Source organism: Dendrobates tinctorius, unplaced genomic scaffold, assembly GCF_039654945.1.
Source record: "Dendrobates tinctorius isolate UK_male_01 unplaced genomic scaffold, ASM3965494v1 ptg000110l, whole genome shotgun sequence".
NCBI lineage: Eukaryota > Metazoa > Chordata > Amphibia > Anura > Dendrobatidae > Dendrobates > Dendrobates tinctorius.
In genome coordinates, this window is record NW_027361778.1 from 938,263 (window position 1) to 1,226,620 (window position 288,358).

Here is a 288,358-nt window from a genome sequence, read left to right on the forward strand (position 1 = left end):
GCGGAGTAAAAAACCATCAAAAATTTCAATCCTGCATGATTCTACCAAGAAATGTGATTCTTCATTCAAAACGCTGATTTTTGCTATTGGGCTCTATTGAATAATGAATGTTTTGAATTTTCTCCAAAAGTAAAGTAGTTGCAAACTCATCCTTTTAGAGACTTGTTTGGGCTCATGAGAGGAGTAGAAAAACAACAAAAATTTCAATCCTGCATGATTCTACCAAGAAATGTGATTCTTCATTCAAAACGCTGGTTTTTGCTATTGGGCTCTATTGAATAATGAATGTTTAGAATTTTCTCCAAAAGTAAAGTAGTTGCAAACTCATGCTTTTAGAGACTTGTTTGGGCTCATGAGAGGAGTAGAAAAACATCAAAAATTTCAGTCCTGCATGATTCTACCAAGAAATGTGATTCTTCATTCAAAACCTGATTTTTGCTATTGGGCTCTATTGAATAATGAATGTTTTGAATTTTCTCCAAAAGTAAAGTAGTTGCAAACTCATCCTTTTAGAAACTTGTTTGGGCTGTTGAGAGGAGTAAAAAACCATCAAAAATTTCAATCCTGCATGATTTTACCAAGAAATGTGATTCTTCATTCAAAACCTGATTTTTGCTATTGGGCTCTATTGAATAATGAATGTTTTGAATTTTCTCCAAAAGTAAAGTAGTTGCAAACTCATGCTTTTAGAGACTTGTTTGGGCTCATGAGAGGAGTAGAAAAACATCAAAAATTTCAGTCCTGCATGATTCTACCAAGAAATGTGTGTTCATTGAAACCGCTGGTTTTTGATAGTTTGGGCCCTATTGAATAATGAATGTTTTGAATTTTCTCCAAAAGTAAAGTAGTTGCAAACTCATCCTTTTAGAAACTTGTTTGGGCTGTTGAGAGGAGTAAAAAACCATCAAAAATTTCAATCCTGCATGATTTTACCAAGAAATGTGATTCTTCATTCAAAACCTGATTTTTGCTATTGGGCTCTATTGAATAATGAATGTTTTGAATTTTCTCCAAAAGTAAAGTAGTTGCAAACTCATGCTTTTAGAGACTTGTTTGGGCTCATGAGAGGAGTAGAAAAACATCAAAAATTTCAGTCCTGCATGATTCTACCAAGAAATGTGTGTTCATTGAAACCGCTGGTTTTTGATAGTTTGGGCCCTATTGAATAATGAATGTTTTGAATTTTCTCCAAAAGTAAAGTAGTTGCAAACTCATCCTTTTAGAAACTTGTTTGGGCTGTTGAGAGGAGTAAAAAACCATCAAAAATTTCAATCCTGCATGATTCTACCAAGAAATGTGATTCTTCATTCAAAACGCTGGTTTTTGCTATTGGGCTCTTTTGAGTAATGAATGTTTTGAATTTTCTCCAAAAGTAAAGTAGTTGCAAACTCATGCTTTTAGAGACTTGTTTGGGCTCATGAGAGGAGTAGAAAAACATCAAAAATTTCAGTCCTGCATGATTCTACCAAGAAATGTGTGTTCATTCAAACCGCTGGTTTTTGATAGTTTGGGCCCTATTGAATAATGAATGTTTTGAATTTTCTCCAAAAGTAAAGTAGTTGCAAACTCATCCTTTTAGAAACTTGTTTGGGCTGTTGAGAGGAGTAAAAAACCATCAAAAATTTCAATCCTGCATGATTCTACCAAGAAATGTGATTCTTCATTCAAAACCTGATTTTTGCTATTGGGCTCTATTGAATAATGAATGTTTTGAATTTTCTCCAAAAGTAAAGTAGTTGCAAACTCATGCTTTTAGAGACTTGTTTGGGCTCATGAGAGGAGTAGAAAAACATCAAAAATTTCAGTCCTGCATGATTCTACCAAGAAATGTGTGTTCATTGAAACCGCTGGTTTTTGATAGTTTGGGCCCTATTGAATAATGAATGTTTTGAATTTTCTCCAAAAGTAAAGTAGTTGCAAACTCATCCTTTTAGAAACTTGTTTGGGCTGTTGAGCGGAGTAAAAAACCATCAAAAATTTCAATCCTGCATGATTCTACCAAGAAATGTGATTCTTCATTCAAAACGCTGGTTTTTGCTATTGGGCTCTATTGAATAATGAATGTTTTGAATTTTCTCCAAAAGTAAAGTAGTTGCAAACTCATCCTTTTAGAGACTTGTTTGGGCTCATGAGAGGAGTAGAAAAACATAAAAAATGTCAGTCCTGCACGATTCTACCAAGAAATGTGTGTTCATTCAAACCGCTGGTTTTTGATATTTTGGGCCCAATTGAATAATGAATGTTTTGAATTTTCTCCAAAAGTAAAGTAGTTGCAAACTCATCCTTTTAGAAACTTGTTTGGGCTGTTGAGAGGAGTAAAAAACCATCAAAAATTTCAATCCTGCATGATTCTACCAAGAAATGTGATTCTTCATTCAAAACGCTGGTTTTTGCTATTGGGCTCTATTGAATAATGAATGTTTTGAATTTTCTCCAAAAGTAAAGTAGTTGCAAACTCATGCTTTTAGAGACTTGTTTGGGCTCATGAGAGGAGTAGAAAAACATCAAAAATTTCAGTCCTGCATGATTCTACCAAGAAATGTGTGTTCATTGAAACCGCTGGTTTTTGATAGTTTGGGCCCTATTGAATAATGAATGTTTTGAATTTTCTCCAAAAGTAAAGTAGTTGCAAACTCATCCTTTTAGAAACTTGTTTGGGCTGTTGAGAGGAGTAAAAAACCATCAAAAATTTCAATCCTGCATGATTTTACCAAGAAATGTGATTCTTCATTCAAAACCTGATTTTTGCTATTGGGCTCTATTGAATAGTGAATGTTTTGAATTTTCTCCAAAAGTAAAGTAGTTGCAAACTCATGCTTTTAGAGACTTGTTTGGGCTCATGAGAGGAGTAGAAAAACATCAAAAGTTTCAGTCCTGCATGATTCTACCAAGAAATGTGTGTTCATTGAAACCGCTGGTTTTTGATAGTTTGGGCCCTATTGAATAATGAATGTTTTGAATTTTCTCCAAAAGTAAAGTAGTTGCAAACTCATCCTTTTAGAAACTTGTTTGGGCTGTTGAGAGGAGTAAAAAACCATCAAAAATTTCAATCCTGCATGATTTTACCAAGAAATGTGATTCTTCATTCAAAACCTGATTTTTGCTATTGGGCTCTATTGAATAATGAATGTTTTGAATTTTCTCCAAAAGTAAAGTAGTTGCAAACTCATGCTTTTAGAGACTTGTTTGGGCTCATGAGAGGAGTAGAAAAACATCAAAAATTTCAGTCCTGCATGATTCTACCAAGAAATGTGTGTTCATTGAAACCGCTGGTTTTTGATAGTTTGGGCCCTATTGAATAATGAATGTTTTGAATTTTCTCCAAAAGTAAAGTAGTTGCAAACTCATCCTTTTAGAAACTTGTTTGGGCTGTTGAGAGGAGTAAAAAACCATCAAAAATTTCAATCCTGCATGATTCTACCAAGAAATGTGATTCTTCATTCAAAACGCTGGTTTTTGCTATTGGGCTCTTTTGAGTAATGAATGTTTTGAATTTTCTCCAAAAGTAAAGTAGTTGCAAACTCATGCTTTTAGAGACTTGTTTGGGCTCATGAGAGGAGTAGAAAAACATCAAAAATTTCAGTCCTGCATGATTCTACCAAGAAATGTGTGTTCATTCAAACCGCTGGTTTTTGATAGTTTGGGCCCTATTGAATAATGAATGTTTTGAATTTTCTCCAAAAGTAAAGTAGTTGCAAACTCATCCTTTTAGAAACTTGTTTGGGCTGTTGAGAGGAGTAAAAAACCATCAAAAATTTCAATCCTGCATGATTCTACCAAGAAATGTGATTCTTCATTCAAAACCTGATTTTTGCTATTGGGCTCTATTGAATAATGAATGTTTTGAATTTTCTCCAAAAGTAAAGTAGTTGCAAACTCATGCTTTTAGAGACTTGTTTGGGCTCATGAGAGGAGTAGAAAAACATCAAAAATTTCAGTCCTGCATGATTCTACCAAGAAATGTGTGTTCATTGAAACCGCTGGTTTTTGATAGTTTGGGCCCTATTGAATAATGAATGTTTTGAATTTTCTCCAAAAGTAAAGTAGTTGCAAACTCATCCTTTTAGAAACTTGTTTGGGCTGTTGAGCGGAGTAAAAAACCATCAAAAATTTCAATCCTGCATGATTCTACCAAGAAATGTGATTCTTCATTCAAAACGCTGGTTTTTGCTATTGGGCTCTATTGAATAATGAATGTTTTGAATTTTCTCCAAAAGTAAAGTAGTTGCAAACTCATCCTTTTAGAGACTTGTTTGGGCTCATGAGAGGAGTAGAAAAACATAAAAAATGTCAGTCCTGCACGATTCTACCAAGAAATGTGTGTTCATTCAAACCGCTGGTTTTTGATATTTTGGGCCCAATTGAATAATGAATGTTTTGAATTTTCTCCAAAAGTAAAGTAGTTGCAAACTCATCCTTTTAGAAACTTGTTTGGGCTGTTGAGAGGAGTAAAAAACCATCAAAAATTTCAATCCTGCATGATTCTACCAAGAAATGTGATTCTTCATTCAAAACGCTGGTTTTTGCTATTGGGCTCTATTGAATAATGAATGTTTTGAATTTTCTCCAAAAGTAAAGTAGTTGCAAACTCATGCTTTTAGAGACTTGTTTGGGCTCATGAGAGGAGTAGAAAAACATCAAAAATTTCAGTCCTGCATGATTCTACCAAGAAATGTGTGTTCATTGAAACCGCTGGTTTTTGATAGTTTGGGCCCTATTGAATAATGAATGTTTTGAATTTTCTCCAAAAGTAAAGTAGTTGCAAACTCATCCTTTTAGAAACTTGTTTGGGCTGTTGAGAGGAGTAAAAAACCATCAAAAATTTCAATCCTGCATGATTTTACCAAGAAATGTGATTCTTCATTCAAAACCTGATTTTTGCTATTGGGCTCTATTGAATAGTGAATGTTTTGAATTTTCTCCAAAAGTAAAGTAGTTGCAAACTCATGCTTTTAGAGACTTGTTTGGGCTCATGAGAGGAGTAGAAAAACATCAAAAGTTTCAGTCCTGCATGATTCTACCAAGAAATGTGTGTTCATTGAAACCGCTGGTTTTTGATAGTTTGGGCCCTATTGAATAATGAATGTTTTGAATTTTCTCCAAAAGTAAAGTAGTTGCAAACTCATCCTTTTAGAAACTTGTTTGGGCTGTTGAGAGGAGTAAAAAACCATCAAAAATTTCAATCCTGCATGATTTTACCAAGAAATGTGATTCTTCATTCAAAACCTGATTTTTGCTATTGGGCTCTATTGAATAATGAATGTTTTGAATTTTCTCCAAAAGTAAAGTAGTTGCAAACTCATGCTTTTAGAGACTTGTTTGGGCTCATGAGAGGAGTAGAAAAACATCAAAAATTTCAGTCCTGCATGATTCTACCAAGAAATGTGTGTTCATTGAAACCGCTGGTTTTTGATAGTTTGGGCCCTATTGAATAATGAATGTTTTGAATTTTCTCCAAAAGTAAAGTAGTTGCAAACTCATCCTTTTAGAAACTTGTTTGGGCTGTTGAGAGGAGTAAAAAACCATCAAAAATTTCAATCCTGCATGATTCTACCAAGAAATGTGATTCTTCATTCAAAACGCTGGTTTTTGCTATTGGGCTCTTTTGAGTAATGAATGTTTTGAATTTTCTCCAAAAGTAAAGTAGTTGCAAACTCATGCTTTTAGAGACTTGTTTGGGCTCATGAGAGGAGTAGAAAAACATCAAAAATTTCAGTCCTGCATGATTCTACCAAGAAATGTGTGTTCATTCAAACCGCTGGTTTTTGATAGTTTGGGCCCTATTGAATAATGAATGTTTTGAATTTTCTCCAAAAGTAAAGTAGTTGCAAACTCATCCTTTTAGAAACTTGTTTGGGCTGTTGAGAGGAGTAAAAAACCATCAAAAATTTCAATCCTGCATGATTCTACCAAGAAATGTGATTCTTCATTCAAAACCTGATTTTTGCTATTGGGCTCTATTGAATAATGAATGTTTTGAATCTTCTCCAAAAGTAAAGTAGTTGCAAACTCATGCTTTTAGAGACTTGTTTGGGCTCATGAGAGGAGTAGAAAAACATCAAAAATTTCAGTCCTGCATGATTCTACCAAGAAATGTGTGTTCATTGAAACCGCTGGTTTTTGATAGTTTGGGCCCTATTGAATAATGAGTGTTTTGAATTTTCTCCAAAAGTAAAGTAGTTGCAAACTCATCCTTTTAGAAACTTGTTTGGGCTGTTGAGCGGAGTAAAAAACCATCAAAAATTTCAATCCTGCATGATTCTACCAAGAAATGTGATTCTTCATTCAAAACGCTGATTTTTGCTATTGGGCTCTATTGAATAATGAATGTTTTGAATTTTCTCCAAAAGTAAAGTAGTTGCAAACTCATCCTTTTAGAGACTTGTTTGGGCTCATGAGAGGAGTAGAAAAACATCAAAAATTTCAATCCTGCATGATTCTACCAAGAAATGTGATTCTTCATTCAAAACGCTGGTTTTTGCTATTGGGCTCTATTGAATAATGAATGTTTAGAATTTTCTCCAAAAGTAAAGTAGTTGCAAACTCATGCTTTTAGAGACTTGTTTGGGCTCATGAGAGGAGTAGAAAAACATCAAAAATTTCAGTCCTGCATGATTCTACCAAGAAATGTGATTCTTCATTCAAAACCTGATTTTTGCTATTGGGCTCTATTGAATAATGAATGTTTTGAATTTTCTCCAAAAGTAAAGTAGTTGCAAACTCATCCTTTTAGAAACTTGTTTGGGCTGTTGAGAGGAGTAAAAAACCATCAAAAATTTCAATCCTGCATGATTTTACCAAGAAATGTGATTCTTCATTCAAAACCTGATTTTTGCTATTGGGCTCTATTGAATAATGAATGTTTTGAATTTTCTCCAAAAGTAAAGTAGTTGCAAACTCATGCTTTTAGAGACTTGTTTGGGCTCATGAGAGGAGTAGAAAAACATCAAAAATTTCAGTCCTGCATGATTCTACCAAGAAATGTGTGTTCATTGAAACCGCTGGTTTTTGATAGTTTGGGCCCTATTGAATAATGAATGTTTTGAATTTTCTCCAAAAGTAAAGTAGTTGCAAACTCATCCTTTTAGAAACTTGTTTGGGCTGTTGAGAGGAGTAAAAAACCATCAAAAATTTCAATCCTGCATGATTTTACCAAGAAATGTGATTCTTCATTCAAAACCTGATTTTTGCTATTGGGCTCTATTGAATAATGAATGTTTTGAATTTTCTCCAAAAGTAAAGTAGTTGCAAACTCATGCTTTTAGAGACTTGTTTGGGCTCATGAGAGGAGTAGAAAAACATCAAAAATTTCAGTCCTGCATGATTCTACCAAGAAATGTGTGTTCATTGAAACCGCTGGTTTTTGATAGTTTGGGCCCTATTGAATAATGAATGTTTTGAATTTTCTCCAAAAGTAAAGTAGTTGCAAACTCATCCTTTTAGAAACTTGTTTGGGCTGTTGAGAGGAGTAAAAAACCATCAAAAATTTCAATCCTGCATGATTCTACCAAGAAATGTGATTCTTCATTCAAAACGCTGGTTTTTGCTATTGGGCTCTTTTGAGTAATGAATGTTTTGAATTTTCTCCAAAAGTAAAGTAGTTGCAAACTCATGCTTTTAGAGACTTGTTTGGGCTCATGAGAGGAGTAGAAAAACATCAAAAATTTCAGTCCTGCATGATTCTACCAAGAAATGTGTGTTCATTCAAACCGCTGGTTTTTGATAGTTTGGGCCCTATTGAATAATGAATGTTTTGAATTTTCTCCAAAAGTAAAGTAGTTGCAAACTCATCCTTTTAGAAACTTGTTTGGGCTGTTGAGAGGAGTAAAAAACCATCAAAAATTTCAATCCTGCATGATTCTACCAAGAAATGTGATTCTTCATTCAAAACCTGATTTTTGCTATTGGGCTCTATTGAATAATGAATGTTTTGAATTTTCTCCAAAAGTAAAGTAGTTGCAAACTCATGCTTTTAGAGACTTGTTTGGGCTCATGAGAGGAGTAGAAAAACATCAAAAATTTCAGTCCTGCATGATTCTACCAAGAAATGTGTGTTCATTGAAACCGCTGGTTTTTGATAGTTTGGGCCCTATTGAATAATGAATGTTTTGAATTTTCTCCAAAAGTAAAGTAGTTGCAAACTCATCCTTTTAGAAACTTGTTTGGGCTGTTGAGCGGAGTAAAAAACCATCAAAAATTTCAATCCTGCATGATTCTACCAAGAAATGTGATTCTTCATTCAAAACGCTGGTTTTTGCTATTGGGCTCTATTGAATAATGAATGTTTTGAATTTTCTCCAAAAGTAAAGTAGTTGCAAACTCATCCTTTTAGAGACTTGTTTGGGCTCATGAGAGGAGTAGAAAAACATAAAAAATGTCAGTCCTGCACGATTCTACCAAGAAATGTGTGTTCATTCAAACCGCTGGTTTTTGATATTTTGGGCCCAATTGAATAATGAATGTTTTGAATTTTCTCCAAAAGTAAAGTAGTTGCAAACTCATCCTTTTAGAAACTTGTTTGGGCTGTTGAGAGGAGTAAAAAACCATCAAAAATTTCAATCCTGCATGATTCTACCAAGAAATGTGATTCTTCATTCAAAACGCTGGTTTTTGCTATTGGGCTCTATTGAATAATGAATGTTTTGAATTTTCTCCAAAAGTAAAGTAGTTGCAAACTCATGCTTTTAGAGACTTGTTTGGGCTCATGAGAGGAGTAGAAAAACATCAAAAATTTCAGTCCTGCATGATTCTACCAAGAAATGTGTGTTCATTGAAACCGCTGGTTTTTGATAGTTTGGGCCCTATTGAATAATGAATGTTTTGAATTTTCTCCAAAAGTAAAGTAGTTGCAAACTCATCCTTTTAGAAACTTGTTTGGGCTGTTGAGAGGAGTAAAAAACCATCAAAAATTTCAATCCTGCATGATTTTACCAAGAAATGTGATTCTTCATTCAAAACCTGATTTTTGCTATTGGGCTCTATTGAATAGTGAATGTTTTGAATTTTCTCCAAAAGTAAAGTAGTTGCAAACTCATGCTTTTAGAGACTTGTTTGGGCTCATGAGAGGAGTAGAAAAACATCAAAAGTTTCAGTCCTGCATGATTCTACCAAGAAATGTGTGTTCATTGAAACCGCTGGTTTTTGATAGTTTGGGCCCTATTGAATAATGAATGTTTTGAATTTTCTCCAAAAGTAAAGTAGTTGCAAACTCATCCTTTTAGAAACTTGTTTGGGCTGTTGAGAGGAGTAAAAAACCATCAAAAATTTCAATCCTGCATGATTTTACCAAGAAATGTGATTCTTCATTCAAAACCTGATTTTTGCTATTGGGCTCTATTGAATAATGAATGTTTTGAATTTTCTCCAAAAGTAAAGTAGTTGCAAACTCATGCTTTTAGAGACTTGTTTGGGCTCATGAGAGGAGTAGAAAAACATCAAAAATTTCAGTCCTGCATGATTCTACCAAGAAATGTGTGTTCATTGAAACCGCTGGTTTTTGATAGTTTGGGCCCTATTGAATAATGAATGTTTTGAATTTTCTCCAAAAGTAAAGTAGTTGCAAACTCATCCTTTTAGAAACTTGTTTGGGCTGTTGAGAGGAGTAAAAAACCATCAAAAATTTCAATCCTGCATGATTCTACCAAGAAATGTGATTCTTCATTCAAAACGCTGGTTTTTGCTATTGGGCTCTTTTGAGTAATGAATGTTTTGAATTTTCTCCAAAAGTAAAGTAGTTGCAAACTCATGCTTTTAGAGACTTGTTTGGGCTCATGAGAGGAGTAGAAAAACATCAAAAATTTCAGTCCTGCATGATTCTACCAAGAAATGTGTGTTCATTCAAACCGCTGGTTTTTGATAGTTTGGGCCCTATTGAATAATGAATGTTTTGAATTTTCTCCAAAAGTAAAGTAGTTGCAAACTCATCCTTTTAGAAACTTGTTTGGGCTGTTGAGAGGAGTAAAAAACCATCAAAAATTTCAATCCTGCATGATTCTACCAAGAAATGTGATTCTTCATTCAAAACCTGATTTTTGCTATTGGGCTCTATTGAATAATGAATGTTTTGAATTTTCTCCAAAAGTAAAGTAGTTGCAAACTCATGCTTTTAGAGACTTGTTTGGGCTCATGAGAGGAGTAGAAAAACATCAAAAATTTCAGTCCTGCATGATTCTACCAAGAAATGTGTGTTCATTGAAACCGCTGGTTTTTGATAGTTTGGGCCCTATTGAATAATGAATGTTTTGAATTTTCTCCAAAAGTAAAGTAGTTGCAAACTCATCCTTTTAGAAACTTGTTTGGGCTGTTGAGCGGAGTAAAAAACCATCAAAAATTTCAATCCTGCATGATTCTACCAAGAAATGTGATTCTTCATTCAAAACGCTGGTTTTTGCTATTGGGCTCTATTGAATAATGAATGTTTTGAATTTTCTCCAAAAGTAAAGTAGTTGCAAACTCATCCTTTTAGAGACTTGTTTGGGCTCATGAGAGGAGTAGAAAAACATAAAAAATGTCAGTCCTGCACGATTCTACCAAGAAATGTGTGTTCATTCAAACCGCTGGTTTTTGATATTTTGGGCCCAATTGAATAATGAATGTTTTGAATTTTCTCCAAAAGTAAAGTAGTTGCAAACTCATCCTTTTAGAAACTTGTTTGGGCTGTTGAGAGGAGTAAAAAACCATCAAAAATTTCAATCCTGCATGATTCTACCAAGAAATGTGATTCTTCATTCAAAACGCTGGTTTTTGCTATTGGGCTCTATTGAATAATGAATGTTTTGAATTTTCTCCAAAAGTAAAGTAGTTGCAAACTCATGCTTTTAGAGACTTGTTTGGGCTCATGAGAGGAGTAGAAAAACATCAAAAATTTCAGTCCTGCATGATTCTACCAAGAAATGTGTGTTCATTGAAACCGCTGGTTTTTGATAGTTTGGGCCCTATTGAATAATGAATGTTTTGAATTTTCTCCAAAAGTAAAGTAGTTGCAAACTCATCCTTTTAGAAACTTGTTTGGGCTGTTGAGAGGAGTAAAAAACCATCAAAAATTTCAATCCTGCATGATTTTACCAAGAAATGTGATTCTTCATTCAAAACCTGATTTTTGCTATTGGGCTCTATTGAATAGTGAATGTTTTGAATTTTCTCCAAAAGTAAAGTAGTTGCAAACTCATGCTTTTAGAGACTTGTTTGGGCTCATGAGAGGAGTAGAAAAACATCAAAAGTTTCAGTCCTGCATGATTCTACCAAGAAATGTGTGTTCATTGAAACCGCTGGTTTTTGATAGTTTGGGCCCTATTGAATAATGAATGTTTTGAATTTTCTCCAAAAGTAAAGTAGTTGCAAACTCATCCTTTTAGAAACTTGTTTGGGCTGTTGAGAGGAGTAAAAAACCATCAAAAATTTCAATCCTGCATGATTTTACCAAGAAATGTGATTCTTCATTCAAAACCTGATTTTTGCTATTGGGCTCTATTGAATAATGAATGTTTTGAATTTTCTCCAAAAGTAAAGTAGTTGCAAACTCATGCTTTTAGAGACTTGTTTGGGCTCATGAGAGGAGTAGAAAAACATCAAAAATTTCAGTCCTGCATGATTCTACCAAGAAATGTGTGTTCATTGAAACCGCTGGTTTTTGATAGTTTGGGCCCTATTGAATAATGAATGTTTTGAATTTTCTCCAAAAGTAAAGTAGTTGCAAACTCATCCTTTTAGAAACTTGTTTGGGCTGTTGAGAGGAGTAAAAAACCATCAAAAATTTCAATCCTGCATGATTCTACCAAGAAATGTGATTCTTCATTCAAAACGCTGGTTTTTGCTATTGGGCTCTTTTGAGTAATGAATGTTTTGAATTTTCTCCAAAAGTAAAGTAGTTGCAAACTCATGCTTTTAGAGACTTGTTTGGGCTCATGAGAGGAGTAGAAAAACATCAAAAATTTCAGTCCTGCATGATTCTACCAAGAAATGTGTGTTCATTCAAACCGCTGGTTTTTGATAGTTTGGGCCCTATTGAATAATGAATGTTTTGAATTTTCTCCAAAAGTAAAGTAGTTGCAAACTCATCCTTTTAGAAACTTGTTTGGGCTGTTGAGAGGAGTAAAAAACCATCAAAAATTTCAATCCTGCATGATTCTACCAAGAAATGTGATTCTTCATTCAAAACCTGATTTTTGCTATTGGGCTCTATTGAATAATGAATGTTTTGAATCTTCTCCAAAAGTAAAGTAGTTGCAAACTCATGCTTTTAGAGACTTGTTTGGGCTCATGAGAGGAGTAGAAAAACATCAAAAATTTCAGTCCTGCATGATTCTACCAAGAAATGTGTGTTCATTGAAACCGCTGGTTTTTGATAGTTTGGGCCCTATTGAATAATGAGTGTTTTGAATTTTCTCCAAAAGTAAAGTAGTTGCAAACTCATCCTTTTAGAAACTTGTTTGGGCTGTTGAGCGGAGTAAAAAACCATCAAAAATTTCAATCCTGCATGATTCTACCAAGAAATGTGTGTTCATTGAAACCGCTGGTTTTTGATAGTTTGGGCCCTATTGAATAATGAGTGTTTTGAATTTTCTCCAAAAGTAAAGTAGTTGCAAACTCATCCTTTTAGAAACTTGTTTGGGCTGTTGAGCGGAGTAAAAAACCATCAAAAATTTCAATCCTGCATGATTCTACTAAGAAATGTGTGTTCATTGAAACCGCTGGTTTTTGATAGTTTGGGCCCTATTGAATAATGAGTGTTTTGAATTTTCTCCAAAAGTAAAGTAGTTGCAAACTCATCCTTTTAGAAACTTGTTTGGGCTGTTGAGCGGAGTAAAAAGACATCAAAAATTTCAGTCCTGCATGATTCTACCAAGAAATGTGTGTTCATTGAAACCGCTGGTTTTTGATAGTTTGGGCCCTATTGAATAATGAGTGTTTTGAATTTTCTCCAAAAGTAAAGTAGTTGCAAACTCATCCTTTTAGAAACTTGTTTGGGCTGTTGAGCGGAGTGAAAAACCATCAAAAATTTCAGTCCTGCATGATTCTACCAAGAAATGTGTGTTCATTGAAACCGCTGGTTTTTGATAGTTTGGGCCCTATTGAATAATGAATGTTTTGAATTTTCTCCAAAAGTAAAGTAGTTGCAAACTCATCCTTTTAGAAACTTGTTTGGGCTGTTGAGAGGAGTAAAAAACCATCAAAAATTTCAATCCTGCATGATTTTAACAAGAAATGTGATTCTTCATTCAAAACCTGATTTTTGCTATTGGGCTCTATTGCATAATGAATGTTTTGAATTTTCTCCAAAAGTAAAGTAGTTGCAAACTCATGCTTTTAGAGACTTGTTTGGGCTCATGAGAGGAGTAGAAAAACATCAAAAATTTCAGTCCTGCATGATTCTACCAAGAAATGTGTGTTCATTGAAACCGCTGGTTTTTGATAGTTTGGGCCCTATTGAATAATGAATGTTTTGAATTTTCTCCAAAAGTAAAGTAGTTGCAAACTCATCCTTTTAGAAACTTGTTTGGGCTGTTGAGAGGAGTAAAAAACCATCAAAAATTTCAATCCTGCATGATTCTCCCCACAAATGTGATTCTTCATTCAAAACGCTGGTTTTTGCTATTGGGCTCTTTTGAGTAATGAATGTTTTGAATTTTCTCCAAAAGTAAAGTAGTTGCAAACTCATGCTTTTAGACACTTGTTTGGGCTCATGAGAGGAGTAGAAAAACATCAAAAATTTCAGTCCTGCATGATTCTACCAAGAAATGTGTGTTCATTCAAACCGCTGGTTTTTGATAGTTTGGGCCCTATTGAATAATGAATGTTTTGAATTTTCTCCAAAAGTAAAGTAGTTGCAAACTCATCCTTTTAGAAACTTGTTTGGGCTGTTGAGAGGAGTAAAAAACCATCAAAAATTTCAATCCTGCATGATTCTACCAAGAAATGTGATTCTTCATTCAAAACCTGATTTTTGCTATTGGGCTCTATTGAATAATGAATGTTTTGAATTTTCTCCAAAAGTAAAGTAGTTGCAAACTCATGCTTTTAGAGACTTGTTTGGGCTCATGAGAGGAGTAGAAAAACATCAAAAATTTCAGTCCTGCATGATTCTACCAAGAAATGTGTGTTCATTGAAACCGCTGGTTTTTGATAGTTTGGGCCCTATTGAATAATGAATGTTTTGAATTTTCTCCAAAAGTAAAGTAGTTGCAAACTCATCCTTTTAGAAACTTGTTTGGGCTGTTGAGAGGAGTAAAAAACCATCAAAAATTTCAATCCTGCATGATTCTACCAAGAAATGTGATTCTTCATTCAAAACGCTGGTTTTTGCTATTGGGCTCTATTGAATAATGAATGTTTTGAATTTTCTCCAAAAGTAAAGTAGTTGCAAACTCATCCTTTTAGAGACTTGTTTGTGCTCATGAGAGGAGTAGAAAAACATCAAAAATTTCAGTCCTGCATGATTCTACCAAGAAATGTGTGTTCATTGAAACCGCTGGTTTTTGATAGTTTGGGCCCTATTGAATAATGAATGTTTTGAATTTTCTCCAAAAGTAAAGTAGTTGCAAACTCATCCTTTTAGAAACTTGTTTGGGCTGTTGAGAGGAGTAAAAAACCATCAAAAATTTCAATCCTGCATGATTCTACCAAGAAATGTGATTCTTCATTCAAAACGCTGGTTTTTGCTATTGGGCTCTATTGAATAATGAATGTTTTGAATTTTCTCCAAAAGTAAAGTAGTTGCAAACTCATGCTTTTAGAGACTTGTTTGGGCTCATGAGAGGAGTAGAAAAACATCAAAAATTTCAGTCCTGCATGATTCTACCAAGAAATGTGTGTTCATTCAAACCGCTGGTTTTTGATAGTTTGGGCCCTATTGAATAATGAATGTTTTGAATTTTCTCCAAAAGTAAAGTAGTTGCAAACTCATCCTTTTAGAAACTTGTTTGGGCTGTTGAGAGGAGTAAAAAACCATCAAAAATTTCAATCCTGCATGATTCTACCAAGAAATGTGATTCTTCATTCAAAACCTGATTTTTGCTATTGGGCTCTATTGAATAATGAATGTTTTGAATTTTCTCCAAAAGTAAAGTAGTTGCAAACTCATGCTTTTAGAGACTTGTTTCGGCTCATGAGAGGAGTAGAAAAACATCAAAAATTTCAGTCCTGCATGATTCTACCAAGAAATGTGTGTTCATTGAAACCGCTGGTTTTTGATAGTTTGGGCCCTATTGAATAATGAATGTTTTGAATTTTCTCCAAAAGTAAAGTAGTTGCAAAGTCATCCTTTTAGAAACTTGTTTGGGCTGTTGAGAGGAGTAAAAAACCATCAAAAATTTCAATCCTGCATGATTCTACCAAGAAATGTGATTCTTCATTCAAAACCTGATTTTTGCTATTGGGCTCTATTGAATAATTAATGTTTTGAATCTTCTCCAAAAGTAAAGTAGTTGCAAACTCATGCTTTTAGAGACTTGTTTGGGCTCATGAGAGGAGTAGAGAAACATCAAAAATTTCAGTCCTGCATGATTCTACCAAGAAATGTGTGTTCATTGAAACCGCTGGTTTTTGATAGTTTGGGCCCTATTGAATAATGAGTGTTTTGAATTTTCTCCAAAAGTAAAGTAGTTGCAAACTCATCCTTTTAGAAACTTGTTTGGGCTGTTGAGCGGAGTAAAAAACCATCAAAAATTTCAATCCTGCATGATTCTACCAAGAAATGTGATTCTTCATTCAAAACGCTGATTTTTGCTATTGGGCTCTATTGAATAATGAATGTTTTGAATTTTCTCCAAAAGAAAAGTAGTTGCAAACTCATCCTTTTAGAGACTTGTTTGGGCTCATGAGAGGAGTAGAAAAACATCAAAAATTTCAATCCTGCATGATTCTACCAAGAAATGTGATTCTTCATTCAAAACGCTGGTTTTTGCTATTGGGCTCTATTGAATAATGAATGTTTAGAATTTTCTCCAAAAGTAAAGTAGTTGCAAACTCATGCTTTTAGAGACTTGTTTGGGCTCATGAGAGGAGTAGAAAAACATCAAAAATTTCAGTCCTGCATGATTCTACCAAGAAATGTGTGTTCATTGAAACCGCTGGTTTTTGATAGTTTGGGCCCTATTGAATAATGAATGTTTTGAATTTTCTCCAAAAGTAAAGTAGTTGCAAACTCATCCTTTTAGAAACTTGTTTGGGCTGTTGAGAGGAGTAAAAAACCATCAAAAATTTCAATCCTGCATGATTTTACCAAGAAATGTGATTCTTCATTCAAAACCTGATTTTTGCTATTGGGCTCTATTGAATAGTGAATGTTTTGAATTTTCTCCAAAAGTAAAGTAGTTGCAAACTCATGTTTTTGGAGACTTGTTTGGGCTCATGAGAGGAGTAGAAAAACATCAAAAATTTCAGTCCTGCATAATTCTACCAAGAAATGTGTGTTCATTGAAACCGCTGGTTTTTGATAGTTTGGGCCCTATTGAATAATGAATGTTTTGAATTTTCTCCAAAAGTAAAGTAGTTGCAAACTCATCCTTTTAGAAACTTGTTTGGGCTGTTGAGAGGAGTAAAAAACCATCAAAAATTTCAATCCTGCATGATTTTACCAAGAAATGTGATTCTTCATTCAAAACCTGATTTTTGCTATTGGGCTCTATTGAATAATGAATGTTTTGAATTTTCTCCAAAAGTAAAGTAGTTGCAAACTCATGCTTTTAGAGACTTGTTTGGGCTCATGAGAGGAGTAGAAAAACATCAAAAATTTCAGTCCTGCATGATTCTACCAAGAAATGTGTGTTCATTGAAACCGCTGGTTTTTGATAGTTTGGGCCCTATTGAATAATGAATGTTTTGAATTTTCTCCAAAAGTAAAGTAGTTGCAAACTCATCCTTTTAGAAACTTGTTTGGGCTGTTGAGAGGAGTAAAAAACCATCAAAAATTTCAATCATGCATGATTCTACCAAGAAATGTGATTCTTCATTCAAAACCTGATTTTTGCTATTGGGCTCTATTGAATAATGAATGTTTTGAATTTTCTCCAAAAGTAAAGTAGTTGCAAACTCATGCTTTTAGAGACTTGTTTGGGCTCATGAGAGGAGTAGAAAAACATCAAAAATTTCAGTCCTGCATGATTCTACCAAGAAATGTGTGTTCATTGAAACCGCTGGTTTTTGATAGTTTGGGCCCTATTGAATAATGAATGTTTTGAATTTTCTCCAAAAGTAAAGTAGTTGCAAACTCATCCTTTTAGAAACTTGTTTGGGCTGTTGAGAGGAGTAAAAAACCATCAAAAATTTCAATCCTGCATGATTCTACCAAGAAATGTGATTCTTCATTCAAAACGCTGGTTTTTGCTATTGGGCTCTTTTGAGTAATGAATGTTTTGAATTTTCTCCAAAAGTAAAGTAGTTGCAAACTCATGCTTTTAGAGACTTGTTTGGGCTCATGAGAGGAGTAGAAAAACATCAAAAATTTCAGTCCTGCATTATTCTACCAAGAAATGTGTGTTCATTCAAACCGCTGGTTTTTGATAGTTTGGGCCCTATTGAATAATGAATGTTTTGAATTTTCTCCAAAAGTAAAGTAGTTGCAAACTCATCCTTTTAGAAACTTGTTTGGGCTGTTGAGAGGAGTAAAAAACCATCAAAAATTTCAATCCTGCATGATTTTACCAAGAAATGTGATTCTTCATTCAAAACCTGATTTTTGCTATTGGGCTCTATTGAATAATGAATGTTTTGAATTTTCTCCAAAAGTAAAGTAGTTGCAAACTCATGCTTTTAGAGACTTGTTTGGGCTCATGAGAGGAGTAGAAAAACATCAAAAATTTCAGTCCTGCATGATTCTACCAAGAAATGTGTGTTCATTGAAACCGCTGGTTTTTGATAGTTTGGGCCCTATTGAATAATGAATGTTTTGAATTTTCTCCAAAAGTAAAGTAGTTGCAAACTCATCCTTTTAGAAACTTGTTTGGGCTGTTGAGAGGAGTAAAAAACCATCAAAAATTTCAATTCTGCATGATTCTACCAAGAAATGTGATTCTTCATTCAAAACGCTGGTTTTTGCTATTGGGCTCTTTTGAGTAATGAATGTTTTGAATTTTCTCCAAAAGTAAAGTAGTTGCAAACTCATGCTTTTAGAGACTTGTTTGGGCTCATGAGAGGAGTAGAAAAACATCAAAAATTTCAGTCCTGCATGATTCTACCAAGAAATGTGTGTTCATTCAAACCGCTGGTTTTTGATAGTTTGGGCCCTATTGAATAATGAATGTTTTGAATTTTCTCCAAAAGTAAAGTAGTTGCAAACTCATCCTTTTAGAAACTTGTTTGGGCTGTTGAGAGGAGTAAAAAACCATCAAAAATTTCAATCCTGCATGATTCTACCAAGAAATGTGATTCTTCATTCAAAACCTGATTTTTGCTATTGGGCTCTATTGAATAATGAATGTTTTGAATTTTCTCCAAAAGTAAAGTAGTTGCAAACTCATGCTTTTAGAGACTTGTTTGGGCTCATGAGAGGAGTAGAAAAACATCAAAAATTTCAGTCCTGCATGATTCTACCAAGAAATGTGTGTTCATTGAAACCGCTGGTTTTTGATAGTTTGGGCCCTATTGAATAATGAATGTTTTGAATTTTCTCCAAAAGTAAAGTAGTTGCAAACTCATCCTTTTAGAAACTTGTTTGGGCTGTTGAGAGGAGTAAAAAACCATCAAAAATTTCAATCCTGCATGATTCTACCAAGAAATGTGATTCTTCATTCAAAACGCTGGTTTTTGCTATTGGGCTCTATTGAATAATGAATGTTTTGAATTTTCTCCAAAAGTAAAGTAGTTGCAAACTCATCCTTTTAGAGACTTGTTTGGGCTCATGAGAGGAGTAGAAAATCATCAAAAATTTCAGTCCTGCACGATTCTACCAAGAAATGTGTGTTCATTCAAACCGCTGGTTTTTGATATTTTGGGCCCTATTGAATAATGAATGTTTTGAATTTTCTCCAAAAGTAAAGTAGTTGCAAACTCATCCTTTAGAAACTTGTTTGGGCTGTTGAGAGGAGTAAAAAACCATCAAAAATTTCAATCCTTCATGATTCTACCAAGAAATGTGATTCTTCATTCAAAACCTGATTTTTGCTATTGGGCTCTTTTGAATAATGAATGTTTTGAATTTTCTCCAAAAGTAAAGTAGTTGCAAACTCATGCTTTTAGAGACTTGTTTGGGCTCATGAGAGGAGTAGAAAAACATCAAAAATTTCAGTCCTGCATGATTCTACCAAGAAATGTGTGTTCATTGAAACCGCTGGTTTTTGATAGTTTGGGCCCTATTGAATAATGAATGTTTTGAATTTTCTCCAAAAGTAAAGTAGTTGCAAACTCATCCTTTTAGAAACTTGTTTGGGCTGTTGAGAGGAGTAAAAAACCATCAAAAATTTCAATCCTGCATGATTCTACCAAGAAATGTGATTCTTCATTCAAAACGCTGGTTTTTGCTATTGGGCTCTATTGAATAATGAATGTTTTGAATTTTCTCCAAAAGTAAAGTAGTTGCAAACTCATGCTTTTAGAGACTTGTTTGGGCTCATGAGAGGAGTAGAAAAACATCAAAAATTTCAGTCCTGCATGATTCTACCAAGAAATGTGTGTTCATTGAAACCGCTGGTTTTTGATAGTTTGGGCCCTATTGAATAATGAATGTTTTGAATTTTCTCCAAAAGTAAAGTAGTTGCAAACTCATCCTTTTAGAAACTTGTTTGGGCTGTTGAGAGGAGTAAAAAACCATCAAAAATTTTAATCCTGCATGATTCTACCAAGAAATGTGATTCTTCATTCAAAACGCTGGTTTTTGCTATTGGGCTCTTTTGAGTAATGAATGTTTTGAATTTTCTCCAAAAGTAAAGTAGTTGCAAACTCATGCTTTTAGAGACTTGTTTGGGCTCATGAGAGGAGTAGAAAAACATCAAAAATTTCAGTCCTGCACGATTCTACCAAGAAATGTGTGTTCATTCAAACCGCTGGTTTTTGATATTTTGGGCCCTATTGAATAATGAATGTTTTGAATTTTCTCCAAAAGTAAAGTAGTTGCAAACTCATCCTTTTAGAAACTTGTTTGGGCTGTTGAGCGGAGTAAAAAACCATCAAAAATTTCAATCCTGCATGATTCTACCAAGAAATGTGATTCTTCATTCAAAACGCTGGTTTTTGCTATTGGGCTCTATTGAATAATGAATGTTTTGAATTTTCTCCAAAAGTAAAGTAGTTGCAAACTCATCCTTTTAGAGACTTGTTTGGGCTCATGAGAGGAGTAGAAAAACATCAAAAATTTCAGTCCTGCACGATTCTACCAAGAAATGTGTGTTCATTCAAACCGCTTGTTTTTGATATTTTGGGCCCAATTGAATAATGAATGTTTTGAATTTTCTCCAAAAGTAAAGTAGTTGCAAACTCATCCTTTTAGAAACTTGTTTGGGCTGTTGAGAGGAGTAAAAAACCATCAAAAATTTCAATCCTGCATGATTCTACCAAGAAATGTGATTCTTCATTCAAAACGCTGGTTTTTCCTATTGGGCTCTATTGAATAATGAATGTTTTGAATTTTCTCCAAAAGTAAAGTAGTTGCAAACTCATCCTTTTAGAAACTTGTTTGGGCTGTTGAGAGGTGTAAAAAACCATCAAAAATTTCAATCCTGCATGATTCTACCAAGAAATGTGATTCTTCATTCAAAACCTGATTTTTGCTATTGGGCTCTATTGAATAATTAATGTTTTGAATTTTCTTCAAAAGTAAAGTAGTTGCAAACTCATGCTTTTAGAGACTTGTTTGGGCTCATGAGAGGAGTAGAAAAACATCAAAAATTTCAGTCCTGCATGATTCTACCAAGAAATGTGTGTTCATTGAAACCGCTGGTTTTTGATAGTTTGGGCCCTATTGAATAATGAATGTTTTGAATTTTCTCCAAAAGTAAAGTAGTTGCAAACTCATCCTTTTAGAAACTTGTTTGGGCTGTTGAGCGGAGTAAAAAACCATCAAAAATTTCAATCCTGCATGATTCTACCAAGAAATGTGATTCTTCATTCAAAACGCTGGTTTTTGCTATTGGGCTCTATTGAATAATGAATGTTTTGAATTTTCTCCAAAAGTAAAGTAGTTGCAAACTCATCCTTTTAGAGACTTGTTTGGGCTCATGAGAGGAGTAGAAAAACATCAAAAATTTCAGTCCTGCACGATTCTACCAAGAAATGTGTGTTCATTCAAACCGTTGGTTTTTGATATTTTGGGCCCAATTGAATAATGAATGTTTTGAATTTTCTCCAAAAGTAAAGTAGTTGCAAACTCATCCTTTTAGAAACTTGTTTGGGCTGTTGAGAGTAGTAAAAACCCATCAAAAATTTCAATCCTGCATGATTCTACCAAGAAATGTGATTCTTCATTCAAAACGCTGGTTTTTGCTATTGGGCTCTATTGAATAATGAATGTTTTGAATTTTCTCCAAAAGTAAAGTAGTTGCAAACTCATGCTTTTAGAGACTTGTTTGGGCTGATGAGAGGAGTAGAAAAACATCAAAAATTTCAGTCCTGCACGATTCTACCAAGAAATGTGTGTTCATTCAAACCGCTGGTTTTTGATATTTTGGGCCCTATTGAATAATGAATGTTTTGAATTTTCTCCAAAAGTAAAGTAGTTGCAAACTCATCCTTTTAGAAACTTGTTTGGGCTGTTGAGAGGAGTAAAAAACCATCAAAAATTTCAATCCTGCATGATTCTACCAAGAAATGTGATTCTTCATTCAAAACGCTGGTTTTTGCTATTGGGCTCTATTGAATATTGAATGTTTTGAATTTTCTCCAAAAGTAAAGTAGTTGCAAACTCATGCTTTTAGAGACTTGTTTGGGCTCATGAGAGGAGTAGAAAAACATCAAAAATTTCAGTCCTGCATGATTCTACCAAGAAATGTGTGTTCATTCAAACCGCTGGTTTTTGATAGTTTGGGCCCTATTGAATAATAAATGTTTTGAATTTTCTCCAAAAGTAAAGTAGTTGCAAACTCATCCTTTTAGAAACTTGTTTGGGCTGTTGAGAGGAGTAAAAAACCATCAAAAATTTCAATCCTGCATGATTTTACCAAGAAATGTGATTCTTCATTCAAAACCTGATTTTTGCTATTGGGCTCTATTGAATAATGAATGTTTTGAATTTTCTCCAAAAGTAAAGTAGTTGCAAACTCATGCTTTTAGAGACTTGTTTGGGCTCATGAGAGGAGTAGAAAAACATCAAAAATTTCAGTCCTGCATGATTCTACCAAGAAATGTGTGTTCATTGAAACCGCTGGTTTTTGATAGTTTGGGCCCTATTGAATAATGAATGTTTTGAATTTTCTCCAAAAGTAAAGTAGTTGCAAACTCATCCTTTTAGAAACTTGTTTGGGCTGTTGAGAGGAGTAAAAAACCATCAAAAATTTCAATCCTGCATGATTCTACCAAGAAATGTGATTCTTCATTCAAAACGCTGGTTTTTGCTATTGGGCTCTATTGAATAATGAATGTTTTGAATTTTCTCCAAAAGTAAAGTAGTTGCAAACTCATCCTTTTAGAGACTTGTTTGGGCTGATGAGAGGAGTAGAAAAACATCAAAAATTTCAGTCCTGCACGATTCTACCAAGAAATGTGTGTTCATTCAAACCGCTGGTTTTTGATATTTTGGGCCCTATTGAATAATGAATGTTTTGAATTTTCTCCAAAAGTAAAGTAGTTGCAAACTCATCCTTTTAGAAACTTGTTTGGGCTGTTGAGAGGAGTAAAAAACCATCAAAAATTTCAATCCTGCATGATTCTACCAAGAAATGTGATTCTTCATTCAAAACCTGATTTTTGCTATTGGGCTCTATTGAATAATGAATGTTTTGAATCTTCTCCAAAAGTAAAGTAGTTGCAAACTCATGCTTTTAGAGACTTGTTTGGGCTCATGAGAGGAGTAGAAAAACATCAAAAATTTCAGTCCTGCATGATTCTACCAAGAAATGTGTGTTCATTGAAACCGCTGGTTTTTGATAGTTTGGGCCCTATTGAATAATGAGTGTTTTGAATTTTCTCCAAAAGTAAAGTAGTTGCAAACTCATCCTTTTAGAAACTTGTTTGGGCTGTTGAGCGGAGTAAAAAACCATCAAAAATTTCAATCCTGCATGATTCTACCAAGAAATGTGTGTTCATTGAAACCGCTGGTTTTTGATAGTTTGGGCCCTATTGAATAATGAGTGTTTTGAATTTTCTCCAAAAGTAAAGTAGTTGCAAACTCATCCTTTTAGAAACTTGTTTGGGCTGTTGAGCGGAGTAAAAAACATCAAAAATTTCAATCCTGCATGATTCTACCAAGAAATGTGTGTTCATTGAAACCGCTGGTTTTTGATAGTTTGGGCCCTATTGAATAATGAGTGTTTTGAATTTTCTCCAAAAGTAAAGTAGTTGCAAACTCATCCTTTTAGAAACTTGTTTGGGCTGTTGAGCGGAGTAAAAAAACATCAAAAATTTCAGTCCTGCATGATTCTACCAAGAAATGTGTGTTCATTGAAACCGCTGGTTTTTGATAGTTTGGGCCCTATTGAATAATGAGTGTTTTGAATTTTCTCCAAAAGTAAAGTAGTTGCAAACTCATCCTTTTAGAAACTTGTTTGGGCTGTTGAGCGGAGTAAAAAACCATCAAAAATTTCAGTCCTGCATGATTCTACCAAGAAATGTGTGTTCATTGAAACCGCTGGTTTTTGATAGTTTGGGCCCTATTGAATAATGAATGTTTTGAATTTTCTCCAAAAGTAAAGTAGTTGCAAACTCATCCTTTTAGAAACTTGTTTGGGCTGTTGAGAGGAGTAAAAAACCATCAAAAATTTCAATCCTGCATGTTTTTACCAAGAAATGTGATTCTTCATTCAAAACCTGATTTTTGCTATTGGGCTCTATTGAATAATGAATGTTTTGAATTTTCTCCAAAAGTAAAGTAGTTGCAAACTCATGCTTTTAGAGACTTGTTTGGGCTCATGAGAGGAGTAGAAAAACATCAAAAATTTCAGTCCTGCATGATTCTACCAAGAAATGTGTGTTCATTGAAACCGCTGGTTTTTGATAGTTTGGGCCCTATTGAATAATGAATGTTTTGAATTTTCTCCAAAAGTAAAGTAGTTGCAAACTCATCCTTTTAGAAACTTGTTTGGGCTGTTGAAAGGAGTAAAAAACCATCAAAAATTTCAATCCTGCATGATTCTACCAAGAAATGTGATTCTTCATTCAAAACGCTGGTTTTTGCTATTGGGCTCTATTGAATAATGAATGTTTTGAATTTTCTCCAAAAGTAAAGTAGTTGCAAACTCATCCTTTTAGAGACTTGTTTGGGCTGATGAGAGGAGTAGAAAAACATCAAAAATTTCAGTCCTGCACGATTCTACCAAGAAATGTGTGTTCATTCAAACCGCTGGTTTTTGATATTTTGGGCCCTATTGAATAATGAATGTTTTGAATTTTCTCCAAAAGTAAAGTAGTTGCAAACTCATCCTTTTAGAAACTTGTTTGGGCTGTTGAGAGGAGTAAAAAACCATCAAAAATTTCAATCCTGCATGATTCTACCAAGAAATGTGATTCTTCATTCAAAACCTGATTTTTGCTATTGGGCTCTATTGAATAATGAATGTTTTGAATCTTCTCCAAAAGTAAAGTAGTTGCAAACTCATGCTTTTAGAGACTTGTTTGGGCTCATGAGAGGAGTAGAAAAACATCAAAAATTTCAGTCCTGCATGATTCTACCAAGAAATGTGTGTTCATTGAAACCGCTGGTTTTTGATAGTTTGGGCCCTATTGAATAATGAGTGTTTTGAATTTTCTCCAAAAGTAAAGTAGTTGCAAACTCATCCTTTTAGAAACTTGTTTGGGCTGTTGAGCGGAGTAAAAAACCATCAAAAATTTCAATCCTGCATGATTCTACCAAGAAATGTGTGTTCATTGAAACCGCTGGTTTTTGATAGTTTGGGCCCTATTGAATAATGAGTGTTTTGAATTTTCTCCAAAAGTAAAGTAGTTGCAAACTCATCCTTTTAGAAACTTGTTTGGGCTGTTGAGCGGAGTAAAAAACCATCAAAAATTTCAATCCTGCATGATTCTACCAAGAAATGTGTGTTCATTGAAACCGCTGGTTTTTGATAGTTTGGGCCCTATTGAATAATGAGTGTTTTGAATTTTCTCCAAAAGTAAAGTAGTTGCAAACTCATCCTTTTAGAAACTTGTTTGGGCTGTTGAGCGGAGTAAAAAAACATCAAAAATTTCAGTCCTGCATGATTCTACCAAGAAATGTGTGTTCATTGAAACCGCTGGTTTTTGATAGTTTGGGCCCTATTGAATAATGAGTGTTTTGAATTTTCTCCAAAAGTAAAGTAGTTGCAAACACATCCTTTTAGAAACTTGTTTGGGCTGTTGAGCGGAGTAAAAAACCATCAAAAATTTCAGTCCTGCATGATTCTACCAAGAAATGTGATTCTTCATTCAAAACGCTGGTTTTTGCTATTGGGCTCTTTTGAGTAATGAATGTTTTGAATTTTCTCCAAAAGTAAAGTAGTTGCAAACTCATGCTTTTAGAGACTTGTTTGGGCTCATGAGAGGAGTAGAAAAACATCAAAAATTTCAGTCCTGCATGATTCTACCAAGAAATGTGTGTTCATTCAAACTGCTGGTTTTTGATAGTTTGGGCCCTATTGAATAATGAATGTTTTGAATTTTCTCCAAAAGTAAAGTAGTTGCAAACTCATCCTTTTAGAAACTTGTTTGGGCTGTTGAGAGGAGTAAAAAACCATCAAAAATTTCAATCCTGCATGATTCTACCAAGAAATGTGATTCTTCATTCAAAACCTGATTTTTGCTATTGGGCTCTATTGAATAATGAATGTTTTGAATTTTCTCCAAAAGTAAAGTAGTTGCAAACTCATACTTTTAGAGACTTGTTTGGGCTCATGAGAGGAGTAGAAAAACATCAAAAATTTCAGTCCTGCATGATTCTACCAAGAAATGTGTGTTCATTGAAACCGCTGGTTTTTGATAGTTTGGGTCCTATTGAATAATGAATGTTTTGAATTTTCTCCAAAAGTAAAGTAGTTGCAAAGTCTTCCTTTTAGAAACTTGTTTGGGCTGTTGAGAGGAGTAAAAAACCTTCAAAAATTTCAATCCTGCATGATTCTACCAAGAAATGTGATTCTTCATTCAAAACGCTGGTTTTTGCTATTGGGCTCTATTGAATAATGAATGTTTTGAATTTTCTCCAAAAGTAAAGTAGTTGCAAACTCATCCTTTTAGAGACTTGTTTGGGCTCATGAGAGGAGTAGAAAAACATCAAAAATTTCAGTCCTGCATGATTCTACCAAGAAATGTGTGTTCATTGAAACCGCTGGTTTTTGACAGTTTGGGCCCTATTGAATAATGAATGTTTTGAATTTTCTCCAAAAGTAAAGTAGTTGCAAACTCATCCTTTTAGAAACTTGTTTGGGCTGTTGAGAGGAGTAAAAAACCATCAAAAATTTCAATCCTGCATGATTCTACCAAGAAATGTGATTCTTCATTCAAAACGCTGGTTTTTGCTATTGGGCTCTATTGAATAATGAATGTTTTGAATTTTCTCCAAAAGTAAAGTAGTTGCAAACTCATGCTTTTAGAGACTTGTTTGGGCTCATGAGAGGAGTAGAAAAACATCAAAAATTTCAGTCCTGCATGATTCTACCAAGAAATGTGTGTTCATTGAAACCGCTGGTTTTTGATAGTTTGGGCCCTATTGAATAATGAATGTTTTGAATTTTCTCCAAAAGTAAAGTAGTTGCAAACTCATCCTTTTAGAAACTTGTTTGGGCTGTTGAGAGGAGTAAAAAACCATCAAAAATTTCAATCCTGCATGATTTTACCAAGAAATGTGATTCTTCATTCAAAACCTGATTTTTGCTATTGGGCTCTATTGAATAATGAATGTTTTGAATTTTCTCCAAAAGTAAAGTAGTTGCAAACTCATGCTTTTAGAGACTTGTTTGGGCTCATGAGAGGAGTAGAAAAACATCAAAAATTTCAGTCCTGCATGATTCTACCAAGAAATGTGTGTTCATTGAAACCGCTGGTTTTTGATAGTTTGGGCCCTATTGAATAATGAATGTTTTGAATTTTCTCCAAAAGTAAAGTAGTTGCAAACTCATCCTTTTAGAAACTTGTTTGGGCTGTTGAGAGGAGTTAAAAACCATCAAAAATTTCAATCCTGCATGATTCTACCAAGAAATGTGATTCTTCATTCAAAACCTGATTTTTGCTATTGGGCTCTATTGAATAATGAATGTTTTGAATTTTCTCCAAAAGTAAAGTAGTTGCAAACTCATGCTTTTAGAGACTTGTTTGGGCTCATGAGAGGAGTAGAAAAACATCAAAAATTTCAGTCCTGCATGATTCTACCAAGAAATGTGTGTTCATTGAAACTGCTGGTTTTTGATAGTTTGGGCCCTATTGAATAATGAATGTTTTGAATTTTCTCCAAAAGTAAAGTAGTTGCAAAGTCATCCTTTTAGAAACTTGTTTGGGCTGTTGAGAGGAGTAAAAAACCATCAAAAATTTCAATCCTGCATGATTCTACCAAGAAATGTGATTCTTCATTCAAAACCTGATTTTTGCTATTGGGCTCTATTGAATAATGAATGTTTTGAATCTTCTCCAAAAGTAAAGTAGTTGCAAACTCATGCTTTTAGAGACTTGTTTGGGCTCATGAGAGGAGTAGAAAAACATCAAAAATTTCAGTCCTGCATGATTCTACCAAGAAATGTGTGTTCATTGAAACCGCTGGTTTTTGATAGTTTGGGCCCTATTGAATAATGAGTGTTTTGAATTTTCTCCAAAAGTAAAGTAGTTGCAAACTCATCCTTTTAGAAACTTGTTTGGGCTGTTGAGCGGAGTAAAAAACCATCAAAAATTTCAATCCTGCATGATTCTACCAAGAAATGTGTGTTCATTGAAACCGCTGGTTTTTGATAGTTTGGGCCCTATTGAATAATGAGTGTTTTGAATTTTCTCCAAAAGTAAAGTAGTTGCAAACTCATCCTTTTAGAAACTTGTTTGGGCTGTTGAGCGGAGTAAAAAACCATCAAAAATTTCAATCCTGCATGATTCTACCAAGAAATGTGTGTTCATTGAAACCGCTGGTTTTTGATAGTTTGGGCCCTATTGAATAATGAGTGCTTTGAATTTTCTCCAAAAGTAAAGTAGTTGCAAACTCATCCTTTTAGAAACTTGTTTGGGCTGTTGAGCGGAGTAAAAAAACATCAAAAATTTCAGTCCTGCATGATTCTACCAAGAAATGTGTGTTCATTGAAACCGCTGGTTTTTGATAGTTTGGGCCCTATTGAATAATGAGTGTTTTGAATTTTCTCCAAAAGTAAAGTAGTTGCAAACTCATCCTTTTAGAAACTTGTTTGGGCTGTTGAGCGGAGTAAAAAACCATCAAAAATTTCAGTCCTGCATGATTCTACCAAGAAATGTGTGTTCATTGAAACCGCTGGTTTTTGATAGTTTGGGCCCTATTGAATAATGAATGTTTTGAATTTTCTCCAAAAGTAAAGTAGTTGCAAACTCATCCTTTTAGAAACTTGTTTGGGCTGTTGAGAGGAGTAAAAAACCATCAAAAATTTCAATCCTGCATGATTTTAACAAGAAATGTGATTCTTCATTCAAAACCTGATTTTTGCTATTGGGCTCTATTGAATAATGAATGTTTTGAATTTTCTCCAAAAGTAAAGTAGTTGCAAACTCATGCTTTTAGAGACTTGTTTGGGCTCATGAGAGGAGTAGAAAAACATCAAAAATTTCAGTCCTGCATGATTCTACCAAGAAATGTGTGTTCATTGAAACCGCTGGTTTTTGATAGTTTGGGCCCTATTGAATAATGAATGTTTTGAATTTTCTCCAAAAGTAAAGTAGTTGCAAACTCATCCTTTTAGAAACTTGTTTGGGCTGTTGAGAGGAGTAAAAAACCATCAAAAATTTCAATCCTGCATGATTCTACCAAGAAATGTGATTCTTCATTCAAAACGCTGGTTTTTGCTATTGGGCTCTTTTGAGTAATGAATGTTTTGAATTTTCTCCAAAAGTAAAGTAGTTGCAAACTCATGCTTTTAGAGACTTGTTTGGGCTCATGAGAGGAGTAGAAAAACATCAAAAATTTCAGTCCTGCATGATTCTACCAAGAAATGTGTGTTCATTCAAACCGCTGGTTTTTGATAGTTTGGGCCCTATTGAATAATGAATGTTTTGAATTTTCTCCAAAAGTAAAGTAGTTGCAAACTCATCCTTTTAGAAACTTGTTTGGGCTGTTGAGAGGAGTAAAAAACCATCAAAAATTTCAATCCTGCATGATTCTACCAAGAAATGTGATTCTTCATTCAAAACCTGATTTTTGCTATTGGGCTCTATTGAATAATGAATGTTTTGAATTTTCTCCAAAAGTAAAGTAGTTGCAAACTCATGCTTTTAGAGACTTGTTTGGGCTCATGAGAGGAGTAGAAAAACATCAAAAATTTCAGTCCTGCATGATTCTACCAAGAAATGTGTGTTCATTGAAACCGCTGGTTTTTGATAGTTTGGGCCCTATTGAATAATGAATGTTTTGAATTTTCTCCAAAAGTAAAGTAGTTGCAAAGTCTTCCTTTTAGAAACTTGTTTGGGCTGTTGAGAGGAGTAAAAAACCATCAAAAATTTCAATCCTGCATGATTCTACCAAGAAATGTGATTCTTCATTCAAAACGCTGGTTTTTGCTATTGGGCTCTATTGAATAATGAATGTTTTGAATTTTCTCCAAAAGTAAAGTAGCTGCAAACTCATCCTTTTAGAGACTTGTTTGGGCTCATGAGAGGAGTAGAAAAACATCAAAAATTTCAGTCCTGCATGATTCTACCAAGAAATGTGTGTTCATTGAAACCGCTGGTTTTTGATAGTTTGGGCCCTATTGAATAATGAATGTTTTGAATTTTCTCCAAAAGTAAAGTAGTTGCAAACTCATCCTTTTAGAAACTTGTTTGGGCTGTTGAGAGGAGTAAAAAACCATCAAAAATTTCAATCCTGCATGATTCTACCAAAAAATGTGATTCTTCATTCAAAACGCTGGTTTTTGCTATTGGGATCTATTGAATAATGAATGTTTTGAATTTTCTCCAAAAGTAAAGTAGTTGCAAACTCATGCTTTTAGAGACTTGTTTGGGCTCATGAGAGGAGTAGAAAAACATCAAAAATTTCAGTCCTGCATGATTCTACCAAGAAATGTGTGTTCATTCAAACCACTGGTTTTTGATAGTTTGGGCCCTATTGAATAATGAATGTTTTGAATTTTCTCCAAAAGTAAAGTAGTTGCAAACTCATCCTTTTAGAAACTTGTTTGGGCTGTTGAGAGGAGTAAAAAACCATCAAAAATTTCAATCCTGCATGATTTTACCAAGAAATGTGATTCTTCATTCAAAACCTGATTTTTGCTATTGGGCTCTATTGAATAATGAATGTTTTGAATTTTCTCCAAAAGTAAAGTAGTTGCAAACTCATGCTTTTAGAGACTTGTTTGGGCTCATGAGAGGAGTAGAAAAACATCAAAAATTTCAGTCCTGCATGATTCTACCAAGAAATGTGTGTTCATTGAAACCGCTGGTTTTTGATAGTTTGGGCCCTATTGAATAATGAATGTTTTGAATTTTCTCCAAAAGTAAAGTAGTTGCAAACTTATCCTTTTAGAAACTTGTTTGGGCTGTTGAGAGGAGTAAAAAACCATCAAAAATTTCAATCCTGCATGATTCTACCAAGAAATGTGATTCTTCATTCAAAACCTGATTTTTGCTATTGGGCTCTATTGAATAATGAATGTTTTGAATTTTCTCCAAAAGTAAAGTAGTTGCAAACTCATGCTTTTAGAGACTTGTTTGGGCTCATGAGAGGAGTAGAAAAACATCAAAAATTTCAGTCCTGCACGATTCTACCAAGAAATGTGTGTTCATTCAAACCGCTGGTTTTTGATATTTTGGGCCCTATTGAATAATGAATGTTTTGAATTTTCTCCAAAAGTAAAGTAGTTGCAAACTCATCCTTTTAGAAACTTGTTTGGGCTGTTGAGAGGAGTAAAAAACCATCAAAAATTTCAATCCTGCATGATTCTACCAAGAAATGTGATTCTTCATTCAAAACGCTGGTTTTTGCTATTGGGCTCTATTGAATAATGAATGTTTTGAATTTTGTCCAAAAGTAAAGTAGTTGCAAACACATGCTTTTAGAGACTTGTTTGGGCTCATGAGAGGAGTAGAAAAACATCAAAAATTTCAGTCCTGCATGATTCTACCAAGAAATGTGTGTTCATTGAAACCGCTGGTTTTTGATAGTTTGGGCCCTATTGAATAATGAATGTTTTGAATTTTCTCCAAAAGTAAAGTAGTTGCAAACTCATCCTTTTAGAAACTTGTTTGGGCTGTTGAGAGGAGTAAAAAACCATCAAAAATTTCAATCCTGCATGATTTTACCAAGAAATGTGATTCTTCATTCAAAACCTGATTTTTGCTATTGGGCTCTATTGAATAGTGAATGTTTTGAATTTTCTCCAAAAGTAAAGTAGTTGCAAAGTCATGCTTTTAGAGACTTGTTTGGGCTCATGAGAGGAGTAGAAAAACATCAAAAATTTCAGTCCTGCATGATTCTACCAAGAAATGTGTGTTCATTGAAACCGCTGGTTTTTGATAGTTTGGGCCCTATTGAATAATGAATGTTTTGAATTTTCTCCAAAAGTAAAGTAGTTGCAAACTCATCCTTTTAGAAACTTGTTTGGGCTGTTGAGAGGAGTAAAAAACCATCAAAAATTTCAATCCTGCATGATTTTACCAAGAAATGTGATTCTTCATTCAAAACCTGATTTTTGCTATTGGGCTCTATTGAATAATGAATGTTTTGAATTTTCTCCAAAAGTAAAGTAGTTGCAAACTCATGCTTTTAGAGACTTGTTTGGGCTCATGAGAGGAGTAGAAAAACATCAAAAATTTCAGTCCTGCATGATTCTACCAAGAAATGTGTGTTCATTGAAACCGCTGGTTTTTGATAGTTTGGGCCCTATTGAATAATGAATGTTTTGAATTTTCTCCAAAAGTAAAGTAGTTGCAAACTCATCCTTTTAGAAACTTGTTTGGGCTGTTGAGAGGAGTAAAAAACCATCAAAAATTTCAATCCTGCATGATTCTACCAAGAAATGTGATTCTTCATTCAAAACGCTGGTTTTTGCTATTGGGCTCTATTGAATAATGAATGTTTTGAATTTTCTCCAAAAGTAAAGTAGTTGCAAACTCATCCTTTTAGAGACTTGTTTGGGCTGATGAGAGGAGTAGAAAAACATCAAAAATTTCAGTCCTGCACGATTCTACCAAGAAATGTGTGTTCATTCAAACCACTGGTTTTTGATATTTTGGGCCCTATTGAATAATGAATGCTTTGAATTTTCTCCAAAAGTAAAGTAGTTGCAAACTCATCCTTTTAGAAACTTGTTTGGGCTGTTGAGAGGAGTAAAAAACCATCAAAAATTTCAATCCTGCATGATTCTACCAAGAAATGTGATTCTTCATTCAAAACCTGATTTTTGCTATTGGGCTCTATTGAATAATGAATGTTTTGAATCTTCTCCAAAAGTAAAGTAGTTGCAAACTCATGCTTTTAGAGACTTGTTTGGGCTCATGAGAGGAGTAGAAAAACATCAAAAATTTCAGTCCTGCATGATTCTACCAAGAAATGTGTGTTCATTGAAACCGCTGGTTTTTGATAGTTTGGGCCCTATTGAATAATGAGTGTTTTGAATTTTCTCCAAAAGTAAAGTAGTTGCAAACTCATCCTTTTAGAAACTTGTTTGGGCTGTTGAGCGGAGTAAAAAACCATCAAAAATTTCAATCCTGCATGATTCTACCAAGAAATGTGTGTTCATTGAAACCGCTGGTTTTTGATAGTTTGGGCCCTATTGAATAATGAGTGTTTTGAATTTTCTCCAAAAGTAAAGTAGTTGCAAACTCATCCTTTTAGAAACTTGTTTGGGCTGTTGAGCGGAGTAAAAAACCATCAAAAATTTCAATCCTGCATGATTCTACCAAGAAATGTGTGTTCATTGAAACCGCTGGTTTTTGATAGTTTGGGCCCTATTGAATAATGAGTGTTTTGAATTTTCTCCAAAAGTAAAGTAGTTGCAAACTCATCCTTTTAGAAACTTGTTTGGGCTGTTGAGCGGAGTAAAAAAACATCATAAATTTCAGTCCTGCATGATTCTACCAAGAAATGTGTGTTCATTGAAACCGCTGGTTTTTGATAGTTTGGGCCCTATTGAATAATGAGTGTTTTGAATTTTCTCCAAAAGTAAAGTAGTTGCAAACTCATCCTTTTAGAAACTTGTTTGGGCTGTTGAGCGGAGTAAAAAACCATCAAAAATTTCAGTCCTGCATGATTCTATCAAGAAATGTGTGTTCATTGAAACCGCTGGTTTTTGATAGTTTGGGCCCTATTGAATAATGAATGTTTTGAATTTTCTCCAAAAGTAAAGTAGTTGCAAACTCATCCTTTTAGAAACTTGTTTGGGCTGTTGAGAGGAGTAAAAAACCATCAAAAATTTCAATCCTGCATGATTCTACCAAGAAATGTGATTCTTCATTCAAAACGCTGGTTTTTGCTATTGGGCTCTATTGAATAATGAATGTTTTGAATTTTCTCCAAAAGTAAAGTAGTTGCAAACTCATGCTTTTAGAGACTTGTTTGGGCTCATGAGAGGAGTAGAAAAACATCAAAAATTTCAGTCCTGCATGATTCTACCAAGAAATGTGTGTTCATTGAAACCGCTGGTTTTTGATAGTTTGGGCCCTATTGAATAATGAATGTTTTGAATTTTCTCCAAAAGTAGTTGCAAACTCATCCTTTTAGAAACTTGTTTGGGCTGTTGAGAGGAGTAAAAAACCATCAAAAATTTCAATCCTGCATGATTTTACCAAGAAATGTTATTCTTCATTCAAAACGCTGGTTTTTGCTATTGGGCTCTATTGAATAGTGAATGTTTTGAATTTTCTCCAAAAGTAAAGTAGTTGCAAACTCATGCTTTTAGAGACTTGTTTGGGCTCATGAGAGGAGTAGAAAAACATCAAAAATTTCAGTCCTGCATGATTCTACCAAGAAATGTGTGTTCATTGAAACCGCTGGTTTTTGATAGTTTGGGCCCTATTGAATAATGAATGTTTTGAATTTTCTCCAAAAGTAAAGTAGTTGCAAACTCATCCTTTTAGAAACTTGTTTGGGCTGTTGAGAGGAGTAAAAAACCATCAAAAATTTCAATCCTGCATGATTTTACCAAGAAAAGTGATTCTTCATTCAAAACCTGATTTTTGCTATTGGGCTCTATTGAATAATGAATGTTTTGAATTTTCTCCAAAAGTAAAGTAGTTGCAAACTCATGCTTTTAGAGACTTGTTTGGGCTCATGAAAGGAGTAGAAAAACATCAAAAATTTCAGTCCTGCATGATTCTACCAAGAAATGTGTGTTCATTGAAACCGCTGGTTTTTGATAGTTTGGGCCCTATTGAATAATGAATGTTTTGAATTTTCTCCAAAAGTAAAGTAGTTGCAAACTCATCCTTTTAGAAACTTGTTTGGGCTGTTGAGAGGAGTAAAAAACCATCAAAAATTTCAATCCTGCATGATTCTACCAAGAAATGTGATTCTTCATTCAAAACGCTGGTTTTTGCTATTGGGCTCTATTGAATAATGAATGTTTTGAATTTTCTCCAAAAGTAAAGTAGTTGCAAACTCATCCTTTTAGAGACTTGTTTGGGCTGATGAGAGGAGTAGAAAAACATCAAAAATTTCAGTCCTGCACGATTCTACCAAGAAATGTGTGTTCATTCAAACCGCTGGTTTTTGATATTTTGGGCCCTATTGAATAATGAATGTTTTGAATTTTCTCCAAAAGTAAAGTAGTTGCAAACTCATCCTTTTAGAAACTTGTTTGGGCTGTTGAGAGGAGTAAAAAACCATCAAAAATTTCAATCCTGCATGATTCTACCAAGAAATGTGATTCTTCATTCAAAACCTGATTTTTGCTATTGGGCTCTATTGAATAATGAATGTTTTGAATCTTCTCCAAAAGTAAAGTAGTTGCAAACTCATGCTTTTAGAGACTTGTTTGGGCTCATGAGAGGAGTAGAAAAACATCAAAAATTTCAGTCCTGCATGATTCTACCAAGAAATGTGTGTTCATTGAAACCGCTGGTTTTTGATAGTTTGGGCCCTATTGAATAATGAGTGTTTTGAATTTTCTCCAAAAGTAAAGTAGTTGCAAACTCATCCTTTTAGAAACTTGTTTGGGCTGCTGAGCGGAGTAAAAAACCATCAAAAATTTCAATCCTGCATGATTCTACCAAGAAATGTGTGTTCATTGAAACCGCTGGTTTTTGATAGTTTGGGCCCTATTGAATAATGAGTGTTTTGAATTTTCTCCAAAAGTAAAGTAGTTGCAAACTCATCATTTTAGAAACTTGTTTGGGATGTTGAGCGGAGTAAAAAACCATCAAAAATTTCAATCCTGCATGATTCTACCAAGAAATGTGTGTTCATTGAAACCGCTGGTTTTTGATAGTTTGGGCCCTATTGAATAATGAGTGTTTTGAATTTTCTCCAAAAGTAAAGTAGTTGCAAACTCATCCTTTTAGAAACTTGTTTGGGCTGTTGAGCGGAGTAAAAAAACATCAAAAATTTCAGTCCTGCATGATTCTACCAAGAAATGTGTGTTCATTGAAACTGCTGGTTTTTGATAGTTTGGGCCCTATTGAATAATGAGTGTTTTGAATTTTCTCCAAAAGTAAAGTAGTTGCAAACTCATCCTTTTAGAAACTTGTTTGGGCTGTTGAGCGGAGTAAAAAACCATCAAAAATTTCAGTCCTGCATGATTCTACCAAGAAATGTGTGTTCATTGAAACCGCTGGTTTTTGATAGTTTGGGCCCTATTGAATAATGAATGTTTTGAATTTTCTCCAAAAGTAAAGTAGTTGCAAACTCATCCTTTTAGAAACTTGTTTGGGCTGTTGAGAGGAGTAAAAAACCATCAAAAATTTCAATCCTGCATGATTTTAACAAGAAATGTGATTCTTCATTCAAAACCTGATTTTTGCTATTGGGCTCTATTGAATAATGAATGTTTTGAATTTTCTCCAAAAGTAAAGTAGTTGCAAACTCATGCTTTTAGAGACTTGTTTGGGCTCATGAGAGGAGTAGAAAAACATCAAAAATTTCAGTCCTGCATGATTCTACCAAGAAATGTGTGTTCATTGAAACCGCTGGTTTTTGATAGTTTGGGCCCTATTGAATAATGAATGTTTTGAATTTTCTCCAAAAGTAAAGTAGTTGCAAACTCATCCTTTTAGAAACTTGTTTGGGCTGTTGAGAGGAGTAAAAAACCATCAAAAATTTCAATCCTGCATGATTCTACCAAGAAATGTGATTCTTCATTCAAAACGCTGGTTTTTGCTATTGGGCTCTTTTGAGTAATGAATGTTTTGAATTTTCTCCAAAAGTAAAGTAGTTGCAAACTCATGCTTTTAGAGACTTGTTTGGGCTCATGAGAGGAGTAGAAAAACATCAAAAATTTCAGTCCTGCATGATTCTACCAAGAAATGTGTGTTCATTCAAACCGCTGGTTTTTGATAGTTTGGGCCCTATTGAATAATGAATGTTTTGAATTTTCTCCAAAAGTAAAGTAGTTGCAAACTCATCCTTTTAGAAACTTGTTTGGGCTGTTGAGAGGAGTAAAAAACCATCAAAAATTTCAATCCTGCATGATTCTACCAAGAAATGTGATTCTTCATTCAAAACCTGATTTTTGCTATTGGGCTCTATTGAATAATGAATGTTTTGAATTTTCTCCAAAAGTAAAGTAGTTGCAAACTCATGCTTTTAGAGACTTGTTTGGGCTCATGAGAGGAGTAGAAAAACATCAAAAATTTCAGTCCTGCATGATTCTACCAAGAAATGTGTGTTCATTGAAACCGCTGGTTTTTGATAGTTTGGGCCCTATTGAATAATGAATGTTTTGAATTTTCTCCAAAAGTAAAGTAGTTGCAAAGTCATCCTTTTAGAAACTTGTTTGGGCTGTTGAGAGGAGTAAAAAACCATCAAAAATTTCAATCCTGCATGATTCTACCAAGAAATGTGATTCTTCATTCAAAACGCTGGTTTTTGCTATTGGGCTCTATTGAATAATGAATGTTTTGAATTTTCTCCAAAAGTAAAGTAGTTGCAAACTCATCCTTTTAGAGACTTGTTTGGGCTCATGAGAGGAGTAGAAAAACATCAAAAATTTCAGTCCTGCATGATTCTACCAAGAAATGTGTGTTCATTGAAACCGCTGGTTTTTGATAGTTTGGGCCCTATTGAATAATGAATGTTTTGAATTTTCTCCAAAAGTAAAGTATTTGCAAACTCATCCTTTTAGAAACTTGTTTGGGCTGTTGAGAGGAGTAAAAAACCATCAAAAATTTCAATCCTGCATGATTCTACCAAGAAATGTGATTCTTCATTCAAAACGCTGGTTTTTGCTATTGGGCTCTATTGAATAATGAATGTTTTGAATTTTCTCCAAAAGTAAAGTAGTTGCAAACTCATGCTTTTAGAGACTTGTTTGGGCTCATGAGAGGAGTAGAAAAACATCAAAAATTTCAGTCCTGCATGATACTACCAAGAAATGTGTGTTCATTCAAACCGCTGGTTTTTGATAGTTTGGGCCCTATTGAATAATGAATGTTTTGAATTTTCTCCAAAAGTAAAGTAGTTGCAAACTCATCCTTTTAGAAACTTGTTTGGGCTGTTGAGAGGAGTAAAAAACCATCAAAAATTTCAATCCTGCATGATTTTACCAAGAAATGTGATTCTTCATTCAAAACCTGATTTTTGCTATTGGGCTCTATTGAATAGTGAATGTTTTGAATTTTCTCCAAAAGTAAAGTAGTTGCAAAGTCATGCTTTTAGAGACTTGTTTGGGCTCATGAGAGGAGTAGAAAAACATCAAAAATTTCAGTCCTGCATGATTCTACCAAGAAATGTGTGTTCATTGAAACCGCTGGTTTTTGATAGTTTGGGCCCAATTGAATAATGAATGTTTTGAATTTTCTCCAAAAGTAAAGTAGTTGCAAACTCATCCTTTTAGAAACTTGTTTGGGCTGTTGAGAGGAGTAAAAAACCATCAAAAATTTCAATCCTGCATGATTTTACCAAGAAATGTGATTCTTCATTCAAAACCTGATTTTTGCTATTGGGCTCTATTGAATAATGAATGTTTTGAATTTTCTCCAAAAGTAAAGTAGTTGCAAACTCATGCTTTTAGAGACTTGTTTGGGCTCATGAGAGGAGTAGAAAAACATCAAAAATTTCAGTCCTGCATGATTCTACCAAGAAATGTGTGTTCATTGAAACCGCTGGTTTTTGATAGTTTGGGCCCTATTGAATAATGAATGTTTTGAATTTTCTCCAAAAGTAAAGTAGTTGCAAACTCATCCTTTTAGAAACTTGTTTGGGCTGTTGAGAGGAGTAAAAAACCATCAAAAATTTCAATCCTGCATGATTCTACCAAGAAATGTGATTCTTCATTCAAAACGCTGGTTTTTGCTATTGGGCTCTATTGAATAATGAATGTTTTGAATTTTCTCCAAAAGTAAAGTAGTTGCAAACTCATCCTTTTAGAGACTTGTTTGGGCTGATGAGAGGAGTAGAAAAACATCAAAAATTTCAGTCCTGCACGATTCTACCAAGAAATGTGTGTTCATTCAAACCACTGGTTTTTGATATTTTGGGCCCTATTGAATAATGAATGTTTTGAATTTTCTCCAAAAGTAAAGTAGTTGCAAACTCATCCTTTTAGAAACTTGTTTGGGCTGTTGAGAGGAGTAAAAAACCATCAAAAATTTCAATCCTGCATGATTCTACCAAGAAATGTGATTCTTCATTCAAAACCTGATTTTTGCTATTGGGCTCTATTGAATAATGAATGTTTTGAATCTTCTCCAAAAGTAAAGTAGTTGCAAACTCATGCTTTTAGAGACTTGTTTGGGCTCATGAGAGGAGTAGAAAAACATCAAAAATTTCAGTCCTGCATGATTCTACCAAGAAATGTGTGTTCATTGAAACCGCTGGTTTTTGATAGTTTGGGCCCTATTGAATAATGAGTGTTTTGAATTTTCTCCAAAAGTAAAGTAGTTGCAAACTCATCCTTTTAGAAACTTGTTTGGGCTGTTGAGCGGAGTAAAAAACCATCAAAAATTTCAATCCTGCATGATTCTACCAAGAAATGTGTGTTCATTGAAACCGCTGGTTTTTGATAGTTTGGGCCCTATTGAATAATGAGTGTTTTGAATTTTCTCCAAAAGTAAAGTAGTTGCAAACTCATCCTTTTAGAAACTTGTTTGGGCTGTTGAGCAGAGTAAAAAACCATCAAAAATTTCAATCCTGCATGATTCTACCAAGAAATGTGTGTTCATTGAAACCGCTGGTTTTTGATAGTTTGGGCCCTATTGAATAATGAGTGTTTTGAATTTTCTCCAAAAGTAAAGTAGTTGCAAACTCATCCTTTTAGAAACTTGTTTGGGCTGTTGAGCGGAGTAAAAAAACATCATAAATTTCAGTCCTGCATGATTCTACCAAGAAATGTGTGTTCATTGAAACCGCTGGTTTTTGATAGTTTGGGCCCTATTGAATAATGAGTGTTTTGAATTTTCTCCAAAAGTAAAGTAGTTGCAAACTCATCCTTTTAGAAACTTGTTTGGGCTGTTGAGCGGAGTAAAAAACCATCAAAAATTTCAGTCCTGCATGATTCTACCAAGAAATGTGTGTTCATTGAAACCGCTGGTTTTTGATAGTTTGGGCCCTATTGAATAATGAATGTTTTGAATTTTCTCCAAAAGTAAAGTAGTTGCAAACTCATCCTTTTAGAAACTTGTTTGGGCTGTTGAGAGGAGTAAAAAACCATCAAAAATTTCAATCCTGCATGATTTTACCAAGAAATGTGATTCTTCATTCAAAACCTGATTTTTGCTATTGGGCTCTATTGAATAATGAATGTTTTGAATTTTCTCCAAAAGTAAAGTAGTTGCAAACTCATGCTTTTAGAGACTTGTTTGGGCTCATGAGAGGAGTAGAAAAACATCAAAAATTTCAGTCCTGCATGATTCTACCAAGAAATGTGTGTTCATTGAAACCGCTGGTTTTTGATAGTTTGGGCCCTATTGAATAATGAATGTTTTGAATTTTCTCCAAAAGTAAAGTAGTTGCAAACTCATCCTTTTAGAAACTTGTTTGGGCTGTTGAGAGGAGTAAAAAACCATCAAAAATTTCAATCCTGCATGATTCTACCAAGAAATGTGATTCTTCATTCAAAACGCTGGTTTTTGCTATTGGGCTCTTTTGAGTAATGAATGTTTTGAATTTTCTCCAAAAGTAAAGTAGTTGCAAACTCATGCTTTTAGAGACTTGTTTGGGCTCATGAGAGGAGTAGAAAAACATCAAAAATTTCAGTCCTGCATGATTCTACCAAGAAATGTGTGTTCATTCAAACCGCTGGTTTTTGATAGTTTGGGCCCTATTGAATAATGAATGTTTTGAATTTTCTCCAAAAGTAAAGTAGTTGCAAACTCATCCTTTTAGAAACTTGTTTGGGCTGTTGAGAGGAGTAAAAAACCATCAAAAATTTCAATCCTGCATGATTCTACCAAGAAATGTGATTCTTCATTCAAAACCTGATTTTTGCTATGGGGCTCTATTGAATAATGAATGTTTTGAATTTTCTCCAAAAGTAAAGTAGTTGCAAACTCATGCTTTTAGAGACTTGTTTGGGCTCATGAGAGGAGTAGAAAAACATCAAAAATTTCAGTCCTGCATGATTCTACCAAGAAATGTGTGTTCATTGAAACCGCTGGTTTTTGATAGTTTGGGCCCTATTGAATAATGAATGTTTTGAATTTTCTCCAAAAGTAAAGTAGTTGCAAAGTCTTCCTTTTAGAAACTTGTTTGGGCTGTTGAGAGGAGTAAAAAACCATCAAAAATTTCAATCCTGCATGATTCTACCAAGAAATGTGATTCTTCATTCAAAACGCTGGTTTTTGCTATTGGGCTCTATTGAATAATGAATGTTTTGAATTTTCTCCAAAAGTAAAGTAGTTGCAAACTCATCCTTTTAGAGACTTGTTTGGGCTCATGAGAGGAGTAGAAAAACATCAAAAATTTCAGTCCTGCATGATTCTACCAAGAAATGTGTGTTCATTGAAACCGATGGTTTTTGACAGTTTGGGCCCTATTGAATAATGAATGTTTTGAATTTTCTCCAAAAGTAAAGTAGTTGCAAACTCATCCTTTTAGAAACTTGTTTGGGCTGTTGAGAGGAGTAAAAAACCATCAAAAATTTCAATCCTGCATGATTCTACCAAGAAATGTGATTCTTCATTCAAAACGCTGGTTTTTGCTATTGGGCTCTATTGAATAATGAATGTTTTGAATTTTCTCCAAAAGTAAAGTAGTTGCAAACTCATGCTTTTAGAGACTTGTTTGGGCTCATGAGAGGAGTAGAAAAACATCAAAAATTTCAGTCCTGCATGATTTTACCAAGAAATGTGTGTTCATTCAAACCGCTGGTTTTTGATAGTTTGGGCCCTATTGAATAATGAATGTTTTGAATTTTCTCCAAAAGTAAAGTAGTTGCAAACTCATCCTTTTAGAAACTTGTTTGGGCTGTTGAGAGGAGTAAAAAACCATCAAAAATTTCAATCCTGCATGATTTTACCAAGAAATGTGATTCTTCATTCAAAACCTGATTTTTGCTATTGGGCTCTATTGAATAATGAATGTTTTGAATTTTCTCCAAAAGTAAAGTAGTTGCAAACTCATGCTTTTAGAGACTTGTTTGGGCTCATGAGAGGAGTAGAAAAACATCAAAAATTTCAGTCCTGCATGATTCTACCAAGAAATGTGTGTTCATTGAAACCGCTGGTTTTTGATAGTTTGGGCCCTATTGAATAATGAATGTTTTGAATTTTCTCCAAAAGTAAAGTAGTTGCAAACTTATCCTTTTAGAAACTTGTTTGGGCTGTTGAGAGGAGTAAAAAACCATCAAAAATTTCAATCCTGCATGATTCTACCAAGAAATGTGATTCTTCTTTCAAAACCTGATTTTTGCTATTGGGCTCTATTGAATAATGAATGTTTTGAATTTTCTCCAAAAGTAAAGTAGTTGCAAACTCATGCTTTTAGAGACTTGTTTGGGCTCATGAGAGGAGTAGAAAAACATCAAAAATTTCAGTCCTGCATGATTCTACCAAGAAATGTGTGTTCATTGAAACCGCTGGTTTTTGATAGTTTGGGCCCTATTGAATAATGAATGTTTTGAATTTTCTCCAAAAGTAAAGTAGTTGCAAAGTCATCCTTTTAGAAACTTGTTTGGGCTGTTGAGAGGAGTAAAAAAACATCAAAAATTTCAATCCTGCATGATTCTACCAAGAAATGTGATTCTTCATTCAAAACCTGATTTTTGCTATTGGGCTCTATTGAATAATGAATGTTTTGAATCTTCTCCAAAAGTAAAGTAGTTGCAAACTCATGCTTTTAGAGACTTGTTTGGGCTCATGAGAGGAGTAGAAAAACATCAAAAATTTCAGTCCTGCATGATTCTACCAAGAAATGTGTGTTCATTGAAACCGCTGGTTTTTGATAGTTTGGGCCCTATTGAATAATGAGTGTTTTGAATTTTCTCCAAAAGTAAAGTAGTTGCAAACTCATCCTTTTAGAAACTTGTTTGGGCTGTTGAGCGGAGTAAAAAACCATCAAAAATTTCAATCCTGCATGATTCTACCAAGAAATGTGATTCTTCATTCAAAACGCTGATTTTTGCTATTGGGCTCTATTGAATAATGAATGTTTTGAATTTTCTCCAAAAGTAAAGTAGTTGCAAACTCATCCTTTTAGAGACTTGTTTGGGCTCATGAGAGGAGTAGAAAAACATCAAAAATTTCAATCCTGCATGATTCTACCAAGAAATGTGATTCTTCATTCAAAACGCTGGTTTTTGCTATTGGGCTCTATTGAATAATGAATGTTTAGAATTTTCTCCAAAAGTAAAGTAGTTGCAAACTCATGCTTTTAGAGACTTGTTTGGGCTCATGAGAGGAGTAGAAAAACATCAAAAATTTCAGTCCTGCATGATTCTACCAAGAAATGTGTGTTCATTGAAACCGCTGGTTTTTGATAGTTTGGGCCCTATTGAATAATGAATGTTTTGAATTTTCTCCAAAAGTAAAGTAGTTGCAAACTCATCCTTTTAGAAACTTGTTTGGGCTGTTGAGCGGAGTAAAAAAACATCAAAAATTTCAGTCCTGCATGATTCTACCAAGAAATGTGTGTTCATTGAAACCGCTGGTTTTTGATAGTTTGGGCCCTATTGAATAATGAGTGTTTTGAATTTTCTCCAAAAGTAAAGTAGTTGCAAACTCATCCTTTTAGAAACTTGTTTGGGCTGTTGAGCGGAGTAAAAAACCATCAAAAATTTCAGTCCTGCATGATTCTACCAAGAAATGTGTGTTCATTGAAACCGCTGGTTTTTGATAGTTTGGGCCCTATTGAATAATGAATGTTTTGAATTTTCTCCAAAAGTAAAGTAGTTGCAAACTCATCCTTTTAGAAACTTGTTTGGGCTGTTGAGAGGAGTAAAAAACCATCAAAAATTTCAATCCTGCATGATTTTAACAAGAAATGTGATTCTTCATTCAAAACCTGATTTTTGCTATTGGGCTCTATTGAATAATGAATGTTTTGAATTTTCTCCAAAAGTAAAGTAGTTGCAAACTCATGCTTTTAGAGACTTGTTTGGGCTCATGAGAGGAGTAGAAAAACATCAAAAATTTCAGTCCTGCATGATTCTACCAAGAAATGTGTGTTCATTGAAACCGCTGGTTTTTGATAGTTTGGGCCCTATTGAATAATGAATGTTTTGAATTTTCTCCAAAAGTAAAGTAGTTGCAAACTCATCCTTTTAGAAACTTGTTTGGGCTGTTGAGAGGAGTAAAAAACCATCAAAAATTTCAATCCTGCATGATTCTACCAAGAAATGTGATTCTTCATTCAAAACGCTGGTTTTTGCTATTGGGCTCTTTTGAGTAATGAATGTTTTGAATTTTCTCCAAAAGTAAAGTAGTTGCAAACTCATGCTTTTAGAGACTTGTTTGGGCTCATGAGAGGAGTAGAAAAACATCAAAAATTTCAGTCCTGCATGATTCTACCAAGAAATGTGTGTTCATTCAAACCGCTGGTTTTTGATAGTTTGGGCCCTATTGAATAATGAATGTTTTGAATTTTCTCCAAAAGTAAAGTAGTTGCAAACTCATCCTTTTAGAAACTTGTTTGGGCTGTTGAGAGGAGTAAAAAACCATCAAAAATTTCAATCCTGCATGATTCTACCAAGAAATGTGATTCTTCATTCAAAACGCTGGTTTTTGCTATTGGGCTCTATTGAATAATGAATGTTTTGAATTTTGTCCAAAAGTAAAGTAGTTGCAAACACATGCTTTTAGAGACTTGTTTGGGCTCATGAGAGGAGTAGAAAAACATCAAAAATTTCAGTCCTGCATGATTCTACCAAGAAATGTGTGTTCATTGAAACCGCTGGTTTTTGATAGTTTGGGCCCTATTGAATAATGAATGTTTTGAATTTTCTCCAAAAGTAAAGTAGTTGCAAACTCATCCTTTTAGAAACTTGTTTGGGCTGTTGAGAGGAGTAAAAAACCATCAAAAATTTCAATCCTGCATGATTTTACCAAGAAATGTGATTCTTCATTCAAAACCTGATTTTTGCTATTGGGCTCTATTGAATAGTGAACGTTTTGAATTTTCTCCAAAAGTAAAGTAGTTGCAAAGTCATGCTTTTAGAGACTTGTTTGGGCTCATGAGAGGAGTAGAAAAACATCAAAAATTTCAGTCCTGCATGATTCTACCAAGAAATGTGTGTTCATTGAAACCGCTGGTTTTTGATAGTTTGGGCCCTATTGAATAATGAATGTTTTGAATTTTCTCCAAAAGTAAAGTAGTTGCAAACTCATCCTTTTAGAAACTTGTTTGGGCTGTTGAGAGGAGTAAAAAACCATCAAAAATTTCAATCCTGCATGATTTTACCAAGAAATGTGATTCTTCATTCAAAACCTGATTTTTGCTATTGGGCTCTATTGAATAATGAATGTTTTGAATTTTCTCCAAAAGTAAAGTAGTTGCAAACTCATGCTTTTAGAGACTTGTTTGGGCTCATGAGAGGAGTAGAAAATCATCAAAAATTTCAGTCCTGCATGATTCTACCAAGAAATGTGTGTTCATTGAAACCGCTGGTTTTTGATAGTTTGGGCCCTATTGAATAATGAATGTTTTGAATTTTCTCCAAAAGTAAAGTAGTTGCAAACTCATCCTTTTAGAAACTTGTTTGGGCTGTTGAGAGGAGTAAAAAACCATCAAAAATTTCAATCCTGCATGATTCTACCAAGAAATGTGATTCTTCATTCAAAACGCTGGTTTTTGCTATTGGGCTCTATTGAATAATGAATGTTTTGAATTTTCTCCAAAAGTAAAGTAGTTGCAAACTCATCCTTTTAGAGACTTGTTTGGGCTGATGAGAGGAGTAGAAAAACATCAAAAATTTCAGTCCTGCACGATTCTACCAAGAAATGTGTGTTCATTCAAACCACTGGTTTTTGATATTTTGGGCCCTATTGAATAATGAATGTTTTGAATTTTCTCCAAAAGTAAAGTAGTTGCAAACTCATCCTTTTAGAAACTTGTTTGGGCTGTTGAGAGGAGTAAAAAACCATCAAAAATTTCAATCCTGCATGATTCTACCAAGAAATGTGATTCTTCATTCAAAACCTGATTTTTGCTATTGGGCTCTATTGAATAATGAATGTTTTGAATCTTCTCCAAAAGTAAAGTAGTTGCAAACTCATGCTTTTAGAGACTTGTTTGGGCTCATGAGAGGAGTAGAAAAACATCAAAAATTTCAGTCCTGCATGATTCTACCAAGAAATGTGTGTTCATTGAAACCGCTGGTTTTTGATAGTTTGGGCCCTATTGAATAATGAGTGTTTTGAATTTTCTCCAAAAGTAAAGTAGTTGCAAACTCATCCTTTTAGAAACTTGTTTGGGCTGTTGAGCGGAGTAAAAAACCATCAAAAATTTCAATCCTGCATGATTCTACCAAGAAATGTGTGTTCATTGAAACCGCTGGTTTTTGATAGCTTGGGCCCTATTGAATAATGAGTGTTTTGAATTTTCTCCAAAAGTAAAGTAGTTGCAAACTCATCCTTTTAGAAACTTGTTTGGGCTGTTGAGCGGAGTAAAAAACCATCAAAAATTTCAATCCTGCATGATTCTACCAAGAAATGTGTGTTCATTGAAACCGCTGGTTTTTGATAGTTTGGGCCCTATTGAATAATGAGTGTTTTGAATTTTCTCCAAAAGTAAAGTAGTTGCAAACTCATCCTTTTAGAAACTTGTTTGGGCTGTTGAGCGGAGTAAAAAAACATCATAAATTTCAGTCCTGCATGATTCTACCAAGAAATGTGTGTTCATTGAAACCGCTGGTTTTTGATAGTTTGGGCCCTATTGAATAATGAGTGTTTTGAATTTTCTCCAAAAGTAAAGTAGTTGCAAACTCATCCTTTTAGAAACTTGTTTGGGCTGTTGAGCGGAGTAAAAAACCATCAAAAATTTCAGTCCTGCATGATTCTACCAAGAAATGTGTGTTCATTGAAACCGCTGGTTTTTGATAGTTTGGGCCCTATTGAATAATGAATGTTTTGAATTTTCTCCAAAAGTAAAGTAGTTGCAAACTCATCCTTTTAGAAACTTGTTTGGGCTGTTGAGAGGAGTAAAAAACCATCAAAAATTTCAATCCTGCATGATTCTACCAAGAAATGTGATTCTTCATTCAAAACGCTGGTTTTTGCTATTGGGCTCTATTGAATAATGAATGTTTTGAATTTTCTCCAAAAGTAAAGTAGTTGCAAACTCATGCTTTTAGAGACTTGTTTGGGCTCATGAGAGGAGTAGAAAAACATCAAAAATTTCAGTCCTGCATGATTCTACCAAGAAATGTGTGTTCATTGAAACCGCTGGTTTTTGATAGTTTGGACCCTATTGAATAATGAATGTTTTGAATTTTCTCCAAAAGTAGTTGCAAACTCATCCTTTTAGAAACTTGTTTGGGCTGTTGAGAGGAGTAAAAAACCATCAAAAATTTCAATCCTGCATGATTTTACCAAGAAATGTTATTCTTCATTCAAAACGCTGGTTTTTGCTATTGGGCTCTATTGAATAGTGAATGTTTTGAATTTTCTCCAAAAGTAAAGTAGTTGCAAACTCATGCTTTTAGAGACTTGTTTGGGCTCATGAGAGGAGTAGAAAAACATCAAAAATTTCAGTCCTGCATGATTCTACCAAGAAATGTGTGTTCATTGAAACCGCTGGTTTTTGATAGTTTGGGCCCTATTGAATAATGAATGTTTTGAATTTTCTCCAAAAGTAAAGTAGTTGCAAACTCATCCTTTTAGAAACTTGTTTGGGCTGTTGAGAGGAGTAAAAAACCATCAAAAATTTCAATCCTGCATGATTTTACCAAGAAATGTGATTCTTCATTCAAAACCTGATTTTTGCTATTGGGCTCTATTGAATAATGAATGTTTTGAATTTTCTCCAAAAGTAAAGTAGTTGCAAACTCATGCTTTTAGAGACTTGTTTGGGCTCATGAGAGGAGTAGAAAAACATCAAAAATTTCAGTCCTGCATGATTCTACCAAGAAATGTGTGTTCATTGAAACCGCTGGTTTTTGATAGTTTGGGCCCTATTGAATAATGAATGTTTTGAATTTTCTCCAAAAGTAAAGTAGTTGCAAACTCATCCTTTTAGAAACTTGTTTGGGCTGTTGAGAGGAGTAAAAAACCATCAAAAATTTCAATCCTGCATGATTCTACCAAGAAATGTGATTCTTCATTCAAAACGCTGGTTTTTGCTATTGGGCTCTATTGAATAATGAATGTTTTGAATTTTCTCCAAAAGTAAAGTAGTTGCAAACTCATCCTTTTAGAGACTTGTTTGGGCTGATGAGAGGAGTAGAAAAACATCAAAAATTTCAGTCCTGCACGATTCTACCAAGAAATGTGTGTTCATTCAAACCGCTGGTTTTTGATATTTTGGGCCCTATTGAATAATGAATGTTTTGAATTTTCTCCAAAAGTAAAGTAGTTGCAAACTCATCCTTTTAGAAACTTGTTTGGGCTGTTGAGAGGAGTAAAAAACCATCAAAAATTTCAATCCTGCATGATTCTACCAAGAAATGTGATTCTTCATTCAAAACCTGATTTTTGCTATTGGGCTCTATTGAATAATGAATGTTTTGAATCTTCTCCAAAAGTAAAGTAGTTGCAAACTCATGCTTTTAGAGACTTGTTTGGGCTCATGAGAGGAGTAGAAAAACATCAAAAATTTCAGTCCTGCATGATTCTACCAAGAAATGTGTGTTCATTGAAACCGCTGGTTTTTGATAGTTTGGGCCCTATTGAATAATGAGTGTTTTGAATTTTCTCCAAAAGTAAAGTAGTTGCAAACTCATCCTTTTAGAAACTTGTTTGGGCTGCTGAGCGGAGTAAAAAACCATCAAAAATTTCAATCCTGCATGATTCTACCAAGAAATGTGTGTTCATTGAAACCGCTGGTTTTTGATAGTTTGGGCCCTATTGAATAATGAGTGTTTTGAATTTTCTCCAAAAGTAAAGTAGTTGCAAACTCATCCTTTTAGAAACTTGTTTGGGATGTTGAGCGGAGTAAAAAACCATCAAAAATTTCAATCCTGCATGATTCTACCAAGAAATGTGTGTTCATTGAAACCGCTGGTTTTTGATAGTTTGGGCCCTATTGAATAATGAGTGTTTTGAATTTTCTCCAAAAGTAAAGTAGTTGCAAACTCATCCTTTTAGAAACTTGTTTGGGCTGTTGAGCGGAGTAAAAAAACATCAAAAATTTCAGTCCTGCATGATTCTACCAAGAAATGTGTGTTCATTGAAACCGCTGGTTTTTGATAGTTTGGGCCCTATTGAATAATGAGTGTTTTGAATTTTCTCCAAAAGTAAAGTAGTTGCAAACTCATCCTTTTAGAAACTTGTTTGGGCTGTTGAGCGGAGTAAAAAACCATCAAAAATTTCAGTCCTGCATGATTCTACCAAGAAATGTGTGTTCATTGAAACCGCTGGTTTTTGATAGTTTGGGCCCTATTGAATAATGAATGTTTTGAATTTTCTCCAAAAGTAAAGTAGTTGCAAACTCATCCTTTTAGAAACTTGTTTGGGCTGTTGAGAGGAGTAAAAAACCATCAAAAATTTCAATCCTGCATGATTTTAACAAGAAATGTGATTCTTCATTCAAAACCTGATTTTTGCTATTGGGCTCTATTGAATAATGAATGTTTTGAATTTTCTCCAAAAGTAAAGTAGTTGCAAACTCATGCTTTTAGAGACTTGTTTGGGCTCATGAGAGGAGTAGAAAAACATCAAAAATTTCAGTCCTGCATGATTCTACCAAGAAATGTGTGTTCATTGAAACCGCTGGTTTTTGATAGTTTGGGCCCTATTGAATAATGAATGTTTTGAATTTTCTCCAAAAGTAAAGTAGTTGCAAACTCATCCTTTTAGAAACTTGTTTGGGCTGTTGAGAGGAGTAAAAAACCATCAAAAATTTCAATCCTGCATGATTCTACCAAGAAATGTGATTCTTCATTCAAAACGCTGGTTTTTGCTATTGGGCTCTTTTGAGTAATGAATGTTTTGAATTTTCTCCAAAAGTAAAGTAGTTGCAAACTCATGCTTTTAGAGACTTGTTTGGGCTCATGAGAGGAGTAGAAAAACATCAAAAATTTCAGTCCTGCATGATTCTACCAAGAAATGTGTGTTCATTCAAACCGCTGGTTTTTGATAGTTTGGGCCCTATTGAATAATGAATGTTTTGAATTTTCTCCAAAAGTAAAGTAGTTGCAAACTCATCCTTTTAGAAACTTGTTTGGGCTGTTGAGCGGAGTAAAAAACCATCAAAAATTTCAATCCTGCATGATTCTACCAAGAAATGTGATTCTTCATTCAAAACCTGATTTTTGCTATTGGGCTCTATTGAATAATGAATGTTTTGAATTTTCTCCAAAAGTAAAGTAGTTGCAAACTCATGCTTTTAGAGACTTGTTTGGGCTCATGAGAGGAGTAGAAAAACATCAAAAATTTCAGTCCTGCATGATTCTACCAAGAAATGTGTGTTCATTGAAACCGCTGGTTTTTGATAGTTTGGGCCCTATTGAATAATGAATGTTTTGAATTTTCTCCAAAAGTAAAGTAGTTGCAAAGTCATCCTTTTAGAAACTTGTTTGGGCTGTTGAGAGGAGTAAAAAACCATCAAAAATTTCAATCCTGCATGATTCTACCAAGAAATGTGATTCTTCATTCAAAACGCTGGTTTTTGCTATTGGGCTCTATTGAATAATGAATGTTTTGAATTTTCTCCAAAAGTAAAGTAGTTGCAAACTCATCCTTTTAGAGACTTGTTTGGGCTCATGAGAGGAGTAGAAAAACATCAAAAATTTCAGTCCTGCATGATTCTACCAAGAAATGTGTGTTCATTGAAACCGCTGGTTTTTGATAGTTTGGGCCCTATTGAATAATGAATGTTTTGAATTTTCTCCAAAAGTAAAGTATTTGCAAACTCATCCTTTTAGAAACTTGTTTGGGCTGTTGAGAGGAGTAAAAAACCATCAAAAATTTCAATCCTGCATGATTCTACCAAGAAATGTGATTCTTCATTCAAAACGCTGGTTTTTGCTATTGGGCTCTATTGAATAATGAATGTTTTGAATTTTCTCCAAAAGTAAAGTAGTTGCAAACTCATGCTTTTAGAGACTTGTTTGGGCTCATGAGAGGAGTAGAAAAACATCAAAAATTTCAGTCCTGCATGATACTACCAAGAAATGTGTGTTCATTCAAACCGCTGGTTTTTGATAGTTTGGGCCCTATTGAATAATGAATGTTTTGAATTTTCTCCAAAAGTAAAGTAGTTGCAAACTCATCCTTTTAGAAACTTGTTTGGGCTGTTGAGAGGAGTAAAAAACCATCAAAAATTTCAATCCTGCATGATTTTACCAAGAAATGTGATTCTTCATTCAAAACCTGATTTTTGCTATTGGGCTCTATTGAATAGTGAATGTTTTGAATTTTCTCCAAAAGTAAAGTAGTTGCAAAGTCATGCTTTTAGAGACTTGTTTGGGCTCATGAGAGGAGTAGAAAAACATCAAAAATTTCAGTCCTGCATGATTCTACCAAGAAATGTGTGTTCATTGAAACCGCTGGTTTTTGATAGTTTGGGCCCAATTGAATAATGAATGTTTTGAATTTTCTCCAAAAGTAAAGTAGTTGCAAACTCATCCTTTTAGAAACTTGTTTGGGCTGTTGAGAGGAGTAAAAAACCATCAAAAATTTCAATCCTGCATGATTTTACCAAGAAATGTGATTCTTCATTCAAAACCTGATTTTTGCTATTGGGCTCTATTGAATAATGAATGTTTTGAATTTTCTCCAAAAGTAAAGTAGTTGCAAACTCATGCTTTTAGAGACTTGTTTGGGCTCATGAGAGGAGTAGAAAAACATCAAAAATTTCAGTCCTGCATGATTCTACCAAGAAATGTGTGTTCATTGAAACCGCTGGTTTTTGATAGTTTGGGCCCTATTGAATAATGAATGTTTTGAATTTTCTCCAAAAGTAAAGTAGTTGCAAACTCATCCTTTTAGAAACTTGTTTGGGCTGTTGAGAGGAGTAAAAAACCATCAAAAATTTCAATCCTGCATGATTCTACCAAGAAATGTGATTCTTCATTAAAAACGCTGGTTTTTGCTATTGGGCTCTATTGAATAATGAATGTTTTGAATTTTCTCCAAAAGTAAAGTAGTTGCAAACTCATCCTTTTAGAGACTTGTTTGGGCTGATGAGAGGAGTAGAAAAACATCAAAAATTTCAGTCCTGCACGATTCTACCAAGAAATGTGTGTTCATTCAAACCACTGGTTTTTGATATTTTGGCCCTATTGAATAATGAATGTTTTGAATTTTCTCCAAAAGTAAAGTAGTTGCAAACTCATCCTTTTAGAAACTTGTTTGGGCTGTTGAGAGGAGTAAAAAACCATCAAAAATTTCAATTCTGCATGATTCTACCAAGAAATGTGATTCTTCATTCAAAACCTGATTTTTGCTATTGGGCTCTATTGAATAATGAATGTTTTGAATCTTCTCCAAAAGTAAAGTAGTTGCAAACTCATGCTTTTAGAGACTTGTTTGGGCTCATGAGAGGAGTAGAAAAACATCAAAAATTTCAGTCCTGCATGATTCTACCAAGAAATGTGTGTTCATTGAAACCGCTGGTTTTTGATAGTTTGGGCCCTATTGAATAATGAGTGTTTTGAATTTTCTCCAAAAGTAAAGTAGTTGCAAACTCATCCTTTTAGAAACTTGTTTGGGCTGTTGAGCGGAGTAAAAAACCATCAAAAATTTCAATCCTGCATGATTCTACCAAGAAATGTGTGTTCATTGAAACCGCTGGTTTTTGATAGTTTGGGCCCTATTGAATAATGAGTGTTTTGAATTTTCTCCAAAAGTAAAGTAGTTGCAAACTCATCCTTTTAGAAACTTGTTTGGGCTGTTGAGCAGAGTAAAAAACCATCAAAAATTTCAATCCTGCATGATTCTACCAAGAAATGTGTGTTCATTGAAACCGCTGGTTTTTGATAGTTTGGGCCCTATTGAATAATGAGTGTTTTGAATTTTCTCCAAAAGTAAAGTAGTTGCAAACTCATCCTTTTAGAAACTTGTTTGGGCTGTTGAGCGGAGTAAAAAAACATCATAAATTTCAGTCCTGCATGATTCTACCAAGAAATGTGTGTTCATTGAAACCGCTGGTTTTTGATAGTTTGGGCCCTATTGAATAATGAGTGTTTTGAATTTTCTCCAAAAGTAAAGTAGTTGCAAACTCATCCTTTTAGAAACTTGTTTGGGCTGTTGAGCGGAGTAAAAAACCATCAAAAATTTCAGTCCTGCATGATTCTACCAAGAAATGTGTGTTCATTGAAACCGCTGGTTTTTGATAGTTTGGGCCCTATTGAATAATGAATGTTTTGAATTTTCTCCAAAAGTAAAGTAGTTGCAAACTCATCCTTTTAGAAACTTGTTTGGGCTGTTGAGAGGAGTAAAAAACCATCAAAAATTTCAATCCTGCATGATTTTAACAAGAAATGTGATTCTTCATTCAAAACCTGATTTTTGCTATTGGGCTCTATTGAATAATGAATGTTTTGAATTTTCTCCAAAAGTAAAGTAGTTGCAAACTCATGCTTTTAGAGACTTGTTTGGGCTCATGAGAGGAGTAGAAAAACATCAAAAATTTCAGTCCTGCATGATTCTACCAAGAAATGTGTGTTCATTGAAACCGCTGGTTTTTGATAGTTTGGGCCCTATTGAATAATGAATGTTTTGAATTTTCTCCAAAAGTAAAGTAGTTGCAAACTCATCCTTTTAGAAACTTGTTTGGGCTGTTGAGAGGAGTAAAAAACCATCAAAAATTTCAATCCTGCATGATTCTACCAAGAAATGTGATTCTTCATTCAAAACGCTGGTTTTTGCTATTGGGCTCTTTTGAGTAATGAATGTTTTGAATTTTCTCCAAAAGTAAAGTAGTTGCAAACTCATGCTTTTAGAGACTTGTTTTTGGCTCATGAGAGGAGTAGAAAAACATCAAAAATTTCAGTCCTGCATGATTCTACCAAGAAATGTGTGTTCATTCAAACCGCTGGTTTTTGATAGTTTGGGCCCTATTGAATAATGAATGTTTTGAATTTTCTCCAAAAGTAAAGTAGTTGCAAACTCATCCTTTTAGAAACTTGTTTGGGCTGTTGAGAGGAGTAAAAAACCATCAAAAATTTCAATCCTGCATGATTCTACCAAGAAATGTGATTCTTCATTCAAAACCTGATTTTTGCTATGGGGCTCTATTGAATAATGAATGTTTTGAATTTTCTCCAAAAGTAAAGTAGTTGCAAACTCATGCTTTTAGAGACTTGTTTGGGCTCATGAGAGGAGTAGAAAAACATCAAAAATTTCAGTCCTGCATGATTCTACCAAGAAATGTGTGTTCATTGAAACCGCTGGTTTTTGATAGTTTGGGCCCTATTGAATAATGAATGTTTTGAATTTTCTCCAAAAGTAAAGTAGTTGCAAAGTCTTCCTTTTAGAAACTTGTTTGGGCTGTTGAGAGGAGTAAAAAACCATCAAAAATTTCAATCCTGCATGATTCTACCAAGAAATGTGATTCTTCATTCAAAACGCTGGTTTTTGCTATTGGGCTCTATTGAATAATGAATGTTTTGAATTTTCTCCAAAAGTAAAGTAGTTGCAAACTCATCCTTTTAGAGACTTGTTTGGGCTCATGAGAGGAGTAGAAAAACATCAAAAATTTCAGTCCTGCATGATTCTACCAAGAAATGTGTGTTCATTGAAACCGCTGGTTTTTGACAGTTTGGGCCCTATTGAATAATGAATGTTTTGAATTTTCTCCAAAAGTAAAGTAGTTGCAAACTCATCCTTTTAGAAACTTGTTTGGGCTGTTGAGAGGAGTAAAAAACCATCAAAAATTTCAATCCTGCATGATTCTACCAAGAAATGTGATTCTTCATTCAAAACGCTGGTTTTTGCTATTGGGCTCTATTGAATAATGAATGTTTTGAATTTTCTCCAAAAGTAAAGTAGTTGCAAACTCATGCTTTTAGAGACTTGTTTGGGCTCATGAGAGGAGTAGAAAAACATCAAAAATTTCAGTCCTGCATGATTCTACCAAGAAATGTGTGTTCATTCAAACCGCTGGTTTTTGATAGTTTGGGCCCTATTGAATAATGAATGTTTTGAATTTTCTCCAAAAGTAAAGTAGTTGCAAACTCATCCTTTTAGAAACTTGTTTGGGCTGTTGAGAGGAGTAAAAAACCATCAAAAATTTCAATCCTGCATGATTTTACCAAGAAATGTGATTCTTCATTCAAAACCTGATTTTTGCTATTGGGCTCTATTGAATAATGAATGTTTTGAATTTTCTCCAAAAGTAAAGTAGTTGCAAACTCATGCTTTTAGAGACTTGTTTGGGCTCATGAGAGGAGTAGAAAAACATCAAAAATTTCAGTCCTGCATGATTCTACCAAGAAATGTGTGTTCATTGAAACCGCTGGTTTTTGATAGTTTGGGCCCTATTGAATAATGAATGTTTTGAATTTTCTCCAAAAGTAAAGTAGTTGCAAACTTATCCTTTTAGAAACTTGTTTGGGCTGTTGAGAGGAGTAAAAAACCATCAAAAATTTCAATCCTGCATGATTCTACCAAGAAATGTGATTCTTCTTTCAAAACCTGATTTTTGCTATTGGGCTCTATTGAATAATGAATGTTTTGAATTTTCTCCAAAAGTAAAGTAGTTGCAAACTCATGCTTTTAGAGACTTGTTTGGGCTCATGAGAGGAGTAGAAAAACATCAAAAATTTCAGTCCTGCATGATTCTACCAAGAAATGTGTGTTCATTGAAACCGCTGGTTTTTGATAGTTTGGGCCCTATTGAATAATGAATGTTTTGAATTTTCTCCAAAAGTAAAGTAGTTGCAAAGTCATCCTTTTAGAAACTTGTTTGGGCTGTTGAGAGGAGTAAAAAAACATCAAAAATTTCAATCCTGCATGATTCTACCAAGAAATGTGATTCTTCATTCAAAACCTGATTTTTGCTATTGGGCTCTATTGAATAATGAATGTTTTGAATCTTCTCCAAAAGTAAAGTAGTTGCAAACTCATGCTTTTAGAGACTTGTTTGGGCTCATGAGAGGAGTAGAAAAACATCAAAAATTTCAGTCCTGCATGATTCTACCAAGAAATGTGTGTTCATTGAAACCGCTGGTTTTTGATAGTTTGGGCCCTATTGAATAATGAGTGTTTTGAATTTTCTCCAAAAGTAAAGTAGTTGCAAACTCATCCTTTTAGAAACTTGTTTGGGCTGTTGAGCGGAGTAAAAAACCATCAAAAATTTCAATCCTGCATGATTCTACCAAGAAATGTGATTCTTCATTCAAAACGCTGATTTTTGCTATTGGGCTCTATTGAATAATGAATGTTTTGAATTTTCTCCAAAAGTAAAGTAGTTGCAAACTCATCCTTTTAGAGACTTGTTTGGGCTCATGAGAGGAGTAGAAAAACATCAAAAATTTCAATCCTGCATGATTCTACCAAGAAATGTGATTCTTCATTCAAAACGCTGGTTTTTGCTATTGGGCTCTATTGAATAATGAATGTTTAGAATTTTCTCCAAAAGTAAAGTAGTTGCAAACTCATGCTTTTAGAGACTTGTTTGGGCTCATGAGAGGAGTAGAAAAACATCAAAAATTTCAGTCCTGCATGATTCTACCAAGAAATGTGTGTTCATTGAAACCGCTGGTTTTTGATAGTTTGGGCCCTATTGAATAATGAATGTTTTGAATTTTCTCCAAAAGTAAAGTAGTTGCAAACTCATCCTTTTAGAAACTTGTTTGGGCTGTTGAGCGGAGTAAAAAAACATCAAAAATTTCAGTCCTGCATGATTCTACCAAGAAATGTGTGTTCATTGAAACCGCTGGTTTTTGATAGTTTGGGCCCTATTGAATAATGAGTGTTTTGAATTTTCTCCAAAAGTAAAGTAGTTGCAAACTCATCCTTTTAGAAACTTGTTTGGGCTGTTGAGCGGAGTAAAAAACCATCAAAAATTTCAGTCCTGCATGATTCTACCAAGAAATGTGTGTTCATTGAAACCGCTGGTTTTTGATAGTTTGGGCCCTATTGAATAATGAATGTTTTGAATTTTCTCCAAAAGTAAAGTAGTTGCAAACTCATCCTTTTAGAAACTTGTTTGGGCTGTTGAGAGGAGTAAAAAACCATCAAAAATTTCAATCCTGCATGATTTTAACAAGAAATGTGATTCTTCATTCAAAACCTGATTTTTGCTATTGGGCTCTATTGAATAATGAATGTTTTGAATTTTCTCCAAAAGTAAAGTAGTTGCAAACTCATGCTTTTAGAGACTTGTTTGGGCTCATGAGAGGAGTAGAAAAACATCAAAAATTTCAGTCCTGCATGATTCTACCAAGAAATGTGTGTTCATTGAAACCGCTGGTTTTTGATAGTTTGGGCCCTATTGAATAATGAATGTTTTGAATTTTCTCCAAAAGTAAAGTAGTTGCAAACTCATCCTTTTAGAAACTTGTTTGGGCTGTTGAGAGGAGTAAAAAACCATCAAAAATTTCAATCCTGCATGATTCTACCAAGAAATGTGATTCTTCATTCAAAACGCTGGTTTTTGCTATTGGGCTCTTTTGAGTAATGAATGTTTTGAATTTTCTCCAAAAGTAAAGTAGTTGCAAACTCATGCTTTTAGAGACTTGTTTGGGCTCATGAGAGGAGTAGAAAAACATCAAAAATTTCAGTCCTGCATGATTCTACCAAGAAATGTGTGTTCATTCAAACCGCTGGTTTTTGATAGTTTGGGCCCTATTGAATAATGAATGTTTTGAATTTTCTCCAAAAGTAAAGTAGTTGCAAACTCATCCTTTTAGAAACTTGTTTGGGCTGTTGAGAGGAGTAAAAAACCATCAAAAATTTCAATCCTGCATGATTCTACCAAGAAATGTGATTCTTCATTCAAAACCTGATTTTTGCTATTGGGCTCTATTGAATAATGAATGTTTTGAATTTTCTCCAAAAGTAAAGTAGTTGCAAACTCATGCTTTTAGAGACTTGTTTGGGCTCATGAGAGGAGTAGAAAAACATCAAAAATTTCAGTCCTGCATGATTCTACCAAGAAATGTGTGTTCATTGAAACCGCTGGTTTTTGATAGTTTGGGCCCTATTGAATAATGAATGTTTTGAATTTTCTCCAAAAGTAAAGTAGTTGCAAAGTCATCCTTTTAGAAACTTGTTTGGGCTGTTGAGAGGAGTAAAAAACCATCAAAAATTTCAATCCTGCATGATTCTACCAAGAAATGTGATTCTTCATTCAAAACGCTGGTTTTTGCTATTGGGCTCTATTGAATAATGAATGTTTTGAATTTTCTCCAAAAGTAAAGTAGTTGCAAACTCATCCTTTTAGAGACTTGTTTGGGCTCATGAGAGGAGTAGAAAAACATCAAAAATTTCAGTCCTGCATGATTCTACCAAGAAATGTGTGTTCATTGAAACCGCTGGTTTTTGATAGTTTGGGCCCTATTGAATAATGAATGTTTTGAATTTTCTCCAAAAGTAAAGTAGTTGCAAACTCATCCTTTTAGAAACTTGTTTGGGCTGTTGAGCGGAGTAAAAAAACATCAAAAATTTCAGTCCTGCATGATTCTACCAAGAAATGTGTGTTCATTGAAACCGCTGGTTTTTGATAGTTTGGGCCCTATTGAATAATGAGTGTTTTGAATTTTCTCCAAAAGTAAAGTAGTTGCAAACTCATCCTTTTAGAAACTTGTTTGGGCTGTTGAGCGGAGTAAAAAACCATCAAAAATTTCAGTCCTGCATGATTCTACCAAGAAATGTGTGTTCATTGAAACCGCTGGTTTTTGATAGTTTGGGCCCTATTGAATAATGAATGTTTTGAATTTTCTCCAAAAGTAAAGTAGTTGCAAACTCATCCTTTTAGAAACTTGTTTGGGCTGTTGAGAGGAGTAAAAAACCATCAAAAATTTCAATCCTGCATGATTTTAACAAGAAATGTGATTCTTCATTCAAAACCTGATTTTTGCTATTGGGCTCTATTGAATAATGAATGTTTTGAATTTTCTCCAAAAGTAAAGTAGTTGCAAACTCATGCTTTTAGAGACTTGTTTGGGCTCATGAGAGGAGTAGAAAAACATCAAAAATTTCAGTCCTGCATGATTCTACCAAGAAATGTGTGTTCATTGAAACCGCTGGTTTTTGATAGTTTGGGCCCTATTGAATAATGAATGTTTTGAATTTTCTCCAAAAGTAAAGTAGTTGCAAACTCATCCTTTTAGAAACTTGTTTGGGCTGTTGAGAGGAGTAAAAAACCATCAAAAATTTCAATCCTGCATGATTCTACCAAGAAATGTGATTCTTCATTCAAAACGCTGGTTTTTGCTATTGGGCTCTTTTGAGTAATGAATGTTTTGAATTTTCTCCAAAAGTAAAGTAGTTGCAAACTCATGCTTTTAGAGACTTGTTTGGGCTCATGAGAGGAGTAGAAAAACATCAAAAATTTCAGTCCTGCATGATTCTACCAAGAAATGTGTGTTCATTCAAACCGCTGGTTTTTGATAGTTTGGGCCCTATTGAATAATGAATGTTTTGAATTTTCTCCAAAAGTAAAGTAGTTGCAAACTCATCCTTTTAGAAACTTGTTTGGGCTGTTGAGAGGAGTAAAAAACCATCAAAAATTTCAATCCTGCATGATTCTACCAAGAAATGTGATTCTTCATTCAAAACCTGATTTTTGCTATTGGGCTCTATTGAATAATGAATGTTTTGAATTTTCTCCAAAAGTAAAGTAGTTGCAAACTCATGCTTTTAGAGACTTGTTTGGGCTCATGAGAGGAGTAGAAAAACATCAAAAATTTCAGTCCTGCATGATTCTACCAAGAAATGTGTGTTCATTGAAACCGCTGGTTTTTGATAGTTTGGGCCCTATTGAATAATGAATGTTTTGAATTTTCTCCAAAAGTAAAGTAGTTGCAAAGTCATCCTTTTAGAAACTTGTTTGGGCTGTTGAGAGGAGTAAAAAACCATCAAAAATTTCAATCCTGCATGATTCTACCAAGAAATGTGATTCTTCATTCAAAACGCTGGTTTTTGCTATTGGGCTCTATTGAATAATGAATGTTTTGAATTTTCTCCAAAAGTAAAGTAGTTGCAAACTCATCCTTTTAGAGACTTGTTTGGGCTCATGAGAGGAGTAGAAAAACATCAAAAATTTCAGTCCTGCATGATTCTACCAAGAAATGTGTGTTCATTGAAACCGCTGGTTTTTGATAGTTTGGGCCCTATTGAATAATGAATGTTTTGAATTTTCTCCAAAAGTAAAGTATTTGCAAACTCATCCTTTTAGAAACTTGTTTGGGCTGTTGAGAGGAGTAAAAAACCATCAAAAATTTCAATCCTGCATGATTCTACCAAGAAATGTGATTCTTCATTCAAAACGCTGGTTTTTGCTATTGGGCTCTATTGAATAATGAATGTTTTGAATTTTCTCCAAAAGTAAAGTAGTTGCAAACTCATGCTTTTAGAGACTTGTTTGGGCTCATGAGAGGAGTAGAAAAACATCAAAAATTTCAGTCCTGCATGATACTACCAAGAAATGTGTGTTCATTCAAACCGCTGGTTTTTGATAGTTTGGGCCCTATTGAATAATGAATGTTTTGAATTTTCTCCAAAAGTAAAGTAGTTGCAAACTCATCCTTTTAGAAACTTGTTTGGGCTGTTGAGAGGAGTAAAAAACCATCAAAAATTTCAATCCTGCATGATTTTACCAAGAAATGTGATTCTTCATTCAAAACCTGATTTTTGCTATTGGGCTCTATTGAATAGTGAATGTTTTGAATTTTCTCCAAAAGTAAAGTAGTTGCAAAGTCATGCTTTTAGAGACTTGTTTGGGCTCATGAGAGGAGTAGAAAAACATCAAAAATTTCAGTCCTGCATGATTCTACCAAGAAATGTGTGTTCATTGAAACCGCTGGTTTTTGATAGTTTGGGCCCTATTGAATAATGAATGTTTTGAATTTTCTCCAAAAGTAAAGTAGTTGCAAACTCATCCTTTTAGAAACTTGTTTGGGCTGTTGAGAGGAGTAAAAAACCATCAAAAATTTCAATCCTGCATGATTTTACCAAGAAATGTGATTCTTCATTCAAAACCTGATTTTTGCTATTGGGCTCTATTGAATAATGAATGTTTTGAATTTTCTCCAAAAGTAAAGTAGTTGCAAACTCATGCTTTTAGAGACTTGTTTGGGCTCATGAGAGGAGTAGAAAAACATCAAAAATTTCAGTCCTGCATGATTCTACCAAGAAATGTGTGTTCATTGAAACCGCTGGTTTTTGATAGTTTGGGCCCTATTGAATAATGAATGTTTTGAATTTTCTCCAAAAGTAAAGTAGTTGCAAACTCATCCTTTTAGAAACTTGTTTGGGCTGTTGAGAGGAGTAAAAAACCATCAAAAATTTCAATCCTGCATGATTCTACCAAGAAATGTGATTCTTCATTCAAAACGCTGGTTTTTGCTATTGGGCTCTATTGAATAATGAATGTTTTGAATTTTCTCCAAAAGTAAAGTAGTTGCAAACTCATCCTTTTAGAGACTTGTTTGGGCTGATGAGAGGAGTAGAAAAACATCAAAAATTTCAGTCCTGCACGATTCTACCAAGAAATGTGTGTTCATTCAAACCACTGGTTTTTGATAGTTTGGGCCCTATTGAATAATGAGTGTTTTGAATTTTCTCCAAAAGTAAAGTAGTTGCAAACTCATCCTTTTAGAAACTTGTTTGGGCTGTTGAGCAGAGTAAAAAACCATCAAAAATTTCAATCCTGCATGATTCTACCAAGAAATGTGTGTTCATTGAAACCGCTGGTTTTTGATAGTTTGGGCCCTATTGAATAATGAGTGTTTTGAATTTTCTCCAAAAGTAAAGTAGTTGCAAACTCATCCTTTTAGAAACTTGTTTGGGCTGTTGAGCGGAGTAAAAAAACATCATAAATTTCAGTCCTGCATGATTCTACCAAGAAATGTGTGTTCATTGAAACCGCTGGTTTTTGATAGTTTGGGCCCTATTGAATAATGAGTGTTTTGAATTTTCTCCAAAAGTAAAGTAGTTGCAAACTCATCCTTTTAGAAACTTGTTTGGGCTGTTGAGCGGAGTAAAAAACCATCAAAAATTTCAGTCCTGCATGATTCTACCAAGAAATGTGTGTTCATTGAAACCGCTGGTTTTTGATAGTTTGGGCCCTATTGAATAATGAATGTTTTGAATTTTCTCCAAAAGTAAAGTAGTTGCAAAGTCATCCTTTTAGAAACTTGTTTGGGCTGTTGAGAGGAGTAAAAAAACATCAAAAATTTCAATCCTGCATGATTCTACCAAGAAATGTGATTCTTCATTCAAAACCTGATTTTTGCTATTGGGCTCTATTGAATAATGAATGTTTTGAATCTTCTCCAAAAGTAAAGTAGTTGCAAACTCATGCTTTTAGAGACTTGTTTGGGCTCATGAGAGGAGTAGAAAAACATCAAAAATTTCAGTCCTGCATGATTCTACCAAGAAATGTGTGTTCATTGAAACCGCTGGTTTTTGATAGTTTGGGCCCTATTGAATAATGAGTGTTTTGAATTTTCTCCAAAAGTAAAGTAGTTGCAAACTCATCCTTTTAGAAACTTGTTTGGGCTGTTGAGCGGAGTAAAAAACCATCAAAAATTTCAATCCTGCATGATTCTACCAAGAAATGTGATTCTTCATTCAAAACGCTGATTTTTGCTATTGGGCTCTATTGAATAATGAATGTTTTGAATTTTCTCCAAAAGTAAAGTAGTTGCAAACTCATCCTTTTAGAGACTTGTTTGGGCTCATGAGAGGAGTAGAAAAACATCAAAAATTTCAATCCTGCATGATTCTACCAAGAAATGTGATTCTTCATTCAAAACGCTGGTTTTTGCTATTGGGCTCTATTGAATAATGAATGTTTAGAATTTTCTCCAAAAGTAAAGTAGTTGCAAACTCATGCTTTTAGAGACTTGTTTGGGCTCATGAGAGGAGTAGAAAAACATCAAAAATTTCAGTCCTGCATGATTCTACCAAGAAATGTGTGTTCATTGAAACCGCTGGTTTTTGATAGTTTGGGCCCTATTGAATAATGAATGTTTTGAATTTTCTCCAAAAGTAAAGTAGTTGCAAACTCATCCTTTTAGAAACTTGTTTGGGCTGTTGAGCGGAGTAAAAAAACATCAAAAATTTCAGTCCTGCATGATTCTACCAAGAAATGTGTGTTCATTGAAACCGCTGGTTTTTGATAGTTTGGGCCCTATTGAATAATGAGTGTTTTGAATTTTCTCCAAAAGTAAAGTAGTTGCAAACTCATCCTTTTAGAAACTTGTTTGGGCTGTTGAGCGGAGTAAAAAACCATCAAAAATTTCAGTCCTGCATGATTCTACCAAGAAATGTCTGTTCATTGAAACCGCTGGTTTTTGATAGTTTGGGCCCTATTGAATAATGAATGTTTTGAATTTTCTCCAAAAGTAAAGTAGTTGCAAACTCATCCTTTTAGAAACTTGTTTGGGCTGTTGAGAGGAGTAAAAAACCATCAAAAATTTCAATCCTGCATGATTTTAACAAGAAATGTGATTCTTCATTCAAAACCTGATTTTTGCTATTGGGCTCTATTGAATAATGAATGTTTTGAATTTTCTCCAAAAGTAAAGTAGTTGCAAACTCATGCTTTTAGAGACTTGTTTGGGCTCATGAGAGGAGTAGAAAAACATCAAAAATTTCAGTCCTGCATGATTCTACCAAGAAATGTGTGTTCATTGAAACCGCTGGTTTTTGATAGTTTGGGCCCTATTGAATAATGAATGTTTTGAATTTTCTCCAAAAGTAAAGTAGTTGCAAACTCATCCTTTTAGAAACTTGTTTGGGCTGTTGAGAGGAGTAAAAAACCATCAAAAATTTCAATCCTGCATGATTCTACCAAGAAATGTGATTCTTCATTCAAAACCTGATTTTTGCTATTGGGCTCTATTGAATAATGAATGTTTTGAATTTTCTCCAAAAGTAAAGTAGTTGCAAACTCATGCTTTTAGAGACTTGTTTGGGCTCATGAGAGGAGTAGAAAAACATCAAAAATTTCAGTCCTGCATGATTCTACCAAGAAATGTGTGTTCATTGAAACCGCTGGTTTTTGATAGTTTGGGCCCTATTGAATAATGAATGTTTTGAATTTTCTCCAAAAGTAAAGTAGTTGCAAAGTCATCCTTTTAGAAATTTGTTTGGGCTGTTGAGAGGAGTAAAAAACCATCAAAAATTTCAATCCTGCATGATTCTACCAAGAAATGTGATTCTTCATTCAAAACGCTGGTTTTTGCTATTGGGCTCTATTGAATAATGAATGTTTTGAATTTTCTCCAAAAGTAAAGTAGTTGCAAACTCATCCTTTTAGAGACTTGTTTGGGCTCATGAGAGGAGTAGAAAAACATCAAAAATTTCAGTCCTGCATGATTCTACCAAGAAATGTGTGTTCATTGAAACCGCTGGTTTTTGATAGTTTGGGCCCTATTGAATAATGAATGTTTTGAATTTTCTCCAAAAGTAAAGTATTTGCAAACTCATCCTTTTAGAAACTTGTTTGGGCTGTTGAGAGGAGTAAAAAACCATCAAAAATTTCAATCCTGCATGATTCTACCAAGAAATGTGATTCTTCATTCAAAACGCTGGTTTTTGCTATTGGGCTCTATTGAATAATGAATGTTTTGAATTTTCTCCAAAAGTAAAGTAGTTGCAAACTCATGCTTTTAGAGACTTGTTTGGGCTCATGAGAGGAGTAGAAAAACATCAAAAATTTCAGTCCTGCATGATACTACCAAGAAATGTGTGTTCATTCAAACCGCTGGTTTTTGATAGTTTGGGCCCTATTGAATAATGAATGTTTTGAATTTTCTCCAAAAGTAAAGTAGTTGCAAACTCATCCTTTTGGAAACTTGTTTGGGCTGTTGAGAGGAGTAAAAAACCATCAAAAATTTCAATCCTGCATGATTTTACCAAGAAATGTGATTCTTCATTCAAAACCTGATTTTTGCTATTGGGCTCTATTGAATAGTGAATGTTTTGAATTTTCTCCAAAAGTAAAGTAGTTGCAAAGTCATGCTTTTAGAGACTTGTTTGGGCTCATGAGAGGAGTAGAAAAACATCAAAAATTTCAGTCCTGCATGATTCTACCAAGAAATGTGTGTTCATTGAAACCGCTGGTTTTTGATAGTTTGGGCCCTATTGAATAATGAATGTTTTGAATTTTCTCCAAAAGTAAAGTAGTTGCAAACTCATCCTTTTAGAAACTTGTTTGGGCTGTTGAGAGGAGTAAAAAACCATCAAAAATTTCAATCCTGCATGATTTTACCAAGAAATGTGATTCTTCATTCAAAACCTGATTTTTGCTATTGGGCTCTATTGAATAATGAATGTTTTGAATTTTCTCCAAAAGTAAAGTAGTTGCAAACTCATGCTTTTAGAGACTTGTTTGGGCTCATGAGAGGAGTAGAAAAACATCAAAAATTTCAGTCCTGCATGATTCTACCAAGAAATGTGTGTTCATTGAAACCGCTGGTTTTTGATAGTTTGGGCCCTATTGAATAATGAATGTTTTGAATTTTCTCCAAAAGTAAAGTAGTTGCAAACTCATCCTTTTAGAAACTTGTTTGGGCTGTTGAGAGGAGTAAAAAACAATCAAAAATTTCAATCCTGCATGATTCTACCAAGAAATGTGATTCTTCATTCAAAACGCTGGTTTTTGCTATTGGGCTCTATTGAATAATGAATGTTTTGAATTTTCTCCAAAAGTAAAGTAGTTGCAAACTCATCCTTTTAGAGACTTGTTTGGGCTGATGAGAGGAGTAGAAAAACATCAAAAATTTCAGTCCTGCACGATTCTACCAAGAAATGTGTGTTCATTCAAACCACTGGTTTTTGATATTTTGGGCCCTATTGAATAATGAATGTTTTGAATTTTCTCCAAAAGTAAAGTAGTTGCAAACTCATCCTTTTAGAAACTTGTTTGGGCTGTTGAGAGGAGTAAAAAACCATCAAAAATTTCAATCCTGCATGATTCTACCAAGAAATGTGATTCTTCATTCAAAACCTGATTTTTGCTATTGGGCTCTATTGAATAATGAATGTTTTGAATCTTCTCCAAAAGTAAAGTAGTTGCAAACTCATGCTTTTAGAGACTTGTTTGGGCTCATGAGAGGAGTAGAAAAACATCAAAAATTTCAGCCCTGCATGATTCTACCAAGAAATGTGTGTTCATTGAAACCGCTGGTTTTTGATAGTTTGGGCCCTATTGAATAATGAGTGTTTTGAATTTTCTCCAAAAGTAAAGTAGTTGCAAACTCATCCTTTTAGAAACTTGTTTGGGCTGTTGAGCGGAGTAAAAAAACATCATAAATTTCAATCCTGCATGATTCTACCAAGAAATGTGTGTTCATTGAAACCGCTGGTTTTTGATAGTTTGGGCCCTATTGAATAATGAGTGTTTTGAATTTTCTCCAAAAGTAAAGTAGTTGCAAACTCATCCTTTTAGAAACTTGTTTGGGCTGTTGAGCGGAGTAAAAAACCATCAAAAATTTCAGTCCTGCATGATTCTACCAATAAATGTGTGTTCATTGAAACCGCTGGTTTTTGATAGTTTGGGCCCTATTGAATAATGAATGTTTTGAATTTTCTCCAAAAGTAAAGTAGTTGCAAACTCATCCTTTTAGAAACTTGTTTGGGCTGTTGAGAGGAGTAAAAAACCATCAAAAATTTCAATCCTGCATGATTTTAACAAGAAATGTGATTCTTCATTCAAAACCTGATTTTTGCTATTGGGCTCTATTGAATAATGAATGTTTTGAATTTTCTCCAAAAGTAAAGTAGTTGCAAACTCATGCTTTTAGAGACTTGTTTGGGCTCATGAGAGGAGTAGAAAAACATCAAAAATTTCAGTCCTGCATGATTCTACCAAGAAATGTGTGTTCATTGAAACCGCTGGTTTTTGATAGTTTGGGCCCTATTGAATAATGAATGTTTTGAATTTTCTCCAAAAGTAAAGTAGTTGCAAACTCATCCTTTTAGAAACTTGTTTGGGCTGTTGAGAGGAGTAAAAAACCATCAAAAATTTCAATCCTGCATGATTCTACCAAGAAATGTGATTCTTCATTCAAAACGCTGGTTTTTGCTATTGGGCTCTTTTGAGTAATGAATGTTTTGAATTTTCTCCAAAAGTAAAGTAGTTGCAAACTCATGCTTTTAGAGACTTGTTTTTGGCTCATGAGAGGAGTAGAAAAACATCAAAAATTTCAGTCCTGCATGATTCTACCAAGAAATGTGTGTTCATTCAAACCGCTGGTTTTTGATAGTTTGGGCCCTATTGAATAATGAATGTTTTGAATTTTCTCCAAAAGTAAAGTAGTTGCAAACTCATCCTTTTAGAAACTTGTTTGGGCTGTTGAGAGGAGTAAAAAACCATCAAAAATTTCAATCCTGCATGATTCTACCAAGAAATGTGATTCTTCATTCAAAACCTGATTTTTGCTATTGGGCTCTATTGAATAATGAATGTTTTGAATTTTCTCCAAAAGTAAAGTAGTTGCAAACTCATGCTTTTAGAGACTTGTTTGGGCTCATGAGAGGAGTAGAAAAACATCAAAAATTTCAGTCCTGCATGATTCTACCAAGAAATGTGTGTTCATTGAAACCGCTGGTTTTTGATAGTTTGGGCCCTATTGAATAATGAATGTTTTGAATTTTCTCCAAAAGTAAAGTAGTTGCAAACTCATCCTTTTAGAAACTTGTTTGGGCTGTTGAGAGGAGTAAAAAACCATCAAAAATTTCAATCCTGCATGATTCTACCAAGAAATGTGATTCTTCATTCAAAACGCTGGTTTTTGCTATTGGGCTCTATTGAATAATGAATGTTTTGAATTTTCTCCAAAAGTAAAGTAGTTGCAAACTCATCCTTTTAGAGACTTGTTTGGGCTGATGAGAGGAGTAGAAAAACATCAAAAATTTCAGTCCTGCACGATTCTACCAAGAAATGTGTGTTCATTCAAACCACTGGTTTTTGATATTTTGGGCCCTATTGAATAATGAATGTTTTAAATTTTCTCCAAAAGTAAAGAAGTTGCAAACTCATCCTTTTAGAAACTTGTTTGGGCTGTTGAGAGGAGTAAAAAACCATCAAAAATTTCAATCCTGCATGATTCTACCAAGAAATGTGATTCTTCATTCAAAACCTGATTTTTGCTATTGGGCTCTATTGAATAATGAATGTTTTGAATCTTCTCCAAAAGTAAAGTAGTTGCAAACTCATGCTTTTAGAGACTTGTTTGGGCTCATGAGAGGAGTAGAAAAACATCAAAAATTTCAGCCCTGCATGATTCTACCAAGAAATGTGTGTTCATTGAAACCGCTGGTTTTTGATAGTTTGGGCCCTATTGAATAATGAGTGTTTTGAATTTTCTCCAAAAGTAAAGTAGTTGCAAACTCATCCTTTTAGAAACTTGTTTGGGCTGTTGAGCGGAGTAAAAAAACATCATAAATTTCAATCCTGCATGATTCTACCAAGAAATGTGTGTTCATTGAAACCGCTGGTTTTTGATAGTTTGGGCCCTATTGAATAATGAGTGTTTTGAATTTTCTCCAAAAGTAAAGTAGTTGCAAACTCATCCTTTTAGAAACTTGTTTGGGCTGTTGAGCGGAGTAAAAAACCATCAAAAATTTCAGTCCTGCATGATTCTACCAATAAATGTGTGTTCATTGAAACCGCTGGTTTTTGATAGTTTGGGCCCTATTGAATAATGAATGTTTTGAATTTTCTCCAAAAGTAAAGTAGTTGCAAACTCATCCTTTTAGAAACTTGTTTGGGCTGTTGAGAGGAGTAAAAAACCATCAAAAATTTCAATCCTGCATGATTTTAACAAGAAATGTGATTCTTCATTCAAAACCTGATTTTTGCTATTGGGCTCTATTGAATAATGAATGTTTTGAATTTTCTCCAAAAGTAAAGTAGTTGCAAACTCATGCTTTTAGAGACTTGTTTGGGCTCATGAGAGGAGTAGAAAAACATCAAAAATTTCAGTCCTGCATGATTCTACCAAGAAATGTGTGTTCATTGAAACCGCTGGTTTTTGATAGTTTGGGCCCTATTGAATAATGAATGTTTTGAATTTTCTCCAAAAGTAAAGTAGTTGCAAACTCATCCTTTTAGAAACTTGTTTGGGCTGTTGAGAGGAGTAAAAAACCATCAAAAATTTCAATCCTGCATGATTCTACCAAGAAATGTGATTCTTCATTCAAAACGCTGGTTTTTGCTATTGGGCTCTTTTGAGTAATGAATGTTTTGAATTTTCTCCAAAAGTAAAGTAGTTGCAAACTCATCCTTTTAGAAACTTGTTTGGGCTGTTGAGCGGAGTAAAAAAACATCAAAAATTTCAGTCCTGCATGATTCTACCAAGAAATGTGTGTTCATTGAAACCGCTGGTTTTTGATAGTTTGGGCCCTATTGAATAATGAGTGTTTTGAATTTTCTCCAAAAGTAAAGTAGTTGCAAACTCATCCTTTTAGAAACTTGTTTGGGCTGTTGAGCGGAGTAAAAAACCATCAAAAATTTCAGTCCTGCATGATTCTACCAAGAAATGTGTGTTCATTGAAACCGCTGGTTTTTGATAGTTTGGGCCCTATTGAATAATGAATGTTTTGAATTTTCTCCAAAAGTAAAGTAGTTGCAAACTCATCCTTTTAGAAACTTGTTTGGGCTGTTGAGAGGAGTAAAAAACCATCAAAAATTTCAATCCTGCATGATTTTAACAAGAAATGTGATTCTTCATTCAAAACCTGATTTTTGCTATTGGGCTCTATTGAATAATGAATGTTTTGAATTTTCTCCAAAAGTAAAGTAGTTGCAAACTCATGCTTTTAGAGACTTGTTTGGGCTCATGAGAGGAGTAGAAAAACATCAAAAATTTCAGTCCTGCATGATTCTACCAAGAAATGTGTGTTCATTGAAACCGCTGGTTTTTGATAGTTTGGGCCCTATTGAATAATGAATGTTTTGAATTTTCTCCAAAAGTAAAGTAGTTGCAAACTCATCCTTTTAGAAACTTGTTTGGGCTGTTGAGAGGAGTAAAAAACCATCAAAAATTTCAATCCTGCATGATTCTACCAAGAAATGTGATTCTTCATTCAAAACGCTGGTTTTTGCTATTGGGCTCTTTTGAGTAATGAATGTTTTGAATTTTCTCCAAAAGTAAAGTAGTTGCAAACTCATGCTTTTAGAGACTTGTTTGGGCTCATGAGAGGAGTAGAAAAACATCAAAAATTTCAGTCCTGCATGATTCTACCAAGAAATGTGTGTTCATTCAAACCGCTGGTTTTTGATAGTTTGGGCCCTATTGAATAATGAATGTTTTGAATTTTCTCCAAAAGTAAAGTAGTTGCAAACTCATCCTTTTAGAAACTTGTTTGGGCTGTTGAGAGGAGTAAAAAACCATCAAAAATTTCAATCCTGCATGATTCTACCAAGAAATGTGATTCTTCATTCAAAACCTGATTTTTGCTATTGGGCTCTATTGAATAATGAATGTTTTGAATTTTCTCCAAAAGTAAAGTAGTTGCAAACTCATGCTTTTAGAGACTTGTTTGGGCTCATGAGAGGAGTAGAAAAACATCAAAAATTTCAGTCCTGCATGATTCTACCAAGAAATGTGTGTTCATTGAAACCGCTGGTTTTTGATAGTTTGGGCCCTATTGAATAATGAATGTTTTGAATTTTCTCCAAAAGTAAAGTAGTTGCAAAGTCATCCTTTTAGAAACTTGTTTGGGCTGTTGAGAGGAGTAAAAAACCATCAAAAATTTCAATCCTGCATGATTCTACCAAGAAATGTGATTCTTCATTCAAAACGCTGGTTTTTGCTATTGGGCTCTATTGAATAATGAATGTTTTGAATTTTCTCCAAAAGTAAAGTAGTTGCAAACTCATCCTTTTAGAGACTTGTTTGGGCTCATGAGAGGAGTAGAAAAACATCAAAAATTTCAGTCCTGCATGATTCTACCAAGAAATGTGTGTTCATTGAAACCGCTGGTTTTTGATAGTTTGGGCCCTATTGAATAATGAATGTTTTGAATTTTCTCCAAAAGTAAAGTATTTGCAAACTCATCCTTTTAGAAACTTGTTTGGGCTGTTGAGAGGAGTAAAAAACCATCAAAAATTTCAATCCTGCATGATTCTACCAAGAAATGTGATTCTTCATTCAAAACGCTGGTTTTTGCTATTGGGCTCTATTGAATAATGAATGTTTTGAATTTTCTCCAAAAGTAAAGTAGTTGCAAACTCATGCTTTTAGAGACTTGTTTGGGCTCATGAGAGGAGTAGAAAAACATCAAAAATTTCAGTCCTGCATGATACTACCAAGAAATGTGTGTTCATTCAAACCGCTGGTTTTTGATAGTTTGGGCCCTATTGAATAATGAATGTTTTGAATTTTCTCCAAAAGTAAAGTAGTTGCAAACTCATCCTTTTAGAAACTTGTTTGGGCTGTTGAGAGGAGTAAAAAACCATCAAAAATTTCAATCCTGCATGATTTTACCAAGAAATGTGATTCTTCATTCAAAACCTGATTTTTGCTATTGGGCTCTATTGAATAGTGAATGTTTTGAATTTTCTCCAAAAGTAAAGTAGTTGCAAAGTCATGCTTTTAGAGACTTGTTTGGGCTCATGAGAGGAGTAGAAAAACATCAAAAATTTCAGTCCTGCATGATTCTACCAAGAAATGTGTGTTCATTGAAACCGCTGGTTTTTGATAGTTTGGGCCCTATTGAATAATGAATGTTTTGAATTTTCTCCAAAAGTAAAGTAGTTGCAAACTCATCCTTTTAGAAACTTGTTTGGGCTGTTGAGAGGAGTAAAAAACCATCAAAAATTTCAATCCTGCATGATTTTACCAAGAAATGTGATTCTTCATTCAAAACCTGATTTTTGCTATTGGGCTCTATTGAATAATGAATGTTTTGAATTTTCTCCAAAAGTAAAGTAGTTGCAAACTCATGCTTTTAGAGACTTGTTTGGGCTCATGAGAGGAGTAGAAAAACATCAAAAATTTCAGTCCTGCATGATTCTACCAAGAAATGTGTGTTCATTGAAACCGCTGGTTTTTGATAGTTTGGGCCCTATTGAATAATGAATGTTTTGAATTTTCTCCAAAAGTAAAGTAGTTGCAAACTCATCCTTTTAGAAACTTGTTTGGGCTGTTGAGAGGAGTAAAAAACCATCAAAAATTTCAATCCTGCATGATTCTACCAAGAAATGTGATTCTTCATTCAAAACGCTGGTTTTTGCTATTGGGCTCTATTGAATAATGAATGTTTTGAATTTTCTCCAAAAGTAAAGTAGTTGCAAACTCATCCTTTTAGAGACTTGTTTGGGCTGATGAGAGGAGTAGAAAAACATCAAAAATTTCAGTCCTGCACGATTCTACCAAGAAATGTGTGTTCATTCAAACCACTGGTTTTTGATAGTTTGGGCCCTATTGAATAATGAGTGTTTTGAATTTTCTCCAAAAGTAAAGTAGTTGCAAACTCATCCTTTTAGAAACTTGTTTGGGCTGTTGAGCAGAGTAAAAAACCATCAAAAATTTCAATCCTGCATGATTCTACCAAGAAATGTGTGTTCATTGAAACCGCTGGTTTTTGATAGTTTGGGCCCTATTGAATAATGAGTGTTTTGAATTTTCTCCAAAAGTAAAGTAGTTGCAAACTCATCCTTTTAGAAACTTGTTTGGGCTGTTGAGCGGAGTAAAAAAACATCATAAATTTCAGTCCTGCATGATTCTACCAAGAAATGTGTGTTCATTGAAACCGCTGGTTTTTGATAGTTTGGGCCCTATTGAATAATGAGTGTTTTGAATTTTCTCCAAAAGTAAAGTAGTTGCAAACTCATCCTTTTAGAAACTTGTTTGGGCTGTTGAGCGGAGTAAAAAACCATCAAAAATTTCAGTCCTGCATGATTCTACCAAGAAATGTGTGTTCATTGAAACCGCTGGTTTTTGATAGTTTGGGCCCTATTGAATAATGAATGTTTTGAATTTTCTCCAAAAGTAAAGTAGTTGCAAAGTCATCCTTTTAGAAACTTGTTTGGGCTGTTGAGAGGAGTAAAAAAACATCAAAAATTTCAATCCTGCATGATTCTACCAAGAAATGTGATTCTTCATTCAAAACCTGATTTTTGCTATTGGGCTCTATTGAATAATGAATGTTTTGAATCTTCTCCAAAAGTAAAGTAGTTGCAAACTCATGCTTTTAGAGACTTGTTTGGGCTCATGAGAGGAGTAGAAAAACATCAAAAATTTCAGTCCTGCATGATTCTACCAAGAAATGTGTGTTCATTGAAACCGCTGGTTTTTGATAGTTTGGGCCCTATTGAATAATGAGTGTTTTGAATTTTCTCCAAAAGTAAAGTAGTTGCAAACTCATCCTTTTAGAAACTTGTTTGGGCTGTTGAGCGGAGTAAAAAACCATCAAAAATTTCAATCCTGCATGATTCTACCAAGAAATGTGATTCTTCATTCAAAACGCTGATTTTTGCTATTGGGCTCTATTGAATAATGAATGTTTTGAATTTTCTCCAAAAGTAAAGTAGTTGCAAACTCATCCTTTTAGAGACTTGTTTGGGCTCATGAGAGGAGTAGAAAAACATCAAAAATTTCAATCCTGCATGATTCTACCAAGAAATGTGATTCTTCATTCAAAACGCTGGTTTTTGCTATTGGGCTCTATTGAATAATGAATGTTTAGAATTTTCTCCAAAAGTAAAGTAGTTGCAAACTCATGCTTTTAGAGACTTGTTTGGGCTCATGAGAGGAGTAGAAAAACATCAAAAATTTCAGTCCTGCATGATTCTACCAAGAAATGTGTGTTCATTGAAACCGCTGGTTTTTGATAGTTTGGGCCCTATTGAATAATGAATGTTTTGAATTTTCTCCAAAAGTAAAGTAGTTGCAAACTCATCCTTTTAGAAACTTGTTTGGGCTGTTGAGCGGAGTAAAAAAACATCAAAAATTTCAGTCCTGCATGATTCTACCAAGAAATGTGTGTTCATTGAAACCGCTGGTTTTTGATAGTTTGGGCCCTATTGAATAATGAGTGTTTTGAATTTTCTCCAAAAGTAAAGTAGTTGCAAACTCATCCTTTTAGAAACTTGTTTGGGCTGTTGAGCGGAGTAAAAAACCATCAAAAATTTCAGTCCTGCATGATTCTACCAAGAAATGTCTGTTCATTGAAACCGCTGGTTTTTGATAGTTTGGGCCCTATTGAATAATGAATGTTTTGAATTTTCTCCAAAAGTAAAGTAGTTGCAAACTCATCCTTTTAGAAACTTGTTTGGGCTGTTGAGAGGAGTAAAAAACCATCAAAAATTTCAATCCTGCATGATTTTAACAAGAAATGTGATTCTTCATTCAAAACCTGATTTTTGCTATTGGGCTCTATTGAATAATGAATGTTTTGAATTTTCTCCAAAAGTAAAGTAGTTGCAAACTCATGCTTTTAGAGACTTGTTTGGGCTCATGAGAGGAGTAGAAAAACATCAAAAATTTCAGTCCTGCATGATTCTACCAAGAAATGTGTGTTCATTGAAACCGCTGGTTTTTGATAGTTTGGGCCCTATTGAATAATGAATGTTTTGAATTTTCTCCAAAAGTAAAGTAGTTGCAAACTCATCCTTTTAGAAACTTGTTTGGGCTGTTGAGAGGAGTAAAAAACCATCAAAAATTTCAATCCTGCATGATTCTACCAAGAAATGTGATTCTTCATTCAAAACCTGATTTTTGCTATTGGGCTCTATTGAATAATGAATGTTTTGAATTTTCTCCAAAAGTAAAGTAGTTGCAAACTCATGCTTTTAGAGACTTGTTTGGGCTCATGAGAGGAGTAGAAAAACATCAAAAATTTCAGTCCTGCATGATTCTACCAAGAAATGTGTGTTCATTGAAACCGCTGGTTTTTGATAGTTTGGGCCCTATTGAATAATGAATGTTTTGAATTTTCTCCAAAAGTAAAGTAGTTGCAAAGTCATCCTTTTAGAAATTTGTTTGGGCTGTTGAGAGGAGTAAAAAACCATCAAAAATTTCAATCCTGCATGATTCTACCAAGAAATGTGATTCTTCATTCAAAACGCTGGTTTTTGCTATTGGGCTCTATTGAATAATGAATGTTTTGAATTTTCTCCAAAAGTAAAGTAGTTGCAAACTCATCCTTTTAGAGACTTGTTTGGGCTCATGAGAGGAGTAGAAAAACATCAAAAATTTCAGTCCTGCATGATTCTACCAAGAAATGTGTGTTCATTGAAACCGCTGGTTTTTGATAGTTTGGGCCCTATTGAATAATGAATGTTTTGAATTTTCTCCAAAAGTAAAGTATTTGCAAACTCATCCTTTTAGAAACTTGTTTGGGCTGTTGAGAGGAGTAAAAAACCATCAAAAATTTCAATCCTGCATGATTCTACCAAGAAATGTGATTCTTCATTCAAAACGCTGGTTTTTGCTATTGGGCTCTATTGAATAATGAATGTTTTGAATTTTCTCCAAAAGTAAAGTAGTTGCAAACTCATGCTTTTAGAGACTTGTTTGGGCTCATGAGAGGAGTAGAAAAACATCAAAAATTTCAGTCCTGCATGATACTACCAAGAAATGTGTGTTCATTCAAACCGCTGGTTTTTGATAGTTTGGGCCCTATTGAATAATGAATGTTTTGAATTTTCTCCAAAAGTAAAGTAGTTGCAAACTCATCCTTTTGGAAACTTGTTTGGGCTGTTGAGAGGAGTAAAAAACCATCAAAAATTTCAATCCTGCATGATTTTACCAAGAAATGTGATTCTTCATTCAAAACCTGATTTTTGCTATTGGGCTCTATTGAATAGTGAATGTTTTGAATTTTCTCCAAAAGTAAAGTAGTTGCAAAGTCATGCTTTTAGAGACTTGTTTGGGCTCATGAGAGGAGTAGAAAAACATCAAAAATTTCAGTCCTGCATGATTCTACCAAGAAATGTGTGTTCATTGAAACCGCTGGTTTTTGATAGTTTGGGCCCTATTGAATAATGAATGTTTTGAATTTTCTCCAAAAGTAAAGTAGTTGCAAACTCATCCTTTTAGAAACTTGTTTGGGCTGTTGAGAGGAGTAAAAAACCATCAAAAATTTCAATCCTGCATGATTTTACCAAGAAATGTGATTCTTCATTCAAAACCTGATTTTTGCTATTGGGCTCTATTGAATAATGAATGTTTTGAATTTTCTCCAAAAGTAAAGTAGTTGCAAACTCATGCTTTTAGAGACTTGTTTGGGCTCATGAGAGGAGTAGAAAAACATCAAAAATTTCAGTCCTGCATGATTCTACCAAGAAATGTGTGTTCATTGAAACCGCTGGTTTTTGATAGTTTGGGCCCTATTGAATAATGAATGTTTTGAATTTTCTCCAAAAGTAAAGTAGTTGCAAACTCATCCTTTTAGAAACTTGTTTGGGCTGTTGAGAGGAGTAAAAAACAATCAAAAATTTCAATCCTGCATGATTCTACCAAGAAATGTGATTCTTCATTCAAAACGCTGGTTTTTGCTATTGGGCTCTATTGAATAATGAATGTTTTGAATTTTCTCCAAAAGTAAAGTAGTTGCAAACTCATCCTTTTAGAGACTTGTTTGGGCTGATGAGAGGAGTAGAAAAACATCAAAAATTTCAGTCCTGCACGATTCTACCAAGAAATGTGTGTTCATTCAAACCACTGGTTTTTGATATTTTGGGCCCTATTGAATAATGAATGTTTTGAATTTTCTCCAAAAGTAAAGTAGTTGCAAACTCATCCTTTTAGAAACTTGTTTGGGCTGTTGAGAGGAGTAAAAAACCATCAAAAATTTCAATCCTGCATGATTCTACCAAGAAATGTGATTCTTCATTCAAAACCTGATTTTTGCTATTGGGCTCTATTGAATAATGAATGTTTTGAATCTTCTCCAAAAGTAAAGTAGTTGCAAACTCATGCTTTTAGAGACTTGTTTGGGCTCATGAGAGGAGTAGAAAAACATCAAAAATTTCAGCCCTGCATGATTCTACCAAGAAATGTGTGTTCATTGAAACCGCTGGTTTTTGATAGTTTGGGCCCTATTGAATAATGAGTGTTTTGAATTTTCTCCAAAAGTAAAGTAGTTGCAAACTCATCCTTTTAGAAACTTGTTTGGGCTGTTGAGCGGAGTAAAAAAACATCATAAATTTCAATCCTGCATGATTCTACCAAGAAATGTGTGTTCATTGAAACCGCTGGTTTTTGATAGTTTGGGCCCTATTGAATAATGAGTGTTTTGAATTTTCTCCAAAAGTAAAGTAGTTGCAAACTCATCCTTTTAGAAACTTGTTTGGGCTGTTGAGCGGAGTAAAAAACCATCAAAAATTTCAGTCCTGCATGATTCTACCAATAAATGTGTGTTCATTGAAACCGCTGGTTTTTGATAGTTTGGGCCCTATTGAATAATGAATGTTTTGAATTTTCTCCAAAAGTAAAGTAGTTGCAAACTCATCCTTTTAGAAACTTGTTTGGGCTGTTGAGAGGAGTAAAAAACCATCAAAAATTTCAATCCTGCATGATTTTAACAAGAAATGTGATTCTTCATTCAAAACCTGATTTTTGCTATTGGGCTCTATTGAATAATGAATGTTTTGAATTTTCTCCAAAAGTAAAGTAGTTGCAAACTCATGCTTTTAGAGACTTGTTTGGGCTCATGAGAGGAGTAGAAAAACATCAAAAATTTCAGTCCTGCATGATTCTACCAAGAAATGTGTGTTCATTGAAACCGCTGGTTTTTGATAGTTTGGGCCCTATTGAATAATGAATGTTTTGAATTTTCTCCAAAAGTAAAGTAGTTGCAAACTCATCCTTTTAGAAACTTGTTTGGGCTGTTGAGAGGAGTAAAAAACCATCAAAAATTTCAATCCTGCATGATTCTACCAAGAAATGTGATTCTTCATTCAAAACGCTGGTTTTTGCTATTGGGCTCTTTTGAGTAATGAATGTTTTGAATTTTCTCCAAAAGTAAAGTAGTTGCAAACTCATGCTTTTAGAGACTTGTTTTTGGCTCATGAGAGGAGTAGAAAAACATCAAAAATTTCAGTCCTGCATGATTCTACCAAGAAATGTGTGTTCATTCAAACCGCTGGTTTTTGATAGTTTGGGCCCTATTGAATAATGAATGTTTTGAATTTTCTCCAAAAGTAAAGTAGTTGCAAACTCATCCTTTTAGAAACTTGTTTGGGCTGTTGAGAGGAGTAAAAAACCATCAAAAATTTCAATCCTGCATGATTCTACCAAGAAATGTGATTCTTCATTCAAAACCTGATTTTTGCTATTGGGCTCTATTGAATAATGAATGTTTTGAATTTTCTCCAAAAGTAAAGTAGTTGCAAACTCATGCTTTTAGAGACTTGTTTGGGCTCATGAGAGGAGTAGAAAAACATCAAAAATTTCAGTCCTGCATGATTCTACCAAGAAATGTGTGTTCATTGAAACCGCTGGTTTTTGATAGTTTGGGCCCTATTGAATAATGAATGTTTTGAATTTTCTCCAAAAGTAAAGTAGTTGCAAACTCATCCTTTTAGAAACTTGTTTGGGCTGTTGAGAGGAGTAAAAAACCATCAAAAATTTCAATCCTGCATGATTCTACCAAGAAATGTGATTCTTCATTCAAAACGCTGGTTTTTGCTATTGGGCTCTATTGAATAATGAATGTTTTGAATTTTCTCCAAAAGTAAAGTAGTTGCAAACTCATCCTTTTAGAGACTTGTTTGGGCTGATGAGAGGAGTAGAAAAACATCAAAAATTTCAGTCCTGCACGATTCTACCAAGAAATGTGTGTTCATTCAAACCACTGGTTTTTGATATTTTGGGCCCTATTGAATAATGAATGTTTTAAATTTTCTCCAAAAGTAAAGAAGTTGCAAACTCATCCTTTTAGAAACTTGTTTGGGCTGTTGAGAGGAGTAAAAAACCATCAAAAATTTCAATCCTGCATGATTCTACCAAGAAATGTGATTCTTCATTCAAAACCTGATTTTTGCTATTGGGCTCTATTGAATAATGAATGTTTTGAATCTTCTCCAAAAGTAAAGTAGTTGCAAACTCATGCTTTTAGAGACTTGTTTGGGCTCATGAGAGGAGTAGAAAAACATCAAAAATTTCAGCCCTGCATGATTCTACCAAGAAATGTGTGTTCATTGAAACCGCTGGTTTTTGATAGTTTGGGCCCTATTGAATAATGAGTGTTTTGAATTTTCTCCAAAAGTAAAGTAGTTGCAAACTCATCCTTTTAGAAACTTGTTTGGGCTGTTGAGCGGAGTAAAAAAACATCATAAATTTCAATCCTGCATGATTCTACCAAGAAATGTGTGTTCATTGAAACCGCTGGTTTTTGATAGTTTGGGCCCTATTGAATAATGAGTGTTTTGAATTTTCTCCAAAAGTAAAGTAGTTGCAAACTCATCCTTTTAGAAACTTGTTTGGGCTGTTGAGCGGAGTAAAAAACCATCAAAAATTTCAGTCCTGCATGATTCTACCAATAAATGTGTGTTCATTGAAACCGCTGGTTTTTGATAGTTTGGGCCCTATTGAATAATGAATGTTTTGAATTTTCTCCAAAAGTAAAGTAGTTGCAAACTCATCCTTTTAGAAACTTGTTTGGGCTGTTGAGAGGAGTAAAAAACCATCAAAAATTTCAATCCTGCATGATTTTAACAAGAAATGTGATTCTTCATTCAAAACCTGATTTTTGCTATTGGGCTCTATTGAATAATGAATGTTTTGAATTTTCTCCAAAAGTAAAGTAGTTGCAAACTCATGCTTTTAGAGACTTGTTTGGGCTCATGAGAGGAGTAGAAAAACATCAAAAATTTCAGTCCTGCATGATTCTACCAAGAAATGTGTGTTCATTGAAACCGCTGGTTTTTGATAGTTTGGGCCCTATTGAATAATGAATGTTTTGAATTTTCTCCAAAAGTAAAGTAGTTGCAAACTCATCCTTTTAGAAACTTGTTTGGGCTGTTGAGAGGAGTAAAAAACCATCAAAAATTTCAATCCTGCATGATTCTACCAAGAAATGTGATTCTTCATTCAAAACGCTGGTTTTTGCTATTGGGCTCTTTTGAGTAATGAATGTTTTGAATTTTCTCCAAAAGTAAAGTAGTTGCAAACTCATGCTTTTAGAGACTTGTTTGGGCTCATGAGAGGAGTAGAAAAACATCAAAAATTTCAGTCCTGCATGATTCTACCAAGAAATGTGTGTTCATTCAAACCGCTGGTTTTTGATAGTTTGGGCCCTATTGAATAATGAATGTTTTGAATTTTCTCCAAAAGTAAAGTAGTTGCAAACTCATCCTTTTAGAAACTTGTTTGGGCTGTTGAGAGGAGTAAAAAACCATCAAAAATTTCAATCCTGCATGATTCTACCAAGAAATGTGATTCTTCATTCAAAACCTGATTTTTGCTATTGGGCTCTATTGAATAATGAATGTTTTGAATTTTCTCCAAAAGTAAAGTAGTTGCAAACTCATGCTTTTAGAGACTTGTTTGGGCTCATGAGAGGAGTAGAAAAACATCAAAAATTTCAGTCCTGCATGATTCTACCAAGAAATGTGTGTTCATTGAAACCGCTGGTTTTTGATAGTTTGGGCCCTATTGAATAATGAATGTTTTGAATTTTCTCCAAAAGTAAAGTAGTTGCAAAGTCATCCTTTTAGAAACTTGTTTGGGCTGTTGAGAGGAGTAAAAAACCATCAAAAATTTCAATCCTGCATGATTCTACCAAGAAATGTGATTCTTCATTCAAAACGCTGGTTTTTGCTATTGGGCTCTATTGAATAATGAATGTTTTGAATTTTCTCCAAAAGTAAAGTAGTTGCAAACTCATCCTTTTAGAGACTTGTTTGGGCTCATGAGAGGAGTAGAAAAACATCAAAAATTTCAGTCCTGCATGATTCTACCAAGAAATGTGTGTTCATTGAAACCGCTGGTTTTTGATAGTTTGGGCCCTATTGAATAATGAATGTTTTGAATTTTCTCCAAAAGTAAAGTATTTGCAAACTCATCCTTTTAGAAACTTGTTTGGGCTGTTGAGAGGAGTAAAAAACCATCAAAAATTTCAATCCTGCATGATTCTACCAAGAAATGTGATTCTTCATTCAAAACGCTGGTTTTTGCTATTGGGCTCTATTGAATAATGAATGTTTTGAATTTTCTCCAAAAGTAAAGTAGTTGCAAACTCATGCTTTTAGAGACTTGTTTGGGCTCATGAGAGGAGTAGAAAAACATCAAAAATTTCAGTCCTGCATGATACTACCAAGAAATGTGTGTTCATTCAAACCGCTGGTTTTTGATAGTTTGGGCCCTATTGAATAATGAATGTTTTGAATTTTCTCCAAAAGTAAAGTAGTTGCAAACTCATCCTTTTAGAAACTTGTTTGGGCTGTTGAGAGGAGTAAAAAACCATCAAAAATTTCAATCCTGCATGATTTTACCAAGAAATGTGATTCTTCATTCAAAACCTGATTTTTGCTATTGGGCTCTATTGAATAGTGAATGTTTTGAATTTTCTCCAAAAGTAAAGTAGTTGCAAAGTCATGCTTTTAGAGACTTGTTTGGGCTCATGAGAGGAGTAGAAAAACATCAAAAATTTCAGTCCTGCATGATTCTACCAAGAAATGTGTGTTCATTGAAACCGCTGGTTTTTGATAGTTTGGGCCCTATTGAATAATGAATGTTTTGAATTTTCTCCAAAAGTAAAGTAGTTGCAAACTCATCCTTTTAGAAACTTGTTTGGGCTGTTGAGAGGAGTAAAAAACCATCAAAAATTTCAATCCTGCATGATTTTACCAAGAAATGTGATTCTTCATTCAAAACCTGATTTTTGCTATTGGGCTCTATTGAATAATGAATGTTTTGAATTTTCTCCAAAAGTAAAGTAGTTGCAAACTCATGCTTTTAGAGACTTGTTTGGGCTCATGAGAGGAGTAGAAAAACATCAAAAATTTCAGTCCTGCATGATTCTACCAAGAAATGTGTGTTCATTGAAACCGCTGGTTTTTGATAGTTTGGGCCCTATTGAATAATGAATGTTTTGAATTTTCTCCAAAAGTAAAGTAGTTGCAAACTCATCCTTTTAGAAACTTGTTTGGGCTGTTGAGAGGAGTAAAAAACCATCAAAAATTTCAATCCTGCATGATTCTACCAAGAAATGTGATTCTTCATTCAAAACGCTGGTTTTTGCTATTGGGCTCTATTGAATAATGAATGTTTTGAATTTTCTCCAAAAGTAAAGTAGTTGCAAACTCATCCTTTTAGAGACTTGTTTGGGCTGATGAGAGGAGTAGAAAAACATCAAAAATTTCAGTCCTGCACGATTCTACCAAGAAATGTGTGTTCATTCAAACCACTGGTTTTTGATATTTTGGGCCCTATTGAATAATGAATGTTTTGAATTTTCTCCAAAAGTAAAGTAGTTGCAAACTCATCCTTTTAGAAACTTGTTTGGGCTGTTGAGAGGAGTAAAAAACCATCAAAAATTTCAATCCTGCATGATTCTACCAAGAAATGTGATTCTTCATTCAAAACCTGATTTTTGCTATTGGGCTCTATTGAATAATGAATGTTTTGAATCTTCTCCAAAAGTAAAGTAGTTGCAAACTCATGCTTTTAGAGACTTGTTTGGGCTCATGAGAGGAGTAGAAAAACATCAAAAATTTCAGTCCTGCATGATTCTACCAAGAAATGTGTGTTCATTGAAACCGCTGGTTTTTGATAGTTTGGGCCCTATTGAATAATGAGTGTTTTGAATTTTCTCCAAAAGTAAAGTAGTTGCAAACTCATCCTTTTAGAAACTTGTTTGGGCTGTTGAGCGGAGTAAAAAACCATCAAAAATTTCAATCCTGCATGATTCTACCAAGAAATGTGTGTTCATTGAAACCGCTGGTTTTTGATAGTTTGGGCCCTATTGAATAATGAGTGTTTTGAATTTTCTCCAAAAGTAAAGTAGTTGCAAACTCATCCTTTTAGAAACTTGTTTGGGCTGTTGAGCAGAGTAAAAAACCATCAAAAATTTCAATCCTGCATGATTCTACCAAGAAATGTGTGTTCATTGAAACCGCTGGTTTTTGATAGTTTGGGCCCTATTGAATAATGAGTGTTTTGAATTTTCTCCAAAAGTAAAGTAGTTGCAAACTCATCCTTTTAGAAACTTGTTTGGGCTGTTGAGCGGAGTAAAAAAACATCATAAATTTCAGTCCTGCATGATTCTACCAAGAAATGTGTGTTCATTGAAACCGCTGGTTTTTGATAGTTTGGGCCCTATTGAATAATGAGTGTTTTGAATTTTCTCCAAAAGTAAAGTAGTTGCAAACTCATCCTTTTAGAAACTTGTTTGGGCTGTTGAGCGGAGTAAAAAACCATCAAAAATTTCAGTCCTGCATGATTCTACCAAGAAATGTGTGTTCATTGAAACCGCTGGTTTTTGATAGTTTGGGCCCTATTGAATAATGAATGTTTTGAATTTTCTCCAAAAGTAAAGTAGTTGCAAACTCATCCTTTTAGAAACTTGTTTGGGCTGTTGAGAGGAGTAAAAAACCATCAAAAATTTCAATCCTGCATGATTTTAACAAGAAATGTGATTCTTCATTCAAAACCTGATTTTTGCTATTGGGCTCTATTGAATAATGAATGTTTTGAATTTTCTCCAAAAGTAAAGTAGTTGCAAACTCATGCTTTTAGAGACTTGTTTGGGCTCATGAGAGGAGTAGAAAAACATCAAAAATTTCAGTCCTGCATGATTCTACCAAGAAATGTGTGTTCATTGAAACCGCTGGTTTTTGATAGTTTGGGCCCTATTGAATAATGAATGTTTTGAATTTTCTCCAAAAGTAAAGTAGTTGCAAACTCATCCTTTTAGAAACTTGTTTGGGCTGTTGAGAGGAGTAAAAAACCATCAAAAATTTCAATCCTGCATGATTCTACCAAGAAATGTGATTCTTCATTCAAAACGCTGGTTTTTGCTATTGGGCTCTTTTGAGTAATGAATGTTTTGAATTTTCTCCAAAAGTAAAGTAGTTGCAAACTCATGCTTTTAGAGACTTGTTTGGGCTCATGAGAGGAGTAGAAAAACATCAAAAATTTCAGTCCTGCATGATTCTACCAAGAAATGTGTGTTCATTCAAACCGCTGGTTTTTGATAGTTTGGGCCCTATTGAATAATGAATGTTTTGAATTTTCTCCAAAAGTAAAGTAGTTGCAAACTCATCCTTTTAGAAACTTGTTTGGGCTGTTGAGAGGAGTAAAAACCATCAAAAATTTCAATCCTGCATGATTCTACCAAGAAATGTGATTCTTCATTCAAAACCTGATTTTTGCTATTGGGCTCTATTGAATAATGAATGTTTTGAATTTTCTCCAAAAGTAAAGTAGTTGCAAACTCATGCTTTTAGAGACTTGTTTGGGCTCATGAGAGGAGTAGAAAAACATCAAAAATTTCAGTCCTGCATGATTCTACCAAGAAATGTGTGTTCATTGAAACCGCTGGTTTTTGATAGTTTGGGCCCTATTGAATAATGAATGTTTTGAATTTTCTCCAAAAGTAAAGTAGTTGCAAAGTCTTCCTTTTAGAAACTTGTTTGGGCTGTTGAGAGGAGTAAAAAACCATCAAAAATTTCAATCCTGCATGATTCTACCAAGAAATGTGATTCTTCATTCAAAACGCTGGTTTTTGCTATTGGGCTCTATTGAATAATGAATGTTTTGAATTTTCTCCAAAAGTAAAGTAGTTGCAAACTCATGCTTTTAGAGACTTGTTTGGGCTCATGAGAGGAGTAGAAAAACATCAAAAATTTCAGTCCTGCATGATTCTACCAAGAAATGTGTGTTCATTCAAACCGCTGGTTTTTGATAGTTTGGGCCCTATTGAATAATGAATGTTTTGAATTTTCTCCAAAAGTAAAGTAGTTGCAAACTCATCCTTTTAGAAACTTGTTTGGGCTGTTGAGAGGAGTAAAAAACCATCAAAAATTTCAATCCTGCATGATTTTACCAAGAAATGTGATTCTTCATTCAAAACCTGATTTTTGCTATTGGGCTCTATTGAATAATGAATGTTTTGAATTTTCTCCAAAAGTAAAGTAGTTGCAAACTCATGCTTTTAGAGACTTGTTTGGGCTCATGAGAGGAGTAGAAAAACATCAAAAATTTCAGTCCTGCATGATTCTACCAAGAAATGTGTGTTCATTGAAACCGCTGGTTTTTGATAGTTTGGGCCCTATTGAATAATGAATGTTTTGAATTTTCTCCAAAAGTAAAGTAGTTGCAAACTCATCCTTTTAGAAACTTGTTTGGGCTGTTGAGCGGAGTAAAAAACCATCAAAAATTTCAATCCTGCATGATTCTACCAAGAAATGTGTGTTCATTGAAACCGCTGGTTTTTGATAGTTTGGGCCCTATTGAATAATGAGTGTTTTGAATTTTCTCCAAAAGTAAAGTAGTTGCAAACTCATCCTTTTAGAAACTTGTTTGGGCTGTTGAGCGGAGTAAAAAAACATCAAAAATTTCAGTCCTGCATGATTCTACCAAGAAATGTGTGTTCATTGAAACCGCTGGTTTTTGATAGTTTGGGCCCTATTGAATAATGAGTGTTTTGAATTTTCTCCAAAAGTAAAGTAGTTGGAAACTCATCCTTTTAGAAACTTGTTTGGGCTGTTGAGCGGAGTAAAAAACCATCAAAAATTTCAGTCCTGCATGATTCTACCAAGAAATGTGTGTTCATTGAAACCGCTGGTTTTTGATAGTTTGGGCCCTATTGAATAATGAATGTTTTGAATTTTCTCCAAAAGTAAAGTAGTTGCAAACTCATCCTTTTAGAAACTTGTTTGGGCTGTTGAGAGGAGTAAAAAACCATCAAAAATTTCAATCCTGCATGATTTTAACAAGAAATGTGATTCTTCATTCAAAACCTGATTTTTGCTATTGGGCTCTATTGAATAATGAATGTTTTGAATTTTCTCCAAAAGTAAAGTAGTTGCAAACTCATGCTTTTAGAGACTTGTTTGGGCTCATGAGAGGAGTAGAAAAACATCAAAAATTTCAGTCCTGCATGATTCTACCAAGAAATGTGTGTTCATTGAAACCGCTGGTTTTTGATAGTTTGGGCCCTATTGAATAATGAATGTTTTGAATTTTCTCCAAAAGTAAAGTAGTTGCAAACTCATCCTTTTAGAAACTTGTTTGGGCTGTTGAGAGGAGTAAAAAACCATCAAAAATTTCAATCCTGCATGATTCTACCAAGAAATGTGATTCTTCATTCAAAACGCTGGTTTTTGCTATTGGGCTCTTTTGAGTAATGAATGTTTTGAATTTTCTCCAAAAGTAAAGTAGTTGCAAACTCATGCTTTTAGAGACTTGTTTGGGCTCATGAGAGGAGTAGAAAAACATCAAAAATTTCAGTCCTGCATGATTCTACCAAGAAATGTGTGTTCATTCAAACCGCTGGTTTTTGATAGTTTGGGCCCTATTGAATAATGAATGTTTTGAATTTTCTCCAAAAGTAAAGTAGTTGCAAACTCATCCTTTTAGAAACTTGTTTGGGCTGTTGAGAGGAGTAAAAAACCATCAAAAATTTCAATCCTGCATGATTCTACCAAGAAATGTGATTCTTCATTCAAAACCTGATTTTTGCTATGGGGCTCTATTGAATAATGAATGTTTTGAATTTTCTCCAAAAGTAAAGTAGTTGCAAACTCATGCTTTTAGAGACTTGTTTGGGCTCATGAGAGGAGTAGAAAAACATCAAAAATTTCAGTCCTGCATGATTCTACCAAGAAATGTGTGTTCATTGAAACCGCTGGTTTTTGATAGTTTGGGCCCTATTGAATAATGAATGTTTTGAATTTTCTCCAAAAGTAAAGTAGTTGCAAAGTCATCCTTTTAGAAACTTGTTTGGGCTGTTGAGAGGAGTAAAAAACATCAAAAATTTCAATCCTGCATGATTCTACCAAGAAATGTGATTCTTCATTCAAAACCTGATTTTTGCTATTGGGCTCTATTGAATAATGAATGTTTTGAATCTTCTCCAAAAGTAAAGTAGTTGCAAACTCATGCTTTTAGAGACTTGTTTGGGCTCATGAGAGGAGTAGAAAAACATCAAATATTTCAGTCCTGCATGATTCTACCAAGAAATGTGTGTTCATTGAAACCGCTGGTTTTTGATAGTTTGGGCCCTATTGAATAATGAGTGTTTTGAATTTTCTCCAAAAGTAAAGTAGTTGCAAACTCATCCTTTTAGAAACTTGTTTGGGCTGTTGAGCGGAGTAAAAAACCATCAAAAATTTCAATCCTGCATGATTCTACCAAGAAATGTGTGTTCATTGAAACCGCTGGTTTTTGATAGTTTGGGCCCTATTGAATAATGAGTGTTTTGAATTTTCTCCAAAAGTAAAGTAGTTGCAAACTCATCCTTTTAGAAACTTGTTTGGGCTGTTGAGCGGAGTAAAAAACCATCAAAAATTTCAATCCTGCATGATTCTACCAAGAAATGTGTGTTCATTGAAACCGCTGGTTTTTGATAGTTTGGGCCCTATTGAATAATGAGTGTTTTGAATTTTCTCCAAAAGTAAAGTAGTTGCAAACTCATCCTTTTAGAAACTTGTTTGGGCTGTTGAGCGGAGTAAAAAAACATCAAAAATTTCAGTCCTGCATGATTCTACCAAGAAATGTGTGTTCATTGAAACCGCTGGTTTTTGATAGTTTGGGCCCTATTGAATAATGAGTGTTTTGAATTTTCTCCAAAAGTAAAGTAGTTGGAAACTCATCCTTTTAGAAACTTGTTTGGGCTGTTGAGCGGAGTAAAAAACCATCAAAAATTTCAGTCCTGCATGATTCTACCAAGAAATGTGTGTTCATTGAAACCGCTGGTTTTTGATAGTTTGGGCCCTATTGAATAATGAATGTTTTGAATTTTCTCCAAAAGTAAAGTAGTTGCAAACTCATCCTTTTAGAAACTTGTTTGGGCTGTTGAGAGGAGTAAAAAACCATCAAAAATTTCAATCCTGCATGATTTTAACAAGAAATGTGATTCTTCATTCAAAACCTGATTTTTGCTATTGGGCTCTATTGAATAATGAATGTTTTGAATTTTCTCCAAAAGTAAAGTAGTTGCAAACTCATGCTTTTAGAGACTTGTTTGGGCTCATGAGAGGAGTAGAAAAACATCAAAAATTTCAGTCCAGCATGATTCTACCAAGAAATGTGATTCTTCATTCAAAACGCTGGTTTTTGCTATTGGGCTCTTTTGAGTAATGAATGTTTTGAATTTTCTCCAAAAGTAAAGTAGTTGCAAACTCATGCTTTTAGAGACTTGTTTGGGCTCATGAGAGGAGTAGAAAAACATCAAAAATTTCAGTCCTGCATGATTCTACCAAGAAATGTGTGTTCATTCAAACCGCTGGTTTTTGATAGTTTGGGCCCTATTGAATAATGAATGTTTTGAATTTTCTCCAAAAGTAAAGTAGTTGCAAACTCATCCTTTTAGAAACTTGTTTGGGCTGTTGAGAGGAGTAAAAAACCATCAAAAATTTCAATCCTGCATGATTCTACCAAGAAATGTGATTCTTCATTCAAAACCTGATTTTTGCTATGGGGCTCTATTGAATAATGAATGTTTTGAATTTTCTCCAAAAGTAAAGTAGTTGCAAACTCATGCTTTTAGAGACTTGTTTGGGCTCATGAGAGGAGTAGAAAAACATCAAAAATTTCAGTCCTGCATGATTCTACCAAGAAATGTGTGTTCATTGAAACCGCTGGTTTTTGATAGTTTGGGCCCTATTGAATAATGAATGTTTTGAATTTTCTCCAAAAGTAAAGTAGTTGCAAAGTCTTCCTTTTAGAAACTTGTTTGGGCTGTTGAGAGGAGTAAAAAACCATCAAAAATTTCAATCCTGCATGATTCTACCAAGAAATGTGATTCTTCATTCAAAACGCTGGTTTTTGCTATTGGGCTCTATTGAATAATGAATGTTTTGAATTTTCTCCAAAAGTAAAGTAGTTGCAAACTCATCCTTTTAGAGACTTGTTTGGGCTCATGAGAGGAGTAGAAAAACATCAAAAATTTCAGTCCTGCATGATTCTACCAAGAAATGTGTGTTCATTGAAACCGCTGGTTTTTGACAGTTTGGGCCCTATTGAATAATGAATGTTTTGAATTTTCTCCAAAAGTAAAGTAGTTGCAAACTCATCCTTTTAGAAACTTGTTTGGGCTGTTGAGAGGAGTAAAAAACCATCAAAAATTTCAATCCTGCATGATTCTACCAAGAAATGTGATTCTTCATTCAAAACGCTGGTTTTTGCTATTGGGCTCTATTGAATAATGAATGTTTTGAATTTTCTCCAAAAGTAAAGTAGTTGCAAACTCATGCTTTTAGAGACTTGTTTGGGCTCATGAGAGGAGTAGAAAAACATCAAAAATTTCAGTCCTGCATGATTCTACCAAGAAATGTGTGTTCATTCAAACCGCTGGTTTTTGATAGTTTGGGCCCTATTGAATAATGAATGTTTTGAATTTTCTCCAAAAGTAAAGTAGTTGCAAACTCATCCTTTTAGAAACTTGTTTGGGCTGTTGAGAGGAGAAAAAACCATCAAAAATTTCAATCCTGCATGATTTTACCAAGAAATGTGATTCTTCATTCAAAACCTGATTTTTGCTATTGGGCTCTATTGAATAATGAATGTTTTGAATTTTCTCCAAAAGTAAAGTAGTTGCAAACTCATGCTTTTAGAGACTTGTTTGGGCTCATGAGAGGAGTAGAAAAACATCAAAAATTTCAGTCCTGCATGATTCTACCAAGAAATGTGTGTTCATTGAAACCGCTGGTTTTTGATAGTTTGGGCCCTATTGAATAATGAATGTTTTGAATTTTCTCCAAAAGTAAAGTAGTTGCAAAGTCATCCTTTTAGAAACTTGTTTGGGCTGTTGAGAGGAGTAAAAAAACATCAAAAATTTCAATCCTGCATGATTCTACCAAGAAATGTGATTCTTCATTCAAAACCTGATTTTTGCTATTGGGCTCTATTGAATAATGAATGTTTTGAATCTTCTCCAAAAGTAAAGTAGTTGCAAACTCATGCTTTTAGAGACTTGTTTGGGCTCATGAGAGGAGTAGAAAAACATCAAAAATTTCAGTCCTGCATGATTCTACCAAGAAATGTGTGTTCATTGAAACCGCTGGTTTTTGATAGTTTGGGCCCTATTGAATAATGAGTGTTTTGAATTTTCTCCAAAAGTAAAGTAGTTGCAAACTCATCCTTTTAGAAACTTGTTTGGGCTGTTGAGCGGAGTAAAAAACCATCAAAAATTTCAATCCTGCATGATTCTACCAAGAAATGTGATTCTTCATTCAAAACGCTGATTTTTGCTATTGGGCTCTATTGAATAATGAATGTTTTGAATTTTCTCCTAAAGTAAAGTAGTTGCAAACTCATCCTTTTAGAGACTTGTTTGGGCTCATGAGAGGAGTAGAAAAACATCAAAAATTTCAATCCTGCATGATTCTACCAAGAAATGTGATTCTTCATTCAAAACGCTGGTTTTTGCTATTGGGCTCTATTGAATAATGAATGTTTAGAATTTTCTCCAAAAGTAAAGTAGTTGCAAACTCAAGCTTTTAGAGACTTGTTTGGGCTCATGAGAGGAGTAGAAAAACATCAAAAATTTCAGTCCTGCATGATTCTACCAAGAAATGTGTGTTCATTGAAACCGCTGGTTTTTGATAGTTTGGGCCCTATTGAATAATGAATGTTTTGAATTTTCTCCAAAAGTAAAGTAGTTGCAAACTCATCCTTTTAGAAACTTGTTTGGGCTGTTGAGAGGAGTAAAAAACCATCAAAAATTTCAATCCTGCATGATTCTACCAAGAAATGTGATTCTTCATTCAAAACGCTGGTTTTTGCTATTGGGCTCTTTTGAGTAATGAATGTTTTGAATTTTCTCCAAAAGTAAAGTAGTTGCAAACTCATGCTTTTAGAGACTTGTTTGGGCTCATGAGAGGAGTAGAAAAACATCAAAAATTTCAGTCCTGCATGATTCTACCAAGAAATGTGTGTTCATTCAAACCGCTGGTTTTTGATAGTTTGGGCCCTATTGAATAATGAATGTTTTGAATTTTCTCCAAAAGTAAAGTAGTTGCAAACTCATCCTTTTAGAAACTTGTTTGGGCTGTTGAGAGGAGTAAAAAACCATCAAAAATTTCAATCCTGCATGATTTTACCAAGAAATGTGATTCTTCATTCAAAACCTGATTTTTGCTATTGGGCTCTATTGAATAATGAATGTTTTGAATTTTCTCCAAAAGTAAAGTAGTTGCAAACTCATGCTTTTAGAGACTTGTTTGGGCTCATGAGAGGAGTAGAAAAACATCAAAAATTTCAGTCCTGCATGATTCTACCAAGAAATGTGTGTTCATTGAAACCGCTGGTTTTTGACAGTTTGGGCCCTATTGAATAATGAATGTTTTAAATTTTCTCCAAAAGTAAAGTAGTTGCAAACTCATCCTTTTAGAAACTTGTTTGGGCTGTTGAGAGGAGTAAAAAACCATCAAAAATTTCAATCCTGCATGATTCTACCAAGAAATGTGATTCTTCATTCAAAACGCTGGTTTTTGCTATTGGGCTCTTTTGAGTAATGAATGTTTTGAATTTTCTCCAAAAGTAAAGTAGTTGCAAACTCATGCTTTTAGAGACTTGTTTGGGCTCATGAGAGGAGTAGAAAAACATCAAAAATTTCAGTCCTGCATGATTCTACCAAGAAATGTGTGTTCATTCAAACCGCTGGTTTTTGATAGTTTGGGCCCTATTGAATAATGAATGTTTTGAATTTTCTCCAAAAGTAAAGTAGTTGCAAACTCATCCTTTTAGAAACTTGTTTGGGCTGTTGAGAGGAGTAAAAAACCATCAAAAATTTCAATCCTGCATGATTCTACCAAGAAATGTGATTCTTCATTCAAAACCTGATTTTTGCTATTGGGCTCTATTGAATAATGAATGTTTTGAATTTTCTCCAAAAGTAAAGTAGTTGCAAACTCATGCTTTTAGAGACTTGTTTGGGCTCATGAGAGGAGTAGAAAAACATCAAAAATTTCAGTCCTGCATGATTCTACCAAGAAATGTGTGTTCATTGAAACCGCTGGTTTTTGATAGTTTGGGCCCTATTGAATAATGAATGTTTTGAATTTTCTCCAAAAGTAAAGTAGTTGCAAACTCATCCTTTTAGAAACTTGTTTGGGCTGTTGAGCGGAGTAAAAAACCATCAAAAATTTCAATCCTGCATGATTCTACCAAGAAATGTGATTCTTCATTCAAAACGCTGGTTTTTGCTATTGGGCTCTATTGAATAATGAATGTTTTGAATTTTCTCCAAAAGTAAAGTAGTTGCAAACTCATCCTTTTAGAGACTTGTTTGGGCTCATGAGAGGAGTAGAAAAACATCAAAAATTTCAGTCCTGCACGATTCTACCAAGAAATGTGTGTTCATTCAACCCGCTGGTTTTTGATATTTTGGGCCCAATTGAATAATGAATGTTTTGAATTTTCTCCAAAAGTAAAGTAGTTGCAAACTCATCCTTTTAGAAACTTGTTTGGGCTGTTGAGAGGAGTAAAAAACCATCAAAAATTTCAATCCTGCATGATTCTACCAAGAAATGTGATTCTTCATTCAAAACGCTGGTTTTTGCTATTGGGCTCTATTGAATAATGAATGTTTTGAATTTTCTCCAAAAGTAAAGTAGTTGCAAACTCATCCTTTTAGAGACTTGTTTGGGCTCATGAGAGGAGTAGAAAAACATCAAAAATTTCAGTCCTGCACGATTCTACCAAGAAATGTGTGTTCATTCAACCCGCTGGTTTTTGATATTTTGGGCCCAATTGAATAATGAATGTTTTGAATTTTCTCCAAAAGTAAAGTAGTTGCAAACTCATCCTTTTAGAAACTTGTTTGGGCTGTTGAGAGGAGTAAAAAACCATCAAAAATTTCAATCCTGCATGATTCTACCAAGAAATGTGATTCTTCATTCAAAACCTGATTTTTGCTATTGGGCTCTATTGAATAATGAATGTTTTGAATTTTCTCCAAAAGTAAAGTAGTTGCAAACTCATGCTTTTAGAGACTTGTTTGGGCTGATGACAGGAGTAGAAAAACATCAAAAATTTCAGTCCTGCACGATTCTACCAAGAAATGTGTGTTCATTCAAACCGCTGGTTTTTGATAGTTTGGGCCCTATTGAATAATGAATGTTTTGAATTTTCTCCAAAAGTAAAGTAGTTGCAAACTCATCCTTTTAGAAACTTGTTTGGGCTGTTGAGAGGAGTAAAAAACCATCAAAAATTTCAATCCTGCATGATTCTACCAAGAAATGTGATTCTTCATTCAAAACGCTGGTTTTTGCTATTGGGCTCTATTGAATAATGAATGTTTTGAATTTTCTCCAAAAGTAAAGTAGTTGCAAACTCATGCTTTTAGAGACTTGTTTGGGCTCATGAGAGGAGTAGAAAAACATCAAAAATTTCAGTCCTGCATGATTCTACCAAGAAATGTGTGTTCATTGAAACCGCTGGTTTTTGATAGTTTGGGCCCTATTGAATAATGAATGTTTTGAATTTTCTCCAAAAGTAAAGTAGTTGCAAACTCATCCTTTTAGAAACTTGTTTGGGCTGTTGAGAGGAGTAAAAAACCATCAAAAATTTCAATCCTGCATGATTCTACCAAGAAATGTGATTCTTCATTCAAAACGCTGGTTTTTGCTATTGGGCTCTATTGAATAATGAATGTTTTGAATCTTCTCCAAAAGTAAAGTAGTTGCAAACTCATGCTTTTAGAGACTTGTTTGGGCTCATGAGAGGAGTAGAAAAACATCAAAAATTTCAGTCCTGCATGATTCTACCAAGAAATGTGTGTTCATTGAAACCGCTGGTTTTTGATAGTTTGGGCCCTATTGAATAATGAGTGTTTTGAATTTTCTCCAAAAGTAAAGTAGTTGCAAACTCATCCTTTTAGAAACTTGTTTGGGCTGTTGAGCGGAGTAAAAAACCATCAAAAATTTCAATCCTGCATGATTCTACCAAGAAATGTGTGTTCATTGAAACCGCTGGTTTTTGATAGTTTGGGCCCTATTGAATAATGAGTATTTTGAATTTTCTCCAAAAGTAAAGTAGTTGCAAACTCATCCTTTTAGAAACTTGTTTGGGCTGTTGAGCGGAGTAAAAAACCATCAAAAATTTCAATCCTGCATGATTCTACCAAGAAATGTGTGTTCATTGAAACCGCTGGTTTTTGATAGTTTGGGCCCTATTGAATAATGAGTGTTTTGAATTTTCTCCAAAAGTAAAGTAGTTGCAAACTCATCCTTTTAGAAACTTGTTTGGGCTGTTGAGCGGAGTAAAAAAACATCAAAAATTTCAGTCCTGCATGATTCTACCAAGAAATGTGTGTTCATTGAAACCGCTGGTTTTTGATAGTTTGGGCCCTATTGAATAATGAGTGTTTTGAATTTTCTCCAAAAGTAAAATAGTTGCAAACTTATCCTTTTAGAAACTTGTTTGGGCTGTTGAGCGGAGTAAAAAACCATCAAAAATTTCAGTCCTGCATGATTCTACCAAGAAATGTGTGTTCATTGAAACCGCTGGTTTTTGATAGTTTGGGCCCTATTGAATAATGAATGTTTTGAATTTTCTCCAAAAGTAAAGTAGTTGCAAACTCATCCTTTTAGAAACTTGTTTGGGCTGTTGAGAGGAGTAAAAAACCATCAAAAATTTCAATCCTGCATGATTTTAACAAGAAATGTGATTCTTCATTCAAAACCTGATTTTTGCTATTGGGCTCTATTGAATAATGAATGTTTTGAATTTTCTCCAAAAGTAAAGTAGTTGCAAACTCATGCTTTTAGAGACTTGTTTGGGCTCATGAGAGGAGTAGAAAAACATCAAAAATTTCAGTCCTGCATGATTCTACCAAGAAATGTGTGTTCATTGAAACCGCTGGTTTTTGATAGTTTGGGCCCTATTGAATAATGAATGTTTTGAATTTTCTCCAAAAGTAAAGTAGTTGCAAACTCATCCTTTTAGTAACTTGTTTGGGCTGTTGAGAGGAGTAAAAAACCATCAAAAATTTCAATCCTGCATGATTCTACCAAGAAATGTGATTCTTCATTCAAAACGCTGGTTTTTGCTATTGGGCTCTATTGAATAATGAATGTTTTGAATCTTCTCCAAAAGTAAAGTAGTTGCAAACTCATGCTTTTAGAGACTTGTTTGGGCTCATGAGAGGAGTAGAAAAACATCAAAAATTTCAGTCCTGCATGATTCTACCAAGAAATGTGTGTTCATTGAAACCGCTGGTTTTTGATAGTTTGGGCCCTATTGAATAATGAGTGTTTTGAATTTTCTCCAAAAGTAAAGTAGTTGCAAACTCATCCTTTTAGAAACTTGTTTGGGCTGTTGAGCGGAGTAAAAAACCATCAAAAATTTCAATCCTGCATGATTCTACCAAGAAATGTGTGTTCATTGAAACCGCTGGTTTTTGATAGTTTGGGCCCTATTGAATAATGAGTGTTTTGAATTTTCTCCAAAAGTAAAGTAGTTGCAAACTCATCCTTTTAGAAACTTGTTTGGGCTGTTGAGCGGAGTAAAAAACCATCAAAAATTTCAATCCTGCATGATTCTACCAAGAAATGTGTGTTCATTGAAACCGCTGTTTTTTGATAGTTTGGGCCCTATTGAATAATGAGTGTTTTGAATTTTCTCCAAAAGTAAAGTAGTTGCAAACTCATCCTTTTAGAAACTTGTTTGGGCTGTTGAGCGGAGTAAAAAAACATCAAAAATTTCAGTCCTGCATGATTCTACCAAGAAATGTGTGTTCATTGAAACCGCTGGTTTTTGATAGTTTGGGCCCTATTGAATAATGAGTGTTTTGAATTTTCTCCAAAAGTAAAGTAGTTGCAAACTCATCCTTTTAGAAACTTGTTTGGGCTGTTGAGCGGAGTAAAAAACCATCAAAAATTTCAGTCCTGCATGATTCTACCAAGAAATGTGTGTTCATTGAAACCGCTGGTTTTTGATAGTTTGGGCCCTATTGAATAATGAATGTTTTGAATTTTCTCCAAAAGTAAAGTAGTTGCAAACTCATCCTTTTAGAAACTTGTTTTGCTGTTGAGAGGAGTAAAAAACCATCAAAAATTTCAATCCTGCATGATTTTAACAAGAAATGTGATTCTTCATTCAAAACCTGATTTTTGCTATTGGGCTCTATTGAATAATGAATGTTTTGAATTTTCTCCAAAAGTAAAGTAGTTGCAAACTCATGCTTTTAGAGACTTGTTTGGGCTCATGAGAGGAGTAGAAAAACATCAAAAATTTCAGTCCTGCATGATTCTACCAAGAAATGTGTGTTCATTGAAACCGCTGGTTTTTGATAGTTTGGGCCCTATTGAATAATGAATGTTTTGAATTTTCTCCAAAAGTAAAGTAGTTGCAAACTCATCCTTTTAGAAACTTGTTTGGGCTGTTGAGAGGAGTAAAAAACCATCAAAAATTTCAATCCTGCATGATTCTACCAAGAAATGTGATTCTTCATTCAAAACGCTGGTTTTTGCTATTGGGCTCTTTTGAGTAATGAATGTTTTGAATTTTCTCCAAAAGTAAAGTAGTTGCAAACTCATGCTTTTAGAGACTTGTTTGGGCTCATGAGAGGAGTAGAAAAACATCAAAAATTTCAGTCCTGCATGATTCTACCAAGAAATGTGTGTTCATTCAAACCGCTGGTTTTTGATAGTTTGAGCCCTATTGAATAATGAATGTTTTGAATTTTCTCCAAAAGTAAAGTAGTTGCAAACTCATCCTTTTAGAAACTTGTTTGGGCTGTTGAGAGGAGTAAAAAACCATCAAAAATTTCAATCCTGCATGATTCTACCAAGAAATGTGATTCTTCATTCAAAACCTGATTTTTGCTATGGGGCTCTATTGAATAATGAATGTTTTGAATTTTCTCCAAAAGTAAAGTAGTTGCAAACTCATGCTTTTAGAGACTTGTTTGGGCTCATGAGAGGAGTAGAAAAACATCAAAAATTTCAGTCCTGCATGATTCTACCAAGAAATGTGTGTTCATTGAAACCGCTGGTTTTTGATAGTTTGGGCCCTATTGAATAATGAATGTTTTGAATTTTCTCCAAAAGTAAAGTAGTTGCAAAGTCTTCCTTTTAGAAACTTGTTTGGGCTGTTGAGAGGAGTAAAAAACCATCAAAAATTTCAATCCTGCATGATTCTACCAAGAAATGTGATTCTTCATTCAAAACGCTGGTTTTTGCTATTGGGCTCTATTGAATAATGAATGTTTTGAATTTTCTCCAAAAGTAAAGTAGTTGCAAACTCATCCTTTTAGAGACTTGTTTGGGCTCATGAGAGGAGTAGAAAAACATCAAAAATTTCAGTCCTGCATGATTCTACCAAGAAATGTGTGTTCATTGAAACCGCTGGTTTTTGATAGTTTGGGCCCTATTGAATAATGAATGTTTTGAATTTTCTCCAAAAGTAAAGTAGTTGCAAACTCATCCTTTTAGAAACTTGTTTGGGCTGTTGAGAGGAGTAAAAAACCATCAAAAATTTCAATCCTGCATGATTCTACCAAGAAATGTGATTCTTCATTCAAAACGCTGGTTTTTGCTATTGGGCTCTATTGAATAATGAATGTTTTGAATTTTCTCCAAAAGTAAAGTAGTTGCAAACTCATGCTTTTAGAGACTTGTTTGGGCTCATGAGAGGAGTAGAAAAACATCAAAAATTTCAGTCCTGCATGATTCTACCAAGAAATGTGTGTTCATTGAAACCGCTGGTTTTTGATAGTTTGGGCCCTATTGAATAATGAGTGTTTTGAATTTTCTCCAAAAGTAAAGTAGTTGCAAACTCATCCTTTTAGAAACTTGTTTGGGCTGTTGAGCGGAGTAAAAAACCATCAAAAATTTCAATCCTGCATGATTCTACCAAGAAATGTGTGTTCATTGAAACCGCTGGTTTTTGATAGTTTGGGCCCTATTGAATAATGAGTGTTTTGAATTTTCTCCAAAAGTAAAGTAGTTGCAAACTCATCCTTTTAGAAACTTGTTTGGGCTGTTGAGCGGAGTAAAAAAACATCAAAAATTTCAGTCCTCATGATTCTACCAAGAAATGTGTGTTCATTGAAACCGCTGGTTTTTGATAGTTTGGGCCCTATTGCATAATGAGTGTTTTGAATTTTCTCCAAAAGTAAAGTAGTTGCAAACTCATCCTTTTAGAAACTTGTTTGGGCTGTTGAGCGGAGTAAAAAACCATCAAAAATTTCAGTCCTGCATGATTCTACCAAGAAATGTGTGTTCATTGAAACCGCTGGTTTTTGATAGTTTGGGCCCTATTGAATAATGAATGTTTTGAATTTTCTCCAAAAGTAAAGTAGTTGCAAACTCATCCTTTTAGAAACTTGTTTGGGCTGTTGAGAGGAGTAAAAAACCATCAAAAATTTCAATCCTGCATGATTTTAACAAGAAATGTGATTCTTCATTCAAAACCTGATTTTTGCTATTGGGCTCTATTGAATAATGAATGTTTTGAATTTTCTCCAAAAGTAAAGTAGTTGCAAACTCATGCTTTTAGAGACTTGTTTGGGCTCATGAGAGGAGTAGAAAAACATCAAAAATTTCAGTCCTGCATGATTCTACCAAGAAATGTGTGTTCATTGAAACCGCTGGTTTTTGATAGTTTGGGCCCTATTGAATAATGAATGTTTTGAATTTTCTCCAAAAGTAAAGTAGTTGCAAACTCATCCTTTTAGAAACTTGTTTGGGCTGTTGAGAGGAGTAAAAAACCATCAAAAATTTCAATCCTGCATGATTCTACCAAGAAATGTGATTCTCCATTCAAAACGCTGGTTTTTGCTATTGGGCTCTATTGAATAATGAATGTTTTGAATTTTCTCCAAAAGTAAAGTAGTTGCAAACTCATCCTTTTAGAGACTTGTTTGGGCTGATGAGAGGAGTAGAAAAACATCAAAAATTTCAGTCCTGCACGATTCTACCAAGAAATGTGTGTTCATTCAAACGGCTGGTTTTTGATATTTTGGGCCCTATTGAATAATGAATGTTTTGAATTTTCTCCAAAAGTAAAGTAGTTGCAAACTCATCCTTTTAGAAACTTGTTTGGGCTGTTGAGAGGAGTAAAAAACCATCAAAAATTTCAATCCTGCATGATTCTACCAAGAAATGTGATTCTTCATTCAAAACCTGATTTTTGCTATTGGGCTCTATTGAATAATGAATGTTTTGAATCTTCTCCAAAAGTAAAGTAGTTGCAAACTCATGCTTTTAGAGACTTGTTTGGGCTCATGAGAGGAGTAGAAAAACATCAAAAATTTCAGTCCTGCATGATTCTACCAAGAAATGTGTGTTCATTGAAACCGCTGGTTTTTGATAGTTTGGGCCCTATTGAATAATGAGTGTTTTGAATTTTCTCCAAAAGTAAAGTAGTTGCAAACTCATCCTTTTAGAAACTTGTTTGGGCTGTTGAGCGGAGTAAAAAACCATCAAAAATTTCAATCCTGCATGATTCTACCAAGAAATGTGTGTTCATTGAAACCGCTGGTTTTTGATAGTTTGGGCCCTATTGAATAATGAGTGTTTTGAATTTTCTCCAAAAGTAAAGTAGTTGCAAACTCATCCTTTTAGAAACTTGTTTGGGCTGTTGAGCGGAGTAAAAAACCATCAAAAATTTCAATCCTGCATGATTCTACCAAGAAATGTGTGTTCATTGAAACCGCTGGTTTTTGATAGTTTGGGCCCTATTGAATAATGAGTGTTTTGAATTTTCTCCAAAAGTAAAGTAGTTGCAAACTCATCCTTTTAGAAACTTGTTTGGGCTGTTGAGCGGAGTAAAAAAACATCAAAAATTTCAGTCCTGCATGATTCTACCAAGAAATGTGTGTTCATTGAAACCGCTGGTTTTTGATAGTTTGGGCCCTATTGAATAATGAGTGTTTTGAATTTTCTCCAAAAGTAAAGTAGTTGCAAACTCATCCTTTTAGAAACTTGTTTGGGCTGTTGAGCGGAGTAAAAAACCATCAAAAATTTCAGTCCTGCATGATTCTACCAAGAAATGTGTGTTCATTCAAACCGCTGGTTTTTGATAGTTTGGGCCCTATTGAATAATGAATGTTTTGAATTTTCTCCAAAAGTAAAGTAGTTGCAAACTCATCCTTTTAGAAACTTGTTTGGGCTGTTGAGAGGAGTAAAAAACCATCAAAAATTTCAATCCTGCATGATTCTACCAAGAAATGTGATTCTTCATTCAAAACCTGATTTTTGCTATGGGGCTCTATTGAATAATGAATGTTTTGAATTTTCTCCAAAAGTAAAGTAGTTGCAAACTCATGCTTTTAGAGACTTGTTTGGGCTCATGAGAGGAGTAGAAAAACATCAAAAATTTCAGTCCTGCATGATTCTACCAAGAAATGTGTGTTCATTGAAACCGCTGGTTTTTGATAGTTTGGGCCCTATTGAATAATGAATGTTTTGAATTTTCTCCAAAAGTAAAGTAGTTGCAAAGTCTTCCTTTTAGAAACTTGTTTGGGCTGTTGAGAGGAGTAAAAAACCATCAAAAATTTCAATCCTGCATGATTCTACCAAGAAATGTGATTCTTCATTCAAAACGCTGGTTTTTGCTATTGGGCTCTTTTGAGTAATGAATGTTTTGAATTTTCTCCAAAAGTAAAGTAGTTGCAAACTCATGCTTTTAGAGACTTGTTTGGGCTCATGAGAGGAGTAGAAAAACATCAAAAATTTCAGTCCTGCATGATTCTACCAAGAAATGTGTGTTCATTCAAACCGCTGGTTTTTGATAGTTTGGGCCCTATTGAATAATGAATGTTTTGAATTTTCTCCAAAAGTAAAGTAGTTGCAAACTCATCCTTTTAGAAACTTGTTTGGGCTGTTGAGAGGAGTAAAAAACCATCAAAAATTTCAATCCTGCATGATTCTACCAAGAAATGTGATTCTTCATTCAAAACCTGATTTTTGCTATGGGGCTCTATTGAATAATGAATGTTTTGAATTTTCTCCAAAAGTAAAGTAGTTGCAAACTCATGCTTTTAGAGACTTGTTTGGGCTCATGAGAGGAGTAGAAAAACATCAAAAATTTCAGTCCTGCATGATTCTACCAAGAAATGTGTGTTCATTGAAACCGCTGGTTTTTGATAGTTTGGGCCCTATTGAATAATGAATGTTTTGAATTTTCTCCAAAAGTAAAGTAGTTGCAAACTCATCCTTTTAGAAACTTGTTTGGGCTGTTGAGAGGAGTAAAAAACCATCAAAAATTTCAATCCTGCATGATTCTACCAAGAAATGTGATTCTTCATTCAAAACGCTGGTTTTTGCTATTGGGCTCTATTGAATAATGAATGTTTTGAATTTTCTCCAAAAGTAAAGTAGTTGCAAACTCATGCTTTTAGAGACTTGTTTGGGCTCATGAGAGGAGTAGAAAAACATCAAAAATTTCAGTCCTGCATGATTCTACCAAGAAATGTGTGTTCATTCAAACCGCTGGTTTTTGATAGTTTGGGCCCTATTGAATAATGAATGTTTTGAATTTTCTCCAAAAGTAAAGTAGTTGCAAACTCATCCTTTTAGAAACTTGTTTGGGCTGTTGAGAGGAGTAAAAAACCATCAAAAATTTCAATCCTGCATGATTTTACCAAGAAATGTGATTCTTCATTCAAAACCTGATTTTTGCTATTGGGCTCTATTGAATAATGAATGTTTTGAATTTTCTCCAAAAGTAAAGTAGTTGCAAACTCATGCTTTTAGAGACTTGTTTGGGCTCATGAGAGGAGTAGAAAAACATCAAAAATTTCAGTCCTGCATGATTCTACCAAGAAATGTGTGTTCATTGAAACCGCTGGTTTTTGATAGTTTGGGCCCTATTGAATAATGAATGTTTTGAATTTTCTCCAAAAGTAAAGTAGTTGCAAACTTATCCTTTTAGAAACTCGTTTGGGCTGTTGAGAGGAGTAAAAAACCATCAAAAATTTCAATCCTGCATGATTCTACCAAGAAATGTGATTCTTCATTCAAAACCTGATTTTTGCTATTGGGCTCTATTGAATAATGAATGTTTTGAATTTTCTCCAAAAGTAAAGTAGTTGCAAACTCATGCTTTTAGAGACTTGTTTGGGCTCATGAGTGGAGTAGAAAAACATCAAAAATTTCAGTCCTGCATGATTCTACCAAGAAATGTGTGTTCATTGAAACCGCTGGTTTTTGATAGTTTGGGCCCTATTGAATAATGAGTGTTTTGAATTTTCTCCAAAAGTAAAGTAGTTGCAAACTCATCCTTTTAGAAACTTGTTTGGGCTGTTGAGCGGAGTAAAAAACCATCAAAAATTTCAATCCTGCATGATTCTACCAAGAAATGTGTGTTCATTGAAACCGCTGGTTTTTGATAGTTTGGGCCCTATTGAATAATGAGTGTTTTGAATTTTCTCCAAAAGTAAAGTAGTTGCAAACTCATCCTTTTAGAAACTTGTTTGGGCTGTTGAGAGGAGTAAAAAACCATCAAAAATTTCAATCCTGCATGATTCTACCAAGAAATGTGATTCTTCATTCAAAACGCTGGTTTTTGCTATTGGGCTCTATTGAATAATGAATGTTTTGAATTTTCTCCAAAAGTAAAGTAGTTGCAAACTCATCCTTTTAGAGACTTGTTTGGGCTGATGAGAGGAGTAGAAAAACATCAAAAATTTCAGTCCTGCACGATTCTACCAAGAAATGTGTGTTCATTCAAACCGCTGGTTTTTGATATTTTGGGCCCTATTGAATAATGAATGTTTTGAATTTTCTCCAAAAGTAAAGTAGTTGCAAACTCATCCTTTTAGAAACTTGTTTGGGCTGTTGAGAGGAGTAAAAAACAATCAAAAATTTCAATCCTGCATGATTCTACCAAGAAATGTGATTCTTCATTCAAAACCTGATTTTTGCTATTGGGCTCTATTGAATAATGAATGTTTTGAATCTTCTCCAAAAGTAAAGTAGTTGCAAACTCATGCTTTTAGAGACTTGTTTGGGCTCATGAGAGGAGTAGAAAAACATCAAAAATTTCAGTCCTGCATGATTCTACCAAGAAATGTGTGTTCATTGAAACCGCTGGTTTTTGATAGTTTGGGCCCTATTGAATAATGAGTGTTTTGAATTTTCTCCAAAAGTAAAGTAGTTGCAAACTCATCCTTTTAGAAACTTGTTTGGGCTGTTGAGCGGAGTAAAAAACCATCAAAAATTTCAATCCTGCATGATTCTACCAAGAAATGTGTGTTCATTGAAACCGCTGGTTTTTGATAGTTTGGGCCCTATTGAATAATGAGTGTTTTGAATTTTCTCCAAAAGTAAAGTAGTTGCAAACTCATCCTTTTAGAAACTTGTTTGGGCTGTTGAGCGGAGTAAAAAACCATCAAAAATTTCAATCCTGCATGATTCTACCAAGAAATGTGTGTTCATTGAAACCGCTGGTTTTTGATAGTTTGGGCCCTATTGAATAATGAGTGTTTTGAATTTTCTCCAAAAGTAAAGTAGTTGCAAACTCATCCTTTTAGAAACTTGTTTGGGCTGTTGAGCGGAGTAAAAAAACATCAAAAATTTCAGTCCTGCATGATTCTACCAAGAAATGTGTGTTCATTGAAACCGCTGGTTTTTGATAGTTTGGGCCCTATTGAATAATGAGTGTTTTGAATTTTCTCCAAAAGTAAAGTAGTTGCAAACTCATCCTTTTAGAAACTTGTTTGGGCTGTTGAGCGGAGTAAAAAACCATCAAAAATTTCAGTCCTGCATGATTCTACCAAGAAATGTGTGTTCATTGAAACCGCTGGTTTTTGATAGTTTGGGCCCTATTGAATAATGAATGTTTTGAATTTTCTCCAAAAGTAAAGTAGTTGCAAACTCATCCTTTTAGAAACTTGTTTTGCTGTTGAGAGGAGTAAAAAACCATCAAAAATTTCAATCCTGCATGATTTTAACAAGAAATGTGATTCTTCATTCAAAACCTGATTTTTGCTATTGGGCTCTATTGAATAATGAATGTTTTGAATTTTCTCCAAAAGTAAAGTAGTTGCAAACTCATGCTTTTAGAGACTTGTTTGGGCTCATGAGAGGAGTAGAAAAACATCAAAAATTTCAGTCCTGCATGATTCTACCAAGAAATGTGTGTTCATTGAAACCGCTGGTTTTTGATAGTTTGGGCCCTATTGAATAATGAATGTTTTGAATTTTCTCCAAAAGTAAAGTAGTTGCAAACTCATCCTTTTAGAAACTTGTTTGGGCTGTTGAGAGGAGTAAAAAACCATCAAAAATTTCAATCCTGCATGATTCTACCAAGAAATGTGATTCTTCATTCAAAACGCTGGTTTTTGCTATTGGGCTCTTTTGAGTAATGAATGTTTTGAATTTTCTCCAAAAGTAAAGTAGTTGCAAACTCATGCTTTTAGAGACTTGTTTGGGCTCATGAGAGGAGTAGAAAAACATCAAAAATTTCAGTCCTGCATGATTCTACCAAGAAATGTGTGTTCATTCAAACCGCTGGTTTTTGATAGTTTGGGCCCTATTGAATAATGAATGTTTTGAATTTTCTCCAAAAGTAAAGTAGTTGCAAACTCATCCTTTTAGAAACTTGTTTGGGCTGTTGAGAGGAGTAAAAAACCATCAAAAATTTCAATCCTGCATGATTCTACCAAGAAATGTGATTCTTCATTCAAAACCTGATTTTTGCTATGGGGCTCTCTTGAATAATGAATGTTTTGAATTTTCTCCAAAAGTAAAGTAGTTGCAAACTCATGCTTTTAGAGACTTGTTTGGGCTCATGAGAGGAGTAGAAAAACATCAAAAATTTCAGTCCTGCATGATTCTACCAAGAAATGTGTGTTCATTGAAACCGCTGGTTTTTGATAGTTTGGGCCCTATTGAATAATGAATGTTTTGAATTTTCTCCAAAAGTAAAGTAGTTGCAAAGTCTTCCTTTTAGAAACTTGTTTGGGCTGTTGAGAGGAGTAAAAAACCATCAAAAATTTCAATCCTGCATGATTCTACCAAGAAATGTGATTCTTCATTCAAAACGCTGGTTTTTGCTATTGGGCTCTATTGAATAATGAATGTTTTGAATTTTCTCTAAAAGTAAAGTAGTTGCAAACTCATCCTTTTAGAGACTTGTTTGGGCTCATGAGAGGAGTAGAAAAACATCAAAAATTTCAGTCCTGCATGATTCTACCAAGAAATGTGTGTTCATTGAAACCGCTGGTTTTTGATAGTTTGGGCCCTATTGAATAATGAATGTTTTGAATTTTCTCCAAAAGTAAAGTAGTTGCAAACTCATCCTTTTAGAAACTTGTTTGGGCTGTTGAGAGGAGTAAAAAACCATCAAAAATTTCAATCCTGCATGATTCTACCAAGAAATGTGATTCTTCATTCAAAACGCTGGTTTTTGCTATTGGGCTCTATTGAATAATGAATGTTTTGAATTTTCTCCAAAAGTAAAGTAGTTGCAAACTCATGCTTTTAGAGACTTGTTTGGGCTCATGAGAGGAGTAGAAAAACATCAAAAATTTCAGTCCTGCATGATTCTACCAAGAAATGTGTGTTCATTGAAACCGCTGGTTTTTGATAGTTTGGGCCCTATTGAATAATGAGTGTTTTGAATTTTCTCCAAAAGTAAAGTAGTTGCAAACTCATCCTTTTAGAAACTTGTTTGGGCTGTTGAGCGGAGTAAAAAACCATCAAAAATTTCAATCCTGCATGATTCTACCAAGAAATGTGTGTTCATTGAAACCGCTGGTTTTTGATAGTTTGGGCCCTATTGAATAATGAGTGTTTTGAATTTTCTCCAAAAGTAAAGTAGTTGCAAACTCATCCTTTTAGAAACTTGTTTGGGCTGTTGAGCGGAGTAAAAAAACATCAAAAATTTCAGTCCTCATGATTCTACCAAGAAATGTGTGTTCATTGAAACCGCTGGTTTTTGATAGTTTGGGCCCTATTGAATAATGAGTGTTTTGAATTTTCTCCAAAAGTAAAGTAGTTGCAAACTCATCCTTTTAGAAACTTGTTTGGGCTGTTGAGCGGAGTAAAAAACCATCAAAAATTTCAGTCCTGCATGATTCTACCAAGAAATGTGTGTTCATTGAAACCGCTGGTTTTTGATAGTTTGGGCCCTATTGAATAATGAATGTTTTGAATTTTCTCCAAAAGTAAAGTAGTTGCAAACTCATCCTTTTAGAAACTTGTTTGGGCTGTTGAGAGGAGTAAAAAACCATCAAAAATTTCAATCCTGCATGATTTTAACAAGAAATGTGATTCTTCATTCAAAACCTGATTTTTGCTATTGGGCTCTATTGAATAATGAATGTTTTGAATTTTCTCCAAAAGTAAAGTAGTTGCAAACTCATGCTTTTAGAGACTTGTTTGGGCTCATGAGAGGAGTAGAAAAACATCAAAAATTTCAGTCCTGCATGATTCTACCAAGAAATGTGTGTTCATTGAAACCGCTGGTTTTTGATAGTTTGGGCCCTATTGAATAATGAATGTTTTGAATTTTCTCCAAAAGTAAAGTAGTTGCAAACTCATCCTTTTAGAAACTTGTTTGGGCTGTTGAGAGGAGTAAAAAACCATCAAAAATTTCAATCCTGCATGATTCTACCAAGAAATGTGATTCTTCATTCAAAACGCTGGTTTTTGCTATTGGGCTCTATTGAATAATGAATGTTTTGAATTTTCTCCAAAAGTAAAGTAGTTGCAAACTCATCCTTTTAGAGACTTGTTTGGGCTGATGAGAGGAGTAGAAAAACATCAAAAATTTCAGTCCTGCACGATTCTACCAAGAAATGTGTGTTCATTCAAACGGCTGGTTTTTGATATTTTGGGCCCTATTGAATAATGAATGTTTTGAATTTTCTCCAAAAGTAAAGTAGTTGCAAACTCATCCTTTTAGAAACTTGTTTGGGCTGTTGAGAGGAGTAAAAAACCATCAAAAATTTCAATCCTGCATGATTCTACCAAGAAATGTGATTCTTCATTCAAAACCTGATTTTTGCTATTGGGCTCTATTGAATAATGAATGTTTTGAATCTTCTCCAAAAGTAAAGTAGTTGCAAACTCATGCTTTTAGAGACTTGTTTGGGCTCATGAGAGGAGTAGAAAAACATCAAAAATTTCAGTCCTGCATGATTCTACCAAGAAATGTGTGTTCATTGAAACCGCTGGTTTTTGATAGTTTGGGCCCTATTGAATAATGAGTGTTTTGAATTTTCTCCAAAAGTAAAGTAGTTGCAAACTCATCCTTTTAGAAACTTGTTTGGGCTGTTGAGCGGAGTAAAAAACCATCAAAAATTTCAATCCTGCATGATTCTACCAAGAAATGTGTGTTCATTGAAACCGCTGGTTTTTGATAGTTTGGGCCCTATTGAATAATGAGTGTTTTGAATTTTCTCCAAAAGTAAAGTAGTTGCAAACTCATCCTTTTAGAAACTTGTTTGGGCTGTTGAGCGGAGTAAAAAACCATAAAAAATTTCAATCCTGCATGATTCTACCAAGAAATGTGTGTTCATTGAAACCGCTGGTTTTTGATAGTTTGGGCCCTATTGAATAATGAGTGTTTTGAATTTTCTCCAAAAGTAAAGTAGTTGCAAACTCATCCTTTTAGAAACTTGTTTGGGCTGTTGAGCGGAGTAAAAAAACATCAAAAATTTCAGTCCTGCATGATTCTACCAAGAAATGTGTGTTCATTGAAACCGCTGGTTTTTGATAGTTTGGGCCCTATTGAATAATGAGTGTTTTGAATTTTCTCCAAAAGTAAAGTAGTTGCAAACTCATCCTTTTAGAAACTTGTTTGGGCTGTTGAGCGGAGTAAAAAACCATCAAAAATTTCAGTCCTGCATGATTCTACCAAGAAATGTGTGTTCATTCAAACCGCTGGTTTTTGATAGTTTGGGCCCTATTGAATAATGAATGTTTTGAATTTTCTCCAAAAGTAAAGTAGTTGCAAACTCATCCTTTTAGAAACTTGTTTGGGCTGTTGAGAGGAGTAAAAAACCATCAAAAATTTCAATCCTGCATGATTCTACCAAGAAATGTGATTCTTCATTCAAAACCTGATTTTTGCTATGGGGCTCTATTGAATAATGAATGTTTTGAATTTTCTCCAAAAGTAAAGTAGTTGCAAACTCATGCTTTTAGAGACTTGTTTGGGCTCATGAGAGGAGTAGAAAAACATCAAAAATTTCAGTCCTGCATGATTCTACCAAGAAATGTGTGTTCATTGAAACCGCTGGTTTTTGATAGTTTGGGCCCTATTGAATAATGAATGTTTTGAATTTTCTCCAAAAGTAAAGTAGTTGCAAAGTCTTCCTTTTAGAAACTTGTTTGGGCTGTTGAGAGGAGTAAAAAACCATCAAAAATTTCAATCCTGCATGATTCTACCAAGAAATGTGATTCTTCATTCAAAACGCTGGTTTTTGCTATTGGGCTCTTTTGAGTAATGAATGTTTTGAATTTTCTCCAAAAGTAAAGTAGTTGCAAACTCATGCTTTTAGAGACTTGTTTGGGCTCATGAGAGGAGTAGAAAAACATCAAAAATTTCAGTCCTGCATGATTCTACCAAGAAATGTGTGTTCATTCAAACCGCTGGTTTTTGATAGTTTGGGCCCTATTGAATAATGAATGTTTTGAATTTTCTCCAAAAGTAAAGTAGTTGCAAACTCATCCTTTTAGAAACTTGTTTGGGCTGTTGAGAGGAGTAAAAAACCATCAAAAATTTCAATCCTGCATGATTCTACCAAGAAATGTGATTCTTCATTCAAAACCTGATTTTTGCTATGGGGCTCTATTGAATAATGAATGTTTTGAATTTTCTCCAAAAGTAAAGTATTTGCAAACTCATGCTTTTAGAGACTTGTTTGGGCTCATGAGAGGAGTAGAAAAACATCAAAAATTTCAGTCCTGCATGATTCTACCAAGAAATGTGTGTTCATTGAAACCGCTGGTTTTTGATAGTTTGGGCCCTATTGAATAATGAATGTTTTGAATTTTCTCCAAAAGTAAAGTAGTTGCAAACTCATCCTTTTAGAAACTTGTTTGGGCTGTTGAGAGGAGTAAAAAACCATCAAAAATTTCAATCCTGCATGATTCTACCAAGAAATGTGATTCTTCATTCAAAACGCTGGTTTTTGCTATTGGGCTCTATTGAATAATGAATGTTTTGAATTTTCTCCAAAAGTAAAGTAGTTGCAAACTCATGCTTTTAGAGACTTGTTTGGGCTCATGAGAGGAGTAGAAAAACATCAAAAATTTCAGTCCTGCATGATTCTACCAAGAAATGTGTGTTCATTCAAACCGCTGGTTTTTGATAGTTTGGGCCCTATTGAATAATGAATGTTTTGAATTTTCTCCAAAAGTAAAGTAGTTGCAAACTCATCCTTTTAGAAACTTGTTTGGGCTGTTGAGAGGAGTAAAAAACCATCAAAAATTTCAATCCTGCATGATTTTACCAAGAAATGTGATTCTTCATTCAAAACCTGATTTTTGCTATTGGGCTCTATTGAATAATGAATGTTTTGAATTTTCTCCAAAAGTAAAGTAGTTGCAAACTCATGCTTTTAGAGACTTGTTTGGGCTCATGAGAGGAGTAGAAAAACATCAAAAATTTCAGTCCTGCATGATTCTACCAAGAAATGTGTGTTCATTGAAACCGCTGGTTTTTGATAGTTTGGGCCCTATTGAATAATGAATGTTTTGAATTTTCTCCAAAAGTAAAGTAGTTGCAAACTTATCCTTTTAGAAACTCGTTTGGGCTGTTGAGAGGAGTAAACAACCATCAAAAATTTCAATCCTGCATGATTCTACCAAGAAATGTGATTCTTCATTCAAAACCTGATTTTTGCTATTGGGCTCTATTGAATAATGAATGTTTTGAATTTTCTCCAAAAGTAAAGTAGTTGCAAACTCATGCTTTTAGAGACTTGTTTGGGCTCATGAGAGGAGTAGAAAAACATCAAAAATTTCAGTCCTGCATGATTCTACCAAGAAATGTGTGTTCATTGAAACCGCTGGTTTTTGATAGTTTGGGCCCTATTGAATAATGAGTGTTTTGAATTTTCTCCAAAAGTAAAGTAGTTGCAAACTCATCCTTTTAGAAACTTGTTTGGGCTGTTGAGCGGAGTAAAAAACCATCAAAAATTTCAATCCTGCATGATTCTACCAAGAAATGTGTGTTCATTGAAACCGCTGGTTTTTGATAGTTTGGGCCCTATTGAATAATGAGTGTTTTGAATTTTCTCCAAAAGTAAAGTAGTTGCAAACTCATCCTTTTAGAAACTTGTTTGGGCTGTTGAGCGGAGTAAAAAAACATCAAAAATTTCAGTCCTGCATGATTCTACCAAGAAATGTGTGTTCATTGAAACCGCTGGTTTTTGATAGTTTGGGCCCTATTGAATAATGAGTGTTTTGAATTTTCTCCAAAAGTAAAGTAGTTGCAAACTCATCCTTTTAGAAACTTGTTTGGGCTGTTGAGCGGAGTAAAAAACCAACAAAAATTTCAGTCCTGCATGATTCTACCAAGAAATGTGTGTTCATTGAAACCGCTGGTTTTTGATAGTTTGGGCCCTATTGAATAATGAATGTTTTGAATTTTCTCCAAAAGTAAAGTAGTTGCAAACTCATCCTTTTAGAAACTTGTTTGGGCTGTTGAGAGGAGTAAAAAACCATCAAAAATTTCAATCCTGCATGATTTTAACAAGAAATGTGATTCTTCATTCAAAACCTGATTTTTGCTATTGGGCTCTATTGAATAATGAATGTTTTGAATATTCTCCAAAAGTAAAGTAGTTGCAAACTCATGCTTTTAGAGACTTGTTTGGGCTCATGAGAGGAGTAGAAAAACATCAAAAATTTCAGTCCTGCATGATTCTACCAAGAAATGTGTGTTCATTGAAACCGCTGGTTTTTGATAGTTTGGGCCCTATTGAATAATGAATGTTTTGAATTTTCTCCAAAAGTAAAGTAGTTGCAAACTCATCCTTTTAGAAACTTGTTTGGGCTGTTGAGAGGAGTAAAAAACCATCAAAAATTTCAATCCTGCATGATTCTACCAAGAAATGTGATTCTTCATTCAAAACGCTGGTTTTTGCTATTGGGCTCTATTGAATAATGAATGTTTTGAATTTTCTCCAAAAGTAAAGTAGTTGCAAACTCATCCTTTTAGAGACTTGTTTGGGCTGATGAGAGGAGTAGAAAAACATCAAAAATTTCAGTCCTGCACGATTCTACCAAGAAATGTGTGTTCATTCAAACCGCTGGTTTTTGATATTTTGGGCCCTATTGAATAATGAATGTTTTGAATTTTCTCCAAAAGTAAAGTAGTTGCAAACTCATCCTTTTAGAAACTTGTTTGGGCTGTTGAGAGGAGTAAAAAACAATCAAAAATTTCAATCCTGCATGATTCTACCAAGAAATGTGATTCTTCATTCAAAACCTGATTTTTGCTATTGGGCTCTATTGAATAATGAATGTTTTGAATCTTCTCCAAAAGTAAAGTAGTTGCAAACTCATGCTTTTAGAGACTTGTTTGGGCTCATGAGAGGAGTAGAAAAACATCAAAAATTTCAGTCCTGCATGATTCTACCAAGAAATGTGTGTTCATTGAAACCGCTGGTTTTTGATAGTTTGGGCCCTATTGAATAATGAGTGTTTTGAATTTTCTCCAAAAGTAAAGTAGTTGCAAACTCATCCTTTTAGAAACTTGTTTGGGCTGTTGAGCGGAGTAAAAAACCATCAAAAATTTCAATCCTGCATGATTCTACCAAGAAATGTGTGTTCATTGAAACCGCTGGTTTTTGATAGTTTGGGCCCTATTGAATAATGAGTGTTTTGAATTTTCTCCAAAAGTAAAGTAGTTGCAAACTCATCCTTTTAGAAACTTGTTTGGGCTGTTGAGCGGAGTAAAAAACCATCAAAAATTTCAATCCTGCATGATTCTACCAAGAAATGTGTGTTCATTGAAACCGCTGGTTTTTGATAGTTTGGGCCCTATTGAATAATGAGTGTTTTGAATTTTCTCCAAAAGTAAAGTAGTTGCAAACTCATCCTTTTAGAAACTTGTTTGGGCTGTTGAGCGGAGTAAAAAAACATCAAAAATTTCAGTCCTGCATGATTCTACCAAGAAATGTGTGTTCATTGAAACCGCTGGTTTTTGATAGTTTGGGACCTATTGAATAATGAGTGTTTTGAATTTTCTCCAAAAGTAAAGTAGTTGCAAACTCATCCTTTTAGAAACTTGTTTGGGCTGTTGAGCGGAGTAAAAAACCATCAAAAATTTCAGTCCTGCATGATTCTACCAAGAAATGTGTGTTCATTGAAACCGCTGGTTTTTGATAGTTTGGGCCCTATTGAATAATGAATGTTTTGAATTTTCTCCAAAAGTAAAGTAGTTGCAAACTCATCCTTTTAGAAACTTGTTTTGCTGTTGAGAGGAGTAAAAAACCATCAAAAATTTCAATCCTGCATGATTTTAACAAGAAATGTGATTCTTCATTCAAAACCTGATTTTTGCTATTGGGCTCTATTGAATAATGAATGTTTTGAATTTTCTCCAAAAGTAAAGTAGTTGCAAACTCATGCTTTTAGAGACTTGTTTGGGCTCATGAGAGGAGTAGAAAAACATCAAAAATTTCAGTCCTGCATGATTCTACCAAGAAATGTGTGTTCATTGAAACCGCTGGTTTTTGATAGTTTGGGCCCTATTGAATAATGAATGTTTTGAATTTTCTCCAAAAGTAAAGTAGTTGCAAACTCATCCTTTTAGAAACTTGTTTGGGCTGTTGAGAGGAGTAAAAAACCATCAAAAATTTCAATCCTGCATGATTCTACCAAGAAATGTGATTCTTCATTCAAAACGCTGGTTTTTGCTATTGGGCTCTTTTGAGTAATGAATGTTTTGAATTTTCTCCAAAAGTAAAGTAGTTGCAAACTCATGCTTTTAGAGACTTGTTTGGGCTCATGAGAGGAGTAGAAAAACATCAAAAATTTCAGTCCTGCATGATTCTACCAAGAAATGTGTGTTCATTCAAACCGCTGGTTTTTGATAGTTTGGGCCCTATTGAATAATGAATGTTTTGAATTTTCTCCAAAAGTAAAGTAGTTGCAAACTCATCCTTTTAGAAACTTGTTTGGGCTGTTGAGAGGAGTAAAAAACCATCAAAAATTTCAATCCTGCATGATTCTACCAAGAAATGTGATTCTTCATTCAAAACCTGATTTTTGCTATGGGGCTCTATTGAATAATGAATGTTTTGAATTTTCTCCAAAAGTAAAGTAGTTGCAAACTCATGCTTTTTGAGACTTGTTTGGGCTCATGAGAGGAGTAGAAAAACATCAAAAATTTCAGTCCTGCATGATTCTACCAAGAAATGTGTGTTCATTGAAACCGCTGGTTTTTGATAGTTTGGGCCCTATTGAATAATGAATGTTTTGAATTTTCTCCAAAAGTAAAGTAGTTGCAAAGTCTTCCTTTTAGAAACTTGTTTGGGCTGTTGAGAGGAGTAAAAAACCATCAAAAATTTCAATCCTGCTTGATTCTACCAAGAAATGTGATTCTTCATTCAAAACGCTGGTTTTTGCTATTGGGCTCTATTGAATAATGAATGTTTTGAATTTTCTCCAAAAGTAAAGTAGTTGCAAACTCATCCTTTTAGAGACTTGTTTGGGCTCATGAGAGGAGTAGAAAAACATCAAAAATTTCAGTCCTGCATGATTCTACCAAGAAATGTGTGTTCATTGAAACCGCTGGTTTTTGATAGTTTGGGCCCTATTGAATAATGAATGTTTTGAATTTTCTCCAAAAGTAAAGTAGTTGCAAACTCATCCTTTTAGAAACTTGTTTGGGCTGTTGAGAGGAGTAAAAAACCATCAAAAATTTCAATCCTGCATGATTCTACCAAGAAATGTGATTCTTCATTCAAAACGCTGGTTTTTGCTATTGGGCTCTATTGAATAATGAATGTTTTGAATTTTCTCCAAAAGTAAAGTAGTTGCAAACTCATGCTTTTAGAGACTTGTTTGGGCTCATGAGAGGAGTAGAAAAACATCAAAAATTTCAGTCCTGCATGATTCTACCAAGAAATGTGTGTTCATTGAAACCGCTGGTTTTTGATAGTTTGGGCCCTATTGAATAATGAGTGTTTTGAATTTTCTCCAAAAGTAAAGTAGTTGCAAACTCATCCTTTTAGAAACTTGTTTGGGCTGTTGAGCGGAGTAAAAAACCATCAAAAATTTCAATCCTGCATGATTCTACCAAGAAATGTGTGTTCATTGAAACCGCTGGTTTTTGATAGTTTGGGCCCTATTGAATAATGAGTGTTTTGAATTTTCTCCAAAAGTAAAGTAGTTGCAAACTCATCCTTTTAGAAACTTGTTTGGGCTGTTGAGCGGAGTAAAAAACCATCAAAAATTTCAGTCCTGCATGATTCTACCAAGAAATGTGTGTTCATTGAAACCGCTGGTTTTTGATAGTTTGGGCCCTATTGAATAATGAATGTTTTGAATTTTCTCCAAAAGTAAAGTAGTTGCAAAGTCTTCCTTTTAGAAACTTGTTTGGGCTGTTGAGAGGAGTAAAAAACCATCAAAAATTTCAATCCTGCATGATTCTACCAAGAAATGTGATTCTTCATTCAAAACGCTGGTTTTTGCTATTGGGCTCTATTGAATAATGAATGTTTTGAATTTTCTCCAAAAGTAAAGTAGTTGCAAACTCATCCTTTTAGAGACTTGTTTGGGCTCATGAGAGGAGTAGAAAAACATCAAAAATTTCAGTCCTGCGTGATTCTACCAAGAAATGTGTGTTCATTGAAACCGCTGGTTTTTGATAGTTTGGGCCCTATTGAATAATGAATGTTTTGAATTTTCTCCAAAAGTAAAGTAGTTGCAAACTCATCCTTTTAGAAACTTGTTTTGCTGTTGAGAGGAGTAAAAAACCATCAAAAATTTCAATCCTGCATGATTTTAACAAGAAATGTGATTCTTCATTCAAAACCTGATTTTTGCTATTGGGCTCTATTGAATAATGAATGTTTTGAATTTTCTCCAAAAGTAAAGTAGTTGCAAACTCATGCTTTTAGAGACTTGTTTGGGCTCATGAGAGGAGTAGAAAAACATCAAAAATTTCAGTCCTGCATGATTCTACCAAGAAATGTGTGTTCATTGAAACCGCTGGTTTTTGATAGTTTGGGCCCTATTGAATAATGAATGTTTTGAATTTTCTCCAAAAGTAAAGTAGTTGCAAACTCATCCTTTTAGAAACTTGTTTGGGCTGTTGAGAGGAGTAAAAAACCATCAAAAATTTCAATCCTGCATGATTCTACCAAGAAATGTGATTCTTCATTCAAAACGCTGGTTTTTGCTATTGGGCTCTATTGAATAATGAATGTTTTGAATTTTCTCCAAAAGTAAAGTAGTTGCAAACTCATCCTTTTAGAGACTTGTTTGGGCTCATGAGAGGAGTAGAAAAACATCAAAAATTTCAGTCCTGCATGATTCTACCAAGAAATGTGTGTTCATTGAAACCGCTGGTTTTTGATAGTTTGGGCCCTATTGAATAATGAATGTTTTGAATTTTCTCCAAAAGTAAAGTAGTTGCAAACTCATCCTTTTAGAAACTTGTTTGGGCTGTTGAGAGGAGTAAAAAACCATCAAAAATTTCAATCCTGCATGATTCTACCAAGAAATGTGATTCTTCATTCAAAACGCTGGTTTTTGCTATTGGGCTCTATTGAATAATGAATGTTTTGAATTTTCTCCAAAAGTAAAGTAGTTGCAAACTCATGCTTTTAGAGACTTGTTTGGGCTCATGAGAGGAGTAGAAAAACATCAAAAATTTCAGTCCTGCATGATTCTACCAAGAAATGTGTGTTCATTGAAACCGCTGGTTTTTGATAGTTTGGGCCCTATTGAATAATGAGTGTTTTGAATTTTCTCCAAAAGTAAAGTAGTTGCAAACTCATCCTTTTAGAAACTTGTTTGGGCTGTTGAGCGGAGTAAAAAACCATCAAAAATTTCAATCCTGCATGATTCTACCAAGAAATGTGTGTTCATTGAAACCGCTGGTTTTTGATAGTTTGGGCCCTATTGAATAATGAATGTTTTGAATTTTCTCCAAAAGTAAAGTAGTTGCAAAGTCTTCCTTTTAGAAACTTGTTTGGGCTGTTGAGAGGAGTAAAAAACCATCAAAAATTTCAATCCTGCATGATTCTACCAAGAAATGTGATTCTTCATTCAAAACGCTGGTTTTTGCTATTGGGCTCTATTGAATAATGAATGTTTTGAATTTTCTCCAAAAGTAAAGTAGTTGCAAACTCATCCTTTTAGAGACTTGTTTGGGCTCATGAGAGGAGTAGAAAAACATCAAAAATTTCAGTCCTGCATGATTCTACCAAGAAATGTGTGTTCATTGAAACCGCTGGTTTTTGATAGTTTGGGCCCTATTGAATAATGAATGTTTTGAATTTTCTCCAAAAGTAAAGTAGTTGCAAACTCATCCTTTTAGAAACTTGTTTGGGCTGTTGAGAGGAGTAAAAAACCATCAAAAATTTCAATCCTGCATGATTCTACCAAGAAATGTGATTCTTCATTCAAAACGCTGGTTTTTGCTATTGGGCTCTATTGAATAATGAATGTTTTGAATTTTCTCCAAAAGTAAAGTAGTTGCAAACTCATGCTTTTAGAGACTTGTTTGGGCTCATGAGAGGAGTAGAAAAACATCAAAAATTTCAGTCCTGCATGATTCTACCAAGAAATGTGTGTTCATTGAAACCGCTGGTTTTTGATAGTTTGGGCCCTATTGAATAATGAGTGTTTTGAATTTTCTCCAAAAGTAAAGTAGTTGCAAACTCATCCTTTTAGAAACTTGTTTGGGCTGTTGAGCGGAGTAAAAAACCATCAAAAATTTCAATCCTGCATGATTCTACCAAGAAATGTGTGTTCATTGAAACCGCTGGTTTTTGATAGTTTGGGCCCTATTGAATAATGAGTGTTTTGAATTTTCTCCAAAAGTAAAGTAGTTGCAAACTCATCCTTTTAGAAACTTGTTTGGGCTGTTGAGCGGAGTAAAAAACCATCAAAAATTTCAGTCCTGCATGATTCTACCAAGAAATGTGTGTTCATTGAAACCGCTGGTTTTTGATAGTTTGGGCCCTATTGAATAATGAATGTTTTGAATTTTCTCCAAAAGTAAAGTAGTTGCAAACTCATCCTTTTAGAAACTTGTTTGGGCTGTTGAGAGGAGTAAAAAACCATCAAAAATTTCAATCCTGCATGATTTTAACAAGAAATGTGATTCTTCATTCAAAACCTGATTTTTGCTATTGGGCTCTATTGAATAATGAATGTTTTGAATTTTCTCCAAAAGTAAAGTAGTTGCAAACTCATGCTTTTAGAGACTTGTTTGGGCTCATGAGAGGAGTAGAAAAACATCAAAAATTTCAGTCCTGCATGATTCTACCAAGAAATGTGTGTTCATTGAAACCGCTGGTTTTTGATAGTTTGGGCCCTATTGAATAATGAATGTTTTGAATTTTCTCCAAAAGTAAAGTAGTTGCAAACTCATCCTTTTAGAAACTTGTTTGGGCTGTTGAGAGGAGTAAAAAACCATCAAAAATTTCAATCCTGCATGATTCTACCAAGAAATGTGATTCTTCATTCAAAACGCTGGTTTTTGCTATTGGGCTCTATTGAATAATGAATGTTTTGAATTTTCTCCAAAAGAAAAGTAGTTGCAAACTCATCCTTTTAGAGACTTGTTTGGGCTGATGAGAGGAGTAGAAAAACATCAAAAATTTCAGTCCTGCACGATTCTACCAAGAAATGTGTGTTCATTCAAACCGCTGGTTTTTGATATTTTGGGCCCTATTGAATAATGAATGTTTTGAATTTTCTCCAAAAGTAAAGTAGTTGCAAACTCATCCTTTTAGAAACTTGTTTGGGCTGTTGAGAGGAGTAAAAAACCATCAAAAATTTCAATCCTGCATGATTCTACCAAGAAATGTGATTCTTCATTCAAAACCTGATTTTTGCTATTGGGCTCTATTGAATAATGAATGTTTTGAATCTTCTCCAAAAGTAAAGTAGTTGCAAACTCATGCTTTTAGAGACTTGTTTGGGCTCATGAGAGGAGTAGAAAAACATCAAAAATTTCAGTCCTGCATGATTCTACCAAGAAATGTGTGTTCATTGAAACCGCTGGTTTTTGATAGTTTGGGCCCTATTGAATAATGAGTGTTTTGAATTTTCTCCAAAAGTAAAGTAGTTGCAAACTCATCCTTTTAGAAACTTGTTTGGGCTGTTGAGCGGAGTAAAAAACCATCAAAAATTTCAATCCTGCATGATTCTACCAAGAAATGTGTGTTCATTGAAACCGCTGGTTTTTGATAGTTTGGGCCCTATTGAATAATGAGTGTTTTGAATTTTCTCCAAAAGTAAAGTAGTTGCAAACTCATCCTTTTAGAAACTTGTTTGGGCTGTTGAGCGGAGTAAAAAACCATCAAAAATTTCAATCCTGCATGATTCTACCAAGAAATGTGTGTTCATTGAAACCGCTGGTTTTTGATAGTTTGGGCCCTATTGAATAATGAGTGTTTTGAATTTTCTCCAAAAGTAAAGTAGTTGCAAACTCATCCTTTTAGAAACTTGTTTGGGCTGTTGAGCGGAGTAAAAAAACATCAAAAATTTCAGTCCTGCATGATTCTACCAAGAAATGTGTGTTCATTGAAACCGCTGGTTTTTGATAGTTTGGGCCCTATTGAATAATGAGTGTTTTGAATTTTCTCCAAAAGTAAAGTAGTTGCAAACTCATCCTTTTAGAAACTTGTTTGGGCTGTTGAGCGGAGTAAAAAACCATCAAAAATTTCAGTCCTGCATGATTCTACCAAGAAATGTGTGTTCATTGAAACCGCTGGTTTTTGATAGTTTGGGCCCTATTGAATAATGAATGTTTTGAATTTTCTCCAAAAGTAAAGTAGTTGCAAACTCATCCTTTTAGAAACTTGTTTGGGCTGTTGAGAGGAGTAAAAAACCATCAAAAATTTCAATCCTGCATGATTTTAACAAGAAATGTGATTCTTCATTCAAAACCTGATTTTTGCTATTGGGCTCTATTGAATAATGAATGTTTTGAATTTTCTCCAAAAGTAAAGTAGTTGCAAACTCATGCTTTTAGAGACTTGTTTGGGCTCATGAGAGGAGTAGAAAAACATCAAAAATTTCAGTCCTGCATGATTCTACCAAGAAATGTGTGTTCATTGAAACCGCTGGTTTTTGATAGTTTGGGCCCTATTGAATAATGAATGTTTTGAATTTTCTCCAAAAGTAAAGTAGTTGCAAACTCATCCTTTTAGAAACTTGTTTGGGCTGTTGAGCGGAGTAAAAAACCATCAAAAATTTCAATCCTGCATGATTCTACCAAGAAATGTGTGTTCATTGAAACCGCTGGTTTTTGATAGTTTGGGCCCTATTGAATAATGAGTGTTTTGAATTTTCTCCAAAAGTAAAGTAGTTGCAAACTCATCCTTTTAGAAACTTGTTTGGGCTGTTGAGCGGAGTAAAAAAACATCAAAAATTTCAGTCCTGCATGATTCTACCAAGAAATGTGTGTTCATTGAAACCGCTGGTTTTTGATAGTTTGGGCCCTATTGAATAATGAGTGTTTTGAATTTTCTCCAAAAGTAAAGTAGTTGCAAACTCATCCTTTTAGAAACTTGTTTGGGCTGTTGAGCGGAGTAAAAAACCATCAAAAATTTCAGTCCTGCATGATTCTACCAAGAAATGTGTGTTCATTGAAACCGCTGGTTTTTGATAGTTTGGGCCCTATTGAATAATGAATGTTTTGAATTTTCTCCAAAAGTAAAGTAGTTGCAAACTCATCCTTTTAGAAACTTGTTTGGGCTGTTGAGAGGAGTAAAAAACCATCAAAAATTTCAATCCTGCATGATTTTAACAAGAAATGTGATTCTTCATTCAAAACCTGATTTTTGCTATTGGGCTCTATTGAATAATGAATGTTTTGAATTTTCTCCAAAAGTAAAGTAGTTGCAAACTCATGCTTTTAGAGACTTGTTTGGGCTCATGAGAGGAGTAGAAAAACATCAAAAATTTCAGTCCTGCATGATTCTACCAAGAAATGTGTGTTCATTGAAACCGCTGGTTTTTGATAGTTTGGGCCCTATTGAATAATGAATGTTTTGAATTTTCTCCAAAAGTAAAGTAGTTGCAAACTCATCCTTTTAGAAACTTGTTTGGGCTGTTGAGAGGAGTAAAAAACCATCAAAAATTTCAATCCTGCATGATTTTAACAAGAAATGTGATTCTTCATTCAAAACCTGATTTTTGCTATTGGGCTCTATTGAATAATGAATGTTTTGAATTTTCTCCAAAAGTAAAGTAGTTGCAAACTCATGCTTTTAGAGACTTGTTTGGGCTCATGAGAGGAGTAGAAAAACATCAAAAATTTCAGTCCTGCATGATTCTACCAAGAAATGTGTGTTCATTGAAACCGCTGGTTTTTGATAGTTTGGGCCCTATTGAATAATGAATGTTTTGAATTTTCTCCAAAAGTAAAGTAGTTGCAAACTCATCCTTTTAGAAACTTGTTTGGGCTGTTGAGAGGAGTAAAAAACCATCAAAAATTTCAATCCTGCATGATTCTACCAAGAAATGTGATTCTTCATTCAAAACGCTGGTTTTTGCTATTGGGCTCTTTTGAGTAATGAATGTTTTGAATTTTCTCCAAAAGTAAAGTAGTTGCAAACTCATCCTTTTAGAAACTTGTTTGGGCTGTTGAGAGGAGTAAAAAACCATCAAAAATTTCAATCCTGCATGATTCTACCAAGAAATGTGATTCTTCATTCAAAACGCTGGTTTTTGCTATTGGGCTCTATTGAATAATGAATGTTTTGAATTTTCTCCAAAAGTAAAGTAGTTGCAAACTCATGCTTTTAGAGACTTGTTTGGGCTCATGAGAGGAGTAGAAAAACATCAAAAATTTCAGTCCTGCATGATTCTACCAAGAAATGTGTGTTCATTCAAACCGCTGGTTTTTGATAGTTTGGGCCCTATTGAATAATGAATGTTTTGAATTTTCTCCAAAAGTAAAGTAGTTGCAAACTCATCCTTTTAGAAACTTGTTTGGGCTGTTGAGAGGAGTAAAAAACCATCAAAAATTTCAATCCTGCATGATTTTACCAAGAAATGTGATTCTTCATTCAAAACCTGATTTTTGCTATTGGGCTCTATTGAATAATGAATGTTTTGAATTTTCTCCAAAAGTAAAGTAGTTGCAAACTCATGCTTTTAGAGACTTGTTTGGGCTCATGAGAGGAGTAGAAAAACATCAAAAATTTCAGTCCTGCATGATTCTACCAAGAAATGTGTGTTCATTGAAACCGCTGGTTTTTGATAGTTTGGGCCCTATTGAATAATGAATGTTTTGAATTTTCTCCAAAAGTAAAGTAGTTGCAAACTTATCCTTTTAGAAACTTGTTTGGGCTGTTGAGAGGAGTAAAAAACCATCAAAAATTTCAATCCTGCATGATTCTACCAAGAAATGTGATTCTTCATTCAAAACCTGATTTTTGCTATTGGGCTCTATTGAATAATGAATGTTTTGAATTTTCTCCAAAAGTAAAGTAGTTGCAAACTCATGCTTTCAGAGACTTGTTTGGGCTCATGAGAGGAGTAGAAAAACATCAAAAATTTCAGTCCTGCATGATTCTACCAAGAAATGTGTGTTCATTGAAACCGCTGGTTTTTGATAGTTTGGGCCCTATTGAATAATGAATGTTTTGAATTTTCTCCAAAAGTAAAGTAGTTGCAAAGTCATCCTTTTAGAAACTTGTTTGGGCTGTTGAGAGGAGTAAAAAAACATCAAAAATTTCAATCCTACATGATTCTACCAAGAAATGTGATTCTTCATTCAAAACCTGATTTTTGCTATTGGGCTGTATTGAATAATCAATGTTTTGAATCTTCTCCAAAAGTAAAGTAGTTGCAAACTCATGCTTTTAGAGACTTGTTTGGGCTCATGAGAGGAGTAGAAAAACATCAAAAATTTCAGTCCTGCATGATTCTACCAAGAAATGTGTGTTCATTGAAACTGCTGGTTTTTGATAGTTTGGGCCCTATTGAATAATGAATGTTTTGAATTTTCTCCAAAAGTAAAGTAGTTGCAAACTCATCCTTTTAGAAACTTGTTTGGGCTGTTGAGAGGAGTAAAAAACCATCAAAAATTTCAATCATGCATGATTCTACCAAGAAATGTGATTCTTCATTCAAAACCTGATTTTTGCTATTGGGCTCTATTGAATAATGAATGTTTTGAATTTTCTCCAAAAGTAAAGTAGTTGCAAACTCATGCTTTTAGAGACTTGTTTGGGCTCATGAGAGGAGTAGAAAAACATCAAAAATTTCAGTCCTGCATGATTCTACCAAGAAATGTGTGTTCATTGAAACCGCTGGTTTTTGATAGTTTGGGCCCTATTGAATAATGAATGTTTTGAATTTTCTCCAAAAGTAAAGTAGTTGCAAACTCATCCTTTTAGAAACTTGTTTGGGCTGTTGAGAGGAGTAAAAAACCATCAAAAATTTCAATCCTGCATGATTCTACCAAGAAATGTGATTCTTCATTCAAAACGCTGGTTTTTGCTATTGGGCTCTTTTGAGTAATGAATGTTTTGAATTTTCTCCAAAAGTAAAGTAGTTGCAAACTCATGCTTTTAGAGACTTGTTTGGGCTCATGAGAGGAGTAGAAAAACATCAAAAATTTCAGTCCTGCATGATTCTACCAAGAAATGTGTGTTCATTCAAACCGCTGGTTTTTGATAGTTTGGGCCCTATTGAATAATGAATGTTTTGAATTTTCTCCAAAAGTAAAGTAGTTGCAAACTCATCCTTTTAGAAACTTGTTTGGGCTGTTGAGAGGAGTAAAAAACCATCAAAAATTTCAATCCTGCATGATTTTACCAAGAAATGTGATTCTTCATTCAAAACCTGATTTTTGCTATTGGGCTCTATTGAATAATGAATGTTTTGAATTTTCTCCAAAAGTAAAGTAGTTGCAAACTCATGCTTTTAGAGACTTGTTTGGGCTCATGAGAGGAGTAGAAAAACATCAAAAATTTCAGTCCTGCATGACTCTACCAAGAAATGTGTGTTCATTGAAACCGCTGGTTTTTGATAGTTTGGGCCCTATTGAATAATGAATGTTTTGAATTTTCTCCAAAAGTAAAGTAGTTGCAAACTCATCCTTTTAGAAACTTGTTTGGGCTGTTGAGCGGAGTAAAAAAACATCAAAAATTTCAGTCCTGCATGATTCTACCAAGAAATGTGTGTTCATTGAAACCGCTGGTTTTTGATAGTTTGGGCCCTATTGAATAATGAGTGTTTTGAATTTTCTCCAAAAGTAAAGTAGTTGCAAACTCATCCTTTTAGAAACTTGTTTGGGCTGTTGAGCGGAGTAAAAAACCATCAAAAATTTCAGTCCTGCATGATTCTACCAAGAAATGTGTGTTCATTGAAACCGCTGGTTTTTGATAGTTTGGGCCCTATTGAATAATGAATGTTTTGAATTTTCTCCAAAAGTAAAGTAGTTGCAAACTCATCCTTTTAGAAACTTGTTTGGGCTGTTGAGAGGAGTAAAAAACCATCAAAAATTTCAATCCTGCATGATTTTAACAAGAAATGTGATTCTTCATTCAAAACCTGATTTTTGCTATTGGGCTCTATTGAATAATGAATGTTTTGAATTTTCTCCAAAAGTAAAGTAGTTGCAAACTCATGCTTTTAGAGACTTGTTTGGGCTCATGAGAGGAGTAGAAAAACATCAAAAATTTCAGTCCTGCATGATTCTACCAAGAAATGTGTGTTCATTGAAACCGCTGGTTTTTGATAGTTTGGGCCCTATTGAATAATGAATGTTTTGAATTTTCTCCAAAAGTAAAGTAGTTGCAAACTCATCCTTTTAGAAACTTGTTTGGGCTGTTGAGCGGAGTAAAAAACCATCAAAAATTTCAATCCTGCATGATTCTACCAAGAAATGTGTGTTCATTGAAACCGCTGGTTTTTGATAGTTTGGGCCCTATTGAATAATGAGTGTTTTGAATTTTCTCCAAAAGTAAAGTAGTTGCAAACTCATCCTTTTAGAAACTTGTTTGGGCTGTTGAGAGGAGTAAAAAACCATCAAAAATTTCAATCCTGCATGATTCTACCAAGAAATGTGATTCTTCATTCAAAACGCTGGTTTTTGCTATTGGGCTCTTTTGAGTAATGAATGTTTTGAATTTTCTCCAAAAGTAAAGTAGTTGCAAACTCATGCTTTTAGAGACTTGTTTGGGCTCATGAGAGGAGTAGAAAAACATCAAAAATTTCAGTTCTGCATGATTCTACCAAGAAATGTGTGTTCATTCAAACCGCTGGTTTTTGATAGTTTGGGCCCTATTGAATAATGAATGTTTTGAATTTTCTCCAAAAGTAAAGTAGTTGCAAACTCATCCTTTTAGAAACTTGTTTGGGCTGTTGAGAGGAGTAAAAAACCATCAAAAATTTCAATCCTGCATGATTCTACCAAGAAATGTGATTCTTCATTCAAAACCTGATTTTTGCTATGGGGCTCTATTGAATAATGAATGTTTTGAATTTTCTCCAAAAGTAAAGTAGTTGCAAACTCATGCTTTTAGAGTCTTGTTTGGGCTCATGAGAGGAGTAGAAAAACATCAAAAATTTCAGTCCTGCATGATTCTACCAAGAAATGTGTGTTCATTGAAACCGCTGGTTTTTGATAGTTTGGGCCCTATTGAATAATGAATGTTTTGAATTTTCTCCAAAAGTAAAGTAGTTGCAAAGTCTTCCTTTTAGAAACTTGTTTGGGCTGTTGAGAGGAGTAAAAAACCATCAAAAATTTCAATCCTGCATGATTCTACCAAGAAATGTGATTCTTCATTCAAAACGCTGGTTTTTGCTATTGGGCTCTATTGAATAATGAATGTTTTGAATTTTCTCCAAAAGTAAAGTAGTTGCAAACTCATCCTTTTAGAGACTTGTTTGGGCTCATGAGAGGAGTAGAAAAACATCAAAAATTTCAGTCCTGCATGATTCTACCAAGAAATGTGTGTTCATTGAAACCGCTGGTTTTTGATAGTTTGGGCCCTATTGAATAATGAATGTTTTGAATTTTCTCCAAAAGTAAAGTAGTTGCAAACTCATCCTTTTAGAAACTTGTTTGGGCTGTTGAGAGGAGTAAAAAACCATCAAAAATTTCAATCCTGCATGATTCTACCAAGAAATGTGATTCTTCATTCAAAACGCTGGTTTTTGCTATTGGGCTCTATTGAATAATGAATGTTTTGAATTTTCTCCAAAAGTAAAGTAGTTGCAAACTCATGCTTTTAGAGACTTGTTTGGGCTCATGAGAGGAGTAGAAAAACATCAAAAATTTCAGTCCTGCATGATTCTACCAAGAAATGTGTGTTCATTCAAACCGCTGGTTTTTGATAGTTTGGGCCCTATTGAATAATGAATGTTTTGAATTTTCTCCAAAAGTAAAGTAGTTGCAAACTCATCCTTTTAGAAACTTGTTTGGGCTGTTGAGAGGAGTAAAAAACCATCAAAAATTTCAATCCTGCATGATTTTACCAAGAAATGTGATTCTTCATTCAAAACCTGATTTTTGCTATTGGGCTCTATTGAATAATGAATGTTTTGAATTTTCTCCAAAAGTAAAGTAGTTGCAAACTCATGCTTTTAGAGACTTGTTTGGGCTCATGAGAGGAGTAGAAAAACATCAAAAATTTCAGTCCTGCATGATTCTACCAAGAAATGTGTGTTCATTGAAACCGCTGGTTTTTGATAGTTTGGGCCCTATTGAATAATGAATGTTTTGAATTTTCTCCAAAAGTAAAGTAGTTGCAAACTTATCCTTTTAGAAACTTGTTTGGGCTGTTGAGAGGAGTAAAAAACCATCAAAAATTTCAATCCTGCATGATTCTACCAAGAAATGTGATTCTTCATTCAAAACCTGATTTTTGCTATTGGGCTCTATTGAATAATGAATGTTTTGAATTTTCTCCAAAAGTAAAGTAGTTGCAAACTCATGCTTTCAGAGACTTGTTTGGGCTCATGAGAGGAGTAGAAAAACATCAAAAATTTCAGTCCTGCATGATTCTACCAAGAAATGTGTGTTCATTGAAACCGCTGGTTTTTGATAGTTTGGGCCCTATTGAATAATGAATGTTTTGAATTTTCTCCAAAAGTAAAGTAGTTGCAAAGTCATCCTTTTAGAAACTTGTTTGGGCTGTTGAGAGGAGTAAAAAAACATCAAAAATTTCAATCCTGCATGATTCTACCAAGAAATGTGATTCTTCATTCAAAACCTGATTTTTGCTATTGGGCTCTATTGAATAATGAATGTTTTGAATCTTCTCCAAAAGTAAAGTAGTTGCAAACTCATGCTTTTAGAGACTTGTTTGGGCTCATGAGAGGAGTAGAAAAACATCAAAAATTTCAGTCCTGCATGATTCTACCAAGAAATGTCTGTTCATTGAAACCGCTGGTTTTTGATAGTTTGGGCCCTATTGAATAATGAGTGTTTTGAATTTTCTCCAAAAGTAAAGTAGTTGCAAACTCATCCTTTTAGAAACTTGTTTGGGCTGTTGAGAGGAGTAAAAAACCATCAAAAATTTCAATCCTGCATGATTCTACCAAGAAATGTGATTCTTCATTCAAAACGCTGATTTTTGCTATTGGGCTCTATTGAATAATGAATGTTTTGAATTTTCTCCAAAAGTAAAGTAGTTGCAAACTCATCCTTTTAGAGACTTGTTTGGGCTCATGAGAGGAGTAGAAAAACATCAAAAATTTCAATCCTGCATGATTCTACCAAGAAATGTGATTCTTCATTCAAAACGCTGGTTTTTGCTATTGGGCTCTATTGAATAATGAATGTTTAGAATTTTCTCCAAAAGTAAAGTAGTTGCAAACTCATGCTTTTAGAGACTTGTTTGGGCTCATGAGAGGAGTAGAAAAACATTAAAAATTTCAGTCCTGCATGATTCTACCAAGAAATGTGTGTTCATTGAAACCGCTGGTTTTTGATAGTTTGGGCCCTATTGAATAATGAATGTTTTGAATTTTCTCCAAAAGTAAAGTAGTTGCAAACTCATCCTTTTAGAAACTTGTTTGGGCTGTTGAGAGGAGTAAAAAACCATCAAAAATTTCAATCCTGCATGATTTTACCAAGAAATGTGATTCTTCATTCAAAACCTGATTTTTGCTATTGGGCTCTATTGAATAATGAATGTTTTGAATTTTCTCCAAAAGTAAAGTAGTTGCAAACTCATGCTTTTAGAGACTTGTTTGGGCTCATGAGAGGAGTAGAAAAACATCAAAAATTTCAGTCCTGCATGATTCTACCAAGAAATGTGTGTTCATTGAAACTGCTGGTTTTTGATAGTTTGGGCCCTATTGAATAATGAATGTTTTGAATTTTCTCCAAAAGTAAAGTAGTTGCAAACTCATCCTTTTAGAAACTTGTTTGGGCTGTTGAGAGGAGTAAAAAACCATCAAAAATTTCAATCATGCATGATTCTACCAAGAAATGTGATTCTTCATTCAAAACCTGATTTTTGCTATTGGGCTCTATTGAATAATGAATGTTTTGAATTTTCTCCAAAAGTAAAGTAGTTGCAAACTCATGCTTTTAGAGACTTGTTTGGGCTCATGAGAGGAGTAGAAAAACATCAAAAATTTCAGTCCTGCATGATTCTACCAAGAAATGTGTGTTCATTGAAACCGCTGGTTTTTGATAGTTTGGGCCCTATTGAATAATGAATGTTTTGAATTTTCTCCAAAAGTAAAGTAGTTGCAAACTCATCCTTTTAGAAACTTGTTTGGGCTGTTGAGAGGAGTAAAAAACCATCAAAAATTTCAATCCTGCATGATTCTACCAAGAAATGTGATTCTTCATTCAAAACGCTGGTTTTTGCTATTGGGCTCTTTTGAGTAATGAATGTTTTGAATTTTCTCCAAAAGTAAAGTAGTTGCAAACTCATGCTTTTAGAGACTTGTTTGGGCTCATGAGAGGAGTAGAAAAACATCAAAAATTTCAGTCCTGCATGATTCTACCAAGAAATGTGTGTTCATTCAAACCGCTGGTTTTTGATAGTTTGGGCCCTATTGAATAATGAATGTTTTGAATTTTCTCCAAAAGTAAAGTAGTTGCAAACTCATCCTTTTAGAAACTTGTTTGGGCTGTTGAGAGGAGTAAAAAACCATCAAAAATTTCAATCCTGCATGATTTTACCAAGAAATGTGATTCTTCATTCAAAACCTGATTTTTGCTATTGGGCTCTATTGAATAATGAATGTTTTGAATTTTCTCCAAAAGTAAAGTAGTTGCAAACTCATGCTTTTAGAGACTTGTTTGGGCTCATGAGAGGAGTAGAAAAACATCAAAAATTTCAGTCCTGCATGACTCTACCAAGAAATGTGTGTTCATTGAAACCGCTGGTTTTTGATAGTTTGGGCCCTATTGAATAATGAATGTTTTGAATTTTCTCCAAAAGTAAAGTAGTTGCAAACTCATCCTTTTAGAAACTTGTTTGGGCTGTTGAGAGGAGTAAAAAACCATCAAAAATTTCAATCCTGCATGATTCTACCAAGAAATGTGATTCTTCATTCAAAACGCTGGTTTTTGCTATTGGGCTCTTTTGAGTAATGAATGTTTTGAATTTTCTCCAAAAGTAAAGTAGTTGCAAACTCATGCTTTTAGAGACTTGTTTGGGCTCATGAGAGGAGTAGAAAAACATCAAAAATTTCAGTCCTGCATGATTCTACCAAGAAATGTGTGTTCATTCAAACCGCTGGTTTTGATAGTTTGGGCCCTATTGAATAATGAATGTTTTGAATTTTCTCCAAAAGTAAAGTAGTTGCAAACTCATCCTTTTAGAAACTTGTTTGGGCTGTTGAGAGGAGTAAAAAACCATCAAAAATTTCAATCCTGCATGATTCTACCAAGAAATGTGATTCTTCATTCAAAACCTGATTTTTGCTATTGGGCTCTATTGAATAATGAATGTTTTGAATTTTCTCCAAAAGTAAAGTAGTTGCAAACTCATGCTTTTAGAGACTTGTTTGGGCTCATGAGCGGAGTAGAAAAACATCAAAAATTTCAGTCCTGCATGATTCTACCAAGAAATGTGTGTTCATTGAAACCGCTGGTTTTTGATAGTTTGGGCCCTATTGAATAATGAATGTTTTGAATTTTCTCCAAAAGTAAAGTAGTTGCAAACTCATCCTTTTAGAAACTTGTTTGGGCTGTTGAGCGGAGTAAAAAACCATCAAAAATTTCAATCCTGCATGATTCTACCAAGAAATGTGATTCTTCATTCAAAACGCTGGTTTTTGCTATTGGGCTCTATTGAATAATGAATGTTTTGAATTTTCTCCAAAAGTAAAGTAGTTGCAAACTCATGCTTTTAGAGACTTGTTTGGGCTCATGAGAGGAGTAGAAAAACATCAAAAATTTCAGTCCTGCATGATTCTACCAAGAAATGTGTGTTCATTGAAACCGCTGGTTTTTGATAGTTTGGGCCCTATTGAATAATGAATGTTTTGAATTTTCTCCAAAAGTAAAGTAGTTGCAAACTCATCCTTTTAGAAACTTGTTTGGGCTGTTGAGAGGAGTAAAAAACCATCAAAAATTTCAATCCTTCATGATTTTACCAAGAAATGTGATTCTTCATTCAAAACCTGATTTTTGCTATTGGGCTCTATTGAATAGTGAATGTTTTGAATTTTCTCCAAAAGTAAAGTAGTTGCAAACTCATGCTTTTAGAGACTTGTTTGGGCTCATGAGAGGAGTAGAAAAACATCAAAAATTTCAGTCCTGCATGATTCTACCAAGAAATGTGTGTTCATTGAAACCGCTGGTTTTTGATAGTTTGGGCCCTATTGAATAATGAATGTTTTGAATTTTCTCCAAAAGTAAAGTAGTTGCAAACTCATCCTTTTAGAAACTTGTTTGGGCTGTTGAGAGGAGTAAAAAACCATCAAAAATTTCAATCCTGCATGATTTTACCAAGAAATGTGATTCTTCATTCAAAACCTGATTTTTGCTATTGGGCTCTATTGAATAATGAATGTTTTGAATTTTCTCCAAAAGTAAAGTAGTTGCAAACTCATGCTTTTAGAGACTTGTTTGGGCTCATGAGAGGAGTAGAAAAACATCAAAAATTTCAGTCCTGCATGATTCTACCAAGAAATGTGTGTTCATTGAAACTGCTGGTTTTTGATAGTTTGGGCCCTATTGAATAATGAATGTTTTGAATTTTCTCCAAAAGTAAAGTAGTTGCAAACTCATCCTTTTAGAAACTTGTTTGGGCTGTTGAGAGGAGTAAAAAACCATCAAAAATTTCAATCCTGCATGATTCTACCAAGAAATGTGATTCTTCATTCAAAACGCTGGTTTTTGCTATTGGGCTCTATTGAATAATGAATGTTTTGAATTTTCTCCAAAAGTAAAGTAGTTGCAAACTCATCCTTTTAGAGACTTGTTTGGGCTGATGAGAGGAGTAGAAAAACATCAAAAATTTCAGTCCTGCACGATTCTACCAAGAAATGTGTGTTCATTCAAACCGCTGGTTTTTGATATTTTGGGCCCTATTGAATAATGAATGTTTTGAATTTTCTCCAAAAGTAAAGTAGTTGCAAACTCATCCTTTTAGAAACTTGTTTGGGCTGTTGAGAGGAGTAAAAAACCATCAAAAATTTCAATCCTGCATGATTCTACCAAGAAATGTGATTCTTCATTCAAAACCTGATTTTTGCTATTGGGCTCTATTGAATAATGAATGTTTTGAATCTTCTCCAAAAGTAAAGTAGTTGCAAACTCATGCTTTTAGAGACTTGTTTGGGCTCATGAGAGGAGTAGAAAAACATCAAAAATTTCAGTCCTGCACGATTCTACCAAGAAATGTGTGTTCATTCAAACCGCTGGTTTTTGATAGTTTGGGCCCTATTGAATAATGAATGTTTTGAATTTTCTCCAAAAGTAAAGTAGTTGCAAACTCATCCTTTTAGAAACTTGTTTGGGCTGTTGAGAGGAGTAAAAAACCATCAAAAATTTCAATCCTGCATGATTCTACCAAGAAATGTGATTCTTCATTCAAAACGCTGGTTTTTGCTATTGGGCTCTATTGAATAATGAATGTTTTGAATTTTCTCCAAAAGTAAAGTAGTTGCAAACTCATGCTTTTAGAGACTTGTTTGGGCTCATGAGAGGAGTAGAAAAACATCAAAAATTTCAGTCCTGCATGATTCTACCAAGAAATGTGTGTTCATTGAAACCGCTGGTTTTTGATAGTTTGGGCCCTATTGAATAATGAATGTTTTGAATTTTCTCCAAAAGTAAAGTAGTTGCAAACTCATCCTTTTAGAAACTTGTTTGGGCTGTTGAGAGGAGTAAAAAACCATCAAAAATTTCAATCCTGCATGATTTTACCAAGAAATGTGATTCTTCATTCAAAACCTGATTTTTGCTATTGGGCTCTATTGAATAGTGAATGTTTTGAATTTTCTCCAAAAGTAAAGTAGTTGCAAACTCATGCTTTTAGAGACTTGTTTGGGCTCATGAGAGGAGTAGAAAAACATCAAAAATTTCAGTCCTGCATGATTCTACCAAGAAATGTGTGTTCATTGAAACCGCTGGTTTTTGATAGTTTGGGCCCTATTGAATAATGAATGTTTTGAATTTTCTCCAAAAGTAAAGTAGTTGCAAACTCATCCTTTTAGAAACTTGTTTGGGCTGTTGAGAGGAGTAAAAAACCATCAAAAATTTCAATCCTGCATGATTTTACCAAGAAATGTGATTCTTCATTCAAAACCTGATTTTTGCTATTGGGCTCTATTGAATAATGAATGTTTTGAATTTTCTCCAAAAGTAAAGTAGTTGCAAACTCATGCTTTTAGTGACTTGTTTGGGCTCATGAGAGGAGTAGAAAAACATCAAAAATTTCAGTCCTGCATGATTCTACCAAGAAATGTGTGTTCATTGAAACCGCTGGTTTTTGATAGTTTGGGCCCTATTGAATAATGAATGTTTTGAATTTTCTCCAAAAGTAAAGTAGTTGCAAACTCATCCTTTTAGAAACTTGTTTGGGCTGTTGAGAGGAGTAAAAAACCATCAAAAATTTCAATCCTGCATGATTCTACCAAGAAATGTGATTCTTCATTCAAAACGCTGGTTTTTGCTATTGGGCTCTATTGAATAATGAATGTTTTGAATTTTCTCCAAAAGTAAAGTAGTTGCAAACTCATCCTTTTAGAGACTTGTTTGGGCTGATGAGAGGAGTAGAAAAACATCAAAAATTTCAGTCCTGCACGATTCTACCAAGAAATGTGTGTTCATTCAAACCGCTGGTTTTTGATATTTTGGGCCCTATTGAATAATGAATGTTTTGAATTTTCTCCAAAAGTAAAGTAGTTGCAAACTCATCCTTTTAGAAACTTGTTTGGGCTGTTGAGAGGAGTAAAAAACCATCAAAAATTTCAATCCTGCATGATTCTACCAAGAAATGTGATTCTTCATTCAAAACCTGATTTTTGCTATTGGGCTCTATTGAATAATGAATGTTTTGAATCTTCTCCAAAAGTAAAGTAGTTGCAAACTCATGCTTTTAGAGACTTGTTTGGGCTCATGAGAGGAGTAGAAAAACATCAAAAATTTCAGTCCTGCATGATTCTACCAAGAAATGTGTGTTCATTGAAACCGCTGGTTTTTGATAGTTTGGGCCCTATTGAATAATGAGTGTTTTGAATTTTCTCCAAAAGTAAAGTAGTTGCAAACTCATCCTTTTAGAAACTTGTTTGGGCTGTTGAGCGGAGCAAAAAACCATCAAAAATATCAATCCTGCATGATTCTACCAAGAAATGTGTGTTCATTGAAACCGCTGGTTTTTGATAGTTTGGGCCCTATTGAATAATGAGTGTTTTGAATTTTCTCCAAAAGTAAAGTAGTTGCAAACTCATCCTTTTAGAAACTTGTTTGGGCTGTTGAGCGGAGTAAAAACCATCAAAAATTTCAATCCTGCATGATTCTACCAAGAAATGTGTGTTCATTGAAACCGCTGGTTTTTGATAGTTTGGGCCCTATTGAATAATGAGTGTTTTGAATTTTCTCCAAAAGTAAAGTAGTTGCAAACTCATCCTTTTAGAAACTTGTTTGGGCTGTTGAGCGGAGTAAAAAAACATCAAAAATTTCAGTCCTGCATGATTCTACCAAGAAATGTGTGTTCATTGAAACCGCTGGTTTTTGATAGTTTGGGCCCTATTGAATAATGAGTGTTTTGAATTTTCTCCAAAAGTAAAGTAGTTGCAAACTCATCCTTTTAGAAACTTGTTTGGGCTGTTGAGCGGAGTAAAAAACCATCAAAAATTTCAATCCTGCATGATTCTACCAAGAAATGTGTGTTCATTGAAACCGCTGGTTTTTGATAGTTTGGGCCCTATTGAATAATGAGTGTTTTGAATTTTCTCCAAAAGTAAAGTAGTTGCAAACTCATCCTTTTAGAAACTTGTTTGGGCTGTTGAGCGGAGTAAAAAACCATCAAAAATTTCAATCCTGCATGATTCTACCAAGAAATGTGTGTTCATTGAAACCGCTGGTTTTTGATAGTTTGGGCCCTATTGAATAATGAGTGTTTTGAATTTTCTCCAAAAGTAAAGTAGTTGCAAACTCATCCTTTTAGAAACTTGTTTGGGCTGTTGAGCGGAGTAAAAAAACATCAAAAATTTCAGTCCTGCATGATTCTACCAAGAAATGTGTGTTCATTGAAACCGCTGGTTTTTGATAGTTTGGGCCCTATTGAATAATGAGTGTTTTGAATTTTCTCCAAAAGTAAAGTAGTTGCAAACTCATCCTTTTAGAAACTTGTTTGGGCTGTTGAGCGGAGTAAAAAACCATCAAAAATTTCAGTCCTGCATGATTCTACCAAGAAATGTGTGTTCATTGAAACCGCTGGTTTTTGATAGTTTGGGCCCTATTGAATAATGAATGTTTTGAATTTTCTCCAAAAGTAAAGTAGTTGCAAACTCATCCTTTTAGAAACTTGTTTGGGCTGTTGAGAGGAGTAAAAAACCATCAAAAATTTCAATCCTGCATGATTTTACCAAGAAATGTGATTCTTCATTCAAAACCTGATTTTTGCTATTGGGCTCTATTGAATAATGAATGTTTTGAATTTTCTCCAAAAGTAAAGTAGTTGCAAACTCATGCTTTTAGAGACTTGTTTGGGCTCATGAGAGGAGTAGAAAAACATCAAAAATTTCAGTCCTGCATGATTCTACCAAGAAATGTGTGTTCATTGAAACCGCTGGTTTTTGATAGTTTGGGCCCTATTGAATAATGAATGTTTTGAATTTTCTCCAAAAGTAAAGTAGTTGCAAACTCATCCTTTTAGAAACTTGTTTGGGCTGTTGAGCGGAGTAAAAAACCATCAAAAATTTCAATCCTGCATGATTCTACCAAGAAATGTGATTCTTCATTCAAAACGCTGGTTTTTGCTATTGGGCTCTATTGAATAATGAATGTTTTGAATTTTCTCCAAAAGTAAAGTAGTTGCAAACTCATCCTTTTAGAGACTTGTTTGGGCTCATGAGAGGAGTAGAAAAACATCAAAAATTTCAGTCCTGCACGATTCTACCAAGAAATGTGTGTTCATTCAAACCGCTGGTTTTTGATGTTTTGGGCCCAATTGAATAATGAATGTTTTGAATTTTCTCCAAAAGTAAAGTAGTTGCAAACTCATCCTTTTAGAAACTTGTTTGGGCTGTTGAGAGGAGTAAAAAACCATCAAAAATTTCAATCCTGCATGATTCTACCAAGAAATGTGATTCTTCATTCAAAACGCTGGTTTTTGCTATTGGGCTCTATTGAATAATGAATGTTTTGAATTTTCTCCAAAAGTAAAGTAGTTGCAAACTCATGCTTTTAGAGACTTGTTTGGGCTGATGAGAGGAGTAGAAAAACATCAAAAATTTCAGTCCTGCACGATTCTACCAAGAAATGTGTGTTCATTCAAACCGCTGGTTTTTGATAGTTTGGGCCCTATTGAATAATGAATGTTTTGAATTTTCTCCAAAAGTAAAGTAGTTGCAAACTCATCCTTTTAGAAACTTGTTTGGGCTGTTGAGAGGAGTAAAAAACCATCAAAAATTTCAATCCTGCATGATTCTACCAAGAAATGTGATTCTTCATTCAAAACGCTGGTTTTTGCTATTGGGCTCTATTGAATAATGAATGTTTTGAATTTTCTCCAAAAGTAAAGTAGTTGCAAACTCATCCTTTTAGAAACTTGTTTGGGCTGTTGAGCGGAGTAAAAAAACATCAAAAATTTCAGTCCTGCATGATTCTACCAAGAAATGTGTGTTCATTGAAACCGCTGGTTTTTGATAGTTTGGGCCCTATTGAATAATGAGTGTTTTGAATTTTCTCCAAAAGTAAAGTAGTTGCAAACTCATCCTTTTAGAAACTTGTTTGGGCTGTTGAGCGGAGTAAAAAACCATCAAAAATTTCAGTCCTGCATGATTCTACCAAGAAATGTGTGTTCATTGAAACCGCTGGTTTTTGATAGTTTGGGCCCTATTGAATAATGAATGTTTTGAATTTTCTCCAAAAGTAAAGTAGTTGCAAACTCATCCTTTTAGAAACTTGTTTGGGCTGTTGAGAGGAGTAAAAAACCATCAAAAATTTCAATCCTGCATGATTTTACCAAGAAATGTGATTCTTCATTCAAAACCTGATTTTTGCTATTGGGCTCTATTGAATAATGAATGTTTTGAATTTTCTCCAAAAGTAAAGTAGTTGCAAACTCATGCTTTTAGAGACTTGTTTGGGCTCATGAGAGGAGTAGAAAAACATCAAAAATTTCAGTCCTGCATGATTCTACCAAGAAATGTGTGTTCATTGAAACCGCTGGTTTTTGATAGTTTGGGCCCTATTGAATAATGAATGTTTTGAATTTTCTCCAAAAGTAAAGTAGTTGCAAACTCATCCTTTTAGAAACTTGTTTGGGCTGTTGAGCGGAGTAAAAAACCATCAAAAATTTCAATCCTGCATGATTCTACCAAGAAATGTGATTCTTCATTCAAAACGCTGGTTTTTGCTATTGGGCTCTATTGAATAATGAATGTTTTGAATTTTCTCCAAAAGTAAAGTAGTTGCAAACTCATCCTTTTAGAGACTTGTTTGGGCTCATGAGAGGAGTAGAAAAACATCAAAAATTTCAGTCCTGCACGATTCTACCAAGAAATGTGTGTTCATTCAAACCGCTGGTTTTTGATATTTTGGGCCCAATTGAATAATGAATGTTTTGAATTTTCTCCAAAAGTAAAGTAGTTGCAAACTCATCCTTTTAGAAACTTGTTTGGGCTGTTGAGAGGAGTAAAAAACCATCAAAAATTTCAATCCTGCATGATTCTACCAAGAAATGTGATTCTTCATTCAAAACGCTGGTTTTTGCTATTGGGCTCTATTGAATAATGAATGTTTTGAATTTTCTCCAAAAGTAAAGTAGTTGCAAACTCATGCTTTTAGAGACTTGTTTGGGCTGATGAGAGGAGTAGAAAAACATCAAAAATTTCAGTCCTGCACGATTCTACCAAGAAATGTGTGTTCATTCAAACCGCTGGTTTTTGATAGTTTGGGCCCTATTGAATAATGAATGTTTTGAATTTTCTCCAAAAGTAAAGTAGTTGCAAACTCATCCTTTTAGAAACTTGTTTGGGCTGTTGAGAGGAGTAAAAAACCATCAAAAATTTCAATCCTGCATGATTCTACCAAGAAATGTGATTCTTCATTCAAAACGCTGGTTTTTGCTATTGGGCTCTATTGAATAATGAATGTTTTGAATTTTCTCCAAAAGTAAAGTAGTTGCAAACTCATGCTTTTAGAGACTTGTTTGGGCTCATGAGAGGAGTAGAAAAACATCAAAAATTTCAGTCCTTCATGATTCTACCAAGAAATGTGTGTTCATTGAAACCGCTGGTTTTTGATAGTTTGGGCCCTATTGAATAATGAATGTTTTGAATTTTCTCCAAAAGTAAAGTAGTTGCAAACTCATCCTTTTAGAAACTTGTTTGGGCTGTTGAGAGGAGTAAAAAACCATCAAAAATTTCAATCCTGCATGATTTTACCAAGAAATGTGATTCTTCATTCAAAACCTGATTTTTGCTATTGGGCTCTATTGAATAGTGAATGTTTTGAATTTTCTCCAAAAGTAAAGTAGTTGCAAACTCATGCTTTTAGAGACTTGTTTGGGCTCATGAGAGGAGTAGAAAAACATCAAAAATTTCAGTCCTGCATGATTCTACCAAGAAATGTGTGTTCATTGAAACCGCTGGTTTTTGATAGTTTGGGCCCTATTGAATAATGAATGTTTTGAATTTTCTCCAAAAGTAAAGTAGTTGCAAACTCATCCTTTTAGAAACTTGTTTGGGCTGTTGAGAGGAGTAAAAAACCATCAAAAATTTCAATCCTGCATGATTTTACCAAGAAATGTGATTCTTCATTCAAAACCTGATTTTTGCTATTGGGCTCTATTGAATAATGAATGTTTTGAATTTTCTCCAAAAGTAAAGTAGTTGCAAACTCATGCTTTTAGAGACTTGTTTGGGCTCATGAGAGGAGTAGAAAAACATCAAAAATTTCAGTCCTGCATGATTCTACCAAGAAATGTGTGTTCATTGAAACCGCTGGTTTTTGATAGTTTGGGCCCTATTGAATAATGAATGTTTTGAATTTTCTCCAAAAGTAAAGTAGTTGCAAACTCATCCTTTTAGAAACTTGTTTGGGCTGTTGAGAGGAGTAAAAAACCATCAAAAATTTCAATCCTGCATGATTCTACCAAGAAATGTGATTCTTCATTCAAAACGCTGGTTTTTGCTATTGGGCTCTATTGAATAATGAATGTTTTGAATTTTCTCCAAAAGTAAAGTAGTTGCAAACTCATCCTTTTAGAGACTTGTTTGGGCTGATGAGAGGAGTAGAAAAACATCAAAAATTTCAGTCCTGCACGATTCTACCAAGAAATGTGTGTTCATTCAAACCGCTGGTTTTTGATATTTTGGGCCCTATTGAATAATGAATGTTTTGAATTTTCTCCAAAAGTAAAGTAGTTGCAAACTCATCCTTTTAGAAACTTGTTTGGGCTGTTGAGAGGAGTAAAAAACCATCAAAAATTTCAATCCTGCATGATTCTACCAAGAAATGTGATTCTTCATTCAAAACCTGATTTTTGCTATTGGGCTCTATTGAATAATGAATGTTTTGAATCTTCTCCAAAAGTAAAGTAGTTGCAAACTCATGCTTTTAGAGACTTGTTTGGGCTCATGAGAGGAGTAGAAAAACATCAAAAATTTCAGTCCTGCACGATTCTACCAAGAAATGTGTGTTCATTCAAACCGCTGGTTTTTGATAGTTTGGGCCCTATTGAATAATGAATGTTTTGAATTTTCTCCAAAAGTAAAGTAGTTGCAAACTCATCCTTTTAGAAACTTGTTTGGGCTGTTGAGAGGAGTAAAAAACCATCAAAAATTTCAATCCTGCATGATTCTACCAAGAAATGTGATTCTTCATTCAAAACGCTGGTTTTTGCTATTGGGCTCTATTGAATAATGAATGTTTTGAATTTTCTCCAAAAGTAAAGTAGTTGCAAACTCATGCTTTTAGAGACTTGTTTGGGCTCATGAGAGGAGTAGAAAAACATCAAAAATTTCAGTCCTGCATGATTCTACCAAGAAATGTGTGTTCATTGAAACCGCTGGTTTTTGATAGTTTGGGCCCTATTGAATAATGAATGTTTTGAATTTTCTCCAAAAGTAAAGTAGTTGCAAACTCATCCTTTTAGAAACTTGTTTGGGCTGTTGAGAGGAGTAAAAAACCATCAAAAATTTCAATCCTGCATGATTTTACCAAGAAATGTGATTCTTCATTCAAAACCTGATTTTTGCTATTGGGCTCTATTGAATAGTGAATGTTTTGAATTTTCTCCAAAAGTAAAGTAGTTGCAAACTCATGCTTTTAGAGACTTGTTTGGGCTCATGAGAGGAGTAGAAAAACATCAAAAATTTCAGTCCTGCATGATTCTACCAAGAAATGTGTGTTCATTGAAACCGCTGGTTTTTGATAGTTTGGGCCCTATTGAATAATGAATGTTTTGAATTTTCTCCAAAAGTAAAGTAGTTGCAAACTCATCCTTTTAGAAACTTGTTTGGGCTGTTGAGAGGAGTAAAAAACCATCAAAAATTTCAATCCTGCATGATTTTACCAAGAAATGTGATTCTTCATTCAAAACCTGATTTTTGCTATTGGGCTCTATTGAATAATGAATGTTTTGAATTTTCTCCAAAAGTAAAGTAGTTGCAAACTCATGCTTTTAGTGACTTGTTTGGGCTCATGAGAGGAGTAGAAAAACATCAAAAATTTCAGTCCTGCATGATTCTACCAAGAAATGTGTGTTCATTGAAACCGCTGGTTTTTGATAGTTTGGGCCCTATTGAATAATGAATGTTTTGAATTTTCTCCAAAAGTAAAGTAGTTGCAAACTCATCCTTTTAGAAACTTGTTTGGGCTGTTGAGAGGAGTAAAAAACCATCAAAAATTTCAATCCTGCATGATTCTACCAAGAAATGTGATTCTTCATTCAAAACGCTGGTTTTTGCTATTGGGCTCTATTGAATAATGAATGTTTTGAATTTTCTCCAAAAGTAAAGTAGTTGCAAACTCATCCTTTTAGAGACTTGTTTGGGCTGATGAGAGGAGTAGAAAAACATCAAAAATTTCAGTCCTGCACGATTCTACCAAGAAATGTGTGTTCATTCAAACCGCTGGTTTTTGATATTTTGGGCCCTATTGAATAATGAATGTTTTGAATTTTCTCCAAAAGTAAAGTAGTTGCAAACTCATCCTTTTAGAAACTTGTTTGGGCTGTTGAGAGGAGTAAAAAACCATCAAAAATTTCAATCCTGCATGATTCTACCAAGAAATGTGATTCTTCATTCAAAACCTGATTTTTGCTATTGGGCTCTATTGAATAATGAATGTTTTGAATCTTCTCCAAAAGTAAAGTAGTTGCAAACTCATGCTTTTAGAGACTTGTTTGGGCTCATGAGAGGAGTAGAAAAACATCAAAAATTTCAGTCCTGCATGATTCTACCAAGAAATGTGTGTTCATTGAAACCGCTGGTTTTTGATAGTTTGGGCCCTATTGAATAATGAGTGTTTTGAATCTTCTCCAAAAGTAAAGTAGTTGCAAACTCATCCTTTTAGAAACTTGTTTGGGCTGTTGAGCGGAGTAAAAAACCATCAAAAATTTCAATCCTGCATGATTCTACCAAGAAATGTGTGTTCATTGAAACCGCTGGTTTTTGATAGTTTGGGCCCTATTGAATAATGAGTGTTTTGAATTTTCTCCAAAAGTAAAGTAGTTGCAAACTCATCCTTTTAGAAACTTGTTTGGGCTGTTGAGCGGAGTAAAAAAACATCAAAAATTTCAGTCCTGCATGATTCTACCAAGAAATGTGTGTTCATTGAAACCGCTGGTTTTTGATAGTTTGGGCCCTATTGAATAATGAGTGTTTTGAATTTTCTCCAAAAGTAAAGTAGTTGCAAACTCATCCTTTTAGAAACTTGTTTGGGCTGTTGAGCGGAGTAAAAAACCATCAAAAATTTCAGTCCTGCATGATTCTACCAAGAAATGTGTGTTCATTGAAACCGCTGGTTTTTGATAGTTTGGGCCCTATTGAATAATGAATGTTTTGAATTTTCTCCAAAAGTAAAGTAGTTGCAAACTCATCCTTTTAGAAACTTGTTTGGGCTGTTGAGAGGAGTAAAAAACCATCAAAAATTTCAATCCTGCATGATTTTAACAAGAAATGTGATTCTTCATTCAAAACCTGATTTTTGCTATTGGGCTCTATTGAATAATGAATGTTTTGAATTTTCTCCAAAAGTAAAGTAGTTGCAAACTCATGCTTTTAGAGACTTGTTTGGGCTCATGAGAGGAGTAGAAAAACATCAAAAATTTCAGTCCTGCATGATTCTACCAAGAAATGTGTGTTCATTGAAACCGCTGGTTTTTGATAGTTTGGGACCTATTGAATAATGAATGTTTTGAATTTTCTCCAAAAGTAAAGTAGTTGCAAACTCATCCTTTTAGAAACTTGTTTGGGCTGTTGAGAGGAGTAAAAAAACATCAAAAATTTCAATCCTGCATGATTCTACCAAGAAATGTGATTCTTCATTCAAAACGCTGGTTTTTGCTATTGGGCTCTATTGAATAATGAATGTTTTGAATTTTCTCCAAAAGTAAAGTAGTTGCAAACTCATCCTTTTAGAGACTTGTTTGGGCTGATGAGAGGAGTAGAAAAACATCAAAAATTTCAGTCCTGCACGATTCTACCAAGAAATGTGTGTTCATTCAAACCGCTGGTTTTTGATATTTTGGGCCCTATTGAATAATGAATGTTTTGAATTTTCTCCAAAAGTAAAGTAGTTGCAAACTCATCCTTTTAGAAACTTGTTTGGGCTGTTGAGAGGAGTAAAAAACCATCAAAAATTTCAATCCTGCATGATTCTACCAAGAAATGTGATTCTTCATTCAAAACCTGATTTTTGCTATTGGGCTCTATTGAATAATGAATGTTTTGAATCTTCTCCAAAAGTAAAGTAGTTGCAAACTCATGCTTTTAGAGACTTGTTTGGGCTCATGAGAGGAGTAGAAAAACATCAAAAATTTCAGTCCTGCATGATTCTACCAAGAAATGTGTTTTCATTGAAACCGCTGGTTTTTGATAGTTTGGGCCCTATTGAATAATGAGTGTTTTGAATTTTCTCCAAAAGTAAAGTAGTTGCAAACTCATCCTTTTAGAAACTTGTTTGGGCTGTTGAGCGGAGTAAAAAACCATCAAAAATTTCAATCCTGCATGATTCTACCAAGAAATGTGTGTTCATTGAAACCGCTGGTTTTTGATAGTTTGGGCCCTATTGAATAATGAGTGTTTTGAATTTTCTCCAAAAGTAAAGTAGTTGCAAACTCATCCTTTTAGAAACTTGTTTGGGCTGTTGAGCGGAGTAAAAAACCATCAAAAATTTCAATCCTGCATGATTCTACCAAGAAATGTGTGTTCATTGAAACCGCTGGTTTTTGATAGTTTGGGCCCTATTGAATAATGAGTGTTTTGAATTTTCTCCAAAAGTAAAGTAGTTGCAAACTCATCCTTTTAGAAACTTGTTTGGGCTGTTGAGCGGAGTAAAAAAACATCAAAAATTTCAGTCCTGCATGATTCTACCAAGAAATGTGTGTTCATTGAAACCGCTGGTTTTTGATAGTTTGGGCCCTATTGAATAATGAGTGTTTTGAATTTTCTCCAAAAGTAAAGTAGTTGCAAACTCATCCTTTTAGAAACTTGTTTGGGCTGTTGAGCGGAGTAAAAAACCATCAAAAATTTCAGTCCTGCATGATTCTACCAAGAAATGTGTGTTCATTGAAACCGCTGGTTTTTGATAGTTTGGGCCCTATTGAATAATGAATGTTTTGAATTTTCTCCAAAAGTAAAGTAGTTGCAAACTCATCCTTTTAGAAACTTGTTTGGGCTGTTGAGAGGAGTAAAAAACCATCAAAAATTTCAATCCTGCATGATTTTACCAAGAAATGTGATTCTTCATTCAAAACCTGATTTTTGCTATTGGGCTCTATTGAATAATGAATGTTTTGAATTTTCTCCAAAAGTAAAGTAGTTGCAAACTCATGCTTTTAGAGACTTGTTTGGGCTCATGAGAGGAGTAGAAAAACATCAAAAATTTCAGTCCTGCATGATTCTACCAAGAAATGTGTGTTCATTGAAACCGCTGGTTTTTGATAGTTTGGGCCCTATTGAATAATGAATGTTTTGAATTTTCTCCAAAAGTAAAGTAGTTGCAAACTCATCCTTTTAGAAACTTGTTTGGGCTGTTGAGAGGAGTAAAAAACCATCAAAAATTTCAATCCTGCATGATTCTACCAAGAAATGTGATTCTTCATTCAAAACGCTGGTTTTTGCTATTGGGCTCTTTTGAGTAATGAATGTTTTGAATTTTCTCCAAAAGTAAAGTAGTTGCAAACTCATGCTTTTAGAGACTTGTTTGGGCTCATGAGAGGAGTAGAAAAACATCAAAAATTTCAGTCCTGCATGATTCTACCAAGAAATGTGTGTTCATTCAAACCGCTGGTTTTTGATAGTTTGGGCCCTATTGAATAATGAATGTTTTGAATTTTCTCCAAAAGTAAAGTAGTTGCAAACTCATCCTTTTAGAAACTTGTTTGGGCTGTTGAGAGGAGTAAAAAACCATCAAAAATTTCAATCCTGCATGATTCTACCAAGAAATGTGATTCTTCATTCAAAACCTGATTTTTGCTATTGGGCTCTATTGAATAATGAATGTTTTGAATTTTCTCCAAAAGTAAAGTAGTTGCAAACTCATGCTTTTAGAGACTTGTTTGGGCTCATGAGAGGAGTAGAAAAACATCAAAAATTTCAGTCCTGCATGATTCTACCAAGAAATGTGTGTTCATTGAAACCGCTGGTTTTTGATAGTTTGGGCCCTATTGAATAATGAATGTTTTGAATTTTCTCCAAAAGTAAAGTAGTTGCAAACTCATCCTTTTAGAAACTTGTTTGGGCTGTTGAGCGGAGTAAAAAACCATCAAAAATTTCAATCCTGCATGATTCTACCAAGAAATGTGATTCTTCATTCAAAACGCTGGTTTTTGCTATTGGGCTCTATTGAATAATGAATGTTTTGAATTTTCTCCAAAAGTAAAGTAGTTGCAAACTCATCCTTTTAGAGACTTGTTTGGGCTCATGAGAGGAGTAGAAAAACATCAAAAATTTCAGTCCTGCACGATTCTACCAAGAAATGTGTGTTCATTCAAACCGCTGGTTTTTGATATTTTGGGCCCAATTGAATAATGAATGTTTTGAATTTTCTCCAAAAGTAAAGTAGTTGCAAACTCATCCTTTTAGAAACTTGTTTGGGCTGTTGAGAGGAGTAAAAAACCATCAAAAATTTCAATCCTGCATGATTCTACCAAGAAATGTGATTCTTCATTCAAAACGCTGGTTTTTGCTATTGGGCTCTATTGAATAATGAATGTTTTGAATTTTCTCCAAAAGTAAAGTAGTTGCAAACTCATGCTTTTAGAGACTTGTTTGGGCTCATGAGAGGAGTAGAAAAACATCAAAAATTTCAGTCCTGCATGATTCTACCAAGAAATGTGTGTTCATTGAAACCGCTGGTTTTTGATAGTTTGGGCCCTATTGAATAATGAATGTTTTGAATTTTCTCCAAAAGTAAAGTAGTTGCAAACTCATCCTTTTAGAAACTTGTTTGGGCTGTTGAGAGGAGTAAAAAACCATCAAAAATTTCAATCCTGCATGATTTTACCAAGAAATGTGATTCTTCATTCAAAACCTGATTTTTGCTATTGGGCTCTATTGAATAGTGAATGTTTTGAATTTTCTCCAAAAGTAAAGTAGTTGCAAACTCATGCTTTTAGAGACTTGTTTGGGCTCATGAGAGGAGTAGAAAAACATCAAAAATTTCAGTCCTGCATGATTCTACCAAGAAATGTGTGTTCATTGAAACCGCTGGTTTTTGATAGTTTGGGCCCTATTGAATAATGAATGTTTTGAATTTTCTCCAAAAGTAAAGTAGTTGCAAACTCATCCTTTTAGAAACTTGTTTGGGCTGTTGAGAGGAGTAAAAAACCATCAAAAATTTCAATCCTGCATGATTTTACCAAGAAATGTGATTCTTCATTCAAAACCTGATTTTTGCTATTGGGCTCTATTGAATAATGAATGTTTTGAATTTTCTCCAAAAGTAAAGTAGTTGCAAACTCATGCTTTTAGAGACTTGTTTGGGCTCATGAGAGGAGTATAAAAACATCAAAAATTTCAGTCCTGCATGATTCTACCAAGAAATGTGTGTTCATTGAAACCGCTGGTTTTTGATAGTTTGGGCCCTATTGAATAATGAATGTTTTGAATTTTCTCCAAAAGTAAAGTAGTTGCAAACTCATCCTTTTAGAAACTTGTTTGGGCTGTTGAGAGGAGTAAAAAACCATCAAAAATTTCAATCCTGCATGATTCTACCAAGAAATGTGATTCTTCATTCAAAACGCTGGTTTTTGCTATTGGGCTCTATTGAATAATGAATGTTTTGAATTTTCTCCAAAAGTAAAGTAGTTGCAAACTCATCCTTTTAGAGACTTGTTTGGGCTGATGAGAGGAGTAGAAAAACATCAAAAATTTCAGTCCTGCACGATTCTACCAAGAAATGTGTGTTCATTCAAACCGCTGGTTTTTGATATTTTGGGCAAAATTGAATAATGAATGTTTTGAATTTTCTCCAAAAGTAAAGTAGTTGCAAACTCATCCTTTTAGAAACTTGTTTGGGCTGTTGAGAGGAGTAAAAAACCATCAAAAATTTCAATCCTGCATGATTCTACCAAGAAATGTGATTCTTCATTCAAAACCTGATTTTTGCTATTGGGCTCTATTGAATAATGAATGTTTTGAATCTTCTCCAAAAGTAAAGTAGTTGCAAACTCATGCTTTTAGAGACTTGTTTGGGCTCATGAGAGGAGTAGAAAAACATCAAAAATTTCAGTCCTGCATGATTCTACCAAGAAATGTGTGTTCATTGAAACCGCTGGTTTTTGATAGTTTGGGCCCTATTGAATAATGAGTGTTTTGAATTTTCTCCAAAAGTAAAGTAGTTGCAAACTCATCCTTTTAGAAACTTGTTTGGGCTGTTGAGCGGAGTAAAAAACCATCAAAAATTTCAATCCTGCATGATTCTACCAAGAAATGTGTGTTCATTGAAACCGCTGGTTTTTGATAGTTTGGGCCCTATTGAATAATGAGTGTTTTGAATTTTCTCCAAAAGTAAAGTAGTTGCAAACTCATCCTTTTAGAAACTTGTTTGGGCTGTTGAGCGGAGTAAAAAACCATCAAAAATTTCAATCCTGCATGATTCTACCAAGAAATGTGTGTTCATTGAAACCGCTGGTTTTTGATAGTTTGGGCCCTATTGAATAATGAGTGTTTTGAATTTTCTCCAAAAGTAAAGTAGTTGCAAACTCATCCTTTTAGAAACTTGTTTGGGCTGTTGAGCGGAGTAAAAAAACATCAAAAATTTCAGTCCTGCATGATTCTACCAAGAAATGTGTGTTCATTGAAACTGCTGGTTTTTGATAGTTTGGGCCCTATTGAATAATGAGTGTTTTGAATTTTCTCCAAAAGTAAAGTAGTTGCAAACTCATCCTTTTAGAAACTTGTTTGGGCTGTTGAGCGGAGTAAAAAACCATCAAAAATTTCAGTCCTGCATGATTCTACCAAGAAATGTGTGTTCATTGAAACCGCTGGTTTTTGATAGTTTGGGCCCTATTGAATAATGAATGTTTTGAATTTTCTCCAAAAGTAAAGTAGTTGCAAACTCATCCTTTTAGAAACTTGTTTGGGCTGTTGAGAGGAGTAAAAAACCATCAAAAATTTCAATCCTGCATGATTTTACCAAGAAATGTGATTCTTCATTCAAAACCTGATTTTTGCTATTGGGCTCTATTGAATAATGAATGTTTTGAATTTTCTCCAAAAGTAAAGTAGTTGCAAACTCATGCTTTTAGAGACTTGTTTGGGCTCATGAGAGGAGTAGAAAAACATCAAAAATTTCAGTCCTGCATGATTCTACCAAGAAATGTGTGTTCATTGAAACCGCTGGTTTTTGATAGTTTGGGCCCTATTGAATAATGAATGTTTTGAATTTTCTCCAAAAGTAAAGTAGTTGCAAACTCATCCTTTTAGAAACTTGTTTGGGCTGTTGAGAGGAGTAAAAAACCATCAAAAATTTCAATCCTGCATGATTCTACCAAGAAATGTGATTCTTCATTCAAAACGCTGGTTTTTGCTATTGGGCTCTTTTGAGTAATGAATGTTTTGAATTTTCTCCAAAAGTAAAGTAGTTGCAAACTCATGCTTTTAGAGACTTGTTTGGGCTCATGAGAGGAGTAGAAAAACATCAAAAATTTCAGTCCTGCATGATTCTACCAAGAAATGTGTGTTCATTCAAACCGCTGGTTTTTGATAGTTTGGGCCCTATTGAATAATGAATGTTTTGAATTTTCTCCAAAAGTAAAGTAGTTGCAAACTCATCCTTTTAGAAACTTGTTTGGGCTGTTGAGAGGAGTAAAAAACCATCAAAAATTTCAATCCTGCATGATTCTACCAAGAAATGTGATTCTTCATTCAAAACCTGATTTTTGCTATTGGGCTCTATTGAATAATGAATGTTTTGAATTTTCTCCAAAAGTAAAGTAGTTGCAAACTCATGCTTTTAGAGACTTGTTTGGGCTCATGAGAGGAGTAGAAAAACATCAAAAATTTCAGTCCTGCATGATTCTACCAAGAAATGTGTGTTCATTGAAACCGCTGGTTTTTGATAGTTTGGGCCCTATTGAATAATGAATGTTTTGAATTTTCTCCAAAAGTAAAGTAGTTGCAAACTCATCCTTTTAGAAACTTGTTTGGGCTGTTGAGCGGAGTAAAAAACCATCAAAAATTTCAATCCTGCATGATTCTACCAAGAAATGTGATTCTTCATTCAAAACGCTGGTTTTTGCTATTGGGCTCTATTGAATAATGAATGTTTTGAATTTTCTCCAAAAGTAAAGTAGTTGCAAACTCATCCTTTTAGAGACTTGTTTGGGCTCATGAGAGGAGTAGAAAAACATCAAAAATTTCAGTCCTGCACGATTCTACCAAGAAATGTGTGTTCATTCAAACCGCTGGTTTTTGATATTTTGGGCCCAATTGAATAATGAATGTTTTGAATTTTCTCCAAAAGTAAAGTAGTTGCAAACTCATCCTTTTAGAAACTTGTTTGGGCTGTTGAGAGGAGTAAAAAACCATCAAAAATTTCAATCCTGCATGATTCTACCAAGAAATGTGATTCTTCATTCAAAACGCTGGTTTTTGCTATTGGGCTCTATTGAATAATGAATGTTTTGAATTTTCTCCAAAAGTAAAGTAGTTGCAAACTCATGCTTTTAGAGACTTGTTTGGGCTCATGAGAGGAGTAGAAAAACATCAAAAATTTCAGTCCTGCATGATTCTACCAAGAAATGTGTGTTCATTGAAACCGCTGGTTTTTGATAGTTTGGGCTCTATTGAATAATGAATGTTTTGAATTTTCTCCAAAAGTAAAGTAGTTGCAAACTCATCCTTTTAGAAACTTGTTTGGGCTGTTGAGAGGAGTAAAAAACCATCAAAAATTTCAATCCTGCATGATTTTACCAAGAAATGTGATTCTTCATTCAAAACCTGATTTTTGCTATTGGGCTCTATTGAATAGTGAATGTTTTGAATTTTCTCCAAAAGTAAAGTAGTTGCAAACTCATGCTTTTAGAGACTTGTTTGGGCTCATGAGAGGAGTAGAAAAACATCAAAAATTTCAGTCCTGCATGATTCTACCAAGAAATGTGTGTTCATTGAAACCGCTGGTTTTTGATAGTTTGGGCCCTATTGAATAATGAATGTTTTGAATTTTCTCCAAAAGTAAAGTAGTTGCAAACTCATCCTTTTAGAAACTTGTTTGGGCTGTTGAGAGGAGTAAAAAACCATCAAAAATTTCAATCCTGCATGATTTTAAAAAGAAATGTGATTCTTCATTCAAAACCTGATTTTTGCTATTGGGCTCTATTGAATAATGAATGTTTTGAATTTTCTCCAAAAGTAAAGTAGTTGCAAACTCATGCTTTTAGAGACTTGTTTGGGCTCATGAGAGGAGTAGAAAAACATCAAAAATTTCAGTCCTGCATGATTCTACCAAGAAATGTGTGTTCATTGAAACCGCTGGTTTTTGATAGTTTGGGCCCTATTGAATAATGAATGTTTTGAATTTTCTCCAAAAGTAAAGTAGTTGCAAACTCATCCTTTTAGAAACTTGTTTGGGCTGTTGAGAGGAGTAAAAAACCATCAAAAATTTCAATCCTGCATGATTCTACCAAGAAATGTGATTCTTCATTCAAAACGCTGGTTTTTGCTATTGGGCTCTATTGAATAATGAATGTTTTGAATTTTCTCCAAAAGTAAAGTAGTTGCAAACTCATCCTTTTAGAGACTTGTTTGGGCTGATGAGAGGAGTAGAAAAACATCAAAAATTTCAGTCCTGCACGATTCTACCAAGAAATGTGTGTTCATTCAAACCGCTGGTTTTTGATATTTTGGGCCCTATTGAATAATGAATGTTTTGAATTTTCTCCAAAAGTAAAGTAGTTGCAAACTCATCCTTTTAGAAACTTGTTTGGGCTGTTGAGCGGAGTAAAAAACCATCAAAAATTTCAATCCTGCATGATTCTACCAAGAAATGTGATTCTTCATTCAAAACCTGATTTTTGCTATTGGGCTCTATTGAATAATGAATGTTTTGAATCTTCTCCAAAAGTAAAGTAGTTGCAAACTCATGCTTTTAGAGACTTGTTTGGGCTCATGAGAGGAGTAGAAAAACATCAAAAATTTCAGTCCTGCATGATTCTACCAAGAAATGTGTGTTCATTGAAACCGCTGGTTTTTGATAGTTTGGGCCCTATTGAATAATGAGTGTTTTGAATTTTCTCCAAAAGTAAAGTAGTTGCAAACTCATCCTTTTAGAAACTTGTTTGGGCTGTTGAGCGGAGTAAAAAACCATCAAAAATTTCAATCCTGCATGATTCTACCAAGAAATGTGTGTTCATTGAAACCGCTGGTTTTTGATAGTTTGGGCCCTATTGAATAATGAGTGTTTTGAATTTTCTCCAAAAGTAAAGTAGTTGCAAACTCATCCTTTTAGAGACTTGTTTGGGCTCATGAGAGGAGTAGAAAAACATCAAAAATTTCAGTCCTGCACGATTCTACCAAGAAATGTGTGTTCATTCAAACCGCTGGTTTTTGATATTTTGGGCCCAATTGAATAATGAATGTTTTGAATTTTCTCCAAAAGTAAAGTAGTTGCAAACTCATCCTTTTAGAAACTTGTTTGGGCTGTTGAGAGGAGTAAAAAACCATCAAAAATTTCAATCCTGCATGATTCTACCAAGAAATGTGATTCTTCATTCAAAACGCTGGTTTTTGCTATTGGGCTCTATTGAATAATGAATGTTTTGAATTTTCTCCAAAAGTAAAGTAGTTGCAAACTCATGCTTTTAGAGACTTGTTTGGGCTGATGAGAGGAGTAGAAAAACATCAAAAATTTCAGTCCTGCACGATTCTACCAAGAAATGTGTGTTCATTCAAACCGCTGGTTTTTGATAGTTTGGGCCCTATTGAATAATGAATGTTTTGAATTTTCTCCAAAAGTAAAGTAGTTGCAAACTCATCCTTTTAGAAACTTGTTTGGGCTGTTGAGAGGAGTAAAAAACCATCAAAAATTTCAATCCTGCATGATTCTACCAAGAAATGTGATTCTTCATTCAAAACGCTGGTTTTTGCTATTGGGCTCTATTGAATAATGAATGTTTTGAATTTTCTCCAAAAGTAAAGTAGTTGCAAACTCATGCTTTTAGAGACTTGTTTGGGCTCATGAGAGGAGTAGAAAAACATCAAAAATTTCAGTCCTTCATGATTCTACCAAGAAATGTGTGTTCATTGAAACCGCTGGTTTTTGATAGTTTGGGCCCTATTGAATAATGAATGTTTTGAATTTTCTCCAAAAGTAAAGTAGTTGCAAACTCATCCTTTTAGAAACTTGTTTGGGCTGTTGAGAGGAGTAAAAAACCATCAAAAATTTCAATCCTGCATGATTTTACCAAGAAATGTGATTCTTCATTCAAAACCTGATTTTTGCTATTGGGCTCTATTGAATAGTGAATGTTTTGAATTTTCTCCAAAAGTAAAGTAGTTGCAAACTCATGCTTTTAGAGACTTGTTTGGGCTCATGAGAGGAGTAGAAAAACATCAAAAATTTCAGTCCTGCATGATTCTACCAAGAAATGTGTGTTCATTGAAACCGCTGGTTTTTGATAGTTTGGGCCCTATTGAATAATGAATGTTTTGAATTTTCTCCAAAAGTAAAGTAGTTGCAAACTCATCCTTTTAGAAACTTGTTTGGGCTGTTGAGAGGAGTAAAAAACCATCAAAAATTTCAATCCTGCATGATTTTACCAAGAAATGTGATTCTTCATTCAAAACCTGATTTTTGCTATTGGGCTCTATTGAATAATGAATGTTTTGAATTTTCTCCAAAAGTAAAGTAGTTGCAAACTCATGCTTTTAGAGACTTGTTTGGGCTCATGAGAGGAGTAGAAAAACATCAAAAATTTCAGTCCTGCATGATTCTACCAAGAAATGTGTGTTCATTGAAACCGCTGGTTTTTGATAGTTTGGGCCCTATTGAATAATGAATGTTTTGAATTTTCTCCAAAAGTAAAGTAGTTGCAAACTCATCCTTTTAGAAACTTGTTTGGGCTGTTGAGAGGAGAAAAAACCATCAAAAATTTCAATCCTGCATGATTCTACCAAGAAATGTGATTCTTCATTCAAAACGCTGGTTTTTGCTATTGGGCTCTATTGAATAATGAATGTTTTGAATTTTCTCCAAAAGTAAAGTAGTTGCAAACTCATCCTTTTAGAGACTTGTTTGGGCTGATGAGAGGAGTAGAAAAACATCAAAAATTTCAGTCCTGCACGATTCTACCAAGAAATGTGTGTTCATTCAAACCGCTGGTTTTTGATATTTTGGGCCCTATTGAATAATGAATGTTTTGAATTTTCTCCAAAAGTAAAGTAGTTGCAAACTCATCCTTTTAGAAACTTGTTTGGGCTGTTGAGAGGAGTAAAAAACCATCAAAAATTTCAATCCTGCATGATTCTACCAAGAAATGTGATTCTTCATTCAAAACCTGATTTTTGCTATTGGGCTCTATTGAATAATGAATGTTTTGAATTTTCTCCAAAAGTAAAGTAGTTGCAAACTCATGCTTTTAGAGACTTGTTTGGGCTCATGAGAGGAGTAGAAAAACATCAAAAATTTCAGTCCTGCATGATTCTACCAAGAAATGTGTGTTCATTGAAACCGCTGGTTTTTGATAGTTTGGGCCCTATTGAATAATGAATGTTTTGAATTTTCTCCAAAAGTAAAGTAGTTGCAAACTCATCCTTTTAGAAACTTGTTTGGGCTGTTGAGCGGAGTAAAAAACCATCAAAAATTTCAATCCTGCATGATTCTACCAAGAAATGTGATTCTTCATTCAAAACGCTGGTTTTTGCTATTGGGCTCTATTGAATAATGAATGTTTTGAATTTTCTCCAAAAGTAAAGTAGTTGCAAACTCATCCTTTTAGAGACTTGTTTGGGCTCATGAGAGGAGTAGAAAAACATCAAAAATTTCAGTCCTGCACGATTCTACCAAGAAATGTGTGTTCATTCAAACCGCTGGTTTTTGATATTTTGGGCCCAATTGAATAATGAATGTTTTGAATTTTCTCCAAAAGTAAAGTAGTTGCAAACTCATCCTTTTAGAAACTTGTTTGGGCTGTTGAGAGGAGTAAAAAACCATCAAAAATTTCAATCCTGCATGATTCTACCAAGAAATGTGATTCTTCATTCAAAACGCTGGTTTTTGCTATTGGGCTCTATTGAATAATGAATGTTTTGAATTTTCTCCAAAAGTAAAGTAGTTGCAAACTCATGCTTTTAGAGACTTGTTTGGGCTCATGAGAGGAGTAGAAAAACATCAAAAATTTCAGTCCTGCATGATTCTACCAAGAAATGTGTGTTCATTGAAACCGCTGGTTTTTGATAGTTTGGGCCCTATTGAATAATGAATGTTTTGAATTTTCTCCAAAAGTAAAGTAGTTGCAAACTCATCCTTTTAGAAACTTGTTTGGGCTGTTGAGAGGAGTAAAAAACCATCAAAAATTTCAATCCTGCATGATTTTACCAAGAAATGTGATTCTTCATTCAAAACCTGATTTTTGCTATTGGGCTCTATTGAATAGTGAATGTTTTGAATTTTCTCCAAAAGTAAAGTAGTTGCAAACTCATGCTTTTAGAGACTTGTTTGGGCTCATGAGAGGAGTAGAAAAACATCAAAAATTTCAGTCCTGCATGATTCTACCAAGAAATGTGTGTTCATTGAAACCGCTGGTTTTTGATAGTTTGGGCCCTATTGAATAATGAATGTTTTGAATTTTCTCCAAAAGTAAAGTAGTTGCAAACTCATCCTTTTAGAAACTTGTTTGGGCTGTTGAGAGGAGTAAAAAACCATCAAAAATTTCAATCCTGCATGATTTTAAAAAGAAATGTGATTCTTCATTCAAAACCTGATTTTTGCTATTGGGCTCTATTGAATAATGAATGTTTTGAATTTTCTCCAAAAGTAAAGTAGTTGCAAACTCATGCTTTTAGAGACTTGTTTGGGCTCATGAGAGGAGTAGAAAAACATCAAAAATTTCAGTCCTGCATGATTCTACCAAGAAATGTGTGTTCATTGAAACCGCTGGTTTTTGATAGTTTGGGCCCTATTGAATAATGAATGTTTTGAATTTTCTCCAAAAGTAAAGTAGTTGCAAACTCATCCTTTTAGAAACTTGTTTGGGCTGTTGAGAGGAGTAAAAAACCATCAAAAATTTCAATCCTGCATGATTCTACCAAGAAATGTGATTCTTCATTCAAAACGCTGGTTTTTGCTATTGGGCTCTATTGAATAATGAATGTTTTGAATTTTCTCCAAAAGTAAAGTAGTTGCAAACTCATCCTTTTAGAGACTTGTTTGGGCTGATGAGAGGAGTAGAAAAACATCAAAAATTTCAGTCCTGCACGATTCTACCAAGAAATGTGTGTTCATTCAAACCGCTGGTTTTTGATATTTTGGGCCCTATTGAATAATGAATGTTTTGAATTTTCTCCAAAAGTAAAGTAGTTGCAAACTCATCCTTTTAGAAACTTGTTTGGGCTGTTGAGAGGAGTAAAAAACCATCAAAAATTTCAATCCTGCATGATTCTACCAAGAAATGTGATTCTTCATTCAAAACCTGATTTTTGCTATTGGGCTCTATTGAATAATGAATGTTTTGAATCTTCTCCAAAAGTAAAGTAGTTGCAAACTCATGCTTTTAGAGACTTGTTTGGGCTCATGAGAGGAGTAGAAAAACATCAAAAATTTCAGTCCTGCATGATTCTACCAAGAAATGTGTGTTCATTGAAACCGCTGGTTTTTGATAGTTTGGGCCCTATTGAATAATGAGTGTTTTGAATTTTCTCCAAAAGTAAAGTAGTTGCAAACTCATCCTTTTAGAAACTTGTTTGGGCTGTTGAGCGGAGTAAAAAACCATCAAAAATTTCAATCCTGCATGATTCTACCAAGAAATGTGTGTTCATTGAAACCGCTGGTTTTTGATAGTTTGGGCCCTATTGAATAATGAGTGTTTTGAATTTTCTCCAAAAGTAAAGTAGTTGCAAACTCATCCTTTTAGAGACTTGTTTGGGCTCATGAGAGGAGTAGAAAAACATCAAAAATTTCAGTCCTGCACGATTCTACCAAGAAATGTGTGTTCATTCAAACCGCTGGTTTTTGATATTTTGGGCCCAATTGAATAATGAATGTTTTGAATTTTCTCCAAAAGTAAAGTAGTTGCAAACTCATCCTTTTAGAAACTTGTTTGGGCTGTTGAGAGGAGTAAAAAACCATCAAAAATTTCAATCCTGCATGATTCTACCAAGAAATGTGATTCTTCATTCAAAACGCTGGTTTTTGCTATTGGGCTCTATTGAATAATGAATGTTTTGAATTTTCTCCAAAAGTAAAGTAGTTGCAAACTCATGCTTTTAGAGACTTGTTTGGGCTGATGAGAGGAGTAGAAAAACATCAAAAATTTCAGTCCTGCACGATTCTACCAAGAAATGTGTGTTCATTCAAACCGCTGGTTTTTGATAGTTTGGGCCCTATTGAATAATGAATGTTTTGAATTTTCTCCAAAAGTAAAGTAGTTGCAAACTCATCCTTTTAGAAACTTGTTTGGGCTGTTGAGAGGAGTAAAAAACCATCAAAAATTTCAATCCTGCATGATTCTACCAAGAAATGTGATTCTTCATTCAAAACGCTGGTTTTTGCTATTGGGCTCTATTGAATAATGAATGTTTTGAATTTTCTCCAAAAGTAAAGTAGTTGCAAACTCATGCTTTTAGAGACTTGTTTGGGCTCATGAGAGGAGTAGAAAAACATCAAAAATTTCAGTCCTTCATGATTCTACCAAGAAATGTGTGTTCATTGAAACCGCTGGTTTTTGATAGTTTGGGCCCTATTGAATAATGAATGTTTTGAATTTTCTCCAAAAGTAAAGTAGTTGCAAACTCATCCTTTTAGAAACTTGTTTGGGCTGTTGAGAGGAGTAAAAAACCATCAAAAATTTCAATCCTGCATGATTTTACCAAGAAATGTGATTCTTCATTCAAAACCTGATTTTTGCTATTGGGCTCTATTGAATAGTGAATGTTTTGAATTTTCTCCAAAAGTAAAGTAGTTGCAAACTCATGCTTTTAGAGACTTGTTTGGGCTCATGAGAGGAGTAGAAAAACATCAAAAATTTCAGTCCTGCATGATTCTACCAAGAAATGTGTGTTCATTGAAACCGCTGGTTTTTGATAGTTTGGGCCCTATTGAATAATGAATGTTTTGAATTTTCTCCAAAAGTAAAGTAGTTGCAAACTCATCCTTTTAGAAACTTGTTTGGGCTGTTGAGAGGAGTAAAAAACCATCAAAAATTTCAATCCTGCATGATTTTACCAAGAAATGTGATTCTTCATTCAAAACCTGATTTTTGCTATTGGGCTCTATTGAATAATGAATGTTTTGAATTTTCTCCAAAAGTAAAGTAGTTGCAAACTCATGCTTTTAGAGACTTGTTTGGGCTCATGAGAGGAGTAGAAAAACATCAAAAATTTCAGTCCTGCATGATTCTACCAAGAAATGTGTGTTCATTGAAACCGCTGGTTTTTGATAGTTTGGGCCCTATTGAATAATGAATGTTTTGAATTTTCTCCAAAAGTAAAGTAGTTGCAAACTCATCCTTTTAGAAACTTGTTTGGGCTGTTGAGAGGAGAAAAAACCATCAAAAATTTCAATCCTGCATGATTCTACCAAGAAATGTGATTCTTCATTCAAAACGCTGGTTTTTGCTATTGGGCTCTATTGAATAATGAATGTTTTGAATTTTCTCCAAAAGTAAAGTAGTTGCAAACTCATCCTTTTAGAGACTTGTTTGGGCTGATGAGAGGAGTAGAAAAACATCAAAAATTTCAGTCCTGCACGATTCTACCAAGAAATGTGTGTTCATTCAAACCGCTGGTTTTTGATATTTTGGGCCCTATTGAATAATGAATGTTTTGAATTTTCTCCAAAAGTAAAGTAGTTGCAAACTCATCCTTTTAGAAACTTGTTTGGGCTGTTGAGAGGAGTAAAAAACCATCAAAAATTTCAATCCTGCATGATTCTACCAAGAAATGTGATTCTTCATTCAAAACCTGATTTTTGCTATTGGGCTCTATTGAATAATGAATGTTTTGAATCTTCTCCAAAAGTAAAGTAGTTGCAAACTCATGCTTTTAGAGACTTGTTTGGGCTCATGAGAGGAGTAGAAAAACATCAAAAATTTCAGTCCTGCACGATTCTACCAAGAAATGTGTGTTCATTCAAACCGCTGGTTTTTGATAGTTTGGGCCCTATTGAATAATGAATGTTTTGAATTTTCTCCAAAAGTAAAGTAGTTGCAAACTCATCCTTTTAGAAACTTGTTTGGGCTGTTGAGAGGAGTAAAAAACCATCAAAAATTTCAATCCTGCATGATTCTACCAAGAAATGTGATTCTTCATTCAAAACGCTGGTTTTTGCTATTGGGCTCTATTGAATAATGAATGTTTTGAATTTTCTCCAAAAGTAAAGTAGTTGCAAACTCATGCTTTTAGAGACTTGTTTGGGCTCATGAGAGGAGTAGAAAAACATCAAAAATTTCAGTCCTGCATGATTCTACCAAGAAATGTGTGTTCATTGAAACCGCTGGTTTTTGATAGTTTGGGCCCTATTGAATAATGAATGTTTTGAATTTTCTCCAAAAGTAAAGTAGTTGCAAACTCATCCTTTTAGAAACTTGTTTGGGCTGTTGAGAGGAGTAAAAAACCATCAAAAATTTCAATCCTGCATGATTTTACCAAGAAATGTGATTCTTCATTCAAAACCTGATTTTTGCTATTGGGCTCTATTGAATAGTGAATGTTTTGAATTTTCTCCAAAAGTAAAGTAGTTGCAAACTCATGCTTTTAGAGACTTGTTTGGGCTCATGAGAGGAGTAGAAAAACATCAAAAATTTCAGTCCTGCATGATTCTACCAAGAAATGTGTGTTCATTGAAACCGCTGGTTTTTGATAGTTTGGGCCCTATTGAATAATGAATGTTTTGAATTTTCTCCAAAAGTAAAGTAGTTGCAAACTCATCCTTTTAGAAACTTGTTTGGGCTGTTGAGAGGAGTAAAAAACCATCAAAAATTTCAATCCTGCATGATTTTACCAAGAAATGTGATTCTTCATTCAAAACCTGATTTTTGCTATTGGGCTCTATTGAATAATGAATGTTTTGAATTTTCTCCAAAAGTAAAGTAGTTGCAAACTCATGCTTTTAGTGACTTGTTTGGGCTCATGAGAGGAGTAGAAAAACATCAAAAATTTCAGTCCTGCATGATTCTACCAAGAAATGTGTGTTCATTGAAACCGCTGGTTTTTGATAGTTTGGGCCCTATTGAATAATGAATGTTTTGAATTTTCTCCAAAAGTAAAGTAGTTGCAAACTCATCCTTTTAGAAACTTGTTTGGGCTGTTGAGAGGAGTAAAAAACCATCAAAAATTTCAATCCTGCATGATTCTACCAAGAAATGTGATTCTTCATTCAAAACGCTGGTTTTTGCTATTGGGCTCTATTGAATAATGAATGTTTTGAATTTTCTCCAAAAGTAAAGTAGTTGCAAACTCATCCTTTTAGAGACTTGTTTGGGCTGATGAGAGGAGTAGAAAAACATCAAAAATTTCAGTCCTGCACGATTCTACCAAGAAATGTGTGTTCATTCAAACCGCTGGTTTTTGATATTTTGGGCCCTATTGAATAATGAATGTTTTGAATTTTCTCCAAAAGTAAAGTAGTTGCAAACTCATCCTTTTAGAAACTTGTTTGGGCTGTTGAGAGGAGTAAAAAACCATCAAAAATTTCAATCCTGCATGATTCTACCAAGAAATGTGATTCTTCATTCAAAACCTGATTTTTGCTATTGGGCTCTATTGAATAATGAATGTTTTGAATCTTCTCCAAAAGTAAAGTAGTTGCAAACTCATGCTTTTAGAGACTTGTTTGGGCTCATGAGAGGAGTAGAAAAACATCAAAAATTTCAGTCCTGCATGATTCTACCAAGAAATGTGTGTTCATTGAAACCGCTGGTTTTTGATAGTTTGGGCCCTATTGAATAATGAGTGTTTTGAATCTTCTCCAAAAGTAAAGTAGTTGCAAACTCATCCTTTTAGAAACTTGTTTGGGCTGTTGAGCGGAGTAAAAAACCATCAAAAATTTCAATTCTGCATGATTCTACCAAGAAATGTGTGTTCATTGAAACCGCTGGTTTTTGATAGTTTGGGCCCTATTGAATAATGAGTGTTTTGAATTTTCTCCAAAAGTAAAGTAGTTGCAAACTCATCCTTTTAGAAACTTGTTTGGGCTGTTGAGCGGAGTAAAAAACCATCAAAAATTTCAATCCTGCATGATTCTACCAAGAAATGTGTGTTCATTGAAACCGCTGGTTTTTGATAGTTTGGGCCCTATTGAATAATGAGTGTTTTGAATTTTCTCCAAAAGTAAAGTAGTTGCAAACTCATCCTTTTAGAAACTTGTTTGGGCTGTTGAGCGGAGTAAAAAAACATCAAAAATTTCAGTCCTGCATGATTCTACCAAGAAATGTGTGTTCATTGAAACCGCTGGTTTTTGATAGTTTGGGCCCTATTGAATAATGAGTGTTTTGAATTTTCTCCAAAAGTAAAGTAGTTGCAAACTCATCCTTTTAGAAACTTGTTTGGGCTGTTGAGCGGAGTAAAAAACCATCAAAAATTTCAGTCCTGCATGATTCTACCAAGAAATGTGTGTTCATTGAAACCGCTGGTTTTTGATAGTTTGGGCCCTATTGAATAATGAATGTTTTGAATTTTCTCCAAAAGTAAAGTAGTTGCAAACTCATCCTTTTAGAAACTTGTTTGGGCTGTTGAGAGGAGTAAAAAACCATCAAAAATTTCAATCCTGCATGATTTTAACAAGAAATGTGATTCTTCATTCAAAACCTGATTTTTGCTATTGGGCTCTATTGAATAATGAATGTTTTGAATTTTCTCCAAAAGTAAAGTAGTTGCAAACTCATGCTTTTAGAGACTTGTTTGGGCTCATGAGAGGAGTAGAAAAACATCAAAAATTTCAGTCCTGCATGATTCTACCAAGAAATGTGTGTTCATTGAAACCGCTGGTTTTTGATAGTTTGGGACCTATTGAATAATGAATGTTTTGAATTTTCTCCAAAAGTAAAGTAGTTGCAAACTCATCCTTTTAGAAACTTGTTTGGGCTGTTGAGAGGAGTAAAAAACCATCAAAAATTTCAATCCTGCATGATTCTACCAAGAAATGTGATTCTTCATTCAAAACGCTGGTTTTTGCTATTGGGCTCTATTGAATAATGAATGTTTTGAATTTTCTCCAAAAGTAAAGTAGTTGCAAACTCATCCTTTTAGAGACTTGTTTGGGCTGATGAGAGGAGTAGAAAAACATCAAAAATTTCAGTCCTGCACGATTCTACCAAGAAATGTGTGTTCATTCAAACCGCTGGTTTTTGATATTTTGGGCCCTATTGAATAATGAATGTTTTGAATTTTCTCCAAAAGTAAAGTAGTTGCAAACTCATCCTTTTAGAAACTTGTTTGGGCTGTTGAGAGGAGTAAAAAACCATCAAAAATTTCAATCCTGCATGATTCTACCAAGAAATGTGATTCTTCATTCAAAACCTGATTTTTGCTATTGGGCTCTATTGAATAATGAATGTTTTGAATCTTCTCCAAAAGTAAAGTAGTTGCAAACTCATGCTTTTAGAGACTTGTTTGGGCTCATGAGAGGAGTAGAAAAACATCAAAAATTTCAGTCCTGCATGATTCTACCAAGAAATGTGTTTTCATTGAAACCGCTGGTTTTTGATAGTTTGGGCCCTATTGAATAATGAGTGTTTTGAATTTTCTCCAAAAGTAAAGTAGTTGCAAACTCATCCTTTTAGAAACTTGTTTGGGCTGTTGAGCGGAGTAAAAAACCATCAAAAATTTCAATCCTGCATGATTCTACCAAGAAATGTGTGTTCATTGAAACCGCTGGTTTTTGATAGTTTGGGCCCTATTGAATAATGAGTGTTTTGAATTTTCTCCAAAAGTAAAGTAGTTGCAAACTCATCCTTTTAGAAACTTGTTTGGGCTGTTGAGCGGAGTAAAAAACCATCAAAAATTTCAATCCTGCATGATTCTACCAAGAAATGTGTGTTCATTGAAACCGCTGGTTTTTGATAGTTTGGGCCCTATTGAATAATGAGTGTTTTGAATTTTCTCCAAAAGTAAAGTAGTTGCAAACTCATCCTTTTAGAAACTTGTTTGGGCTGTTGAGCGGAGTAAAAAAACATCAAAAATTTCAGTCCTGCATGATTCTACCAAGAAATGTGTGTTCATTGAAACCGCTGGTTTTTGATAGTTTGGGCCCTATTGAATAATGAGTGTTTTGAATTTTCTCCAAAAGTAAAGTAGTTGCAAACTCATCCTTTTAGAAACTTGTTTGGGCTGTTGAGAGGAGTAAAAAACCATCAAAAATTTCAATCCTGCATGATTTTACCAAGAAATGTGATTCTTCATTCAAAACCTGATTTTTGCTATTGGGCTCTATTGAATAGTGAATGTTTTGAATTTTCTCCAAAAGTAAAGTAGTTGCAAACTCATGCTTTTAGAGACTTGTTTGGGCTCATGAGAGGAGTAGAAAAACATCAAAAATTTCAGTCCTGCATGATTCTACCAAGAAATGTGTGTTCATTGAAACCGCTGGTTTTTGATAGTTTGGGCCCTATTGAATAATGAATGTTTTGAATTTTCTCCAAAAGTAAAGTAGTTGCAAACTCATCCTTTTAGAAACTTGTTTGGGCTGTTGAGAGGAGTAAAAAACCATCAAAAATTTCAATCCTGCATGATTTTACCAAGAAATGTGATTCTTCATTCAAAACCTGATTTTTGCTATTGGGCTCTATTGAATAATGAATGTTTTGAATTTTCTCCAAAAGTAAAGTAGTTGCAAACTCATGCTTTTAGAGACTTGTTTGGGCTCATGAGAGGAGTAGAAAAACATCAAAAATTTCAGTCCTGCATGATTCTACCAAGAAATGTGTGTTCATTGAAACCGCTGGTTTTTGATAGTTTGGGCCCTATTGAATAATGAATGTTTTGAATTTTCTCCAAAAGTAAAGTAGTTGCAAACTCATCCTTTTAGAAACTTGTTTGGGCTGTTGAGAGGAGAAAAAACCATCAAAAATTTCAATCCTGCATGATTCTACCAAGAAATGTGATTCTTCATTCAAAACGCTGGTTTTTGCTATTGGGCTCTATTGAATAATGAATGTTTTGAATTTTCTCCAAAAGTAAAGTAGTTGCAAACTCATCCTTTTAGAGACTTGTTTGGGCTGATGAGAGGAGTAGAAAAACATCAAAAATTTCAGTCCTGCACGATTCTACCAAGAAATGTGTGTTCATTCAAACCGCTGGTTTTTGATATTTTGGGCCCTATTGAATAATGAATGTTTTGAATTTTCTCCAAAAGTAAAGTAGTTGCAAACTCATCCTTTTAGAAACTTGTTTGGGCTGTTGAGAGGAGTAAAAAACCATCAAAAATTTCAATCCTGCATGATTCTACCAAGAAATGTGATTCTTCATTCAAAACCTGATTTTTGCTATTGGGCTCTATTGAATAATGAATGTTTTGAATCTTCTCCAAAAGTAAAGTAGTTGCAAACTCATGCTTTTAGAGACTTGTTTGGGCTCATGAGAGGAGTAGAAAAACATCAAAAATTTCAGTCCTGCACGATTCTACCAAGAAATGTGTGTTCATTCAAACCGCTGGTTTTTGATAGTTTGGGCCCTATTGAATAATGAATGTTTTGAATTTTCTCCAAAAGTAAAGTAGTTGCAAACTCATCCTTTTAGAAACTTGTTTGGGCTGTTGAGAGGAGTAAAAAACCATCAAAAATTTCAATCCTGCATGATTCTACCAAGAAATGTGATTCTTCATTCAAAACGCTGGTTTTTGCTATTGGGCTCTATTGAATAATGAATGTTTTGAATTTTCTCCAAAAGTAAAGTAGTTGCAAACTCATGCTTTTAGAGACTTGTTTGGGCTCATGAGAGGAGTAGAAAAACATCAAAAATTTCAGTCCTGCATGATTCTACCAAGAAATGTGTGTTCATTGAAACCGCTGGTTTTTGATAGTTTGGGCCCTATTGAATAATGAATGTTTTGAATTTTCTCCAAAAGTAAAGTAGTTGCAAACTCATCCTTTTAGAAACTTGTTTGGGCTGTTGAGAGGAGTAAAAAACCATCAAAAATTTCAATCCTGCATGATTTTACCAAGAAATGTGATTCTTCATTCAAAACCTGATTTTTGCTATTGGGCTCTATTGAATAGTGAATGTTTTGAATTTTCTCCAAAAGTAAAGTAGTTGCAAACTCATGCTTTTAGAGACTTGTTTGGGCTCATGAGAGGAGTAGAAAAACATCAAAAATTTCAGTCCTGCATGATTCTACCAAGAAATGTGTGTTCATTGAAACCGCTGGTTTTTGATAGTTTGGGCCCTATTGAATAATGAATGTTTTGAATTTTCTCCAAAAGTAAAGTAGTTGCAAACTCATCCTTTTAGAAACTTGTTTGGGCTGTTGAGAGGAGTAAAAAACCATCAAAAATTTCAATCCTGCATGATTTTACCAAGAAATGTGATTCTTCATTCAAAACCTGATTTTTGCTATTGGGCTCTATTGAATAATGAATGTTTTGAATTTTCTCCAAAAGTAAAGTAGTTGCAAACTCATGCTTTTAGTGACTTGTTTGGGCTCATGAGAGGAGTAGAAAAACATCAAAAATTTCAGTCCTGCATGATTCTACCAAGAAATGTGTGTTCATTGAAACCGCTGGTTTTTGATAGTTTGGGCCCTATTGAATAATGAATGTTTTGAATTTTCTCCAAAAGTAAAGTAGTTGCAAACTCATCCTTTTAGAAACTTGTTTGGGCTGTTGAGAGGAGTAAAAAACCATCAAAAATTTCAATCCTGCATGATTCTACCAAGAAATGTGATTCTTCATTCAAAACGCTGGTTTTTGCTATTGGGCTCTATTGAATAATGAATGTTTTGAATTTTCTCCAAAAGTAAAGTAGTTGCAAACTCATCCTTTTAGAGACTTGTTTGGGCTGATGAGAGGAGTAGAAAAACATCAAAAATTTCAGTCCTGCACGATTGTACCAAGAAATGTGTGTTCATTCAAACCGCTGGTTTTTGATATTTTGGGCCCTATTGAATAATGAATGTTTTGAATTTTCTCCAAAAGTAAAGTAGTTGCAAACTCATCCTTTTAGAAACTTGTTTGGGCTGTTGAGAGGAGTAAAAAACCATCAAAAATTTCAATCCTGCATGATTCTACCAAGAAATGTGATTCTTCATTCAAAACCTGATTTTTGCTATTGGGCTCTATTGAATAATGAATGTTTTGAATCTTCTCCAAAAGTAAAGTAGTTGCAAACTCATGCTTTTAGAGACTTGTTTGGGCTCATGAGAGGAGTAGAAAAACATCAAAAATTTCAGTCCTGCATGATTCTACCAAGAAATGTGTGTTCATTGAAACCGCTGGTTTTTGATAGTTTGGGCCCTATTGAATAATGAGTGTTTTGAATCTTCTCCAAAAGTAAAGTAGTTGCAAACTCATCCTTTTAGAAACTTGTTTGGGCTGTTGAGCGGAGTAAAAAACCATCAAAAATTTCAATTCTGCATGATTCTACCAAGAAATGTGTGTTCATTGAAACCGCTGGTTTTTGATAGTTTGGGCCCTATTGAATAATGAGTGTTTTGAATTTTCTCCAAAAGTAAAGTAGTTGCAAACTCATCCTTTTAGAAACTTGTTTGGGCTGTTGAGCGGAGTAAAAAACCATCAAAAATTTCAATCCTGCATGATTCTACCAAGAAATGTGTGTTCATTGAAACCGCTGGTTTTTGATAGTTTGGGCCCTATTGAATAATGAGTGTTTTGAATTTTCTCCAAAAGTAAAGTAGTTGCAAACTCATCCTTTTAGAAACTTGTTTGGGCTGTTGAGCGGAGTAAAAAAACATCAAAAATTTCAGTCCTGCATGATTCTACCAAGAAATGTGTGTTCATTGAAACCGCTGGTTTTTGATAGTTTGGGCCCTATTGAATAATGAGTGTTTTGAATTTTCTCCAAAAGTAAAGTAGTTGCAAACTCATCCTTTTAGAAACTTGTTTGGGCTGTTGAGCGGAGTAAAAAACCATCAAAAATTTCAGTCCTGCATGATTCTACCAAGAAATGTGTGTTCATTGAAACCGCTGGTTTTTGATAGTTTGGGCCCTATTGAATAATGAATGTTTTGAATTTTCTCCAAAAGTAAAGTAGTTGCAAACTCATCCTTTTAGAAACTTGTTTGGGCTGTTGAGAGGAGTAAAAAACCATCAAAAATTTCAATCCTGCATGATTTTAACAAGAAATGTGATTCTTCATTCAAAACCTGATTTTTGCTATTGGGCTCTATTGAATAATGAATGTTTTGAATTTTCTCCAAAAGTAAAGTAGTTGCAAACTCATGCTTTTAGAGACTTGTTTGGGCTCATGAGAGGAGTAGAAAAACATCAAAAATTTCAGTCCTGCATGATTCTACCAAGAAATGTGTGTTCATTGAAACCGCTGGTTTTTGATAGTTTGGGACCTATTGAATAATGAATGTTTTGAATTTTCTCCAAAAGTAAAGTAGTTGCAAACTCATCCTTTTAGAAACTTGTTTGGGCTGTTGAGAGGAGTAAAAAACCATCAAAAATTTCAATCCTGCATGATTCTACCAAGAAATGTGATTCTTCATTCAAAACGCTGGTTTTTGCTATTGGGCTCTATTGAATAATGAATGTTTTGAATTTTCTCCAAAAGTAAAGTAGTTGCAAACTCATCCTTTTAGAGACTTGTTTGGGCTGATGAGAGGAGTAGAAAAACATCAAAAATTTCAGTCCTGCACGATTCTACCAAGAAATGTGTGTTCATTCAAACCGCTGGTTTTTGATATTTTGGGCCCTATTGAATAATGAATGTTTTGAATTTTCTCCAAAAGTAAAGTAGTTGCAAACTCATCCTTTTAGAAACTTGTTTGGGCTGTTGAGAGGAGTAAAAAACCATCAAAAATTTCAATCCTGCATGATTCTACCAAGAAATGTGATTCTTCATTCAAAACCTGATTTTTGCTATTGGGCTCTATTGAATAATGAATGTTTTGAATCTTCTCCAAAAGTAAAGTAGTTGCAAACTCATGCTTTTAGAGACTTGTTTGGGCTCATGAGAGGAGTAGAAAAACATCAAAAATTTCAGTCCTGCATGATTCTACCAAGAAATGTGTTTTCATTGAAACCGCTGGTTTTTGATAGTTTGGGCCCTATTGAATAATGAGTGTTTTGAATTTTCTCCAAAAGTAAAGTAGTTGCAAACTCATCCTTTTAGAAACTTGTTTGGGCTGTTGAGCGGAGTAAAAAACCATCAAAAATTTCAATCCTGCATGATTCTACCAAGAAATGTGTGTTCATTGAAACCGCTGGTTTTTGATAGTTTGGGCCCTATTGAATAATGAGTGTTTTGAATTTTCTCCAAAAGTAAAGTAGTTGCAAACTCATCCTTTTAGAAACTTGTTTGGGCTGTTGAGCGGAGTAAAAAACCATCAAAAATTTCAATCCTGCATGATTCTACCAAGAAATGTGTGTTCATTGAAACCGCTGGTTTTTGATAGTTTGGGCCCTATTGAATAATGAGTGTTTTGAATTTTCTCCAAAAGTAAAGTAGTTGCAAACTCATCCTTTTAGAAACTTGTTTGGGCTGTTGAGCGGAGTAAAAAAACATCAAAAATTTCAGTCCTGCATGATTCTACCAAGAAATGTGTGTTCATTGAAACCGCTGGTTTTTGATAGTTTGGGCCCTATTGAATAATGAGTGTTTTGAATTTTCTCCAAAAGTAAAGTAGTTGCAAACTCATCCTTTTAGAAACTTGTTTGGGCTGTTGAGCGGAGTAAAAAACCATCAAAAATTTCAGTCCTGCATGATTCTACCAAGAAATGTGTGTTCATTGAAACCGCTGGTTTTTGATAGTTTGGGCCCTATTGAATAATGAATGTTTTGAATTTTCTCCAAAAGTAAAGTAGTTGCAAACTCATCCTTTTAGAAACTTGTTTGGGCTGTTGAGAGGAGTAAAAAACCATCAAAAATTTCAATCCTGCATGATTTTACCAAGAAATGTGATTCTTCATTCAAAACCTGATTTTTGCTATTGGGCTCTATTGAATAATGAATGTTTTGAATTTTCTCCAAAAGTAAAGTAGTTGCAAACTCATGCTTTTAGAGACTTGTTTGGGCTCATGAGAGGAGTAGAAAAACATCAAAAATTTCAGTCCTGCATGATTCTACCAAGAAATGTGTGTTCATTGAAACCGCTGGTTTTTGATAGTTTGGGCCCTATTGAATAATGAATGTTTTGAATTTTCTCCAAAAGTAAAGTAGTTGCAAACTCATCCTTTTAGAAACTTGTTTGGGCTGTTGAGAGGAGTAAAAAACCATCAAAAATTTCAATCCTGCATGATTCTACCAAGAAATGTGATTCTTCATTCAAAACGCTGGTTTTTGCTATTGGGCTCTTTTGAGTAATGAATGTTTTGAATTTTCTCCAAAAGTAAAGTAGTTGCAAACTCATGCTTTTAGAGACTTGTTTGGGCTCATGAGAGGAGTAGAAAAACATCAAAAATTTCAGTCCTGCATGATTCTACCAAGAAATGTGTGTTCATTCAAACCGCTGGTTTTTGATAGTTTGGGCCCTATTGAATAATGAATGTTTTGAATTTTCTCCAAAAGTAAAGTAGTTGCAAACTCATCCTTTTAGAAACTTGTTTGGGCTGTTGAGAGGAGTAAAAAACCATCAAAAATTTCAATCCTGCATGATTCTACCAAGAAATGTGATTCTTCATTCAAAACCTGATTTTTGCTATTGGGCTCTATTGAATAATGAATGTTTTGAATTTTCTCCAAAAGTAAAGTAGTTGCAAACTCATGCTTTTAGAGACTTGTTTGGGCTCATGAGAGGAGTAGAAAAACATCAAAAATTTCAGTCCTGCATGATTCTACCAAGAAATGTGTGTTCATTGAAACCGCTGGTTTTTGATAGTTTGGGCCCTATTGAATAATGAATGTTTTGAATTTTCTCCAAAAGTAAAGTAGTTGCAAACTCATCCTTTTAGAAACTTGTTTGGGCTGTTGAGCGGAGTAAAAAACCATCAAAAATTTCAATCCTGCATGATTCTACCAAGAAATGTGATTCTTCATTCAAAACGCTAGTTTTTGCTATTGGGCTCTATTGAATAATGAATGTTTTGAATTTTCTCCAAAAGTAAAGTAGTTGCAAACTCATCCTTTTAGAGACTTGTTTGGGCTCATGAGAGGAGTAGAAAAACATCAAAAATTTCAGTCCTGCACGATTCTACCAAGAAATGTGTGTTCATTCAAACCGCTGGTTTTTGATATTTTGGGCCCAATTGAATAATGAATGTTTTGAATTTTCTCCAAAAGTAAAGTAGTTGCAAACTCATCCTTTTAGAAACTTGTTTGGGCTGTTGAGAGGAGTAAAAAACCATCAAAAATTTCAATCCTGCATGATTCTACCAAGAAATGTGATTCTTCATTCAAAACGCTGGTTTTTGCTATTGGGCTCTATTGAATAATGAATGTTTTGAATTTTCTCCAAAAGTAAAGTAGTTGCAAACTCATGCTTTTAGAGACTTGTTTGGGCTCATGAGAGGAGTAGAAAAACATCAAAAATTTCAGTCCTGCATGATTCTACCAAGAAATGTGTGTTCATTGAAACCGCTGGTTTTTGATAGTTTGGGCCCTATTGAATAATGAATGTTTTGAATTTTCTCCAAAAGTAAAGTAGTTGCAAACTCATCCTTTTAGAAACTTGTTTGGGCTGTTGAGAGGAGTAAAAAACCATCAAAAATTTCAATCCTGCATGATTTTACCAAGAAATGTGATTCTTCATTCAAAACCTGATTTTTGCTATTGGGCTCTATTGAATAGTGAATGTTTTGAATTTTCTCCAAAAGTAAAGTAGTTGCAAACTCATGCTTTTAGAGACTTGTTTGGGCTCATGAGAGGAGTAGAAAAACATCAAAAATTTCAGTCCTGCATGATTCTACCAAGAAATGTGTGTTCATTGAAACCGCTGGTTTTTGATAGTTTGGGCCCTATTGAATAATGAATGTTTTGAATTTTCTCCAAAAGTAAAGTAGTTGCAAACTCATCCTTTTAGAAACTTGTTTGGGCTGTTGAGAGGAGTAAAAAACCATCAAAAATTTCAATCCTGCATGATTTTACCAAGAAATGTGATTCTTCATTCAAAACCTGATTTTTGCTATTGGGCTCTATTGAATAGTGAATGTTTTGAATTTTCTCCAAAAGTAAAGTAGTTGCAAACTCATGCTTTTAGAGACTTGTTTGGGCTCATGAGAGGAGTAGAAAAACATCAAAAATTTCAGTCCTGCATGATTCTACCAAGAAATGTGTGTTCATTGAAACCGCTGGTTTTTGATAGTTTGGGCCCTATTGAATAATGAATGTTTTGAATTTTCTCCAAAAGTAAAGTAGTTGCAAACTCATCCTTTTAGAAACTTGTTTGGGCTGTTGAGAGGAGTAAAAAACCATCAAAAATTTCAATCCTGCATGATTTTACCAAGAAATGTGATTCTTCATTCAAAACCTGATTTTTGCTATTGGGCTCTATTGAATAATGAATGTTTTGAATTTTCTCCAAAAGTAAAGTAGTTGCAAACTCATGCTTTTAGAGACTTGTTTGGGCTCATGAGAGGAGTAGAAAAACATCAAAAATTTCAGTCCTGCATGATTCTACCAAGAAATGTGTGTTCATTGAAACCGCTGGTTTTTGATAGTTTGGGCCCTATTGAATAATGAATGTTTTGAATTTTCTCCAAAAGTAAAGTAGTTGCAAACTCATCCTTTTAGAAACTTGTTTGGGCTGTTGAGAGGAGTAAAAAACCATCAAAAATTTCAATCCTGCATGATTCTACCAAGAAATGTGATTCTTCATTCAAAACGCTGGTTTTTGCTATTGGGCTCTATTGAATAATGAATGTTTTGAATTTTCTCCAAAAGTAAAGTAGTTGCAAACTCATCCTTTTAGAGACTTGTTTGGGCTGATGAGAGGAGTAGAAAAACATCAAAAATTTCAGTCCTGCACGATTCTACCAAGAAATGTGTGTTCATTCAAACCGCTGGTTTTTGATATTTTGGGCCCTATTGAATAATGAATGTTTTGAATTTTCTCCAAAAGTAAAGTAGTTGCAAACTCATCCTTTTAGAAACTTGTTTGGGCTGTTGAGAGGAGTAAAAAACCATCAAAAATTTCAATCCTGCATGATTCTACCAAGAAATGTGATTCTTCATTCAAAACCTGATTTTTGCTATTGGGCTCTATTGAATAATGAATGTTTTGAATCTTCTCCAAAAGTAAAGTAGTTGCAAACTCATGCTTTTAGAGACTTGTTTGGGCTCATGAGAGGAGTAGAAAAACATCAAAAATTTCAGTCCTGCATGATTCTACCAAGAAATGTGTGTTCATTGAAACCGCTGGTTTTTGATAGTTTGGGCCCTATTGAATAATGAGTGTTTTGAATTTTCTCCAAAAGTAAAGTAGTTGCAAACTCATCCTTTTAGAAACTTGTTTGGGCTGTTGAGCGGAGTAAAAAACCATCAAAAATTTCAATCCTGCATGATTCTACCAAGAAATGTGTGTTCATTGAAACCGCTGGTTTTTGATAGTTTGGGCCCTATTGAATAATGAGTGTTTTGAATTTTCTCCAAAAGTAAAGTAGTTGCAAACTCATCCTTTTAGAAACTTGTTTGGGCTGTTGAGCGGAGTAAAAAACCATCAAAAATTTCAATCCTGCATGATTCTACCAAGAAATGTGTGTTCATTGAAACCGCTGGTTTTTGATAGTTTGGGCCCTATTGAATAATGAGTGTTTTGAATTTTCTCCAAAAGTAAAGTAGTTGCAAACTCATCCTTTTAGAAACTTGTTTGGGCTGTTGAGCGGAGTAAAAAAACATCAAAAATTTCAGTCCTGCATGATTCTACCAAGAAATGTGTGTTCATTGAAACCGCTGGTTTTTGATAGTTTGGGCCCTATTGAATAATGAGTGTTTTGAATTTTCTCCAAAAGTAAAGTAGTTGCAAACTCATCCTTTTAGAAACTTGTTTGGGCTGTTGAGCGGAGTAAAAAACCATCAAAAATTTCAGTCCTGCATGATTCTACCAAGAAATGTGTGTTCATTGAAACCGCTGGTTTTTGATAGTTTGGGCCCTATTGAATAATGAATGTTTTGAATTTTCTCCAAAAGTAAAGTAGTTGCAAACTCATCCTTTTAGAAACTTGTTTGGGCTGTTGAGAGGAGTAAAAAACCATCAAAAATTTCAATCCTGCATGATTTTACCAAGAAATGTGATTCTTCATTCAAAACCTGATTTTTGCTATTGGGCTCTATTGAATAATGAATGTTTTGAATTTTCTCCAAAAGTAAAGTAGTTGCAAACTCATGCTTTTAGAGACTTGTTTGGGCTCATGAGAGGAGTAGAAAAACATCAAAAATTTCAGTCCTGCATGATTCTACCAAGAAATGTGTGTTCATTGAAACCGCTGGTTTTCGATAGTTTGGGCCCTATTGAATAATGAATGTTTTGAATTTTCTCCAAAAGTAAAGTAGTTGCAAACTCATCCTTTTAGAAACTTGTTTGGGCTGTTGAGAGGAGTAAAAAACCATCAAAAATTTCAATCCTGCATGATTCTACCAAGAAATGTGATTCTTCATTCAAAACGCTGGTTTTTGCTATTGGGCTCTTTTGAGTAATGAATGTTTTGAATTTTCTCCAAAAGTAAAGTAGTTGCAAACTCATGCTTTTAGAGACTTGTTTGGGCTCATGAGAGGAGTAGAAAAACATCAAAAATTTCAGTCCTGCATGATTCTACCAAGAAATGTGTGTTCATTCAAACCGCTGGTTTTTGATAGTTTGGGCCCTATTGAATAATGAATGTTTTGAATTTTCTCCAAAAGTAAAGTAGTTGCAAACTCATCCTTTTAGAAACTTGTTTGGGCTGTTGAGAGGAGTAAAAAACCATCAAAAATTTCAATCCTGCATGATTCTACCAAGAAATGTGATTCTTCATTCAAAACCTGATTTTTGCTATTGGGCTCTATTGAATAATGAATGTTTTGAATTTTCTCCAAAAGTAAAGTAGTTGCAAACTCATGCTTTTAGAGACTTGTTTGGGCTCATGAGAGGAGTAGAAAAACATCAAAAATTTCAGTCCTGCATGATTCTACCAAGAAATGTGTGTTCATTGAAACCGCTGGTTTTTGATAGTTTGGGCCCTATTGAATAATGAATGTTTTGAATTTTCTCCAAAAGTAAAGTAGTTGCAAACTCATCCTTTTAGAAACTTGTTTGGGCTGTTGAGCGGAGTAAAAAACCATCAAAAATTTCAATCCTGCATGATTCTACCAAGAAATGTGATTCTTCATTCAAAACGCTGGTTTTTGCTATTGGGCTCTATTGAATAATGAATGTTTTGAATTTTCTCCAAAAGTAAAGTAGTTGCAAACTCATCCTTTTAGAGACTTGTTTGGGCTCATGAGAGGAGTAGAAAAACATCAAAAATTTCAGTCCTGCACGATTCTACCAAGAAATGTGTGTTCATTCAAACCGCTGGTTTTTGATATTTTGGGCCCAATTGAATAATGAATGTTTTGAATTTTCTCCAAAAGTAAAGTAGTTGCAAACTCATCCTTTTAGAAACTTGTTTGGGCTGTTGAGAGGAGTAAAAAACCATCAAAAATTTCAATCCTGCATGATTCTACCAAGAAATGTGATTCTTCATTCAAAACGCTGGTTTTTGCTATTGGGCTCTATTGAATAATGAATGTTTTGAATTTTCTCCAAAAGTAAAGTAGTTGCAAACTCATGCTTTTAGAGACTTGTTTGGGCTCATGAGAGGAGTAGAAAAACATCAAAAATTTCAGTCCTGCATGATTCTACCAAGAAATGTGTGTTCATTGAAACCGCTGGTTTTTGATAGTTTGGGCCCTATTGAATAATGAATGTTTTGAATTTTCTCCAAAAGTAAAGTAGTTGCAAACTCATCCTTTTAGAAACTTGTTTGGGCTGTTGAGAGGAGTAAAAAACCATCAAAAATTTCAATCCTGCATGATTTTACCAAGAAATGTGATTCTTCATTCAAAACCTGATTTTTGCTATTGGGCTCTATTGAATAGTGAATGTTTTGAATTTTCTCCAAAAGTAAAGTAGTTGCAAACTCATGCTTTTAGAGACTTGTTTGGGCTCATGAGAGGAGTAGAAAAACATCAAAAATTTCAGTCCTGCATGATTCTACCAAGAAATGTGTGTTCATTGAAACCGCTGGTTTTTGATAGTTTGGGCCCTATTGAATAATGAATGTTTTGAATTTTCTCCAAAAGTAAAGTAGTTGCAAACTCATCCTTTTAGAAACTTGTTTGGGCTGTTGAGAGGAGTAAAAAACCATCAAAAATTTCAATCCTGCATGATTTTAAAAAGAAATGTGATTCTTCATTCAAAACCTGATTTTTGCTATTGGGCTCTATTGAATAATGAATGTTTTGAATTTTCTCCAAAAGTAAAGTAGTTGCAAACTCATGCTTTTAGAGACTTGTTTGGGCTCATGAGAGGAGTAGAAAAACATCAAAAATTTCAGTCCTGCATGATTCTACCAAGAAATGTGTGTTCATTGAAACCGCTGGTTTTTGATAGTTTGGGCCCTATTGAATAATGAATGTTTTGAATTTTCTCCAAAAGTAAAGTAGTTGCAAACTCATCCTTTTAGAAACTTGTTTGGGCTGTTGAGAGGAGTAAAAAACCATCAAAAATTTCAATCCTGCATGATTCTACCAAGAAATGTGATTCTTCAATCAAAACGCTGGTTTTTGCTATTGGGCTCTATTGAATAATGAATGTTTTGAATTTTCTCCAAAAGTAAAGTAGTTGCAAACTCATCCTTTTAGAGACTTGTTTGGGCTGATGAGAGGAGTAGAAAAACATCAAAAATTTCAGTCCTGCACGATTCTACCAAGAAATGTGTGTTCATTCAAACCGCTGGTTTTTGATATTTTGGGCCCTATTGAATAATGAATGTTTTGAATTTTCTCCAAAAGTAAAGTAGTTGCAAACTCATCCTTTTAGAAACTTGTTTGGGCTGTTGAGAGGAGTAAAAAACCATCAAAAATTTCAATCCTGCATGATTCTACCAAGAAATGTGATTCTTCATTCAAAACCTGATTTTTGCTATTGGGCTCTATTGAATAATGAATGTTTTGAATCTTCTCCAAAAGTAAAGTAGTTGCAAACTCATGCTTTTAGAGACTTGTTTGGGCTCATGAGAGGAGTAGAAAAACATCAAAAATTTCAGTCCTGCATGATTCTACCAAGAAATGTGTGTTCATTGAAACCGCTGGTTTTTGATAGTTTGGGCCCTATTGAATAATGAGTGTTTTGAATTTTCTCCAAAAGTAAAGTAGTTGCAAACTCATCCTTTTAGAAACTTGTTTGGGCTGTTGAGCGGAGTAAAAAACCATCAAAAATTTCAATCCTGCATGATTCTACCAAGAAATGTGTGTTCATTGAAACCGCTGGTTTTTGATAGTTTGGGCCCTATTGAATAATGAGTGTTTTGAATTTTCTCCAAAAGTAAAGTAGTTGCAAACTCATCCTTTTAGAAACTTGTTTGGGCTGTTGAGCGGAGTAAAAAACCATCAAAAATTTCAATCCTGCATGATTCTACCAAGAAATGTGTGTTCATTGAAACCGCTGGTTTTTGATAGTTTGGGCCCTATTGAATAATGAGTGTTTTGAATTTTCTCCAAAAGTAAAGTAGTTGCAAACTCATCCTTTTAGAAACTTGTTTGGGCTGTTGAGCGGAGTAAAAAGACATCAAAAATTTCAGTCCTGCATGATTCTACCAAGAAATGTGTGTTCATTGAAACCGCTGGTTTTTGATAGTTTGGGCCCTATTGAATAATGAGTGTTTTGAATTTTCTCCAAAAGTAAAGTAGTTGCAAACTCATGCTTTTAGAAACTTGTTTGGGCTGTTGAGCGGAGTGAAAAACCATCAAAAATTTCAGTCCTGCATGATTCTACCAAGAAATGTGTGTTCATTGAAACCGCTGGTTTTTGATAGTTTGGGCCCTATTGAATAATGAATGTTTTGAATTTTCTCCAAAAGTAAAGTAGTTGCAAACTCATCCTTTTAGAAACTTGTTTGGGCTGTTGAGAGGAGTAAAAAACCATCAAAAATTTCAATCCTGCATGATTTTACCAAGAAATGTGATTCTTCATTCAAAACCTGATTTTTGCTATTGGGCTCTATTGAATAGTGAATGTTTTGAATTTTCTCCAAAAGTAAAGTAGTTGCAAACTCATGCTTTTAGAGACTTGTTTGGGCTCATGAGAGGAGTAGAAAAACATCAAAAATTTCAGTCCTGCATGATTCTACCAAGAAATGTGTGTTCATTGAAACCGCTGGTTTTTGATAGTTTGGGCCCTATTGAATAATGAATGTTTTGAATTTTCTCCAAAAGTAAAGTAGTTGCAAACTCATCCTTTTAGAAACTTGTTTGGGCTGTTGAGAGGAGTAAAAAACCATCAAAAATTTCAATCCTGCATGATTTTACCAAGAAATGTGATTCTTCATTCAAAACCTGATTTTTGCTATTGGGCTCTATTGAATAGTGAATGTTTTGAATTTTCTCCAAAAGTAAAGTAGTTGCAAACTCATGCTTTTAGAGACTTGTTTGGGCTCATGAGAGGAGTAGAAAAACATCAAAAATTTCAGTCCTGCATGATTCTACCAAGAAATGTGTGTTCATTGAAACCGCTGGTTTTTGATAGTTTGGGCCCTATTGAATAATGAATGTTTTGAATTTTCTCCAAAAGTAAAGTAGTTGCAAACTCATCCTTTTAGAAACTTGTTTGGGCTGTTGAGAGGAGTAAAAAACCATCAAAAATTTCAATCCTGCATGATTTTACCAAGAAATGTGATTCTTCATTCAAAACCTGATTTTTGCTATTGGGCTCTATTGAATAATGAATGTTTTGAATTTTCTCCAAAAGTAAAGTAGTTGCAAACTCATGCTTTTAGAGACTTGTTTGGGCTCATGAGAGGAGTAGAAAAACATCAAAAATTTCAGTCCTGCATGATTCTACCAAGAAATGTGTGTTCATTGAAACCGCTGGTTTTTGATAGTTTGGGCCCTATTGAATAATGAATGTTTTGAATTTTCTCCAAAAGTAAAGTAGTTGCAAACTCATCCTTTTAGAAACTTGTTTGGGCTGTTGAGAGGAGTAAAAAACCATCAAAAATTTCAATCCTGCATGATTCTACCAAGAAATGTGATTCTTCATTCAAAACGCTGGTTTTTGCTATTGGGCTCTATTGAATAATGAATGTTTTGAATTTTCTCCAAAAGTAAAGTAGTTGCAAACTCATCCTTTTAGAGACTTGTTTGGGCTGATGAGAGGAGTAGAAAAACATCAAAAATTTCAGTCCTGCACGATTCTACCAAGAAATGTGTGTTCATTCAAACCGCTGGTTTTTGATATTTTGGGCCCTATTGAATAATGAATGTTTTGAATTTTCTCCAAAAGTAAAGTAGTTGCAAACTCATCCTTTTAGAAACTTGTTTGGGCTGTTGAGAGGAGTAAAAAACCATCAAAAATTTCAATCCTGCATGATTCTACCAAGAAATGTGATTCTTCATTCAAAACCTGATTTTTGCTATTGGGCTCTATTGAATAATGAATGTTTTGAATCTTCTCCAAAAGTAAAGTAGTTGCAAACTCATGCTTTTAGAGACTTGTTTGGGCTCATGAGAGGAGTAGAAAAACATCAAAAATTTCAGTCCTGCATGATTCTACCAAGAAATGTGTGTTCATTGAAACCGCTGGTTTTTGATAGTTTGGGCCCTATTGAATAATGAGTGTTTTGAATTTTCTCCAAAAGTAAAGTAGTTGCAAACTCATCCTTTTAGAAACTTGTTTGGGCTGTTGAGCGGAGTAAAAAACCATCAAAAATTTCAATCCTGCATGATTCTACCAAGAAATGTGTGTTCATTGAAACCGCTGGTTTTTGATAGTTTGGGCCCTATTGAATAATGAGTGTTTTGAATTTTCTCCAAAAGTAAAGTAGTTGCAAACTCATCCTTTTAGAAACTTGTTTGGGCTGTTGAGCGGAGTAAAAAACCATCAAAAATTTCAATCCTGCATGATTCTACCAAGAAATGTGTGTTCATTGAAACCGCTGGTTTTTGATAGTTTGGGCCCTATTGAATAATGAGTGTTTTGAATTTTCTCCAAAAGTAAAGTAGTTGCAAACTCATCCTTTTAGAAACTTGTTTGGGCTGTTGAGCGGAGTAAAAAAACATCAAAAATTTCAGTCCTGCATGATTCTACCAAGAAATGTGTGTTCATTGAAACCGCTGGTTTTTGATAGTTTGGGCCCTATTGAATAATGAGTGTTTTGAATTTTCTCCAAAAGTAAAGTAGTTGCAAACTCATCCTTTTAGAAACTTGTTTGGGCTGTTGAGCGGAGTAAAAAACCATCAAAAATTTCAGTCCTGCATGATTCTACCAAGAAATGTGTGTTCATTGAAACCGCTGGTTTTTGATAGTTTGGGCCCTATTGAATAATGAATGTTTTGAATTTTCTCCAAAAGTAAAGTAGTTGCAAACTCATCCTTTTAGAAACTTGTTTGGGCTGTTGAGAGGAGTAAAAAACCATCAAAAATTTCAATCCTGCATGATTTTACCAAGAAATGTGATTCTTCATTCAAAACCTGATTTTTGCTATTGGGCTCTATTGAATAATGAATGTTTTGAATTTTCTCCAAAAGTAAAGTAGTTGCAAACTCATGCTTTTAGAGACTTGTTTGGGCTCATGAGAGGAGTAGAAAAACATCAAAAATTTCAGTCCTGCATGATTCTACCAAGAAATGTGTGTTCATTGAAACCGCTGGTTTTCGATAGTTTGGGCCCTATTGAATAATGAATGTTTTGAATTTTCTCCAAAAGTAAAGTAGTTGCAAACTCATCCTTTTAGAAACTTGTTTGGGCTGTTGAGAGGAGTAAAAAACCATCAAAAATTTCAATCCTGCATGATTCTACCAAGAAATGTGATTCTTCATTCAAAACGCTGGTTTTTGCTATTGGGCTCTTTTGAGTAATGAATGTTTTGAATTTTCTCCAAAAGTAAAGTAGTTGCAAACTCATGCTTTTAGAGACTTGTTTGGGCTCATGAGAGGAGTAGAAAAACATCAAAAATTTCAGTCCTGCATGATTCTACCAAGAAATGTGTGTTCATTCAAACCGCTGGTTTTTGATAGTTTGGGCCCTATTGAATAATGAATGTTTTGAATTTTCTCCAAAAGTAAAGTAGTTGCAAACTCATCCTTTTAGAAACTTGTTTGGGCTGTTGAGAGGAGTAAAAAACCATCAAAAATTTCAATCCTGCATGATTCTACCAAGAAATGTGATTCTTCATTCAAAACCTGATTTTTGCTATTGGGCTCTATTGAATAATGAATGTTTTGAATTTTCTCCAAAAGTAAAGTAGTTGCAAACTCATGCTTTTAGAGACTTGTTTGGGCTCATGAGAGGAGTAGAAAAACATCAAAAATTTCAGTCCTGCATGATTCTACCAAGAAATGTGTGTTCATTGAAACCGCTGGTTTTTGATAGTTTGGGCCCTATTGAATAATGAATGTTTTGAATTTTCTCCAAAAGTAAAGTAGTTGCAAACTCATCCTTTTAGAAACTTGTTTGGGCTGTTGAGCGGAGTAAAAAACCATCAAAAATTTCAATCCTGCATGATTCTACCAAGAAATGTGATTCTTCATTCAAAACGCTGGTTTTTGCTATTGGGCTCTATTGAATAATGAATGTTTTGAATTTTCTCCAAAAGTAAAGTAGTTGCAAACTCATCCTTTTAGAGACTTGTTTGGGCTCATGAGAGGAGTAGAAAAACATCAAAAATTTCAGTCCTGCACGATTCTACCAAGAAATGTGTGTTCATTCAAACCGCTGGTTTTTGATATTTTGGGCCCAATTGAATAATGAATGTTTTGAATTTTCTCCAAAAGTAAAGTAGTTGCAAACTCATCCTTTTAGAAACTTGTTTGGGCTGTTGAGAGGAGTAAAAAACCATCAAAAATTTCAATCCTGCATGATTCTACCAAGAAATGTGATTCTTCATTCAAAACGCTGGTTTTTGCTATTGGGCTCTATTGAATAATGAATGTTTTGAATTTTCTCCAAAAGTAAAGTAGTTGCAAACTCATGCTTTTAGAGACTTGTTTGGGCTCATGAGAGGAGTAGAAAAACATCAAAAATTTCAGTCCTGCATGATTCTACCAAGAAATGTGTGTTCATTGAAACCGCTGGTTTTTGATAGTTTGGGCCCTATTGAATAATGAATGTTTTGAATTTTCTCCAAAAGTAAAGTAGTTGCAAACTCATCCTTTTAGAAACTTGTTTGGGCTGTTGAGAGGAGTAAAAAACCATCAAAAATTTCAATCCTGCATGATTTTACCAAGAAATGTGATTCTTCATTCAAAACCTGATTTTTGCTATTGGGCTCTATTGAATAGTGAATGTTTTGAATTTTCTCCAAAAGTAAAGTAGTTGCAAACTCATGCTTTTAGAGACTTGTTTGGGCTCATGAGAGGAGTAGAAAAACATCAAAAATTTCAGTCCTGCATGATTCTACCAAGAAATGTGTGTTCATTGAAACCGCTGGTTTTTGATAGTTTGGGCCCTATTGAATAATGAATGTTTTGAATTTTCTCCAAAAGTAAAGTAGTTGCAAACTCATCCTTTTAGAAACTTGTTTGGGCTGTTGAGAGGAGTAAAAAACCATCAAAAATTTCAATCCTGCATGATTTTAAAAAGAAATGTGATTCTTCATTCAAAACCTGATTTTTGCTATTGGGCTCTATTGAATAATGAATGTTTTGAATTTTCTCCAAAAGTAAAGTAGTTGCAAACTCATGCTTTTAGAGACTTGTTTGGGCTCATGAGAGGAGTAGAAAAACATCAAAAATTTCAGTCCTGCATGATTCTACCAAGAAATGTGTGTTCATTGAAACCGCTGGTTTTTGATAGTTTGGGCCCTATTGAATAATGAATGTTTTGAATTTTCTCCAAAAGTAAAGTAGTTGCAAACTCATCCTTTTAGAAACTTGTTTGGGCTGTTGAGAGGAGTAAAAAACCATCAAAAATTTCAATCCTGCATGATTCTACCAAGAAATGTGATTCTTCAATCAAAACGCTGGTTTTTGCTATTGGGCTCTATTGAATAATGAATGTTTTGAATTTTCTCCAAAAGTAAAGTAGTTGCAAACTCATCCTTTTAGAGACTTGTTTGGGCTGATGAGAGGAGTAGAAAAACATCAAAAATTTCAGTCCTGCACGATTCTACCAAGAAATGTGTGTTCATTCAAACCGCTGGTTTTTGATATTTTGGGCCCTATTGAATAATGAATGTTTTGAATTTTCTCCAAAAGTAAAGTAGTTGCAAACTCATCCTTTTAGAAACTTGTTTGGGCTGTTGAGAGGAGTAAAAAACCATCAAAAATTTCAATCCTGCATGATTCTACCAAGAAATGTGATTCTTCATTCAAAACCTGATTTTTGCTATTGGGCTCTATTGAATAATGAATGTTTTGAATCTTCTCCAAAAGTAAAGTAGTTGCAAACTCATGCTTTTAGAGACTTGTTTGGGCTCATGAGAGGAGTAGAAAAACATCAAAAATTTCAGTCCTGCATGATTCTACCAAGAAATGTGTGTTCATTGAAACCGCTGGTTTTTGATAGTTTGGGCCCTATTGAATAATGAGTGTTTTGAATTTTCTCCAAAAGTAAAGTAGTTGCAAACTCATCCTTTTAGAAACTTGTTTGGGCTGTTGAGCGGAGTAAAAAACCATCAAAAATTTCAATCCTGCATGATTCTACCAAGAAATGTGTGTTCATTGAAACCGCTGGTTTTTGATAGTTTGGGCCCTATTGAATAATGAGTGTTTTGAATTTTCTCCAAAAGTAAAGTAGTTGCAAACTCATCCTTTTAGAAACTTGTTTGGGCTGTTGAGCGGAGTAAAAAACCATCAAAAATTTCAATCCTGCATGATTCTACCAAGAAATGTGTGTTCATTGAAACCGCTGGTTTTTGATAGTTTGGGCCCTATTGAATAATGAGTGTTTTGAATTTTCTCCAAAAGTAAAGTAGTTGCAAACTCATCCTTTTAGAAACTTGTTTGGGCTGTTGAGCGGAGTAAAAAGACATCAAAAATTTCAGTCCTGCATGATTCTACCAAGAAATGTGTGTTCATTGAAACCGCTGGTTTTTGATAGTTTGGGCCCTATTGAATAATGAGTGTTTTGAATTTTCTCCAAAAGTAAAGTAGTTGCAAACTCATGCTTTTAGAAACTTGTTTGGGCTGTTGAGCGGAGTGAAAAACCATCAAAAATTTCAGTCCTGCATGATTCTACCAAGAAATGTGTGTTCATTGAAACCGCTGGTTTTTGATAGTTTGGGCCCTATTGAATAATGAATGTTTTGAATTTTCTCCAAAAGTAAAGTAGTTGCAAACTCATCCTTTTAGAAACTTGTTTGGGCTGTTGAGAGGAGTAAAAAAACCATCAAAAATTTCAATCCTGCATGATTTTAACAAGAAATGTGATTCTTCATTCAAAACCTGATTTTTGCTATTGGGCTCTATTGAATAATGAATGTTTTGAATTTTCTCCAAAAGTAAAGTAGTTGCAAACTCATGCTTTTAGAGACTTGTTTGGGCTCATGAGAGGAGTAGAAAAACATCAAAAATTTCAGTCCTGCATGATTCTACCAAGAAATGTGTGTTCATTGAAACCGCTGGTTTTTGATAGTTTGGGCCCTATTGAATAATGAATGTTTTGAATTTTCTCCAAAAGTAAAGTAGTTGCAAACTCATCCTTTTAGAAACTTGTTTGGGCTGTTGAGAGGAGTAAAAAACCATCAAAAATTTCAATCCTGCATGATTCTACCAAGAAATGTGATTCTTAATTCAAAACGCTGGTTTTTGCTATTGGGCTCTTTTGAGTAATGAATGTTTTGAATTTTCTCCAAAAGTAAAGTAGTTGCAAACTCATGCTTTTAGAGACTTGTTTGGGCTCATGAGAGGAGTAGAAAAACATCAAAAATTTCAGTCCTGCATGATTCTACCAAGAAATGTGTGTTCATTCAAACCGCTGGTTTTTGATAGTTTGGGCCCTATTGAATAATGAATGTTTTGAATTTTCTCCAAAAGTAAAGTAGTTGCAAACTCATCCTTTTAGAAACTTGTTTGGGCTGTTGAGAGGAGTAAAAAACCATCAAAAATTTCAATCCTGCATGATTCTACCAAGAAATGTGATTCTTCATTCAAAACGCTGGTTTTTGCTATTGGGCTCTATTGAATAATGAATGTTTTGAATTTTCTCCAAAAGTAAAGTAGTTGCAAACTCATGCTTTTAGAGACTTGTTTGGGCTCATGAGAGGAGTAGAAAAACATCAAAAATTTCAGTCCTGCATGATTCTACCAAGAAATGTGTGTTCATTCAAACCGCTGGTTTTTGATAGTTTGGGCCCTATTGAATAATGAATGTTTTGAATTTTCTCCAAAAGTAAAGTAGTTGCAAACTCATCCTTTTAGAAACTTGTTTGGGCTGTTGAGAGGAGTAAAAAACCATCAAAAATTTCAATCCTGCATGATTTTACCAAGAAATGTGATTATTCATTCAAAACCTGATTTTTGCTATTGGGCTCTATTGAATAATGAATGTTTTGAATTTTCTCCAAAAGTAAAGTAGTTGCAAACTCATGCTTTTAGAGACTCGTTTGGGCTCATGAGAGGAGTAGAAAAACATCAAAAATTTCAGTCCTGCATGATTCTACCAAGAAATGTGTGTTCATTGAAACCGCTGGTTTTTGATAGTTTGGGCCCTATTGAATAATGAATGTTTTGAATTTTCTCCAAAAGTAAAGTAGTTGCAAACTCATCCTTTTAGAAACTTGTTTGGGCTGTTGAGAGGAGTAAAAAACCATCAAAAATTTCAATCCTGCATGATTCTACCAAGAAATGTGATTCTTCATTCAAAACCTGATTTTTGCTATTGGGCTCTATTGAATAATGAATGTTTTGAATTTTCTCCAAAAGTAAAGTAGTTGCAAACTCATGCTTTTAGAGACTTGTTTGGGCTCATGAGAGGAGTAGAAAAACATCAAAAATTTCAGTCCTGCATGATTCTACCAAGAAATGTGTGTTCATTGAAACCGCTGGTTTTTGATAGTTTGGGCCCTATTGAATAATGAATGTTTTGAATTTTCTCCAAAAGTAAAGTAGTTGCAAACTCATCCTTTTAGAAACTTGTTTGGGCTGTTGAGAGGAGTAAAAAACCATCAAAAATTTCAATCCTGCATGATTCTACCAAGAAATGTGATTCTTCATTCAAAACCTGATTTTTGCTATTGGGCTCTATTGAATAATTAATGTTTTGAATCTTCTCCAAAAGTAAAGTAGTTGCAAAACTCATGCTTTTAGAGACTTGTTTGGGCTCATGAGAGGAGTAGAAAAACATCAAAAATTTCAGTCCTGCATGATTCTACCAAGAAATGTGTGTTCATTGAAACCGCTGGTTTTTGATAGTTTGGGCCCTATTGAATAATGAGTGTTTTGAATTTTCTCCAAAAGTAAAGTAGTTGCAAACTCATCCTTTTAGAAACTTGTTTGGGCTGTTGAGCGGAGTAAAAAACCATCAAAAATTTCAATCCTGCATGATTCTACCAAGAAATGTGATTCTTCATTCAAAACGCTGATTTTTGCTATTGGGCTCTATTGAATAATGAATGTTTTGAATTTTCTCCAAAAGTAAAGTAGTTGCAAACTCATCCTTTTAGAGACTTGTTTGGGCTCATGAGAGGAGTAGAAAAACATCAAAAATTTCAATCCTGCATGATTCTACCAAGAAATGTGATTCTTCATTCAAAACGCTGGTTTTTGCTATTGGGCTCTATTGAATAATGAATGTTTAGAATTTTCTCCAAAAGTAAAGTAGTTGCAAACTCATGCTTTTAGAGACTTGTTTGGGCTCATGAGAGGAGTAGAAAAACATCAAAAATTTCAGTCCTGCATGATTCTACCAAGAAATGTGTGTTCATTGAAACCGCTGGTTTTTGATAGTTTGGGCCCTATTGAATAATGAATGTTTTGAATTTTCTCCAAAAGTAAAATAGTTGCAAACTCATCCTTTTAGAAACTTGTTTGGGCTGTTGAGAGGAGTAAAAAACCATCAAAAATTTCAATCCTGCATGATTTTACCAAGAAATGTGATTCTTCATTCAAAACCTGATTTTTGCTATTGGGCTCTATTGAATAGTGAATGTTTTGAATTTTCTCCAAAATTAAAGTAGTTGCAAACTCATGTTTTTGGAGACTTGTTTGGGCTCATGAGAGGAGTAGAAAAACATCAAAAATTTCAGTCCTGCATAATTCTACCAAGAAATGTGTGTTCATTGAAACCGCTGGTTTTTGATAGTTTGGGCCCTATTGAATAATGAATGTTTTGAATTTTCTCCAAAAGTAAAGTAGTTGCAAACTCATCCTTTTAGAAACTTGTTTGGGCTGTTGAGAGGAGTAAAAAACCATCAAAAATTTCAATCCTGCATGATTCTACCAAGAAATGTGATTCTTCATTCAAAACGCTGGTTTTTGCTATTGGGCTCTTTTGAGTAATGAATGTTTTGAATTTTCTCCAAAAGTAAAGTAGTTGCAAACTCATGCTTTTAGAGACTTGTTTGGGCTCATGAGAGGAGTAGAAAAACATCAAAAATTTCAGTCCTGCATGATTCTACCAAGAAATGTGTGTTCATTCAAACCGCTGGTTTTTGATAGTTTGGGCCCTATTGAATAATGAATGTTTTGAATTTTCTCCAAAAGTAAAGTAGTTGCAAACTCATCCTTTTAGAAACTTGTTTGGGCTGTTGAGAGGAGTAAAAAACCATCAAAAATTTCAATCCTGCATGATTTTACCAAGAAATGTGATTCTTCATTCAAAACCTGATTTTTGCTATTGGGCTCTATTGAATAATGAATGTTTTGAATTTTCTCCAAAAGTAAAGTAGTTGCAAACTCATGCTTTTAGAGACTTGTTTGGGCTCATGAGAGGAGTAGAAAAACATCAAAAATTTCAGTCCTGCATGATTCTACCAAGAAATGTGTGTTCATTGAAACCGCTGGTTTTTGATAGTTTGGGCCCTATTGAATAATGAATGTTTTGAATTTTCTCCAAAAGTAAAGTAGTTGCAAACTCATCCTTTTAGAAACTTGTTTGGGCTGTTGAGAGGAGTAAAAAACCATCAAAAATTTCAATCCTGCATGATTCTACCAAGAAATGTGATTCTTCATTCAAAACGCTGGTTTTTGCTATTGGGCTCTTTTGAGTAATGAATGTTTTGAATTTTCTCCAAAAGTAAAGTAGTTGCAAACTCATGCTTTTAGAGACTTGTTTGGGCTCATGAGAGGAGTAGAAAAACATCAAAAATTTCAGTCCTGCATGATTCTACCAAGAAATGTGTGTTCATTCAAACCGCTGGTTTTTGATAGTTTGGGCCCTATTGAATAATGAATGTTTTGAATTTTCTCCAAAAGTAAAGTAGTTGCAAACTCATCCTTTTAGAAACTTGTTTGGGCTGTTGAGAGGAGTAAAAAACCATCAAAAATTTCAATCCTGCATGATTCTACCAAGAAATGTGATTCTTCATTCAAAACCTGATTTTTGCTATTGGGCTCTATTGAATAATGAATGTTTTGAATTTTCTCCAAAAGTAAAGTAGTTGCAAACTCATGCTTTTAGAGACTTGTTTGGGCTCATGAGAGGAGTAGAAAAACATCAAAAATTTCAGTCCTGCATGATTCTACCAAGAAATGTGTGTTCATTGAAACCGCTGGTTTTTGATAGTTTGGGCCCTATTGAATAATTAATGTTTTGAATTTTCTCCAAAAGTAAAGTAGTTGCAAACTCATCCTTTTAGAAACTTGTTTGGGCTGTTGAGAGGAGTAAAAAACCATCAAAAATTTCAATCCTGCATGATTCTACCAAGAAATGTGATTCTTCATTCAAAACGCTGGTTTTTGCTATTGGGCTCTATTGAATAATGAATGTTTTGAATTTTCTCCAAAAGTAAAGTAGTTGCAAACTCATGCTTTTAGAGACTTGTTTGGGCTCATGAGAGGAGTAGAAAAACATCAAAAATTTCAGTCCTGCATGATTCTACCAAGAAATGTGTGTTCATTGAAACCGCTGTTTTTTGATAGTTTGGGCCCTATTGAATAATGAATGTTTTGAATTTTCTCCAAAAGTAAAGTAGTTGCAAACTCATCCTTTTAGAAACTTGTTTGGGCTGTTGAGAGGAGTAAAAAACCATCAAAAATTTTAATCCTGCATGATTCTACCAAGAAATGTGATTCTTCATTCAAAACGCTGGTTTTTGCTATTGGGCTCTTTTGAGTAATGAATGTTTTGAATTTTCTCCAAAAGTAAAGTAGTTGCAAACTCATGCTTTTAGAGACTTGTTTGGGCTCATGAGAGGAGTAGAAAAACATCAAAAACTTCAGTCCTGCACGATTCTACCAAGAAATGTGTGTTCATTCAAACCGCTGGTTTTTGATATTTTGGGCCCTATTGAATAATGAATGTTTTGAATTTTCTCCAAAAGTAAAGTAGTTGCAAACTCATCCTTTTAGAAACTTGTTTGGGCTGTTGAGCGGAGTAAAAAACCATCAAAAATTTCAATCCTGCATGATTCTACCAAGAAATGTGATTCTTCATTCAAAACGCTGGTTTTTGCTATTGGGCTCTATTGAATAATGAATGTTTTGAATTTTCTCCAAAAGTAAAGTAGTTGCAAACTCATCCTTTTAGAGACTTGTTTGGGCTCATGAGAGGAGTAGAAAAACATCAAAAATTTCAGTCCTGCACGATTCTACCAAGAAATGTGTGTTCATTCAAACCGCTTGTTTTTGATATTTTGGGCCCAATTGAATAATGAATGTTTTGAATTTTCTCCAAAAGTAAAGTAGTTGCAAACTCATCCTTTTAGAAACTTGTTTGGGCTGTTGAGAGGAGTAAAAAACCATCAAAAATTTCAATCCTGCATGATTCTACCAAGAAATGTGATTCTTCATTCAAAACGCTGGTTTTTCCTATTGGGCTCTATTGAATAATGAATGTTTTGAATTTTCTCCAAAAGTAAAGTAGTTGCAAACTCATCCTTTTAGAAACTTGTTTGGGCTGTTGAGAGGTGTAAAAAACCATCAAAAATTTCAATCCTGCATGATTCTACCAAGAAATGTGATTCTTCATTCAAAACCTGATTTTTGCTATTGGGCTCTATTGAATAATGAATGTTTTGAATTTTCTTCAAAAGTAAAGTAGTTGCAAACTCATGCTTTTAGAGACTTGTTTGGGCTCATGAGAGGAGTAGAAAAACATCAAAAATTTCAGTCCTGCATGATTCTACCAAGAAATGTGTGTTCATTGAAACCGCTGGTTTTTGATAGTTTGGGCCCTATTGAATAATGAATGTTTTGAATTTTCTCCAAAAGTAAAGTAGTTGCAAACTCATCCTTTTAGAAACTTGTTTGGGCTGTTGAGCGGAGTAAAAAACCATCAAAAATTTCAATCCTGCATGATTCTACCAAGAAACGTGATTCTTCATTCAAAACGCTGGTTTTTGCTATTGGGCTCTATTGAATAATGAATGTTTTGAATTTTCTCCAAAAGTAAAGTAGTTGCAAACTCATCCTTTTAGAGACTTGTTTGGGCTCATGAGAGGAGTAGAAAAACATCAAAAATTTCAGTCCTGCACGATTCTACCAAGAAATGTGTGTTCATTCAAACCGCTGGTTTTTGATATTTTGGGCCCAATTGAATAATGAATGTTTTGAATTTTCTCCAAAAGTAAAGTAGTTGCAAACTCATCCTTTTAGAAACTTGTTTGGGCTGTTGAGAGTAGTAAAAAACCTTCAAAAATTTCAATCCTGCATGATTCTACCAAGAAATGTGATTCTTCATTCAAAACGCTGGTTTTTGCTATTGGGCTCTATTGAATAATGAATGTTTTGAATTTTCTCCAAAAGTAAAGTAGTTGCAAACTCATGCTTTTAGAGACTTGTTTGGGCTGATGAGAGGAGTAGAAAAACATCAAAAATTTCAGTCCTGCACGATTCTACCAAGAAATGTGTGTTCATTCAAACCGCTGGTTTTTGATATTTTGGGCCCTATTGAATAATGAATGTTTTGAATTTTCTCCAAAAGTTAAGTAGTTGCAAACTCATCCTTTTAGAAACTTGTTTGGGCTGTTGAGAGGAGTAAAAAACCATCAAGAATTTCAATCCTGCATGATTCTACCAAGAAATGTGATTCTTCATTCAAAACGCTGGTTTTTGCTATTGGGCTCTATTGAATAATGAATGTTTTGAATTTTCTCCAAAAGTAAAGTAGTTGCAAACTCATGCTTTTAGAGACTTGTTTGGGCTCATGAGAGGAGTAGAAAAACATCAAAAATTTCAGTCCTGCATGATTCTACCAAGAAATGTGTGTTCATTCAAACCGCTGGTTTTTGATAGTTTGGGCCCTATTGAATAATGAATGTTTTGAATTTTCTCCAAAAGTAAAGTAGTTGCAAACTCATCCTTTTAGAAACTTGTTTGGGCTGTTGAGAGGAGTAAAAAACCATCAAAAATTTCAATCCTGCATGATTTTACCAAGAAATGTGATTCTTCATTCAAAACCTGATTTTTGCTATTGGGCTCTATTGAATAATGAATGTTTTGAATTTTCTCCAAAAGTAAAGTAGTTGCAAACTCATGCTTTTAGAGACTTGTTTGGGCTCATGAGAGGAGTAGAAAAACATCAAAAATTTCAGTCCTGCATGATTCTACCAAGAAATGTGTGTTCATTGAAACCGCTGGTTTTTGATAGTTTGGGCCCTATTGAATAATGAATGTTTTGAATTTTCTCCAAAAGTAAAGTAGTTGCAAACTCATCCTTTTAGAAACTTGTTTGGGCTGTTGAGAGGAGTAAAAAACCATCAAAAATTTCAATCCTGCATGATTCTACCAAGAAATGTGATTCTTCATTCAAAACGCTGGTTTTTGCTATTGGGCTCTATTGAATAATGAATGTTTTGAATTTTCTCCAAAAGTAAAGTAGTTGCAAACTCATCCTTTTAGAGACTTGTTTGGGCTGATGAGAGGAGTAGAAAAACATCAAAAATTTCAGTCCTGCACGATTCTACCAAGAAATGTGTGTTCATTCAAACCGCTGGTTTTTGATATTTTGGGCCCTATTGAATAATGAATGTTTTGAATTTTCTCCAAAAGTAAAGTAGTTGCAAACTCATCCTTTTAGAAACTTGTTTGGGCTGTTGAGAGGAGTAAAAAACCATCAAAAATTTCAATCCTGCATGATTCTACCAAGAAATGTGATTCTTCATTCAAAACCTGATTTTTGCTATTGGGCTCTATTGAATAATGAATGTTTTGAATCTTCTCCAAAAGTAAAGTAGTTGCAAACTCATGCTTTTAGAGACTTGTTTGGGCTCATGAGAGGAGTAGAAAAACATCAAAAATTTCAGTCCTGCATGATTCTACCAAGAAATGTGTGTTCATTGAAACCGCTGGTTTTTGATAGTTTGGGCCCTATTGAAAAATGAGTGTTTTGAATTTTCTCCAAAAGTAAAGTAGTTGCAAACTCATCCTTTTAGAAACTTGTTTGGGCTGTTGAGCGGAGTAAAAAACCATCAAAAATTTCAATCCTGCATGATTCTACCAAGAAATGTGTGTTCATTGAAACCGCTGGTTTTTGATAGTTTGGGCCCTATTGAATAATGAGTGTTTTGAATTTTCTCCAAAAGTAAAGTAGTTGCAAACTCATCCTTTTAGAAACTTGTTTGGGCTGTTGAGCGGAGTAAAAAACCATCAAAAATTTCAATCCTGCATGATTCTACCAAGAAATGTGTGTTCATTGAAACCGCTGGTTTTTGATAGTTTGGGCCCTATTGAATAATGAGTGTTTTGAATTTTCTCCAAAAGTAAAGTAGTTGCAAACTCATCCTTTTAGAAACTTGTTTGGGCTGTTGAGCGGAGTAAAAAAACATCAAAAATTTCAGTCCTGCATGATTCTACCAAGAAATGTGTGTTCATTGAAACCGCTGGTTTTTGATAGTTTGGGCCCTATTGAATAATGAGTGTTTTGAATATTCTCCAAAAGTAAAGTAGTTGCAAACTCATCCTTTTAGAAACTTGTTTGGGCTGTTGAGCGGAGTAAAAAACCATCAAAAATTTCAGTCCTGCATGATTCTACCAAGAAATGTGTGTTCATTGAAACCGCTGGTTTTTGATAGTTTGGGCCCTATTGAATAATGAATGTTTTGAATTTTCTCCAAAAGTAAAGTAGTTGCAAACTCATCCTTTTAGAAACTTGTTTGGGCTGTTGAGAGGAGTAAAAAACCATCAAAAATTTCAATCCTGCATGATTTTACCAAGAAATGTGATTCTTCATTCAAAACCTGATTTTTGCTATTGGGCTCTATTGAATAGTGAATGTTTTGAATTTTCTCCAAAAGTAAAGTAGTTGCAAACTCATGCTTTTAGAGACTTGTTTGGGCTCATGAGAGGAGTAGAAAAACATCAAAAATTTCAGTCCTGCATGATTCTACCAAGAAATGTGTGTTCATTGAAACCACTGGTTTTTGATAGTTTGGGCCCTATTGAATAATGAATGTTTTGAATTTTCTCCAAAAGTAAAGTAGTTGCAAACTCATCCTTTTAGAAACTTGTTTGGGCTGTTGAGAGGAGTAAAAAACCATCAAAAATTTCAATCCTGCATGATTCTACCAAGAAATGTGATTCTTCATTCAAAACCTGATTTTTGCTATTGGGCTCTATTGAATAATGAATGTTTTGAATCTTCTCCAAAAGTAAAGTAGTTGCAAACTCATGCTTTTAGAGACTTGTTTGGGCTCATGAGAGGAGTAGAAAAACATCAAAAATTTCAGTCCTGCATGATTCTACCAAGAAATGTGTGTTCATTGAAACCGCTGGTTTTTGATAGTTTGGGCCCTATTGAATAATGAGTGTTTTGAATTTTCTCCAAAAGTAAAGTAGTTGCAAACTCATCCTTTTAGAAACTTGTTTGGGCTGTTGAGCGGAGTAAAAAACCATCAAAAATTTCAATCCTGCATGATTCTACCAAGAAATGTGATTCTTCATTCAAAACGCTGGTTTTTGCTCTTGGGCTCTATTGAATAATGAATGTTTTGAATTTTCTCCAAAAGTAAAGTAGTTGCAAACTCATCCTTTTAGAATCTTGTTTGGGCTGTTGAGAGGAGTAAAAAACCATCAAAAATTTCAATCCTGCATGATTCTACCAAGAAATGTGATTCTTCATTCAAAACGCTGGTTTTTGCTATTGGGCTCTATTGAATAATGAATGTTTTGAATTTTCGCCAAAAGTAAAGTAGTTGCAAACTCATGCTTTTAGAGACTTGTTTGGGCTGATGAGAGGAGTAGAAAAATATCAAAAATTTCAGTCCTGCACGATTCTACCAAGAAATGTGTGTTCATTCAAACCGCTGGTTTTTGATATTTTGGGCCCTATTGAATAATGAATGTTTTGAATTTTCTCCAAAAGTAAAGTAGTTGCAAACTCATCCTTTTAGAAACTTGTTTGGGCTGTTGAGAGGAGTAAAAAAACATCAAAAATTTCAATCCTGCATGATTTTACCAAGAAATGTGATTCTTCATTCAAAACCTGATTTTTGCTATTGGGCTCTATTGAATAGTGAATGTTTTGAATTTTCTCCAAAAGTAAAGTAGTTGCAAACTCATGCTTTTAGAGACTTGTTTGGGCTCATGAGAGGAGTAGAAAAACATCAAAAATTTCAGTCCTGCATGATTCTACCAAGAAATGTGTGTTCATTGAAACCGCTGGTTTTTGATAGTTTGGGCCCTATTGAATAATGAATGTTTTGAATTTTCTCCAAAAGTAAAGTAGTTGCAAACTCATCCTTTTAGAAACTTGTTTGGGCTGTTGAGAGGAGTAAAAAACCATCAAAAATTTCAATCCTGCATGATTTTACCAAGAAATGTGATTCTTCATTCAAAACCTGATTTTTGCTATTGGGCTCTATTGAATAATGAATGTTTTGAATTTTCTCCAAAAGTAAAGTAGTTGCAAACTCATGCTTTTAGAGACTTGTTTGGGCTCATGAGAGGAGTAGAAAAACATCAAAAATTTCAGTCCTCATGATTCTACCAAGAAATGTGTGTTCATTGAAACTGCTGGTTTTTGATAGTTTGGGCCCTATTGAATAATGAATGTTTTGAATTTTCTCCAAAAGTAAAGTAGTTGCAAACTCATCCTTTTAGAAACTTGTTTGGGCTGTTGAGAGGAGTAAAAAACCATCAAAAATTTCAATCCTGCATGATTCTACCAAGAAATGTGATTCTTCATTCAAAACCTGATTTTTGCTATTGGGCTCTATTGAATAATGAATGTTTTGAATTTTCTCCAAAAGTAAAGTAGTTGCAAACTCATGCTTTTAGAGACTTGTTTGGGCTCATGAGTGGAGTAGAAAAACATCAAAAATTTCAGTCCTGCATGATTCTACCAAGAAATGTGTGTTCATTGAAACCGCTGGTTTTTGATAGTTTGGGCCCTATTGAATAATGAATGTTTTGAATTTTCTCCAAAAGTAAAGTAGTTGCAAAGTCATCCTTTTAGAAACTTGTTTGGGCTGTTGAGAGGAGTAAAAAACCATCAAAAATTTCAATCCTGCATGATTCTACCAAGAAATGTGATTCTTCATTCAAAACGCTGGTTTTTGCTATTGGGCTCTATTGAATAATGAATGTTTTGAATTTTCTCCAAAAGTAAAGTAGTTGCAAACTCATGCTTTTAGAGACTTGTTTGGGCTGATGAGAGGAGTAGAAAAACATCAAAAATTTCAGTCCTGCACGATTCTACCAAGAAATGTGTGTTCATTCAAACCGCTGGTTTTTAATATTTTGGGCCCTATTGAATAATGAATGTTTTGAATTTTCTCCAAAAGTAAAGTAGTTGCAAACTCATCCTTTTAGAAACTTGTTTGGGCTGTTGAGAGGAGTAAAAAACCATCAAAAATTTCAATCCTGCATGATTCTACCAAGAAATGTGATTCTTCATTCAAAACGCTGGTTTTTGCTATTGGGCTCTATTGAATAATGAATGTTTTGAATTTTCTCCAAAAGTAAAGTAGTTGCAAACTCATGCTTTTAGAGACTTGTTTGGGCTCATGAGAGGAGTAGAAAAACATCAAAAATTTCAGTCCTGCATGATTCTACCAAGAAATGTGTGTTCATTCAAACCGCTGGTTTTTGATAGTTTGGGCCATATTGAATAATGAATGTTTTGAATTTTCTCCAAAAGTAAAGTAGTTGCAAACTCATCCTTTTAGAAACTTGTTTGGGCTGTTGAGAGGAGTAAAAAACCATCAAAAATTTCAATCCTGCATGATTTTACCAAGAAATGTGATTCTTCATTCAAAACCTGATTTTTGCTATTGGGCTCTATTGAATAATGAATGTTTTGAATTTTCTCCAAAAGTAAAGTAGTTGCAAACTCATGCTTTTAGAGACTTGTTTGGGCTCATGAGAGGAGTAGAAAAACATCAAAAATTTCAGTCCTGCATGATTCTACCAAGAAATGTGTGTTCATTGAAACCGCTGGTTTTTGATAGTTTGGGCCCTATTGAATAATGAATGTTTTGAATTTTCTCCAAAAGTAAAGTAGTTGCAAACTCATCCTTTTAGAAACTTGTTTGGGCTGTTGAGAGGAGTAAAAAACCATCAAAAATTTCAATCCTGCATGATTCTACCAAGAAATGTGATTCTTCATTCAAAACGCTGGTTTTTGCTATTGGGCTCTATTGAATAATGAATGTTTTGAATTTTCTCCAAAAGTAAAGTAGTTGCAAACTCATCCTTTTAGAGACTTGTTTGGGCTGATGAGAGGAGTAGAAAAACATCAAAAATTTCAGTCCTGCACGATTCTACCAAGAAATGTGTGTTCATTCAAACCGCTGGTTTTTGATATTTTGGGCCCTATTGAATAATGAATGTTTTGAATTTTCTCCAAAAGTAAAGTAGTTGCAAACTCATCCTTTTAGAAACTTGTTTGGGCTGTTGAGAGGAGTAAAAAACCATCAAAAATTTCAATCCTGCATGATTCTACCAATAAATGTGATTCTTCATTCAAAACCTGATTTTTGCTATTGGGCTCTATTGAATAATGAATGTTTTGAATCTTCTCCAAAAGTAAAGTAGTTGCAAACTCATGCTTTTAGAGACTTGTTTGGGCTCATGAGAGGAGTAGAAAAACATCAAAAATTTCAGTCCTGCATGATTCTACCAAGAAATGTGTGTTCATTGAAACCGCTGGTTTTTGATAGTTTGGGCCCTATTGAATAATGAATGTTTTGAATTTTCTCCAAAAGTAAAGTAGTTGCAAACTCATCCTTTTAGAAACTTGTTTGGGCTGTTGAGAGGAGTAAAAAACCATCAAAAATTTCAATCCTGCATGATTCTACCAAGAAATGTGATTCTTCATTCAAAACGCTGGTTTTTGCTATTGGGCTCTATTGAATAATGAATGTTTTGAATTTTCTCCAAAAGTAAAGTAGTTGCAAACTCATCCTTTTAGAGACTTGTTTGGGCTGATGAGAGGAGTAGAAAAACATCAAAAATTTCAGTCCTGCACGATTCTACCAAGAAATGTGTGTTCATTCAAACCGCTGGTTTTTGATATTTTGGGCCCTATTGAATAATGAATATTTTGAATTTTCTCCAAAAGTAAAGTAGTTGCAAACTCATCCTTTTAGAAACTTGTTTGGGCTGTTGAGAGGAGTAAAAAACCATCAAAAATTTCAATCCTGCATGATTCTACCAAGAAATGTGATTCTTCATTCAAAACCTGATTTTTGCTATTGGGCTCTATTGAATAATGAATGTTTTGAATCTTCTCCAAAAGTAAAGTAGTTGCAAACTCATGCTTTTAGAGACTTGTTTGGGCTCATGAGAGGAGTAGAAAAACATCAAAAATTTCAGTCCTGCATGATTCTACCAAGAAATGTGTGTTCATTGAAACCGCTGGTTTTTGATAGTTTTGGCCCTATTGAATAATGAGTGTTTTGAATTTTCTCCAAAAGTAAAGTAGTTGCAAACTCATCCTTTTAGAAACTTGTTTGGGCTGTTGAGAGGAGTAAAAAACCATCAAAAATTTCAATCCTGCATGATTCTACCAAGAAATGTGTGTTCATTGAAACCGCTGGTTTTTGATAGTTTGGGCCCTATTGAATAATGAGTGTTTTGAATTTTCTCCAAAAGTAAAGTAGTTGCAAACTCATCCTTTTAGAAACTTGTTTGGGCTGTTGAGCGGAGTAAAAAACCATCAAAAATTTCAATCCTGCATGATTCTACCAAGAAATGTGTGTTCATTGAAACCGCTGGTTTTTGATAGTTTGGGCCCTATTGAATAATGAGTGTTTTGAATTTTCTCCAAAAGTAAAGTAGTTGCAAACTCATCCTTTTAGAAACTTGTTTGGGCTGTTGAGCGGAGTAAAAAAACATCAAAAATTTCAGTCCTGCATGATTCTACCAAGAAATGTGTGTTCATTGAAACCGCTGGTTTTTGATAGTTTGGGCCCTATTGAATAATGAGTGTTTTGAATTTTCTCCAAAAGTAAAGTAGTTGCAAACTCATCCTTTTAGAAACTTGTTTGGGCTGTTGAGCGGAGTAAAAAACCATCAAAAATTTCAGTCCTGCATGATTCTACCAAGAAATGTGTGTTCATTGAAACCGGTGGTTTTTGATAGTTTGGGCCCTATTGAATAATGAATGTTTTGAATTTTCTCCAAAAGTAAAGTAGTTGCAAACTCATGCTTTTAGAGACTTGTTTGGGCTCATGAGAGGAGTAGAAAAACATCAAAAATTTCAGTCCTGCATGATTCTACCAAGAAATGTGTGTTCATTGAAACCACTGGTTTTTGATAGTTTGGGCCCTATTGAATAATGAATGTTTTGAATTTTCTCCAAAAGTAAAGTAGTTGCAAACTCATCCTTTTAGAGACTTGTTTGGGCTGTTGAGAGGAGTAAAAAACCATCAAAAATTTCAATCCTGCATGATTCTACCAAGAAATGTGTGTTCATTGAAACCGCTGGTTTTTGATAGTTTGGGCCCTATTGAATAATGAATGTTTTGAATTTTCTCCAAAAGTAAAGTAGTTGCAAACTCATCCTTTTAGAGACTTGTTTGGGCTGATGAGAGGAGTAGAAAAACATCAAAAATTTCAGTCCTGCACGATTCTACCAAGAAATGTGTGTTCATTCAAACTGCTGGTTTTTGATATTTTGGGCCCTATTGAATAATGAATGTTTTGAATTTTCTCCAAAAGTAAAGTAGTTGCAAACTCATCCTTTTAGAAACTTGTTTGGGCTGTTGAGAGGAGTAAAAAACCATCAAAAATTTCAATCCTGCATGATTCTACCAAGAAATGTGATTCTTCATTCAAAACCTGATTTTTGCTATTGGGCTCTATTGAATAATGAATGTTTTGAATCTTCTCCAAAAGTAAAGTAGTTGCAAACTCATGCTTTTAGAGACTTGTTTGGGCTCATGAGAGGAGTAGAAAAACATCAAAAATTTCAGTCCTGCATGATTCTACCAAGAAATGTGTGTTCATTGAAACCGCTGGTTTTTGATAGTTTGGGCCCTATTGAATAATGAATGTTTTGAATTTTCTCCAAAAGTAAAGTAGTTGCAAACTCATCCTTTTAGAAACTTGTTTGGGCTGTTGAGAGGAGTAAAAAACCATCAAAAATTTCAATCCTGCATGATTCTACCAAGAAATGTGATTCTTCATTCAAAACGCTGGTTTTTGCTATTGGGCTCTATTGAATAATGAATGTTTTGAATTTTCTCCAAAAGTAAAGTAGTTGCAAACTCATCCTTTTAGAGACTTGTTTGGGCTGATGAGAGGAGTAGAAAAACATCAAAAATTTCAGTCCTGCACGATTCTACCAAGAAATGTGTGTTCATTCAAACCGCTGGTTTTTGATATTTTGGGCCCTATTGAATAATGAATGTTTTGAATTTTCTCCAAAAGTAAAGTAGTTGCAAACTCATCCTTTTAGAAACTTGTTTGGGCTGTTGAGAGGAGTAAAAAACCATCAAAAATTTCAATCCTGCATGATTCTACCAAGAAATGTGATTCTTCATTCAAAACCTGATTTTTGCTATTGGGCTCTATTGAATAATGAATGTTTTGAATCTTCTCCAAAAGTAAAGTAGTTGCAAACTCATGCTTTTAGAGACTTGTTTGGGCTCATGAGAGGAGTAGAAAAACATCAAAAATTTCAGTCCTGCATGATTCTACCAAGAAATGTGTGTTCATTGAAACCGCTGGTTTTTGATAGTTTGGGCCCTATTGAATAATGAGTGTTTTGAATTTTCTCCAAAAGTAAAGTAGTTGCAAACTCATCCTTTTAGAAACTTGTTTGGGCTGTTGAGCGGAGTAAAAAACCATCAAAAATTTCAATCCTGCATGATTCTACCAAGAAATGTGTGTTCATTGAAACCGCTGGTTTTTGATAGTTTGGGCCCTATTGAATAATGAGTGTTTTGAATTTTCTCCAAAAGTAAAGTAGTTGCAAACTCATCCTTTTAGAAACTTGTTTGGGCTGTTGAGAGGAGTAAAAAACCATCAAAAATTTCAATCCTGCATGATTCTACCAAGAAATGTGATTCTTCATTCAAAACGCTGGTTTTTGCTATTGGGCTCTATTGAATAATGAATGTTTTGAATTTTCTCCAAAAGTAAAGTAGTTGCAAACTCATCCTTTTAGAGACTTGTTTGGGCTGATGAGAGGAGTAGAAAAACATCAAAAATTTCAGTCCTGCACGATTCTATCAAGAAATGTGTGTTCATTCAAACCGCTGGTTTTTGATATTTTGGGCCCTATTGAATAATGAATGTTTTGAATTTTCTCCAAAAGTAAAGTAGTTGCAAACTCATCCTTTTAGAAACTTGTTTGGGCTGTTGAGAGGAGTAAAAAACCATCAAAAATTTCAATCCTGCATGATTCTACCAAGAAATGTGATTCTTCATTCAAAACCTGATTTTTGCTATTGGGCTCTATTGAATAATGAATGTTTTGAATCTTCTCCAAAAGTAAAGTAGTTGCAAACTCATGCTTTTAGAGACTTGTTTGGGCTCATGAGAGGAGTAGAAAAACATCAAAAATTTCAGTCCTGCATGATTCTACCAAGAAATGTGTGTTCATTGAAACCGCTGGTTTTTGATAGTTTGGGCCCTATTGAATAATGAGTGTTTTGAATTTTCTCCAAAAGTAAAGTAGTTGCAAACTCATCCTTTTAGAAACTTGTTTGGGCTGTTGAGCGGAGTAAAAAACCATCAAAAATTTCAATCCTGCATGATTCTACCAAGAAATGTGTGTTCATTGAAACCGCTGGTTTTTGATAGTTTGGGCCCTATTGAATAATGAGTGTTTTGAATTTTCTCCAAAAGTAAAGTAGTTGCAAACTCATCCTTTTAGAAACTTGTTTGGGCTGTTGAGCGGAGTAAAAAACCATCAAAAATTTCAATCCTGCATGATTCTACCAAGAAATGTGTGTTCATTGAAACCGCTGGTTTTTGATAGTTTGGGCCCTATTGAATAATGAGTGTTTTGAATTTTCTCCAAAAGTAAAGTAGTTGCAAACTCATCCTTTTAGAAACTTGTTTGGGCTGTTGAGCGGAGTAAAAAAACATCAAAAATTTCAGTCCTGCATGATTCTACCAAGAAATGTGTGTTCATTGAAACCGCTGGTTTTTGATAGTTTGGGCCCTATTGAATAATGAGTGTTTTGAATTTTCTCCAAAAGTAAAGTAGTTGCAAACACATCCTTTTAGAAACTTGTTTGGGCTGTTGAGCGGAGTAAAAAACCATCAAAAATTTCAGTCCTGCATGATTCTACCAAGAAATGTGTGTTCATTGAAACCGCTGGTTTTTGATAGTTTGGGCCCTATTGAATAATGAATGTTTTGAATTTTCTCCAAAAGTAAAGTAGTTGCAAACTCATCCTTTTAGAAACTTGTTTGGGCTGTTGAGAGGAGTAAAAAACCATCAAAAATTTCAATCCTGCATGATTTTACCAAGAAATGTGATTCTTCATTCAAAACCTGATTTTTGCTATTGGGCTCTATTGAATAGTGAATGTTTTGAATTTTCTCCAAAAGTAAAGTAGTTGCAAACTCATGCTTTTAGAGACTTGTTTGGGCTCATGAGAGGAGTAGAAAAACATCAAAAATTTCAGTCCTGCATGATTCTACCAAGAAATGTGTGTTCATTGAAACCACTGGTTTTTGATAGTTTGGGCCCTATTGAATAATGAATGTTTTGAATTTTCTCCAAAAGTAAAGTAGTTGCAAACTCATCCTTTTAGAAACTTGTTTGGGCTGTTGAGAGGAGTAAAAAACCATCAAAAATTTCAATCCTGCATGATTCTACCAAGAAATGTGATTCTTCATTCAAAACCTGATTTTTGCTATTGGGCTCTATTGAGTAATGAATGTTTTGAATCTTCTCCAAAAGTAAAGTAGTTGCAAACTCATGCTTTTAGAGACTTGTTTGGGCTCATGAGAGGAGTAGAAAAACATCAAAAATTTCAGTCCTGCATGATTCTACCAAGAAATGTGTGTTCATTGAAACCGCTGGTTTTTGATAGTTTGGGCCCTATTGAATAATGAGTGTTTTGAATTTTCTCCAAAAGTAAAGTAGTTGCAAACTCATCCTTTTAGAAACTTGTTTGGGCTGTTGAGCGGAGTAAAAAACCATCAAAAATTTCAATCCTGCATGATTCTACCAAGAAATGTGATTCTTCATTCAAAACGCTGGTTTTTGCTATTGGGCTCTATTGAATAATGAATGTTTTGAATTTTCTCCAAAAGTAAAGTAGTTGCAAACTCATCCTTTTAGAATCTTGTTTGGGCTGTTGAGAGGAGTAAAAAACCATCAAAAATTTCTATCCTGCATGATTCTACCAAGAAATGTGATTCTTCATTCAAAACGCTGGTTTTTGCTATTGGGCTCTATTGAATAATGAATGTTTTGAATTTTCTCCAAAAGTAAAGTAGTTGCAAACTCATGCTTTTAGAGACTTGTTTGGGCTGATGAGAGGAGTAGAAAAATATCAAAAATTTCAGTCCTGCACGATTCTACCAAGAAATGTGTGTTCATTCAAACCGCTGGTTTTTGATATTTTGGGCCCTATTGAATAATGAATGTTTTGAATTTTCTCCAAAAGTAAAGTAGTTGCAAACTCATCCTTTTAGAAACTTGTTTGGGCTGTTGAGAGGAGTAAAAAACCATCAAAAATTTCAATCCTGCATGATTTTACCAAGAAATGTGATTCTTCATTCAAAACCTGATTTTTGCTATTGGGCTCTATTGAATAATGAATGTTTTGAATTTTCTCCAAAAGTAAAGTAGTTGCAAACTCATGCTTTTAGAGACTTGTTTGGGCTCATGAGAGGAGTAGAAAAACATCAAAAATTTCAGTCCTGCATGATTCTACCAAGAAATGTGTGTTCATTGAAACCGCTGGTTTTTGATAGTTTGGGCCCTATTGAATAATGAATGTTTTGAATTTTCTCCAAAAGTAAAGTAGTTGCAAACTCATCCTTTTAGAAACTTGTTTGGGCTGTTGAGAGGAGTAAAAAACCATCAAAAATTTCAATCCTGCATGATTCTACCAAGAAATGTGATTCTTCATTCAAAACCTGATTTTTGCTATTGGGCTCTATTGAATAATGAATGTTTTGAATTTTCTCCAAAAGTAAAGTAGTTGCAAACTCATGCTTTTAGAGACTTGTTTGGGCTCATGAGTGGAGTAGAAAAACATCAAAAATTTCAGTCCTGCATGATTCTACCAAGAAATGTGTGTTCATTGAAACCGCTGGTTTTTGATAGTTTGGGCCCTATTGAATAATGAATGTTTTGAATTTTCTCCAAAAGTAAAGTAGTTGCAAACTCATCCTTTTAGAAACTTGTTTGGGCTGTTGAGAGGAGTAAAAAACCATCAAAAATTTCAATCCTGCATGATTTTACCAAGAAATGTGATTCTTCATTCAAAACCTGATTTTTGCTATTGGGCTCTATTGAATAGTGAATGTTTTGAATTTTCTCCAAAAGTAAAGTAGTTGCAAACTCATGCTTTTAGAGACTTGTTTGGGCTCATGAGAGGAGTAGAAAAACATCAAAAATTTCAGTCCTGCATGATTCTACCAAGAAATGTGTGTTCATTGAAACCGCTGGTTTTTGATAGTTTGGGCCCTATTGAATAATGAATGTTTTGAATTTTCTCCAAAAGTAAAGTAGTTGCAAACTCATCCTTTTAGAAACTTGTTTGGGCTGTTGAGAGGAGTAAAAAACCATCAAAAATTTCAATCCTGCATGATTTTACCAAGAAATGTGATTCTTCATTCAAAACCTGATTTTTGCTATTGGGCTCTATTGAATAATGAATGTTTTGAATTTTCTCCAAAAGTAAAGTAGTTGCAAACTCATGCTTTTAGAGACTTGTTTGGGCTCATGAGAGGAGTAGAAAAACATCAAAAATTTCAGTCCTGCATGATTCTACCAAGAAATGTGTGTTCATTGAAACCGCTGGTTTTTGATAGTTTGGGCCCTATTGAATAATGAATGTTTTGAATTTTCTCCAAAAGTAAAGTAGTTGCAAACTCATCCTTTTAGAAACTTGTTTGGGCTGTTGAGAGGAGTAAAAAACCATCAAAAATTTCAATCCTGCATGATTCTACCAAGAAATGTGATTCTTCATTCAAAACCTGATTTTTGCTATTGGGCTCTATTGAATAATGAATGTTTTGAATTTTCTCCAAAAGTAAAGTAGTTGCAAACTCATGCTTTTAGAGACTTGTTTGGGCTCATGAGAGTAGTAGAAAAACATCAAAAATTTCAGTCCTGCATGATTCTACCAAGAAATGTGTGTTCATTGAAACCGCTGGTTTTTGATAGTTTGGGCCCTATTGAATAATGAGTGTTTTGAATTTTCTCCAAAAGTAAAGTAGTTGCAAACTCATCCTTTTAGAAACTTGTTTGGGCTGTTGAGCGGAGTAAAAAACCATCAAAAATTTCAATCCTGCATGATTCTACCAAGAAATGTGATTCTTCATTCAAAACGCTGGTTTTTGCTATTGGGCTCTATTGAATAATGAATGTTTTGAATTTTCTCCAAAAGTAAAGTAGTTGCAAACTCATCCTTTTAGAATCTTGTTTGGGCTGTTGAGAGGAGTAAAAAACCATCAAAAATTTCAATCCTGCATGATTCTACCAAGAAATGTGATTCTTCATTCAAAACGCTGGTTTTTGCTATTGGGCTCTATTGAATAATGAATGTTTTGAATTTTCGCCAAAAGTAAAGTAGTTGCAAACTCATGAATTAAGAGACTTGTTTGGGCTGATGAGAGGAGTAGAAAAATATCAAAAATTTCAGTCCTGCACGATTCTACCAAGAAATGTGTGTTCATTCAAACCGCTGGTTTTTGATATTTTGGGCCCTATTGAATAATGAATGTTTTGAATTTTCTCCAAAAGTAAAGTAGTTGCAAACTCATCCTTTTAGAAACTTGTTTGGGCTGTTGAGAGGAGTAAAAAACCATCAAAAATTTCAATCCTGCATGATTTTACCAAGAAATGTGATTCTTCATTCAAAACCTGATTTTTGCTATTGGGCTCTATTGAATAGTGAATGTTTTGAATTTTCTCCAAAAGTAAAGTAGTTGCAAACTCATGCTTTTAGAGACTTGTTTGGGCTCATGAGAGGAGTAGAAAAACATCAAAAATTTCAGTCCTGCATGATTCTACCAAGAAATGTGTGTTCATTGAAACCGCTGGTTTTTGATAGTTTGGGCCCTATTGAATAATGAATGTTTTGAATTTTCTCCAAAAGTAAAGTAGTTGCAAACTCATCCTTTTAGAAACTTGTTTGGGCTGTTGAGAGGAGTAAAAAACCATCAAAAATTTCAATCCTGCATGATTTTACCAAGAAATGTGATTCTTCATTCAAAACCTGATTTTTGCTATTGGGCTCTATTGAATAATGAATGTTTTGAATTTTCTCCAAAAGTAAAGTAGTTGCAAACTCATGCTTTTAGAGACTTGTTTGGGCTCATGAGAGGAGTAGAAAAACATCAAAAATTTCAGTCCTGCATGATTCTACCAAGAAATGTGGGTTCATTGAAACCGCTGGTTTTTGCTATTGGGCCCTATTGAATAATGAATGTTTTGAATTTTCTCCAAAAGTAAAGTAGTTGCAAACTCATCCTTTTAGAAACTTGTTTGGGCTGTTGAGAGGAGTAAAAAACCATCAAAAATTTCAATCCTGCATGATTTTACCAAGAAATGTGATTCTTCATTCAAAACCTGATTTTTGCTATTGGGCTCTATTGAATAATGAATGTTTTGAATTTTCTCCAAAAGTAAAGTAGTTGCAAACTCATGCTTTTAGAGACTTGTTTGGGCTCATGAGAGGAGTAGAAAAACATCAAAAATTTCAGTCCTGCATGATTCTACCAAGAAATGTGTGTTCATTGAAACCGCTGGTTTTTGATAGTTTGGGCCCTATTGAATAATGAATGTTTTGAATTTTCTCCAAAAGTAAAGTAGTTGCAAACTCATCCTTTTAGAAACTTGTTTGGGCTGTTGAGAGGAGTAAAAAACCATCAAAAATTTCAATCCTGCATGATTCTACCAAGAAATGTGATTCTTCATTCAAAACCTGATTTTTGCTATTGGGCTCTATTGAATAATGAATGTTTTGAATTTTCTCCAAAAGTAAAGTAGTTGCAAACTCATGCTTTTAGAGACTTGTTTGGGCTCATGAGAGGAGTAGAAAAACATCAAAAATTTCAGTCCTGCATAATTCTACCAAGAAATGTGTGTTCATTGAAACCGCTGGTTTTTGATAGTTTGGGCCCTATTGAATAATGAATGTTTTGAATTTTCTCCAAAAGTAAAGTAGTTGCAAACTCATCCTTTTAGAAACTTGTTTGGGCTGTTGAGAGGAATAAAAAACCATCAAAAATTTCAATCCTGCATGATTCTACCAAGAAATGTGATTCTTCATTCAAAACGCTGGTTTTTGCTATTGGGCTCTTTTGAGAAATGAATGTTTTGAATTTTCTCCAAAAGTAAAGTAGTTGCAAACTCATCCTTTTAGAAACTTGTTTGGGCTGTTGAGAGGAGTAAAAAACCATCAAAAATTTCAATCCTGCATGATTCTACCAAGAAATGTGATTCTTCATTCAAAACCTGATTTTTGCTATTGGGCTCTATTGAATAATGAATGTTTTGCATTTTCTCCAAAAGTAAAGTAGTTGCAAACTCATGCTTTTAGAGACTTGTTTGGGCTCATGAGAGGAGTAGAAAAACATCAAAAATTTCAGTCCTGCATGATTCTACCAAGAAATGTGTGTTCATTCAAACCGCTGGTTTTTGATAGTTTGGGCCCTATTGAATAATGAATGTTTTGAATTTTCTCCAAAAGTAAAGTAGTTGCAAACTCATCCTTTTAGAAACTTGTTTGGGCTGTTGAGAGGAGTAAAAAAACATCAAAAATTTCAATCCTGCATGATTCTACCAAGAAATGTGATTCTTCATTCAAAACCTGATTTTTGCTATTGGGCTCTATTGAATAATGAATGTTTTGAATTTTCTCCAAAAGTAAAGTAGTTGCAAACTCATGCTTTTAGAGACTTGTTTGGGCTCATGAGAGGAGTAAAAAAACATCAAAAATTTCAGTCCTGCATGATTCTACCAAGAAATGTGTGTTCATTCAAACCGCTGGTTTTTGATAGTTTGGGCCCTATTGAATAATGAATGTTTTGAATTTTCTCCAAAAGTAAAGTAGTTGCAAACTCATCCTTTTAGAAACTTGTTTGGGCTGTTGAGAGGAGTCAAAAACCATCAAAAATTTCAATCCTGCATGATTCTACCAAGAAATGTGATTCTTCTTTCAAAACGCTGGTTTTTGCTATTGGGCTCTATTGAATAATGAATGTTTTGAATTTTCTCCAAAAGTAAAGTAGTTGCAAACTCATCCTTTTAGAGACTTGTTTGGGCTCATGAGAGGAGTAGAAAAACATCAAAAATTTCAGTCCTGCACGATTCTACCAAGAAATGTGTGTTCATTGAAACCGCTGGTTTTTGATAGTTTGGGCCCTATTGAATAATGAATGTTTTGAATTTTCTCCAAAAGTAAAGTAGTGGCAAACTCATCCTTTTAGAAACTTGTTTGGGCTATTGAGAGGAGTAAAAAACCATCAAAAATTTCAATCCTGCATGATTCTACCAAGAAATGTGATTCTTCATTCAAAACGCTGGTTTTTGTAATTGGGCTCTATTGAATAATGAATGTTTTGAATTTTCTCCAAAAGTAAAGTAGTTGCAAACTCATGCTTTTAGAGACTTGTTTGGGCTCATGAGAGGAGTAGAAAAACATCAAAAATTTCAGTCCTGCATGATTCTACCAAGAAATGTGTGTTCATTGAAACCGCTGGTTTTTGATAGTTTGGGCCCTATTGAATAATGAATGTTTTGAATTTTCTCCAAAAGTAAAGTAGTTGCAAACTCATCCTTTTAGAAACTTGTTTGGGCTGTTGAGAGGAGTAAAAAACCATCAAAAATTTCAATCCTGCATGATTTTACCAAGAAATGTGATTCTTCATTCAAAACCTGATTTTTGCTATTGGGCTCTATTGAATAATGAATGTTTTGAATTTTCTCCAAAAGTAAAGTAGTTGCAAACTCATGCTTTTAGAGACTTGTTTGGGCTCATGAGAGGAGTAGAAAAACATCAAAAATTTCAGTCCTGCATGATTCTACCAAGAAATGTGTGTTCATTGAAACCGCTGGTTTTTGATAGTTTGGGCCCTACTGAATAATGAATGTTTTGAATTTTCTCCAAAAGTAAAGTAGTTGCAAACTCATCCTTTTAGAAACTTGTTTGGGCTGTTGAGAGGAGTAAAAAACCATCAAAAATTTCAATCCTGCATGATTCTACCAAGAAATGTGATTCTTCATTCAAAACCTGATTTTTGCTATTGGGCTCTATTGAATAGTGAATGTTTTGAATTTTCTCCAAAAGTAAAGTAGTTGCAAACTCATGCTTTTAGAGACTTGTTTGGGCTCATGAGAGGAGTAGAAAAACATCAAAAATTTCAGTCCTGCATGATTCTACCAAGAAATGTGTGTTGAATTTTCTCCAAAAGTAAAGTAGTTGCAAACTCATCCTTTTAGAAACTTGTTTGGGCTGTTGAGAGGAGTAAAAAACCATCAAAAATTTCAATCCTGCATGATTCTACCAAGAAATGTGATTCTTCATTCAAAACCTGATTTTTGCTATTGGGCTCTATTGAATAATGAATGTTTTGAATTTTCTCCAAAAGTAAAGTAGTTGCAAACTCATGCTTTTAGAGACTTGTTTGGGCTCATGAGAGGAGTAGAAAAACATCAAAAATTTCAGTCCTGCATGATTCTACCAAGAAATGTGTGTTCATTGAAACCGCTGGTTTTTGATAGTTTGGGCCCTATTGAATAATAATAATGTTTTGAATTTTCTCCAAAAGTAAAGTAGTTGCAAACTCATCCTTTTAGAAACTTGTTTGGGCTGTTGAGAGGAGTAAAAAACCATCAAAAATTTCAATCCTGCATGATTCTACCAAGAAATGTGATTCTTCATTCAAAACCTGATTTTTGCTATTGGGCTCTATTGAATAATGAATGTTTTGAATTTTCTCCAAAAGTAAAGTAGTTGCAAACTCATGCTTTTAGAGACTTGTTTGGGCTCATGAGAGGAGTAGAAAAACATCAAAAATTTCAGTCCTGCATGATTCTACCAAGAAATGTGTGTTCATTGAAACCGCTGGTTTTTGATAGTTTGGGCCCTATTGAATAATGAATGTTTTGAATTTTCTCCAAAAGTAAAGTAGTTGCAAACTCATCCTTTTAGAAACTTGTTTGGGCTGTTGAGAGGAATAAAAAACCATCAAAAATTTCAATCCTGCATGATTCTACCAAGAAATGTGATTCTTCATTCAAAACGCTGGTTTTTGCTATTGGGCTCTTTTGAGAAATGAATGTTTTGAATTTTCTCCAAAAGTAAAGTAGTTGCAAACTCATCCTTTTAGAAACTTGTTTGGGCTGTTGAGAGGAGTAAAAAACCATCAAAAATTTCAATCCTGCATGATTCTACCAAGAAATGTGATTCTTCATTCAAAACCTGATTTTTGCTATTGGGCTCTATTGAATAATGAATGTTTTGAATTTTCTCCAAAAGTAAAGTAGTTGCAAACTCATGCTTTTAGACACTTGTTTGGGCTCATGAGAGGAGTAGAAAAACATCAAAAATTTCAGTCCTGCATGATTCTACCAAGAAATGTGTGTTCATTCAAACCGCTGGTTTTTGATAGTTTGGGCCCTATTGAATAATGAATGTTTTGAATTTTCTCCAAAAGTAAAGTAGTTGCAAACTCATCCTTTTAGAAACTTGTTTGGGCTGTTGAGAGGAGTAAAAAAACATCAAAAATTTCAATCCTGCATGATTCTACCAAGAAATGTGATTCTTCATTCAAAACCTGATTTTTGCTATTGGGCTCTATTGAATAATGAATGTTTTGAATTTTCTCCAAAAGTAAAGTAGTTGCAAACTCATGCTTTTAGAGACTTGTTTGGGCTCATGAGAGGAGTAGAAAAACATCAAAAATTTCAGTCCTGCATGATTCTACCAAGAAATGTGTGTTCATTGAAACCGCTGGTTTTTGATAGTTTGGGCCCTATTGAATAATGAATGTTTTGAATTTTCTCCAAAAGTAAAGTAGTTGCAAACTCATCCTTTTAGAAACTTGTTTGGGCTGTTGAGAGGAGTAAAAAACCATCAAAAATTTCAATCCTGCATGATTTTACCAAGAAATGTGATTCTTCATTCAAAACCTGATTTTTGCTATTGGGCTCTATTGAATAATGAATGTTTTGAATTTTCTCCAAAAGTAAAGTAGTTGCAAACTCATGCTTTTAGAGACTTGTTTGGGCTCATGAGAGGAGTAGAAAAACATCAAAAATTTCAGTCCTGCATGATTCTACCAAGAAATGTGTGTTCATTGAAACCGCTGGTTTTTGATAGTTTGGGCCCTACTGAATAATGAATGTTTTGAATTTTCTCCAAAAGTAAAGTAGTTGCAAACTCATCCTTTTAGAAACTTGTTTGGGCTGTTGAGAGGAGTAAAAAACCATCAAAAATTTCAATCCTGCATGATTCTACCAAGAAATGTGATTCTTCATTCAAAACCTGATTTTTGCTATTGGGCTCTATTGAATAGTGAATGTTTTGAATTTTCTCCAAAAGTAAAGTAGTTGCAAACTCATGCTTTTAGAGACTTGTTTGGGCTCATGAGAGGAGTAGAAAAACATCAAAAATTTCAGTCCTGCATGATTCTACCAAGAAATGTGTGTTCATTGAAACCGCTGGTTTTTGATAGTTTGGGCCCTATTGAATAATGAATGTTTTGAATTTTCTCCAAAAGTAAAGTAGTTGCAAACTCATCCTTTTAGAAACTTGTTTGGGCTGTTGAGAGGAGTAAAAAACCATCAAAAATTTCAATCCTGCATGATTTTACCAAGAAATGTGATTCTTCATTCAAAACCTGATTTTTGCTATTGGGCTCTATTGAATAATGAATGTTTTGAATTTTCTCCAAAAGTAAAGTAGTTGCAAACTCATGCTTTTAGAGACTTGTTTGGGCTCATGAGAGGAGTAGAAAAACATCAAAAATTTCAGTCCTGCATGATTCTACCAAGAAATGTGTGTTCATTGAAACCGCTGGTTTTTGATAGTTTGGGCCCTATTGAATAATGAATGTTTTGAATTTTCTCCAAAAGTAAAGTAGTTGCAAACTCATCCTTTTAGAAACTTGTTTGGGCTGTTGAGAGGAGTAAAAAACCATCAAAAATTTCAATCCTGCATGATTCTACCAAGAAATGTGATTCTTCATTCAAAACCTGATTTTTGCTATTGGGCTCTATTGAATAATGAATGTTTTGAATTTTCTCCAAAAGTAAAGTAGTTGCAAACTCATGCTTTTAGAGACTTGTTTGGGCTCATGAGAGGAGTAGAAAAACATCAAAAATTTCAGTCCTGCATGATTCTACCAAGAAATGTGTGTTCATTGAAACCGCTGGTTTTTGATAGTTTGGGCCCTATTGAATAATGAATGTTTTGAATTTTCTCCAAAAGTAAAGTAGTTGCAAACTCATCCTTTTAGAAACTTGTTTGGGCTGTTGAGAGGAATAAAAAACCATCAAAAATTTCAATCCTGCATGATTCTACCAAGAAATGTGATTCTTCATTCAAAACGCTGGTTTTTGCTATTGGGCTCTTTTGAGAAATGAATGTTTTGAATTTTCTCCAAAAGTAAAGTAGTTGCAAACTCATCCTTTTAGAAACTTGTTTGGGCTGTTGAGAGGAGTAAAAAACCATCAAAAATTTCAATCCTGCATGATTCTACCAAGAAATGTGATTCTTCATTCAAAACCTGATTTTTGCTATTGGGCTCTATTGAATAATGAATGTTTTGAATTTTCTCCAAAAGTAAAGTAGTTGCAAACTCATGCTTTTAGACACTTGTTTGGGCTCATGAGAGGAGTAGAAAAACATCAAAAATTTCAGTCCTGCATGATTCTACCAAGAAATGTGTGTTCATTCAAACCGCTGGTTTTTGATAGTTTGGGCCCTATTGAATAATGAATGTTTTGAATTTTCTCCAAAAGTAAAGTAGTTGCAAACTCATCCTTTTAGAAACTTGTTTGGGCTGTTGAGAGGAGTAAAAAAACATCAAAAATTTCAATCCTGCATGATTCTACCAAGAAATGTGATTCTTCATTCAAAACCTGATTTTTGCTATTGGGCTCTATTGAATAATGAATGTTTTGAATTTTCTCCAAAAGTAAAGTAGTTGCAAACTCATGCTTTTAGAGACTTGTTTGGGCTCATGAGAGGAGTAAAAAAACATCAAAAATTTCAGTCCTGCATGATTCTACCAAGAAATGTGTGTTCATTCAAACCGCTGGTTTTTGATAGTTTGGGCCCTATTGAATAATGAATGTTTTGAATTTTCTCCAAAAGTAAAGTAGTTGCAAACTCATCCTTTTAGAAACTTGTTTGGGCTGTTGAGAGGAGTCAAAAACCATCAAAAATTTCAATCCTGCATGATTCTACCAAGAAATGTGATTCTTCATTCAAAACGCTGGTTTTTGCTATTGGGCTCTATTGAATAATGAATGTTTTGAATTTTCTCCAAAAGTAAAGTAGTTGCAAACTCATCCTTTTAGAGACTTGTTTGGGCTCATGAGAGGAGTAGAAAAACATCAAAAATTTCAGTCCTGCACGATTCTACCAAGAAATGTGTGTTCATTGAAACCGCTGGTTTTTGATAGTTTGGGCCCTATTGAATAATGAATGTTTTGAATTTTCTCCAAAAGTAAAGTAGTGGCAAACTCATCCTTTTAGAAACTTGTTTGGGCTATTGAGAGGAGTAAAAAACCATCAAAAATTTCAATCCTGCATGATTCTACCAAGAAATGTGATTCTTCATTCAAAACGCTGGTTTTTGTAATTGGGCTCTATTGAATAATGAATGTTTTGAATTTTCTCCAAAAGTAAAGTAGTTGCAAACTCATGCTTTTAGAGACTTGTTTGGGCTCATGAGAGGAGTAGAAAAACATCAAAAATTTCAGTCCTGCATGATTCTACCAAGAAATGTGTGTTCATTCAAACCGCTGGTTTTTGATAGTTTGGGCCCTATTGAATAATGAATGTTTTGAATTTTCTCCAAAAGTAAAGTAGTTGCAAACTCATCCTTTTAGAAACTTGTTTGGGCTGTTGAGAGGAGTAAAAAACCATCAAAAATTTCAATCCTGCATGATTTTACCAAGAAATGTGATTCTTCATTCAAAACCTGATTTTTGCTATTGGGCTCTATTGAATAATGAATGTTTTGAATTTTCTCCAAAAGTAAAGTAGTTGCAAACTCATGCTTTTAGAGACTTGTTTGGGCTCATGAGAGGAGTAGAAAAACATCAAAAATTTCAGTCCTACATGATTCTACCAAGAAATGTGTGTTCATTGAAACCGCTGGTTTTTGATAGTTTGGGCCCTATTGAATAATGAATGTTTTGAATTTTCTCCAAAAGTAAAGTAGTTGCAAACTCATCCTTTTAGAAACTTGTTTGGGCTGTTGAGAGGAGTAAAAAACCATCAAAAATTTCAATCCTGCATGATTCTACCAAGAAATGTGATTCTTCATTCAAAACGCTGGTTTTTGCTATTGGGCTCTTTTGAGTAATGAATGTTTTGAATTTTCTCCAAAAGTAAAGTAGTTGCAAACTCATGCTTTTAGAGACTTGTTTGGGCTCATGAGAGGAGTAGAAAAACATGAAAAATTTCAGTCCTGCATGATTCTACCAAGAAATGTGTGTTCATTCAAACCGCTGGTTTTTGATAGTTTGGGCCCTATTGAATAATGAATGTTTTGAATTTTCTCCAAAAGTAAAGTAGTTGCAAACTCATCCTTTTAGAAACTTGTTTGGGCTGTTGAGAGGAGTAAAAAACCATCAAAAATTTCAATCCTGCATGATTCTACCAAGAAATGTGATTCTTCATTCAAAACCTGATTTTTGCTATTGGGCTCTATTGAATAGTGAATGTTTTGAATTTTCTCCAAAAGTAAAGTAGTTGCAAACTCATGCTTTTAGAGACTTGTTTGGGCTCATGAGAGGAGTAGAAAAACATCAAAAATTTCAGTCCTGCATGATTCTACCAAGAAATGTGTGTTCATTGAAACCGCTGGTTTTTGATAGTTTGGGCCCTATTGAATAATGAATGTTTTGAATTTTCTCCAAAAGTAAAGTAGTTGCAAACTCATCCTTTTAGAAACTTGTTTGGGCTGTTGAGAGGAGTAAAAAACCATCAAAAATTTCAATCCTGCATGATTTTACCAAGAAATGTGATTCTTCATTCAAAACCTGATTTTTGCTATTGGGCTCTATTGAATAATGAATGTTTTGAATTTTCTCCAAAAGTAAAGTAGTTGCAAACTCATGCTTTTAGAGACTTGTTTGGGCTCATGAGAGGAGTAGAAAAACATCAAAAATTTCAGTCCTGCATGATTCTACCAAGAAATGTGTGTTCATTGAAACCGCTGGTTTTTGATAGTTTGGGCCCTATTGAATAATGAATGTTTTGAATTTTCTCCAAAAGTAAAGTAGTTGCAAACTCATCCTTTTAGAAACTTGTTTGGGCTGTTGAGAGGAGTAAAAAACCATCAAAAATTTCAATCCTGCATGATTCTACCAAGAAATGTGATTCTTCATTCAAAACCTGATTTTTGCTATTGGGCTCTATTGAATAATGAATGTTTTGAATTTTCTCCAAAAGTAAAGTAGTTGCAAACTCATGCTTTTAGAGTCTTGTTTGGGCTCATGAGAGTAGTAGAAAAACATCAAAAATTTCAGTCCTGCATGATTCTACCAAGAAATGTGTGTTCATTGAAACCGCTGGTTTTTGATAGTTTGGGCCCTATTGAATAATGAGTGTTTTGAATTTTCTCCAAAAGTAAAGTAGTTGCAAACTCATCCTTTTAGAAACTTGTTTGGGCTGTTGAGCGGAGTAAAAAACCATCAAAAATTTCAATCCTGCATGATTCTACCAAGAAATGTGATTCTTCATTCAAAACGCTGGTTTTTGCTATTGGGCTCTATTGAATAATGAATGTTTTGAATTTTCTCCAAAAGTAAAGTAGTTGCAAACTCATCCTTTTAGAATCTTGTTTGGGCTGTTGAGAGGAGTAAAAAACCATCAAAAATTTCAATCCTGCATGATTCTACCAAGAAATGTGATTCTTCATTCAAAACGCTGGTTTTTGCTATTGGGCTCTATTGAATAATGAATGTTTTGAATTTTCGCCAAAAGTAAAGTAGTTGCAAACTCATGAATTAAGAGACTTGTTTGGGCTGATGAGAGGAGTAGAAAAATATCAAAAATTTCAGTCCTGCACGATTCTACCAAGAAATGTGTGTTCATTCAAACCGCTGGTTTTTGATATTTTGGGCCCTATTGAATAATGAATGTTTTGAATTTTCTCCAAAAGTAAAGTAGTTGCAAACTCATCCTTTTAGAAACTTGTTTGGGCTGTTGAGAGGAGTAAAAAACCATCAAAAATTTCAATCCTGCATGATTTTACCAAGAAATGTGATTCTTCATTCAAAACCTGATTTTTGCTATTGGGCTCTATTGAATAGTGAATGTTTTGAATTTTCTCCAAAAGTAAAGTAGTTGCAAACTCATGCTTTTAGAGACTTGTTTGGGCTCATGAGAGGAGTAGAAAAACATCAAAAATTTCAGTCCTGCATGATTCTACCAAGAAATGTGTGTTCATTGAAACCGCTGGTTTTTGATAGTTTGGGCCCTATTGAATAATGAATGTTTTGAATTTTCTCCAAAAGTAAAGTAGTTGCAAACTCATCCTTTTAGAAACTTGTTTGGGCTGTTGAGAGGAGTAAAAAACCATCAAAAATTTCAATCCTGCATGATTTTACCAAGAAATGTGATTCTTCATTCAAAACCTGATTTTTGCTATTGGGCTCTATTGAATAATGAATGTTTTGAATTTTCTCCAAAAGTAAAGTAGTTGCAAACTCATGCTTTTAGAGACTTGTTTGGGCTCATGAGAGGAGTAGAAAAACATCAAAAATTTCAGTCCTGCATGATTCTACCAAGAAATGTGGGTTCATTGAAACCGCTGGTTTTTGCTATTGGGCCCTATTGAATAATGAATGTTTTGAATTTTCTCCAAAAGTAAAGTAGTTGCAAACTCATCCTTTTAGAAACTTGTTTGGGCTGTTGAGAGGAGTAAAAAACCATCAAAAATTTCAATCCTGCATGATTTTACCAAGAAATGTGATTCTTCATTCAAAACCTGATTTTTGCTATTGGGCTCTATTGAATAATGAATGTTTTGAATTTTCTCCAAAAGTAAAGTAGTTGCAAACTCATGCTTTTAGAGACTTGTTTGGGCTCATGAGAGGAGTAGAAAAACATCAAAAATTTCAGTCCTGCATGATTCTACCAAGAAATGTGTGTTCATTGAAACCGCTGGTTTTTGATAGTTTGGGCCCTATTGAATAATGAATGTTTTGAATTTTCTCCAAAAGTAAAGTAGTTGCAAACTCATCCTTTTAGAAACTTGTTTGGGCTGTTGAGAGGAGTAAAAAACCATCAAAAATTTCAATCCTGCATGATTCTACCAAGAAATGTGATTCTTCATTCAAAACCTGATTTTTGCTATTGGGCTCTATTGAATAATGAATGTTTTGAATTTTCTCCAAAAGTAAAGTAGTTGCAAACTCATGCTTTTAGAGACTTGTTTGGGCTCATGAGAGGAGTAGAAAAACATCAAAAATTTCAGTCCTGCATGATTCTACCAAGAAATGTGTGTTCATTGAAACCGCTGGTTTTTGATAGTTTGGGCCCTATTGAATAATGAATGTTTTGAATTTTCTCCAAAAGTAAAGTAGTTGCAAACTCATCCTTTTAGAAACTTGTTTGGGCTGTTGAGAGGAATAAAAAACCATCAAAAATTTCAATCCTGCATGATTCTACCAAGAAATGTGATTCTTCATTCAAAACGCTGGTTTTTGCTATTGGGCTCTTTTGAGAAATGAATGTTTTGAATTTTCTCCAAAAGTAAAGTAGTTGCAAACTCATCCTTTTAGAAACTTGTTTGGGCTGTTGAGAGGAGTAAAAAACCATCAAAAATTTCAATCCTGCATGATTCTACCAAGAAATGTGATTCTTCATTCAAAACCTGATTTTTGCTATTGGGCTCTATTGAATAATGAATGTTTTGCATTTTCTCCAAAAGTAAAGTAGTTGCAAACTCATGCTTTTAGAGACTTGTTTGGGCTCATGAGAGGAGTAGAAAAACATCAAAAATTTCAGTCCTGCATGATTCTACCAAGAAATGTGTGTTCATTGAAACCGCTGGTTTTTGATAGTTTGGGCCCTATTGAATAATGAATGTTTTGAATTTTCTCCAAAAGTAAAGTAGTTGCAAACTCATCCTTTTAGAAACTTGTTTGGGCTGTTGAGAGGAGTAAAAAACCATCAAAAATTTCAATCCTGCATGATTCTACCAAGAAATGTGATTCTTCATTCAAAACCTGATTTTTGCTATTGGGCTCTATTGAATAATGAATGTTTTGAATTTTCTCCAAAAGTAAAGTAGTTGCAAACTCATGCTTTTAGAGACTTGTTTGGGCTCATGAGAGGAGTAGAAAAACATCAAAAATTTCAGTCCTGCATGATTCTACCAAGAAATGTGTGTTCATTGAAACCGCTGGTTTTTGATAGTTTGGGCCCTATTGAATAATGAATGTTTTGAATTTTCTCCAAAAGTAAAGTAGTTGCAAACTCATCCTTTTAGAAACTTGTTTGGGCTGTTGAGAGGAGTCAAAAACCATCAAAAATTTCAATCCTGCATGATTCTACCAAGAAATGTGATTCTTCTTTCAAAACGCTGGTTTTTGCTATTGGGCTCTATTGAATAATGAATGTTTTGAATTTTCTCCAAAAGTAAAGTAGTTGCAAACTCATCCTTTTAGAGACTTGTTTGGGCTCATGAGAGGAGTAGAAAAACATCAAAAATTTCAGTCCTGCACGATTCTACCAAGAAATGTGTGTTCATTGAAACCGCTGGTTTTTGATAGTTTGGGCCCTATTGAATAATGAATGTTTTGAATTTTCTCCAAAAGTAAAGTAGTGGCAAACTCATCCTTTTAGAAACTTGTTTGGGCTATTGAGAGGAGTAAAAAACCATCAAAAATTTCAATCCTGCATGATTCTACCAAGAAATGTGATTCTTCATTCAAAACGCTGGTTTTTGTAATTGGGCTCTATTGAATAATGAATGTTTTGAATTTTCTCCAAAAGTAAAGTAGTTGCAAACTCATGCTTTTAGAGACTTGTTTGGGCTCATGAGAGGAGTAGAAAAACATCAAAAATTTCAGTCCTGCATGATTCTACCAAGAAATGTGTGTTCATTGAAACCGCTGGTTTTTGATAGTTTGGGCCCTATTGAATAATGAATGTTTTGAATTTTCTCCAAAAGTAAAGTAGTTGCAAACTCATCCTTTTAGAAACTTGTTTGGGCTGTTGAGAGGAGTAAAAAACCATCAAAAATTTCAATCCTGCATGATTTTACCAAGAAATGTGATTCTTCATTCAAAACCTGATTTTTGCTATTGGGCTCTATTGAATAATGAATGTTTTGAATTTTCTCCAAAAGTAAAGTAGTTGCAAACTCATGCTTTTAGAGACTTGTTTGGGCTCATGAGAGGAGTAGAAAAACATCAAAAATTTCAGTCCTGCATGATTCTACCAAGAAATGTGTGTTCATTGAAACCGCTGGTTTTTGATAGTTTGGGCCCTACTGAATAATGAATGTTTTGAATTTTCTCCAAAAGTAAAGTAGTTGCAAACTCATCCTTTTAGAAACTTGTTTGGGCTGTTGAGAGGAGTAAAAAACCATCAAAAATTTCAATCCTGCATGATTCTACCAAGAAATGTGATTCTTCATTCAAAACCTGATTTTTGCTATTGGGCTCTATTGAATAGTGAATGTTTTGAATTTTCTCCAAAAGTAAAGTAGTTGCAAACTCATGCTTTTAGAGACTTGTTTGGGCTCATGAGAGGAGTAGAAAAACATCAAAAATTTCAGTCCTGCATGATTCTACCAAGAAATGTGTGTTGAATTTTCTCCAAAAGTAAAGTAGTTGCAAACTCATCCTTTTAGAAACTTGTTTGGGCTGTTGAGAGGAGTAAAAAACCATCAAAAATTTCAATCCTGCATGATTCTACCAAGAAATGTGATTCTTCATTCAAAACCTGATTTTTGCTATTGGGCTCTATTGAATAATGAATGTTTTGAATTTTCTCCAAAAGTAAAGTAGTTGCAAACTCATGCTTTTAGAGACTTGTTTGGGCTCATGAGAGGAGTAGAAAAACATCAAAAATTTCAGTCCTGCATGATTCTACCAAGAAATGTGTGTTCATTGAAACCGCTGGTTTTTGATAGTTTGGGCCCTATTGAATAATAATAATGTTTTGAATTTTCTCCAAAAGTAAAGTAGTTGCAAACTCATCCTTTTAGAAACTTGTTTGGGCTGTTGAGAGGAGTAAAAAACCATCAAAAATTTCAATCCTGCATGATTCTACCAAGAAATGTGATTCTTCATTCAAAACCTGATTTTTGCTATTGGGCTCTATTGAATAATGAATGTTTTGAATTTTCTCCAAAAGTAAAGTAGTTGCAAACTCATGCTTTTAGAGACTTGTTTGGGCTCATGAGAGGAGTAGAAAAACATCAAAAATTTCAGTCCTGCATGATTCTACCAAGAAATGTGTGTTCATTGAAACCGCTGGTTTTTGATAGTTTGGGCCCTATTGAATAATGAATGTTTTGAATTTTCTCCAAAAGTAAAGTAGTTGCAAACTCATCCTTTTAGAAACTTGTTTGGGCTGTTGAGAGGAATAAAAAACCATCAAAAATTTCAATCCTGCATGATTCTACCAAGAAATGTGATTCTTCATTCAAAACGCTGGTTTTTGCTATTGGGCTCTTTTGAGAAATGAATGTTTTGAATTTTCTCCAAAAGTAAAGTAGTTGCAAACTCATCCTTTTAGAAACTTGTTTGGGCTGTTGAGAGGAGTAAAAAACCATCAAAAATTTCAATCCTGCATGATTCTACCAAGAAATGTGATTCTTCATTCAAAACCTGATTTTTGCTATTGGGCTCTATTGAATAATGAATGTTTTGAATTTTCTCCAAAAGTAAAGTAGTTGCAAACTCATGCTTTTAGACACTTGTTTGGGCTCATGAGAGGAGTAGAAAAACATCAAAAATTTCAGTCCTGCATGATTCTACCAAGAAATGTGTGTTCATTCAAACCGCTGGTTTTTGATAGTTTGGGCCCTATTGAATAATGAATGTTTTGAATTTTCTCCAAAAGTAAAGTAGTTGCAAACTCATCCTTTTAGAAACTTGTTTGGGCTGTTGAGAGGAGTAAAAAAACATCAAAAATTTCAATCCTGCATGATTCTACCAAGAAATGTGATTCTTCATTCAAAACCTGATTTTTGCTATTGGGCTCTATTGAATAATGAATGTTTTGAATTTTCTCCAAAAGTAAAGTAGTTGCAAACTCATGCTTTTAGAGACTTGTTTGGGCTCATGAGAGGAGTAGAAAAACATCAAAAATTTCAGTCCTGCATGATTCTACCAAGAAATGTGTGTTCATTGAAACCGCTGGTTTTTGATAGTTTGGGCCCTATTGAATAATGAATGTTTTGAATTTTCTCCAAAAGTAAAGTAGTTGCAAACTCATCCTTTTAGAAACTTGTTTGGGCTGTTGAGAGGAGTAAAAAACCATCAAAAATTTCAATCCTGCATGATTTTACCAAGAAATGTGATTCTTCATTCAAAACCTGATTTTTGCTATTGGGCTCTATTGAATAATGAATGTTTTGAATTTTCTCCAAAAGTAAAGTAGTTGCAAACTCATGCTTTTAGAGACTTGTTTGGGCTCATGAGAGGAGTAGAAAAACATCAAAAATTTCAGTCCTGCATGATTCTACCAAGAAATGTGTGTTCATTGAAACCGCTGGTTTTTGATAGTTTGGGCCCTACTGAATAATGAATGTTTTGAATTTTCTCCAAAAGTAAAGTAGTTGCAAACTCATCCTTTTAGAAACTTGTTTGGGCTGTTGAGAGGAGTAAAAAACCATCAAAAATTTCAATCCTGCATGATTCTACCAAGAAATGTGATTCTTCATTCAAAACCTGATTTTTGCTATTGGGCTCTATTGAATAGTGAATGTTTTGAATTTTCTCCAAAAGTAAAGTAGTTGCAAACTCATGCTTTTAGAGACTTGTTTGGGCTCATGAGTGGAGTAGAAAAACATCAAAAATTTCAGTCCTGCATGATTCTACCAAGAAATGTGTGTTCATTGAAACCGCTGGTTTTTGATAGTTTGGGCCCTATTGAATAATGAATGTTTTGAATTTTCTCCAAAAGTAAAGTAGTTGCAAACTCATCCTTTTAGAAACTTGTTTGGGCTGTTGAGAGGAGTAAAAAACCATCAAAAATTTCAATCCTGCATGATTTTACCAAGAAATGTGATTCTTCATTCAAAACCTGATTTTTGCTATTGGGCTCTATTGAATAATGAATGTTTTGAATTTTCTCCAAAAGTAAAGTAGTTGCAAACTCATGCTTTTAGAGACTTGTTTGGGCTCATGAGAGGAGTAGAAAAACATCAAAAATTTCAGTCCTGCATGATTCTACCAAGAAATGTGTGTTCATTGAAACCGCTGGTTTTTGATAGTTTGGGCCCTATTGAATAATGAATGTTTTGAATTTTCTCCAAAAGTAAAGTAGTTGCAAACTCATCCTTTTAGAAACTTGTTTGGGCTGTTGAGAGGAGTAAAAAACCATCAAAAATTTCAATCCTGCATGATTCTACCAAGAAATGTGATTCTTCATTCAAAACCTGATTTTTGCTATTGGGCTCTATTGAATAATGAATGTTTTGAATTTTCTCCAAAAGTAAAGTAGTTGCAAACTCATGCTTTTAGAGACTTGTTTGGGCTCATGAGAGGAGTAGAAAAACATCAAAAATTTCAGTCCTGCATGATTCTACCAAGAAATGTGTGTTCATTGAAACCGCTGGTTTTTGATAGTTTGGGCCCTATTGAATAATGAATGTTTTGAATTTTCTCCAAAAGTAAAGTAGTTGCAAACTCATCCTTTTAGAAACTTGTTTGGGCTGTTGAGAGGAATAAAAAACCATCAAAAATTTCAATCCTGCATGATTCTACCAAGAAATGTGATTCTTCATTCAAAACGCTGGTTTTTGCTATTGGGCTCTTTTGAGAAATGAATGTTTTGAATTTTCTCCAAAAGTAAAGTAGTTGCAAACTCATCCTTTTAGAAACTTGTTTGGGCTGTTGAGAGGAGTAAAAAACCATCAAAAATTTCAATCCTGCATGATTCTACCAAGAAATGTGATTCTTCATTCAAAACCTGATTTTTGCTATTGGGCTCTATTGAATAATGAATGTTTTGAATTTTCTCCAAAAGTAAAGTAGTTGCAAACTCATGCTTTTAGACACTTGTTTGGGCTCATGAGAGGAGTAGAAAAACATCAAAAATTTCAGTCCTGCATGATTCTACCAAGAAATGTGTGTTCATTCAAACCGCTGGTTTTTGATAGTTTGGGCCCTATTGAATAATGAATGTTTTGAATTTTCTCCAAAAGTAAAGTAGTTGCAAACTCATCCTTTTAGAAACTTGTTTGGGCTGTTGAGAGGAGTAAAAAAACATCAAAAATTTCAATCCTGCATGATTCTACCAAGAAATGTGATTCTTCATTCAAAACCTGATTTTTGCTATTGGGCTCTATTGAATAATGAATGTTTTGAATTTTCTCCAAAAGTAAAGTAGTTGCAAACTCATGCTTTTAGAGACTTGTTTGGGCTCATGAGAGGAGTAAAAAAACATCAAAAATTTCAGTCCTGCATGATTCTACCAAGAAATGTGTGTTCATTCAAACCGCTGGTTTTTGATAGTTTGGGCCCTATTGAATAATGAATGTTTTGAATTTTCTCCAAAAGTAAAGTAGTTGCAAACTCATCCTTTTAGAAACTTGTTTGGGCTGTTGAGAGGAGTCAAAAACCATCAAAAATTTCAATCCTGCATGATTCTACCAAGAAATGTGATTCTTCATTCAAAACGCTGGTTTTTGCTATTGGGCTCTATTGAATAATGAATGTTTTGAATTTTCTCCAAAAGTAAAGTAGTTGCAAACTCATCCTTTTAGAGACTTGTTTGGGCTCATGAGAGGAGTAGAAAAACATCAAAAATTTCAGTCCTGCACGATTCTACCAAGAAATGTGTGTTCATTGAAACCGCTGGTTTTTGATAGTTTGGGCCCTATTGAATAATGAATGTTTTGAATTTTCTCCAAAAGTAAAGTAGTGGCAAACTCATCCTTTTAGAAACTTGTTTGGGCTATTGAGAGGAGTAAAAAACCATCAAAAATTTCAATCCTGCATGATTCTACCAAGAAATGTGATTCTTCATTCAAAACGCTGGTTTTTGTAATTGGGCTCTATTGAATAATGAATGTTTTGAATTTTCTCCAAAAGTAAAGTAGTTGCAAACTCATGCTTTTAGAGACTTGTTTGGGCTCATGAGAGGAGTAGAAAAACATCAAAAATTTCAGTCCTGCATGATTCTACCAAGAAATGTGTGTTCATTCAAACCGCTGGTTTTTGATAGTTTGGGCCCTATTGAATAATGAATGTTTTGAATTTTCTCCAAAAGTAAAGTAGTTGCAAACTCATCCTTTTAGAAACTTGTTTGGGCTGTTGAGAGGAGTAAAAAACCATCAAAAATTTCAATCCTGCATGATTTTACCAAGAAATGTGATTCTTCATTCAAAACCTGATTTTTGCTATTGGGCTCTATTGAATAATGAATGTTTTGAATTTTCTCCAAAAGTAAAGTAGTTGCAAACTCATGCTTTTAGAGACTTGTTTGGGCTCATGAGAGGAGTAGAAAAACATCAAAAATTTCAGTCCTACATGATTCTACCAAGAAATGTGTGTTCATTGAAACCGCTGGTTTTTGATAGTTTGGGCCCTATTGAATAATGAATGTTTTGAATTTTCTCCAAAAGTAAAGTAGTTGCAAACTCATCCTTTTAGAAACTTGTTTGGGCTGTTGAGAGGAGTAAAAAACCATCAAAAATTTCAATCCTGCATGATTCTACCAAGAAATGTGATTCTTCATTCAAAACGCTGGTTTTTGCTATTGGGCTCTTTTGAGTAATGAATGTTTTGAATTTTCTCCAAAAGTAAAGTAGTTGCAAACTCATGCTTTTAGAGACTTGTTTGGGCTCATGAGAGGAGTAGAAAAACATGAAAAATTTCAGTCCTGCATGATTCTACCAAGAAATGTGTGTTCATTCAAACCGCTGGTTTTTGATAGTTTGGGCCCTATTGAATAATGAATGTTTTGAATTTTCTCCAAAAGTAAAGTAGTTGCAAACTCATCCTTTTAGAAACTTGTTTGGGCTGTTGAGAGGAGTAAAAAACCATCAAAAATTTCAATCCTGCATGATTCTACCAAGAAATGTGATTCTTCATTCAAAACCTGATTTTTGCTATTGGGCTCTATTGAATAATGAATGTTTTCAATTTTCTCCAAAAGTAAAGTAGTTGCAAACTCATGCTTTTAGAGACTTGCTTGGGCTCATGAGAGGAGTAGAAAAACATCAAAAATTTCAGTCCTGCATGATTCTACCAAGAAATGTGTGTTCATTCAAACCGCTGGTTTTTGATAGTTTGGGCCTTATTGAATAATGAATGTTTTGACTTTTCTCCAAAAGTAAAGTAGTTGCAAACTCATCCTTTTAGAAACTTGTTTGGGCTGTTGAGAGGAGTAAAAAACCATCAAAAATTTCAATCCTGCATGATTCTACCAAGAAATGTGATTCTTCATTCAAAACGCTGGTTTTTGCTATTGGGCTCTATTGAATAATGAATGTTTTGAATTTTCTCCAAAAGTAAAGTAGTTGCAAACTCATCCTTTTAGAGACTTGTTTGGGCTCATGAGAGGAGTAGAAAAACATCAAAAATTTCAGTCCTGCACGATTCTACCAAGAAATGTGTGTTCATTCAAACCGCTGGTTTTTGATAGTTTGGGCCCTATTGAATAATGAATGTTTTGAATTTTCTCCAAAAGTAAAGTAGTTGCAAACTCATCCTTTTAGAAACTTGTTTGGGCTGTTGAGAGGAGTAAAAAACCATCAAAAATTTCAATCCTGCATGATTCTACCAAGAAATGTGATTCTTCATTCAAAACCTGATTTTTGCTATTGGGCTCTATTGAATAATGAATGTTTTGAATTTTCTCCAAAAGTAAAGTAATTGCAAACTCATGCTTTTAGGGACTTGTTTGGGCTCATGAGAGGAGTAGAAAAACATCAAAAATTTCAGTCCTGCATGATTCTACCAAGAAATGTGTGTTCATTGAAACCGCTGGTTTTTGATAGTTTGGGCCCTATTGAATAATGAATGTTTTGAATTTTCTCCAAAAGTAAAGTAGTTGCAAACTCAACCTTTTAGAAACTTGTTTGGGCTATTGAGAGGAGTAAAAAACCATCAAAAATTTCAATCCTGCATGATTCTACCAAGAAATGTGATTCTTCATTCAAAACGCTGGTTTTTGCTATTGGGCTCTATTGAATAATGAATGTTTTGAATTTTCTCCAAAAGTAAAGTAGTTGCAAACTCATGCTTTTAGAGACTTGTTTGGGCTCATGAGAGGAGTAGAAAAACATCAAAAATTTCAGTCCTGCATGATTCTACCAAGAAATGTGTGTTCATTCAAACCGCTGGTTTTTGATAGTTTGGGCCCTATTGAATAATGAATGTTTTGAATTTTCTCCAAAAGTAAAGTAGTTGCAAACTCATCCTTTTAGAAACTTGTTTGGGCTGTTGAGAGGAGTAAAAAACCATCAAAAATTTCAATCCTGCATGATTTTACCAAGAAATGTGATTCTTCATTCAAAACCTGATTTTTGCTATTGGGCTCTATTGAATAATGAATGTTTTGAATTTTCTCCAAAAGTAAAGTAGTTGCAAACTCATGCTTTTTGAGACTTGTTTGGGCTCATGAGAGGAGTAGAAAAACATCAAAAATTTCAGTCCTGCATGATTCTACCAAGAAATGTGTGTTCATTGAAACCGCTGGTTTTTGATAGTTTGGGCCCTATTGAATAATGAATGTTTTGAATTTTCTCCAAAAGTAAAGTAGTTGCAAACTCATCCTTTTAGAAACTTGTTTGGGCTGTTGAGAGGAGTAAAAAACCATCAAAAATTTCAATCCTGCATGATTCTACCAAGAAATGTGATTCTTCATTCAAAACCTGATTTTTGCTATTGGGCTCTATTGAATAATGAATGTTTTGAATTTTCTCCAAAAGTAAAGTAGTTGCAAACTCATGCTTTTAGAGACTTGTTTGGGCTCATGAGAGGAGTAGAAAAACATCAAAAATTTCAGTCCTGCATGATTCTACCAAGAAATGTGTGTTCATTGAAACCGCTGGTTTTTGATAGTTTGGGCCCTATTGAATAATGAATGTTTTGAATTTTCTCCAAAAGTAAAGTAGTTGCAAACTCATCCTTTTAGAAACTTGTTTGGGCTGTTGAGAGGAGTAAAAAACCATCAAAAATTTCAATCCTGCATGATTCTACCAAGAAATGTGATTCTTCATTCAAAATGCTGGTTTTTGCTATTGGGCTCTTTTGAGTAATGAATGTTTTGAATTTTCTCCAAAAGTAAAGTAGTTGCAAACTCATGCTTTTAGAGACTTGTTTGGGCTCATGAGAGGAGTAGAAAAACATCAAAAATTTCAGTCCTGCATGATTCTACCAAGAAATGTGTGTTCATTCAAACCGCTGGTTTTTGATAGTTTGGGCCCTATTGAATAATGAATGTTTTGAATTTTCTCCAAAAGTAAAGTAGTTGCAAACTCATCCTTTTAGAAACTTGTTTGGTCTGTTGAGAGGAGTAAAAAACCATCAAAAATTTCAATCCTGCATGATCTTACCAAGAAATGTGATTCTTCATTCAAAACCTGATTTTTGCTATTGGGCTCTATTGAATAATGAATGTTTTGAATTTTCTCCAAAAGTAAAGTAGTTGCAAACTCATGCTTTTAGAGACTTGTTTGGGGTCATGAGAGGAGTAGAAAAACATCAAAAATTTCAGTCCTGCATGATTCTACCAAGAAATGTGTGTTCATTCAAACCGCTGGTTTTTGATAGTTTGGGCCCTATTGAATAATGAATGTTTTGAATTTTCTCCAAAAGTAAAGTATTTGCAAACTCATCCTTTTAGAAACTTGTTTGGGCTGTTGAGAGGAGTAAAAAACCATCAAAAATTTCAATCCTGCATGATTCTACCAAGAAATGTGATTCTTCATTCAAAACCTGATTTTTGCTATTGGGCTCTATTGAATAATGAATGTTTTGGAATTTTCTCCAAAAGTAAAGTAGTTGCAAACTCATGCTTTTAGAGACTTGTTTGGGCTCATGAGAGGAGTAGAAAAACATCAAAAATTTCAGTCCTGCACGATTCTACCAAGAAATGTGTGTTCATTCAAACCGCTCGTTTTTGATATTTTGGGGCCTATTGAATAATGAATGTTTTGAATTTTCTCCAAAAGTAAAGTAGTTGCAAACTCATCCTTTTAGAAACTTGTTTGGGCTGTTGAGAGGAGTAAAAAACCATCAAAAATTTCAATCCTGCATGATTCTACCAAGAAATGTGATTCTTCATTCAAAACGCTGGTTTTTGCTATTGGGCTCTATTGAATAATGAATGTTTTGAATTTTCTCCAAAAGTAAAGTAGTTGCAAACTCATCCTTTTAGAGACTTGTTTGGGCTCATGAGAGGAGTAGAAAAACATCAAAAATTTCAGTCCTGCACGATTCTACCAAGAAATATGTGTTCATTCAAACCGCTGGTTTTTGATATTTTGGGCCCTATTGAATAATGAATGTTTTGAATTTTCTCCAAAAGTAAAGTAGTTGCAAACTCATCCTTTTAGAAACTTGTTTGGGCTGTTGAGAGGAGTAAAAAACCATCAAAAATTTCAATCCTGCATGATTCTACCAAGAAATGTGATTCTTCATTCAAAACCTGATTTTTGCTATTGGGCTCTATTGAATAATGAATGTTTTGAATTTTCTCCAAAAGTAAAGTAGTTGCAAACTCATGCTTTTAGAGACTTGTTTGGGCTCATGAGAGGAGTAGAAAAACATCAAAAATTTCAGTCCTGCATGATTCTACCAAGAAATGTGTGTTCATTCAAACCACTGGTTTTTGATAGTTTGGGTCCTATTGAATAATGAATGTTTTGAATTTTCTCCAAAAGTAAAGTAGTTGCAAACTCATGCTTTTAGAAACTTGTTTGGGCTGTTGAGAGGAGTAAAAAACCATCAAAAATTTCAATCCTGCATGATTCTACCAAGAAATGTGATTCTTCATTCAAAACGCTGGTTTTTGCTATTGGGCTCTATTGAATAATGAATGTTTTGAATTTTCTCCAAAAGTAAAGTAGTTGCAAACTCATGCTTTTAGAGACTTGTTTGGGCTCATGAGAGGAGTAGAAAAACATCAAAAATTTCAGTCCTGCATGATTCTACCAAGAAATGTGTGTTCATTGAAACCGCTGGTTTTTGATAGTTTGGGCCCTATTGAATAATGAATGTTTTGAATTTTCTCCAAAAGTAAAGTAGTTGCAAACTCATCCTTTTAGAAACTTGTTTGTGCTGTTGAGAGGAGTAAAAAACCATCAAAAATTTCAATCCTGCATGATTCTACCAAGAAATGTGATTCTTCATTCAAAACGCTGATTTTTGCTATTGGGCTCTTTTGAGTAATGAATGTTTTGAATTTTCTCCAAAAGTAAAGTAGTTGCAAACTCATGCTTTTAGAGACTTGTTTGGGCTCATGAGAGGAGTAGAAAAACATCAAAAATTTCAGTCCTGCATGATTCTACCAAGAAATGTGTGTTCATTGAAACCGCTGGTTTTTGATAGTTTGGGCCCTATTGAATAATGAATGTTTTGAATTTTCTCCAAAAGTAAAGTAGTTGCAAACTCATCCTTTTAGAAACTTGTTTGGGCTGTTGAGAGGAGTAAATAACCATCAAAAATTTCAATCCTGCATGATTCTACCAAGAAATGTGATTCTTCATTCAAAACCTGATTTTTGCTATTGGGCTCTATTGAATAATGAATGTTTTGAATTTTCTCCAAAAGTAAAGTAGTTGCAAACTCATGCTTTTAGAGACTTGTTTGGGCTCATGAGGGAAGTAGAAAAACATCAAAAATTTCAGTCCTGCATGATTCTACCAAGAAATGTGTGTTCATTGAAACCGCTGGTTTTTGATAGTTTGGGCCCTATTGAATAATGAATGTTTTGAATTTTCTCCAAAAGTAAAGTAGTTGCAAACTCATCCTTTTAGAAACTTGTTTGGGCTGTTGAGAGGAGTAAAAAACCATCAAAAATTTCAATCCTGCATGATTCTACCAAGAAATGTGATTATTCATTCAAAACGCTGGTTTTTGCTATTGGGCTCTATTGAATAATGAATGTTTTGAATTTTCTCCAAAAGTAAAGTAGTTGCAAACTCATCCTTTTAGAGACTTGTTTGGGCTCATGAGAGGAGTAGAAAAACATCAAAAATTTCAGTCCTGCACGATTCTACCAAGAAATGTGTGTTCATTCAAACCGCTGGTTTTTGATATTTTGGGCCCTATTGAATAATGATTGTTTTGAATTTTCTCCAAAAGTAAAGTAGTTGCAAACTCATCCTTTTAGAAACTTGTTTGGGCTGTTGAGAGGAGTAAAAAACCATCAAAAATTTCAATCCTGCATGATTCTACCAAGAAATGTGATTCTTCATTCAAAACCTGATTTTTGCTATTGGGCTCTATTGAATAATGAATGTTTTGAATTTTCTCCAAAAGTAAAGTAGTTGCAAACTCATGCTTTTAGAGACTTGTTTGGGCTCATGAGAGGAGTAGAAAAACATCAAACATTTCAGTCCTGCATGATTCTACCAAGAAATGTGTGTTCATTCAAACCGCTGGTTTTTGATAGTTTGGGCCCTATTGAATAATGAATGTTTTGAATTTTTTCCAAAAGTAAAGTAGTTGCAAACTCATCCTTTTAGAAACTTATTTGGGCTGTTGAGAGGAGTAAAAAACCATCAAAAATTTCAATCCTGCATGATTCTACCAAGAAATGTGATTCTTCATTCAAAACCTGATTTTTGCTATTGGGCTCTATTGAATAATGAATGTTTTGAATTTTCTTCAAAAGTAAAGTAGTTGCAAACTCATGCTTTTAGAGACTTGTTTGGGCTCATGAGAGGAGTAGAAAAACATCAAAAATTTCAGTCCTGCATGATTATACCAAGAAATGTGTGTTCATTGAAACCGCTGTTTTTTGATAGTTTGGGCCCTATTGAATAATGAATGTTTTGAATTTTCTCCAAAAGTAAAGTAGTTGCAAACTCATCCTTTTAGAAACTTGTTTGGGCTGTTGAGAGGAGTAAAAAACCATCAAAAATTTCAATCCTGCATGATTCTACCAAGAAATGTGATTCTTCATTCAAAACCTGATTTTTGCTATTGGGCTCTATTGAATAATGAATGTTTTGAATTTTCTCCAAAAGTAAAGTAGTTGCAAACTCATGCTTTTAGAGACTTGTTTGGGCTCATGAGAGGAGTAGAAAAACATCAAAAATTTCAGTCCTGCATGATTCTACCAAGAAATGTGTGTTCATTGAAACCGCTGTTTTTTGATAGTTTGGGCCCTATTGAATAATGAATGTTTTGAATTTTCTCCAAAAGTAAAGTAGTTGCAAACTCATCCTTTTAGAAACTTGTTTGGGCTGTTGAGAGGAGTAAAAAACCATCAAAAATTTCAATCCTGCATGATTCTACCAAGAAATGTGATTCTTCATTCAAAACGCTGGTTTTTGCTATTGGGCTCTTTTGAGTAATGAATGTTTTGAATTTTCTCCAAAAGTAAAGTAGTTGCAAACTCATGCTTTTAGAGACTTGTTTGGGCTCATGAGAGGAGTAGAAAAACATCAAAAATTTCAGTCCTGCACGATTCTACCAAGAAATGTGTGTTCATTCAAACCGCTGGTTTTTGATATTTTGGGCCCTATTGAATAATGAATGTTTTGAATTTTCTCCAAAAGTAAAGTAGTTGCAAACTCATCCTTTTAGAAATTTGTTTGGGCTGTTGAGCGGAGTAAAAAACATCAAAAATTTCAATCCTGCATGATTCTACCAAGAAATGTGATTCTTCATTCAAAACGCTGGTTTTTGCTATTGGGCTCTATTGAATAATGAATGTTTTGAATTTTCTCCAAAAGTAAAGTAGTTGCAAACTCATGCTTTTAGAGACTTGTTTGGGCTCATGAGAGGAGTAGAAAAACATCAAAAATTTCAGTCCTGCATGATTCTACCAAGAAATGTGTGTTCATTGAAACCGCTGGTTTTTGATAGTTTGGGCCCTATTGAATAATGAATGTTTTGAATTTTCTCCAAAAGTAAAGTAGTTGCAAACTCATCCTTTTAGAAACTTGTTTGGGCTGTTGAGAGGAGTAAAAAACCATCAAAAATTTCAATCCTGCATGATTTTACCAAGAAATGTGATTCTTCATTCAAAACCTGATTTTTGCTATTGGGCTCTATTGAATAATGAATGTTTTGAATTTTCTCCAAAAGTAAAGTAGTTGCAAACTCATGCTTTTAGAGACTTGTTTGGGCTCATGAGAGGAGTAGAAAAACATCAAAAATTTCAGTCCTGCATGATTCTACCAAGAAATGTGTGTTCATTGAAACCGCTGGTTTTTGATAGTTTGGGCCCTATTGAATAATGAATGTTTTGAATTTTCTCCAAAAGTAAAGTAGTTGCAAACTCATCCTTTTAGAAACTTGTTTGGGCTGTTGAGAGGAGTAAAAAACCATCAAAAATTTCAATCCTGCATGATTCTACCAAGAAATGTGATTCTTCATTCAAAACCTGATTTTTGCTATTGGGCTCTATTGAATAATGAATGTTTTGAATTTTCTCCAAAAGTAAAGTAGTTGCAAACTCATGCTTTTAGAGACTTGTTTGGGCTCATGAGAGGAGTAGAAAAACATCAAAAATTTCAGTCCTGCATGATTCTACCAAGAAATGTGTGTTCATTGAAACCGCTGGTTTTTGATAGTTTGGGCCCTATTGAATAATGAATGTTTTGAATTTTCTCCAAAAGTAAAGTAGTTGCAAACTCATCCTTTTAGAAACTTGTTTGGGCTGTTGAGAGGAATAAAAAACCATCAAAAATTTCAATCCTGCATGATTCTACCAAGAAATGTGATTCTTCATTCAAAACGCTGGTTTTTGCTATTGGGCTCTTTTGAGAAATGAATGTTTTGAATTTTCTCCAAAAGTAAAGTAGTTGCAAACTCATCCTTTTAGAAACTTGTTTGGGCTGTTGAGAGGAGTAAAAAACCATCAAAAATTTCAATCCTGCATGATTCTACCAAGAAATGTGATTCTTCATTCAAAACCTGATTTTTGCTATTGGGCTCTATTGAATAATGAATGTTTTGAATTTTCTCCAAAAGTAAAGTAGTTGCAAACTCATGCTTTTAGACACTTGTTTGGGCTCATGAGAGGAGTAGAAAAACATCAAAAATTTCAGTCCTGCATGATTCTACCAAGAAATGTGTGTTCATTCAAACCGCTGGTTTTTGATAGTTTGGGCCCTATTGAATAATGAATGTTTTGAATTTTCTCCAAAAGTAAAGTAGTTGCAAACTCATCCTTTTAGAAACTTGTTTGGGCTGTTGAGAGGAGTAAAAAAACATCAAAAATTTCAATCCTGCATGATTCTACCAAGAAATGTGATTCTTCATTCAAAACCTGATTTTTGCTATTGGGCTCTATTGAATAATGAATGTTTTGAATTTTCTCCAAAAGTAAAGTAGTTGCAAACTCATGCTTTTAGAGACTTGTTTGGGCTCATGAGAGGAGTAAAAAAACATCAAAAATTTCAGTCCTGCATGATTCTACCAAGAAATGTGTGTTCATTCAAACCGCTGGTTTTTGATAGTTTGGGCCCTATTGAATAATGAATGTTTTGAATTTTCTCCAAAAGTAAAGTAGTTGCAAACTCATCCTTTTAGAAACTTGTTTGGGCTGTTGAGAGGAGCCAAAAACCATCAAAAATTTCAATCCTGCATGATTCTACCAAGAAATGTGATTCTTCATTCAAAACGCTGGTTTTTGCTATTGGGCTCTATTGAATAATGAATGTTTTGAATTTTCTCCAAAAGTAAAGTAGTTGCAAACTCATCCTTTTAGAGACTTGTTTGGGCTCATGAGAGGAGTAGAAAAACATCAAAAATTTCAGTCCTGCACGATTCTACCAAGAAATGTGTGTTCATTGAAACCGCTGGTTTTTGATAGTTTGGGCCCTATTGAATAATGAATGTTTTGAATTTTCTCCAAAAGTAAAGTAGTGGCAAACTCATCCTTTTAGAAACTTGTTTGGGCTATTGAGAGGAGTAAAAAACCATCAAAAATTTCAATCCTGCATGATTCTACCAAGAAATGTGATTCTTCATTCAAAACGCTGGTTTTTGTAATTGGGCTCTATTGAATAATGAATGTTTTGAATTTTCTCCAAAAGTAAAGTAGTTGCAAACTCATGCTTTTAGAGACTTGTTTGGGCTCATGAGAGGAGTAGAAAAACATCAAAAATTTCAGTCCTGCATGATTCTACCAAGAAATGTGTGTTCATTCAAACCGCTGGTTTTTGATAGTTTGGGCCCTATTGAATAATGAATGTTTTGAATTTTCTCCAAAAGTAAAGTAGTTGCAAACTCATCCTTTTAGAAACTTGTTTGGGCTGTTGAGAGGAGTAAAAAACCATCAAAAATTTCAATCCTGCATGATTTTACCAAGAAATGTGATTCTTCATTCAAAACCTGATTTTTGCTATTGGGCTCTATTGAATAATGAATGTTTTGAATTTTCTCCAAAAGTAAAGTAGTTGCAAACTCATGCTTTTAGAGACTTGTTTGGGCTCATGAGAGGAGTAGAAAAACATCAAAAATTTCAGTCCTACATGATTCTACCAAGAAATGTGTGTTCATTGAAACCGCTGGTTTTTGATAGTTTGGGCCCTATTGAATAATGAATGTTTTGAATTTTCTCCAAAAGTAAAGTAGTTGCAAACTCATCCTTTTAGAAACTTGTTTGGGCTGTTGAGAGGAGTAAAAAACCATCAAAAATTTCAATCCTGCATGATTCTACCAAGAAATGTGATTCTTCATTCAAAACGCTGGTTTTTGCTATTGGGCTCTTTTGAGTAATGAATGTTTTGAATTTTCTCCAAAAGTAAAGTAGTTGCAAACTCATGCTTTTAGAGACTTGTTTGGGCTCATGAGAGGAGTAGAAAAACATGAAAAATTTCAGTCCTGCATGATTCTACCAAGAAATGTGTGTTCATTCAAACCGCTGGTTTTTGATAGTTTGGGCCCTATTGAATAATGAATGTTTTGAATTTTCTCCAAAAGTAAAGTAGTTGCAAACTCATCCTTTTAGAAACTTGTTTGGGCTGTTGAGAGGAGTAAAAAACCATCAAAAATTTCAATCCTGCATGATTCTACCAAGAAATGTGATTCTTCATTCAAAACCTGATTTTTGCTATTGGGCTCTATTGAATAATGAATGTTTTCAATTTTCTCCAAAAGTAAAGTAGTTGCAAACTCATGCTTTTAGAGACTTGCTTGGGCTCATGAGAGGAGTAGAAAAACATCAAAAATTTCAGTCCTGCATGATTCTACCAAGAAATGTGTGTTCATTCAAACCGCTGGTTTTTGATAGTTTGGGCCTTATTGAATAATGAATGTTTTGAATTTTCTCCAAAAGTAAAGTAGTTGCAAACTCATCCTTTTAGAAACTTGTTTGGGCTGTTGAGAGGAGTAAAAAACCATCAAAAATTTCAATCCTGCATGATTCTACCAAGAAATGTGATTCTTCATTCAAAACGCTGGTTTTTGCTATTGGGCTCTATTGAATAATGAATGTTTTGAATTTTCTCCAAAAGTAAAGTAGTTGCAAACCCATCCTTTTAGAGACTTGTTTGGGCTCATGAGAGGAGTAGAAAAACATCAAAAATTTCAGTCCTGCACGATTCTACCAAGAAATGTGTGTTCATTCAAACCGCTGGTTTTTGATATTTTGGGCCCTATTGAATAATGAATGTTTTGAATTTTCTCCAAAAGTAAAGTAGTTGCAAACTCATCCTTTTAGAAACTTGTTTGGGCTGTTGAGAGGAGTAAAAAACCATCAAAAATTTCAATCCTGCATGATTCTACCAAGAAATGTGATTCTTCATTCAAAACCTGATTTTTGCTATTGGGCTCTATTGATTAATGAATGTTTTGAATTTTCTCCAAAAGTAAAGTAGTTGCAAACTCATGCTTTTAGAGACTTGTTTGGGCTCATGAGAGGAGTAGAAAAACATCAAAAATTTCAGTCCTGCATGATTCTACCAAGAAATGTGTGTTCATTGAAACCGCTGGTTTTTGATAGTTTGGGCCCTATTGAATAATGAATGTTTTGAATTTTCTCCAAAAGTAAAGTAGTTGCAAACTCATCCTTTTAGAAACTTGTTTGGGCTATTGAGAGGAGTAAAAAACCATCAAAAATTTCAATCCTGCATGATTCTACCAAGAAATGTGATTCTTCATTCAAAACGCTGGTTTTTGCTATTGGGCTCTATTGAATAATGAATGTTTTGAATTTTCTCCAAAAGTAAAGTAGTTGCAAACTCATCCTTTTAGAAACTTGTTTGGGCTGTTGAGAGGAGTAAAAAACCATCAAAAGTTTCAATCCTGCATGATTTTACCAAGAAATGTGATTCTTCATTCAAAACCTGATTTTTGCTATTGGGCTCTATTGAATAATGAATGTTTTGAATTTTCTCCAAAAGTAAAGTAGTTGCAAACTCATGCTTTTTGAGACTTGTTTGGGCTCATGAGAGGAGTAGAAAAACATCAAAAATTTCAGTCCTGCATGATTCTACCAAGAAATGTGTGTTCATTGAAACCGCTGGTTTTTGATAGTTTGGGCCCTATTGAATAATGAATGTTTTGAATTTTCTCCAAAAGTAAAGTAGTTGCAAACTCATCCTTTTAGAAACTTGTTTGGGCTGTTGAGAGGAGTAAAAAACCATCAAAAATTTCAATCCTGCATGATTCTACCAAGAAATGTGATTCTTCATTCAAAACCTGATTTTTGCTATTGGGCTCTATTGAATAATGAATGTTTTGAATTTTCTCCAAAAGTAAAGTAATTGCAAACTCATGCTTTTAGGGACTTGTTTGGGCTCATGAGAGGAGTAGAAAAACATCAAAAATTTCAGTCCTGCATGATTCTACCAAGAAATGTGTGTTCATTGAAACCGCTGGTTTTTGATAGTTTGGGCCCTATTGAATAATGAATGTTTTGAATTTTCTCCAAAAGTAAAGTAGTTGCAAACTCAACCTTTTAGAAACTTGTTTGGGCTATTGAGAGGAGTAAAAAACCATCAAAAATTTCAATCCTGCATGATTCTACCAAGAAATGTGATTCTTCATTCAAAACGCTGGTTTTTGCTATTGGGCTCTATTGAATAATGAATGTTTTGAATTTTCTCCAAAAGTAAAGTAGTTGCAAACTCATGCTTTTAGAGACTTGTTTGGGCTCATGAGAGGAGTAGAAAAACATCAAAAATTTCAGTCCTGCATGATTCTACCAAGAAATGTGTGTTCATTCAAACCGCTGGTTTTTGATAGTTTGGGCCCTATTGAATAATGAATGTTTTGAATTTTCTCCAAAAGTAAAGTAGTTGCAAACTCATCCTTTTAGAAACTTGTTTGGGCTGTTGAGAGGAGTAAAAAACCATCAAAAATTTCAATCCTGCATGATTTTACCAAGAAATGTGATTCTTCATTCAAAACCTGATTTTTGCTATTGGGCTCTATTGAATAATGAATGTTTTGAATTTTCTCCAAAAGTAAAGTAGTTGCAAACTCATGCTTTTTGAGACTTGTTTGGGCTCATGAGAGGAGTAGAAAAACATCAAAAATTTCAGTCCTGCATGATTCTACCAAGAAATGTGTGTTCATTGAAACCGCTGGTTTTTGATAGTTTGGGCCCTATTGAATAATGAATGTTTTGAATTTTCTCCAAAAGTAAAGTAGTTGCAAACTCATCCTTTTAGAAACTTGTTTGGGCTGTTGAGAGGAGTAAAAAACCATCAAAAATTTCAATCCTGCATGATTCTACCAAGAAATGTGATTCTTCATTCAAAACCTGATTTTTGCTATTGGGCTCTATTGAATAATGAATGTTTTGAATTTTCTCCAAAAGTAAAGTAGTTGCAAACTCATGCTTTTAGAGACTTGTTTGGGCTCATGAGAGGAGTAGAAAAACATCAAAAATTTCAGTCCTGCATGATTCTACCAAGAAATGTGTGTTCATTGAAACCGCTGGTTTTTGATAGTTTGGGCCCTATTGAATAATGAATGTTTTGAATTTTCTCCAAAAGTAAAGTAGTTGCAAACTCATCCTTTTAGAAACTTGTTTGGGCTGTTGAGAGGAGTAAAAAACCATCAAAAATTTCAATCCTGCATGATTCTACCAAGAAATGTGATTCTTCATTCAAAATGCTGGTTTTTGCTATTGGGCTCTTTTGAGTAATGAATGTTTTGAATTTTCTCCAAAAGTAAAGTAGTTGCAAACTCATGCTTTTAGAGACTTGTTTGGGCTCATGAGAGGAGTAGAAAAACATCAAAAATTTCAGTCCTGCATGATTCTACCAAGAAATGTGTGTTCATTCAAACCGCTGGTTTTTGATAGTTTGGGCCCTATTGAATAATGAATGTTTTGAATTTTCTCCAAAAGTAAAGTAGTTGCAAACTCATCCTTTTAGAAACTTGTTTGGGCTGTTGAGAGGAGTAAAAAACCATCAAAAATTTCAATCCTGCATGATCTTACCAAGAAATGTGATTCTTCATTCAAAACCTGATTTTTGCTATTGGGCTCTATTGAATAATGAATGTTTTGAATTTTCTCCAAAAGTAAAGTAGTTGCAAACTCATGCTTTTAGAGACTTGTTTGGGGTCATGAGAGGAGTAGAAAAACATCAAAAATTTCAGTCCTGCATGATTCTACCAAGAAATGTGTGTTCATTCAAACCGCTGGTTTTTGATAGTTTGGGCCCTATTGAATAATGAATGTTTTGAATTTTCTCCAAAAGTAAAGTATTTGCAAACTCATCCTTTTAGAAACTTGTTTGGGCTGTTGAGAGGAGTAAAAAACCATCAAAAATTTCAATCCTGCATGATTCTACCAAGAAATGTGATTCTTCATTCAAAACCTGATTTTTGCTATTGGGCTCTATTGAATAATGAATGTTTTGGAATTTTCTCCAAAAGTAAAGTAGTTGCAAACTCATGCTTTTAGAGACTTGTTTGGGCTCATGAGAGGAGTAGAAAAACATCAAAAATTTCAGTCCTGCACGATTCTACCAAGAAATGTGTGTTCATTCAAACCGCTCGTTTTTGATATTTTGGGGCCTATTGAATAATGAATGTTTTGAATTTTCTCCAAAAGTAAAGTAGTTGCAAACTCATCCTTTTAGAAACTTGTTTGGGCTGTTGAGAGGAGTAAAAAACCATCAAAAATTTCAATCCTGCATGATTCTACCAAGAAATGTGATTCTTCATTCAAAACGCTGGTTTTTGCTATTGGGCTCTATTGAATAATGAATGTTTTGAATTTTCTCCAAAAGTAAAGTAGTTGCAAACTCATCCTTTTAGAGACTTGTTTGGGCTCATGAGAGGAGTAGAAAAACATCAAAAATTTCAGTCCTGCACGATTCTACCAAGAAATATGTGTTCATTCAAACCGCTGGTTTTTGATATTTTGGGCCCTATTGAATAATGAATGTTTTGAATTTTCTCCAAAAGTAAAGTAGTTGCAAACTCATCCTTTTAGAAACTTGTTTGGGCTGTTGAGAGGAGTAAAAAACCATCAAAAATTTCAATCCTGCATGATTCTACCAAGAAATGTGATTCTTCATTCAAAACCTGATTTTTGCTATTGGGCTCTATTGAATAATGAATGTTTTGAATTTTCTCCAAAAGTAAAGTAGTTGCAAACTCATGCTTTTAGAGACTTGTTTGGGCTCATGAGAGGAGTAGAAAAACATCAAAAATTTCAGTCCTGCATGATTCTACCAAGAAATGTGTGTTCATTCAAACCGCTGGTTTTTGATAGTTTGGGTCCTATTGAATAATGAATGTTTTGAATTTTCTCCAAAAGTAAAGTAGTTGCAAACTCATGCTTTTAGAAACTTGTTTGGGCTGTTGAGAGGAGTAAAAAACCATCAAAAATTTCAATCCTGCATGATTCTACCAAGAAATGTGATTCTTCATTCAAAACGCTGGTTTTTGCTATTGGGCTCTATTGAATAATGAATGTTTTGAATTTTCTCCAAAAGTAAAGTAGTTGCAAACTCATGCTTTTAGAGACTTGTTTGGGCTCATGAGAGGAGTAGAAAAACATCAAAAATTTCAGTCCTGCATGATTCTACCAAGAAATGTGTGTTCATTGAAACCGCTGGTTTTTGATAGTTTGGGCCCTATTGAATAATGAATGTTTTGAATTTTCTCCAAAAGTAAAGTAGTTGCAAACTCATCCTTTTAGAAACTTGTTTGTGCTGTTGAGAGGAGTAAAAAACCATCAAAAATTTCAATCCTGCATGATTCTACCAAGAAATGTGATTCTTCATTCAAAACGCTGATTTTTGCTATTGGGCTCTTTTGAGTAATGAATGTTTTGAATTTTCTCCAAAAGTAAAGTAGTTGCAAACTCATGCTTTTAGAGACTTGTTTGGGCTCATGAGAGGAGTAGAAAAACATCAAAAATTTCAGTCCTGCATGATTCTACCAAGAAATGTGTGTTCATTGAAACCGCTGGTTTTTGATAGTTTGGGCCCTATTGAATAATGAATGTTTTGAATTTTCTCCAAAAGTAAAGTAGTTGCAAACTCATCCTTTTAGAAACTTGTTTGGGCTGTTGAGAGGAGTAAATAACCATCAAAAATTTCAATCCTGCATGATTCTACCAAGAAATGTGATTCTTCATTCAAAACCTTATTTTTGCTATTGGGCTCTATTGAATAATGAATGTTTTGAATTTTCTCCAAAAGTAAAGTAGTTGCAAACTCATGCTTTTAGAGACTTGTTTGGGCTCATGAGGGAAGTAGAAAAACATCAAAAATTTCAGTCCTGCATGATTCTACCAAGAAATGTGTGTTCATTGAAACCGCTGGTTTTTGATAGTTTGGGCCCTATTGAATAAAGAATGTTTTGAATTTTCTCCAAAAGTAAAGTAGTTGCAAACTCATCCTTTTAGAAACTTGTTTGGGCTGTTGAGAGGAGTAAAAAACCATCAAAAATTTCAATCCTGCATGATTCTACCAAGAAATGTGATTATTCATTCAAAACGCTGGTTTTTGCTATTGGGCTCTATTGAATAATGAATGTTTTGAATTTTCTCCAAAAGTAAAGTAGTTGCAAACTCATCCTTTTAGAGACTTGTTTGGGCTCATGAGAGGAGTAGAAAAACATCAAAAATTTCAGTCCTGCACGATTCTACCAAGAAATGTGTGTTCATTCAAACCGCTGGTTTTTGATATTTTGGGCCCTATTGAATAATGATTGTTTTGAATTTTCTCCAAAAGTAAAGTAGTTGCAAACTCATCCTTTTAGAAACTTGTTTGGGCTGTTGAGAGGAGTAAAAAACCATCAAAAATTTCAATCCTGCATGATTCTACCAAGAAATGTGATTCTTCATTCAAAACCTGATTTTTGCTATTGGGCTCTATTGAATAATGAATGTTTTGAATTTTCTCCAAAAGTAAAGTAGTTGCAAACTCATGCTTTTAGAGACTTGTTTGGGCTCATGAGAGGAGTAGAAAAACATCAAACATTTCAGTCCTGCATGATTCTACCAAGAAATGTGTGTTCATTCAAACCGCTGGTTTTTGATAGTTTGGGCCCTATTGAATAATGAATGTTTTGAATTTTTTCCAAAAGTAAAGTAGTTGCAAACTCATCCTTTTAGAAACTTATTTGGGCTGTTGAGAGGAGTAAAAAACCATCAAAAATTTCAATCCTGCATGATTCTACCAAGAAATGTGATTCTTCATTCAAAACCTGATTTTTGCTATTGGGCTCTATTGAATAATGAATGTTTTGAATTTTCTTCAAAAGTAAAGTAGTTGCAAACTCATGCTTTTAGAGACTTGTTTGGGCTCATGAGAGGAGTAGAAAAACATCAAAAATTTCAGTCCTGCATGATTATACCAAGAAATGTGTGTTCATTGAAACCGCTGTTTTTTGATAGTTTGGGCCCTATTGAATAATGAATGTTTTGAATTTTCTCCAAAAGTAAAGTAGTTGCAAACTCATCCTTTTAGAAACTTGTTTGGGCTGTTGAGAGGAGTAAAAAACCATCAAAAATTTCAATCCTGCATGATTCTACCAAGAAATGTGATTCTTCATTCAAAACCTGATTTTTGCTATTGGGCTCTATTGAATAATGAATGTTTTGAATTTTCTCCAAAAGTAAAGTAGTTGCAAACTCATGCTTTTAGAGACTTGTTTGGGCTCATGAGAGGAGTAGAAAAACATCAAAAATTTCAGTCCTGCATGATTCTACCAAGAAATGTGTGTTCATTGAAACCGCTGTTTTTTGATAGTTTGGGCCCTATTGAATAATGAATGTTTTGAATTTTCTCCAAAAGTAAAGTAGTTGCAAACTCATCCTTTTAGAAACTTGTTTGGGCTGTTGAGAGGAGTAAAAAACCATCAAAAATTTCAATCCTGCATGATTCTACCAAGAAATGTGATTCTTCATTCAAAACGCTGGTTTTTGCTATTGGGCTCTTTTGAGTAATGAATGTTTTGAATTTTCTCCAAAAGTAAAGTAGTTGCAAACTCATGCTTTTAGAGACTTGTTTGGGCTCATGAGAGGAGTAGAAAAACATCAAAAATTTCAGTCCTGCACGATTCTACCAAGAAATGTGTGTTCATTCAAACCGCTGGTTTTTGATATTTTGGGCCCTATTGAATAATGAATGTTTTGAATTTTCTCCAAAAGTAAAGTAGTTGCAAACTCATCCTTTTAGAAATTTGTTTGGGCTGTTGAGCGGAGTAAAAAACATCAAAAATTTCAATCCTGCATGATTCTACCAAGAAATGTGATTCTTCATTCAAAACGCTGGTTTTTGCTATTGGGCTCTATTGAATAATGAATGTTTTGAATTTTCTCCAAAAGTAAAGTAGTTGCAAACTCATGCTTTTAGAGACTTGTTTGGGATCATGAGAGGAGTAGAAAAACATCAAAAATTTCAGTCCTGCACGATTCTACCAAGAAATGTGTGTTCATTCAAACCGCTGGTTTTTGATATTTTGGGCCCTATTGAATAATGAATGTTTTGAATTTTCTCCAAAACTAAAGTAGTTGCAAACTCATCCTTTTAGAAACTTGTTTGGGCTGTTGAGAGGAGTAAAAAACCATCAAAAATTTCAATCCTGCATGATTCTACCAAGAAATGTGATTCTTCATTCAAAACGCTGGTTTTTCCTATTGGGCTCTATTGAATAATGAATGTTTTGAATTTTCTCCAAAAGTAAAGTAGTTGCAAACTCATCCTTTTAGAAACTTGTTTGGGCTGTTGAGAGGAGTAAAAAACCATCAAAAATTTCAATCCTGCATGATTCTACCAAGAAATGTGATTCTTCATTCAAAACCTGATTTTTGCTATTGGGCTCTATTGAATAATGAATGTTTTGAATTTTCTTCAAAAGTAAAGTAGTTGCAAACTCATGCTTTTAGAGACTTGTTTGGGCTCATGAGAGGAGTAGAAAAACATCAAAAATTTCAGTCCTGCATGATTCTACCAAGAAATGTGTGTTCATTGAAACCGCTGGTTTTTGATAGTTTGGGCCCTATTGAATAATGAATGTTTTGAATTTTCTCCAAAAGTAAAGTAGTTGCAAACTCATCCTTTTAGAAACTTGTTTGGGCTGTTGAGAGGAGTAAAAAACCATCAAAAATTTCAATCCTGCATGATTCTACCAAGAAATGTGATTCTTCATTCAAAACGCTGGTGTTTGCTATTGGGCTCTATTGAATAATGAATGTTTTGAATTTTCTCCAAAAGTAAAGTAGTTGCAAACTCATCCTTTTAGAGACTTGTTTGGGCTCATGAGAGGAGTAGAAAAACATCAAAAATTTCAGTCCTGCACGATTCTACCAAGAAATGTGTGTTCATTCAAACCGCTGGTTTTTGATATTTTGGGCCTTTTGAATAATGAATGTTTTGAATTTTCTCCAAAAGTAAAGTAGTTGCAAACTCATCCTTTTAGAAACTTGTTTGGGCTGTTGAGAGGAGTAAAAAACCATCAAAAATTTCAATCCTGCATGATTCTACCAAGAAATGTGATTCTTCATTCAAAACCTGATTTTTGCTATTGGGCTCTATTGAATAATGAATGTTTTGAATCTTCTCCAAAAGTAAAGTAGTTGCAAACTCATGCTTTTAGAGACTTGTTTGGGCTCATGAGAGGAGTAGAAAAACATCAAAAATTTCAGTCCTGCATGATTCTACCAAGAAATGTGTGTTCATTCAAACCGCTGGTTTTTGATAGTTTGGGCCCTATTGAATAATGAATGTTTTGAATTTTCTCCAAAAGTAAAGTATTTGCAAACTCATCCTTTTAGAAACTTGTTTGGGCTGTTGAGAGGAGTAAAAAACCATCAAAAATTTCAATCCTGCATGATTCTACCAAGAAATGTGATTCTTCATTCAAAACCTGATTTTTGCTATTGGGCTCTATTGAATAATGAATGTTTTGGAATTTTCTCCAAAAGTAAAGTAGTTGCAAACTCATGCTTTTAGAGACTTGTTTGGGCTCATGAGAGGAGTAGAAAAACATCAAAAATTTCAGTCCTGCACGATTCTACCAAGAAATGTGTGTTCATTCAAACCGCTCGTTTTTGATATTTTGGGGCCTATTGAATAATGAATGTTTTGAATTTTCTCCAAAAGTAAAGTAGTTGCAAACTCATCCTTTTAGAAACTTGTTTGGGCTGTTGAGAGGAGTAAAAAACCATCAAAAATTTCAATCCTGCATGATTCTACCAAGAAATGTGATTCTTCATTCAAAACGCTGGTTTTTGCTATTGGGCTCTATTGAATAATGAATGTTTTGAATTTTCTCCAAAAGTAAAGTAGTTGCAAACTCATCCTTTTAGAGACTTGTTTGGGCTCATGAGAGGAGTAGAAAAACATCAAAAATTTCAGTCCTGCACGATTCTACCAAGAAATATGTGTTCATTCAAACCGCTGGTTTTTGATATTTTGGGCCCTATTGAATAATGAATGTTTTGAATTTTCTCCAAAAGTAAAGTAGTTGCAAACTCATCCTTTTAGAAACTTGTTTGGGCTGTTGAGAGGAGTAAAAAACCATCAAAAATTTCAATCCTGCATGATTCTACCAAGAAATGTGATTCTTCATTCAAAACCTGATTTTTGCTATTGGGCTCTATTGAATAATGAATGTTTTGAATTTTCTCCAAAAGTAAAGTAGTTGCAAACTCATGCTTTTAGAGACTTGTTTGGGCTCATGAGAGGAGTAGAAAAACATCAAAAATTTCAGTCCTGCATGATTCTACCAAGAAATGTGTGTTCATTCAAACCGCTGGTTTTTGATAGTTTGGGTCCTATTGAATAATGAATGTTTTGAATTTTCTCCAAAAGTAAAGTAGTTGCAAACTCATGCTTTTAGAAACTTGTTTGGGCTGTTGAGAGGAGTAAAAAACCATCAAAAATTTCAATCCTGCATGATTCTACCAAGAAATGTGATTCTTCATTCAAAACGCTGGTTTTTGCTATTGGGCTCTATTGAATAATGAATGTTTTGAATTTTCTCCAAAAGTAAAGTAGTTGCAAACTCATGCTTTTAGAGACTTGTTTGGGCTCATGAGAGGAGTAGAAAAACATCAAAAATTTCAGTCCTGCATGATTCTACCAAGAAATGTGTGTTCATTGAAACCGCTGGTTTTTGATAGTTTGGGCCCTATTGAATAATGAATGTTTTGAATTTTCTCCAAAAGTAAAGTAGTTGCAAACTCATCCTTTTAGAAACTTGTTTGTGCTGTTGAGAGGAGTAAAAAACCATCAAAAATTTCAATCCTGCATGATTCTACCAAGAAATGTGATTCTTCATTCAAAACGCTGATTTTTGCTATTGGGCTCTTTTGAGTAATGAATGTTTTGAATTTTCTCCAAAAGTAAAGTAGTTGCAAACTCATGCTTTTAGAGACTTGTTTGGGCTCATGAGAGGAGTAGAAAAACATCAAAAATTTCAGTCCTGCATGATTCTACCAAGAAATGTGTGTTCATTGAAACCGCTGGTTTTTGATAGTTTGGGCCCTATTGAATAATGAATGTTTTGAATTTTCTCCAAAAGTAAAGTAGTTGCAAACTCATCCTTTTAGAAACTTGTTTGGGCTGTTGAGAGGAGTAAATAACCATCAAAAATTTCAATCCTGCATGATTCTACCAAGAAATGTGATTCTTCATTCAAAACCTTATTTTTGCTATTGGGCTCTATTGAATAATGAATGTTTTGAATTTTCTCCAAAAGTAAAGTAGTTGCAAACTCATGCTTTTAGAGACTTGTTTGGGCTCATGAGGGAAGTAGAAAAACATCAAAAATTTCAGTCCTGCATGATTCTACCAAGAAATGTGTGTTCATTGAAACCGCTGGTTTTTGATAGTTTGGGCCCTATTGAATAATGAATGTTTTGAATTTTCTCCAAAAGTAAAGTAGTTGCAAACTCATCCTTTTAGAAACTTGTTTGGGCTGTTGAGAGGAGTAAAAAACCATCAAAAATTTCAATCCTGCATGATTCTACCAAGAAATGTGATTATTCATTCAAAACGCTGGTTTTTGCTATTGGGCTCTATTGAATAATGAATGTTTTGAATTTTCTCCAAAAGTAAAGTAGTTGCAAACTCATCCTTTTAGAGACTTGTTTGGGCTCATGAGAGGAGTAGAAAAACATCAAAAATTTCAGTCCTGCACGATTCTACCAAGAAATGTGTGTTCATTCAAACCGCTGGTTTTTGATATTTTGGGCCCTATTGAATAATGATTGTTTTGAATTTTCTCCAAAAGTAAAGTAGTTGCAAACTCATCCTTTTAGAAACTTGTTTGGGCTGTTGAGAGGAGTAAAAAACCATCAAAAATTTCAATCCTGCATGATTCTACCAAGAAATGTGATTCTTCATTCAAAACCTGATTTTTGCTATTGGGCTCTATTGAATAATGAATGTTTTGAATTTTCTCCAAAAGTAAAGTAGTTGCAAACTCATGCTTTTAGAGACTTGTTTGGGCTCATGAGAGGAGTAGAAAAACATCAAACATTTCAGTCCTGCATGATTCTACCAAGAAATGTGTGTTCATTCAAACCGCTGGTTTTTGATAGTTTGGGCCCTATTGAATAATGAATGTTTTGAATTTTTTCCAAAAGTAAAGTAGTTGCAAACTCATCCTTTTAGAAACTTATTTGGGCTGTTGAGAGGAGTAAAAAACCATCAAAAATTTCAATCCTGCATGATTCTACCAAGAAATGTGATTCTTCATTCAAAACCTGATTTTTGCTATTGGGCTCTATTGAATAATGAATGTTTTGAATTTTCTTCAAAAGTAAAGTAGTTGCAAACTCATGCTTTTAGAGACTTGTTTGGGCTCATGAGAGGAGTAGAAAAACATCAAAAATTTCAGTCCTGCATGATTATACCAAGAAATGTGTGTTCATTGAAACCGCTGTTTTTTGATAGTTTGGGCCCTATTGAATAATGAATGTTTTGAATTTTCTCCAAAAGTAAAGTAGTTGCAAACTCATCCTTTTAGAAACTTGTTTGGGCTGTTGAGAGGAGTAAAAAACCATCAAAAATTTCAATCCTGCATGATTCTACCAAGAAATGTGATTCTTCATTCAAAACCTGATTTTTGCTATTGGGCTCTATTGAATAATGAATGTTTTGAATTTTCTCCAAAAGTAAAGTAGTTGCAAACTCATGCTTTTAGAGACTTGTTTGGGCTCATGAGAGGAGTAGAAAAACATCAAAAATTTCAGTCCTGCATGATTCTACCAAGAAATGTGTGTTCATTGAAACCGCTGTTTTTTGATAGTTTGGGCCCTATTGAATAATGAATGTTTTGAATTTTCTCCAAAAGTAAAGTAGTTGCAAACTCATCCTTTTAGAAACTTGTTTGGGCTGTTGAGAGGAGTAAAAAACCATCAAAAATTTCAATCCTGCATGATTCTACCAAGAAATGTGATTCTTCATTCAAAACGCTGGTTTTTGCTATTGGGCTCTTTTGAGTAATGAATGTTTTGAATTTTCTCCAAAAGTAAAGTAGTTGCAAACTCATGCTTTTAGAGACTTGTTTGGGCTCATGAGAGGAGTAGAAAAACATCAAAAATTTCAGTCCTGCACGATTCTACCAAGAAATGTGTGTTCATTCAAACCGCTGGTTTTTGATATTTTGGGCCCTATTGAATAATGAATGTTTTGAATTTTCTCCAAAAGTAAAGTAGTTGCAAACTCATCCTTTTAGAAATTTGTTTGGGCTGTTGAGCGGAGTAAAAAACATCAAAAATTTCAATCCTGCATGATTCTACCAAGAAATGTGATTCTTCATTCAAAACGCTGGTTTTTGCTATTGGGCTCTATTGAATAATGAATGTTTTGAATTTTCTCCAAAAGTAAAGTAGTTGCAAACTCATGCTTTTAGAGACTTGTTTGGGATCATGAGAGGAGTAGAAAAACATCAAAAATTTCAGTCCTGCACGATTCTACCAAGAAATGTGTGTTCATTCAAACCGCTGGTTTTTGATATTTTGGGCCCTATTGAATAATGAATGTTTTGAATTTTCTCCAAAACTAAAGTAGTTGCAAACTCATCCTTTTAGAAACTTGTTTGGGCTGTTGAGAGGAGTAAAAAACCATCAAAAATTTCAATCCTGCATGATTCTACCAAGAAATGTGATTCTTCATTCAAAACGCTGGTTTTTCCTATTGGGCTCTATTGAATAATGAATGTTTTGAATTTTCTCCAAAAGTAAAGTAGTTGCAAACTCATCCTTTTAGAAACTTGTTTGGGCTGTTGAGAGGAGTAAAAAACCATCAAAAATTTCAATCCTGCATGATTCTACCAAGAAATGTGATTCTTCATTCAAAACCTGATTTTTGCTATTGGGCTCTATTGAATAATGAATGTTTTGAATTTTCTTCAAAAGTAAAGTAGTTGCAAACTCATGCTTTTAGAGACTTGTTTGGGCTCATGAGAGGAGTAGAAAAACATCAAAAATTTCAGTCCTGCATGATTCTACCAAGAAATGTGTGTTCATTGAAACCGCTGGTTTTTGATAGTTTGGGCCCTATTGAATAATGAATGTTTTGAATTTTCTCCAAAAGTAAAGTAGTTGCAAACTCATCCTTTTAGAAACTTGTTTGGGCTGTTGAGAGGAGTAAAAAACCATCAAAAATTTCAATCCTGCATGATTCTACCAAGAAATGTGATTCTTCATTCAAAACGCTGGTGTTTGCTATTGGGCTCTATTGAATAATGAATGTTTTGAATTTTCTCCAAAAGTAAAGTAGTTGCAAACTCATCCTTTTAGAGACTTGTTTGGGCTCATGAGAGGAGTAGAAAAACATCAAAAATTTCAGTCCTGCACGATTCTACCAAGAAATGTGTGTTCATTCAAACTGCTGGTTTTTGATATTTTGGGCCTTTTGAATAATGAATGTTTTGAATTTTCTCCAAAAGTAAAGTAGTTGCAAACTCATCCTTTTAGAAACTTGTTTGGGCTGTTGAGAGGAGTAAAAAACCATCAAAAATTTCAATCCTGCATGATTCTACCAAGAAATGTGATTCTTCATTCAAAACCTGATTTTTGCTATTGGGCTCTATTGAATAATGAATGTTTTGAATCTTCTCCAAAAGTAAAGTAGTTGCAAACTCATGCTTTTAGAGACTTGTTTGGGCTCATGAGAGGAGTAGAAAAACATCAAAAATTTCAGTCCTGCATGATTCTACCAAGAAATGTGTGTTCATTCAAACCGCTGGTTTTTGATAGTTTGGGCCCTATTGAATAATGAATGTTTTGAATTTTCTCCAAAAGTAAAGTATTTGCAAACTCATCCTTTTAGAAACTTGTTTGGGCTGTTGAGAGGAGTAAAAAACCATCAAAAATTTCAATCCTGCATGATTCTACCAAGAAATGTGATTCTTCATTCAAAACCTGATTTTTGCTATTGGGCTCTATTGAATAATGAATGTTTTGGAATTTTCTCCAAAAGTAAAGTAGTTGCAAACTCATGCTTTTAGAGACTTGTTTGGGCTCATGAGAGGAGTAGAAAAACATCAAAAATTTCAGTCCTGCACGATTCTACCAAGAAATGTGTGTTCATTCAAACCGCTCGTTTTTGATATTTTGGGGCCTATTGAATAATGAATGTTTTGAATTTTCTCCAAAAGTAAAGTAGTTGCAAACTCATCCTTTTAGAAACTTGTTTGGGCTGTTGAGAGGAGTAAAAAACCATCAAAAATTTCAATCCTGCATGATTCTACCAAGAAATGTGATTCTTCATTCAAAACGCTGGTTTTTGCTATTGGGCTCTATTGAATAATGAATGTTTTGAATTTTCTCCAAAAGTAAAGTAGTTGCAAACTCATCCTTTTAGAGACTTGTTTGGGCTCATGAGAGGAGTAGAAAAACATCAAAAATTTCAGTCCTGCACGATTCTACCAAGAAATATGTGTTCATTCAAACCGCTGGTTTTTGATATTTTGGGCCCTATTGAATAATGAATGTTTTGAATTTTCTCCAAAAGTAAAGTAGTTGCAAACTCATCCTTTTAGAAACTTGTTTGGGCTGTTGAGAGGAGTAAAAAACCATCAAAAATTTCAATCCTGCATGATTCTACCAAGAAATGTGATTCTTCATTCAAAACCTGATTTTTGCTATTGGGCTCTATTGAATAATGAATGTTTTGAATTTTCTCCAAAAGTAAAGTAGTTGCAAACTCATGCTTTTAGAGACTTGTTTGGGCTCATGAGAGGAGTAGAAAAACATCAAAAATTTCAGTCCTGCATGATTCTACCAAGAAATGTGTGTTCATTCAAACCGCTGGTTTTTGATAGTTTGGGTCCTATTGAATAATGAATGTTTTGAATTTTCTCCAAAAGTAAAGTAGTTGCAAACTCATGCTTTTAGAAACTTGTTTGGGCTGTTGAGAGGAGTAAAAAACCATCAAAAATTTCAATCCTGCATGATTCTACCAAGAAATGTGATTCTTCATTCAAAACGCTGGTTTTTGCTATTGGGCTCTATTGAATAATGAATGTTTTGAATTTTCTCCAAAAGTAAAGTAGTTGCAAACTCATGCTTTTAGAGACTTGTTTGGGCTCATGAGAGGAGTAGAAAAACATCAAAAATTTCAGTCCTGCATGATTCTACCAAGAAATGTGTGTTCATTGAAACCGCTGGTTTTTGATAGTTTGGGCCCTATTGAATAATGAATGTTTTGAATTTTCTCCAAAAGTAAAGTAGTTGCAAACTCATCCTTTTAGAAACTTGTTTGTGCTGTTGAGAGGAGTAAAAAACCATCAAAAATTTCAATCCTGCATGATTCTACCAAGAAATGTGATTCTTCATTCAAAACGCTGATTTTTGCTATTGGGCTCTTTTGAGTAATGAATGTTTTGAATTTTCTCCAAAAGTAAAGTAGTTGCAAACTCATGCTTTTAGAGACTTGTTTGGGCTCATGAGAGGAGTAGAAAAACATCAAAAATTTCAGTCCTGCATGATTCTACCAAGAAATGTGTGTTCATTGAAACCGCTGGTTTTTGATAGTTTGGGCCCTATTGAATAATGAATGTTTTGAATTTTCTCCAAAAGTAAAGTAGTTGCAAACTCATCCTTTTAGAAACTTGTTTGGGCTGTTGAGAGGAGTAAATAACCATCAAAAATTTCAATCCTGCATGATTCTACCAAGAAATGTGATTCTTCATTCAAAACCTTATTTTTGCTATTGGGCTCTATTGAATAATGAATGTTTTGAATTTTCTCCAAAAGTAAAGTAGTTGCAAACTCATGCTTTTAGAGACTTGTTTGGGCTCATGAGGGAAGTAGAAAAACATCAAAAATTTCAGTCCTGCATGATTCTACCAAGAAATGTGTGTTCATTGAAACCGCTGGTTTTTGATAGTTTGGGCCCTATTGAATAATGAATGTTTTGAATTTTCTCCAAAAGTAAAGTAGTTGCAAACTCATCCTTTTAGAAACTTGTTTGGGCTGTTGAGAGGAGTAAAAAACCATCAAAAATTTCAATCCTGCATGATTCTACCAAGAAATGTGATTATTCATTCAAAACGCTGGTTTTTGCTATTGGGCTCTATTGAATAATGAATGTTTTGAATTTTCTCCAAAAGTAAAGTAGTTGCAAACTCATCCTTTTAGAGACTTGTTTGGGCTCATGAGAGGAGTAGAAAAACATCAAAAATTTCAGTCCTGCACGATTCTACCAAGAAATGTGTGTTCATTCAAACCGCTGGTTTTTGATATTTTGGGCCCTATTGAATAATGATTGTTTTGAATTTTCTCCAAAAGTAAAGTAGTTGCAAACTCATCCTTTTAGAAACTTGTTTGGGCTGTTGAGAGGAGTAAAAAACCATCAAAAATTTCAATCCTGCATGATTCTACCAAGAAATGTGATTCTTCATTCAAAACCTGATTTTTGCTATTGGGCTCTATTGAATAATGAATGTTTTGAATTTTCTCCAAAAGTAAAGTAGTTGCAAACTCATGCTTTTAGAGACTTGTTTGGGCTCATGAGAGGAGTAGAAAAACATCAAACATTTCAGTCCTGCATGATTCTACCAAGAAATGTGTGTTCATTCAAACCGCTGGTTTTTGATAGTTTGGGCCCTATTGAATAATGAATGTTTTGAATTTTTTCCAAAAGTAAAGTAGTTGCAAACTCATCCTTTTAGAAACTTATTTGGGCTGTTGAGAGGAGTAAAAAACCATCAAAAATTTCAATCCTGCATGATTCTACCAAGAAATGTGATTCTTCATTCAAAACCTGATTTTTGCTATTGGGCTCTATTGAATAATGAATGTTTTGAATTTTCTTCAAAAGTAAAGTATTTGCAAACTCATGCTTTTAGAGACTTGTTTGGGCTCATGAGAGGAGTAGAAAAACATCAAAAATTTCAGTCCTGCATGATTATACCAAGAAATGTGTGTTCATTGAAACCGCTGTTTTTTGATAGTTTGGGCCCTATTGAATAATGAATGTTTTGAATTTTCTCCAAAAGTAAAGTAGTTGCAAACTCATCCTTTTAGAAACTTGTTTGGGCTGTTGAGAGGAGTAAAAAACCATCAAAAATTTCAATCCTGCATGATTCTACCAAGAAATGTGATTCTTCATTCAAAACCTGATTTTTGCTATTGGGCTCTATTGAATAATGAATGTTTTGAATTTTCTCCAAAAGTAAAGTAGTTGCAAACTCATGCTTTTAGAGACTTGTTTGGGCTCATGAGAGGAGTAGAAAAACATCAAAAATTTCAGTCCTGCATGATTCTACCAAGAAATGTGTGTTCATTGAAACCGCTGTTTTTTGATAGTTTGGGCCCTATTGAATAATGAATGTTTTGAATTTTCTCCAAAAGTAAAGTAGTTGCAAACTCATCCTTTTAGAAACTTGTTTGGGCTGTTGAGAGGAGTAAAAAACCATCAAAAATTTCAATCCTGCATGATTCTACCAAGAAATGTGATTCTTCATTCAAAACCTGATTTTTGCTATTGGGCTCTATTGAATAATGAATGTTTTGAATCTTCTCCAAAAGTAAAGTAGTTGCAAACTCATGCTTTTAGAGACTTGTTTGGGCTCATGAGAGGAGTAGAAAAACATCAAAAATTTCAGTCCTGCATGATTCTACCAAGAAATGTGTGTTCATTCAAACCGCTGGTTTTTGATAGTTTGGGCCCTATTGAATAATGAATGTTTTGAATTTTCTCCAAAAGTAAAGTATTTGCAAACTCATCCTTTTAGAAACTTGTTTGGGCTGTTGAGAGGAGTAAAAAACCATCAAAAATTTCAATCCTGCATGATTCTACCAAGAAATGTGATTCTTCATTCAAAACCTGATTTTTGCTATTGGGCTCTATTGAATAATGAATGTTTTGGAATTTTCTCCAAAAGTAAAGTAGTTGCAAACTCATGCTTTTAGAGACTTGTTTGGGCTCATGAGAGGAGTAGAAAAACATCAAAAATTTCAGTCCTGCACGATTCTACCAAGAAATGTGTGTTCATTCAAACCGCTCGTTTTTGATATTTTGGGGCCTATTGAATAATGAATGTTTTGAATTTTCTCCAAAAGTAAAGTAGTTGCAAACTCATCCTTTTAGAAACTTGTTTGGGCTGTTGAGAGGAGTAAAAAACCATCAAAAATTTCAATCCTGCATGATTCTACCAAGAAATGTGATTCTTCATTCAAAACGCTGGTTTTTGCTATTGGGCTCTATTGAATAATGAATGTTTTGAATTTTCTCCAAAAGTAAAGTAGTTGCAAACTCATCCTTTTAGAGACTTGTTTGGGCTCATGAGAGGAGTAGAAAAACATCAAAAATTTCAGTCCTGCACGATTCTACCAAGAAATATGTGTTCATTCAAACCGCTGGTTTTTGATATTTTGGGCCCTATTGAATAATGAATGTTTTGAATTTTCTCCAAAAGTAAAGTAGTTGCAAACTCATCCTTTTAGAAACTTGTTTGGGCTGTTGAGAGGAGTAAAAAACCATCAAAAATTTCAATCCTGCATGATTCTACCAAGAAATGTGATTCTTCATTCAAAACCTGATTTTTGCTATTGGGCTCTATTGAATAATGAATGTTTTGAATTTTCTCCAAAAGTAAAGTAGTTGCAAACTCATGCTTTTAGAGACTTGTTTGGGCTCATGAGAGGAGTAGAAAAACATCAAAAATTTCAGTCCTGCATGATTCTACCAAGAAATGTGTGTTCATTCAAACCGCTGGTTTTTGATAGTTTGGGTCCTATTGAATAATGAATGTTTTGAATTTTCTCCAAAAGTAAAGTAGTTGCAAACTCATGCTTTTAGAAACTTGTTTGGGCTGTTGAGAGGAGTAAAAAACCATCAAAAATTTCAATCCTGCATGATTCTACCAAGAAATGTGATTCTTCATTCAAAACGCTGGTTTTTGCTATTGGGCTCTATTGAATAATGAATGTTTTGAATTTTCTCCAAAAGTAAAGTAGTTGCAAACTCATGCTTTTAGAGACTTGTTTGGGCTCATGAGAGGAGTAGAAAAACATCAAAAATTTCAGTCCTGCATGATTCTACCAAGAAATGTGTGTTCATTGAAACCGCTGGTTTTTGATAGTTTGGGCCCTATTGAATAATGAATGTTTTGAATTTTCTCCAAAAGTAAAGTAGTTGCAAACTCATCCTTTTAGAAACTTGTTTGTGCTGTTGAGAGGAGTAAAAAACCATCAAAAATTTCAATCCTGCATGATTCTACCAAGAAATGTGATTCTTCATTCAAAACGCTGATTTTTGCTATTGGGCTCTTTTGAGTAATGAATGTTTTGAATTTTCTCCAAAAGTAAAGTAGTTGCAAACTCATGCTTTTAGAGACTTGTTTGGGCTCATGAGAGGAGTAGAAAAACATCAAAAATTTCAGTCCTGCATGATTCTACCAAGAAATGTGTGTTCATTGAAACCGCTGGTTTTTGATAGTTTGGGCCCTATTGAATAATGAATGTTTTGAATTTTCTCCAAAAGTAAAGTAGTTGCAAACTCATCCTTTTAGAAACTTGTTTGGGCTGTTGAGAGGAGTAAATAACCATCAAAAATTTCAATCCTGCATGATTCTACCAAGAAATGTGATTCTTCATTCAAAACCTTATTTTTGCTATTGGGCTCTATTGAATAATGAATGTTTTGAATTTTCTCCAAAAGTAAAGTAGTTGCAAACTCATGCTTTTAGAGACTTGTTTGGGCTCATGAGGGAAGTAGAAAAACATCAAAAATTTCAGTCCTGCATGATTCTACCAAGAAATGTGTGTTCATTGAAACCGCTGGTTTTTGATAGTTTGGGCCCTATTGAATAATGAATGTTTTGAATTTTCTCCAAAAGTAAAGTAGTTGCAAACTCATCCTTTTAGAAACTTGTTTGGGCTGTTGAGAGGAGTAAAAAACCATCAAAAATTTCAATCCTGCATGATTCTACCAAGAAATGTGATTATTCATTCAAAACGCTGGTTTTTGCTATTGGGCTCTATTGAATAATGAATGTTTTGAATTTTCTCCAAAAGTAAAGTAGTTGCAAACTCATCCTTTTAGAGACTTGTTTGGGCTCATGAGAGGAGTAGAAAAACATCAAAAATTTCAGTCCTGCACGATTCTACCAAGAAATGTGTGTTCATTCAAACCGCTGGTTTTTGATATTTTGGGCCCTATTGAATAATGATTGTTTTGAATTTTCTCCAAAAGTAAAGTAGTTGCAAACTCATCCTTTCAGAAACTTGTTTGGGCTGTTGAGAGGAGTAAAAAACCATCAAAAATTTCAATCCTGCATGATTCTACCAAGAAATGTGATTCTTCATTCAAAACCTGATTTTTGCTATTGGGCTCTATTGAATAATGAATGTTTTGAATTTTCTCCAAAAGTAAAGTAGTTGCAAACTCATGCTTTTAGAGACTTGTTTGGGCTCATGAGAGGAGTAGAAAAACATCAAACATTTCAGTCCTGCATGATTCTACCAAGAAATGTGTGTTCATTCAAACCGCTGGTTTTTGATAGTTTGGGCCCTATTGAATAATGAATGTTTTGAATTTTTTCCAAAAGTAAAGTAGTTGCAAACTCATCCTTTTAGAAACTTATTTGGGCTGTTGAGAGGAGTAAAAAACCATCAAAAATTTCAATCCTGCATGATTCTACCAAGAAATGTGATTCTTCATTCAAAACCTGATTTTTGCTATTGGGCTCTATTGAATAATGAATGTTTTGAATTTTCTTCAAAAGTAAAGTAGTTGCAAACTCATGCTTTTAGAGACTTGTTTGGGCTCATGAGAGGAGTAGAAAAACATCAAAAATTTCAGTCCTGCATGATTATACCAAGAAATGTGTCTTCATTGAAACCGCTGTTTTTTGATAGTTTGGGCCCTATTGAATAATGAATGTTTTGAATTTTCTCCAAAAGTAAAGTAGTTGCAAACTCATCCTTTTAGAAACTTGTTTGGGCTGTTGAGAGGAGTAAAAAACCATCAAAAATTTCAATCCTGCATGATTCTACCAAGAAATGTGATTCTTCATTCAAAACCTGATTTTTGCTATTGGGCTCTATTGAATAATGAATGTTTTGAATTTTCTCCAAAAGTAAAGTAGTTGCAAACTCATGCTTTTAGAGACTTGTTTGGGCTCATGAGAGGAGTAGAAAAACATCAAAAATTTCAGTCCTGCATGATTCTACCAAGAAATGTGTGTTCATTGAAACCGCTGTTTTTTGATAGTTTGGGCCCTATTGAATAATGAATGTTTTGAATTTTCTCCAAAAGTAAAGTAGTTGCAAACTCATCCTTTTAGAAACTTGTTTGGGCTGTTGAGAGGAGTAAAAAACCATCAAAAATTTCAATCCTGCATGATTCTACCAAGAAATGTGATTCTTCATTCAAAACGCTGGTTTTTGCTATTGGGCTCTTTTGAGTAATGAATGTTTTGAATTTTCTCCAAAAGTAAAGTAGTTGCAAACTCATGCTTTTAGAGACTTGTTTGGGCTCATGAGAGGAGTAGAAAAACATCAAAAATTTCAGTCCTGCACGATTCTACCAAGAAATGTGTGTTCATTCAAACCGCTGGTTTTTGATATTTTGGGCCCTATTGAATAATGAATGTTTTGAATTTTCTCCAAAAGTAAAGTAGTTGCAAACTCATCCTTTTAGAAATTTGTTTGGGCTGTTGAGCGGAGTAAAAAACATCAAAAATTTCAATCCTGCATGATTCTACCAAGAAATGTGATTCTTCATTCAAAACGCTGGTTTTTGCTATTGGGCTCTATTGAATAATGAATGTTTTGAATTTTCTCCAAAAGTAAAGTAGTTGCAAACTCATGCTTTTAGAGACTTGTTTGGGATCATGAGAGGAGTAGAAAAACATCAAAAATTTCAGTCCTGCACGATTCTACCAAGAAATGTGTGTTCATTCAAACCGCTGGTTTTTGATATTTTGGGCCCTATTGAATAATGAATGTTTTGAATTTTCTCCAAAACTAAAGTAGTTGCAAACTCATCCTTTTAGAAACTTGTTTGGGCTGTTGAGAGGAGTAAAAAACCATCAAAAATTTCAATCCTGCATGATTCTACCAAGAAATGTGATTCTTCATTCAAAACGCTGGTTTTTCCTATTGGGCTCTATTGAATAATGAATGTTTTGAATTTTCTCCAAAAGTAAAGTAGTTGCAAACTCATCCTTTTAGAAACTTGTTTGGGCTGTTGAGAGGAGTAAAAAACCATCAAAAATTTCAATCCTGCATGATTCTACCAAGAAATGTGATTCTTCATTCAAAACCTGATTTTTGCTATTGGGCTCTATTGAATAATGAATGTTTTGAATTTTCTTCAAAAGTAAAGTAGTTGCAAACTCATGCTTTTAGAGACTTGTTTGGGCTCATGAGAGGAGTAGAAAAACATCAAAAATTTCAGTCCTGCATGATTCTACCAAGAAATGTGTGTTCATTGAAACCGCTGGTTTTTGATAGTTTGGGCCCTATTGAATAATGAATGTTTTGAATTTTCTCCAAAAGTAAAGTAGTTGCAAACTCATCCTTTTAGAAACTTGTTTGGGCTGTTGAGAGGAGTAAAAAACCATCAAAAATTTCAATCCTGCATGATTCTACCAAGAAATGTGATTCTTCATTCAAAACGCTGGTGTTTGCTATTGGGCTCTATTGAATAATGAATGTTTTGAATTTTCTCCAAAAGTAAAGTAGTTGCAAACTCATCCTTTTAGAGACTTGTTTGGGCTCATGAGAGGAGTAGAAAAACATCAAAAATTTCAGTCCTGCACGATTCTACCAAGAAATGTGTGTTCATTCAAACCGCTGGTTTTTGATATTTTGGGCCTTTTGAATAATGAATGTTTTGAATTTTCTCCAAAAGTAAAGTAGTTGCAAACTCATCCTTTTAGAAACTTGTTTGGGCTGTTGAGAGGAGTAAAAAACCATCAAAAATTTCAATCCTGCATGATTCTACCAAGAAATGTGATTCTTCATTCAAAACCTGATTTTTGCTATTGGGCTCTATTGAATAATGAATGTTTTGAATCTTCTCCAAAAGTAAAGTAGTTGCAAACTCATGCTTTTAGAGACTTGTTTGGGCTCATGAGAGGAGTAGAAAAACATCAAAAATTTCAGACCTGCACGATTCTACCAAGAAATGTGTGTTCATTCAAACCGCTGGTTTTTGATATTTTGGGCCCAATTGAATAATGAATGTTTTGAATTTTCTCCAAAAGTAAAGTAGTTGCAAACTCATCCTTTTAGAAACTTGTTTGGGCTGTTGAGAGGAGTAAAAAACCATCAAAAATTTCAATCCTGCATGATTCTACCAAGAAATGTGATTCTTCATTCAAAACGCTGGTTTTTGCTATTGGTCTCTATTGAATAATGAATGTTTTGAATTTTCTCCAAAAGTAAAGTAGTTGCAAACTCATGCTTTTAGAGACTTGTTTGGGCTCATGAGAGGAGTAGAAAAACATCAAAAATTTCAGTCCTGCATGATTCTACCAAGAAATGTGTGTTCATTGAAACCGCTGTTTTTTGATAGTTTGGGCCCTATTGAATAATGAATGTTTTGAATTTTCTCCAAAAGTAAAGTAGTTGCAAACTCATCCTTTTAGAAACTTGTTTGGGCTGTTGAGAGGAGTAAAAAACCATCAAAAATTTCAATCCTGCATGATTCTACCAAGAAATGTGATTCTTCATTCAAAACCTGATTTTTGGTATTGGGCTCTATTGAATAATGAATGTTTTGAATTTTCTTCAAAAGTAAAGTAGTTGCAAACTCATGCTTTTAGAGACTTGTTTGGGCTCATGAGAGGAGTAGAAAAACATCAAAAATTTCAGTCCTGCATGATTCTACCAAGAAATGTGTGTTCATTGAAACCGCTGTTTTTTGATAGTTTGGGCCCTATTGAATAATGAATGTTTTGAATTTTCTCCAAAAGTAAAGTAGTTGCAAACTCATCCTTTTAGAAACTTGTTTGCGCTGTTGAGAGGAGTAAAAAACCATCAAAAATTTCAATCCTGCATGATTCTACCAAGAAATGTGATTCTTCATTCAACACCTGATTTTTGCTATTGGGCTCTATTGAATAATGAATGTTTTGAATTTTCTCCAAAAGTAAAGTAGTTGCAAACTCATGCTTTTAGAGACTTGTTTGGGCTCATGAGAGGAGTAGAAAAACATCAAAAATTTCAGTCCTGCATGATTCTACCAAGAAATGTGTGTTCATTCAAACCGCTGGTTTTTGATAGTTTGGGCCCTATTGAATAATGAATGTTTTGAATTTTCTCCAAAAGTAAAGTAGTTGCAAACTCATCCTTTTAGAAACTTGTTTGGGCTGTTGAGAGGAGTAAAAAACCATCAAAAATTTCAATCCTGCATGATTTTACCAAGAAATGTGATTCTTCCTTCAAAACCTGATTTTTGCTATTGGGCTCTATTGAATAATGAATGTTTTGAATTTTCTCCAAAAGTAAAGTAGTTGCAAACTCATGCTTTTAGAGACTTGTTTGGGCTCATGAGAGGAGTAGAAAAACATCAAAAATTTCAGTCCTGCATGATTCTACCAAGAAATGTGTGTTCATTGAAACCGCTGGTTTTTGATAGTTTGGGCCCTATTGAATAATGAATGTTTTGAATTTTCTCCAAAAGTAAAGTAGTTGCAAACTCATCCTTTTAGAAACTTGTTTGGGCTGTTGAGAGGAGCAAAAAACCATCAAAAATTTCAATCCTGCATGATTCTACCAAGAAATGTGATTCTTCATTCAAAACCTGATTTTTGCTATTGGGCTCTATTGAATAATGAATGTTTTGAATTTTCTCCAAAAGTAAAGTAGTTGCAAACTCATGCTTTTAGAGACTTGTTTGGGCTCATGAGAGGAGTAGAAAAACATCAAAAATTTCAGTCCAGCATGATTCTACCAAGAAATGTGTGTTCATTGAAACCGCTGGTTTTTCATAGTTTGGGCCCTATTGAATAATGAATGTTTTGAATTTTCTCCAAAATTAAAGTAGTTGCAAACTCATCCTTTTAGAAACTTGTTTGGGCTGTTGAGAGGAGTAAAAAACCATCAAAAATTTCAATCCTGCATGATTCTACCAAGAAATGTGATTCTTCATTCAAAACCTGATTTTTGCTATTGGGCTCTATTGAATAATGAATGTTTTGAATTTTCTCCAAAAGTAAAGTAGTTGCAAACTCATGCTTTTAGAGACTTGTTTGGGCTCATGAGAGAAGTAGAAAAACATCAAAAATTTCAGTCCTGCATGATTCTACCAAGAAATGTGTGTTCATTGAAACCGCTGGTTTTTGATAGTTTGGGCCCTATTGAATAATGAATGTTTTGAATTTTCTCCAAAAGTAAAGTAGTTGCAAACTCATCCTTTTAGAAACTTGTTTGGGCTGTTGAGAGGAGTAAAAAACCATCAAAAATTTCAATCCTGCATGATTCTACCAAGAAATGTGATTCTTCATTCAAAACGCTGGTTTTTGCTATTGGGCTCTATTGAATAATGAATGTTTTGAATTTTCTCCAAAAGTAAAGTAGTTGCAAACTCATCCTCTTAGAGACTTGTTTGGGCTCATGAGAGGAGTAGAAAAACATCAAATATTTCAGTCCTGCACGATTCTACCAAGAAATGTGTGTTCATTCAAACCGCTGGTTTTTGATATTTTGGGCCCTATTGAATAATGAATGTTTTGAATTTTCTCCAAAAGTAAAGTAGTTGCAAACTCATCCTTTTAGAAACTTGTTTGGGCTGTTGAGAGGAGTAAAAAACCATCAAAAATTTCAATCCTGCATGATTCTACCAAGAAATGTGATTCTTCATTCAAAACCTGATTTTTGCTATTGGGCTCTATTGAATAATGAATGTTTTGAATTTTCTCCAAAAGTAAAGTAGTTGCAAACTCATGCTTTTAGAGACTTGTTTGGGCTCATGAGAGGAGTAGAAAAACATCAAAAATTTCAGTCCTGCATGATTCTACCAAGAAATGTGTGTTCATTGAAACCGCTGGTTTTTGATAGTTTGGGCCCTATTGAATAATGAATGTTTTGAATTTTCTCCAAAAGTAAAGTAGTTGCAAACTCATCCTTTTAGAAACTTGTTTGGGCTGTTGAGAGGAGTAAAAAACCATCAAAAATTTCAATCCTGCATGATTCTACCAAGAAATGTGATTCTTCATTCAAAACGCTGGTTTTTGCTATTGGGCTCTTTTGAGTAATGAATGTTTTGAATTTTCTCCAAAAGTAAAGTAGTTGCAAACTCATGCTTTTAGAGACTTGTTTGGGCTCATGAGAGGAGTAGAAAAACATCAAAAATTTCAGTCCTGCATGATTCTACCAAGAAATGTGTGTTCATTCAAACCGCTGGTTTTTGATAGTTTGGGCCCTATTGAATAATGAATGTTTTGAATTTTCTCCAAAAGTAAAGTATTTGCAAACTCATCCTTTTAGAAACTTGTTTGGGCTGTTGAGAGGAGTAAAAAACCATCAAAAATTTCAATCCTGCATGATTCTACCAAGAAATGTGATTCTTCATTCAAAACCTGATTTTTGCTATTGGGCTCTATTGAATAATGAATGTTTTGAATTTTCTTCAAAAGTAAAGTAGTTGCAAACTCATGCTTTTAGAGACTTGTTTGGGCTCATGAGAGGAGTAGAAAAACATCAAAAATTTCAGTCCTGCATGATTCTACCAAGAAATGTGTGTTCATTCAAACCGCTGGTTTTTGATAGTTTGGGCCCTATTGAATAATGAATGTTTTGAATTTTCTCCAAAAGTAAAGTAGTTGCAAACTCATGCTTTTAGAGACTTGTTTGGGCTCATGAGAGGAGTAGAAAAACATCAAAAATTTCAGTCCTGCATGATTCTACCAAGAAATGTGTGTTCATTGAAACCGCTGGTTTTTGATAGTTTGGGCCCTATTGAATAATGAATGTTTTGAATTTTCTCCAAAAGTAAAGTAGTTGCAAACTCATCCTTTTAGAAACTTGTTTGGGCTGTTGAGAGGAGTAAAAAACCATCAAAAATTTCAATCCTGCATGATTCTACCAAGAAATGTGATTCTTCATTCAAAACGCTGGTTTTTGCTATTGGGCTCTTTTGAGTAATGAATGTTTTGAATTTTCTCCAAAAGTAAAGTAGTTGCAAACTCATGCTTTTAGAGACTTGTTTGGGCTCATGAGAGGAGTAGAAAAACATCAAAAATTTCAGTCCTGCACGATTCTACCAAGAAATGTGTGTTCATTCAAACCGCTGGTTTTTGATATTTTGGGCCCTATTGAATAATGAATGTTTTGAATTTTCTCCAAAAGTAAAGTAGTTGCAAACTCATCCTTTTAGAAATTTGTTTGGGCTGTTGAGCGGAGTAAAAAACATCAAAAATTTCAATCCTGCATGATTCTACCAAGAAATGTGATTCTTCATTCAAAACGCTGGTTTTTGCTATTGGGCTCTATTGAATAATGAATGTTTTGAATTTTCTCCAAAAGTAAAGTAGTTGCAAACTCATGCTTTTAGAGACTTGTTTGGGATCATGAGAGGAGTAGAAAAACATCAAAAATTTCAGTCCTGCACGATTCTACCAAGAAATGTGTGTTCATTCAAACCGCTGGTTTTTGATATTTTGGGCCCTATTGAATAATGAATGTTTTGAATTTTCTCCAAAACTAAAGTAGTTGCAAACTCATCCTTTTAGAAACTTGTTTGGGCTGTTGAGAGGAGTAAAAAACCATCAAAAATTTCAATCCTGCATGATTCTACCAAGAAATGTGATTCTTCATTCAAAACGCTGGTTTTTCCTATTGGGCTCTATTGAATAATGAATGTTTTGAATTTTCTCCAAAAGTAAAGTAGTTGCAAACTCATCCTTTTAGAAACTTGTTTGGGCTGTTGAGAGGAGTAAAAAACCATCAAAAATTTCAGTCCTGCATGATTCTACCAAGAAATGTGATTCTTCATTCAAAACCTGATTTTTGCTATTGGGCTCTATTGAATAATGAATGTTTTGAATTTTCTTCAAAAGTAAAGTAGTTGCAAACTCATGCTTTTAGAGACTTGTTTGGGCTCATGAGAGGAGTAGAAAAACATCAAAAATTTCAGTCCTGCATGATTCTACCAAGAAATGTGTGTTCATTGAAACCGCTGGTTTTTGATAGTTTGGGCCCTATTGAATAATGAATGTTTTGAATTTTCTCCAAAAGTAAAGTAGTTGCAAACTCATCCTTTTAGAAACTTGTTTGGGCTGTTGAGAGGAGTAAAAAACCATCAAAAATTTCAATCCTGCATGATTCTACCAAGAAATGTGATTCTTCATTCAAAACGCTGGTGTTTGCTATTGGGCTCTATTGAATAATGAATGTTTTGAATTTTCTCCAAAAGTAAAGTAGTTGCAAACTCATCCTTTTAGAGACTTGTTTGGGCTCATGAGAGGAGTAGAAAAACATCAAAAATTTCAGTCCTGCACGATTCTACCAAGAAATGTGTGTTCATTCAAACCGCTGGTTTTTGATATTTTGGGCCTTTTGAATAATGAATGTTTTGAATTTTCTCCAAAAGTAAAGTAGTTGCAAACTCATCCTTTTAGAAACTTGTTTGGGCTGTTGAGAGGAGTAAAAAACCATCAAAAATTTCAATCCTGCATGATTCTACCAAGAAATGTGATTCTTCATTCAAAACCTGATTTTTGCTATTGGGCTCTATTGAATAATGAATGTTTTGAATCTTCTCCAAAAGTAAAGTAGTTGCAAACTCATGCTTTTAGAGACTTGTTTGGGCTCATGAGAGGAGTAGAAAAACATCAAAAATTTCAGACCTGCACGATTCTACCAAGAAATGTGTGTTCATTCAAACCGCTGGTTTTTGATATTTTGGGCCCAATTGAATAATGAATGTTTTGAATTTTCTCCAAAAGTAAAGTAGTTGCAAACTCATCCTTTTAGAAACTTGTTTGGGCTGTTGAGAGGAGTAAAAAACCATCAAAAATTTCAATCCTGCATGATTCTACCAAGAAATGTGATTCTTCATTCAAAACGCTGGTTTTTGCTATTGGTCTCTATTGAATAATGAATGTTTTGAATTTTCTCCAAAAGTAAAGTAGTTGCAAACTCATGCTTTTAGAGACTTGTTTGGGCTCATGAGAGGAGTAGAAAAACATCAAAAATTTCAGTCCTGCATGATTCTACCAAGAAATGTGTGTTCATTGAAACCGCTGTTTTTTGATAGTTTGGGCCCTATTGAATAATGAATGTTTTGAATTTTCTCCAAAAGTAAAGTAGTTGCAAACTCATCCTTTTAGAAACTTGTTTGGGCTGTTGAGAGGAGTAAAAAACCATCAAAAATTTCAATCCTGCATGATTCTACCAAGAAATGTGATTCTTCATTCAAAACCTGATTTTTGGTATTGGGCTCTATTGAATAATGAATGTTTTGAATTTTCTTCAAAAGTAAAGTAGTTGCAAACTCATGCTTTTAGAGACTTGTTTGGGCTCATGAGAGGAGTAGAAAAACATCAAAAATTTCAGTCCTGCATGATTCTACCAAGAAATGTGTGTTCATTGAAACCGCTGTTTTTTGATAGTTTGGGCCCTATTGAATAATGAATGTTTTGAATTTTCTCCAAAAGTAAAGTAGTTGCAAACTCATCCTTTTAGAAACTTGTTTGCGCTGTTGAGAGGAGTAAAAAGCCATCAAAAATTTCAATCCTGCATGATTCTACCAAGAAATGTGATTCTTCATTCAACACCTGATTTTTGCTATTGGGCTCTATTGAATAATGAATGTTTTGAATTTTCTCCAAAAGTAAAGTAGTTGCAAACTCATGCTTTTAGAGACTTGTTTGGGCTCATGAGAGGAGTAGAAAAACATCAAAAATTTCAGTCCTGCATGATTCTACCAAGAAATGTGTGTTCATTCAAACCGCTGGTTTTTGATAGTTTGGGCCCTATTGAATAATGAATGTTTTGAATTTTCTCCAAAAGTAAAGTAGTTGCAAACTCATCCTTTTAGAAACTTGTTTGGGCTGTTGAGAGGAGTAAAAAACCATCAAAAATTTCAATCCTGCATGATTTTACCAAGAAATGTGATTCTTCATTCAAAACCTGATTTTTGCTATTGGGCTCTATTGAATAATGAATGTTTTGAATTTTCTCCAAAAGTAAAGTAGTTGCAAACTCATGCTTTTAGAGACTTGTTTGGGCTCATGAGAGGAGTAGAAAAACATCAAAAATTTCAGTCCTGCATGATTCTACCAAGAAATGTGTGTTCATTGAAACCGCTGGTTTTTGATAGTTTGGGCCCTATTGAATAATGAATGTTTTGAATTTTCTCCAAAAGTAAAGTAGTTGCAAACTCATCCTTTTAGAAACTTGTTTGGGCTGTTGAGAGGAGCAAAAAACCATCAAAAATTTCAATCCTGCATGATTCTACCAAGAAATGTGATTCTTCATTCAAAACCTGATTTTTGCTATTGGGCTCTATTGAATAATGAATGTTTTGAATTTTCTCCAAAAGTAAAGTAGTTGCAAACTCATGCTTTTAGAGACTTGTTTGGGCTCATGAGAGGAGTAGAAAAACATCAAAAATTTCAGTCCAGCATGATTCTACCAAGAAATGTGTGTTCATTGAAACCGCTGGTTTTTCATAGTTTGGGCCCTATTGAATAATGAATGTTTTGAATTTTCTCCAAAAGTAAAGTAGTTGCAAACTCATCCTTTTAGAAACTTGTTTGGGCTGTTGAGAGGAGTAAAAAACCATCAAAAATTTCAATCCTGCATGATTCTACCAAGAAATGTGATTCTTCATTCAAAACCTGATTTTTGCTATTGGGCTCTATTGAATAATGAATGTTTTGAATTTTCTCCAAAAGTAAAGTAGTTGCAAACTCATGCTTTTAGAGACTTGTTTGGGCTCATGAGAGAAGTAGAAAAACATCAAAAATTTCAGTCCTGCATGATTCTACCAAGAAATGTGTGTTCATTGAAACCGCTGGTTTTTGATAGTTTGGGCCCTATTGAATAATGAATGTTTTGAATTTTCTCCAAAAGTAAAGTAGTTGCAAACTCATCCTTTTAGAAACTTGTTTGGGCTGTTGAGAGGAGTAAAAAACCATCAAAAATTTCAATCCTGCATGATTCTACCAAGAAATGTGATTCTTCATTCAAAACGCTGGTTTTTGCTATTGGGCTGTTTTGAGTAATGAATGTTTTGAATTTTCTCCAAAAGTAAAGTAGTTGCAAACTCATGCTTTCAGAGACTTGTTTGGGCTCATGAGAGGAGTAGAAAAACATCAAAAATTTCAGTCCTGCATGATTCTACCAAGAAATGTGTGTTCATTCAAACCGCTGGTTTTTGATAGTTTGGGCCCTATTGAATAATGAATGTTTTGAATTTTCTCCAAAAGTAAAGTAGTTGCAAACTCATCCTTTTAGAAACTTGTTTGGGCTGTTGAGAGGAGTAAAAAACCATCAAAAATTTCAATCCTGCATGATTCTACCAAGAAATGTGATTCTTCATTCAAAACGCTGGTTTTTGCTATTGGGCTCTATTGAATAATGAATGTTTTGAATTTTCTCCAAAAGTAAAGTAGTTGCAAACTCATCCTCTTAGAGACTTGTTTGGGCTCATGAGAGGAGTAGAAAAACATCAAAAATTTCAGTCCTGCACGATTCTACCAAGAAATGTGTGTTCATTCAAACCGCTGGTTTTTGATATTTTGGGCCCTATTGAATAATGAATGTTTTGAATTTTCTCCAAAAGTAAAGTAGTTGCAAACTCATCCTTTTAGAAACTTGTTTGGGCTGTTGAGAGGAGTAAAAAACCATCAAAAATTTCAATCCTGCATGATTCTACCAAGAAATGTGATTCTTCATTCAAAACCTGATTTTTGCTATTGGGCTCTATTGAATAATGAATGTTTTGAATTTTCTCCAAAAGTAAAGTAGTTGCAAACTCATGCTTTTAGAGACTTGTTTGGGCTCATGAGAGGAGTAGAAAAACATCAAAAATTTCAGTCCTGCATGATTCTACCAAGAAATGTGTGTTCATTGAAACCGCTGGTTTTTGATAGTTTGGGCCCTATTGAATAATGAATGTTTTGAATTTTCTCCAAAAGTAAAGTAGTTGCAAACTCATCCTTTTAGAAACTTGTTTGGGCTGTTGAGAGGAGTAAAAAACCATCAAAAATTTCAATCCTGCATGATTCTACCAAGAAATGTGATTCTTCATTCAAAACGCTGGTTTTTGCTATTGGGCTCTTTTGAGTAATGAATGTTTTGAATTTTCTCCAAAAGTAAAGTAGTTGCAAACTCATGCTTTTAGAGACTTGTTTGGGCTCATGAGAGGAGTAGAAAAACATCAAAAATTTCAGTCCTGCATGATTCTACCAAGAAATGTGTGTTCATTCAAACCGCTGGTTTTTGATAGTTTGGGCCCTATTGAATAATGAATGTTTTGAATTTTCTCCAAAAGTAAAGTATTTGCAAACTCATCCTTTTAGAAACTTGTTTGGGCTGTTGAGAGGAGTAAAAAACCATCAAAAATTTCAATCCTGCATGATTCTACCAAGAAATGTGATTCTTCATTCAAAACCTGATTTTTGCTATTGGGCTCTATTGAATAATGAATGTTTTGAATTTTCTTCAAAAGTAAAGTAGTTGCAAACTCATGCTTTTAGAGACTTGTTTGGGCTCATGAGAGGAGTAGAAAAACATCAATAATTTCAGTCCTGCATGATTCTACCAAGAAATGTGTGTTCATTCAAACCGCTGGTTTTTGATAGTTTGGGCCCTATTGAATAATGAATGTTTTGAATTTTCTCCAAAAGTAAAGTAGTTGCAAACTCATGCTTTTAGAAACTTGTTTGGGCTGTTGAGAGGAGTAAAAAACCATCAAAAATTTCAATCCTGCATGATTCTACCAAGAAATGTGATTCTTCATTCAAAACGCTGGTTTTTGCTATTGGGCTCTTTTGAGTAAAGAATGTTTTGAATTTTCTCCAAAAGTAAAGTAGTTGCAAAATCATGCTTTTAGAGACTTGTTTGGGCTCATGAGAGGAGTAGAAAAACATCAAAAATTTCAGTCCTGCATGATTCTACCAAGAAATGTGTGTTCATTCAAACCGCTGGTTTTTGATAGTTTGGGCCCTATTGAATAATGAATGTTTTGAATTTTCTCCAAAAGTAAAGTAGTTGCAAACTCATCCTTTTAGAAACTTGTTTGGGCTGTTGAGAGGAGTAAAAAACCATCAAAAATTTCAATCCTGCATGATTCTACCAAGAAATGTGATTCTTCATTCAAAACCTGATTTTTGCTATTGGGCTCTATTGAATAATGAATGTTTTGAATTTTCTCCAAAAGTAAAGTAGTTGCAAACTCATGCTTTTAGAGACTTGTTTGGGCTCATGAGAGAAGTAGAAAAACATCAAAAATTTCAGTCCTGCATGATTCTACCAAGAAATGTGTGTTCATTGAAACCGCTGGTTTTTGATAGTTTGGGCCCTATTGAATAATGAATGTTTTGAATTTTCTCCAAAAGTAAAGTAGTTGCAAACTCATCCTTTTAGAAACTTGTTTGGGCTGTTGAGAGGAGTAAAAAACCATCAAAAATTTCAATCCTGCATGATTCTACCAAGAAATGTGATTCTTCATTCAAAACGCTGGTTTTTGCTATTGGGCTCTATTGAATAATGAATGTTTTGAATTTTCTCCAAAAGTAAAGTAGTTGCAAACTCATCCTTTTAGAGACTTGTTTGGGCTCATGAGAGGAGTAGAAAAACATCAAAAATTTCAGTCCTGCACGATTCTACCAAGAAATGTGTGTTCATTCAAACCGCTGGTTTTTGATATTTTGGGCCCTATTGAATAATGAATGTTTTGAATTTTCTCCAAAAGTAAAGTAGTTGCAAACTCATCCTTTTAGAAACTTGTTTGGGCTGTTGAGAGGAGTAAAAAACCATCAAAAATTTCAATCCTGCATGATTCTACCAAGAAATGTGATTCTTCATTCAAAACCTGATTTTTGCTATTGGGCTCTATTGAATAATGAATGTTTTGAATTTTCTCCAAAAGTAAAGTAGTTGCAAACTCATGCTTTTAGAGACTTGTTTGGGCTCATCAGAGGAGTAGAAAAACATCAAAAATTTCAGTCCTGCATGATTCTACCAAGAAATGTGTGTTCATTCAAACCGCTGGTTTTTGATAGTTTGGGCCCTATTGAATAATGAATGTTTTGAATTTTTTCCAAAAGTAAAGTAGTTGCAAACTCATCCTTTTAGAAACTTGTTTGGGCTGTTGAGAGGAGTAAAAAACCATCAAAAATTTCAATCCTGCATGATTCTACCAAGAAATGTGATTCTTCATTCAAAACCTGATTTTTGCTATTGGGCTCTATTGAATAATGAATGTTTTGAATTTTCTTCAAAAGTAAAGTAGTTGCAAACTCATGCTTTTAGAGACTTGTTTGGGCTCATGAGAGGAGTAGAAAAACATCAAAAATTTCAGTCCTGCATGATTCTACCAAGAAATGTGTGTTCATTGAAACCGCTGTTTTTTGATAGTTTGGGCCCTATTGAATAATGAATGTTTTGAATTTTCTCCAAAAGTAAAGTAGTTGCAAACTCATCCTTTTAGAAACTTGTTTGGGCTGTTGAGAGGAGTAAAAAACCATCAAAAATTTCAATCCTGCATGATTCTACCAAGAAATGTGATTCTTCATTCAAAACCTGATTTTTGCTATTGGGCTCTATTGAATAATGAATGTTTTGAATTTTCTCCAAAAGTAAAGTAGTTGCAAACTCATGCTTTTAGAGACTTGTTTGGGCTCATGAGAGGAGTAGAATAACATCAAAAATTTCAGTCCTGCATGATTCTACCAAGAAATGTGTGTTCATTGAAACCGCTGGTTTTTGATAGTTTGGGCCCTATTGAATAATGAATGTTTTGAATTTTCTCCAAAAGTAAAGTAGTTGCAAACTCATCCTTTTAGAAACTTCTTTGGGCTGTTGAGAGGAGTAAAAAACCATCAAAAATTTCAATCCTGCATGATTCTACCAAGAAATGTGATTCTTCATTCAAAACGCTGGTTTTTGCTATTGGGCTCTTTTGAGTAATGAATGTTTTGAATTTTCTCCAAAAGTAAAGTAGTTGCAAACTCATGCTTTTAGAGACTTGTTTGGGCTCATGAGAGGAGTAGAAAAACATCAAAAATTTCAGTCCTGCACGATTCTACCAAGAAATGTGTGTTCATTCAAACCACTGGTTTTTGATATTTTGGGCCCTATTGAATAATGAATGTTTTGAATTTTCTCCAAAAGTAAAGTAGTTGCAAACTCATCCTTTTAGAAACTTGTTTGGGCTGTTGAGCGGAGTAAAAAACATCAAAAATTTCAATCCTGCATGATTCTACCAAGAAATGTGATTCTTCATTCAAAACGCTGGTTTTTGCTATTGGGCTCTATTGAATAATGAATGTTTTGAATTTTCTCCAAAAGTAAAGTAGTTGCAAACTCATCCTTTTAGAGACTTGTTTGGGCTCATGAGAGGAGTAGAAAAACATCAAAAATTTCAGTCCTGCACGATTCTACCAAGAAATGTGTGTTCATTCAAACCGCTGGTTTTTGATATTTTGGGCCCAATTGAATAATGAATGTTTTGAATTTTCTCCAAAAGTAAAGTAGTTGCAAACTCATCCTTTTAGAAACTTGTTTGGGCTGTTGAGAGGAGTAAAAAACCATCAAAAATTTCAATCCTGCATGATTCTACCAAGAAATGTGATTCTTCATTCAAAACCTGATTTTTGCTATCGGGCTCTATTGAATAATGAATGTTTTGAATTTTCTCCAAAAGTAAAGTAGTTGCAAACTCATGCTTTTAGAGACTTGTTTGGGATCATGAGAGAAGTAGAAAAACATCAAAAATTTCAGTCCTGCATGATTCTACCAAGAAATGTGTGTTCATTGAAACCGCTGGTTTTTGATAGTTTGGGCCCTATTGAATAATGAATGTTTTGAATTTTCTCCAAAAGTAAAGTAGTTGCAAACTCATCCTTTTAGAAACTTGTTTGGGCTGTTGAGAGGAGTAAAAAACCATCAAAAATTTCAATCCTGCATGATTCTACCAAGAAATGTGATTCTTCATTCAAAACGCTGGTTTTTGCTATTGGGCTGTTTTGAGTAATGAATGTTTTGAATTTTCTCCAAAAGTAAAGTAGTTGCAAACTCATGCTTTTAGAGACTTGTTTGGGCTCATGAGAGGAGTAGAAAAACATCAAAAATTTCAGTCCTGCATGATTCTACCAAGAAATGTGTGTTCATTCAAACCGCTGGTTTTTGATAGTTTGGGCCCTATTGAATAATGAATGTTTTGAATTTTCTCCAAAAGTAAAGTAGTTGCAAACTCATCCTTTTAGAAACTTGTTTGGGCTGTTGAGAGGAGTAAAAAACCATCAAAAATTTCAATCCTGCATGATTCTACCAAGAAATGTGATTCTTCATTCAAAACGCTGGTTTTTGCTATTGGGCTCTATTGAATAATGAATGTTTTGAATTTTCTCCAAAAGTAAAGTAGTTGCAAACTCATCCTTTTAGAGACTTGTTTGGGCTCATGAGAGGAGTAGAAAAACATCAAAAATTTCAGTCCTGCACGAATCTACCAAGAAATGTGTGTTCATTCAAACCGCTGGTTTTTGATATTTTGGGCCCTATTGAATAATGAATGTTTTGAATTTTCTCCAAAAGTAAAGTAGTTGCAAACTCATCCTTTTAGAAACTTGTTTGGGCTGTTGAGAGGAGTAAAAAACCATCAAAAATTTCAATCCTGCATGATTCTACCAAGAAATGTGATTCTTCATTCAAAACCTGATTTTTGCTATTGGGCTCTATTGAATAATGAATGTTTTGAATTTTCTCCAAAAGTAAAGTAGTTGCAAACTCATGCTTTTAGAGACTTGTTTGGGCTCATGAGAGGAGTAGAAAAACATCAAAAATTTCAGTCCTGCATGATTCTACCAAGAAATGTGTGTTCATTCAAACCGCTGGTTTTTGATAGTTTGGGCCCTATTGAATAATGAATGTTTTGAATTTTTTCCAAAAGTAAAGTAGTTGCAAACTCATCCTTTTAGAAACTTGTTTGGGCTGTTGAGAGGAGTAAAAAACCATCAAAAATTTCAATCCTGCATGATTCTACCAAGAAATGTGATTCTTCATTCAAAACCTGATTTTTGCTATTGGGCTCTATTGAATAATGAATGTTTTGAATTTTCTTCAAAAGTAAAGTAGTTGCAAACTCATGCTTTTAGAGACTTGTTTGGGCTCATGAGAGGAGTAGAAAAACATCAAAAATTTCAGTCCTGCATGATTCTACCAAGAAATGTGTGTTCATTGAAACCGCTGTTTTTTGATAGTTTGGGCCCTATTGAATAATGAATGTTTTGAATTTTCTCCAAAAGTAAAGTAGTTGCAAACTCATCCTTTTAGAAACTTGTTTGGGCTGTTGAGAGGAGTAAAAAACCATCAAAAATTTCAATCCTGCATGATTCTACCAAGAAATGTGATTCTTCATTCAAAACCTGATTTTTGCTATTGGGCTCTATTGAATAATGAATGTTTTGAATTTTCTCCAAAAGTAAAGTAGTTGCAAACTCATGCTTTTAGAGACTTGTTTGGGCTCATGAGAGGAGTAGAATAACATCAAAAATTTCAGTCCTGCATGATTCTACCAAGAAATGTGTTCATTGAAACTGCTGGTTTTTGATAGTTTGGGCCCTATTGAATAATGAATGTTTTGAATTTTCTCCAAAAGTAAAGTAGTTGCAAACTCATCCTTTTAGAAACTTGTTTGGGCTGTTGAGAGGAGTAAAAAACCATCAAAAATTTCAATCCTGCATGATTCTACCAAGAAATGTGATTCTTCATTCAAAACGCTGGTTTTTGCTATTGGGCTCTTTTGAGTAATGAATGTTTTGAATTTTCTCCAAAAGTAAAGTAGTTGCAAACTCATGCTTTTAGAGACTTGTTTGGGCTCATGAGAGGAGTAGAAAAACATCAAAAATTTCAGTCCTGCACGATTCTACCAAGAAATGTGTGTTCATTCAAACCGCTGGTTTTTGATATTTTGGGCCCTATTGAATAATGAATGTTTTGAATTTTCTCCAAAAGTAAAGTAGTTGCAAACTCATCCTTTTAGAAACTTGTTTGGGCTGTTGAGCGGAGTAAAAAACATCAAAAATTTCAATCCTGCATGATTCTACCAAGAAATGTGATTCTTCATTCAAAACGCTGGTTTTTGCTATTGGGCTCTATTGAATAATGAATGTTTTGAATTTTCTCCAAAAGTAAAGTAGTTGCAAACTCATCCTTTTAGAGACTTGTTTGGGCTCATGAGAGGAGTAGAAAAACATCAAAAATTTCAGTCCTGCACGATTCTACCAAGAAATGTGTGTTCATTCAAACCGCTGGTTTTTGATATTTTGGGCCCAATTGAATAATGAATGTTTTGAATTTTCTCCAAAAGTAAAGTAGTTGCAAACTCATCCTTTTAGAAACTTGTTTGGGCTGTTGAGACGAGTAAAAAACCATCAAAAATTTCAATCCTGCATGATTCTACCAAGAAATGTGATTCTTCATTCAAAACGCTGGTTTTTCCTATTGGGCTCTATTGAATAATGAATGTTTTGAATTTTCTCCAAAAGTAAAGTAGTTGCAAACTCATCCTTTTAGAAACTTGTTTGGGCTGTTGAGAGGAGTAAAAAACCATCAAAAATTTCAATCCTGCATGATTCTACCAAGAAATGTGATTCTTCATTCAAAACCTGATTTTTGCTATTGGGCTCTATTGAATAATGAATGTTTTGAATTTTCTTCAAAAGTAAAGTAGTTGCAAACTCATGCTTTTAGAGACTTGTTTGGGCTCATGAGAGGAGTAGAAAAACATCAAAAATTTCAGTCCTGCATGATTCTACCAAGAAATGTGTGTTCATTGAAACCACTGGTTTTTGATAGTTTGGGCCCTATTGAATAATGAATGTTTTGAATTTTCTCCAAAAGTAAAGTAGTTGCAAACTCATCCTTTTAGAAACTTGTTTGGGCTGTTGAGAGGAGTAAAAAACCATCAAAAATTTCAATCCTGCATGATTCTACCAAGAAATGTGATTCTTCATTCAAAACGCTGGTTTTTGCTATTGGGCTCTATTGAATAATGAATGTTTTGAATTTTCTCCAAAAGTAAAGTAGTTGCAAACTCATCCTTTTAGAGACTTGTTTGGGCTCATGAGAGGAGTAGAAAAACATCAAAAATTTCAGTCCTGCACGATTCTACCAAGAAATGTGTGTTCATTCAAACCGCTGGTTTTTGATATTTTGGGCCCTATTGAATAATGAATGTTTTGAATTTTCTCCAAAAGTAAAGTAGTTGCAAACTCATCCTTTTAGAAACTTGTTTGGGCTGTTGAGAGGAGTAAAAAACCATCAAAAATTTCAATCCTGCATGATTCTACCAAGAAATGTGATTCTTCATTCAAAACCTGATTTTTGCTATTGGGCTCTATTGAATAATGAATGTTTTGAATCTTCTCCAAAAGTAAAGTAGTTGCAAACTCATGCTTTTAGTGACTTGTTTGGGCTCATGAGAGGAGTAGAAAAACATCAAAAATTTCAGTCCTGCACGATTCTACCAAGAAATGTGTGTTCATTCAAACCGCTGGTTTTTGATATTTTGGGCCCAATTGAATAATGAATGTTTTGAATTTTCTCCAAAAGTAAAGTAGTTGCAAACTCATCCTTTTAGAAACTTGTTTGGGCTGTTGAGAGGAGTAAAAAACCATCAAAAATTTCAATCCTGCATGATTCTACCAAGAAATGTGATTCTTCATTCAAAACGCTGGTTTTTGCTATTGGGCTCTATTGAATAATGAATGTTTTGAATTTTCTCCAAAAGTAAAGTAGTTGCAAACTCATCCTTTTAGAGACTTGTTTGGGCTCATGAGAGGAGTAGAAAAACATCAAAAATTTCAGTCCTGCACGAATCTACCAAGAAATGTGTGTTCATTCAAACCGCTGGTTTTTGATATTTTGGGCCCTATTGAATAATGAATGTTTTGAATTTTCTCCAAAAGTAAAGTAGTTGCAAACTCATCCTTTTAGAAACTTGTTTGGGCTGTTGAGAGGAGTAAAAAACCATCAAAAATTTCAATCCTGCATGATTCTACCAAGAAATGTGATTCTTCATTCAAAACCTGATTTTTGCTATTGGGCTCTATTGAATAATGAATGTTTTGAATTTTCTCCAAAAGTAAAGTAGTTGCAAACTCATGCTTTTAGAGACTTGTTTGGGCTCATGAGAGGAGTAGAAAAACATCAAAAATTTCAGTCCTGCATGATTCTACCAAGAAATGTGTGTTCATTCAAACCACTGGTTTTTGATAGTTTGGGCCCTATTGAATAATGAATGTTTTGAATTTTTTCCAAAAGTAAAGTAGTTGCAAACTCATCCTTTTAGAAACTTGTTTGGGCTGTTGAGAGGAGTAAAAAACCATCAAAAATTTCAATACTGCATGATTCTACCAAGAAATGTGATTCTTCATTCAAAACCTGATTTTTGCTATTGGGCTCTATTGAATAATGAATGTTTTGAATTTTCTTCAAAAGTAAAGTAGTTGCAAACTCATGCTTTTAGAGACTTGTTTGGGCTCATGAGAGGAGTAGAAAAACATCAAAAATTTCAGTCCTGCATGATTCTACCAAGAAATGTGTGTTCATTGAAACCGCTGTTTTTTGATAGTTTGGGCCCTATTGAATAATGAATGTTTTGAATTTTCTCCAAAAGTAAAGTAGTTGCAAACTCATCCTTTTAGAAACTTGTTTGGGCTGTTGAGAGGAGTAAAAAACCATCAAAAATTTCAATCCTGCATGATTCTACCAAGAAATGTGATTCTTCATTCAAAACCTGATTTTTGCTATTGGGCTCTATTGAATAATGAATGTTTTGAATTTTCTCCAAAAGTAAAGTAGTTGCAAACTCATGCTTTTAGAGACTTGTTTGGGCTCATGAGAGGAGTAGAATAACATCAAAAATTTCAGTCCTGCATGATTCTACCAAGAAATGTGTGTTCATTGAAACCGCTGGTTTTTGATAGTTTGGGCCCTATTGAATAATGAATGTTTTGAATTTTCTCCAAAAGTAAAGTAGTTGCAAACTCATCCTTTTAGAAACTTGTTTGGGCTGTTGAGAGGAGTAAAAAACCATCAAAAATTTCAATCCTGCATGATTCTACCAAGAAATGTGATTCTTCATTCAAAACGCTGGTTTTTGCTATTGGGCTCTTTTGAGTAATGAATGTTTTGAATTTTCTCCAAAAGTAAAGTAGTTGCAAACTCATGCTTTTAGAGACTTGTTTGGGCTCATGAGAGGAGTAGAAAAACATCAAAAATTTCAGTCCTGCACGATTCTACCAAGAAATGTGTGTTCATTCAAACCGCTGGTTTTTGATATTTTGGGCCCTATTGAATAATGAATGTTTTGAATTTTCTCCAAAAGTAAAGTAGTTGCAAACTCATCCTTTTAGAAACTTGTTTGGGCTGTTGAGCGGAGTAAAAAACATCAAAAATTTCAATCCTGCATGATTCTACCAAGAAATGTGATTCTTCATTCAAAACGCTGGTTTTTGCTATTGGGCTCTATTGAATAATGAATGTTTTGAATTTTCTCCAAAAGTAAAGTAGTTGCAAACTCATCCTTTTAGAGACTTGTTTGGGCTCATGAGAGGAGTAGAAAAACATCAAAAATTTCAGTCCTGCACGATTCTACCAAGAAATGTGTGTTCATTCAAACCGCTGGTTTTTGATATTTTGGGCCCAATTGAATAATGAATGTTTTGAATTTTCTCCAAAAGTAAAGTAGTTGCAAACTCATCCTTTTAGAAACTTGTTTGGGCTGTTGAGAGGAGTAAAAAACCATCAAAAATTTCAATCCTGCATGATTCTACCAAGAAATGTGATTCTTCATTCAAAACGCTGGTTTTTGCTATTGGGCTCTATTGAATAATGAATGTTTTGAATTTTCTCCAAAAGTAAAGTAGTTGCAAATTTTTCTTTTTATAAACTTGTTTGGGCTGTTGAGAGGAGTAAAAAACCATCAAAAATTTCAATCCTGCATGATTCTACCAAGAAATGTGATTCTTCATTCAAAACCTGATTTTTGCTATTGGGCTCTATTGAATAATGAATGTTTTGAATTTTCTTCAAAAGTAAAGTAGTTGCAAACTCATGCTTTTAGAGACTTGTTTGGGCTCATGAGAGGAGTAGAAAAACATCAAAAATTTCAGTCCTGCATGATTCTACCAAGAAATGTGTGTTCATTGAAACCGCTGGTTTTTGATAGTTTGGGCCCTATTGAATAATGAATGTTTTGAATTTTCTCCAAAAGTAAAGTAGTTGCAAACTCATCCTTTTAGAAACTTGTTTGGGCTGTTGAGAGGAGTAAAAAACCATCAAAAATTTCATTCCTGCATGATTCTACCAAGAAATGTGATTCTTCATTCAAAACGCTGGTTTTTGCTATTGGGCTCTATTGAATAATGAATGTTTTGAATTTTCTCCAAAAGTAAAGTAGTTGCAAACTCATCCTTTTAGAGACTTGTTTGGGCTCATGAGAGGAGTAGAAAAACATCAAAAATTTCAGTCCTGCACGATTCTACCAATAAATGTGTGTTCATTCAAACCGCTGGTTTTTGATATTTTGGGCCCTATTGAATAATGAATGTTTTGAATTTTCTCCAAAAGTAAAGTAGTTGCAAACTCATCCTTTTAGAAACTTGTTTGGGCTGTTGAGAGGAGTAAAAAACCATCAAAAATTTCAATCCTGCATGATTCTACCAAGAAATGTGATTCTTCATTCAAAACCTGATTTTTGCTATTGGGCTCTATTGAATAATGAATGTTTTGAATCTTCTCCAAAAGTAAAGTAGTTGCAAACTCATGCTTTTAGTGACTTGTTTGGGCTCATGAGAGGAGTAGAAAAACATCAAAAATTTCAGTCCTGCACGATTCTACCAAGAAATGTGTGTTCATTCAAACCGCTGGTTTTTGATATTTTGGGCCCAATTGAATAATGAATGTTTTGAATTTTCTCCAAAAGTAAAGTAGTTGCAAACTCATCCTTTTAGAAACTTGTTTGGGCTGTTGAGAGGAGTAAAAAACCATCAAAAATTTCAATCCTGCATGATTCTACCAAGAAATGTGATTCTTCATTCAAAACGCTGGTTTTTGCTATTGGGCTCTATTGAATAATGAATGTTTTGAATTTTCTCCAAAAGTAAAGTAGTTGCAAACTCATGCTTTTAGAGACTTGTTTGGGCTCATGAGAGGAGTAGAAAAACATCAAAAATTTCAGTCCTGCACGATTCTACCAAGAAATGTGTGTTCATTGAAACCGCTGGTTTTTGATAGTTTGGGCCCTATTGAATAATGAATGTTTTGAATTTTCTCCAAAAGTAAAGTAGTTGCAAACTCATCCTTTTTGAAACTTGTTTGGGCTGTTGAGAGGAGTAAAAAACCATCAAAAATTTCAATCCTGCATGATTTTACCAAGAAATGTGATTCTTCATTCAAAACCTGATTTTTGCTATTGGGCTCTATTGAATAGTGAATGTTTTGAATTTTCTCCAAAAGTAAAGTAGTTGCAAACTCATGCTTTTAGAGACTTGTTTGGGCTCATGAGAGGAGTAGAAAAACATCAAAATTTCAGTCCTGCATGATTCTACCAAGAAATGTGTGTTCATTGAAACCGCTGGTTTTTGATAGTTTGGGCCCTATTGAATAATGAATGTTTTGAATTTTCTCCAAAAGTAAAGTAGTTGCAAACTCATCCTTTTAGAAACTTGTTTGGGCTGTTGAGAGGAGTAAAAAACCATCAAAAATTTCAATCCTGCATGATTTTACCAAGAAATGTGATTCTTCATTCAAAACCTGATTTTTGCTATTGGGCTCTATTGAATAATGAATGTTTTGAATTTTCTCCAAAAGTAAAGTAGTTGCAAACTCATGCTTTTAGAGACTTGTTTGGGCTCATGAGAGGAGTAGAAAAACATCAAAAATTTCAGTCCTGCATGATTCTACCAAGAAATGTGTGTTCATTGAAACCGCTGGTTTTTGATAGTTTGGGCCCTATTGAATAATGAATGTTTTGAATTTTCTCCAAAAGTAAAGTAGTTGCAAACTCATCCTTTTAGAAACTTGTTTGGGCTGTTGAGAGGAGTAAAAAACCATCAAAAATTTCAATCCTGCATGATTCTACCAAGAAATGTGATTCTTCATTCAAAACCTGATTTTTGCTATTGGGCTCTATTGAATAATGAATGTTTTGAATTTTCTCCAAAAGTAAAGTAGTTGCAAACTCATGCTTTTAGAGACTTGTTTGGGCTCATGAGAGGAGTAGAAAAACATCAAAAATTTCAGTCCTGCATGATTCTACCAAGAAATGTGTGTTCATTGAAACCGCTGGTTTTTGATAGTTTGGGCCCTATTGAATAATGAATGTTTTGAATTTTCTCCAAAAGTAAAGTAGTTGCAAACTCATCCTTTTAGAAACTTGTTTGGGCTGTTGAGAGGAGTAAAAAACCATCAAAAATTTCAATCCTGCATGATTCTACCAAGAAATGTGATTCTTCATTCAAAACGCTGGTTTTTGCTATTGGGCTCTTTTGAGAAATGAATGTTTTGAATTTTCTCCAAAAGTAAAGTAGTTGCAAACTCATGCTTTTAGAGACTTGTTTGGGCTCATGAGAGGAGTAGAAAAACATCAAAAATTTCAGTCCTGCATGATTCTACCAAGAAATGTGTGTTCATTCAAACCGCTGGTTTTTGATAGTTTGGGCCCTATTGAATAATGAATGTTTTGAATTTTCTCCAAAAGTAAAGTAGTTGCAAACTCATCCTTTTAGAAACTTGTTTGGGCTGTTGAGAGGAGTAAAAAACCATCAAAAATTTCAATCCTGCATGATCTTACCAAGAAATGTGATTCTTCATTCAAAACCTGATTTTTGCTATTGGGCTCTATTGAATAATGAATGTTTTGAATTTTCTCCATTTTCAATTAACTTTATTAAATTTTTAAAGGTAACAGTAATGTTTCTTTAGTAGCATTTAAATGTAGATATTACATTTATAATAAGGGGGGAGGGGGGGTTGGTATGAGTTCAATAGTTTTATTAGACAGTCAAAGGTCAAACAAAGGGAAAGAGGAAGAAGGGGGGGAGGGAGAAAGGGGAGGTGGGGAGGGAAAAATAACAGTAATGTTACAAATATGAGATGAGTAGAGACATGTCTAATTATAACAGTACAGTTACAAGTAAATTGCAGGTACAAAACATGTATTTTAATACAGAAAGAAAAGAAAGGAAAAACTTAACCGTTGTTTAATACAACAATAGTGTAAATAGGGATTAGTTTAGAATAAACAGAAGTACTGATAATCAAATTGGACTAGAAGTAGGAGAGAGACCAAAGCTAAAAATTAGGAAGCTCTAAAATCTGTCCAACATTTCCATCTCTTACTATAAGTTATATAGTAGTTGTTTGCAGTAGCATGGCTTCTTTCGTAAGACTCATGAAGATTCATTTTATCAATAATGTCGTTAATTTTGGGGATTAAGTCATCTTTCCAAAAAAGTGCTATAGCATTTTTAGTTATTAAGAATAGATGAATAATGACGGAACGATGAGAGGGATGAATGTCTTCAAGATCAAGGGATAGCAGGGCTTTATGTGGAGTTAAAGTGATTTTAGTTTTGGTGATTTCATCAATTAAAGCGGAAATTTCAGACCATAAAGGACTGATTTTTGGACAGTCCCAAAACATATGGAGTAGGCTACCTATTTCACCACAATTTCTCCAGCATTCAGGGGATCTACCAGGAAAAATTTTTGCTAGTTTAAAAGGGGTGAAGTACCACCTAGATAAAATTTTAAAGTATGATTCGTGAAGATTTGCACAGATATTAGATGAATATGTTGATTTTAATGCTTTGGACCACTGTTGTTGAGTTCTTGAAATGTTGAGGTCCTTTTCCCAGTTAAACATAAAGGTAGTTTTTTCGGGACTATTACTAGAGTTAAGAAAATCGTAAATGTGTCTAGATTTCCAATAATACTTATTACCAGGATTACATATGAGCAAACTAGTGGAGTCTGTTATGCATGTTCTTTTTCTCAAAAGTTTCTTAATGAGATTTTTTAAGTTAGATAAAAGGTGAAAATCATCGGTGGCAAATTTGAATTTAGTTCGGAGTATATCATTACTGATGAATTGTTTACCATCATGTAAATCCACTAGTTTTTTAATACCGACTTGTTTCCAATTAGAGGGAATTTCCGTTTCTAATATTAAACCAAAAATTTTGAGGGGTACGTTTTTGATTTGTTGAAATTTTGAACCTTTTTTGGTGTGGATTTGGGATTTAGCTAAGTATTTCCAAGCTAGAAGTGTGGCTGAAAGTGTCGGAGGAAGATGTGGTAAATTACTAAAAGATACCAATCCATCCAGAACCAATCTTGATAATGGAATGTTATTGTTCCAAACTCTTTCTATATCTGCCCAAATTGGACAGTTACCCTGACTGAACCATGATAAGGATTGTGTTATGAGATTTGTGTAGTAATAGTTAACTAAGTTAGGGAGGGCCAGACCTCCCTCAACCTTCCTCCTAGTAAGTGTTAAAAATGCTATTCTAGCTTTTTTTTGGTTAGAGATAAATCTGTTAACTAAAGACTGCAGTTGTCTAATATATTTAAGGGGGATGGAGAGAGGCAAAGACCTAAAAATATAAAGTATCTTGGGAAGGGTAAGAAGTTTAAAGAGGACTATCCTCCCTACCCACGAAATTTCATGTTTAGAGAGAGCATTAAATTCATTTTGAGTGTTTTTAATAAGATTCTGCATATTTATTACTATTGTTTTGGCAAAATTTCTAGTTATGGAGACACCTAAATACAAAATTGCTTCTTTTTCCCATTCGAATTTTGTAATGTTTTTAATACTAGATATGACCTCATTGGATAAGAAAAAATCTAATATTTTGGATTTCGTATCATTTATTTTAAAAAAAGAGACTCTTGAAAATTCCTCAAAAACCGGGAGTATACCTTTAATTGAATCTAATGGGTTCGAAAGGCTTAATATAATATCATCAGCAAATAATCCTATCTTATACTGTGTCCCACCTATTTTGATACCTTCAATAAGCTCATTGGATCTAATTGCTTCTGCTAGAGGTTCCATAATTAAGGCAAAAAGTAAAGGCGAGAGGGGACAACCTTGTCTAGTACCGTTAGTAATCAGAATCTGCTTTGATAAATGGTTATTGGCATATATATTAGCAGAGGGCGATGAATAAAGTGCCATTATAGAATTTATTAATTTAGAACTAAAACCGAATTTGTTTAGAGTGGCGGTTAAAAATTCCCAATTGACTCTGTCAAAGGCTTTTTCAGCGTCTAATGCAAGAAGTAGTGATGAGATCTTTTTAGTTTTAATATGGTTAATTACTCTCCTGGTCCCATCACTTGTTTGTCGACCACCTATAAAGCCCAATTGGTCTCTATGAACTATGTATGGAAGGAATCTTTTCATTCTTGTAGCAATTATTTTTGAATAAATTTTAACATCTGTATTAATTAATGAAATGGGCCTATAATTTTTAACAGATTCTGAGTCTCCTTTAGGCTTAGGAATTAATGATATGATGGCCTGTAGCATTTCATGAGGAAACTTCCCAGTCTCAGAAGCCTTATTAAAAACTCGAGTCAGGTATGGAGTCAATATCGAAGCAAAAGTCAGATAATAGTCGTTTGAGAATCCATCAGGACCTGGCGATTTCTTTGTTTTGAGTGTTTTTATGGCTTCTAAAACTTCTAGATCTGAGAAGGGAACCTCAAGGGATGATAATTGTTGAGTAGAGAGTTTGGGTAGATTGAGACGCATGAGAAATTCGTTAATTTTTTGTTTATTTGGTTGCGGAGTACTTTGGTCGTCTTTAAGGTTATATAGTGAGGTGTAATAATCAGCAAATTTATTAACTATATCTGCCGGGTTGACTAGGGATTCACCATTATATTTAATTTTGTTAATTCTCTTCTTTATTCTATCCATCTTGAATTTTTGGGCCATAATCTTGGTTGGCTTGTTGTATGAGGAGTAAAAATTTGACTTCATGCTTTTGGCGAATTTTTCATATTCATTGAAGAGAATCGCCCTTAATTTGGATCTAATTTTGATAATTTCCAGGTGGAGAGTCGTAGAAGGTTGGGGTAAATTTTTCTGTGTATCCTCTTTTTCTTTTAGCTCTAATTGAATTTTGTTTATGTCTTTTATATTTTGCTTTTTAATTTTACCAGAAATATGTATCATCGTACCTCTAATAACTGCCTTATGGGCATTCCAAATTGTAAAAGGGCATATGTCATTTGTTTCATTTTCTTTAAAATAATTTGTAATGGATGATTCAACTTCCTTCTTTAAATCGGGTTTATATAAAAGTGAAGAGTTACCTCTCCATAAGGGATGATGACCTGTTGTTCTACCCAATAGCACTTCACATAGAACGGGTGCGTGATCAGAAAAGGTTCTAGGAAGGATTTCAATCCTCTTAAATTTGGAAATAGAAAGGGAATCAGTGATAATAAGATCTATTCTAGAAAAGGTCTTATGAATCGATGAGTAATGAGTATATTCCAGAGAAGAGGTATTGAGGCACCTAAAAATATCTAAATACTCATTGTTAATAAGCCAGTTACCTAGCTCTGGAAATGTTGATCTGGTGGGAGAAGTGGAGTCATATACGCCGTTAGGGACAATATTAAAGTCACCAACCATAATCAATGTGCCTTTTTTTACCTCTTGTATTTTTTTTTCCAAATTATTAAAGTAGCGCATTTGACCATCGTTAGGCGCATAAACATTCACTAGAGTGGTTAACTGATTTTCTATCAAACAGATTAAAATTAGGTATCTACCCTCTGAATCGGAAAATTGTTCAATTACTTCAAAAGAAATAGAGTTTTTAATTAAAGTAATCACACCAGCTTTTTTAGTTTCGTTCAAAGATTTGAATGTATGAGGAAAATTCTTATTTTCTAACCCTGGATGCCCTGACCTAGCTAATTTCACCTCCTGTAGACAGATTATGTCAGCTTTGCTTTTTTTGATCTCTCTCCATGTCCAGTACCTCTTGATGGGGCTGTTTAAACCCCTAACATTGAAGGATAAAATCTTAACCATGAATAAAATAACAATAAATATAAACAATTAACAAATAAACCAATACAATGCAGGAAGCAACTGCAAACTTGCAGATAAGCTTCCTAAATGGGGAAAGTTCGTGTATCTCTGTAGGAAGCCTCCTACATAAAAGAAAATAAGCTGATACATTATTTTTTCTTCAACCCGGAGTTTCTCCTCTCTTATCCAAGGAATCAAGAAAATCTATACCCTCCTGTGGAGACAAAATTGGAATGACCCTACCACCATGATTGATCAGGAGTTTGGTAGGAAACCCCCATCTATATATCACATTTTTCTTCCTTAGTATAGTAGTTACCTCATTAAAGTTTTTCCTTGACTGAATAGCATCTTTTGAGAGGTCCGCAAACGATTTAATATGATCATAAGGGTGGGGGAGATGTTTGTTAGTTCTAAGATAATTTAAAAATTTTTCCTTTGTGGAGAAGAAATGGAATCTGAGTATCGTATCTCTAGGGACATCAGAAGGTATGGATCCCGGACGGGGGAGTCTATGGATCCTATCAATCATGAGTTCTGATTCTGGAATGGATGGCAAGATTTTGATTAAAATCTCCTTAATATAATCCTGTAAACTATTTTGTTTTATATTTTCTGAGATGCCTCTTAGTTTTAAATTATTTCTTCTACTACGGTCCTCAAGGTCGGCCAATTTACTACGTAGGAAAATAATTTATTTTTGAGTGTCAGATTGTCGTTTTTGAATAGTCTCGGATTTTTTCTCTAGAACCTCTATTTTAGTGACGTTTTTATCAATCTTAGTATTGATTGTATCAATTTTAACTTGTAAACGGTTGGTGTTTTCATCTAAAGTTGACTTTAATGATCTACTAAGGGCTTGCATAATATCTTTGATATATTGTTCAGAGGCCCCCTTCTCTGATGCCTGAAAATCTTCAAGGCCTGTTAGAGAACCTGAGTCTTCACTAACGAAGCTAGAGTCTAGTCTAGGCCTGTTTTTATCTGGACTTTGTAATGGAGAAGTCTCATAAAATTCTTCTTCATCTGAGAGGACAAGATGACTCCCTGGCTTAGACTCATCTCTCTTAGTTTTTCTATTTATTGTGGTGTCCATTTCTGTTTGGATGTTATCTAATTCCTGCAACATATTTGTGTCCCCTTTCTGTCCAATTGTAAATTTTGTATTTTTTTAGGGGTAGTGGGGGGGCTAATACAAATAGCTTCGTCACGTTCTGTTAAATCTGATTTATGGTGTTTTTCCTTTAATTGTTTAGATCTATTACCCTTTTGACTCATTATGTCAGTTAGAATAATGCCCTCAACTATTAGATATTGGCTCAAAAATAGAGTAATAATTCCTGCTACAGTTAAAATAATAGAGTAACAGAATAAATGCAAGTTGATTAGCAGAAAGAATTAGCTTAAATCAGCCCCACAAGCTATACACAGGCTCTATTATAGTGTTAGGCAAACAAATAGTAAATTCAAATCCTTAATCAAAGTTTGGTTTGGTTCTATTGTATGTTAATTACCCTTATTTATGAAAATCTTCTAAATAATTACTTATATTGTTTTTTGATTATCACTAGACTAGGTTATGTCAAATATAGTAAATTAACAAGTGCCTAAGGAATTTATCAAATACTATGCACCTCTCAATTCCCTATTTGTATCACATTTAAAGACCCAGATATAAAATCAGACATCCAATTACCGAAGATCCCAACACTAGACAGTTCTCGGAGCCTCTCACTTAGTGTTGAAGTTCCCTCTCCTCGCCGCTGACTTTATATAATAAAGGTTAATCACCGATCCTTCTTTGTCTTCTTATCCTTGTTATCTTCTCACTGCTGCTGCTGTTCCCGTAGACTCCCTCAGAAAGATGTAGCTGTTGCTGCCAGTTACTCCTCCGGACTTTTCTGATACCTTGAATCCACAGAAATAGCTTTTAAACTGCTGATGTTTTCCACCACCGTCGCCTCAAAGATTTTGCCGTCTCCACATCCAGATCCACTCGTTCCTGTTGTTGTATAAGTCTTTTATTCCCGTTACAGTTGCAGATACCCTCTTCCAGCACCGTTATGGCCACCGCTGGTACTCCTCACCTCCTCTTCCTTGCCTCGGGCTCCTCTGCCGATTTTGTAGCAGAAAAAAGCGCGGAAAACCTCCCGCCAATTCACCGCCGCACAATTAACTCTGTGCGCTTCTACAGCTTTTCACAGGTGCTGTCGCGTGATCTCTCCAAGTCCTCCGGTGGTCCCCACCACGGCAGAGAGAGGGCGCGGGAAAACCCAGCTGTAGGTGCTTATTTCCAGTACCGTTGTAGCAATCGCCGGTATTCCCCGCCTCCTCTTCGCCGCCACGAGTTCCTCTGCCGATTTTCGCGCCTTCTCTGTTGGTCTCTTCCTTTATCCTGTGCGCGCCGCTGCAGCAGGAAAAAAGCGCGGGAAATCTCCCGCCAATTCACCGCCGCACGATTAACTCTGTCCGCTTCTGCAGCTTTCAACTGCAGGAACTCTCCAAGTCCTCCGGTGGTCCCCGCTGCAACGACGAATCCCCAATCCAGTCTCCAGGCCCTCCGATATTGTGTATCTTTTATTTCTACCTGTAAGAAGATCAATGCTCCACACAGCGGATTCCACAGCTTCTTTAGCCGATTTTCGCGCCCTTTTCCAGCTTCACCTCCTCCTCCACTCAGACACACGGGTCAGTGTCCTCTTCACTCCCGATGAGCAGTGTCACGGGAAGTCTTTACCGCTGCTGATCTTCTTAAGCCTGCTGCTGGTCCCCGCTGCTCTGTCGGGTCCTCACTCCAAACTCCGGAGCTCCTCTGTTAGTATTTCCCGCCCTGCTTGTTAGTTTCTCTCTTCTTCTCTTCTGCCCGGGCGGGCCGCTGCTACAGACAGCAAGCGCGGGAAAATCCTGCTGAGTCACACCACCATCTGTTTACAGTCCATATCTCGGGAAAAATCCATCTCAGAGACTCCAGGAAGATATCAAAAAATTCCTAGAGAAGAGAGCATCCGAATCCAATAAATTTTTAGAACAAAATGTTTCTTGTTTTCTTCTTTTGTCGCTTAATGAGGAAGGCTTCCTCAGAGCTCACACAGCCTGCACCATTGAGCTCCAGACCACGCCCCCTTGAATTTTCTCCAAAAGTAAAGTAGTTGCAAACTCATGCTTTTAGAGACTTGTTTGGGCTCATGAGAGGAGTAGAAAAACATCAAAAATTTCAGTCCTGCATGATTCTACCAAGAAATGTGTGTTCATTCAAACCGCTGGTTTTTGATAGTTTGGGCCCTATTGAATAATGAATGTTTTGAATTTTCTCCAAAAGTAAAGTAGTTGCAAACTCATCCTTTTAGAAACTTGTTTGGGCTGTTGAGAGGAGTAAAAAACCATCAAAAATTTCAATCCTGCATGATTCTACCAAGAAATGTGATTCTTCATTCAAAACCTGATTTTTGCTATTGGGCTCTATTGAATAATGAATGTTTTGGAATTTTCTCCAAAAGTAAAGTAGTTGCAAACTCATGCTTTTAGAGACTTGTTTGGGCTCATGAGAGGAGTAGAAAAACATCAAAAATTTCAGTCCTGCATGATTCTACCAAGAAATGTGTGTTCATTGAAACCGCTGGTTTTTGATAGTTTGGGCCCTATTGAATAATGAATGTTTTGAATTTTCTCCAAAAGTAAAGTAGTTGCAAACTCATCCTTTTAGAAACTTGTTTGGGCTGTTGAGAGGAGTAAAAAACCATTAAAAATTTCAATCCTGCATGATTCTACCAAGAAATGTGATTCTTCATTCAAAACGCTGGTTTTTGCTATTGGGCTCTATTGAATAATGAATGTTTTGAATTTTCTCCAAAAGTAAAGTAGTTGCAAACTCATCCTTTTAGAGACTTGTTTGGGCTCATGAGAGGAGTAGAAAAACATCAAAAATTTCAGTCCTGCACGATTCTACCAAGAAATGTGTGTTCATTCAAACCGCTGGTTTTTGATATTTTGGGGCCTATTGAATAATGAATGTTTTGAATTTTCTCCAAAAGTAAAGTAGTTGCAAACTCATCCTTTTAGAAACTTGTTTGGGCTGTTGAGAGGAGTAAAAAACAATCAAAAATTTCAATCCTGCATGATTCTACCAAGAAATGTGATTCTTCATTCAAAACCTGATTTTTGCTATTGGGCTCTATTGAATAATGAATGTTTTGAATTTTCTCCAAAAGTAAAGTAGTTGCAAACTCATGCTTTTAGAGACTTGTTTGGGCTCATGAGAGGAGTAGAAAAACATCAAAAATTTCAGTCCTGCATGATTCTACCAAGAAATGTGTGTTCATTGAAACCGCTGGTTTTTGATAGTTTGGGCCCTATTGAATAATGAATGTTTTGAATTTTCTCCAAAAGTAAAGTAGTTGCAAACTCATCCTTTTAGAAACTTGTTTGGGCTGTTGAGAGGAGCAAAAAACCATCAAAAATTTCAATCCTGCATGATTCTACCAAGAAATGTGATTCTTCATTCAAAACCTGATTTTTGCTATTGGGCTCTATTGAATAATGAATGTTTTGACTTTTCTCCAAAAGTAAAGTAGTTGCAAACTCATGCTTTTAGAGACTTGTTTGGGCTCATGAGAGGAGTAAAAAACCATCAAAAATTTCAATCCTGCATGATTCTACCAAGAAATGTGATTCTTCATTCAAAACGCTGGTTTTTGCTATTGGGCTCTTTTGAGTAATGAATGTTTTGAATTTTCTCCAAAAGTAAAGTAGTTGCAAACTCATGCTTTTAGAGACTTGTTTGGGCTCATGAGAGGAGTAGAAAAACATCAAAAATTTCAGTCCTGCATGATTCTACCAAGAAATGTGTGTTCATTCAAACCGCTGGTTTTTGATAGTTTGGGCCCTATTGAATAATGAATGTTTTGAATTTTCTCCAAAAGTAAAGTAGTTGCAAACTCATCCTTTTAGAAACTTGTTTGGGCTGTTGAGAGGAGTAAAAAACCATCAAAAATTTCAATCCTGCATGATTCTACCAAGAAATGTGATTCTTCATTCAAAACGCTGGTTTTTGCTATTGGGCTCTATTGAATAATGAATGTTTTGAATTTTCTCCAAAAGTAAAGTAGTTGCAAACTCATCCTTTTAGAGACTTGTTTGGGCTCATGAGAGGAGTAGAAAAACATCAAAAATTTCAGTCCTGCACGATTCTACCAAGAAATGTGTGTTCATTCAAACCGCTGGTTTTTGATATTTTGGGCCCTATTGAATAATGAATGTTTTGAATTTTCTCCAAAAGTAAAGTAGTTGCAAACTCATCCTTTTAGAAACTTGTTTGGGCTGTTGAGAGGAGTAAAAAACCATCAAAAATTTCAATCCTGCATGATTCTACCAAGAAATGTGATTCTTCATTCAAAACCTGATTTTTGCTATTGGGCTCTATTGAATAATGAATGTTTTGAATTTTCTCCAAAAGTAAAGTAGTTGCAAACTCATGCTTTTAGAGACTTGTTTGGGCTCATGAGAGGAGTAGAAAAACATCAAAAATTTCAGTCCTGCATGATTCTACCAAGAAATGTGTGTTCATTCAAACCGCTGGTTTTTGATAGTTTGGGCCCTATTGAATAATGAATGTTTTGAATTTTCTCCAAAAGTAAAGTAGTTGCAAACTCATGCTTTTAGAAACTTGTTTGGGCTGTTGAGAGGAGTAAAAAACCATCAAAAATTTCAATCCTGCATGATTCTACCAAGAAATGTGATTCTTCATTCAAAACGCTGGTTTTTGCTATTGGGCTCTATTGAATAATGAATGTTTTGAATTTTCTCCAAAAGTAAAGTAGTTGCAAACTCATGCTTTTAGAGACTTGTTTGGGCTCATGAGAGGAGTAGAAAAACGTCAAAAATTTCAGTCCTGCATGATTCTACCAAGAAATGTGTGTTCATTGAAACCGCTGGTTTTTGATAGTTTGGGCCCTATTGAATAATGAATGTTTTGAATTTTCTCCAAAAGTAAAGTAGTTGCAAACT